General features: G+C 44.6%; 2 protein-coding genes across 2 annotated transcripts; one reads left to right on the top strand and one right to left on the bottom strand.

Annotated features, from left to right (window-relative positions):
* The first annotated feature begins 19,813 nt into the window (after nt 1-19,813).
* On the top strand, nt 19,814-143,484 carry LOC144604098 (syntaxin-binding protein 4). The gene is made up of 22 exons (XM_078418220.1): nt 19,814-19,912; nt 42,690-42,755; nt 66,399-66,472; nt 80,596-80,691; nt 90,894-90,963; nt 92,830-92,904; nt 98,570-98,655; nt 100,290-100,416; nt 101,430-101,571; nt 106,640-106,746; nt 109,687-109,837; nt 114,065-114,137; nt 116,857-116,951; nt 120,056-120,152; nt 122,260-122,387; nt 122,727-122,819; nt 126,903-126,968; nt 128,337-128,528; nt 130,775-130,891; nt 135,930-135,979; nt 136,889-137,010; nt 140,105-143,484. Exons 1-22 carry the CDS (start codon nt 19,890-19,892, stop codon nt 140,227-140,229), a joined length of 2,175 nt encoding a protein of 724 aa, XP_078274346.1. The 5' UTR covers nt 19,814-19,889; the 3' UTR covers nt 140,230-143,484.
* A 4,652-nt stretch (nt 143,485-148,136) lies between these two features.
* Nucleotides 148,137-167,193, bottom strand: rmi2 (RecQ mediated genome instability 2). The gene is made up of 2 exons (XM_078417494.1): nt 166,898-167,193; nt 148,137-149,007 (listed from the first exon to the last, which is right to left on the bottom strand). Exons 1-2 carry the CDS (start codon nt 167,184-167,186, stop codon nt 148,859-148,861), a joined length of 438 nt encoding a protein of 145 aa, XP_078273620.1. The 5' UTR covers nt 167,187-167,193; the 3' UTR covers nt 148,137-148,858.
* Nucleotides 167,194-209,812: the final 42,619 nt, after the last annotated feature.

The raw sequence follows: 209,812 nt of genomic DNA, 5'->3' as shown, positions 1-209,812 counted from the left end.
CATCTTTGGAGAGCATGGATAGGTGATGTTCCAAGTCAGAACCCTTCTTCAGAACAACCTCCTTCGTCCGACCCAGAACGTCACCTATCCGTGCGCTCCACAGATGCTGCTTGACTCACTGAGTGGTCCACAATGTTTGTGCCAACACTTTGCGCCTTTCTTTTTGTAAGCCAGCATCTGTAGTTGTTTGCATCCATATTGAAGATTAATTTGTGTAGGAAGGAAAGTGGGGGCAGATTCAATGGTGACTTTTTCATAAGTTGAAAATGAAATGTTTAGAAATTGATGGGAAAATGCAGGTGAATTGGGTGAATGGAATTACCCTTCCATACAGCCAGCTTGGAAACAATGGGCTGAATGGCCTCTGCCTCTACTATATTGTTGTGAGAGTATGCTGCCATTTGTAAACCAAGTTCCAAGCTCAGATGATACGGCACAGGCTTTGTTCCTCTAAATGGCTTGTAAGTCATCATTGACCTATAAATTAAATATAAAAGAACACATGGATTGGGTAGGGTTACACCAGGAGAAATCAGAAATGAACTGAATGAAATCTGAGGAGATTATTAATGTAACCAAATTCTTATGATGTGCTGCTTTCTTGGAACAAATCTCTTACCGCACCTACTATTAAAGTATGAGGCACATTAAGTTCGCAAACTATATAATTCTTATCAAACTAATAGGTTTCTTTCCTCATACTTCTTGGCAATTTCTTCTGGATCAAGAGGGACTTGTTTTCTCTCTAGCTCTGTGCATTCTGTGGCCGATGAAGTAATTGTGAGACCCATACACACGGACGATAGTGAATGTCCTATCTTTAGACTTCAGAGATACGGCGCTGAAACAGGCCTTGCAGCCCACCAAGTCCACGCCGACCAGCGATCACCCCATACACTAACACTATCCAACACGCTAAGGACAATTTACAATTTTTACTGAAGCCAATTAACCTACAAATCTCTATATCTTTGGAGTGTAGGGGGAAGCTCGAGCATCCAGAGAAAACTCATGCAGTCACAGGGAGAACATACAAACTCCATACAGACAGCACCTGTGGTCAGGATTGAACCCAGGTCTCTGGCGCTGTAAGGCAGCAACTCTACCGCTGTGCCACTGTGCTACCCTATCATTTATACTGGGTTTTGTTATGATCAGAACAAACTGACTTGAAGTTTTCAATGTTCCCTCTCCATTTTGCGTGGTCACAGGAAAGATGTTCTCTTGACGGACACAAAAAGCTGGAGTAACTCAGTGGGTCAGGCAGCATCTCCGGAGAAAAGGAATAGGTGACGTTTCGAGTTGAGACCCTTCTTCAGACTGAGTCAGGGGAGAGGGAAACTCAAGGTATGAAAAGGTACAGAACAAATCTGAGCTGGCAGTGATGACCCAAGAAAGGTGAAGCCCACAATGGTCCATTGTTGGCTGTGGAGGAGGTGGGCTGTGGCTGTGAGTCCGGGATGAAATGTGTTCATAGAGCCGGGGAGCAGGAGCGATCACAGAGGGGAGCAGCGAGAGAGGATGTTGCAGAACTCCCGTGGGAGAGAGGAAGAGAACTTCTTCAACGGTAGGCATAACTTGAGGACATTTCGCAGTGATTGTTCTGAATCTATTCATACTTCTAGTTTCCCTCTGACTTTATGGAGAAAAGGAATAGGTGACACTTCTGGTCGAGACCTTTCTTCATCGTCTGAAGAAGGGTCTCGCCCCGAAGTGACACCTATTCCTTTTCTCCAGAGATGTTGCCTGGCCCGCTGTTACTCCAGCATTTGTGCCTATCTTTGGTGTAAACCAGCATTTTCAGTTCCTTACTAGAAGATTTCATGCTGGTTCACTGTCTCCAGGCCTCCACAGACCACTGATGCGCTAATCTTTTCAGTGGTGCCTCTGGATCCAGATTCTGTGTTTAGTTTAGTTCAGAGATACAGCGCGGAGATAGGCCCATTGGCCCACTGTCCACACCGACCAGCGATCCCTGCACGGTCCGACACACTAGGGATAGTTTACAATTTTACTGATGCCAATTAACCCACAGACCTGACTGTCTTTGGAGTGTGGGAAGAAACCGGAGCACCCGGAGAAAACCCACACAGGTCACAGGGACAATAGACAATAGACAATAGACAATAGGTGCAGGAGGAGGCCATTCGGCCCTTCGAGCCAGCACCGCCATTCAATGTGATCATGGCTGATCATTCTCAATCAGTACCCCATTCCTGCCTTCTCCCCATACCCACTGACTCCGCTATCCTTAAGAGCTCTGTCCAGCTCTCTCTTGAATGCATTCAGAGAATTGGCCTCCACTGCCTTCTGAGGCAGAGAATTCCACAGATTCACAACTCTCTGACTGAAAAAGTTTTTCCTCATCTCAGTTCTAAGATCTCAGATCTCAGGGAGAAGGTACAAATTCCGTACGGACAGCCCCCTTAGTCAGGATCGAACCCGGGTCTCTAGCGCTGTAAGGCAGCAACTCTAGTGCTGCGCCACCTTGTGTAAGCCACAGGAGCTGCACCAACTGATTATTGGAGTGGCCGAAATGAGGGCAAGGGAAGGAGCGATTGGCGTATGTGATGGTGGTGTAGCAGTGGTCCAGGAGACATGCAGGAGAGACGCTGGTGGTGTTTGTGGAGTACATTCCTGAAGTTTGCTGGATTGAGGTCACTGGCTATGATGGATAGGGCATCATGGTTTCCAGTCTCAACAGACCTGGCGACCAAATGTAATTCATCCAGAGCCATCTTGGCGTTGGTGAGCAATGCGTTTTCAGCAGTGCAGCCTTCCCCAACTACCTGCTACTGACGGGTGTGTGACAATGGGTGTGGACACATCCTGATAAAACATGTCAAAGGAATGCCACAAAGCAGTTCAGCAGGGTTTTGACAGGGGTGTGCCTGCAGCCAGCTCTATGACTGGAATGCAGTCGGTTCACTGACACCGATGACTGACCATTATTAAGACCGGCATCGTCACAGGGTAGCTCACTTTAAGAGTCCTGAGTGTGGCTTAAAGTGCCCTTTGTTATGGAGTTTCTCTCCCTCCCCTCCCCAAACCCCACTTCACTTCCTTATTCCTCTGCCCAAATCTCTCTCAAGATGTCATCTGAATGTGAGAGCAAGGATTAATCTACATGTGACTCCCTTTTTCTACCCCCTCTCTTACCTTTGGCAACCTGGATGGGTATCCATATCTCCATTTCCCTTCCCCCATCTCCTCCCACCTATATTCCTTCCTCCGGCTTCACAATTTGCGGCTTTTCTATTCCCACCTAATCTAATAGAATCTTTTCATCTCTGGCCTTGCCCAACCAGTACCAATGAAATAATCCCTTCACCTGTATCCATCTATCACTTGCCAAATTTTGTCCCAACCATGCCCCCCTCCCCCCTCCCCCCCCCCTCTTTTAGTTCTGTTTAGAGAAAACGAGCAGAAGCAGGCCCTTTCCCCCACCGAGTCCGCATCGACCAGCAATCCCCACACATTACCACGATTCTACACACTAGGGACAATTTACAATTTTTACTGAAGCCAAATTAACCTACAAACCTGTACGTCTTTGGAGTGTGGGAAGAAGCCGGAGCACCCAGGGGAAACCCATGCGGTCACGGGGTGAACGTACAAACTCCGTACAGACAGCAGCTGTAGTCAAGATCGAACCCGGGTCTCTGGTGCTGTAAGGCAGAAACTCTACCGCTGCGCCATCATACTGCCCCTCTGTTCCAACTTCTCTCCCACTCACTCCACCACAGTCAGTCTGAAGAAGGGTCCTGACCCAAAACGCCAAGATACTGCCAGACCTGTTCAGTTACTCCAGCACTTTGTGTCCTTTTTGTTTTCAGGACAAACCTGAGTTGTCCATTCTGGCTTGAGCACAGGGCATCTGGTTAAAATGCTTTTAAAGGATAATTGCTTAAAGCGCGTTCTTGCATGTTTTTATGACAAAGTCAAGTCAAGTCAAGTCAATTTTATTTGTATAGCACATTTAAAAACAACCCACGTTGACCAAAGTGCTGTACATCTGATTAGGTACTAAGGAAAAAATGAAACATACAGTAGCACGTAAACATAACAGCACATACAAAACAGTTCACAGCGCCTCCTCAATGAGCCTCAAACGCTAGGGAGTAGAAATAGGTTTTGAGCCTGGACTTAAAGGAGTCAATGGAGGGTGCAGTTCTGATGGGGAGAGGGATGCTGTTCCACAGTCTACTCTACACCAGGCTCCATGCCAATGCCACTTGCCTGATGTCAGACATTTGTGCAGCTGGGTGTGAATCAAGTGGGAAGGTGCCAGGAGAAGTTTAGGCTCAAGATGGGTAAGATCTGTTATCAGTAGTTAAGCTGAGACTTTAGCAAGTCTCCACATCACCTGACAGTGCAGGAGCCAGACTTGGGAAACCCGTAACGCTGCCGACACACAAGAGCCCTACACGAGTTCAGCACAGCCAGAGACATTGCACCCACAGGACAACAATGAATCAGGCTGGAGAGGACACCTAGACTCCAGACCTGGTAAATTGGTGCAGCATCATAGCTAACACACATTTGTTTAAAAAAAAGGCCTTCGATTGAGGCTCAGAATCTTTGACGACAGCTTTAATGGGACCGTCTTAATGCTTTCCTGCCCTCAGTGTGAGGTTATGAGACAGGATTTTAAAATCTTTATGGATTCTCTGCTGATGTACTGAATCAGACTGTTGTGCGTAAATATAAAGGGGAAATGATCTTGTACTTTATATTTTCAAGTTTATATTTTTGTAATTTGTTTTAGGGCGCAGCTGGTGGTGCTGCTGCCTCATGGCGCAGAGACCCGGGTTCGATCCCAATTGAAGGTGCTGTCTGTGTGGAGTTTGCACGTTCTTCCTGTGACAGCGTGGATTTCCTCCAGGCACTCCGGTTTCCTCCCACATCCCAAAGACATGCAGGTTCGTAGGCTAATTGGCCTCTGTAAATTGCCCCTCTTGTGTAGGCAGTGTTTGTGAAAGTGGGATAATAGACAACTAGTATGAACGGGTCGGCATGGACACAATGGGCTGAAGGGCCTGCTTCCTTGCTGTATCTCCAAACGATAAATTTAGATAATACCTTTCACAATCTTGGTGCTTTACATCCTATGATGCATTTTGGAAGTTTAGTTACTATTAGATGTCAGAAAGACTACAGTCAAATTGTGCAAAGAAAGCTCCCACAGACAGCGACATGTTAATGGCCAGATGAACTGCTTTAATGACAGTTAATTTGCTTTAATTTGGGCCTAAACACTGGGTTTAAACTCTACTTTGCATTGAAGTAGCTCCAGAGGATGCTATACGAGAGAGTTTAAACCCAGTGTTTAAAATGTCATCTGAAAGACTTCACCTCCGCCAATGCAGCTTGCCTGTGTTAATGCACTGGCCATTGATGGTACAGCTTCAGTGAATCTACCTGCCTTGATGCATTAAGGGCAGCATAACGTGGACTCCAAATCAATGCATTTTATTTTGTTCATAACAGACACAAGTTAAGCATTAAATGAACCAGCTCCACAACACCAAGTCTCCTAAAATGCCAAAATGAAAACCATGGCCATATACACAGGAAATGCACCTCATCGCCAGGCTCAAAGGGTGAGGGCAATAATGCTAAAAATCTGGTACAGCATCTAAAAATGTACAGCAATTGCTCTGTTTGTTTGAGTGAGTTGTGAAATCCATGGGTGTCAACCATTTAACCAAAGCAACCTTTCATGTATTTTCTGGCATTAACAACTGACAGCCAACATAGGAACATCTTTTACACACAGCCAGTGCAGCATTCCTTAAGAAGATGGCTTGCACTGATTTAAAGACTCAGGGAGTGTCTACTTGGTGCACAGACTGGAATTTAAATCATTATAACTGTGTGAAATGATTGTGATCCTAGGCGTTTTTGATTGAAACAAAAAAAAACTTGTTCCATAAGAGATGTGTTGCAAAATACCGAGTCAACTGAAACCCTTAACAAACATAAACCACGCCTCAAAGTCGTTCCCATGTAAACAGCCAACACCACCACGTATTCTGTATAACCTGCAATGTAGCCTTTCGAAATAGCGTCAAGTGCTGAATTTCTGAGTCATTCACGGATTTATCTTGCAACCAATTAAGGCTGACTGGTCTTACTATTTTTAAGTGGGAATCACCACAATGCATTGGCACAACCAGGTATGATTAGTCATGACTCTAGTCCACCCTGATGAATGCCGCTCTGAGGAGTGTTTAGGTTGTACGCACCGCTTCAATTGATTAAATCTGTGGCAGTCAATGATACTGAGAATTCGAGGTGCAGTCCAATGTATGCACTGAATCACGGTGGATAGAAACTTACACTAGAAGATAAATTCCAACCACTTTGATTTTTATACCGGGACATGCTCATTGCAAAGGATATTAAATTGGTGAAATGATTGTCACACGGAGAAGTGTGAGGTGTTGCATTTTGGGACGTCGAACAAGGGTAGGACCTACACTGTAAATGGTAGGCCTCTGGGTAGTGTTGTAGAGCAGAGGGATTCTAGGAGTACAGGCGCATGGTTCCTTGAAGGTGGAGTCGCAGGTAGATAAGGTGATCAAAAAGGCTTTTGGCATTTTGCCCTTCATCAGTCAGAGTATCGAGTATAGTCAAGTCAAGTCAAGTCAAGTCAAGTCAATTTTATTTGTGTAGCACATTTAAAAACAACCCACGTTGACCAAAGTGCTGTACATCTGATTAGGTACTAAGGAAAAAAATGACACATACAGTAGCACGCAAACAGTTCACAGCGCCTCCTCAATGAGCCTCAAACGCTAGGGAGTAGAAATAGGTTTTGAGCCTGGACTTAAAGGAGTCGATGGAGGGGGCAGTTCTGATGGGGAGAGGGATGCTGTTCCACAGTCTAGGAGCTGCAACCGCAAAAGCGCGGTCACCCCTGAGCTTAAGCCTAGACCACGGGATAGTGAGTAGCCCCAAGTCGGCCGACCTGAGGGACCTGGAGTTAGAGAGGGGGGTTAGAAGATTTTTGATGTAGGGGGGGGAATGTCCATTTAGGGCTTTATACGTGAATAGGAGGAGCTTGAAGTTGATTCTGTACCGTACAGGGAGCCAGTGGAGAGAGGCCAGAATCGGGGTGATGTGGTCCCTTTTACGGGTACCCGTCAGGAGTCTCGCTGCGGCGTTTTGGACCAGTTGCAGGCGGGACAGGGAAGATTGGCTGATCCCAGTGTATAGGGAGTTGCAGTAGTCTAGGCGGGAGGAAATGAAAGCGTGAATGATTTTTTCTGTGTCGTCGAATTGGAGGAAAGGTTTGATTTTAGCTATGGTTCGAAGTTGGAAGAAGCTGGCTTTTACCACAGCGTTGACTTGCTTATCAAATTTTAATGCAGAGTCAAATATCATGCCGAGGTTTTTGACATGCGGTTTGACTAGGCAGGATAGACTTGGGAAGAAGTTGGGAGGTCATGTTGCAGTTGTATAAGACGTTGGTGAGACTACATTCAGAATATTGTGTTCAGTTCTGGGCACCATGTTATAGAAAAGATATTGTCAAGCTTGAAAGGGTTCAGAAAAGATTTACAAGGATGTTGCCAGGACTAGAGGGTGCGACCTATAGGGAGAGGTTGAGCAGGCTGGGTCTCTATTCCATGGTGCGCAGGAGGATGAGGGGGGATCTTATAGAGGTGTACAAAATCATGAGAGGAATAGATTGGGTAGATGCACAGAGTCTCTTGCCCAGAGTAGGGGAATCGAGGACCAGAGGACATAGGTTCAAGGTGAAGGGGCAAAGATTTAATAGGAATCTGAGGGGTAACATTTTCACACAAAGGGTGGTGGGTGTATGGAACAAGCTGCCAGAGGAGGTAGTTGAGGCTGGGACTATCCCATCGTTTGAGAGACAGTTAGACAAGTACCAGGATAGGACAGGTTTGAAGGGATATGGACCAAGCGCAGGCAAGTGGGACTATTGTAGCTGGGACATTTTGGCTGGTGTGGGGAAGTTGGGCTGAAGGGCCTGTTTCCACACTGTATGACTCTATGACTCTATGGTGTTCACAGTTTTCTTTACGTACCCGTGATATTTGTTAATTTTATTAATTCCAGTAAAACACCAGGGGTGGATGTTTCGCTTCATATTGATCATGCACACAGAGGCGAAGCATTCACAAGGCAGAACGTGTACCCATATATTCAACCTCTTCCCCCTCCCAGAAGTCAAGTCAAGTCAAGTCAAGTCAATTTTATTTGTATAGCACATTTAAAAACAACCCACGTTGACCAAAGTGCTGTACATCTGATTAGGTACTAAGGAAAAAATGAAACATACAGTAGCACACAAACATAACAGCACATACAAAACAGTTCACAGCGCCTCCTCAATGAGCCTCAAACGCTAGGGAGTAGAAATAGGTTGTGAGCCTGGACTTAAAGGAGTCGATGGAGGGGGCAGTTCTGATGGGGAGAGGGATGCTGTTCCACAGTCTAGGAGCTGCAACTGCAAAAGCGCGGTCACCCCTGAGCTTAAGCCTCGGCCGACCTGAGGGACCTGGAGTTAGAGAGGTGGGTTAGAAGATTTTTGATGTGGGGGGGGGGGGGGGGGGGGGGTAGGTCCATTTAGGGCTTTATATGTGAATAGGAGGAGCTTGAAGTTGATTCTGTACCGTACAGAGAGCCAGTGGAGAGAGGCCAGAATCGGGGTGATGTGGTCCCTTTTACGGGTACCCGTCAGGAGTCTCGCTGCGGCGTTTTGGACCAGTTGCAGGCGGGACAGGGAAGATTGGCTGATCCCAGTGTATAGGGAGTTGCAGTAGCTTAGGCGGGAGGAAATGAAAGCGTGAATGATATTTTCAGTCGTCGAATTGGAGGAAAGGTTTGATTTTAGCTATGGTACGAAGTTGGAAGAAGCTGGCTTACTTCCTGTAACTTAATAAAAAGGAACCGTGGATGCTGTCTGAAGCAGGGTCCTGACCTGAAAAGTCACCTATCCATTTTCTCCAGAGGTGCTTCCTGACCCGCTAAATTACTCCAGCATTTTGTGTCTATCTTTAGATACTTCCTATGCTGATCATGCTGAGGCAGTGGAAGATGAGCATTTAAGCTAAAGTGGGTTTCCTTACAGACATTTTCATTGGAATGAACATGCTAAAGAAAACTATGAAAGATGGGAGAACTCCATTATTTTTTTCCAGTAAAGTTTCTTTTCTGTGGGTGGATTGGGGAGATATCTGAGTTCCTGGACCCTTTCTGGATGAGGCAACAATGCCAGCGACCCAGGTTTGATCCTGACCTCCAATACTGACTGTGGAGTTTGCACGTTCTGTGTGTTAATGGGTAGTTTCCCCCTGGTACTGCAATTCACCTCCACCTCTCCAACGACGTGCTGATTAGTAGAATAATTTGCCACTCTAGGGGGGGCGGGTGGTAGGAGAATGGCGGCACGGTGGCGCAGCGGTAGAGTTGCTGCCTTACAGCGAATGCAGCGCCGGAGACTCAGGTTCTATCCTGACTAGGGGCGCCGTCTGTACGGAGTTTGTACGTTCTCCCCGTGACATGCGTGGGTTTTCTCCGAGATCTTCGGTTTCCTCCCACACTCCAAAGACATACAGTTTGTAGGTTAATTGACTGGGTAAATGTAAAATGATAAATAAAAATTGTCCCTAGTGTGTGTAGGATAGTGTTAATGTGCGGGGATCGCTGGGCGGCGCGGACTCGGTGGGCCGAAGGGCCTGTTTCCACGCTGTATCTCTAAAATCTTTTTTTTTTAATCTAAAAATTGATGGAATAATTGGGCATTTGAGAGACTAGAGATCACAGCAAAATAAGTAGGGAAACACGACAGATGGGATTGTTCTAGGAACAGGCATGGACTCATTCGAACATAGAACATTGAACATAGAACATGCCCCGCAATGTCTGTGTTGAACATGATGCCAAGCCCATCACTTAGCTGCATGCACATACCCCATATCCCTCCGTCTCCTGCATGTCCATGTGCCGATCCCAAAGTCTTTTAATGCCACTAACGTATCTGCTTCAACCATCACCCCCGGCAGGGCATTACTACCACTTATCCACACTTATTCCACACATCTCCTTTGGGCTGAATTCTTTGTGTGACACGAAAAATATGAAACACATTCAATAAAGCGAAAATGTTGTTGCTGGAAATCTGAAAGAAAAACATGCATTTTTAGACAGTTTTAGATATTTCAGTTTTATTTCTGATTTCCAGCATCTGCAGCTTTAAGATTTATTTTCTAAAACTCATAGTGGAACCACTTGCCATACAAACTTTCATTGAATATATTGATGCTAAGTTGCCACCATCTGACTCACCAAAGCATAAAAACTCGCTCAAAACCTGAGTTCGGATGAACTCTGATCCTGAAGTTAGTGTGTCTTCCATGTCTGGTTGCCAGCACCAGAAATAATAGACAATAGGTGCAGGAGTAGGCCATTCGGCCCTTCGAGTTAGCACCGCCATTCAATGTGATCATGGCTGATCATTCTCAATCAGTACCCCGTTCCTGCCTTCTCCCCATACCCCCTGACTCCGCTATCCTTAAGAGCTCTATCTAGCTCTCTCTGAATGCATTCAGAGAATCGGCCTCCACTGCCTTATGAGGCAGAGAATTCCACAGATTCACAACACTCTGACTGAAAATGTTTTTCCTCATCTCCGTTCTAAATGGCCTACCCCTTATTCTTAAACTGTGGCCCCTTGTTCTGGACTCCCCCAACATTGGGAACATGTTTCCTGCCTCTAACGTGTCCAACCCCTTAGTAATTTTATACGCTTCGATAAGATCCCCTCTCATCCTTCTAAATTCCAGTGTATACTAGCCGAGTCGCTCCAGTCTTTCAACATATGACAGTCCCGCCATTCCGGGAATTAACCTAGTAAACCTACGCTGCACGCCCTCAATAGCAAGAATATCCTTGGCATTTGCCACAAGTCAAGTGGGGCGGCAGAGTAGCACAGCAGTCGAGTTGCTGCCTTACAGCTCCAGAGACACGGATTCGATCCTGACTACGGGTGCTCCAATTTCCTCCCACATTTCCAAAGACGTGCATGTTTACAGGTTAATTGGCCTCTGTAAATTGTTTCCAGTGTGTAGGATGGAACTAGCGTACGGGTGCTCATTGGTTGGTTTAGAGTTGGTGGGCCGAAGGGCCTATTTCCACACTGTATCACTAAACTACAATGTGACTTTTAGATGGCACAGTGGTAGAGTTGCATTCTTTCAGCGCCAGAGACCAAGGTTTGATCCTGACCTCAGGTGCTGTCAGTATGTTCTCCTAATGACCGCATGGGTCTTCTATGGGTGCTCCGGTTTGCTCCCACATTCCAAAGATGTGCAGGTTTGTAGGTTACTTGGTTTTGGTAAACCTGTAAGTTTTCCCCAGTGTGTAGGATAGTAGCAGTGTACGGGGTGATCACTGGTCAGTGCAGACGGCGGACTGAAAAGGCGGTTTCCGCACTGTAATATAATAATATATTCCTTTATTTGTCCCACACTGTATCCCTAAAGTCTAAAGTCATACTGTGAAAATGGACTGGAAGGATGAAGTGAGTGGGATGCATTCATCACTCTCTAGAGGTACAGGTAGTCCAGACTATAGAGTTGCAATACCAGGCAGAGATGTAGAAACATAGAAACATGGAAAATATGTGCGGGAGTAGGCCATTCGGCCCTTCGAGCCAGCACTGCCACTCACTATGATCACGGCAGATCATCCAAAATCCTGCTTTCTCCCTATATCCCTTGATTCCGTTAGCCCTAAGAGCTAAATCTAACTACCGCTTGAAAACATCCTGAAATTGGCCTCCACTGCTTTCTGTGGCAGAGAATTCCACACATTCGCAACTTTCTGTGTGAAAAAGTTTTTCCTTAACTCAGTCCTAAATGGCCTACCCCTTATTCTTAAACTGTGACCCCGGGTTCTAGACTCCCCCAATATCAGGAATATTTTTCCTGCATCTAGTTGCATGTTTCTATAAGATCCACTCTTATCCTTTTAAATTCCAGTGAATATAAGCCCAGTCGACCCATTCATTGTTGCAATACCAAGCGGAGAAGTATACTGTCTGAATACTTTCTTTAGCGTATCTGTAAAAGGTTGAGGGGGCTTTTGGTGGTCGGCAAAAGGCCAGAGATGAAAAGACAGAAGGTGTGAAATAAAAGGATTGAAGAGTTGTGAATGATAAAGCTGATGGATGGAATGTAGGTGGAAGGAAAGAGGGAGGGGAGAAATAGATGCGAGTCCAGGTGAGGCACAGGGGAGAGAGTGGGCAAAGAGAAAGGGGTAGACACAAAACACTAGAGTAACTCAGCGGGTCAGGCAGCATCTCGGGAGAGAAGGAATGGGTGACGTTTCAGGTCGAGACCCTTCTTCAGTCTGGTCTCGACCCGAAACGGTCTGATGAAGGGTCTCGACCCGAAACATCAACCCATTCCTTCTCTCCCGAGATGCTACCTGTCCCGCTGAGTTACTCCAGCATTTTGTGTCTACCATTGACTTAAACCAACATCTGCAGTTTTTTTTCCTACACAAAGAGAAAGGGGGGTGTAGGGTCGAAGGGGGAATGGGAAGGGAGGATTTTAATTACCTAAAATTTGAGAATTCAATGTTCATACTGTTGTGTTGTAAGCTACCCATGCAAAATATGAGGTGCTGTTCCTCCATTTTGTGTGTGGCCTCACTCTGGCAATGGAGGAGGCTCAGAACAGAAAGGTCCTTATGGGTAGGAAGGAACTGCAGATGCTGGTTTAAAGCGAAGATAGACAAAAAAATGCTGGACTAACTCAGCGGGACAGGCAGCATCTCTAGATAAGATCCTTATTGCAATGGGAACAGGAGTTAAAATGGTTAGCAAAAGGGAGATCCAGTGGGTTTTGACGGAGAACCAAGTGATTTATGTCAAAAGACATATTAATGGAGTAACTCAACGGGTCAGGCAGCATCTCAGGAGAACAGGGATAGGTGATTTTTCGGGTTGCGATCCTTCTTCAGACATTTTTTTGAAAAACAGTATCTGCAGTTCCTTGTTTCAAGTAATTTAGGTCGCCAGGTAATATTAGCAAGAAGCAGTATAGAGCTCCCTCTAGAGCTCTAGCAAAGAACTTCAGGGCAAAATATCCTCTGATGATTCTGTACAGAGAAGGGAAAATGTTTGTTAAAATCTATGTTATAACAATAACCCCACGATTCTAAAACAGAAATAAAATGGAAAATGTTGGCGATCCTCAACAAGTTAACTCCATCCCATAAGAACTTCATAAACTGACAGCGCCAGAGACTCCCGTACGATCCTGACCTCGGGTGCTGTCAGTGTGGAGTTTATACGTTCTCCCGGTGACCTCTTGGGTTTCCTCCAGATGCTACAGTTTCCTCCCACATCCCAAAGACATGCATGTTTGAAGGTCAATTGGCCCTTTGCAAATTACCCCTAATGTTTAGGGTGTGAATACGAAAGTGGGGTAACATAGAACTAGTGTGAATGGGTGATCAATGATCAGTGTGTATTCAGTGAGCTGAAGGGCCTATTTCAGTGCTGTGTCTTTCAATCAATCAAACTCCAATGGATTAATCAATCAAACTCCAATGGGTTAATCAATCAAACTCCAATGGGTTAATCAATCAAACTCTAATGGGTTCATAAGTCAATGTTGACTCTTCTCTATCATGTTATTATTTTCTAGGTGTGTCAATATCACATCCTCTATTATAGATTGGACCAAATTGCCTCGTACCAAGGTCAGGCTGCCTGGCCAGCTCTCGCTTTACGCACTCCCTCCTTTCTTCAACGGTGGGCTCACAGTTTCTACCCTCCAATTTGCAGCAGTCACTTCAGAGCCTGGAGAATTCAAGAGATACTAACTTGAGCTGAGCAACCATTGTCTCCACAACCTCCATCTCCACAGCCACCTCTTCTAGAACTCAGGCTCACTGATCATTTGATCTTGGGACTTAATAGTTTTAAGGCTCATCATTCTTTGGAGTTGTAGCTCTTCACCTAATTGCATTTAATTTAACATAGAAAACCACAGCACAGGTACAGGCCCTTCAACCCACAATGTCTTTGCCGAACACGATGCCAAAATAAACTAATCTCATCTGCCTGCACATGATCCATATCCCTCCATTCCCTGCATTTCCATGTGCCTGTCTAAAAGCTTCTTAAGTTCCATTTAGTCATATCTGCCTGCACCACCAAGGCAGCATGTTCCAGGTACCCACCATTCTTCTTAGAATTCCTCGATAAAGATTTTTCAAGAACTGCTGCAAGAAATAAACGCCAAAATGGCAGAAAACACCACACACTTAAACCTGCCTCCTGATTTGACCCGAACCCGTGAGTCTCCAGGATTTGTGTGAGGTTTTATGTGTCTTTTTACTTGGAGGCAGAAATAAAACACTTCTTTAATTGCTGTGCTGTATATAAATTCTCCCATCTCTGTTGGGAAAGGACTCTGAATGGTCCTCCCTACTTTTCCATTTTACACACCTGTCAAAGATTTTTAGTTTAGTTTAGTTTAGACATACAGCACAGAATGCCCTTCGGCTCACCAGCGATCACCTCAACCACTAGCATTATCCTTCACACTCGGGACAATTTACAATCTTTAACTGAAGTCAATTAATCCACAAATCTGTACTTCTTTGGAGTGTGGGAGGAAACCAAAGCACCCGGGGAAAACCCACGCGGCCATTGGGAAAACGTATAAACTCTGTGCAGACAGCTCCTGTAGTCAGGATCGAACCCGAGTCTCTGGCACTGTAAGGTAGTAACTGTACCGCTGAGCCGCCCCAGTGCAGCTCTTACTCTCTGCTTTTATGTTTCTCTCTAGATATCTCTCACATTCTATCTTTCCCTTTCTTTGCCAACTTCTTCGTCAGGCTTTGCTGATTTCTAAAAAATAATCCAATTAGTCGGGCAAATAGTTAAAATTCTGGTAACTTTACTTATTTTTGCCTCACATTGAATCCAGTCTTTAATTTCTCCTGTAATCCACAGTGAGACCACTTTTCCTATTGTGCCTTAAAGGAACTATCCTTATTCCAGGTCAGGGCCTTGCCCTCACAGTGTCGTCAAGCTCCCCACTGCCAACCATCTCTAAAGCCCCATCCCCAGTGTCCCTTACCTCGATGCTCCCTATCCCCTCTGACTCCAGAATTCATCGTTAGCATGACTTTTTGATGTAGGGTGGCCTTTTCTAACATGCATGTCACTTTAGGCTTCATACTTAATAGACTATTGCTTGCTGGGCTGTCATGAATGGAAGTGACGCACTACTTTGTGGATTCCATTCCTACTCCATCAGTACTACAGCACTCCTCCATTGTGGGCTCCACCGTTCCTTGATCTTCGTGCTAGCTTTGATTTTTTTCCTTTTGCATATCTTCATTTTTTCTTTGTGCCGTTTCTCTCACCCCTGACCCTCATTCTGAAGTAGGGTCTGGACCCAAATTGTTACCTATTCCTTTTCTCCAGAGATACTACCTGGCCCGCTGCGTTACTCCAGCACTTTGTGTCTATCTTCGATGTAAACCAGCATCTGCAGTTCCTTCCTACACGACTTTAACACATCTTGTTGGGTGCCAAGGAATGCACATTTGTTCAAGAGCAGGCAGACATCTTGTTTGGATTCAAATATCAAAATGGATCTTTCATGACACAAATATATATAATTTTTCTGGAAACACCATTAGATGACAACCAAGAATTGGGATCCCAGTTTTGTTTTGGCCTTCTTTTCATCCCCCATGGGTGTTTCAATTGGAACAGATCCAGGAATTAATCAGGTCTGTATGATTCCCCTCTGAAGGTAAGCAGGAGGTTTTTCTAGAACTACAGCAAGAAATAAAAGAAAACACCCAGCAGGTCAGCCAGCATCCGTGGAAAGAGAAACACAGTTAATATTTTGTGTTGACGACGCATTGTTGCATCTGAGACATTGACTTTGTTTCTTTTTCCACAGATGCTGAGTGTTTCCAGCGATTTCTGCTTTTATTTCTGATTTCCAGCATGCAGTTGTTTTCATTCAGTGTTAGAAAGCCCTTTGAGCCAATATGTTTAGTTCATAATCCATTGTTGAGCGCCGCGCATTGATACTTGAAATCGTCTGCTCCTGAGGAGTTTGGGAACAATTCAGTATACTGATAATCAGTGAAGAACAATGCTGGGTACGTCTTCCCTGCACAACTTCACTAATGGTCGCCCATATAGATTTGGAGTCTTGATCCTAAATTTAGTTTAGTTTAGTTTCATTTAGTTTAGAGGTACAGCGTGGAAACAAGCCCTTTGGCCCACTGAGTCTGTGCACAAGCACGATCCTACACATAACGGACAATTTACCATTTTTACTGAAGCCAAATTAACCGACAAACCTGTATGTCTTTTGGAGTGCAGGAGGAATCTGGAGATTCAGGTCGAGATCCTTCTTCAGACGAAGAAGAAATGTTTTAAGAAGGGTTTCGACCCAGAACGCCACCCGTTTCTTCTCTCCGGAGATGCTGCCTGTCCCGCTGAGTTACTCCATCATTTTGTGTCTTTCAGTGTAAACCGGCATCTGCAGTTCCTTCCTACACAACCTACAAACTGTATGTCTTTGGTGTGTAGGAGGAAACCAGAGCATCCGGAGAAAACCCACAGGGTCACGGAGAGAACATGCAAACTCCACACAGACAGCACACATAGTTAGGATTGAACCCAGGTCTCAGGTACTGTAAGGCAGCAACTCTACCCCTGCGCCACCGTGCTGCCCAACTGTTATCTGTGTCCTTATTGTGTTCATAGGACTGTTAAGCTGCAGCAAGTAAGAATTTCATTGTCCATTGTTGGTGCACATGATAATTAAACACTCTTGACTTTTAACTCCTGAAATCATTGATGGCTGATGAACTTTAACATTCTCCTTCATCCACCAGTCCCACCATGTTGAACGGAGTGACCGAAGTGAGACAGGTATCAGGAAACCTTTGGGAGTGATTTGATGCTTGTCTTTCCTCTGCACATATCAGAGGCTTACATGACTTGAGGATTTTGATAGATGGTCACCTCCTGACTGATAAAAAAGGAAACTGAAAACATATCTCCATTACAATGAGTCTAAGTTATACAGTCATAGAGTCATACACTCACAAATTCAACTTGCCCATGCCCACCAACATGCCCCATCTACAGTAGTCCCCTCTGCCAGTGTTTGGCCCAAATCCCTCTAAAGCTTTTCTATCCACATACTTGTCTCAGGGCAGTGGGCAGGTTTCATAGACCTGCAGGGAAGGTAGACGCTCCAGCCCCCACGAGGTCTCGGGCAGATGAGGCTCGTCAGCCTGGAAGGCAGTCCACCTAGGAGAGGGGAAACTCTGATCTAAAACCTCCAAGGCCTTGTGGCCATATCCGGTCATGGAAAAGGCTCCAGGAGTAAACCTCAAGAAAATCCGGAGTCGGAGTCCCGAAGGCAGTTCGTCGTTGTCTACAACCTTGTTCTTACAGCTCCTGCGAAGGCGCAGGCACTTCAACAGACCAGAGACCACACACAAATGTGACCTTTGCGACAGAGACTGTCACTCCCGCATTGGTCTCTTCAGCCACAAGCAACGCTGCTCTAGCCGAGGTGTGGAGCAAGCAGACAACTAGGATGCATCACCCATGGTCAGCCATGACCGAGGGGGGCCTAAGAAAGACTTGTCTCAAAGTCCTTTTAAATGTGTTGGAGTACCTGCCTCAACTCCTTTGGCAGCTTGTTCCATTTTCCCACCATCCTCTGTGTGATAAAGTTACCCCTCAGGTTCCTATTAAATCTTTCACCTCTCACCTTAAACCTATGACTTCTGGTTCTTGATTCACTACTTGGCAGAATGTATAGACTAAAAGACTCTCTTTTCCCTATCTATTCTCCTCATGATTTTATGCAAGTTCATTGGAAATTGGTCGGTAGCCAAGCATTGGAGAAAGCTGGCAAAAGGTACCGATGGAAATGGTGTATAAATCATCCAAGATGAAAGAGTTGTCCAAAGGTATTTACAGGATAAGTTTATTAATGGCTGATGTGAAGCCCAGCTACACAAATGCCATTATCTCAGTTGAACAAATCCAAATTTCATCACCCTTTCCAACTTTTCTATATGTAATTCCAAAGTATTCACCAGAGGTAACTTGGATGAAGGGCTAGGGAGGACACACAGGGGCAGCACGGTGGTACAGCGGTAGAGTTGCTGCCTTAAGGGCCTGTCCCACTTAGGCGATTTTTTAGGCAACTGCCGGCGACTGTCAAAGTCGTAGCAGATCGCCAAAATTTTCTTTTACCTGACGACAATGACCACGTCAGGTCGAGATTACACCGTCTTCGGAAACATCGCGAAATTCCCACGGTGTCACTGCTTCTCCGGCGTCCTAATTTTCGCTGAAATCACTGACAAGTCAGTAAGCACTTGAGAGTTTTGAAATATAACATCTGCCCGGGTTACTTGAAAACCAAGCTTCACGGTAACAAGGCATAAACTGGATTGACTTCCAGTTTACTAATAGCAGTATTAAGAAATGTAATTTTAAAAGTGGTTAAATGGATTTTTGTGCGGAGTGTGGGCCTTCTTTGAAAATGTACGGGAGATGCATATCTGGTTTCTGGGTTGCATATCTGGGTTGGGAGCCTACTTTAAATGTAATCGCAGATGGCCATAAACATCGCGAAAATTCCCACGCTTACCTGACCGTCAAACTGTCGCCTCCAATCTACCTGTCAAATGTCCTGACGGTAGATAAATTGGTTAAACACAAGTATTTTATGGTATCTTCAAATGACTTTACTTAATTTAATATTATGTGCTTCTAAATGCATCTAAGAGCACCTAGCAAACCTGGGGACAGCATGCGACAGCGCCCGCAATAAGCAACGATGCCTGGCGACAAGCCAGCTGTCGCCGAGAAATTTCATACCGGTTGGTTTCTCAGCGACTCGCCGAGATCCACTCCGATTCTTTGAAGACTCCTCATGATCATGCCCGCGACACCCGGCGAACTGTCGGCAACAGCCTAGTCACCGGCAGTCGCCTTAAAATCACCTAAGTGGGGACAGGCCCTTTACAGCACCAGAGACCCGGGTTCAATCATGACTATTAGTGCTGTCTGTATGGAGTTTGTACGTTCTCCCTGTGACTACTTGTGTTTTCTCTGGGTGCTCCGGTTTTCTCCCACACTCCAAAGACATAGAGGTTTGTAGGTTAATTGGCTTCAGTAATATTATAAATTGTCCCTAGTGTGTAGGATAGTGCTAGTTAGTATATGGGGGTGATCGATGGTCGGTGTGGACTCGATGGGCCGAAGGGCCTGTTTCCATGCTGTATCTCTAAAATCTCGAGGGCATGCAGTAGGTGAATGATTTAAAGGGGAAAAAAGAGCTGGCACAGTATTTTACAATCTCTTTTTACAATCTCTAAATGTCCCAGTAAAGAATATTGAAACTGCTGTAGCAATTCCTGGCAGCAAGTTCCACTATGAATGGCAATGTGCTGCAATTAGTCTGGTTTGCACTGATTTCACATTTATGAAATGGACCTAACTAACCCTCAGCAGTCTGTCCCCCTGCTCCCTCCCCTCCCCCTCCCCCTCCCCTCCCCCTCCCCCTCCCCCCCCTCCCCCTCCCCACCTTCTGCCCCACACCCCCATTCCCTGCCTCCCTCCACCTCCACAATCCACACATCACTCGCTGCTCGCTCGGATTCAGAAACAGGACTGCAGATAAATCAGATAATCTGGAAACGGCTTTGAGGGCAGATGCGATCATTTAGACCACTGATGCGGAGCCACCGGTAGCCATGGCAACCCAGAGCCAGGCAATTATAATGTGCAACCTGCAATTCCACAAGCTTTGCTTGCCGTCCAATCGAGTGAACTGATGGAATATGCCAGCTGCAGCAGGTACGGTCAAATATTGATGTGAAACTGTGTGTGGAATGTCGCTTCGGTCATTTTGAGCAAACTTAGAGTTCAGAACAGACCCGAAAAGTCACCTATTCCTATTCTCCAGAGATGCTGTCTGACCTGCTTAGTTACTCCAGGTTTCTGTGTCTATCTACAGATAAACAAGCATCTCTTTTTTATCACTTCACTAATAGCTGGGAACATGAAAGCTCGAGATCCCGATAGAATCAACCCTTTTAGCAAGTCCATGTGTTGGCAAATTAATTGAATTGGATCAGGCTCTGCTGGTCCTTGGTATATTGTTTTGTGGTGGTAAAATGAATCTAATGTTCAGACAGATTCTTTTCAAATTTCCCCACCCCTTCAGAAACATTAATGATGTCTGGAAAAGATATGTGAGCAGAATGAAGTGGATGCACTGATACATTATCACAATATTATAGTCACTACGGCAACACCGATTAATCCACAAGAAGGAATTTATTCACAAAATGCTGGAGTAACTCAGCAGGTCAGGCAGCATCTCAGGAGAGAGGGAATGAGGGTGACGTTTCGGGTCGAGACCCTTCTTCAGACTGATATTCAAAAGCACGTTCAGGAAAAACTAGGGAGATATAGTGCTAGCATTTGTAGACTAGGAGAAAATGTTTTATCAAGAAAATCAATACAGTTAAAAGGGAAAAATATACAGTAAAAACAAATGTACAATGATAAAGAGCTTAGCAGAAAGCTAAGATGTAGAAACAAAGAGCTGCAGATGCTGGTTTATATCAAAGATAGACACCAGGTGCTGGAGTAACTCAACGGGTCAACAGCATCTCTCGAGATAAAGGATGGGTGACATTTCGAGTGGGACCCTTTTTCAGACTGAATGCAGAGGGTGGGGAGGGGGGAGGGGGGGAGGTGAAGAGCAAGAGATGAGAAAAGACCAGGGCCAGTCACAAATGACCATACGCAGGACGTTGTTGGCTGGGGAAGGTGTGATCTCAAGAGGGACAATGATCTCAAGAGGGTCACTTACCTCAGTTGACCAAGACTGTGCACAGTTCTCCAGGTACAGCCTCAACAACATCCGGTACAATCGTAACAAGCCGTCCTTATTCCTAAACTCCAACTATTTTGCAAAAAAGGCCACATCCCACCTCTCCGTGCTACAATCTCCCTCGAATCCCATCTTCACAATAACATATCCACTCCCCTTAGACCTTCCCTCACCACCCAATAGTTGCAACATTGTAAGTTGGCTTCCAGGCAGCAACTGCCTGTGAATATTCACCTGGCATTAGTGCCTTGCTGGCAGGAAAGTGAAGGGTTACACAAGAGCCAGTTCAGAGGACAAGGCCTCTCACCAATTCAGCTGCAGATGATACAGGAGAGGATTTACAATCACACAGTCTTGCAGGAGAAGGTTAGTACAGTGAAAGGCTTTGTGCACCGGTTATAGGAGGAATCTGTCATTGATTGGACAGGAGTTTAGTTTCATCTTGGTGGAGCAGTGGTAGAGTTGCTGCCTTACAGCGCCAGAGACCCAAGTTTGACCGTATGGAGCTTGTTCGTTCTCCCCGTGGCCACATCGGTTTTCTCCGGTGCTCAGAGAGAGAGAGAGAGAGAGAGAGAGAGAGAGAGAGAGAGAGAGAGAGAGAGAGAGAGAGAGAGAGAGAGAGAGAGAGAGAGAGAGAGAGAGAGAGAGAGAGAGAGAGAGAGAGAGAGAGAGAGAGGAGAGAGAGAGAGAGAGGAGAGAGAGAGAGAAAAAAAAAAAAAAAAGAAAAAAAAGAGAAGAGAAGGAGAGAGAGAGAGAGAGAGAGAGAGAGGAGAGAGAGAGAGAGATCTGGAGGAAGATCTGGAGGAAGACTCAGGCACTAGAACAAATCTGAGAGATAAAGTACCTTGGTTGAGGCCAAGACTGAGTGGCAGGGACAAGCCTGAGACCTCCTGCGCTTCTTACCTCCCCACAGGCCGCCCACTCACCATGGCAAAGACTGAGTCACTGGGATAGGCCAGAAACCACCAACGCCTCCTCTTCAAGCCTAAAGCTGAGCTTGCAGAACAAGCCTGAGACCGCCAGCACCTTCTCTTGAAGCACGGGTCAGCTGCAGGGATAAACCAGTATGTAGGTAGAAGATGCAAAAGTGAGCTTACGTAGAACTGGTGTGAACAGCTGATCGATGGTCGGCGTGGATTCGGTGGGCCAAAGGGCCTTTTTCCATTCTATACCTCTAAACTAAACTACATAGATAGTCAAGTCAATTTTATTTGTATAGCACATTTAAAAACAACCCACGTTGACCAAAGTGCTGTACATCTGATTAGGCACTAAGGAAAAAATGAAACATACAGTAGCACGCAAACACAACAGCACATACAGAACAGTTCACAGCGCCTCCTCAATGGGCCTCAAACGCTAGGGAGTAGAAATAGGTTGTGAGCCTGGACTTAAAGGAGTCGATGGAGGGGGCAGTTCTGATGGGGAGAGGGATGCTGTTCCACAGTCTAGGAGCTGCAACCGCAAAAGCGCGGTCACCCCTGAGCTTAAGCCTAGACCGCGGGATAGTGAGTAGCCCCAAGTCGGCCGACCTGAGGGACCTGGAGTTAGAGAGGTGGGTTAGAAGATTTTTGATGTAGGGGGGAGAATGTCCATTTAGGGCTTTATATGTGAATAGGAGGAGCTTGAAGTTGATTCTGTACCGTACAGGGAGCCAGTGGAGAGAGGCCAGAATCGGGGTGATGTGGTCCCTTTTACGGGTACCCGTCAGGAGTCTCGCTGCGGCGTTTTGGACCAGTTGCAGGCGGGACAGGGAAGATTGGCTGATCCCAGTGTATAGGGAGTTGCAGTAGTCTAGGCGGGAGGAAATGAAAGCGTGAATGATTTTTTTCAGTGTCGTCGAATTGGAGGAAAGGTTTGATTTTAGCTATGGTACGAAGTTGGAAGAAGCTGGCTTTTACCACAGCGTTGACTTGCTTGTCAAATTTTAATGCAGAGTCAAATATCACGCCGAGGTTTTTGACATGCGGTTTGACTAGGCAGGATAGGCTTCCAAGACTGCCTGTTATCGATTTGATGGAGTCGGGGGGGCACAAAGATAGACACAAAGTGCTGGAGTAATTCAACAGGTCAGGCAGCATCTCTGGAGAAAAGGGATGGGGGATGTTTCAGGTTGAGACCCTTCTTCAGACTCATAGATGTATGGCCTTCTTGTAAATATGTTGGTCATTTTTTTAAGGTTGAAACGTTTTCTTCAAGTAAAAAAGCACAGCGACTAAAATGTACAAACTTTATGCGTTTGTCTTTAACAACTAAAATACATTGAGGCGAAAATTGTCAGATTTCCTCTTCCTGATAGTTGGCCACAATTAGTATTAGTTTTGAGATGCAGCATGGAAATAGGTTCTCAGGCCCACCGAATCCATACCGACCATTGATCACCCTTTCACTCTAGTTCTATGTTATTCCACTTTCTCTGACAGAGGCCAATTCACCGACAAAACCGCTCATCTTCAAGGTTTCAAGGTCAGTTTATTGTTACATGTACCTATTAAGGTACAGTGAAATTCAAATCACCATACAGCCATACTAACAAAAAGGAACAAGGCACACAACTACATAAAAGTTAACATAAGCATCCACCACAGCGGATTCCCCACATTCCTCACTGTGATGGAATACAATAAAGTCCAAGCCTCTTCCTCTTCATTCTCCCGTGGTCGGGACCAGTGGAACCATCCACAGTCGGGGCGATCGAAGCTCCCACAGCCGGCGGTCGAAGCTCCCGTGTCAGGGCGATCAAAGCCCCCATGTCGGGGCGATCGAAACCCCCGCATCGTGTGATGTGAGCGGAAACTGGAGCAGCTGGTGGAAACCCACACGGTCACAGGGAGAACATGCAAACTCCACTCAGAGAGCACTCGAGGTCAGGATTGAACCCGCGTCTCTGGAGCTGTGAGGCAGCAGCTCTACCAGCTGCACCACTGTGCCGTAATTGTCCCCACTTCACTAGAGCCTGCCTCAAAGGGATGTGTGTTCTGCACACCCTGCCCTTGTCACAGATTTCACTTGTTTTCCCTTGATCAGAATTAGAGTTAACAAGGAACTGAATTGAATTAGAAATTATGAGGAAACATGAAATGAAAGGTTGATTTAATTTTCCCACATGCAGCCACATTTCAGGTCAACTGGTTTTGAGCCTATTGTTGCACTAAATTTGGTCAAATTAATTCCAATTACATTGAATTAGGCCTAAAAGTAACATGGTCATGTGAGTAAAATGAATCCGGTCTGGAAAATCTGTACTTACATCATTAAAGAGCGACATATTTACAAAGAGGAGAAATCGCAGTACAGCAGCAAGTTGTTTAGGAAAATAACTGCAGATGCTGGTACAAATGAAAGGTATCAAAAAATGCTGGAGTAACTCAGCAGGTCAGGCAGCATCTAGGAGTTTGAAGAAGGGTCTCAACCCGAAACGTCACCCATTCCCTCTCTCATAGATGCTGCCTGACCCGCTGAGTTACTCCAGCATTGTTTTATATCTTCGACATATTTACAAACATCGGCACAGTAGTACAGCAGTAGAGTTACAATACCAGAGTTCCAGAAACCCGGGTTTGATCCTGACTAAGGGGGCTGTCTGTATGGAGTTTGTACATTCCTCCTGTGACCACGTGGGTTTTCTCTGGGTGCTCCGGTTTCCGTTCACATTCCAAAGATGTGCAGGTTTGTAAGTTAATTGGCTTTTATAAATTGCCCCGAGTGTGTAGGATACAAAACTGGGATAACATAGAACTAACTTGTGTATGGGTGACCGTTGGTTGGCAGGGATTCAGTGGGCCAAAGGGCCTGTTTCCACACTGTATTTCTAAACTAAAACTATAAACTAAAAATCTTATCAAGTAGAAAGCAAAATACAGCGAATTTTTGAAATTCAAGAAGAGAGAAAAGCCATGATTAGTCAGGATCTGGGAGAGAACAAGTAGTCTACAACTCAGATAAGAGCCCTCCTTCAAAACCAAGAGATTGATATAACGCATCAGTAGGATGATCTGATTCACCAGCCCTGTCTGGGAGTGAACAGGAACTTTGTAGAAGTTCAAAGTTACTAAAAGTGCAACGAGTTTGAAAATAGCTAAGGAGTTGTCATAGCCTAGAGTGGAGCTCCACCTGTTCCTTCTTATTTCAGAGCAAATATAGATACTGTCTAACTTTCAAATGATCTGTGATTTGGATATACGCACAGAGCCTCCTGCCCAGAGTAGGGGAATCAAGAACCACAAGACATAGGTTTAAGGTGAGGAAGGAAAGATTTAGTTTAGCGATACAGCGTGGAAACAGGCCCTTTGGCCCACCGGGTCCGCGCCGACCAGTGATCCCCGCACATTAAAACCATCCTACACCCACTAGGGATAATTTTTACATTTACCAAGCCAATTAACCTACTTACCTGTATGTCGTGAGAGGAAACCGAAGATCTCAGAGAAAACCCACGCAGATCACGGGGAGAACATAACATACAGCACCCATAGTCGGGATCAAACCTAGATCTCCAGCACTGCATTCGCTGTAAGGCAGCAACTCTACCGCTGCGCCACCGTGACCGCCCTAATAGGAACCTGAGGTGTAACTTTTCACACAAAGGGTGGTGGGTGTATGGAACGAGCTGCCAGTGGAGGTAGTTGAGACAGGTACTATCGTAGCGGCACGGTAGCGCAGCGGTAGAGTTGCTGCTTTACAGCGAATGCAGCGCCGGAGACTCAGGTTCGATCCTGACTACGGGTGCTGTACTGTAAGGAGTTTGTACGTTCTCCCCGTGACCTGCGTGGGTTTTCTCCGAGATCTTCGGTTTCCTCCCACACTCCAAAGACGTACAGGTATGTAGGTTAATTGACTGGGTAAATGTAAAAAAAAATTTTTTTTTAAATTGTCCCCAGTGTGTGTAGAATAGTGTTAATAGTGTTAGTGTGCGGGGATCGCTGGGCGGCGCGGACTTGGTGGGCCGAAAAGGCCTGTTTCCGCGCTATATATATGAAATGAAATGAAATGAAATGTTTAAGATGTAGACATATACATGGATAGGGCAGGTTTTGAGGGATATGGGCCATACTCAGGCAGGTGGGACTAGTGTAGATGGGATATTTTGGCCGGTGTGGGCAAGTTGGGCCAAAGGGCTTGTTTCCAAACTGTAAGCCTCTATGACTCTATTTGATTCTAAGAAGCAATTAATGATGTAAATTGACAACCTATATCTAGAGATGTCATCATAAGGTCTCCATGATCATAAGAAAGGTGGAGTATTTTGTAAATGATGAGAGATTGAAAGCTGTTCGTGCTCAAAGGAGGCATGCAAGCATATTGGAAATCATTAATATTGGTATTAGTTTATTATTGTCACATGTACCGAGATACAGTGTAAAACTTTGTTTTGTATACTTTCCAGGCAAATCATAACATACATTGCATAGAGCAAAAGATAAAATATATTGTTACACCTACACAGAAAGTGCAGATAAAAAACGTGCAAGGGCTGCAATGAGGTAAATTGGAAGATCAGGAATTCACCCATAGCACATGAGACTGTTCAAGGATTAGATAACAAAGGGAGGAAGTACTAGTATATGGCGGTGTGTGCTTTCAAGGTTTTGAATCTTCTGCCCGACAGGAGAGGGGAGGAGTGAGAATGGCCAGTGGAGGAGTGGCCATCTGCTTTCCTGAGGCAGCATAGATGGAGTTGATGAGAGAGGGCGTGGGTGGGAGGAGGAGGCTAGTTCGTTTGATAAACTGGGCTGCGTTCACAACTCTCGGCAATTTCTTGCAGTCTCGGGCAGATTAGTTGTGAAAAGGTACAGAACAAATCAGAGCCAGCAGTGATCTCCCGGTTGCCAAACATTTTAACTCCCCTTCCCATACTGCCTTTCTGTCCTGGGCCTCGTCCATTGTCAGAGTGAGGCCACATGCAAACTGGAGTAAACAGCAGCTTATATTTCGTTTGGGCAGCTTACAACCCAATGGTATGAATTTTGATTTCTCTAATGTCAAGTAACCCTTGCATTCCCTCTCTCTCCATCCTTCCCCCACGTTATCACCTCCTCCACAGCCAACAATGGACCATTGTGGACTCCTTAGCCACTGATTTGTTCTGCATCTTTTCATGCCTCTAGTTTCCCTCTGCCCTGACTCTTAGTCTGAAGAAGGGTCTCGACCCAAAACGTCACCTATTCCTTTTCTCCAGTGATGCTACCTGACCCGCTGAGTTACTCCAGCATTTTGTGTCCAATGTATTATATTCAATTCATAGAAAAATGCAGAAATATGATAAAGATGAACATTTCTTTGTGTGCCTCTGTGATTCACAGTAATGTCCAAGCATTTAATATTTAATCGCTGGAAACCCCCCACAGTCCAAGAGTTTTGTCAATCCAATGTGCATTTTCATCTGAAAGCATTGCTTGTAAATGAATGAAAGCCACAAGGAGGATAATTTTGATCTAAAGCGTTGATTCCCTTATATCTCAGAGATGATGTTTACACAATGAATGCAGAATGGGTACCATCCTGGGTTACGTGTGGGTCTTTAAAGTGGGCTACCTTCAGAGAGACACTTTGGGTAAATATATATTTTACATGTATAGGCATCAGGATGTGTCCTTAACTTGTTGATTGGCTGGAGGGGGGGGGGGGGGGGGGTGGGGTCCATGCTCTTGTTGAGCCTCTACTCCCCCCCCCCTTCCTTCTCCCCCATCCCGCTCATCCCTGTCTCCCGCCACTAGGCTTGTATCCACTGGAATTTAGAAGGGTGAGAGGAGATCTCATAGAAACATATAGCATTCTTAAAGTATTGGACAAGCTGGATGAAGCAAAAATGTTCCTGATGTTGGGGGAGTCCAGAACCAGGGGTCACAGTTTAAGAATAAGGGGAAGGCCATTTAGAACAGATGAAGAAAAAGAAATTCACCCAGAGCATTGTGAATCTGTGGAATTCTCAGCCACAGAAGGCAGTGGAGGCCAATTCACTGGATGTTTTCAAGAGGGTGTAAGATTTAGCTCTTCGGGCTAATGGAATCAAGGGATATGGGGAAAAAGCAGGAACGGGGTACTGATTTTGGATGATCAGCCATGATCATATTGAATGGTGGTGCTGGCTTGAAGGGCGAATGGCCTACTCCTGTACCTATTTTTCTATGTTTCTACTATCCCCTGGGAGCTGCAGTTTGTGTTCTCAACCGGTTTGAGATGAACCATGCTGTGTTGATATGTATCCACTAACAGTTCTGTACAGTTAATGGATCAGAAGTTGAATGGAAGTTGCTGCTCCACAGTTACCTGGCTGGGCTGGAGACTCCAGGGACAGTCTTCTTCGTGTAGAGAAACTAAAAGGCAATAGAAATGTATGAAATGATGAAGGGTGTGCACAGAGTAAATTACTGGTTGCTAACAATTTAACTCCCTTTCCCATTCCCAAACCAACTTTTCTGTCCTGGGCCACCTCCATTGGTAGAGTGAGGCCACAAGCAAACTGGAGGAACAGCACCTCATATTCTGCCTGGGTAGCTTACAACCCAATGGTAGGAACATTGAATTGTCCAATTTCAAACAGTACTCCCGTTACTCCATCTCTATTCCCTGCGTTCCCACCCCCACCCCGGTACGCACCCATTTCTCCCACGATCTCACAGCCTCTCAGTTACCCGACACCTTTCCCACCCTTCGTACATCCATCTCTCAACCCCGAGTCCCACGTTTCCCTTTTATCTCCCCTCTCTTCCTTCTCCTCTATTCCCATACACCTAAATCCTCACTCTGGCTCTCCACTTCACTCCTCCTCTCCTCTCCTTGCCTGACACCCTTTTGTCACTTTCTCCGCCCATCTTCCAATCCATCCACCCTCATCTGTATCCACCTATTGCTGCCAGCCTCCATCTCTCTTTTCCAACTTTCAACCCCTAATCCGATCAGTCCGAATAATGGCCCTTATCCAAAATGTCGCTTGTCCATTCCATCCTCGGATGGGCTGCCTGGTCTGTTGAGTTCCTCCTGCACTTTGAGTTTTGCTCTATATTCCACCACCTGCAGTTCTTTGTGTTTCACCTCAAGAGTAGTGATCTCTGGATTGCTCCCAGTGTCACACGCTACTGAGTGGGAACAGGAAGGGAGGACAGATGAATGTGTGGCTGAGGGGAAATGAAGAGAAGCTTTCCACCATCCCCCAGAGAATCCAGTACAAAATCCTCCTCATGACCTACAAAGCCCTCCATAACCTGGCCCCATCCTACCTGACTGACCTCCTCCACAGGCACACTCCCACCTGCACCCTCCGCTCTGCTGCTGCCAATCTCCTGTCCCCCCCCCATCCGGACCAAACTCAGATCCTGGGGGGACAGGGCTTTCTCCATCGCTGCTCCCACCCTCTGGAACTCACTACCCCAAACCGTCAGAGACTCCTCCTCACTCACCACATTCAAAACATCACTGAAGTCTCACCTGTTCAGCACTGCCTTCAACCACTGAAGGTCACCTCACCTTCTGTCTCCTTTTTCTGTATGTTTACTTATTTATCTATTTATTCAATTCTCTATGTTCTAGAAATCCCTGTAAAGCGTCTTTGAGTGTTTGAAAAGCGCTATATAAATGTAATGCATTATTATTATTATTATTATAAGATGACCAGTAAAATAATTACACGTAGTTATTGAAAATGGAGTTTGAAATGTGGCTAAGATTTGCAAGGCACTGCCTGATGTATCCAAGTTCAATAATAAACTTCAAAAAGAAATTGGATAAACACTTGAAGGAGAAAATTATGAAGGGAAATGGGATTACCTGGCTTGTTCTTTGCAAAAGGCAGTGCTGGTTCAATGGGTTAAATGTCTGCTCCATATTTTCTATGACTCTAATATAACTAAGGGCAATTTTTCCCCTTTGCCCATTTTATAAACACAGTCATTAATAAATAACATAAGGAAAAAAAGAACATATCCACCAGAAGTTAATTTGCAGTGTGCAATATCTTTTCAAGTTATTACTAAAATATGTCTTCTTTCATTGCTACAAATATTCAGCATGTGCTCTGTTTATGGTGAACGCATCATGTAGTTATGGTTTCCAAGTTAAACAGAAAAATGTCTCACTTCCTTCAAACTTTCAAATGACCTATGGTTTCAATTCCGCATTTAATCTCTTTCTATTGTGGTTGCAAATCTTGTTGACCTACGCGCTCCAGCACCCTGGGATCCTTATTAACGTGGTTTCTCAATGACGCCAACTACACGCACACCACTGGACACAACAACATCCACCCAAGAACAAGACACTGCAAATCCACATTTGACAAACAACTGTGTAATTTCTATATTGTCATGTGCAAATCTTATCTATGTGTTTGCTTGCTTGCAAAGTCCATTGAGGTTTGATTGATATGATTCAGATTGATATCCTCAGAAAGACATTTAGATCATGCACATCCTGTACACGGCAAGAGAACGGCAAGCAGGGCATTCTTTGTGCTGAGTGTTTCACATCTACCGTTTATGTCGCATTTCCTTCAAAGAACCAAATGTCACAGTTGTTTGTCAGGAATGAAATCCACTGGTGTGACCAATACCTCCATGGCCAAAATGAACAAATCACTCCATGACCCAAAACTCAACTGGACTAGCTACACAAGAAAGTGCAGGAACAAGAAGCTGTAGATGCTGGTTGATACCAAAAAAGACACAGAGTGCTGGAATAGCTCAGCAGGTCAGGCAGCATCTTAAGAGAACATAGGATCCCATGTCTTCTTTAGCCACATAAGGACATGGTAGCATTGTGGTTAACTTATTGGACTAGTATCCAGAATCCTGGATTCATGATCTGGTAGTCTGAGTTTGAATTGCCTGATTCACTTAATAAAATAACCATTGATTACGAAGGTAGTGTCAGTCATGGCAAAGAAAAAGCAACTGCATTTGTCAAAAATGCCTTGTTTCGCTGAAGTTCAGGGAAGGAAATCTGCCATAGTGACCAGGTTTTATTGCTCAGTGATTCAGCCGAGCAAGTCATGTAATTGAATGGGGAAGTAGGCAAGGGTAAGAAACCCACCAGCATCCCACGGATGTATCATAAGCAAAGAAAATACTGTGGGAGCCAATCTCCTGACTTCCTAAAGCCCTAGCCCCATCTACAATGGTATAGGTCAGATGGGATGCAAGCATCTCCATTTGTTTAGATTAGTATAACTCAAACATAATCGAGAAATTTGATGCTTGATTGGCAGCCAATGCATTGACCTAAACATGTACTCACTCATCCTCCACCTCATAGTGGCTCGAGTATGTACTGTCAACAGAACACACTGCAGCAACTGGCCTCGATAGTGTGGTTGTGGAGAGGATGTTTCCAGTAGTGGGGAGAGTCTAGGACCAGAGGCCATAAAAGACCAGAGGCCCCAAAGTATAAGGACGCACCTTTAGAAAGGAGATGAGGAGGAATTTGTTTAGTCAGAGTGTGGTGAATCTTTGGAATTCATTGTCACCGACTATCTTTGATCAGACTTTACTGGCTTTATCTTGCACTAAACATTATTCATGTTATTCCCTTTATCATGTATCTGTGCACTGTGAACAGCTAGATTGTAATCATATATTGTCTTTCCGCTGCCTGGTTAGCACGCAACAAAAGCTTTTCACTGTACCTCGCTCGGTACACGTGACAATAAACTAAACTCAAACTCACGACTGTGGAGGTCAAGTCAATAGATATCTTTAAAATGGAGATTGACAGATTCTTGATTAGTGAGAGTGTCAGGGGTTATGGGGAGAAGGCAGGAGAATGGAGTTGAGAGGGAAAGGTAGATCAGCCATGATTGAATGGCGGGGTAGACTTGATGGGCCGAATGGCCTAATTCTGCTCCAAGAACTTATGAACTAATGAACTTGACGGTACCTCTGAAACTCACAACCTCTACTTTATAGAAAGGCATGAGAACCAAACTATCAGAAGGTTCCTCTTCAAGACAGATGCCATCTCGACTTAGACAGCACCATTCCTTTGCCATTGATGGGTCAAAATCCTGGAACTCCCTATCCTCCTGCAGTGTGGAAGTATCATCATTGCCATCATCAGAAGGGTTGTAATGGCCCTTAGGGGCAGCTTACCACCACCTTCCCAAGGGACAAAACATGTTTGGTTTAGTTTAGAAACACAGCATAGAAACAGGCCCTTCAGCCGACCGAGTCCACATCAACCATTGATCACACGTTCACTAGTTCTATCACCCTACATAGCAAGGGCAATTTTTAGAAGCCAATTAACCTGCAAACCTGTACATCTTTGGAATGTGGGAGGAAACCAGAGCACCCGGTGAAAACCCACGCTGTCACAGGGAGAATGTACAAACTCCGTACAGACAGCACCTGTAGTCAGGATTGAACCTGGGTCTCTGGCATTGTGAGTTGGCAGCTCTACCGCTGTGCCACTGTGTCGGATTGGGAGATAATGTGGGCCTTATCACTAGAACAAAAGTAAGGAACGTTCCGTGCTCTAACTTGCCCATGGTTATTCATTCCCATTTTTATTGCAGCACTAGAGAAATAACACGACAAAGAGCCTGTTTTCACAATCAAACTGCAGTTTTTGAAGCAGCCGTTTTTCACAACCAGAACATGACGGCAGCCCTCTAGCACATTAGTGTATCTGGAGCATCAGAGGTTGAGGGGAGACCTGACAGAAGCATTTAAAATTATGAGGGTAGAGCGTCAGAAACTTTTTCCAAGGGTGGAAATTTCAAATATTACAGGGCATAGCTTTAAGATGAGAGAGGCAACATTTACAGGTGGCGTGCAGGGCAAGTTTATTTATACAGAGAGTGTTGGGTGCTTGGAGCGCACTGCCACAGATGGTGGTAGAGGAAGATACGATAGCGGGATTTAAAAGGCTTTTGGATAGACGGGGACTGGAGGAATATGGATCACGTGCAGGCAGGGGAGATTAGTTTAATTTGGCAATCGTGTTCGGCATGGGCATTGTGGGCCGAAGGGCCTGTTCCTGCACTGTGCTGTACTATCTCCATCCATCTCTCACTGCAGCTTAAAAGCAGGGTAAACTTCCTTGGGGATCATCAGAAACTGTGCAGCTGGGTAATAAGTGCATTCCATTCTAACACGACGAGTAACCATTTTAGATGAAGAGTTTGCAGCAAATTGGTATACCTGCATGTTTCCAGAACAACTACCTGTTGTGTGAACCAGGTGATCATTGTGCGAGGGAGTGGCTGACTTGTGCAATTTTACAGTGATCACGGCGTAAAAATAGGAGAAAACGTTGCATTTTAGCTGCTGATCAAAAATCTCCTCTCTGTGCCTCAACTCCTTAACAAGCGGGCACTCTTGTTAATGGGAAGCCAAGCAGAAAAGGTACGGAACGCTTTGGATATTGAACGTAGAATGCCGCGAAGGCTGGAAATCATGAAGTAAAAGCAAAAAGAATGTTGAAATGCTCAGCAGGTCAGGCAACTTCTTCAGAGAGTGAAAGAACAGAGTTAAGGGGCCTGTCCCACTTAGGCGTTTTTTTAGGCGACTGCCGGCAACTGCAATAATCGTAACAGTTCGCCGAAAAACCGGCGACTGGACCCCTCCCCCACGACAATGTCTACGACAAGCTACCACAACCTACCACCTAGTCGACGGCAAGCTACCGACAACTGGCGACCCAATCGTCGCGACTTAGGACGTCCACCTACGACCGCACCTACGACAACCTACGACCACACAGGCGGCAACCTACGACAACGGAAGTCAACCTACGTCTACCTGCGACAAGCTACGACCGTGTCGGCGACAACAGAAGATAATTCACGTCATTTTGACCTCCGGTTGTGACGCCGCTACCTGTCGCCGGTTGACGTAGGTAGTGGCCAATGGAATTCAACGAAGTCAGCACCGGCAACAGCCTACGGTACCTGGCGACAACCTACGACAGCGCCCCTGTCAGGAGACGTCAAGCTACAATCATTGGCGTCAAACCAACAGTCGGCAATTTTTAAAAAACATTTCAAAATCCAGCGGCGACCAGAAAAACGCTACGACTCTTTGGAGACGACTCACGACCAGACAGGCGACACCCCCGGCGACTGTGTGGCAACAGCTTAGTCGCCTGTAGTCGCCTAAAAAAATTGCCTAAGTGGGACAGGGGTCTTAGTGTTTCAGCTTGTGTAGGAAGGAACTGCAGATGCTGGTTGTACACCGAAGATAGACAGAAAATGCTGGAGTAACTCAGCGGGCCAGGCAGCATCTCTGGAGAGAAGGAATGGGTGATGTTTCGAACCGAGACTTTTCTTCAGAGTGAGAGTCAGGGGAGAGCGAGTCGGGAGGTATGGAAAGGTAAGGTGTGAAAACGACAGATCAAAGCCGACCGTGATGTCTTCCTGGTTAGGATTCCTGAAATGCCCGCAGAGTGCCTCAACTGGAGTGAGCAGTGGATGGGGGTGGGGTGGGGTGCCAGAGAGATGGGGCTTGAATTGATGGTCAAGTTACCTAGCTTCCTACGGTGGTTGACGGTGATGTCTTCAGTTTCACTGGCATTAACTGGAGGAAATTCTGGCAACTGTTTGGGTGTTGAACAAGCAGTCCAACAGCGTGGTACTGTTGGAAAGATGTGACAGATGATGGGGAAACTGACCTCTTTCTCTGCACGCAATGTCCCGATGCAGCAGCAGCTGTGTGAGGAAAGTATATGAGATCTGATGAAAGGTCATCCACCTGAAACGCCAATGCTGCCAGGACGGTTTCATTTCTCGTTTCATTGCTTCAATCTCTTTTCCTTTGTATAGTTACTGCGCTCAGTTTGCTCCAAGCTGGACAGATCACGTTTTCTTACAAAAGAGAAACAGCTAAAGATATCCTGATAAGTGTGTGGCGATGTATTTGGGGGGTGTTGGGGGAGGTGGTCACAGGGGAAAAACATATACCATGAATAGTAGGGCCCTAGGGAAAATTGAGCAAAAAGGGGATCTGGGTGTCCACGTGTAAATATCTCTAAAAGTGGTATCACAGGTGGAAAGGGTGGTGAAGAAGGTGTATGGGATGCTTGCCTTCATTAGCCGAGGCATTGATGGTAAGTGCAGGGAGGTCTTGGTACAAGTTTATAAAATATTGGTCTGGAAATACTGTGTGCGGTTCTGATCGCTGCAGTGTAGGAAGGACACGATCTCACTGGAGAGGCCACAGAGGAGATTCACCAGGACGTTGTCAGGGATGTTACATCTGTGATAGCCTGGGGTTATTTTCCTTGCAACAGAGGAGGCTGAGAGGTGATCTAGAGGTATACAAAATTATGAGAGGCAGAGATAGAGCAGATTTATAAGAAACTTTACCCCATATCAGAGGGGTATATCACCAGAGAGTATAGATTTAAGGGGAGAAGTAAGAAGTCTAGAAGAGACCTGAGGAGGACCTTTTCCCCCAGAGGGTGGCTGCAATCAGGGGCACATTGCTTGAGAAGATTGTGGAGGCAGGTACTCCCACTAAATTTAAAAGGCATCTGGTTAGGATTCCTGAAATGCCCGCAGAGTGCCTCAACTGGAGTGAGCAGTGGATGGGGGTGGGGTGGGGTGCCAGAGACCCCACCCCACTTGAATCTCTAGGATGGCAATGGACCAAGTGCTGATAGAGGGGATAAGTAGTTTTTTGATTGTTGGTATTTATTCACAAAATGCTGGAGTAACTCAGCAGGTCAGGCAGCATCTCAGGAGAGAAGGAATGGGTGACGTTTCGGGTCGAGACCCTTCTTCAGACTGATTGTTGGCATAGACATGGTGGGTCAAGGACTTGCTTTGGTGCCGACTGAACAGTGAACAGGATGGCAAAAGCTGTGCCTCTATTCAAGAAAGGCTGCAGGGAAAAGCCTGGGTACTACAGACCAGTGAGCCTAACATCTGTGGTTGGAAAGTTATTAGGGTGTATTCTGAGGGATAAGATACATGAATTTTGATGGACAAGAACTGATTAGGGATAGTCAGCATGGTTTTGTATGCGGGAGATTGTGTCTCATGAATTTCCAAAATCAGTACCCCGTTCCTGCTTTTTCCTCATATCCCTTGATTCCGTTAGCCCTAAGTGTTATATCTAACTCTCTCTTAAAAACAGCCAGTGAATTGGCTTCCACTGCCTTCTGTGGCAGAGAATTCCACAGATTCACAACTCTCTGGGTGAAAAAGTTGTTCCTCATCTCAGTCCTAAATGGCCTACCCCTTATTCTCAAACTGTGATTCCTGGTTCTGGACTCCCCCAACATCGGGGACATTTTTCCTGCATCTAGCCTGTCCAATCCCTTGAGAATGTTATATGTTTCTATAAGATCCCCTCTCATCCTTCTAAATTCCAGTGAATATAAGCTCAGTCGATCCATTCTTTCATCATATGTCAGTCCCGCCATCCCGGGAATTAACCTGGTGAATCCACGCTGCACTCCCTCAATAGCAAGAATGTCCTTCCTCAAATTAGGAGACCAAAACTGCACACAATACTCTGGGTCTGGTCTCACCAGGGCTCTGTACAACTGCAGTAGGACCTCCTTGCCCCTATACTCAAATCCTCTCGCTATGAGGGCCAAAATGCAATTTGCTTTCTTCACTGCCTGCTGTACCTGCATGCTTACTTTCAGTGACTGATGTACAAAGACACCCAGGTCTCGTTGTATCTCCCCTTTTCCAAATCTGACACCATTCAGATAATAATCTGCCTTCTTATTCTTGCCACCAAAGTGGATAACCTTACATTTGTCCACATTATACTGCATCTGCCATGCATCTGCTCACTCAACCAACCCATCCAAGTCACCCTGCAGCCTCCTCGCAGCTCACACTGCCACCCAGCTTTGTGTCATCTGCAAACTTGAAGATGTTACATTTAATTAATTCGTCTAAATCGTTAATATATATTGTATAGGTGGATTACAGCAAAGTATTTGATAAGGTTCCACATGGTAGGCTGCTCTGGAAGGTTGAATATTGTGTTCAGTTTTGGGCACCATGTTATAGGAAAGATGGTGTCAAGTTGGAAAGGGTGCAGGGAAGATTTACGAGGATGTTGCCCGGAATAAGAGGGCTTGAGCAGTAGGAAGAGGTTGAGTAGTCCAGGACTCTATTCATTGGAGTGCAGGAGGATGAGGGGTGATCTTATAAAGGTTTACTAAGTCATGAGAGGAATAGAACGGGTAGACGCACAGACTCTTATGCCTAGGTTTAAGGTGAGGGGAGGGAAGATTTAATAGGAACCAGAGGGGTAACCTTTTCACATGGGCGTATGGAACGAGCTGCCAGAGGAGGTCATTGACGCAGGTAGAATCACAACATTTAAGAAACATTTAGACCGGTACATGGATAGGATTTACAGGGATATGGGCCAAACGCAGGCAGGTGGGACTAGTGTAGATGGGACATGTTGGTCGATGTGAGCAAGTTGGGCTGAAGGGCCTGTTTCCACACTGTATGACTATGATTCTCTATGACTATGAGTACAGCACAGGAACAGGATCTTTGACCCACCATGTCTGGTGCTGACCATAATGCCAATTTAATCTACACACTTGCCTGCACGCGGTGTATTTTGCTCAGTTCCTTGCCTGCTTGTGTATCTGTCTAAATGTGTCATAAACTGTTTCCTCCACTTCCACTGGCAGCATGTTCCACATACGTATCACTCTGTGTGAAATCTTGCCATGTAAATCTCCTTTAAATTTCCCATCACTCACCTTGAAGGCATGTCCTCATGTATTTGGCATTTCTACTCTTGGGAAAAGACTCTGACCATCTACCCTGTCCGTACCTCTCATAATTTTATATATTTCTATCAGGTTGTCTCTCAGTCTCCAACGCTCCAGAGAAAACACTCCAAGTTTGTCCAGCCTCTTCCTGTAGCTAACACTCTTTAATCCGGGCAACATCCTGATGAACCTCTTCTGCATCCTCTCCAAAGCCTCCACTTCCTTCTTGTGATGCGGCAACTAGGGACTCTATAATACTCAGCAAATCCTCGTCAACAGTTCCATTGTTTATGTACTGGATCAATTACTCATAGCATGTATGGGTTCTGTGATCCTGACACTTTTGTTTTAAAAAATATATATATATTTTGCTCACCTAAGAAGCAGGAGCAGGCTTAAACCATGCAGCTTCTGAGCCTGCTTTGCCATCCAGTAAATGGCTGATCCCTGTACATCAGCTCTGCTTATTCACCCAATCCTAAATTTAGTGCTTAAAATACGTTGACCTCAGATCTGAATGCACTCCAAACTTATCATTTATAGCTCTTTAGGATGAAATCATTCTGATTTTATAACCCTCTGTCGAAAGTAATTTATCCTTATCCCCATTTAAATAGACAACTCTTTATACGGACACTATGCACTCTAGTTTTGGGCTTTCCAGGCCTAACTAACGCCTTACTGCCATTGATCCTGTCAACCCCTTCCCTGAATCGCATGTGTTTCAGTGGGATGTCCCTCTCATTCTTCTCAACTCCGGGGGGAGGGCAGGTCTTCTCAACTCCGGGGGGGGGGGGGGGCAGGTCTTCTCAACTCCGGGGGGGGGGGGGGGGGGCAGGTCTCTCATTCTTCTCAACTCCGGGGGAGGGGGAGGGGCAAGTCTTGTGCTCTTCACTCCTACCGTGTTGTTTTATGAAACAAATGTTCAGCTGGGGTTATTTTTGAGCACAGGATTTGCACTTAGAAGATAATCCTCTCAAGCATTGCTTCCACAAGACTGAGTTTGGCCAAGTAATGAGATCAGCGTCCTGTGTGCTTTTCCAGTTGTGCGTCTACTTAGAGATCAGTGCGGCCGCCAGCGCACGCAAGGTCAAGCTTTGGGGGAGAGGTTCTGATATCCTCATGGACTGAACTGCAAAGTGACCTTTTTGGAGGTTTTCTTTGCAACGCTCGCTCTGACCTAACAGTGCCTTCACAGGTATACTCTGGTCCTTAGACTTCAGAGGTACAGCGCCGAAACAGGTCTGACCCACTGAGTCCGCGCCAACCAGCGATCACCTCGTACACTACCACTATCGTCCACAATAGGGACAATTTACAGAAGCCAACTAATCTACAAACCTGCACATCTTAGGAGTGTGGGAGCACCCGAGGAAAACCCACACGGTCACAGGGAGAAGGTACAAACTCCGTACAGACAGCACCCGTAGTCAGGACCAAACCCTGGTCTCTGGCGCTGTGAGGCAGCAACTCTACCGCTGCTCCACTGTGCCGCCCTAAAGTCCTTCAGCAGTGCAGTATTTCTGCAATCTAAAGACTCGTTTTAGAATTATTGTTTGCTTTAAAATATATCCTGCATCTGGCTCATCCAACTCAAAGCCTTTAGAGAGTTACAGATTAATTCTGGATCTATAGCTGGTTATCCGAATACGTGCAGCAACACTATGCGAGCCAGTGGCAGCCTTGCATAAAGTAGTGCAGGCAGGCTATTCACTTTTAGTAGTCTCTCCAATCCCTAAAGGTTACAATGGAGATGTCCGCTTCAACTGAAACAGCTTACGGTAAACAGCTAATGAGCTAAAGTGCAAACAAAGCATAATCACTGGGAAGTGACACTTGTGTTTTGCCACGGCGGAAAATTGCACTACCCTGAATATCCTGCACAATGTCGCAACACAAAATGGTAATTACATTTCCAAATTATTTGGCTGCAGAATATCTCGCGATGTTTCCATGTTGTGCACTCTCTTTGTAAGTTCTTACACTGGCTCCTGTTCAGTAGGGAGGTGTACAATTTAACACAAGTTTTACAAACACGGTGAAATCTAGTTTTCAGTTTTAGAGATACAGCGCGGAAACAGGCCCTTCAGCCCACCGAGTCCGCACTGACTAGTGATCCCCGCACATTAACACTATCATACACACACACAAACACTCAGGCCAATTTACATTTATACCAAGCCAATTAACCTACAAACCTGTACATCTTTGGAGTGTGGGAGGAAACTGAAGATCTTGGAGAAAACCCATGCAGTCACGGGTAGAACGTACAAACTCCGTACAGACGGCGCCTGTTATCGGAATCGAACCTGGGTCTCTGGCGCTGTAAGGCAGCAACTCTACCGCTGCATCACCGCGCTAATGCGAAATCGCTTTACCAATTTTATTATAAGCTCAGGCGGTAACCCACAATATGTAACTTGCGAAAAGCAGTATTACCATGAGGTTTTGTGACTGGTTGAAACAAATTATAATGTGATTGACTTATAGTGTTGTCCTCATGCAGTATTGCTTTTCAAATTGAACAGAAACACCTCATTTCCTTCAGGATGCTTGGGTTGCCTCCTTATACAAGAGAAGTACAGTTTAGTTTGGAGATACAGCGTGGGAACAGGCCCTTCAGCCCACCGACTCGGCACCGACCAGCGATCACTCTGTACACTAACACTATCCTACATACACTAGGGGCAATTTACAGTTTTAGCGAAGCCAATTAACCTACAAACCTGTATGTCTTTGGAATGTGGGAAGAAGCACATGGACAAAACCCATGCAGGTCATGGGGAGAATGTACGCACTCTGTACAGACAGTACCCGTGGTCAGGATCGAACACCAGTTCTCTGGTGGTGTAAAGCATTACCGTTGTGCCACCGTGCTGTCGAAATTTACCCAGGCAGCACAACCTGCTTTATATTTTTAAAGTTTGGATTAGATCTTCTTTTCAAGAGAGAGTTAGATTTAGCTCATAGGGCTAACAGAATCAAGGGATATGGGGAAAAAGCGGGAATGGGGTACTGATTTTGGATGATCAGCCATGATCATATTGAATGGCGGTGCTGGCTCGAAGGGCCAAATGGCTTACTCCTGCACCTATTTTCAATGTTTCTATATTCTTTTCTATGTTCCCTCTCGTTGTACGTTTGCTGCTCCAAAGATAGATTAGCTTTTTGCACCTCGAACAACTATCCATGCAAGTGTGTAGGCAGTCCCCATTTTTAGATTAGTCTAGTTTAGAAATACAGTGCGAAGACAGGTCCTTCGGCCCACCAAGTCCGCGCCAGCCAGCGATCCCACACACTAACACTATCCCACACACACACTAGGGACAATTTACAATTATACCAAGCCAATGAACCTACAAACCAGTACGTCTTTGGAGTGTGTGAGGAAACCGAAGATCTCGGAGAAAACCCACGCAGGTCACGGGGAGAACGTAGGCGTTGTAAGGCAGCAACTCTACCGCTGCGCCATCCAGCCGTCATGTAAGCATTCTGTTCCTGAGAACTCTCCAATGTTTCCACAAGTCAGTGCGAACCAGCGAGTACAGAAGTGGTTGGCATGAGGGTCTTCAGCGAAATATCTGAATCTTACAGCAATGCTGTATTTTATACTATATACAATGACGGAAAATATCCCCGCAATGTATATAGCCAGTGTCAATCTGTTCTTTAGATTCAGATTAGTTTATTGTTATATACACCAGGATGCAATGAAACTTATTGTTCACAGGCAGCTTCAAGTGTAGGCAGTATACATGACAATGATAGATACAACAATAAATATATTAATGCATTAAAAAGAACATTATTGCTATTAATGCGGTAGATTTCCACAAGTCTACAAGTTTCACAAAACTCAAATTAAATAGGATTTGGGGCTGGAAACTATTAAAAGAATAAAATTGCCCTGTATTGTTGATTAGTATCCTTTATTCGACTGTAGAGCTACCCATACTCTATTGCTCTGCATACATTGCTTATAATTCTGAGGGAAAACTTTTTCAGTCAGAGAGTTGTGAATCTGTGGAATTCTCTGCCTCAGAAGGCAGTGGAGGCCAATTCTCTGAATGCATTCAAGAGAGAGCTAGATAGAGCTCTTAAGGATAGCGGAGTCAGGGGGTATGGGGAGAAGGCAGGAACGGGGTACTGATTGAGAATGATCAGCCATGATCACATTGAATGGTGGTGCTGGCTCGAAGGGCCGAATGGCCTCCTCCTGCACCTATTGTCTATTGTCTATTGCTTCTATGTTGTCCTTAACATTATCCATAACTAAACTAATGGAACATATACTGTGAGCAGTTGTCAATGAATAACAGTTTGCAAGTCTGTAACTAACTTTCCTATCTTAACATATTCTTTAAATAATTATGAGAGGATTTGTGTAAATCTGATCTTCTTTGACCTGGGAGCCCCAGTATTGGTAACCCAACCTGTTTCTTTGAAATGTCAAGAGTTTGTCTTCATCTGGAACGATTGCAGAATAAAATCCATATCAAATTACAAACACAGAGGACAATACAAGCAGCGCCTGGAATAACGTCTTGACTGGATAGAAGAAATGTTGGATGGATGCCAGGAATATGGCTCAGAATTAAATCTGTTTTCTGCGTTGAGCTGCACGCTAGCTACGGAAGGGACCTTGTCCTCAGTGTCTTCTCAGATGGGCTGCATGCACTGAGAAACACAGTGATGGATGAATTATACCTCAGTCACCGCTATACCGGCGTGCTTTTAGTAGGATCAATGGGATTTCAGTGTGGAGTGCTCTTCATCATTTTACATAGCACTCACATCCCCAGCGATGCGCGCTCCAGTGTACAGGCTTTACTTCTTGCATAAGCTTAATCTATCTGTGAAGATAGTGACAATGTGGATGAACTCTGCTCATATCTGGAGGAATTAAACATCCATAAGAACTGTCACGTGGGCCAGCTGTTTGAAAGCTTTAGCTTTGCATTGGTTCTCGGCTCTGTGCCCCACCCCCCACCGCCTTCCCCTGAAACAGAGTGGCTATGAGGGAAATAATGAATATGTGTGTTGCAGGGACTGGATTCGGAACGAGATGCCAACCTTTTCAGTCCTCTACAAGGGAGCTGTGATCATTAGCAGGTAATAGATGAGAATCTGTTAAATCGACCACTGCCTGTTTGTTGTGTTTTCTTGTCAAGTCAGTTCCCATAGAAGTCTTCAATTCTGGTTTTAAACAATTTAAACAGCCGAGGGCTTCAGTTTTGCTAAGATTTAAACCGTGATCAAACTCAATCAATCAATTTCTTTGCTTATTGTTTTCTGGCCCGACATTGAGCAAATCAGTGGAATGTGAAGCCCAGCTCTCGTTTAGTGGAGCTGATAGTTTCATGGTGTTGTTTTGGACTAATTAGAAATGCCACCCATTTGGGTGGAGTAAGATGTGTGGAATTATTAGTTACCGCTTGCAGATCTACATTGATGCAGCAAAGGTTTTACATTGTAGGGGAAACTTCGGAGTGTGATTTCTGTTCGCTGAATCCTGGAGGTTATTTTGTTGAAAGATTGAAAATGAATGCTAAATAAGCACCGTGCTGTCTCATTGAGCAGAGTATTTTGGTGCTAATTGTAGATCACCATAAAATGGACTTATCTAGATGAGGTTAGATATTCTCCAGGTGGACACAAAGTGCTGGAGTAACTCAGCGGGTCAGGCAGCATCTCTGGAGAAAAAGGATGGGTGTCGTTTCGGGTTGGGACCCTTCTTCAGACGTTATTCGCCAGAGATGATGAAATCAGAGGAAGTCCTGGAGATAATGACCTGTTGCTCATCTGTGGTCAAGGGGTAGGTAAGATGAGGCTTCCATGAGCTGGCATCTGAAGAAGGATCCTGAACCGAAATGTTACCCATCCTTTTTCTCCAGAGATGCTGCCTGACCCACTGAGTTAGTCCAGCACTTTGTGCCTATCTTTGGTATAAACCGGCATCTGCAGTTGCTTGTTTCGACATTGAGATATTCTGTAAAGAGGTGGTTGTGCTCCCCGACCTAAATCCCGCTCTATTGAGGTGAATGTAAGGAGTGAGCATCGCTGGTGACTGATACTCCCACACCCCTCTGCTGCAGGTGTAGCATTGAGTTACTCTTTAGGTATAATCTTCATGTATCAGTGTGCGTAGGCCCCACATATCCCTGGTGAGAAACCCACCACTGGGCTTTTGACCAAACACACTCTATTGTTGCCTCAGCATATTGTACTCGGCTTCTGAAATTAATTCCAAACAATTGAACTTCAAAGACGATGTGTAGTAGTACTGATTGGGGATTAATTTTTAGGTATCATTTCACAAAGGTTGTGGATAGACACAAAATGCTGGAGTAACTCAGCGGGACAGGCAGCATCTCTGGAGAGAAGGAATGGGTAACGTTTTGGGTCGAGACCCTTCTTCAGTCTGAAGCTCTACCACTCTGCCACCTTGGCCCCCGCGGTCCAACAATGTCCAGTACCCAGGCAGAGGGAGACCACCATATCATCCTGCACCTCGGCTCCTCTTTCCCACGGCACAAGGTGCTGTTTTTCTTCCCACCTCACATCCCCCTCACACTCCGTTCCTGGTGAGGAGCCCAGCACAACACTGTTGACTATTCACTTCCTTTCTTCCGGTGACTCCTATGAGGTGTCAAATATTGATTTTCAGGTGATATCTTCATACAACCTTGTGTTGGCTCGCTTGCGACAGAAATCCCGTACGGTCTGCTGATAACATCTCCTGTCCAGATGAACAGACTGGACCCGAAACATCATCAGTCCATTTCCCTCCACAAATGCTACCCGACCCATGGGTTCCTTCAGTAGTTTGTTTCTCCGCTCCAAATTCCAACCTCTGCAATCTCTTGTGTTTCCATCAAACTTCCAGCAGCACACATAGTAAACCTTTTTCTCCACCTTTAAATGGGATTTGATATGTTGCCTCCAAGTACACCATCAAAATGTTTTAGCAGGCAATTTAAATGACCAGTTCCTCCATCAAGAAACCTTCATTAGTTCCTTGAACTAAGGAAAAACCGAATCAGCATTTCAACTGCAGGCTCCATCTTGGCCAATTCAGCCAAACATACAGGGAAATGTCTCTTCCTCCATGTGTCTCCATTTTCCATGCTGTTTTCTCGTTAAACAACATCTGGTGTTGTAACTCTAACCTCTGCTGACTGTGGATCTCTATAAAGCAGCACTGAATGCCAGTGAAAATCTCACTCGAATGCATTTTCTGCTGCCCAATATATGTAACACACGAGTGATCCACAGTGCCACCAATTCACCAGTGTATATTTTAGTTTGCACAAATGAATAATGCGGCACATTTTGCTAATTTATTATAACGCAAGGGCAGAATTAACTCTAAGACCGAGCCTATGGCAGTGCTTGGCGGATGGTTGAATCATGAAACTGCCGCACAGTAGAAGTCATTTGGGTCCTTGTGTTCATGCCTACCTAGTCCACTTCAAAACAGAATATATGCAGAATGGAAAACAGTGGATCAGGCAGTATCTGTGTACAGAAATGGACAATCGATGTTTTGGGTAGAGACATCAGTCTGAAGAAGGATCCAGACCCCAAACCAATTCTGTCCATTTCTCTCCACAGATGACGCCTGGCCTGCTGAGTTCTTCCAGCACATTGCTGTTTGCTTTCAGTATCTGCAGACCTTTGTGTCTTTAGGAAATAAGCAGAGCCTGATCTAAGCAGAAACCTGCTGTGGATCCAGTTAAGAGCCAAAAAAAAAAGTTTCTATCTCACACCTTTTGCAATTTTCAAATGCCTTACAGGCAATGAAACACTTTAGAAATGTAGTTACTGTTGTAATGTGGGAAACACGGCAGCACATTGGCGTATAGCAATGTAATAATGATCGCTAATCTGTTGGTGGCATGATTACACAGTCCAAGTAATCAGTAAGAAGTCCCCTTCTCTTCAAGGCAACACCCTGGGATCTGTTCCCCACACTAAGAATAACAATTGGGTCTTGGAGTAACGCCCTGTCTGAGTGGGAGTGGGAGTGCCTTCTTACTATAGCACACTCTCGTTGCTGAGCTGAAGTGTTGGTATAGACAACATGTTCCGGCGTTTCTAGGCCAACAGTAAGTGTATCTGATGCCAGGGCAATGATAACTGTGTGGCACATTACACATAAGGGTGCAGATATAAACCTCACAATAGACTGCTATTGTTTCTTTCTATGCCTGAAGCTGGTGAGTATTCCCAATGACCTGACCTAATACTGTACAAGGGACTGATGTCCATGTGTTATGGCCCCTTATATCAGGTCAGGTTGGAAGCTTCAGGATACTGGCCCAGAGGTGGGCCTCTGCCAGGCTCCATTGCCAGCTTAGTGATCACATGCCAGCTTGAGTCAAGTGTAGCACCGAATGTAGATATTGGGTGGTGTGAACATTAGCTAACAATCACCTTCACCATTGTCAGGCGGCTGGAAGGCACATTTCTATTCCTCCTCGCTCCAGTATAAAGATGTCAAAGCCAAGACCAACCATTAATGTTCATGGCATCCACCAGGTTACACTGCTGAGGGAGATGGAAGCCTGATTGGAGTAGATCCTCACATTTATTATCATTGTATCCTTCATGAGCAGCACAGCTAGTACAACTCCTCACCTTGGGGGATATCTGTGAGGAGTTTGCATGTTCCCCCTGTGACAGAGTCAGTTTCCTTTCACATGCTAAATTCATGTGGGTTAATAGGCTAATTAATCATCATAAATTACTCCAAGAGTGTTAGTGAGCATTTGCGAGAGACGGAAAGTAAGATGGGGGAATAAAATGTATTGCATTAAAATTAGTGTGTGATTAGTGGTTCCAAGTGGGTACCTGATGGACTTGGTGGCTGACAGGTTTGTTTCCATCCTGGATGGTACAATTCAGAAAAGTTCTGAGGGCGGCACGGTATTGCAGTGGTGGAGTTGCTGCCTTACAGTGCCAGAGACCTGGGTTCCATCGTGACTACAAGTGCTGTCCGTGTGGAGTTTGTAACGCTCGCCCCGTGGGCTTTCTCTGGGATCTACGGTTTCTTCCTACACTCCAAAGACGTACAGGTTGTAGGTTAATTGGCTTGGTAAAATTGTAAATTGGCATGAATGTGTGTAGGATAGTGTTGGTGTGTAGGGATGTTGGTCGGCACAGACTTGGTGGACCAAAGGGCCTGTTTCTGCGCTGTATCTCTGAACTAAACTAAACTAAACTAAACTAAACTAAACTGAACTAAACCAAACCAAACTAAACTAAACTAAACTAAATTATGATATATAATTGCCTGACCAATAAGGCAATGAACAACATTTAGGTGCTTTAGGGCATAAGCTATTGCCTATAAAATTGGATGCCATTTTATCTGCACTCTTTCACAACCACTGTAACCATTACCCACCAGGTACTCTATCCAACTTGCATAACTCTAAACCAGCATTGGCTACCAATTAATGTTAAAATAGTAATGTTTTACTTTAAAAAACAAATCCAACAGTATCCACTCGACAAATAACTTTCTGCAAGTAATTACATTGGTACTCTACATTGATACAAAATGAAGAGATTTCTGATTTGTTAAATTGGTTCATGACTGTGGGTCGAGCCAGAACTCGGTGCTTCCTGAATGGCCGTCATTTGCTGAGGTCCACTACAGCGCATTCTCAATGATTGATTGAATGAATGAATGAATGAATGAATGAATGAATGAATGAATGAATGAATGAATGAGTGAATGAATGAATGAATGTATACTTTATTGTCACATGTGACAAGTCACGGTGAAATTCTTTGCTTGCATACCCACAGTATGCAAATAGCCGCCACATAATGGCGCTGACAAAGTTACAAAGTATACACAGTATCCGAGCGGGGCACCCTTTGATCTCCCCCCCCCCCCCCCCCCCCCGCACCCTCACCGTGCCCCCCGCCCCCCAACGCTGGGACCCCTTTGCCCATTGTTCTCCCCCTCCCTCACACAATGTACTTTAGAGCAAAATTGTGTCGGAGAATTCAAGACAAAATAGCAAAGCCTAAACCAAGGAACAAATTTTCCAGTGCTTTTCTGGGAAATTGGGAGCTAATGACTTAGCAATGGTGAAGCAACAGGGTGATGTGTCTGAGCTAGGATAGTATGAGACTCCAAGGCTATTGCTGTTCTTCGTTGCTGTTGATTTGTTCATTGCTGGGAGCATGTCTCCATCAGTGCTCTGATTGTACAGTTTCCAGGCAAATGAAGAGGTCCAGTAGCACTAATGCATTACATGGTTATGGATTGTTGGCAAACCTTAAGGTTAAAGGTGATATCTGATCCCAGTGAATACGTGCACAAGATGTCAATGTGGTGATGTGGTTGGATATAAGATTAAAATCTGACCTGCCTGTGCACAATGTGAACCTATCCATGAATCCTCCCACCACCATAAATCTAACAGATTCAGACTCAGTCTGACGAACACTCCCGACCTGAAACGTCGCCTATCCATATCCTCCAGAGAAGCTGCCTGACCCGGTGAGTTACTTCAGTACTTTGGTGTTTTACCATAAATATAACAATCTCAACCATGTAACAGTCCAGAATCCAGCAGAGTAAATGTTCATTCCACCATTTTAAAATATAATCCGAAAGAAAAGTGCTTAAAATTGTTTCTTTCGTTTCCCCTCTTCTTCCAGTCAAACATTTGCTGTAAATATTCACTGCGTTCCATTGCATTTGTTTCACAGTAGAATACACAGGAACAGAAGTGGACCTCTCAGTCCTTCAGATCTATTCTATCCGATTGAATCAGACCTTGGCTGGTCTGCATCTGACTTCCATTATGCTCTTTATCATGTATCTGAATTCTGTGGGCAGCTCGATTATAATCACGTACAGTCTTTCTGCTGTCTGATTGGCAAGCAACAAAGCTTTTCACTGTACCTCGGTACACGTGACAATGAACTAACCTAATCTAAATTACAAACCCAAGAGCTCAGAACAAATGTAGCACAAATCTCCAAGTTTGCTCCCAAATTCCTTTTCTAGTTCACCCATGTGAGATAAAGACATTTTAGACTTTACTTTAGCGATACACCGCTGAAACAGCCGCTGTGGCTGCCTCGCCAACAGTCTGCCTTGTCCTTTTCTTCTTCGTTGTTTTTTAGTATGTGTTAAATGTATGTTTTAGTGTTTTTTAGCTTTGTTTTATGTGGGGTGGGGGGGGGGGGGGGGGTGGAGTTGGGGGAAACTTTTTAAATCTCTTACCTCGACGGCGATGCAAGTTTTTTCTTTATCGTATCTCCGTCCGCACTGTGGCCTAACATCGAGGAGCTGGTGGCCTCTTGCTGGGGATCGACTTCGAGAGCCCCAACCGCGGGAGCCTGCAGGACTTAACATCGAGGAGCTGGTGGCCTCTTGCTGGGGATCGACTTCGGGAGCTCTAACCGCGGGAGCCTGCAGGACTTAACATCGTGGAGCTGGCGGTCCCTGTCGAGCATCGACCTCAGAGCTCCAACCGTGGGAGCCTGTGGACTTTAACATCGTGGAGCTCACGGTCCCTTGGTTAGGGACCGACTTCAGGAGCTCCAGGCCGCAGGAGCTTCGACCGCCCCGACTGCGGATGGTTCGACTGCTCTGACCATGGGAGAATAAAGAGTGAAGATTGGACTTTATTGCCTTCCGTCATAGTGAGGAATGTGTAATCTGCTGTGGGGGATGTTTATGTTAACTTTTATGTGGTTGTGTGTCTTGTTGCTCTCTTTGGTATGACTGTATGGTAAATCGAGTTTCACTGTACCGTAATTAGTACGTGATAATAAAATACCCTTTGAACCCCTTTGAACCTTTGAACAGGCCCTTCGGCCCACCAAGTCTGTGTTGACCAGCGATCAACCTGTAGACTAGCACGGGTCCCTGGTGCTGTAAGGCAGCAGCTCTACTATGGCGCCACTGTGCCACCCTAAAGGCCACAACATTACATTACATTATCACATATCACATTAACTCTTCTGCTTTATTTTCTCTTTTCTAACCTGATTCAAACACAAGGGCAGAAATTCCTGGGTAAATTCCACAGCGGCTTTGCAATTACTCTGGAGAGGTGCCCAAGATAAAACATTTGGAATGGGCCATTTCTTGAGGGGATTTCCCAGTTTCGAACTGTAGTGGCGACTGAAGGTCAACATTTCCCCATATTTTACTTTAATTTAGCCTTTGCCTCCGTCTTATCATCGGTAAATCAAGGCAGAATGAGGTTGAATCTGGAAAAGAACCTTCAAGAAATGCCAGCACATTTTACAGCGCAGTCACTGTTGTACTGTAGGAACTCTGTCGCACTGACATTTACTTTGAATAATATTTAGAATGACCTGTTCAATTATTTATAAAAGAAGAATAAAATCTGTGAGGGGAATCTGACACCAGCACACGATGGAAGGTCATTGCTGGGTGTGTATTTGGGAGGAATGTTCTCGCACACTTTAGCACGGTGTGCTGGCTTATTTTCCATTGGGCCTTCTGTATAATGGAATATTCTATTTAGTAACCCCAGCTCCCTGCTTTCACTAATGTTACAATTTCTGACCTTTACTCTCTCCTTCACTGGCTGTCCCAATTTTTAAAATTGTTAATTCTGTTATTATAAACCGTCCTGCAACAGATCACTGGCAAAATAAAGTATCTCATGGAGAATGCAGATATTCTCAGCAAACCAAACAGGTACACTTCCATCTAGCACCCTCTAGAGCTGGAGTTTTTGAAGGATGAGGGGGGGGGGGGATCTCATTGAAACGTACTGAATAGTGAAAGGCCTGGATAGGGTGGATGAGAGGATGTTTCCACGAGTGGGGAGTCCAGGACCAGAGGTCATAGCCTCAGAGTAAAAGGATGTTCCTTTAGAAAGGAGATGAGGAGGAATTTCTTTAGTCAGAGGGTGGTGAACCTGTGGAATACATTGCCGCAGAAGGCTGTGGAGACCGTCAATGGATATTTTAAGGCGGAGACCGATAGATTCTTGATTAGTGCGGGTGTCACGGGTTACAAGGAGAAGGCAGGAGAATGGGGTTGATCGAGAACGATAGATCAGCCATGATTGAATGGTGGAGTAGACTTGATGGGCCGAATGGCCTAATTCTACTCCTATCACTTATGAACATAATGTGACAGCTCTTGCAACGTTACTTATTTCAACCTTAAGTGCAGGTTTGCTGGAAAACCTGTTTATTTGAATGTTGATCACATTAAGTAATTGTCTCTGCTGTGCTCATTATTGAAAGAAGCAGATCAATTTTCAATATATTAAATTCTACTTACATTTTTCCTCATCTTTATATTATTAAGTTGAACACAGTCCCTGCCATTCTATCTCCTTTTTTCAAGGATTTTAACAGCCAATTCGTTCACTTACATTAAAGTAACACAGGGTTCTAATAAAGAAGGTGTTGGTGGGGACATTGTGATCCAATTAATTCCTACCAATTTGATTGCAATCAAGCAAACAGAATCATTCGCATTTTTCAAACCAGTAAAAGTCCCTGCTAATGGATGACCGTCAGAAGGAACTGATTTTTGTACTCGGTTCCTCCGAAACGTCACCAGTTCCTTTTCTTCAGAGATGCTGTCTGACCCGCTGAGTTGCTCCAGCTTTTTATGTTTATCTTCGGTTTAAACCAGCATCTGCAGTTCCTTCCTACAAATTCCATGTCCCTTGATTTCCTTAATATCTAAAAGTCCATTAATCTCTGATGTTTAAAGTGTGTCTAAAAGTAGAAGTTTAATGATATTCATGTACCTAGAGGTGTTTATTTATCTGCTCGTGTGTGTGTGTGTGTGTGTATTTGGATATTTGCATGTGTATGAGTGTGTTTGTGTGAATTTTGTGTGTATTGTGGTTGTGGTAAGTTTTTCGACTTGACTATCAACTTTATAGCACATTGTCTACAACTGTATCAATCCAACTCCCTGAGTTCTCCGTGCAATGTGTGAGATGATCTGGTCACTTTGTTATCGAGATATATTTCTTGGACGTTATTTTTACTCTTAATTTTCCTGTGAGTGATTTTATCATTAAAGACATGCCTTTGTAATTAGGAGTGGGCCGTTATTCTTTTCAACAGCATCATGTACTGAAAAATAAATGTTGCTTTAAAACATCCTACGGCTGTGCATCGGTGAACAATTATAATGACCGCTTTCATGAAACAATGTTTCTGCGTGACCTGATGACTCCTTGAATGTCTTTCGTGGGGGGAGTGGATGGATGATTGCGTCAGAGCACCTTCATCTTTGCTTAACATGTGCTGCAGTATAATGAAAAGCATCCTCTTAGCGACACTTAAAGGAGATCCAATTCCTCTTAACAAAACATCCAAATTTACTTTGGGAAATCTGAGCGCCCTGAAATGTGTGCAAGCCTTACCTCTGACATTTAATCTAAACAAGTAAGCACCCGTGTTTACATGTGTAGGAAGGAACTGCAGATGCTGATTTAAACCGAAGATAGACACAAAATGCCGGAGTAAACTCGGCGGGACAGGCGGCATCTCTGGAGAGAAGGAATGGGTGACGTTTCAGGCCGAGACTCTTCTGCAGACTGATGACTTTGCTGAAGACTGAAGAAGGGTCTTGACTCAAAACGTCACCCATTCGTTCTATCCAGAGATGCTGCCTGTCCCGCTGAGTTACTCCAGCATTTTGTGTCTACCCGTGTTAACATGTTCACAGCCCATGGCCATTGGCAGGAGCACCCCAGCGATTACTGCATCACATTGTTCTATTCTAGTTTCAGACGAGCATATATACAGCCTGTTCCAACTACCAAAGTGCATTTCAACCTAGGGATAGACACAAGACGATGGAGTAACTCAGTGGGTCAGGCAACATCTCTAGCGAGAAAGAATAGACAATAGACAATAGACAATAGGTGCAGGAGTAGGCCATTCAGCCCTTCGAGCCAGCACCGCCATTCAATGCGATCATGGCTGATCACTCTCAATCAGTACCCCGTTCCTGCCTTCTCCCCATACCCCCTCACTCCGCTATCCTTAAGAGCTCTATCCAGCTCTCTCTTGAAAGCATCCAATGAACTGGCCTCCACTGCCTTCTGAGGCAGAGAATTCCACACCTTCACCACTCTCTGACTGAAAAAAATCTTCCTCATCTCCGTTCTAAATGGCCTACTGTGGCCCCTTGTTCTGGACTCCCCCAACATTGGGAACATGTTTCCTGCCTCTAATGTGTCCAATCCCCTAATTATCTTATATGTTTCAATAAGATCCTGGATAGGTAACCTGTCGGGTCGAGACTCTTCTTCAGACTGAGAGGACAGCATCTGCAGTTAACCAGCATCTGCAGTTCTTCCCAACACATTTTAAAGTGGGAAGTTGTATTGCAATCGCTGCAGTAATGGTGAGAATGTGTTCTGAAAGGAAACTGTCTTATCACAAAAGTTGGAGGAAATCCATCGGTGGCGCAGCGGTAGAGTTGCTGCCTTACAGCGCATAGCGCCGGAGACCCAGGTTCGATCCCAACTACGGGTGCAGTCTGTACGGAGTTTGTACGTTCTCCCCGTGACTGTGTGGGTTTTCTCCAAGATCTTCAGTTTCCTCCCACACTCCAAAGACGTGCAGGTTTGTAGGTTAATTGGCTTGGTGTATGTGTAAATTGTTCCTAGTGTGTGTAGGATGTGCGGGGATCGCTGGTCGGCAGGGCCGTTTTTACAGCATTATGGGCCCCCGGGCAAAGCAGTGTACTGGGGCCCCTACCGTTACTCTCCCCCAGCCCCCCCCTGTCGTGCCGGCGAAAAGCACTTACCGAAAAGCACTTAGCGATGGACTTAGGGTGCTACATTGTTGCAAAAAGCACTTACAGATCGCTGTGAGAAGCACTTAGTGACCGAAAATGTTGCGAAAAAAGCACTTATTGAACCTACATTTTAAAAGTAGTATTTATTTATTGCAAGTCACTTAACATACACAGATCAGCGTGGGGCCCCTATGCTCGTGGGGCCCCGGGCAAGTGCCCATCAGGCCCATGCGTTAAGACGGCCCTGCTGGTCGGTGCAGACTCGGTGGGCCGAAGGGCCTGTTTCTGCGCTGTATCTCTAAACTAAATCCGGAGCACTGCAGTCCTGAAGGCACACACAACATCCCCAGGGGAGGGGAGATTGATAACACCAGTTCAGAGTAATACAGCAGAGAAGCAGGCTCTTCGGCCTAACATGCCCATGTAGACTAAGGTGCCTTCCTGAGCTAGTCCCACCTGCCTCTTTTTTGTCCTTTTCCTATCTGTGACCCTGTCCAAACATCTTTTAATCATTGTAATTGTAGCAGCTTCTACCTCTTCCTCTGGCAGCTATTTCCATATACTCATTGGCCTCTTTCTTAAAAACTTGCCCCTCAGGTTCCTTTTAAATCGTTTCCCCGCAATTTAATCCTATGCCCTTTCATGTTAGATTTTCCTACTCTGGAAAAAAAAGACTGTAACCATCCACTTTATCATTGCACCTCATAAAGTTACAAACTTTCATAAGGTCTGGTGGGAACCTCCTACACTCCTGGGTAAACATTTCCAGCCTGCACAGCCCTTCCTTATAAATCAAACCTTCTGGTTCTAGCAACATCCTTGTGAAAAATTTCTGCAATCTCTCTAGCTTGCTGAGAACTTCTATCTACATTCAGGGCTTTAAATGTAATGAAATAACCTATATAAATTCGCAAGAAAGTAGTTGTACATAATCTGACTCTGAATCACACAATATTAAATTAAGTGACCAAAAGTTTGGCCAAATTTCTTTTCGTCTTAAAAAACCTGGCGTAAAAATCGCAAAGGTTCATGAAGGGAACTCCAGACAATAGAACTAACCTGGAGATACAAGGAATTGCAGATGCTGGGTTTACAAAGAAAGACATATAGCTCTGGAGTAACTCAACAGGCTAGGCAGCATCTCTGGAGAACATGGAGAGTGATGTTTCAGGTCATGACCCTTCTTCAGACTGATTGTGGTGCGGGGGAGCGGGGGGGAAGTAAGCTGGAGGGGATGAGGGACAGGACAAATTCTGGCGAGTGATAGGTGGATATGAGTGAGGGGGAGTTTTGACAGACAGTTGCTTTGACAAAACCCAGAGATGAAAACACAAAAGGTGTGAGCTGAGGATAGAAGATGACAGAATATAGGTTAAAATTGGAGAATTCAATGTTTATATCGTTAGATCCTAAGCTATCCAAGCAGAATATGAGATGCTGTTTCTCCATTTTGCATATGGCCTCACTCGGGCAATGGAGGAAGCCCAGGACAGAAAGGTTGGTGTGGGAATGGAAAGGGAATTTAGTCCTTTATTCTTATTTACTGCATTCGGTGTTCCTGATGTGGCCTCCTTTACATCGGTGAGACCAAGCGTAGACTCGGTGACCGTTTTGCATGACACTTGCACTCCTACCACATCCAGAGAGCAGTGCTGAACTACTAACTACCTCATTGGTGACTCTCGGACTATCCTTGATCGGACTTTGCTGGCTTTTCCTTGCACTAAACGTTATTCCTTTATCATGTATCTATAAACTGTAAATGGCTCGATTGTAATCATGTCTTGTCTTTCCGCTGAGTGGATTGCACGCAACAAAAGCTTTTCACTGTACCTTGGTACACGTGGCAATAAACTGAGCTGTAACTGTAAGTGGAGTTGTCTTTTTCAGAGCACAGTAGCAAACACAAATCTGGACAAAATTGGTGACAACTGAGATATACTCATTCAGGTTCGATGAAATGATCTTAAAAATGTTCCAGTCCACCGGCTCAAGGCAGTCCTGATGTAGATCATCAGTCTCCACAGACCATTGCTGTATCACTCACTACATTGGTGCCTCGCCTTTCAATCGCTGTCTGTAAAGCGGCAGGAGCATCACCATCAGAGGATCAGACATGAGGCCGAAATGAGAGCGACAGATGGGATGCTTAGCATCTTTGATGGTGATGTAGCAGTAATCAAGAGCCCATGTGGGGCAGGAGACCTGCTGATGGTATTCAGGGAGTACGTTCCTGAAGTTAGTTTGCTTGAAGTCATTGGCGATGATGAACGGGCCCATCTGAATTCGTTGTCTCAAGCGAGTTGATGACTGAGCATAATTCGTCCAGTGCCATCTTAGTGTTCGCATGGGGTGGTATGTAGATGCCGACATCTTGGTCAAAGTGAATTTCCTCTGCAGATAAACAGGATGGTATTTCATGAATCGGTATTTTACGTCAGGGAAGCAGAATTGAGTTAAGACCGTCACTAAAGCGCACCACTAACTCTTGATCAAAAAGCAGACTCCGCTGCCTTTGTTCTTGCCTGAGGATTTCACATGGTCATGAGATAAATGGAGAAATCCTCAGTTTGTATAGGAGGGTCAGGTCTGGCCTCCCTTTGAATCAGTGGCCTTGCTCTGAGCTCTTCAAGTTTATTCTCGAACAAACCTCATTGACACAAAGGGTGGGGGGGGGGGGGTATGGTACAAGTTGCCAGAGGAGGTAGTTGAGGCAGGGACTATCCCAACGTTTAAGAAACAGCTAGACAGGTACATGGATAAGACAGGTTTGGAGGGATATGGGCCAAACGTGGGCAGGTGGGACTAGTGTAGCTGGGACATGTTGGCCGGTGTGGGCAAGTTGGGCTGAAGGGCCTGTTCCCATGCTGTATCACTCGATGTCTCTATGACTCAAGTGATTGAACGTTAACTAAAAATATGCTGGAGAGAAGGTGCCAAAATACACATATCACAATTGCACTTGGAGCTACCCCCATCTCTGACTGCCACACTTCCTCGAGAAACAAGGAAATGCAGATGCTGGTTTGCAAAAAAAGACACAAAGTGCTGGAGTAACTCAACGGGTCAGACAACATCTCTGGAGAACATTGGTAAATGACATTTTGGGTGAGGACCCTTGCTTGCCACACTCCCTCGTTTTGTTTGTAGTCACAGCTGTACTGGTAGCATCAGGTCTAAATACAGGTTGGTCATTAAAGAGTTCCGTTGAAATACCGATGATTGACCAGGGACCTATAGCATTGAAACGAACGTTTTTCTCAGCACTGGATGTCAAGTTTATTATCATGTGCACAGGTATTAAGAAGTAGAAGTACAATGAAAATCATTGTAGAAGCCTTGCAGGCACATAGACAAACACACCAAAACAAATGATACATAAATTGCACGTAAAATTTATGAAAGAGAGAAGATTGTGGAAAAAAAACAAGCCACTATTGCGAAAACATAACCGGAGAGAAAATAAACAAGTCCATGGTAGTACGAGAGGTGGACCCTAGTGTTCCATTGCTGAGGTAGGGATTGAGGTTGTGCAGGTTGGTTCTAGCACCTGATCATTGTCGGAAAGTAGTTGTTCCTGAACTTGAATAAAGAACCATTGAACCACTGAACCATTGATGGTGGAGGACTTCTGCTTCTATACCTTTGCCCAATGGTAGCAGTGAGACGAGGGGATGGCCCATGTGGTGGTGATCCTTGATGCTAGATGCCACCTTTTGAGACAGGTGGAGAGGAGGGCAGTGGCCGTGATCGAGCGGGTTGAGTCCACCACTTTCTGCTGCCCCTTGCATTCCTGGGCATTGATACTGGAACACAGTGAAATCATCGTAAAAGGCTGCTTTAACAGGTCGGCTGGGAACAATGCTGGATAACACTTGCAAGTTCTTTCGGAACCTCACCCGTAGAATTACACAGCCTGTGGCAAAGAAGAGCATTAATAGATTGTGTAATATTATAAGAAAATTAAAATTTACAGCCACCCTGGGAGTGTAGAATAGACATTAGGTCCTACAATTTCTTCACGGAAAATTACTGCAGTTCGCAGAATAAGTGAAATCCCATTTCTGAACCAAGTCCTCCATTCTTGCCAGGGACGACAATTTATCGTATATCAACTGGGTGTCTTGCATTTTCCAGAGAATGTGATTGCTATTGGGACAGGGAGTCTAAAATGAGAAATGTAATTGTGCAAAAGGAAAAGTGCTTGCTCAGAGATCTCTTTGTTTCATCTCTAGCCTTAAAATGGGTTACAGGTATATTACAATACAATACAATATATCTTTATTGCCATTGTACAGGGGTACAACGAGATTGGGAATGCGCCTTCCATACGATGCAATAAATTAATTAGCTAATCAGTATAAATCTATACAACCCAGTGAAACATAATTAGAAACAGGTTTAAAACAGTATAAAGTTCAAGTAGGTCTGTGCCGGTTCACTGTGCGATGTGACCATCCGGCTCAGCAGGACCGGTTCATAGCAGCTATGGCCCTGGGGATGAAGCTGTTCCTGAGCCTGGAGGTGCAGGCGTAGAAGGCCTTGTAGCGTCTGCCCGATGGTAGAATAATAACAAGAAGCCAGATAGAGTGCAGGTACTTGCTCATGGGGACTACAAGATAGAAATAGACATAGGAGGCCAAGAGATCCCTCAGCACCATGCAAAGGGACATTGATATCTTTCTGCAGTGCTTGCAATCCGCTTGCGAGCATAGCATTTGAAGGCACAACAACATATACCTGAAAATGTCATGTAAAAATCACTCCAGCGTTGATCCATTCTGCATGAAGGAAAGATTATTTACCTTGTTTTAGCTTTCCGTTGTTGGAATCAGTGCTCATTTGTTCCTCAGTGTTGATCACAGAATCATTACAACACAGGAGGCCATTCGGCCTATCCTACCCGCACTGGCTCTTGGCTTTTTGGTTCCTTCCATGGACCATTCGCGATGAATATTTCTTCATAACAGAACCCACCTTCAACACATCCGCAGATGCCAACTGCATTGTAAAAATCTTCCTCGTGCTACTTTTAATTCTCTTCCTCTCTATTTTATACCAGCTATCCTTAGTTCAAATACTGCATAATTGTATATACTTCAATCAAATTTTCCTCTCTCCCCATCTTCTCTGTTCTATTCTTGTATATATAATCCCTTATTCCAGGGAAAAAAAGAGTATGGATAAACACAGCAACTACAGGGCTTTTGGTTTTACCTTTCTGGGAGGGCTTTGTGAAACAATGATCCTATGCAAGATTAATAATAATGTGGAGGAAAATCTGATTAATTAAAGCAAAGCAGCACAGATCAAATCATTTTTTTAACCACGATAGAGTTTTACAACGAGGTAACACAGTTGATGAGAGTAATGCAATTAATGTCTTGCACACGGACTTCCAGAAACCTTTTGATAAGGTGCCACTAAATGCGACTATCGGTATAGCTGAAGCACATGGCCTGAAAGGGACATTGAGAGCATGGATACAAAGTGGGCAAATTAATGGATAGCAATGGGTGGGGTGGTGAATGGTTGTTTACCAGAATGAAGGAAGGTGAACAACAATGTTCCCCAGGGATCAGTGTTGGGGCACAGATTGTTTTTTTTAATCCATGCTAATGTCCTGGACTTTAGGGCGCATGCTACGCTTCCTGAATTTGTGGATGATTCTAAATTGGGCAGTATTGTGAACTGCAAATGGTGAAAGATCGTGGCAGCATATGCATTGGCCAGTGGAATGGGCAGATATGTGGCAGATAAAGTTTAAGGTGGAGAAAGATGAGATGATGTACTTTGCCGGGGAGAATGCAGTGAGACAATATAGGATGCAGGATGCTCTTCTAAAAGGGGAGCCAAGGGACTTGGGGTAGATGGGCTCAAATTACTAAAAGGCCAGAAAACAGTTCATAAACTTCCGTCTATTCCTTTGTAACCAGCCTGATTCTCACTGGTGTTTACAACCTCAGCGCTCTGTCAAATGCAGCCATTTTTATTTGCATTATCTTTCCCTGTCATCCAGGGGGATTTAGATGCCTCTCCATAGTGGGAATGTGTTCAACCATACCTGAACCATCTCTTCCTTAAAGGCAGCCCTTAGTTTTCAACTTTTGCTTTCAATGTATCTGATCCAAATCCACTTTAATTCTACTGAAATTGACCTTCCTCCAATTAAGTTTTTTTATTTTGGATTGTTCCTCTTTCTTATCCACAATTAACCAACATCTATATGATTATAATCTCCTAAATGTTCACACGGTGAATGATGGTGCACCTTATTCCCCAGAACCAAACCCACCAATGCCTTCTTCGGCATTAGACCAAATTCATAGTGCTATAGAAAGTTATCTTGTACACTGTTTTGTAAACTCTTCACCCTCTCTGCCCTTAACACTATTAGAGTCTCCTTTGACATAGGGATAATTAAAGTTCTCCATAACCAGACGATAGCCTTTGTACTTCTCTGTAATTTCCCTTCATACTTGCTCCTCCGTATCTCTCCCACTCATTGGTGACGGATAAAATGCACCCAGTGGGTCAACGTTCCCTGTGCTGCATCTTGTCTCTAAACAGACAGATTGTGTCTTTGATCCTTCTGCAACGGGCTCTCTCTCCAGTACTCTAATACTGCCAGAAATAGACAAGCTATCTCTGAAACCATACCAGACACTGGCAGCTTGCCAATGTAACTGGAAAAATAGCAAAGGCAGAATTTCAAGCCAGGCTTTCAATCTCCTTGTTTAGAGACGAGTGAATATCTACCCCCTGCGATCGTTAGTAGCTTCGACCCTCAAAGACAAAAAATGGCTCTGGTCAAATAAGGAAAAGATACATGTACATATATACAGGATCTGAAACATCTGGCAAGTTGGCTGAGGAGTGCAAAAACCGAGGAGTGCAAAGACTTACAGTGAAGTGTAAAAACCATTGTCCGGTTTTGGAGAACTTTAATTATGATTTAATGCAGACAAGTACAAGGTGGTGCAGTTTGGGACCAGGCCAGGAATTCACAGCGAATGGTAGAACCCAGGGGATACATAATGATCAAAAATGCCTCTCCTTTTGTGAAAAGCCCAATTTTGGCTTACATAGTGGCAACACAGTACCGGTACATAGTGGCATCACAGTACTGGTACATAGTGGCATCACAGTACCGGTACATAGTGGCATCACAGTACCGGTACATAGTGGCATCACAGTACCGGTACATAGTGGCATCACAGTACTGGTACATAGTGGCATCACCGGTACATAGTGGCATCACAGTACTGGTACATAGTGGCATCACAGTACTGGTACATAGTGGCATCACAGTACTGGTACATAGTGGCATCACAATACTGGTACATAGTGGCATCACAGTACCGGTACATAGTGGCATCACAGTACCGATACATAGTGGCATCACCGGTACATAGTGGCATCACAGTACCGGTACATAGTGGCATCACAGTACTGGTACATAGTGGTATCGCAGTACTGGTACATAGTGGCATCACAGTACTGGTACATAGTGGCTTCACCGGTACATAGTGGCATCACAGTATTGGTACATAGTGGCATCACCGGTACATAGTGGCATCACAGTACTGGTTCATAGTGGCATCACCGGTACATAGTGGCATCAAAAGGAGGCTTTCATTATTTGGCCTTCATCAGTCAGGGTATGGAGTATAGATGTCGGGACGTTGGTGAGGCTGTATTTGGACTATTGTGTTTAGTTTTGGTCATCCTATTATACGATCAGTCTGAAGAAGGGTCTCGACCCGAAACATCACCCACTCCTTCTCTCCCGAGATGCTGCCCGACCTGCTGAGTTACTCCAGCACTTTGTGAATAAATACCTTCAATTTGTACCAGCATCTGCAGTTATTTTCTTATACCTATTATACGATGTCATTAAAATGGAAAGAGTGCAGTGAAGATTTATGAAGATATTGCTAGGATTCGAGGGCCTGAGCTATAGGGAGAGGTTGGGCAGGCTAGGACATTTCTTGGAGCGCAGGAGGCTGAGGGGTGATCTTATTGAGATATATAATATCTTGAGCTGACTAGCTAGGGTAAATGCACAGATTATTTTACCCAGAGTAGGGGAATCAAGAAGCAGAGGGCATAGTTTTAAGGTAAGAGGGCCAAGACATAATGGGAAATTGAAGAAGTAACGTTTTCACTCAGAGAGTGGTGGGTATATGAAATGAGCTGCCAGAAGAGGTAGTTGAGGCAGATGTTTAACAGAATCTAAAAGACACTTAGACAGAAACTTGAAAAGGAAAGGTGAGAGGGTTATGGGCCATATACAGCCAAATGGGACCAGCTTAGATGGGGCATCTTGGGTGGCAGTGGACGAATTAGACCGAAGGGCCTGTTTCAATGTCATATGACTCTATAACATTATAATGCAGCATTGGCAATTTTATTCAAAGAAATAAAAGGGAAACAGTAAATTAAAACTTTTTTATTCAGAAAATTGTAAACTACCAAGTTATATTAATCTCTGTGTAAGGACAAGCAATTAATGGTTCAAACCAGAAAAAAACATAATTCGAGGACAGATAAGAGGAAGCTTTTCTCCACAAAGGACACATAAAATGGACACTTAGAATGAAGTGTCAAATGCTGCCATGGAAGGAAAGATCCAGCAATGATTTAATCAGCAGCGGCAAGTCTTTTTGGAAGGATGAATTAAGATGGGCCAGTGTGCTATTCTCATCCATCAGTATCCTTTAATCTTGTTATACGCTGCAGCTAAGGTCACTTCACAAGGACTCGAGTCTTGTTCCATGACCCAGGGTACAGAGCCTGGGTGTTTTTGTCATGCCTCAGTGACCTCATGTGAACGCACTATTCAGTCATGACTTCCCCTTTGGTTTTATAGAACACTTTGTTGGTTTTGCTGTCTCCTGTTTTACCGTGACTTGGGTTTTGCCTAAGTTATGTCGTGTAAAATTGGTGGGAATTTGTTGCGGTAAGCCTTTGTTGAACCTGCACTATTGTATTCCTCTGGTAGTGCTTGGAAATGCAGTGTTAGGGGATCTGTCAGTTTGTGGGTTGGTGTCAAACAGTTCATGCTGGACAAAAATGACACCACCCTCACAAATTCCCAACCACGTCACTTCTGCCTCGAATTAGCAAATAATGTGGGATATGGTTTCCTCTCCAGGCACAACTGGCAACTATGACGTAAACTGCAATTCAAAATTGCAAGTTTTCTGAATGTAATAGGTTTCTGCTTAAACCCCCTCACACAAAGCTACATTTAGACAATGGACAATGGACAATAGGTGCAGGAGGACGCCATTCGGCCCTTCGAGCCAGCACCGCCATTCAATGTGATCATGGCTGATCATTCACAATCAGTACCCCGTTCCTGCCCTCTCTCCATACCCCCTGACTCCGCTATCATTAAGAGCTCCATCTTGAAAGCATCCAGAGAATTGGCCTCCACTGCCTTCTGAGACAGAGAATTCCACAGATTTACAACTCTGAGTGAAAAAGCTTTTCCTCATCTCCGTTCTAAATGACCTACCCCTTATTCTTAAACTGTGGCCCCTGGTACTGGACTCCCCCAACATTGGGAACAAGTTTCCTGCCTCTCGCGTGTCCAATCCCTTAATTTAGACTTGTCATTCAACCAGTGTGATGAATGAACAACTTCGAACACTTGTGATTTGGAGGATTTTTGGACTTTTAAGGTTTCCCTTGCTGTCTTTAAGTACAGTGGTCTGACACTATCTAATGAACCCAGCCAAAATTGGGCTTTTCACAAAAAGAGAGGCATTTTTGATCATTATGCAAAAACAAGGAACTGCAGATGCTGGTTTATTTTTTTTTAAACACACAAAGCCCTGGGGTAACTCAATGGGTCAGGCAGCATCTCTGGATAATATGGCAGGATGGTCACCTAACTATGTTCCCCAGAGATGCTGCCTGACCTATTGAGGCACTCCAGTATTTTGTGTGTATTTTTTATCATTAGTCGGGTCCATGTGAACAACCTAGGACTTTCAATAACTTAAAATCAATTTCGCAGCTACAGAAAAAATGACTGGATTTGTTGATATACAGTATTATATATATTCCTTTATTTGTCCCACACCGGGGAAATGTACAATTACTTCATAACTTTTTTAATATTAAAAAATTTAGAAGTAACAATAGTGGTCCTCGCATCTTGACAAATGTTACGGATTATTTTTAAAAGGCTCCTTAAAACCCTGCGATCGGACACCATCCGCATCAACATCAGCAGCAATATGATCAACTGTGCAGCTGGACCTGTGGACAGAATGAGACTGTGCTCATGGATAGTATGATATGACTGGATAGCTTGCCAGGTTCTTCACTCGGTACAAGTAACAATAATCAACCAACATCAATAGGACGGCATGGTGGTGCAGCGGAAGAGTTGCTGCCTTCGAGCGCCAGAGACCCGGGTTCGATCCTGAATACGGGTACTGTCTGTACAGAGTGCGTACGTTCTTCCCGTGACCATGTGGGTTTTCACAGGAGCTCTGGTTTCCAGCCACATTCCAACGACTTACTGGTTTGTAATCGGCTTCAGTAAGCATTGTAAATGATCCCTAGTGTGTTGGATAGTGTTAGAGTGCGGGGATTGTTGGGCGGGTGTGGACTCCATGGGCCGAAGGGGCTGTTTCCGCGCTGAATCTCTAAACTAAACTAAAACTAAATGAAACTAATACCAACATTGTGAAATTTAAACTGATGGTGGAAGTTCAGCTTGGAATTCCTTGTTCTCTTGCTCCTGTTATTCAGTCTTGGGTAAATGTTATTGCAAAATCTAGGACAACCTTGCAGAAGCACCAGGTCCTTCCGTTTTAAAAAGCATCCTTAGCTTTGGAAAAATTTACCATGGTATTCAACATGTTGAACACGTTATTCAACATACTGTGATAAGCGTGCTTTGAAGCAATGAAGGAGACGTTAGATGGTCGCTGAAATCACTTTCTAGCTTTTCAAAGCCCTCCGAACAACCCTTTGGTTAACGTAATGCGCCATTCTCTTTCTACCTCCGCTGTTGCGCCTTGGTGTTTTCCCATGGGAAGTCTCCCACATTCGTGGAAAGTGCAAAGAATGGAAGCCAGAAATGGGGACAGAAAGCCAGGAGACCTTTGGGCTCCAAGCAGAGAGACGTGCACTCCTCCTACAATGGAAGCCCACACTCAACCCCCTTATTATTGCAGTGTTTGTTACATACTATTCCAAGATACCTCTATGCATTGTCTGCATTCACATTTAAATCAGTAAGTCATTTTTAAACGCAGTTATCTTAAGTTCAGAACATTGATTAAACTAAAGCTTTTAAAAAAACTCCTACCTTCACCTCCCTTTTCTCTGCAGGTCGATGATCCTGTTCAACCCACCAGCCTGCAACTTGAGTTTGCACTTCCTCACCCATGGTCATTTGATGGATGATTTATCCATCAAAACCTGGATGAAGCACAACACAATTCATCCAAGTTTTTCATTCATGGATGAATTATGCTGTAAAATGCAGGATGATCTGCCAGAAACACAGGCTCTTTTACTTTAAAAAGCAATGGAATTTAATGGTATTTAACAGTAGCACCCTCCCTCAAACCACACAAGAGGTATTGTATGAGAGCATTTTTTGTTTTTCTGAATGGTACATTTAAAATAGCGTCGAAAGGGGGATAGAGGGGATGGAAAGATTTAGAGAGTACATTTCTGAGCATAGGCCTTTGGTGGATGGATTCTGATAGTGGAACAATTAAATCCAGGATGAGCATTGCTGGGGGAGCTGCCTCCTCACAGCTCCAGTATCCCAGATATATTTGTGGCATCCATCGTCATCTGCCTGGAGTTTGCACATTTTCCCTGTGACTGCATGGGTTTTCGCTCTCATATCCCAAAGATGTGTGGGTTTGCAGGATAACTGGCCTCTGTGAATTTTCCCATATTGTGTGCAGTGTGTAATCTGGGGGGGGGGGGGGGGGGGGGGAGTGGTGGAGTTAATATATATGTGGGAATGAATAAAAAGGAATTACTGTAAGTGGGTGTTTGATGGTGATCATGGGTGAAAGAGGTTTTTTTTCCATGCTGTATGACTAATTTATTTTACACTTTCAATATTACATAAATCCCTGTCATATCAATGGGGTTTTTTTTCCATTCAACACTCCACATGTGTCCACACTTATAGGTGAAGATGCACATAACAGGTGATGTATGTGGAGAGAATGCAGGTAAAAGAAGTTTGTACTTAGCATTTTTTAATCACGTATTAACGACATTAAAACAAAGAAGGTTGGAAATACTCAGAACAGGCATTATGAGAAGAATAGGATTACCATTTCATCAGAACGTCTTGTGTAGGAAGGAACTGCAGATGCTGGCTTACACCGAAGATAGACACAAAATGCTGGAGTAACTCAGCACATCTGGCAGCATCTCTGGAGAAAAAAAAAGGTGATATTTTGGGCCGAGACCCTTTTTCAGACTCACTGCCTTGTCACCTATTCATTTTCTCCAGAGATCCTGCTGAGTTACTCCAACATTATGTCTCTATCATCAGAACGTCAGGAATTTGATCTGTAACATTAACGCTCTCTCCATAGCTGTTAATAAAAACAGGAAATGACAGAGATTTTTAGCAGTTCTGTGGTCAGCCAAGCAGAGTCTTCAACCTGAATCATTGCTTCTGTTTCTCTCTCCACAGCTGCTGCCTGACCTGCTGAGTATTTCCAGCATTCTTTGTTTTTTATTTCAACAGGCCCAGTGGTGGACAGGCACAAGTGTCCCGAGTGGAGATTATAGCTCACAGTGTGTGATGGCTCTGAGCTTTCTTGTCCTCCCTTTCATTCAATCCAGTTTTCAGTGAAAGTGTCCTCTCACTGAACTGTACACGTTGTACCTTTTCATTCAACTCAGTCACAAAATAACATTGCCTCATTCCTGGTGGACTCAATCTTGGTGCGTTTCTTCTGTTCCAGGACATTGCTGGGGCCCTTTGGAGTAGACAGGAGAGTGCATTGCGTAGACTTTACAGATTGCGAAAATGGACTGGGTAAGTGGCCTTATGATCTGTACACATTGCATAAAAAAAGGGTTTTCTACCTGGTGTGTTAGAGTCATAGAGTCACACATCATGCAAACAGGCCCTTCGGCCCAACTTGCCCATGCTGACCAAGATGTCCCGAATAGATTAGTCCCACCTGCCCATGTTTGGCCCATAAACTGTTCCTATCCATTTAGCTGTCCAGATGTCTTTTAAATGGTGTTATAGTACCTGCCTCCACTACCTCCTCTGGCATATACCCGCCACCCTATGTGTGAGGCACCACACTTTGTATTTGAATTTGTGTTATTAATAAATTATCCTTTATGCTCCTGGGCAATGATCTTTCTTGCTGAAGTCTGAATTTTACATAATGCTTTGTTTCGATCATTTAAAAAAATCTGTAGCACAGGATGACATTTTCCATGAATGTACCTACATAAAACTGTTGCTGCAATCTTCTCCAACACACTCCCTTTGTGTTTATTTCCGACTTACGAACAATTCTCTGAAATGGAACCACGCCATTACCTGGGCAGTTCTTGAAATGCACTCCTTCACAAACACTGGGATATCCAAACTTCTCAATTTGCTTCCCTGCTCATGCTGAACATAATCACCCCACCATCAGTGTCTATGCCATCAACTACCAAAGGCCTAAATCGCTCCAACTCTATTTACCCCTGCGGCACGGTAGCGCAGCGGTAGAGTTGCTGCTTTACAGCGAATGCAGCGCCGGAGACTCAGGTTCGATCCTGACTACGGGTGCTGCACTGTAAGGAGTTTGTACGTTCTCCCCGTGACCTGCGTGGGTTTTCTCTGAGATCTTAGGTTTCCTCCCACACTCCAAAGACGTACAGGTATGTAGGTTAATTGACTGGGTAAATGTATTAAAAAAATTGTCCCTAGTGGGTGTAGGATAGTGTTAATGTGCGGGGATCGCTGGGCGGCGCGGACTTGGTGGGCCGAAAAGGCCTGTTTCCGCGCTGTATATATATGATATGACATGATATGATATGAATCTGCTTAAAACATACATAATTTTGAAAGTTTTGACACATGACACAACAAATACATTACAATAAATTATCTGTGTTCTAGATAAAGCAGACTATGATATAATCTAGTACAAACATATTTAGACCATAGACAATAGACAATAGACAATAGGTGCAGGAGTAGGCCATTCAGCCCTACGAGCCAGCACCGCCATTCAATGCGATCATGGCTGATCACTCTCAATCAGTACCCCGTTCCTGCCTTCTCCCCATACCCCCTCACTCCGCTATCCTTAAGAGCTCTATCCAGCTCTCTCTTGAAAGCATCCAACGAACTGGCCTCCACTGCCTTCTGAGGCAGAGAATTCCACACCTTCACCACTCTCTGACTGAAAAAGTTCTTCCTCGTCTCCGTTCTAAATGGCCTACCCCTTATTCTTAAACTGTGGCCCCTTGTTCTGGACTCCCCCAACATTGGGAACATGTTTCCTGCCTCTAATGTGTCCAATCCCCTAATTATCTTATATGTTTCAATAAGATCCCCCCTCATCCTTCTAAATTCCAGTGTATACAAGCCTAATTCCCCCCTTTTTCCAACCCAGAAGCAGGGAGACAAATGGACCTGTCTGTGTTATTCAAACTAGGAAAACCCATCTTGGCTCATGCCAAATATGAATCAGCGAAGATATGAATCGAGAGCAGGTGTAGGCCCCACTCCATTCATAGACACAAATGCTAGAGTAACTCAGCAGGATAGGCAGCATCTCTGGATGGAAGGAATGGGTAACGTTTCGGGTAGAGACCCTTCTTCAGATTCTGAAGAAGGGTCTTGACCCGAAACATCACCAGAGATGCTGCCTGTCCCGCTGGGTTACTCCAGCATTTTGTGTCTTTTTTCTGTGCAAACTAGCATCTGCAGTTCCTTCCTACCCACATCCATATTCATTCATTCTTAAATTCGCATCCCCTTCCACCTGTGGTAAACTTTCACACTTTTGCTTAAAACAAATCTATTTAACGCTGTCTTAAAAATAATTAGAGACTTTACTTCCACTACCCCTTGAGAAAATTCCAAAGAATCACAACCCTCTGAGGGGAAAAAACATCCCATTTCTGTCTTAAAGGATGATTTATCTCATTTAAAAAAAGTGACCCTTAGTTCTGGGTTCTCCCACAAGGGGGAACCTTCTCTCCACATCCACCATGTCAAGGCCCCTCAGGGTTTTTTTGTTCTGGTTATTATTCTAAACACCAGTGGATACAACAAGCCTCACCTTCCCAGTGGTTTCTCATAAGACAGCCCACCCAATATGGGATCTTCACAGTCTGACCAGTTTAAAGACTTGTTGCTAAAGGAAGAAATTAAAAGTCGAGCCTCATCAATTACAAACTCATTGGAATCTGGGAAACTTTTAAGACGCTGTTTAAAACATACTTCATGATGAGACCGAAGATAGACACAAAAAGCTGGAGTAACTCAGCGGGCCAGGCAGCATCTCTGGAGAAAAGGAATAGGTGACGTTTCAGATCAAGACCCTTCTTCAACTCCCTTTCATGGATCTGGTTTTACATTTGTAAGTCCTTGGTTATCTAGCCTATGAAAAGAAAAATACACTACAATATTTATTCAGCTTTCAGTTTGATCAAGAGTTAGGAGTGTTTAATTGTCAATATGGACCAAAACAACGGACATCTTTACTTGCTCCAGCCTTACGGTACATTAATAAACACAACCTCATTTAAGTAATACCACAGATTTTATTCCATTCAAATATTCTGTTGTGTTCTGCCTGCTGTGATCCTGATTATGGTCAACAGATGAATTCTTTGACTGAAGGAACGTGTGCTGACCATAAATGGGGACCACAACAGAAAGAACATAACAAAATATTTTAAATAATAGAATCTGTGATATTGCTGAAATGAACATGTGTCTCTAGCACTACTTATGATTTATTAACATACTTTGTTTTTTGCACTATCATGGTTTAATTTATAATTTATTGTATGTTTAATTTTATGTTGTTATGGTTAGTAAAGATTGAATTGTTCTGGTTCATATCTGGTATACATGACAGATAAACACTCTTGGATCTCTTGAATCTATTAGAACATAGACCAGTACAGCACAGGAACTAGTCCTTTGGCCCACAATGTCTTTGCTGAACATATTGCCAGGTTAAACTAATCTCCTCTGCCTGCAAGTGTTCCTTATCTCTCCATTCCCCGCCTTTCCATGTTCTTATCTAAAAGCTTTGTGAATGCAGTGCGTTCCAGACTCCCACCACTCTGTGTTTAAAAAAACTTGCCCTCCTTTAAACTTTGCCCCTCTCGCCTTAAAGCTCTGCCCTCTAGTCCTTGACATTTCCACCCTGGGTAAAAAGCTCTGGCTGTCTACTCGTAACTAGACTGAACACCTAATTAAAACGAGTGCAGAGGCAGATGAAGGGGCAGCTGAAGCTCCATTGGCCTTGCCTGCCCTGCAGCACCAAGCCACGTTTAAACAGATGTAATGAAGTAATTGAATTAAAATGTTGTCTCTCTAGTCTGCTTAACCTCTTGAAACCTTCACAAGCCTGCCGGCTCTCCGCAAAAATGCGCTACTTTTGAGCACTACTTTCCAAGACCAAAGATTGACAGAGCGGGAAAGCTCTTCAGTTTTACAGTTATCTAACTGAAAAAAAACCTCTTGTATTACCCTGAGCAAAATACAAACTGCTAGAGGAACTAATGAAAGAAAGAATTTAATTTCAAAAGAGATTAAATGACCTGTTTTACAATTCCTTTCATGAGTTTTCTGTAGTTACAATGCTGGATGCTTTCTCCATTAAACTGATGCTAATTATAATTTATTTAGTTTTTGCATGTGCGTGTATGTATGTGCGTGTGTGGGTGTGTGCGTGTGTATGTGTGTGTGTGTGTGTGTGTGTGTGTGTGTGTGTGTGTGTGTGTATGTATGTGTGTATGTGTGTGTGTGTGTGTGTGTGTGCTTGTGTGTATGTGTGTGTGCTGTGTGTATATGTGTGTGTGTGTATGTGTGTATGTATGTGTGGTGTTTATATGTATGTGCATGTGTGTATGTATGTGATGTATGTGTGTGTGTCAGTGTGTGTGTGTGCATGTATATGTGTGTATGTATGTGTGTGTGTGTGCACATGCATGTGCATGTATATGTGTGTGCATGTATATGTGTGTGTGTGTATGTATGTATGTGTGTGTGTATATGTGCGTGTGTGTGTGTATGTATGTGTGTGTGCATGTATATGTGTGTGTGCATGTATGTGTGTGTGCGTGTGCGCGTCTTTCCATGTGTGTGAGAGTTTGGGAACATTTGGTCACTCCCCAATATCTCCACTATTTTCCTAGGCTGGAGATTCATGGAGCAGGGAAGTTGTTTAGTTGAGTTGAGTTTGAGTTGAGTTGAGTTTAGTTTAGTTTATTGTCATGTGTACCGAGGTACAGTGAAAAGCTTTTGCTACATGCTAACCAGTCAGCGGAAAGACAATACATGATTACAATCAAGTCATTCACAGTGTACAGATACATGATAAGGGAATAAAGTGAATAACGTTCAGTGCGAGATAAAGTCAGTGACATCCAAACAAAGACAATCCGAGGATCTCCAATGAGGTAGATTATAGTTCAGCACTGCTCTCTGGTTGTGGTAGGATGGTTCAGTTGCCTGATAACAGCTGGGAAGAAACTGTCCCTGAATCTGGAGGTGTGCGTTTTCACACTTCTGTACCTCTTGTCTGATGAGAGAGGGGAAAAGAGGAAGTGGCCAGGGTGTGACTTGTCCTTAATTATGTTGCTGGCCTTGCTGAGGCAGCGTGAGGTATAAATGAAGTCAATGGAAGGGAGGTTGGTTTGTGCGATGGTTTGGGCTGCAGCCTTGGTTTTACAATTACCTGATTAAAAAAATCCTTGCATTATCCTGAGCAAAAAATATACTGATCAATATTGAATTTTATTTGGTAATTATTCGGGGTGGTGCAGAAGCGTAGGGGCGGCATAGTGGCACAGCTGTAGAGTTATTGTCTTCCAACACCAGAGACCAGGCTTCATCCTGACTACGGGTGCTGTCTGTGCGGAGTTTTTACGTTCTCCCTGTGACCGCTTGGGTTTTCTCCAAGTGCTCCGGTTTCCTCCCACACTCCAAAGACATACAGGTTTGTAGATTAATTGGCTTTGGTACGTTGTAAAACATGTCCCTAGTATCTAGATAGTGTTAGTGTACGGGGTGATTGCTGGCCGCGCTGACTCGGTGGGTCAAAGAGCCTGTTTCCGTGCTGTAACTCTAAAGTCTAAAGTCTAAAATTGCTGTTATGAAGGGCATCCAATCTTTAGATTGTGCTCTTGACATAATATCAAGGCACAATGATTTATCTGCTAAAACAGTCCAAACCAGGAAAATTATGGGGCTTGAATTGGTCACAAGAACAGATTCTTCGACTGCAGGCCAAGAAATTAATTTTGTTATGTCACTGTGGATACATATTATTTATGTATCAGAGCTTGAAACCTTTAACATTACAAGCCTTGGATGGCCCAATGGTGAATTGTTTGCAAGTCAGATAAATTACTGTTATCCAAGTCTTCATTCAGGATAAGTGGTTTAAGGATAATTGGGTAATAGATCGTACTAAAGGCCCTGATATAATGTTAGCTCTGCCCCCCGATATTATCACTTGCCTCGAACTCAAAAGGCATTTAATTCAAAACTCTCTTCAGAAACTTAAACACAACAATTCTAGGCAAATATACAGGATATAAGGATAAGGGGGAAGTCTTTTAGGACCGAGATGAGAAAACATTTCTTCACACAGAGAGTGGTGAGTCTGTGGAATTCTCTGCCACAGAAGGTAGTTGAGGCCAGTTCATTGGCTATATTTAAGAGGGAGTTAGATGTGGCCCTTGTGGCTAAAGGGATCAGGGGGTATGGAGAGAAGGCAAGTACAGGTTACTGAGCTGGATGATCAGCCATGATCATATTGAATGGCGGTGCAGGCTCGAAGGGCCGAATGGCCTACTCCTGCACCTATTTTCTATGTTTCTATCTATGTACAGTATAGTTGAGAATGCAGCACTTCTGAAGGTAACAATTTATGGCTGGGACATTAAGCTGAAGCCGCTTCTGCTTTCCTAGCTGGGATGCAGAGACCCCGATGTTTCAAAGAAGAACAGTGCGTTCTTACACCATACCATAGTACCATACAGTAGTGACAACTCACCAAACGCCTGTCATTGCAACCAATGCAAAATATGCTCTATGAATACAGTACACCTTGTTTTAATCCTGAATCACCCACCACTGCCAAAATCAGAAGAAAAGAACTGCAGACCTTCACAGGTAGTGACCCTGATGTCACCGCCATCCCAGGGAATGTTTGAATAACAGTGCCAGGTGCATTTCAGTTTGATCAGTCAGGTAAAGCTTTCCAAAAATTCAATGTCGCTGCCAGATTTCAGGAGGACAATCTTTGCACAATTGGCTGTGGAGCCAACTGTGTGTCTAATTGGGTGGGTCCTCTTCAGATCCTCTTCGGATCGTTCACCTTGTCGTGGTGAAGAGGCTTGCGTGCCCCCATGATTCCGAGAGCGATGCCGTCGGAAGCACTATCTTCTGGTAGGGCCACCCATGGCGGTAAGGTCGAGGATGAGGGTCCAGACTAAGAACGATCCAACCTACAAGACCTCAACGGCGGACCAGGCGGACAAAGTTATCTTGAACTCAAAGGCTGTGAAGGTGGATGGAGGCTGCAACAGATCTATCAGCTCCAATCATCTTGGTTCCCTTGCCATTGGAATTAGTTGATTGATTCGTGAAGGACCGTGTGCTTCTTGGAGTGCAACATCAGGTACACGTTAAACAAACACACGCACAGGCGTCTTCGTTCTTCGGAATGTAGACCATCATCCTCGACCTCGAGGGATCGCCACGACGACGACGACGACGAATTGGATGGGGCAAGGTTAGGACACAGAGAGGAATAATGGAGCTGCTTTACACACCTCTAAATGCAAAGGGAAGTCATGTGTGTGCTAATGTCAACAGGGTACGTCGTGAGATGAGGGCAGGCTGCCCGCTGATCAGTCAGACGATTAGTAAAGACTTAAACGTAAAGACTTTAACCAATTGGAACAAACTGACTCTCGCAAATAGGGACAGGTCTTATGCTCGGCTTAAAGCTGCCATCCCAGTGCAAAGGGAAATGTGCATGAGCAGCAATAAGTTATTTCCCAGGTAGACACAAAATGCAGGAGTAACTCAGCAGGTCAGGCAGCATCTCAGGAGAGAAGGAATGGGTGACGTTTCGGGTCGAGACCCTTCATCAGACTGAGTCAGGGGAGAGGTAAATTAGTGGTATGAAAAGGTACAGAACAAATCACTGATCTCCCAGTTGCCAACATTTTAACTCCCCTTCCCATACTGCCTTTCTGTCCTGGGCCTCGTCCATTGTCAGAGTGAGGCCACATGCAAACTGGAGTAAACAGCAGTTTATATTTCAGTTGGGCAGCTTACAACCCAATGGTATGAATATTGATTTCTCTAATTTCAAGTAACCCTTGCATTCCCTCTCTCTCCATCCTTCCCCCACGTTATCACCTCCTCCACAGCCAACAATGGACCATTGTGGGCTCCTTAAACATCAAACGTCTCGACCCGAAACGTCACCCATTCCTTCTCTCCTGAGATGCTGCCTGACCTGCTGAGTTACTCCGGCATTTTGTGTCAACCTTCGATTTAAACCAGCATCTGCAGGTTTTTTTTCCTACATTTTTTCCCAGTTATATTGGAGTTTCCAACACACATTTAGCTGCAGGCTACTCCAGAGAGCAGTTGCTTTCTCTGGACCCGCTCCATTCCAATTGTAAACATTGACAAACAGAGTTTGTTCTAAGTTGGATCTGTACCCTACCCATTCCCCACATCACCCTGGAGTGGACGCCTAGATATTAGAAGCTGAGAAGGCCTACGTAGGGAAAGCAATGGTCTCCCCATCACCGATTCAGATGAACTCCCAGGATAGGAAGATTTTAAATGGGTTTTACTGCTTGGTCCACTGAGTGCCTTCGCTCGTTGTGCAGTGGGCAGTGTGAGAACAGATGCAGGACTCTGGGCCTTGGTGTTTAACCTGCTTTGGGTGGGGGAGTGATATAGAGAGTTGGAAACACACGCTGTAGAACGCAGATCGTAGAGCATAGAACAGAACGGAAATTGCGGGAGCCCTGGTTGAAATTTACGAGTCGTCCTTAAATACAGGAAGACTGGAGGGTGGCAAATGTTGGTGCCTCGATTCAAGAAGGGCTGCAGGGAAAATGCTGGGAGCTATAGGCCAGTGAGCTTAACATCTGTAGTTGGAAAGTTACTTGAGAGTATTCTGAGGGATAGGTTATACAGGCATTTTGACGAACAATGGCTGTTTGGGGATAGTCAGCATGTGTTGGTACGTGGGAGGTCATGTCTCACAAATTTGACTGAGTTTTTTGAAGACATGACCAAAAAGGTCGATGAGGGCAGAGCTGTAGATGTTGTATACATGGACTTCAGCAAAACAAGGTTCTGCATGGTAGGCTGTTCTGGAAGGTTAGATCGCATGGGATCCAAGGAGAAATAGCTAAATGGATAGAAAATAGGCTTCATGGAAGGAAGCCGAGGGTGATGATGGAAGGTTGTGTGTTGGACTGGAGGCCTGTGACTAAGCCTCAGGGTTCGGTGCTAGGCCCGTTACTGTTTGTCATCGAAATCAATGATTTGGATGAGAATATACAGGGCAAGATTAGCAAGTTTACAGATGATACAAAAGTGGGTGGTTTTGCAGATAGTAAAGATGGTTGTGAAAATTTGCAGCAGGATCTTGATCGAATGGCCAGGTGGGCTGAGGAATGCTTGACAGAATTTAATACAGAGAAATGTGAGGTGTTGCATTTTGGGAAGTCTAACATGGACAGGACCTACACAGTGAATGGTAGGGCTCTGAGGAGTGTTGTAGAGCAGAGGGATCTAGGACTGCAGATGCATGGTTCCTTGAAGGTGGAGTTGCAGGTAGATAAGGTGGTCAAAAAGGCATCTAGCACATTGGCCTTAATCAGTCAGAATATTGAATATAGAAGTTGGGAGATCACGTTGCAGACGTCTCAGGCATTGGTGAGGCCGCATTTAGAGTATTGTGTTCAGTTCTGGGCACCACGTTATAGGAAAGATGTTGTCAAGCTGGAAAGGGTACAGAGATTTACGAGGATGTTGCCTGGGCTAGAGGATCCGAGCTATAGGGAGAGGTTGAGTAGGCTGGGACTCTATTCCTTAGAGCGCAGGAGGACGAGGGGTGATCTCATGAGGTGCATAAAATCATGAGAGGAATAGATTGGGTAGATGCACAGAGCCTCTTGCCCAGAGTAGGGGAATCGAGGACCAGAGGACATTGGTTTAAGGTGAAGGGGAAAAGATTTAATAGGAATCTGAGGGGTAACTTTTTCACACAAAGGGTGGTGGTTGTATGGAACAAGCTGCTAGAGAAGATAGTTGAGGCAAGGACTATCCCAACATTTAAGAAACGGTTAGACGTATACATGGATAGGGCAGGTTTGGAGGGATATGGACCAAACCCGGGCAGGTAGGTCTAGTGTAGCTAGGACATGTTGGCGGGTGTGGGGAAGTTGGGTTGAAGGGCCCATTTCCACACTGTACCACTCCATGACTCTATAACAATACAGCACAAAAACAGGCCACAATGTCTGTGCCGAACATGATGCCAAGAACATCACTTATCTTTTAGAGATGCAGCGTGGAAACAGGCCCTTAGACCCACCATGTCCGTGCCGACCCATACACTTGCACTATCCTACACACTAGGGACAATTTACAAATTACAGAAGCCAATAAACCTACAAACCTGTAGGTGTTTGGAGTTTGAGAGAAAACTGGAGCATCCGGATAAAACCCACATGGTCACGCGGAGAACGTACAAACTCTAGTCACCACCCGTGGTCAGGATCGAACCCAGGTCTCTGGCGCTGTAAGGCAGCGACTCTACCGCTGCACCACCGTGCCGCCCCAAACTATCTGCTGGAACGTCATCCATATCCCTCCATTCCCTGCATATCCATATGACTGTACAAAAGCATCTGCTTTAACCACCACCCCAGGCAGCCTTTATAAATTTATTCAGGATTTAAATTGTAAGCAGGCACTCCCCGATTTATGTAATAGGCGATTTACATAAACTTGTTCATGTCTGCATTGGAGCCCCCACGTGGTGTCCGCGATGGAGCTCCCACCTGGTCTCCGTGTCAGAGCTCCCCTGTGGTCTCCCACTGGTACTACACAGTACAAATAGTAAGTCTTTGTGTGCGCAGTAGCACTTCCATTTCTGACCTATATATATATATTTCTATATACACCGATCAAACAAAATATTATGACCTGATGAGCCAAAACATTATGACCACTTGCCTAATATGCTGTTGGTCCTCCGTGTGCAGTCCCATACGCAGCAGGGTGCGATGCACTGTGTTTTGTGACACATTCCTCCCGTGACCACCATTAGAATTTTCTGTGACTTGTGCCACAGTAGACCTTCTGTCGGTTCGGACCAGACGGGATAGCCTTCGTTGCCCTCGTGCATCGACGAGCCTTGGGCGCCCAACACTCTCGACAGTTTGTGGTTTGTCCCTCACCACTGCTGACCTGGAGCACCCCACAAGCCTTGCCGTTTCAGAGATGCTCTGACCCAGTCGTCTGGCCATAACAATTTAGCCCTTGTCAAAGTCGCTCAGGTCTTCACTCCTGCCCATTTCTCCTACATCCAACACATCAACTGCAAGAACTGACTGTTCACTTGCTGCCTAATATATCCCAACCCTTGACAGGTGCCATTGTAACAAGATAATCAATGTAATTCACATTACCTGTCAGTGGTTTTGGCTGATGGGTGTATGTATATATATATATATATATATATATATAGTAATTTTATAAAAGTTGATTGTAAAGATGGGAAATGAAGTAATCGATTTTTTTACAAAATCAATACCAATTTTAATCATTATTGTGATACTGAGGCATAATAAGGTGTCTTCCAAATAGATTAATTGTGATATTGGATTGGCAGTAGGAGCAGTGAGTATAGTAGCTTGCTATCAATTAGACAGATCAGTGTGATTTGATTTACCTCACCCAGGCCCATGTGACTTCAGGATCATTCTATTAGGCATTTATTCTAAACACGCAAGGTCACTCCTGGCCAGTTCCTAATCGTTCAGTCAGAGAAAGTAGCAGGATAATGCAAGAAGTACAGTGGAGTGCAGATGCTGGAATCTTAAGCAAAAATCAAAGTGCTGGAGAAACTCGGCAGGTCAAGCAGCATCTACGGAAGGAAATAGACAGAATACATTTTGGGTCAGGACCCAACAGGCTGATGTTTTGGGAAGGGTCCTGACCCAAAACATTGTCTGTCCATTTTCCTCCACAGATGCTGCCTGACCCATTGAGTTCCTCCAGCACTTTGTGAAAAGCTAGAGATTCCAACTCCTGCAGTTTCTTGATTCTCTAAACCCTTTTAGTTTCTGGTTTGGTGAGAAATGCCTCTTTTCTAACAGTCAGTTGATTTAAGTTTGGACCACTTCAGTGGTGAACAAAATATTTTATTAAAACGCCATAGCTCACAGGTCTAAATGTGCTGGAAAAAAACTCAAAGGTAGGGTAGGTAATGGCTGTGGCAGGATCTTGTGGCATGCCCCTGTGCTGTGATTTATGTGGTATAACTCTGTCTGTACAAGTGTTCACCTTATTTCTCAATGAGCTCATGATCTTTCATGTTTCTTTGTACATCTACATCAACAATGTCGAAGTGATTTTCTCCACTTCACTCAAATTAAATTATTAACTCTGAGCAACACTCTGCTATCAATACTAATGCTGATCATTTTTAATTGGCTAGTCAAAAAGCATTAAAGGTTCATTATTGCAGGAATGACAATGATAACCCTAACCTTTTCTTGTCATTCTCATATATTGCATATTTTAAGAAGAACCTTCCTGTGATGTAACCTGTTCATTAATGCCAACAAGTTCAAACACATTATCTACACCTTAGAGAAAAGTTGATCTTAATGGGATCATAGGTTTCTCCATTGACTAAACATTCTGCTCTGCCCTTCCAACATGCCTGCTACGTGAACATTCAGGAAGTCTTGACCACGAAATAAATATACCATGGAGACTATCCATAAAATACTGGACCAACAGAAGCTACAAATTTTGTTTGGCTTATTCAAATGTATCCTGTCTTCTGAAGTATATTGGGATGGAATCAATAATGAGAGGGATCTTGGGGTACAACTCCATGGATTTCAACAAGAGACAGCCCAGGAAAACAGGGTGATGAACAAGGCATTTGGGAAGTTTGCCTTCATCAGCCATGGCACTGAATATATCAACAGGAACATCATAATACAACAAGGTTCGATCCTGACTACGGGCGCTGTCTGTAGGGAGTTTGTACGTTCTCCCCGTGACCTGCGTGGGTTTTTTCCGAGATCTTCGGTTTCCTCCCACACTCCAAAGACGTACAGGTATGTAGATTAATTGGTTGGGCAAATGTAAAAAAATAATAAAATAAATTTTAAAAAATAAAAAATTGTCCCTAGTGTGTGTAGGATAGTGTTAATGTGCGGGGATCGCTGGGCGGCGCGGACCCGGTGGGCCGAAGGGCCTGTTTCCGTGCTGTATCTCTAAATCTAAAAACAAAATCTAAAGATAAACAATTGGTTAGGCCATACCCAGTATATCTCCCGATTGCTAACATTTGAACTCGGCTCTCCATGGCCGCACTGACCTTTCTGTCTGGAGCCCCCTCTCTTGTCAGAGTGAGCCCACATGCAAACTGGAGGAACAGCATCTCAATGGTATGAACATTGAATTCTCCAATTTAGGTCAACTCTAACAACCCCCCCTCCCCTATGCCCCATCTGGACTCTCCCCTATTTCCCTGCTCCCTCGATCCATCCACACACATTCCTTCCTCTGGCTTCACAATTTGCAACTCTTCAATCCTTTTGTCTCAAACCTTTTTTAATTCTCTGCCCTTTGTCCAACCTCCCCTGACCTGTGTTCACCTATCACTCGCCAGGCTTTGTTCTGTCCCTCCTCTCTTCCAGCTATCTTTCCCCCTCCCCTACAATCAGTCTGAAGAAGGGTCCCGACCCGAAACGTCACCTATCCATGTTCTCCAGAGATGCTGCCTGATCCACTGAGTTACTCCGACACTTTTTTGTAAAACAGCATCTGCAGTTCCTAATTTCTAAAAACTGCTTATAAATCGTTTATAAAGCAAATACAATTATTTATAAGATTCATCAGGATGTTGCCTGGATTGGAGCAATTCAACTAAAAGAGATGATTGGAGAGACAGGGCTTGTTTTCCCTGGAATGGAGGAGGTGACTGATAGTGATAAACCAAGTTGTGAAGGAGTGGGGTTGATAGAATCCTTTTCCCTTAGAAGAGATGGCCAAATGAAGATGGTACAGGCCTAAGGTGAGATGTAGAAGGCTAAGAGGAGGAATGATTTTTGAGAGTCATTCTCTCAAACACTTCGACTGAGTGAGTGCTGGGGACAGCTTCTCTCACAACATTTAAGACGTATCTGGACCAGACCTTGAATTCTCAGGCAGAGAATGCTATAGACCAAATGCAAGTAAATGGCATCAGCATAGATAAATACAATGGGCAGCATGGACAAGATGGGTAGAAGGACCAGTTTCAATGCTGTGTGTCTATGACTTTCTGAAGATACTTTAAGGTTTGGTTGTATCCTCGTTCCCAATCAGAACTTGCTGATGAAACAAAAAATACAACCGACCAAAGTCGTCTCCAGAATAGTTCAGTGGTTATTTTAGGTTCAACTTAGGTTTAGGTTTATTATTGTCATGTGTATATCGAGGTACAGTGAAACGCTTTGTCTTGCCAGCTGTCCAACCAGATCAGATAATACTACGCATCAATACAATCAAGCTATATTCAGTAGTTAAACATTCTACACCTAGAATCATATTGTAATAAAATTATGTAATAGTATGTACATTGGCGAAATCACAATGCTGGTTGCTTGAAGATGATTACAATGTCTTTGCAGGGATTAAGGTTATTGGAGGAGTGAAGGAGCTGACTGGTGAAGAGTATGGACTATATGTGAAGAGAATTCTACCTGGTGGCCTTGCTTCAGTCGATGGTGAGTCTTTATCATTCTTATACCATGACACTCCCACCATCAACATAGGCAGTTATTCCTCTGCTCCAGCTAGCCTCTCCTGCGGAGTTCCACAAGGCTCCATCCTAGGCCCCATTCTCTTCTCTCTATACATGCTCCCCCTTGGCCAAATCATTCAAAGGCATGGCATTTCTTTCCACTGCTATGCCGATGACACTCAGTTTTACCTCCCCCTGAAACCCAACAACCAGTCAAATTTAAACAGCCTCTTACACTGCCTTGAGGATATAAAATGTTGGATGGCACAGAACTTCCTCCAATTGAACGAGAGCAAGTCTGAGGTCATCCTATTCGCCCCCCCCCCCCCCCCCCCCGACTCCATCAAATCGATAACAGGCAGTCTTGGAAGCCTATCCTGCCTAGTCAATAGACAATAGACAATAGACAATAGGTGCAGGAGTAGGCCATTTAGCCCTTCGAGCCAGCACCGCCATTCAATGCGATCATGGCTGATCACTCTCAATCAGTACCCCGTTCCTGCCTTCTCCCCATACCCCCTCACTCCGCTATCCTTAAGAGCTCTATCCAGCTCTCTCTTGAAAGCATCCAACGAACTGGCCTCCACTGCCTTCTGAGGCAGAGAATTCCACACCTTCACCACCCTCTGACTGAAAAAGTTCTTCCTCATCTCCGTTCTAAATGGCCTACCCCTTATTCTTAAACTGTGGCCCCTTGTTCTGGACTCCCCCAACATTGGGAACATGTTATCTGCCTCTAATGTGTCCAATCCCCTAATTATCTTATATGTTTCAATAAGATCCCCCCTCATCCTTCTAAATTCCAGTGTATACAAGCCCAATCGCTCCAGCCTTTCAACATACGACAGTCCCGCCATTCCGGGAATTAACCTAGTGAACCTACGCTGCACGCCCTCCATAGCAAGAATATCCTTCCTCAAATTTGGAGACCAAAACTGCACACAGTACTCCAGGTGCGGTCTCACCAGGGCCCGGTACAACTGTAGAAGGACCTCTTTGCTCCTATACTCAACTCCTCTTGTTACGAAGGCCAACATTCCATTGGCTTTCTTCACTGCCTGCTGTACCTGCATGCTTCCTTTCATTGACTGATGCACTAGGACACCCAGATCTCGTTGAACTCCCCCTCCTCCTAACTTGACACCATTCAGATAATAATCTGCCGTTCTATTCTTACTTCCAAAGTGAATAACCTCACACTTATCTACATTAAACTGCATCTGCCATGTATCCGCCCACTCACACAACCTGTCCAAGTCACCCTGCAGCCTTATTGCATCTTCCTCACAATTCACACTACCCCCCAACTTAGTATCATCTGCAAATTTGCTAATGGTACTTTTAATCCCTTCGTCTAAGTCATTAATGTATATCGTAAATAGCTGGGGTCCCAGCACCGAACGTTGCGGTACCCCACTGGTCACTGCCTGGCATTCCGAAAGCGACCCATTTATCCCCACTCTTTGCTTTCTGTCTGTCAACCAATTTTCTATCCATGTCAGTACCCTACCCCCAATACCATGTGCCCTAATTTTGCCCACTAATCTCCTATGTGGGACCTTGTCGAAGGCTTTCTGAAAGTCGAGGTACACCACATCCACTGACTCTCCCTTGTCAATTTTCCTAGTTACATCCTCAAAAAATTCCAGTAGATTTGTCAAGCATGATTTCCCCTTCGTAAATCCATGCTGACTCGGAATGATCCCGTTACTGCTATCCAAATGCTCAGCAATTTCGTCTTTTATAATTGACTCCAGCATCTTCCCCACCACTGATGTCAGACTAACTGGTCTATAATTACCCGTTTTCTCTCTCCCTCCTTTCTTAAAAAGTGGGATAACATTTGCTATCCTCCAATCCACAGGAACTGATCCTGAATCTATAGAACATTGAAAAATGATCTCCAATGCTTCCACTATTTCTAGAGCCACCTCCTTAAGTACTCTGGGATGCAGACCATCAGGCCCTGGGGATTTATCAGCCTTCAGTCCCATCAGTCTACCCAAAACCATTTCCTGCCTAAAGTGGATTTCCTTCAGTTCCTCCATCACCCTAGGTTCTCCGGCCCCTAGAACATTTGGGAGATTGTGTGTATCTTCCTCAGTGAAGACAGATCCAAAGTAACGGTTTAACTCGTCTGCCATTTCTTTGTTCCCCATAATAAATTCCCCTGCTTCTGTCTTCAAGGGACCCACATTTGCCTTGACTATTTTTTTCCTCTTCACGTACCTAAAAAAACTTTTGCTATCCTCCTTTATATTATTGGCTAGTTTACCCTCGTACCTCATCTTTTCTCCCCGTATTGCCTTTTTAGTTAACTTTTGTTGCTCTTTAAAAGAGTCCCAATCCTCTGTCTTCCCACTCTTCTTTGCTATGTTATACTTCCTCTCCTTAATTTTTATGCTGTCCTTGACTTCCCTTGTCAGCCACAGGTGCCTCTTACTCCCCTTAGAGTCTTTCCACCTCTTTGGAATAAATTGATCCTGCAACCTCTGCATTATTCCCAGGAATACCTGCCATTGCTGTTCTACCGTCTTCCCTGCTAGGGCCTCCTTCCAGTCAATTTTGGCCAGCTCCTGCCTCATGCCTCTGTAATCCCCTTTGCTATACTGTAATACCGACACTTCCGATTTTCCCTTCTGCCTTTCCATTTGCAGAGTAAAACTTATCATGTTGTGATCACTGCCTCCTAATGGCTCTTTTACCTCTAGTCCCCTTATCAGATCAGGATCATTACACAACACTAAATCCAGAATTGCCTTCTCCCTGGTAGGCTCCAGTACAAGCTGTTCTAAGAATCCATCTCGAAGGCACTCTACAAACTCTCTTTCCTGGGGTCCATTTCCAACCTGATTTTCCCAGTCTACCTGCATGTTGAAATCTCCTATAACCACCGTAGCATTACATTTTTGACACGCCAATTTTATCTCCTGATTCAACTTGCACCCTATGTCGAGGCTACTGTTTGGGGGCCTATAGATAACTCCCATTAGGGTCTTTTTACCCTTACAATTCCTCATTTCTATCCATACTGATTCAACATCTCCTGATTCTATGTCACCCCTTGCAAGGGAATGAATATCATTCCTTACCATCAGAGCAACCCCACCCCCTCTGCCCACCTGTCTGTCTTTTCTATACGTTGTGTACCCCTGAATATTCAGTTCCCAGCCCTGGTCCTCTTGTAGCCATGTCTCAGTGATCCCTACAACATCATACTTGCCCATGACTAACTGAGCCTCAAGCTCATCCACTTTATTTTTTATACTACGCGCATTTAAGTACAACACTTTAACTTCTGTATTTACCTCCCCTCTCACATCGTTCACAATTGGCCCTGCCCTTAATTTCTTTTCCCCTCTAGAACTTCTGTTCCCATTCTTCCGAGAGTCTTTTGCAATATCTCCTGTATTCCCTTTTACCTCATCTTCATATTCACAATTTGTTAACCCCTCCCCCCCACTACTTAGTTTAAAGCCACAGGTGTCACACTAGCAAACCTGCCTGCCAAACCGCATGTCAAAAACCTCGGCGTAAAAGCCAGCTTCTTCCAAAGTCGTACCATAGCTAAAATCAAACCTTTCCTCCAATTCGACGACACTGAAAAAATCATTCACGCTTTCATTTCCTCCCGCCAAGACTACTGCAACTCCCTATACACTGGGATCAGCCAATCTTCCCTGTCCCGCCTGCAACTGGTCCAAAACGCCGCAGCGAGACTCCTGACGGGTACCTGTAAAAGGGACCACATCACGCCGATTCTGGCCTCTCTCCACTGGCTCCCTGTACGGTACAGAATCAACTTCAAGCTCCTCCTATTCACATATAAAGCCCTAAATGGACATTCCCCCCCCTACATCAAAAATCTTCTAACCCACCTCTCTAACTCCAGGTCCCTCAGGTCGGCCGACTTGGGGCTACTCACTATCCCGTGGTCTAGGCTTCTCAGGGGTGACCGCGCTTTTGCGGTTGCAGCTCCTAGACTGTGGAACAGCATCCCTCTCCCCATCAGAACTGCCCCCTCCATCGACTCCTTTAAGTCCAGGCTCAAAACCTATTTCTACTCCCTAGCGTTTGAGGCTCATTGAGGAGGCGCTGTGAACTGTTTTGTATGTGCTGTTATGTTTGCGTGCTACTGTATGTTTCATTTTTTCCTTAGTACCTAATCAGATGTACAGCACTTTGGTCAACGTGGGTTGTTTTTAAATGTGCTATACAAATAAAATTGACTTGACTTGACCATCTGACAAGATGGGGATTAATTTTCACAAACGCTCATAACAAAATAAGAAATCTATCCATTTTTCCCTCACCACAGATTCCATCCATATACTTGCCACTGATTCTCTCCCCTCACTTGGCCAAACCAGACCAATCATTGTTCTGAAATAAAAACCCAATATGGCGATAATATTCAGCAGGTCAGGCAGCACCTGCAAAGAGAGAAACTGAGTTTAGTTTAGTTTAGCTTAGTTTAGTTTAGAGATACAGCAGGGAAACCGGCCCTTCGGCCCACCGAGTCCTTGCCGAACATTAATCACCCATTCACACTAATTATCCCACTACACACTTGGGGCAATTAACCTACAAATCCACAAGTCTTTGGGATGTGGGAGGAAATCGGAGCACCTGGAAGAAACCCACACGATCACAGAGAGAACGTGCAAGCTCCACATGGACAGCACCAGAAACCCTGGTCTCTGGCATTATGAGGCCACAGCTCTACTGCAGCACCAAATAAACAGTCAACAGATGCTGCTGAGTACTTCCAGTATTTTATTTTCTTTCAGATTTATAACATCTGCAGTTTTATTTTTGATTTCTGATTGAAATTCTGACCTGGATTCCTTCCCGTTCCACACGAACGCCTCTGTGTGTTGTGATGACGTGTGGGATCAAAAGAAAATGAGAAGTCATGGTGAGAAAAGGAGGATAGAAGTTTGAAAGGGACTCCTTCATTTATTAAAAATGAATCTTCAGGATCTTACACGACACACGATGACTGAATTTATCCACAGAATGATCTTACTGTGCAGACTCATCATCGCGGCCTACCTACTCTTGGGTTTCTCTAAGTTCCCAAACATGTTCTGGTTTCCATTGAGTTAAGAACTGAGGACCAAAGATAACAGATATGCTTGGGTGTCTTCTTGGGACTGAGGTGGCTCCGATTTCAAGCGCTTTACATGCGGGAGGATTCCACTGCCTTTTGTGTAACTATTGCAGGTTATGGATTCATAGAGAGATACAAGTACAAACGCACACACTCACACTCACACATAGACACACATGCACGCACGCACGCACACATGCACATACACACGCGCACACGCTCGCCAGCATACATGCGGCACACACATGTACACAAACACACATGCATGCACATGTACAAACATACACAGAAATAGGGCCATTAAGTTTACGCTAACTATCAACCACACATTTACATTCATCTCACTTTTTTGCGTCTTCACCATATACCCATCAACTAGATTCTGCCACTCGCATACACGAGGAGCAATATAGAGTGAAAATTAACCAGTTGCTGTGAGGCAACAACTCTAGTAGTTGTGCCACTGTGCCATGATTCTTGAGCAGCCAATAATGTTTGCCTGGGTCTTGCCCCTTGCAGGGTCAGGTCTGGGAACATGGCTGGAAGTACTGTTGGGGGGGACAGCCTACCTGGGGGCAACGACGGTGCCCGGGCCTCTGGCAAGGAGTCCGGCCCTGTTGCTCAGAAGGGTAGGGAAAGGAAGAGGAGAGCAGTAGTAATAGGGGACTCTATAGTGAGGGGGTCAGATAGGCGTTTCTGTGGACGCAGTCGGGAGACCCGGATGGTGGTTTGCCTCCCTGGTGCCGGTGTCCGGGATGTGTCTGAGCGTGTCCAGGATATCCTGAAAGGGGAGGGAGAGGAGCCAGAGGTCGTGGTACATATAGGTACCAACAATATAGGTAGGATAAGGGAAGAGGTCCTGAAAGGAGAATTCAGGGGGCTAGGAAGAGAGTTAAAAAAAAGGACTTCCAAAGTAATAATCTCAGGCTTACTGCCTGTGCCACGCGATAGTGAGAATAGGAATGGAGTGAGGTGGAGGATAAATACGTGGCTGAGGAACTGGTGCAGGGAGCAGGGTTTCAAGTTTCTGGATCATTGGGACCTCTTCTGGGGGAAGTATGACCTGTACAAAAAGGACGGGTTGCATCTGAACCCGAGGGGAACCAATATCCTGGCGGGGAGATTTGCTAAAATAACTGCGGAGACTTTAAACTAGTACGGTTGGGGGGAGGGACTCAAACACAGATAGCTAATAGGCAGTGTGTGAGGCAGGAGGCAGAAAAGGGAAACACTCAGACCCAATATGTAGGAGAGAAAGAAGGGAAAAGAAATAAACTGAGAATAAGAAATGATGGGTCCCTTAAATGTGTATATTTTAATGCTAGGAGCATTGTAAGAAAGGTGGATGAGCTTAGAGCCTGGATTGACATCTGGAAGTATGATGTTGTGGCGATCAGTGAAACATGGTTGCAGGAGGGTTGCGATTGGCAATTAAATATTCCAGGATTTCATTGTTTCAGATGTGATAGAATCGGAGGGGCAAGAGGTGGGGGTGTTGCATTGCTTGTCAGGGAGGATATCACAGCAGTGCTTTGGCAGGACAGACTAGAAGGCTCGATTAAGGAGGCTGTTTGGGTGGAACTCAGAAATGAGAAAGGTTTAGCAACACTTATAGGGGTGTATTATAGACCGCCAAATAGGGAACAAGAATTGGAAGAGCAAATATGTAAGGAGATAGCAGATATTAGTAGTAAGCACAGAGTGGTGATTGTGGGTGATTTCAATTTTCCGTATATAGACTGGGAATCACATTCTGTTAAAGGGCTGGATGGTTTGGAGTTTGTAAAATGTGTGCAGGATAGTTTTTTGCAGCAATACGTAGAGGTGCCTACCAGAGAAGGGGCAGTGTTGGACCTCCTGTTAGGAAATGAGATGGGTCAGGTGACGGAGGTATGTGTTGAGGAGCACTTTGGGTCTAGTGATCATAATGCCATTAGTTTCAATATCATTATGGAGAAGGCCAAATCTGGACCAAGGGTTGAGATTTTGGATTGGAGAAAGGCTAATTTTGAGGAGATGAGAAAGGATTTAAAAGGAGTGAAATGGATATAATAGAGAAATGGAGGATATTTAAAGGTGAAATTTTGAGAGTACAGAGTCTTTATGTCCCTGTTCGGTGGAAAGGAAAGAATAATAATTTGAAAGAGCCATGGTTTTCCAGGGAAATTGGACACTTGGTTCGGAAAAAGAGGGAGATATACAATAAATATAAGCGGCAGGGAGTAAATGAGGTTCTTGAGGAATACAAAGAATGTAAAAGGAATCTTAAAAAGGAAATTAGAAAAGCGAAAAAAAGATATGAGGCTGCTTTGGCAAGTAATGTAAAAGTAAACCCCAAGGGGTTCTACAGATATGTCAATAGCAAAAGGATAGTGAGGGATAAAATTGGTCCATTAGAGAGTCAGAGTGGACAGCTATGTGCTGAGCCGGAAGAAATGGGGGAGATATTAAACAATTTCTTTTCTTCGGTATTTACCGAGGAGAAGGATATTGAATTATGTGAGGTAAGCGAAACAAGTAGAGTAGTGATGGAAATTATGAGGATTAAAGAAGAGGAGGTACGGACACTTTTGAAGAATACAAAAGTGGATAAGTCTCCAGGTCCTGATAGGATATTCCCTAGGACATTGAGGGAAGTTAGTGCAGAAATAGCAGGGGCTATGACGGAAATATTTCAAACGTCATTAGAAACAGGGATGGTGCCGGAAGATTGGCACATTGCGCATGTTGTGCCTTTGTTTAAAAAAGGTTCTAAAAGTAAACCTAGCAATTATAGACCTATTAGTTTGACGTCTGTGGTGGGAAAATTAATGGAAAAGATACTTAGGGACAATATATATAATTATTTGGATAATCAAGGCCTGATTAGAAACAGTCAACATGGATTTGTGCCTGGAAGGTCATGTTTGACTAATCTTCTTGAATTTTTTGAAGAGGTTACCAGGGAAATTGATAAGGGCAAGGCTGTGGATGTTGTCTATATGGACTTCAGTAAGACATTTGACAAGGTTCCACATGGAAGGTTGATTAAGAAGGTTAAATCGTTGGGTATTAATAGTGAGGTTGCAAGATGGATTCAACAATGGCTGAATGGGAGATACCAGAGGGTAACGGTTGACAATTGTATGTCAGGTTGGAGGCCAGTGTCTAGTGGAGTGCCCCAAGGATCTGTGTTGGGTCCACTGTTGTTTGTCATTTACATTAATGATCTGGATGATGGTGTGGCAAATTGGATTAGTAAATATGCAGATGATACTAAGATAGGTGGAGTAGTTGATAGTGAGGTAGATTTTCAAAGTCTACAGAGAGACTTGGGCCTTTTGGAAGGGTGGGCTGAAAGATGGCAGATGGAGTTTAATGCTGATAAGTGTGAGGTGCTGCATTTTGGTAGGACAAATCAAAATAGGACGTACAGGGTAAATGGTAGGGAATTGAGGAATGCAGTGGAACAGAGGGATCTGGGAATAACTGTGCATTGTTCCCTGAAGGTGGAATCTCATGTGGATAGGGTGGTGAAGAAGGCGTTTGGTATGCTTGCCTTTATAAATCAGAGCATCGAGTATAGAAGTTGGGATGTAATGTTGAAATTGTACAGGGCATTGGTGAGGCCAAATCTGGAGTATGGTGTGCAGTTCTGGTCGCCAAATTATAGGAAGGATGTCGACAAAATGGAGAGGGTACAGAGGAGATTTACTAGAATGTTGCCTGGGTTTCAGCACTTAGGCTACAGAGAGAGGTTGAACAGGTTGGGTCTTTATTCTTTGGAGCGTAGAAGGTTGAGGGGGGACTTGATAGAGGTTTTTTAAATTTTGAGAGGGTCGGACAGAGTTGACGTGGGTAGGCTTTTCCCTTTGAGAGTGGGGAAGATTCCAACAAGGAGACATAGCTTCAGAATTGAGGGACAAAGGTTTAGGGGTAACATGAGGGGGAACCTCTTTACTCAGAGGGTTGTGGCTGTATGGAATGGGCTTCCGGTGGAAGTGGTGGAGGCTGGCTCGATTTTATTATTTAAGAGTAAATTGGATAGGTATATGGATAGGAGGGGATTGGAGGGTTATGGTCTGAGTGCAGGTAGATGAGACTAGGTCAGGGAGAATGGTCGGCGTGGACTGGTAGGGCCGGACAGGCCTGTTTCCATGCTGTAGTTGTTATATGTTATATGTTATATATGTTATATATCACCAGGCTAGGAACTGACATCACGTAGACTGATTCTGGTCATGCCATGGGATGGGTCCTACATGTGAATCTCCACTGCTCAGCAAAGGGCAGACTGTTGCTCTTGACTAGATGCTGTAGAAGAGGAAATGGTACAATCTCGTTTCCAAAATCGCATTCAATCACCCTCTCCAGAGTAATCAAAAAACGTCCAATGTGGGCATACACATTGACTGTCATACAGCGGTCTGGAGCACTGTCAGGCTGTCAGAGCAGCTGAAAATGTTCCTGAGACCATCACCTCTTCTAGCTAGTGCAACAGAATGTCAAATCTCTCCCAGACATGAGCATTTGTCCTCCAACGACCTAAATCCATCTCAAGTCCACCTTGCTGCCTCAAAGTAAGCATGCCCACAGATACTGGAGCCTACAGGTTTGGCCCTCCCCATCTCTCTTCACCGTTCAAAGATCAAAACCTAACTCATCTCAACCTTTCAATAAAGACACGGTGGCGCAGTGGTGGAGTTGCTGTCTTACAGCGCCGGAGACCCTGGTTCAATCCTGACTACGGGTTCTGTCTGTACGGAGTTAATATTTCTCCCCGTGACCTGCGTGGGTTTTCTCCAGGTGCTCCCGTTTCCTCTAATGCTCCAAAGATGTACAGGTTTGTGGGTTAATTGGCTTTGGTAAAATTAAAAATTGTCCCTAGTCTGTGTAGGATAGTGTAAGTATGCAGGGGTCGCTGGTCAGCATGGATTTGGTGGGCCGAAGGGCCTGTTTCTCCGCTGTATCTCTAAATTAAATTAAACTAAATTACAACATAAATGTTTGTGATAATAAGTTTCTACGGAATAAACCAAGGCGAGAATGTTTTCCAATTATTCTACATTATTCTGGTACTCCTTGTTTTGTAGGACGTCTGCAACCAGGAGACCAGATTCTTGAGGTTAACGGTGACAGTCTGGTGGGAGTGACAAATGAAAGGTACCGTAGGCAAAATACATGAAAACACTCTTGTTATCAAGCCTGTTCAGGATACAGATCTTAACTATTAAATGGCCAACCACAAGCTTTCAGATATGACATTTATACTTGCTTGTGTGTGAATGTGTGTGTGTGTGTGTGTGTGTGTGTATCTGTGTGTGTATCTATGTGTGTGTGTGTGCCTGTGTGTGTGTATCTGTGTGTGGGTGTGGCTGTGTGTATCTGTGTGTGTGTGTGTTTGTGTATGTTTGTGTGTGTGTGTGTGTATCTGTGTGTGTATCTATGTGTGTGTGTGTGTGCCTGTGTGTGTGTGTGTGTGTGTGTTTGTGTGTGTTTGTGTATGTTTGTGTATGTTTGTCTGTGTGTGTATCTGTGTGTGTGTGTGTGTGTGTGTGCCTGTGTGTGTGTATCTGTGGGTGGGTGTGGCTGTGTGTATCTGTGCGTGTTTGTGTGTGTGTGTGTGAGTGTTTGTGTGTGTGTGTGTGTGTGTGTGTGTGTGTGTGTGTGTGTGGGTGGGTGTATCTGTGTGTGTATCTATGTGTGTGTGTGTGCCTGCGTGGGTGTATCTGTGTGTGGGTGTGGCTGTGTGTATCTGTGTGTGTTTGTGTGTGTGAGTGAGTGTGTGTGTGTGTGTATGTGTGTGTGTATCTGTGTGTGTGTATCTGTGTGTGTGTATCTATGTGGGTGTGTGTGCCTGTGTGTGTGTATCTGTGTGTGGGTGTGGCTGTGTGTATCTGTGTGTGTGAGTGAGTGTGTGTGTGTATCTGTGTCTGTTTATTTGTGTCTGTGTGTACTTGTGTTTAAGTAGTTATTTCAATAGTTATAAAATCATTGTGATGCACAGAAAGGCACTGGAAAGATGTTGTTTGAATACCTGCCATTTTTCCATGTGCTTTTCTACTCCAGTGATCTGATTCCTTAAATACATCCACATCCAAGGCTGAGATGAACTGAATTTTAAACTGTAGCGGTTTTGAAGCTTCTGGGGAACAGACAGGAAAATGTAGGTAGAGACACAAGAAATTACACTTGTTATAATCTTGTGTAAATCGCAAAGCGCTGGAGGAACTCGACTGGTCAAGCAGCATCTCTGGAGGGAGTCTGAAGAAGGGACCCTACCCAGAACGTCACCCATTTTCTTTCACCAGAGATGCTGCTTGACCCGCTGAGTTACTCCAGCACTTTGTGTCTATCTCAGGAGGGAATGAACAGATGACGTTTTGGATCAGGACCTTCTTCAGGCTGATTGTAGCAGGGAGAAGAAAGCTGGAGTAGAGGTGGGGGTGGGACACAGCCAGGTAAGTGGCAGGTGACTACAGGTGAGGCAGATGGGTGGACAAAGGCGAGAGGTGAAAAGCAGACAAAAGGGTGTCAGAGAAGGAAAGAAGAGGAGTGAAAGGTAAAGCTAGAGGGAGGAAAATAGATGGAAGATGAGGGGGGGGGGAGAAAGGAGGGGAGGAGGGGGATAGTGAGGGAAATTGATCCACACTAAAGTGGGAGGTGGTTTGCGTGGGAAAGAGAGTGGGGAGATTTATTATCTAAAATCGTGGAATTCAATGTTCATTCCGTTGGGTTGTAAGCTACCCAAGTGGACGATCACGTGATGATCCTGCAGTTTCCGTGTGGCCTTACTGTGGCAATGGTGTTAAGAGTTAGCAATGTAGTTGGAGTTAGATCAGCCATGATCTTATTAGGTAACAGAGCTTGAGGGTGTGTATAACATACTTCAATTACTTTTGTCCGTATTGTTTCAGGGATATGTTGAAACCAGGGAGTAAATCTCCATCTTTAGCTCCATATAGCCAGTCAAGCACTGGAGGTGTATCATCCACTTTGGTAATATTCCTGGATCTTTCTCATTTCTAGCGCAGTGGAAATCCTTCGAGCTGCCTCTTCATCCAATAACGTGAGGTTGATGATTGCAAGGGATGAACAGGGCAGGTGAGAAAACGTAAACCATTAAAATGTTGTCTCATCTGCAGCCTCCTTGAAACTATCTTACTTTCCCCACTCATCCCACATATATTGATAATACAATTCTGCACTAATTTTCATATAGGTTAGTTTATTGGTACAGCATGGAAACTGGCCCTTCAGCCCACCGAGTCTGCCGTTGATCAACCGTTCACACTAGTTATCCCACTGGACACTAGGGACAATTTACGGAGGGCAATTATTCTACAAACCCACACCTCTTTGCAATGTTGGGGGAGGCCAGAGCACCCAGAGGGAAGCCACACGTTCACAGGGAGAACATTTTAGACGCCACAGAGGCAGCACCCGAGGTCAAGATCGAGCCTGGGTCTCTACCACTGTGTCCCTGCACTGCTGTTGGTCATGACTATGGTTGGATTTGAACACAAAGTTGGTCACAAAACGATTTTTTTTGCCACTCTGCGACCCCCTGCAAAACTCTCCAAGAACGGTCTGTGCATTTTACCTCCACCATATTCATGATCAACATTCACTCTCCATCAGCTCCACTGATAGAAACCATGGGGTAAAATCATTCTGCTGTCATTTTCAACGCAAGTTGATGTAGGTGTTGCAAACAATAGCATTGGCAGAAGGAATCACATGTCCAGTGCACTTCCAGAGGCATTGTCGTTTACTGTGGAAATTGGTGCGCAGGGGGTTAACTATAAAGCAGATTGGGACTTGTAATAGAAATGAGTTGCCTGGATTGAACAAAATGGGGTTTTGACCTGATGCATAGATATGCTAGGTCAAACTGCTTATTGGAAGATGAAGACAATCACCATTTGGGCAGGTAGCCAGGTGCATGGATTACAGTGCAAGGACTGAGATATAAGCTTCATGCCTCTCATTCAGCAAATTCCATCTTAAAATAAAATCCCTAAATATATGTACACACCGAGACAATAGTCGGTGAGGATTAAGCTCAGCATTTAAAAGGACCATGCTGCAATAGAACGAGACGTGTTCATCTATCATCAGCGGGTCTCAAAGGTTATTGAATATTTTTTCAAATGTTGTCGCTGTTGCGTTAGGAAATGATTCGGTTAATTTAAGCACAGCCTTCTCCAAAAAAAAACAGGAGTGAAATAACAAGTAAATCAATCTCTTTTAAGGATAAAAATAGAAAATGCTGGAAGTACTCAGCAGGTCAGGGAAGATTTGCGGAGGGGGAAACAGAGTTAATATTTTAAGTCAATGACCTTTAATTAGAACTGGATTAATGAGTCTGAAGAAGGGTCCCGACCTGAAGCGTTGCCAATCCATGTTCCATAGAGATGCTGCCTGACCCATTGAGTTACTCCACTTTGAGTCCTTTTTTGGAAGTGCTCATTAGAGTCCCAATGGTCCCTCTTTGTTCTCAGCGGCCTGACCGTCTCTCCATGGTGGGTCCTCGGCCCACCATATCTTTTGCTGCTTCTCCTTGCCCTGGCCACCTCTCCTCCTCAGACGGTTCGCCAGTGAGCCATCCCTCTCCTCTCCGGCCCATCAGCTTTCGTGCCCCAGAGGGCACCTCCCTTAGCCGACCTTGAAGGCGCGGAAGGTTAGAGACCCCCTTCCCCTTCCCCCGGACCTCCTCCTAACGGCCCTTTGTCCAACGTGGAAATATTCATAAAGTGATTTTCTCCCAGTTGTTTAGGCAATGAATGGTTTGATCTCCAAATTTGAGGAAGGATATTCTTGCTATTGAGGGCGTGCAGCGTAGGTTTACTAGGTTAATTCCCGGAATGGTGGGACTATCATATGTTGAAAGACCGGAGCGACTAGGCTTGTATAAACTGGAATTTAGAAGGATGAGAGGAGATCTTATCAAAACGTATAAGATTATTAAGGGGTTGGACACGTTAGAGGCAGGAAACATGTTCCCAATGTTGGGGGAGTCCAGAACAAGGGGCCACAGTTTAAGAATAAGGGGTAGGCCATTTAGAACTGAGATGAGGAAAAACTTTTTCAATCAGAGAGTTGTGAATCTGTGGAATTCTCTGCCTCAGAAGGCAGTGGAGGCCAATTCTCTGAATGCATTCAAGAGAGAGCAGAGTCAGGGGGTATGGGGAGAAGGCAGGAACGGGGTACTGATTGAGAATGATCAGCCATGATCACATTGAATGGCGGTGCTGGCTCGAAGGGCCGAATGGCCTCCTCCTGCACCTATTGTCTATTGTCTATTGGTAGCAAAGATAAGGAAAGCTTGTTGGTTTCAATTAAGGTTAAGTGGAAAGTTTGTTAATTGGAAGAGGGGGTGAGACCAATAAACAGTCAAATCTCCTGGGGGGGGGGGATCTGGCTGAAATGCTGCAGAGTGACCACCACATGGTGATAATACCTGCCCTGGAGCTTGGTTGAGGATTAATGGGCACCACTTCCATTAGTAGGAAGGAACTGCAGAAGCTGGTTTACATTGATAGACACTAAATGTTGGAGTAACTCAGCGGGACAAGCAGCCTATCTGGAGAGAAGGAATGGGTGACATTTCGGGTCGAGACCCTTCTTCGGACGAATGGTCTCAACCTGAAACGTCACCCATTCCTTCTCTCCAGAGATGCTGCCAGACCCACTGAGTTACTCCAGCTTTTTTTATCTATATCCGCTTCAATGGCCTCTCTTTAAAAAAACTTCTGCAGGTTCATCGTCCTCAGTATTACCCCAGATCCCTGGGTGATGTCATTGCCTCTAACCCACCCCGAGTGTCCTGAGGTGGAAATGTAGAGCATGTTGTTGGCACATTGTATCAGTCGCCACCATAAAATGATCAGTTAGAGTGCCCTGCTTACCCCCTCCACCAACCCCACTCGCCCCTCAGCCTCCATGTGGCCAAACTCAGCCTCTCCCACTCCCAGTTGCCATGGTGAGACAACTCCTCCCACTGCTAAGTACAGTGATTCAATGGTTCAATGGTGCTTCATTGTCACATGTGCAAAGTGCAAACGCACAGTGAAATTCTTGCCTTCCAAACAGTCCGGTAGAGTATCACCATACCACCCCCAATTGGCAATTGTACAGAACTAGTTTCCTGAGCCCGCTTGCAAGAGACGCCATGTTTGGCACCATTTTCCAAGTCTAGACCATGCTCCAGTTGTTAAGCCTGATTTAGGCAAGTCCCAGGCTGCTATGGGGCCTCCAGCCATTGCCTTCCTCAGTCGACCAGCAGCCTTCATCCTCTCCTCGCCCGTCCTCCTTTGTTTCCCGGGGGGGGCCTCCAGCAGCCGACCTTGAGGGCACGGTAGGACGGATCCTGGTTCCCTCTCCTCTTGTACCAGCCTCGCTCCTCTCCCATGACATCCGTCATTGTCCCCGGCTCCATCCTCCCGGTCTCTGGTCTTCAGGGTCAGATTGATGAGGATTAATGGCCACCGCTTCAATCAGTTGGAAGGAACTGCAGATGCTGGTTTACATCAATGGCACAAAATGTCTATAGGTATAAGGACTTCATTGGACTTTGGTACTTGTGACAGACAGTACAGTATCATTGAATTGAATTGAATCATTGAATCTTAGCATTCAACGATCTTCATTGAGTATCCAAACGCCCAGAAGAGACTTCTTTCACCGTTAGGCCGACGGGCATCACTGCAGACCCTGTGTATTCAGGCTCCCATTGAAGACTGGTTCTCAATTGCAATAATTGACAGCCACACCCGTCCATAAGCCTTGAACGATGTCCCACTCCTAACAATCTGTAACAATATTAATCAGTTAATAAGAACAGCTCTCTGTCAAATATTTACTTCAGTCAGTGTTTGCTGCCCCACTACGTACACATTGTTTGGAATTCCCCCTTAAACTTCCCTATTTCCGGGGATCTGCAAACATACATGACATTGTGTTTAGCCCAAAGTCAACACCTTGACGCACATCTGATAGTGTATTTGGCAGTGTTGCCTGATGGTTGTATCAGCTTGATATATTCTTATCAGGCCTGCTGGCCTCTGCTGCCCTGGGTTAGTATCAGAGAACAGTTGGACATTGTTGAGTTGTCTCGCAGAAAGGCCGTGAGTCTCATTCATCATGGGGCACGGTGGTGCAGCTGTGGAGTCACTGCCTCACAGCGCCAAGAACCCGGGTTCCATCCTGACTACGGGTTCTGTCTGTACAGAGTTTATACGTTCTCCCCATGACCGCGTGGGTATTCTCCAGGATCTCCGGTTTCCTCCCACATTTCAAAGATGTGCAGGTTTGTAGGTTAATTGGCTCAGTATAATTGTAAATTATCCCTAATGTGTGTAGCGTGCGGGGATCGCTGGTCTGCGCAGACTCGGTGGGCCGAAGGGCCTGTTTCCACGCTGTATCTCCAAAACTAAAAACAAAAAAACTAATCATGTGATCTGCTCACTTTAGAACTTTCATTTACTTCCTTGTTGCTATAGTCTGTATGAGGACTGGGCAGTGACCCAGCAGGTTCTCTGATACTAACCCAGGGCAGTGAAGACAGCAACAGATAAAGGCCTGAGGAACTCAGTGAGTCAGGCAGAGGGATGGTGGACGTTTCGGGTCAAGACCTTGCAACAGGTAGTGCAGCTGCTTGACAGCTCCAGTATCCTGGGTTTGGCCCTGACCTCTGGTGCTGCCTGTCTGCTCCTTGTGGCCACATGGGCTTCCCATGGCTGCTCTGGCTTCCTCCCACATCCCTGATTGGAAAGGTATTCGCTCATTGCAAATTGTCCCTCGTCTGCATCGAACATGGAACATGAGATATTGAACAGTACAGCCCAGGAACAGGCCCTTCGGCCTAGAATGTCTATGTCGAACATGATTCATCGGAATGGGGGAAAGGGGAAAATGACTTTGTTTAAAGTTTCAACAAAGAGTGTGTGCTGAGATGTACATTAAATAGAGCACACAACATAGAACAGGCCTTCTTCTCACAAGGTCCGTGCCGAACATGACGCTAAGTTAAACTAATCTCCACTACCACCAAAGGTAGACACAAAATGCTGGAGTAACTAAGCATCTCTGGAGAAAAGGAATAGTTGACCTTTTGGGTCGAAACCCTGCTTCAGAAACATCACTTTTTCTGCAGAGATGCTGCCTGACCTGCAGAGTTACTCCAGCATTTTGTATCTGTCTCCGGTGTAAACCAGCATCTGCAGTTCCTTCCTCCACTACCAGCATGTGGTCCATATTCCCTCCATGCCTTCTATAACCATGTGCCTATCTAAAACCTGCTTGAATGTCACTTTCACATGTGCCTCTACCACCAACCCTGGCAGCAGGTTTCAGCTACCTCCCTGTGAAACAATCTTGCCCTGCATCCTAAACCTTGAGCCTCTCACCTTAATGCTATTCCCTCTAGCCCTCTGGTCTTTGACATTTCCACCCTGCGAAAAAAAAGTCAAACTTCTATGCTTCTCATCATTTTATATAGTTCCATCGAGTCTCCCCTCCTCCTTCAGCAAAAACAATCCAACTTTGTCCAAGCTCCCTAATGCCATTTAATCCAGGCAGCATTCTGGTAAACTCACTCGGCCATCCTCTCCACTCTCCGGAGTGGGTTATGGCTCGACAGCCCGTGAAGCGAGAGGCAGGAATGATAGCGATAGCCCACAGCCAACACCACAATGATATTTTGTTTGGTATTTTAAAACAGCTGGGACATGCACCTGACACCAGAATTCCATTGCATTTCTAACAGGCGAGAATTTTCAGAATTATTGGAGAACCATGGGTCCAGGAGCAGCACTGGATCAGCCCGGAATTCTCCCACCCGACAAGGGACTAGTAAGTTCCATGTTTTTGTATGACGTTGCTGGGCATTTCTGAGCATTGCCAAACACTGTAATCCCCTGCATTGTTTTTTAAATTTTTCTTAGCAGTCGTACCTGCCTGAGTTCCCGCCACACCTCAACTCCACCCACATCCTATCTGACATTGCGGGGGAGGATGGGGGCGGGCTGTCAGCTACGAAGCGAGCACTTTCAGCAGGAAGAAGTCTCCCCAGAGCCAACCACAGATATCTTTAGATGCAGACAGTGGGTGCTTTTCCCAAAGTGGAGGCAAGTCCGCAAAACTCTTGAAGCTCAGTATCACCGCAGCTGCAGGTTGTGAGATAGAGCTTGTCATTTCCTCTGGGAACTACCTTCCACCAGCACTGCCTTTACAGAGGCTGCTTCCCAGCACTGCCTCTACGGGGGCTGTTCACTGACAGGTATTTCGCCACTGAAATGCAGGCACATAATGAATATCAACTGCATACCAAAGGCCACATACCAGTTATTCTTTTGCGATTCATATATAAATATGAGGCATTTACAAGTTCCCCCATGTGAAGACATGTGAAAGTCCCCTCCTTCTTTGTCAAAGGTTGAGTTGGATCGAGTTTAGTCTATTGTCACGTGTACCAAAGTACAGTGAAAAGCTTTTGTTGCTTGCTAACCAGTCAGCGGAAAGACAATACATGATTACAATCGAGCCGTCCACAGTGTACAGATACAGGTACAATGATAAAGGGAATAACGTGAATACCCTTTAGTGCAAGGTAAAGTCAGTAAAGTCCGATCAAAGATAGTCCAAGCGTCTCCAAAGAGGTAGATCGTAGCGCAGGACTGCTCTCTAGTTGTTGGTAGGATGGTTTAGTTGCATGATAACTGCTGGGAAGAAACTGTCCCCGAATCTGTAAGTGTGCTTTTTCACACTGCTGTACCTTTAGCCTGATGGAAGAGGGAGTGGCTGGGGTGTGACATTCCTTGATCACGCTGCTGGCCTTGCCAAGGCAGCGTGAGCTGTAAATGGGACTGAGTGAAATTTCACACTGTGGAAATTCAGCAGCTCCAGAGGTGCCATAGTTAATATCTGCATTCGCCTGCCATTGTTTTGTTTTTACATAACATTTAATGTCGCTGGTGTCCTTTAGAATGGTGGGCGGACATTTGGATCCTGCACTGCACATAACAACATGAAGTCAGCGATTTTTATGTTCATGTTCATACGTCATTGGAGTAGAGGTGGGCCATTCGGCCCATTGAGTCTACTTTTCCATTCAAGTGTGGCTGATCTATCTTCACCTCTCAACCCCATTCTCCTGCCATCTCCCCATAATAATAATAATAATAATAATAAGCATTTATTTTATATAGCGCCTTATCAGGTGCTCAAAGCGCTTTACATAAACAATCAAACATAAAAACAAACAGACAAACTATCCTAACGGAGAATAACCCTTGATACCCGTACTAATCAAGTATCTGTCACTCTCGTTGTTTTTTAATTGTTATAAATGATTTCCTTCGTCTTGCTTCCTGGTGTTCAAGGTGACTGTAGGCAAGCAACGTAGTGTTTATGTAGAAAATATGAGATTAGGATTGCATCTCATTTATTAATTCTCCTTTTCCCGTTTCGTTTTGGATTTGGAACAGGCAGATCTTTACTCAGGACATCGTCCGGAAGCTCACTGACTTCACTGAGCTCTCGACTGCTGAGCCCAATGAGTTCTCGCCACTCATCTAACGGGAACACCGCAAGTTTACTTTGTTCCAATGCACCGTACGTCCGAAGTCTCTCTGTCAATTCTTGCGTGGCACTCACTTTCATTGTTTCCTCGTCTAATTCTGGTGTACACAGAGTTCTGAATCAGGGCAACCAGTTGGCACAGTGCTGTGGAGCCCGTCACTCAATGTGGTGAGCACGTAAAACTTTGGGCCCTAGCACATGGTTTAGTTCCAACTATTACTGATCAAAACCTCCTGGTGAATCATAGACATAGTATAAACAAGGATATAAACAAGTCTGAAGAAGGGTCTCGACCCGAAACGTCACCCATTCCTTCTCTCCCGAGATGCTGCCTGACCTGCTGAGTTACTCCAGCATTTTGTGAATAAATCGATTTGTACCAGCATCTGCAGTTATTTTCGTATAAACAAGGATGTCATTCAACCCGGAAGATAGGCACAACAAGCTGGAGTAACTCAGCAGGTCAGACGGCATCTCTTGACAAAAGGAATAGATGATGTTTCAGATCAAGACACGTCATCTAATTGCATTCATAGTTGTGGGAAAGAACCATCTAGTCTAAAAGCAAGGACTCAAGTCAGAGTATCACAGCATGGATGCAGGTTCTTTTGTACAACTTGTGCATGCCGACCAAGGTGCCTGCTTGAGCTAGTTCCATGGGTTTCCATTTGGCCCATATCCCTCTAAACCTTTCCTATCTATGTACCTGTCTAAATGCCTTTTAAAGTTTATGATTGCACCAGCCCCTACCACTTGCTCTGGCAGCCGAGATGCCCACCACCCTCTGTGTGAAGAAGTTGCCCCTTTGAATACAACTCCCAGCTTCTATTTTCTTGTGTTCTTATGTCCATGTGTACTGAACATCAATTAAAAAAGAAAAAAATACTCCAAACTCAACTGTAAACTTGACTGAAAATGAAAACTGCGAAGTTTGAGGCCTATTCATAATTTAGGTATAAAAGCCATTGTGATTTAAATAATATTTATCCTTAGCAGGCTTGGGTTTAATAATGGTTTTCAAAGATTTAGATATTTCTTCTTCTCAGGTGTCACAGTGATGAAGAAATTCAGTTTGTTACCATCACCAAATCTGCTGCCCTTGGTCTCACTGTTTCGGGAGGATCCAACAGACCCGATGGGCCCAAGGTTTATGTGGAAGATATCATTTCTGGGGAAGATTGTCAGAAGGTAAAGGGACAATAATTATGGTGGCAGTGGGCGATATCATCGGTCAGATCCATATTTCCCATATGTTTTCAGGCTGAGGTTTGAGAAACACATCTGTGAATGTCACGCGATCGTTTGTTGTTTATAATTTCCATTTCAAGTTCAAAACCAAATCATGTCCATATTTGGTGATAGAATTTGCTCCTTCCCATTGTATATTTGTAGATAGGTTGTCCCAGGTGAACTGACCCATATCCGCCACGATCAAGAGTTTGATTTGTCCAGGCATGGACAATGTCGTGCGAGATGTGGCATGTTTATAATAAAGTGATAAATGAATGTGATACTGTAAATGTGCAAGTGTCCCCATCTGAACAACTTCAGTTTTTGTAAAGGCCGACACATTAATGGGCTGAGACCATTGTGGAAAACAAAATTCAAAAGCTAGTTTATTTATCAAGTTACATTACGGGGAGGAGTGATTTGCAGTTCTAAAGCGCGTTGAAGTGGATAAATCCTCAGTGCTGAGCAAGTGCATCCTAAGACTACGATACGATACGATATGATACGATAGAATGTTATTTATCCCAGGAGGAAAATTAATCTGCCAACAGTCATAAAGCACAAGATACATGAAACTTGAAATCAAAGTGACGAGTGGAGAGGGGTGTCAGTCTATCCCACGACATAAGGGGAAGGAGTGGTACAGTTTGATAGCCACAGGAAAGAAGGATCTCCTGTGGCGGTCTGTGCTGCATCTTGGTGGAACCAGTCTATTGCTGAAGGCACTCCTCAGGTTGGCCAGTGTGTCATGCATTGTCCAAGATGCTCCGCAGTTTGAGGAGTATCCTCCCCTCCAAGACCACCTCCCATGAATCCAACTTTGCCCCCAGGACGGAGCCAGCCTTCCTGATGAGTTTGTTAATCCTGTGGGTGTCTGCGGCCTTCGCCCTGCTGCCCCAGCACACGGCAGCGAAGAAGATGGCACTGGCTACCGCTGATTGTTAGAACATCTGCAGCATCTTACTGCAGACGTTGAAGGAGCGGAGCCTTCTCAAAATGTACAGCAGGGTCTGTCCCATATTGTACAGGGCCTCAGCACTCCAAGGTATTTGTACTCCTTGGTCAACTGCACATCCACACTATTGATGGAAGGGGAGCAAGGACTAGCTAGGGAACTGGACCAGTGAGCCTGACGTCAGTGGTGGGAAAATTGTTGGAGGGGATTCTGAGGGATTGGATCTACCAGCCTTTGGATATCCATGGACTCATTAGAGATACTCAGCATGGTTTGTGTGGGGGAAATCATCTCTCATTAATCGGATAGAGCTATTTAGAAGGGGCTACCAAGAGGCTTGATAAAGGCAGGGCAGTGGATGTTGTTTAAATGAACTTTAGCAAAGCCTTCGATATCGTCCCACATAGAAATCTAATCTAGAAAGTTAGATCACGGTGAATCCAAAGTGAGCTACCCAACTGCATTCAAAGTTGGTGTGGAGGAAGGAGTCCAAGGGTGGTTGTGGAGGATTACTTCTCTGACTGGAAGCCTGATGACCAGTGGTGTGCTACAGAGGCCAGTACTGGGCAAGCTGTAGTTTGTTATCTATATTAACAATTTGGATGGCAATTTAATTGTCATTGTATGTCAAACCAGGCAGGACTTACGCAGTTAAAAGTGAGAGCTTGTAGAGTGTTGCAGAGCAGAGAGATCTAGGAGTACAGACGCATAGTTGCATGAAAGTGATGATTCAGGTGGACAGGGTGGTGATGATGGTATTTAGCACGCATGCTTTCATTGGGAAAGTATCGAATACAGAAGTTGGGGCATCTTGATACATCTGCACAAGTCGTGGATGAGACCACACTTGGGAGTAACCTGGTTTCTGGGTGATGGTCAGAAAGGTCATACCAGTGACTGATCCAATATTTCCCCATTTTCACCAAATCAAAATCACAGTCAGTGGTGCAGCTGGTAGAGGTGCTGCCCCTCAGCCCCAGAGACCAAGGGTTCAATCCTGACCTTGGGTGCCAACTGTGTGGAGTTTGCACGTTCTCCCTGTGACTGTGTGGATTTCCTCAGGGTGCCACGGTTTCCTCCCACGTCCCGAAGACATGCGGGTTTTGCGGGCTAATTGGCCATTGTAAATTGCTCCCCAGTGTGCAGGGAGTGGATGTAAAAATGGGATAACAGAACTGATGTGAATGGGATGATCGATGATCGTTGTGGACTGGGTGGGCCGAAGGGCATTTTCCCACGCTGTATCTCTAAACTAAACTAAACATCGTGCGAATCCAGTTTGATCTATACAACTCTTAAATACTTAAGCCACAGATTTTTCCTTCCAGAAAGGAAAGACTGGCACAGTTCATTTTCACCTTTTGTCCTGGCATTTAAATCCAATCAGTGCTGGCAGATTGGATGTCTTCCCACATAATGCACATCATTGCCTTTGAAATCATGTAATGTTTATAATTTCCATATGAACTTCTAAACCAAACCACACCCCCTATTTAGTCATATCATCATATCATATCATATATATACAGCCGGAAACAGGCCTTTTCGGCCCCCCAAGTCCGTGCCGCCCAGCGATCCCCGTACATTAACACTATCCTACACCCACTAGGGACAATTTTTACATTTACCCAGCCAATTAACCTACATACCTGTACGTCATAGACCCATGAATTCCTGGAAATGGTGTCAACCGCAAACTGATCCAATATCTTTACAATCAAGACTTGTGTTTGACTGCCAAATATCTTAATAATAATAATAATATATTCCTTTATTTGTCCCCCACTGGGGAAATTTGCAGTGTCACAGCAGCAAAGTGGATAGCAAGAGACATTCATTATAAATAAAAATAAAGATAAGGATAATTGTCATCATTTACTGTGTTTTTCCTTTACTGTTCTATTGACTGGTCTGTTGACTGGTCTGCTGGGAGCAGTGCTGGTTGTGCAGTCTCACAGCAGCAGGAAGGAAGGACCTCCGTTATCTCTCCTTCACACACTTGGGGTGAAGGAGTCTGTCACTGAAGGAGCTACTCAGTGCAGTGACCGTGTCCTGCATGGGGTGGGAGTCGTTGTCCAGCAGCGATGTTATCTTTGCCATCATCCTCCTCTCTCCCACAGCCTGTACTGAGTCGAGGGGGCAACCCAGGACAGAGCTGGCCTTCCTGACCAGCTTGTCGAGTCTCTTCCCCTCCGCTGCTGAGATGCTGCTGCTCCAGCAGACCACTCCATAGAAAATGGCTGATGCCACCACAGTGTTGTAGAAGGTCCTTAGGAGTCCCCCCTGCACTCCAAAGGACCTGAGTCTCCTTAGCAAATAAAATCTGCTCTGGCCCTTTTTGTACAGTGCATTGATATTTTCAGTCTAGTCAAGTTTATTGTTAAGGTAAATACCCAGGTACTTATAAGAGTCCACCCTCCCGATGTCCATTCCCTGGATGTTCACCGGTGTCGGGGGGACCTGGCTGCGCCTGCGGAAATCTACCACCATCTCCCTGGTTTTCCCCGCGTTGATCCGGAGGCGGTTCCGCTGGCACCAGTCCACAAACTCCTTGATCAGTTCTTGGCATGTAGAGCAGGATGTGGCACCTTTACAATGAAGCCAGTGCTAAATAAACTTAATCGTGCAAAGAGTAAAGAAAGTCAATTAGAAATCCAAGTGGCTAAAAGGTCACGTCCAAAGCCAATGGTCTCAATGTAGAAGCAAACTAACAATATGACATTGAAACCCAGGAAAGATTTGTGTTTCACAGGTTGAGAATTTAGTTATTAATTCCAATTCCATTCATTCCCATGTTCCGATACTGACTACACTTTGTATAAAACCCAGAAAATGCTGAAAGCCCTCAGCATCTCTGAGAGAGAAACTAAATTAATATTTCAGCCCAACGACGACTTGTGATATGGGGTCAGTTTACAGGTGATGCCATTTCCAGGAATGATGCGCCCAGCGAAGGCTAAACATTTTGAGTGTTGTTCGGTTTCATTTCAGTATGACAACTACCACAGTATTTTGCCTACGGACAACGCGCTTCATTGGCTCTGATCCAATGATGTCCTCAAAAAGGTTGTGTAAAGCACTATATAAATGCAAACCTCCCCCTCCCTTCCCTAATGCTGGCCGAGTGATTAAGATGAAACTGTCCTCTAAGAAAGGAATTGTCACCAAATAAAACTGTGGAATGTTTCATGAGACAGAGTTGCGACATTTTGTTGTGGGAGGGCGGAGGTACCATATGTGATCTTGGCATATTAGCACCATAAGTGATCTTGGCAGTCTTGATGCTGTTGCTGCCTGTGGGCATGGCAGAAATCAGAGTGTAGGCACAAGGAACTGCAGATGCTGGTTTACAAACAAAAAAGACAAAAAGTGCTGGATTAACTCAGCGGGTCAGGCAACATCTCTGGAGAACATGGATTGGTGACATTTCAAGTCTGGATCCTTCTTTAAGCTGATTATGGTGGAGGAGGGGGGGGGGAAACGAAAGAAAGTTGGAAGAGAGGAGGGCCGGTATAAAGTGCGGTGAGTGATAGGTGGATACAGATGAGGCTTGGGTGGGGGTGGGAGGGAGGGAGAGTTGGACTAAGGCCAGTTATGAACAGACAAAAGGTGTGAGGAGGATAGGAGGTGTGAATTGTGAAGCTTGGGGAAGGGATATAGGTGGAAGGGGTGGAGAAAGGGGGTAAATAGATGCAAATCCAGGTGGGGCACAGGGAAAGGGGGGTTAATCAGTTGTATTTCATGAAGATAGATGCAAGATGCTGGAGTAACTCAGCTTCTTGAAGGGTTCCAACCCCAAACGTCACCTATTCATTGTCTCCAGAGATGCTGCCTGAGTTACTCCAGCATTTTGTGTCTATTTTCAGTTGTATTTCAAAATGTTGACTTGAAAAGACAGAATAAATCATAAAAAGGAAGCATGTTAAAAGATTGCAACACTTTGGAAAGTTGTGGTAGATCAATCCTTCTGGCTAAAGTAAAAATAAAATTCTGTTTAATTCTGTAATAAAACTATTACCAACTAAACGTGGGTTTTTTTGTTTAATCGATTTTCTTGTTAATTATCCCAAGGATGGCCAACTTCGTCCAGGAGATCAGTTGGTTACAATTAATAAAAAATCACTGGTCGGAGTTACGCATGAAGAAGCCAAGAGCATTCTCAAGAAAATAAAGTTGACGTAAGTGGGTTATTTGACATAGCCTGTGCTCACTCAGGGGGTGGAACTCTTATCTCAGGATCCAGACATGTGTTCAGGCCAAATTCCAGAGAAGAGCCGTGTAGACTGACTGTCATTTCTAAGCAACACTGTCGGAGAAATTAACCGTCCGTAATTTATACGTCCGGTTTAGATGTTAATCATTCCCACGGTACATATTTTCAGGAAGTGCAAGGCAATTCTCCAGGTTTCCTAGTCACCATTTATCCATCAAGCAGACGTGATCTAGATAGAATATAGACCAGTACAGCACTGAAAAGGGCCCTTTGGCCCACGATGTTTGCACCAAACATGGTCATAAGGTCATAAGTAATAGGCGTAGAATTAGGCCATTCAGCCCATTGAGTCTACTCCGCCATTCAATCATGACTGATCGATCTCTCCCTCCTAACCCCATTCTCCTGCCTTCTCCCCATAACCTCTGACGCCTGTTCTAAACAAGATTCTATCTACCTGTGCCTTAAATATATCCACTGACTTGGCCTCCACAGCCTTCTGTGGCAAAAAAATCCACAGATTCACCACCCTCTGAGTAAAGAAATTGCTCCTCATCTCCTTCCTAAAAGAACGTCCTTTAATTCTGAGGCTATGACCTCTAGTCCTAGACTCTCCCACTAGTGGAAACATCCTGGCAAGATGCCAAGTCAAACTGATCTCATCTGCCTTTACGTGACCCATATCTCTCTTTTCCTTGCACTTACATGTGCCTATCTGAAAGCCTTGTAAACGGCACTATCGCATCGGCCTCCACCAACACTCTGGCCATCGCCTTCCAGGCTCCCAACACTTCGTGTAAAATACTTTCCCCCCTCTCACACAACTATGCCCTCTGGTGCTGGACATTTCTACCTTGATTGTCTACCCTATCTATGCCTCTCATGATTTTATATACTTCTATCAAGTCTCCCCTCAACCTCCGATGTTTACTTCTGTGATCTTTATTGGAACTTACTGTGTTCACATTGACTGCTGCGTTTCCTATAGTACACACTTCAAATGTTTCATTGGCTGGATTTTGGGACCAAATTGGATCTGAATTAGATATATGTAATTCTAGCCACTTTTTATTGACATTCTCAGGATAACTAAAATTTAAAATTGGTGGACTGAGAAAAATATCCCATTTTCCTTTCAAACTTGGGAATAATAATATAATAATAATAATAATAATAATAATAATAATAATAATAATAATAATAATAATAAACATTTATTTTATATAGCGCTTTTCCAAATGCTCAAAGACGCTTTACAAAAACAGTCAAGACATAAAAACAAACAAACGAACTGTCCTGACGGAGAAGCGGCGAACAAATAGCATCCTCTCACGTCAGGGTCCGGCAGTAGACAATAAAGAACACAAGACACACAATTACAATTTTTAACACAAACAGCCATCACAAAGGAATGTAGGCACAAGGTTGTGGTATTTCACTTCTTCATCCTCTCCTGACATTTAATGGCAGTGTGGCTTATCTATGATCCAATTCCATTTGTCGACCTTGGCCCAATGTCCCTTTGTACTTCCCGTTCAACAAAATCAATCAAGGTTTAAAATTATCAATTGATCATTGTCATTTCTAAGAGATTTCCTAGTGGGCGGCAGTTTTTAGTTTAGTTTAGTTTAGAGATACGGTGTGGAAACACGTCCTTCAGCCCACCAAGTCCACGCCGACCATCGATTACCCATTCACTCTAGTTTTATGTTATCCCACTTTCTCATCCACTTCCTGCAAACTAGGGGCAATTTACAGAGGCTGATTAACCTACAAACCCGCAAAGGTCTTGCAATGCGGGAGGAGACCGGAGCACCCGGAGGAAACCCGTGTGGTCAAAGGGAGAACGTGCAAACTCCGCCCAGAGAGCACCCGAGTTCAGGATTGAACCCGGGTCTGTGATGCTGTGAGGCAGCAGCACTACCTACTGCGCCACTGTGCCGCCCACAGTTAGAGTTTTTTCTCTAACCCCACTCCTTTAACTTCTTGGGCCATATTATCTAATCCAGGATTGCCCATCAATTGAAATAACTCTACCTGCGCAAAACAACCTCATGAAATCTTCATTCAAATAATTCTGTTAGCTTTCAAATTCCAGGAACTACAACCTCAGTTTTTAGATCCTCTCCTTATAATTTTACTCTCAGAACAGTCCACGTATCAATATAGTCAAATCAGATGTGGTCTAAGCATGATTTAGTTTACTCTGGTATGACTTCTGCTTCTTTGTATTATAGTTCCTCTGTACAAAAGCCAGCACTCCTTTAGCCTATTTGACTATTATCTGGACCTGTCCATGACTCATTTGCACAACCCTAAATTGTATTAGATCTCCCTTGGGTCTAGCTGATACCAATTTAGGAAGTACTTTGGTTCCTTCCATTTTAGTTCCAAAGTAGATGACCTCACACTTACACTGAAATCCATTTACTGCGGTTTTTCGCCTGGAGTTGTATTACCACTGTACTTGAGGCCTTTTCAAGATACCAATTTAACACATGTTTGTTAAGTCTACCTGCCTTTAGCTAGAAAATCGATGCATTAAGTTGAAGTCTCAGCACTTTATAGATTCTACTCCACACGCAGGGCAGAATGCCTTCAGAGTCCTGTTGCATAGAAGGGAGGGGACACAATAAGCCACCTCTCAAATAACTGGCTACTTTTTCCCTTTGTTGAGTCAAGACATTTCCAGCAATTTGGAGGGGCCTTGCAATATTCTTAAAGCAAACAAATGGCCTGGAAAAGCATGAACCCATGGAATAAGTTTGTGATTTGTTGAACTGCATCATAGCGTGGGTCCGAAACCAAACTGGTTTTAGGACTTGTCACGTAACAAACTAATGTTCAGCATCCACTTAATATCCCATTTAGTTTATAATTGTGTATTTTCATAATCTGTTTGAAGGAATGAAGAAACCATAACAATTGCCTTTCTACCAGGCAAGGGACTTTTACATCGTCATTCCTCCTTGAACAACACAAATGACTCAGCTCAGAAGAACACGGGAAATGGCTTCAGTTCTTGTAGACTGAAGGTTCATGTAAGAACCCCCAAGGTTAGTGTAAACAATATTGACTTTGACTTTGATCACATGGCAGTTACAGAGTGTGAAACAAGTGTCCGGCCTCTACCTGTGGAGCGGCCTCTACCTGTGGAGCGGCCTCTACCTGTGGAGCGGCCTCTACCTGTGGAGCGGCCTCTACCTGTGGAGCGCCCTCTACCTGTGGAGCGGCCTCTACCTGTGGAGCGGCCTCTACCTCAGCTGCAGTTGTGATTCCATTTTAGCCCCTACTTCCTCTTCTTTCAGACTTCCATCAGTTTTGCGGCATGACCTGTGACTCAGTGGTAACTCCCCTCGCTGCTGGGCCATGATAGCATGAGTTTCACTCTGGAGACTCGAGCACAACACCTGAGCAACGCTTCACTGCCTGTGGTGTTGGCTTTCACACGGGACACTGAACCAAGATCTGCCGAGTTGTATCACTCGTTATCACCTTCTCCACAGCCAACAATGGACCATTGTGGGCTCCACCTTCCTTGATCATCGTTGCTGGCTTTGATTTGTCCTTTTGCATACCTTTCATTCATTTGTTGATTGTACCTTTTCATGCCACTCATTCCCCTCTCCACTGACTCTCTGTCTGAAGAGGGGTCTTGGCCCTATTCCTTTTCTCTAGAGATGCTGCCTGACCTGCTGAGTTACTCCATCTTTGGTGTAAACCAGCATCTGCAGTTCCTTCCTGCACACTTCTCATTTGTTCTGTCAGGTCAATGCAGAAAACTGAGCATTGCTATTTCAAAAAAACTGAATGAGTAATCTGTCAATATGGGCAATATTTACCACTCACTGAAGTCCTAAAACCGTTTGTCATCTCAGTGCACTGTTTGGGAGCTTCCTGTGTGTAATTGACTGCATTACAACTGGGACGAGCCTGTAAGGTGAAGCGTGTGTTGATGTGTTTCCAATTGTTTGTGTTGTGTGTGTACAAAAGTTTGTGTTTACAATTGTAAAGTGTTTTGGAACTTCCAAAAGAAGTTCCTAGAAATCGTGGACGCATTGGTGATCATTTTCCAATGTTCTATAGATTCAGGATCAGTTCCTGTGGATTGGAGGGTAGCTAATGTTGTCCCACTTTTTAAGAAAGGAGGGAGAGAGAAAACAGGAAATTATAGACCAGTTAGTCTGACATCAGTGGTGGGGAAGATGCTGGAGTCAATTATAAAAGACGAAATTGCGGAGCATTTGGATAGTAGTAACACGATCGTTCCGAGTCAGCATGGATTTACGAAGGGGAAATCATGCTTGACTAATCTTCTGGAATTTTTTGAGGATGTAACTAGGAAAATGGACAGAGGAGAGCCGGTGGATGTAGTGTACCTTGACTTTCAGAAAGCCTTTGATAAGGTCCCACATAGGAGATTAGTGGGCAAAATTAGAGCACATGGTATTGGGGGTAGGGTACTGACATGGATAGAAAATTGGTTGGCAGACAGAAAGCAAAGAGTGGGGTTAAATGGGTCCCTTTCAGAATGGCAGGCAGTGACTAGTGGGGTACTGCAATGTTCGGTGCTGGGACCGCAGCTATTTACAATATACATTAATGACTTGGATGAAGGGATTAAAAGTGCCATTGGCAAATTTGCAGATGACACAAAGCTGGGTGGCATTGTGAACTGTGAGGAAGATGCTATGAGGTTGCAGGGTGACTTGGTCAGGTTGTGTGAGTGGACGGATGCATGGCAGATGCAGTTTGATGTGGATAAGTGTGAGCTTATCCACTTTGGTGGTAAGAATAGGAAGACAGATTATTATCTAAATGGTGTCAAGTTAGGAAAAGTGGGCGTACAACGTGGGTGTCCTAGTGCATCAGTCACTGAAAGGAAGCATGCAGGTACAGCAGGCAGTGAAGAAAGCCAATGGAATGTTGGCCTTCATAACAAGAGGAGTTGTTAAAGCAAAGAAGCAAAGAGGTCCTTCTGCAGTTGTACAGGGTCCTGGTGAGACCTCACCTGGAGTACTGTGTGCAGTTTTGGTCTCCAAATTTGAGGAAGGATATTCTTGCTATTGAGGGCTTGCAGCGTAGGTTTACTAGGTTAATTCCTGGAATGGCGACACTGTCGTATGTTGAAAGACAGGATTGACTAGGCTTGTATACACTGGAATTTAGAAGGATGAGAGGGGATCTTATTGAAACATATAGGATTATTAAGGGGTTGGACACGTTAGAGGCAGGAAACATGTTCCCAATGTTGGGGGAAGTCCAGAACCAGGGGTCACAGTTTAGAACGGCGATGAGGAAAAACATTTTCAGTCAGAGAGTTGTAAATCTGTGGAATTCTCTGCCTCAGATAGAGCTCTTAAGGATAGCGGAGTCAGGGGGTATGGGGAGAAGGCAGGAACTGATTGGGAATTATCAGCCATAATCACATTGAATGGTGGTGCTGGCTCGAAGGGCCGAGTGGCCTACTCCTGCACCTATTGTCTATTGTCTATTGTCTATTGACAGGAATGAAGCCGGTTGAGTTTACAGGTTAGAGATACTGCATGGAGACAGGGCCTTCAGCCCACCGAGTCCCACATTGACCAACACTAACGCTTTGTTAGGCCCATATTTGCATCCCACACACTTTACCGTTTGCAGAGGCCAATTAACCTACAAACCTGCATGCCTTTGGAAAGTGGGTGGAAACCGAAGCACCCGGGGAAAACCCATGCGGTCACGTGGAGAACGTACAAACTCCATGCAGACAGCACCCGTAGTCATGATCGAACCCGGGTCTCTGGTGCTGTAAGACAGCAACTGTACCGCATCACCACTGTGCCACCCAAGCCATAAAGAAATGACAGTGAATATAATCAGCAAGTGAAGGGTACCATAATAAAGCAGCTCTCAGTAACAACAGTCATGATCATCATTAAAAAAAACACCATATTGTTTACTGAAGGAAGCAAGTCTTCCACCCTTAGCTGGTCTGGCATGAAGCGGACTTCAAGGCAGTTGATTCAAAACTGGCTCCTCAGTTCTCGGACCAAGCACTGCTGCCAGAATTCCCAGCAACCCTCACGTCTGACACACAAAGAGATGGAATGAAAACTTTTGCACTCGGTAGAGGAAGGTAGAATGGTCATCATCATATATCACAGCCAGTGACAAAGTAATGATTATTAGAATTAAAAGGATTTAAAACTAAGCAGGCCGCAATGGCCACATAAATTAGCCCCTATTTCTGTTTTGTAGCCATGGCAACAAACAAATGTTACATTAAATCTTACACATATTATTTACTTCAATGGCTCTGGAGTATCTCATTGAAAATAACATGTTATAAAATGTCAATACAATTCCCTGCAGTACTGAACCTATGCAATTCAGGCAACTTTGGGATACTCCTCTCTTGGTCTTGTCTGAGTGACCTTGTGTTCTGAATTAGCAGCTCCAAAGTCTTGCTGTGTCTCTTGCCTACACTGTTAGTGAGAAGGACTTAGCCTCCATTGATGAAAAACTGGTGGGTATTTATTGAAGGGCTCATAAGATGGCCACTCGGATAATAACCAAAGTAAAAACCACATTGAGGTAACAGTGACGTGGCTGCCTTAGAGCGCCAGAGACCTGGGTTTGATCCTGACTGCGGGTGCTGTCTGCATGGGGTTTGTATGTTCTCTCCCCCCCCCTCCCCTCTCCCCCCTCCCCCCTCCCCCCACCCTGTCCCCCCCACCCACATGACCACATGGGTTTTCTCAGAGATCTTCGGTTTCCTCCCCCATTCCAAAGGCGTACAGGTTTGTAGGTTAATTGGCTTGGTAAAATTGTCCGCAGTCCCTGGTGTGTGTGGGATAGTATTAGTGTGCGGGGATCGCTGGTCGGAGCGGACTCGGTGGGACGAAGGGCTTGTTTTGGTACTGTATCTCTAATCTCTAAACTAAACTGAAAGACTGCATCACGCAATGTACTGATCGATGCCCAAGAAAAGGAGGAGGAAAAGGGAAATGAAATATGCCAGTCTATATCAGTCTGTCTATTCCACTCCCGCATGCAAATCCAAGTTGCATTCTTTGTTAATAGTTGTAATTATTATGCCATTTAACATTCCAGTTCCTCAACTTCCAGTTTAATATGATTCAGCCATCATTAAATATGATTGCATATTATTCAAATAAGGTTCTTGTTTCCTGTGAAATTTAGAATTATTTTTTGGGTGCCCTTGTTCCTTTTGTAGTAAGTTCCTGCACATAGTATTGTGAAACAGTTGTGCTAATCATTACTTGTATTTATTTCTGCAGTTGCAAGTTGAAGAACACTGTCTCGTGCCTTCTCAGTCACCAGACATTTGCCCGCCAGAGCGCACTGCCTCAGGTATCTATCCACAAAGTTTAAAGGAGAAATCTCCAGAATGCTTTCATTTTGTATGGTTTTAGCAGGGTTAATCAAAGAATGGGCAGTTTCACCACATCATTCTCTCTTCCCCCACTTCTACTTGCCAGAGGTATCAACAGACAATAGGTGCAGGAGTAGGCCATTCGGCCCTTCGAGCCTGCACTGCCGTTCAATGTGATCATGGCTGATCATTCTCAATCAGTACCCCGTTCCTGCCTTCTCCCCATACCCCCTGACTCTGCTATCCTTAAGAGCTCTATCTAGCTCTATCCTTGCCTAAATCCAACTAGTCTCACTGGGAAAAATGAAAGAAACTTAAGTTAATAGTTAACTTAATAGTTAACTATTAATAGTGGCGAAGCGGTAGAGCTACTGCCTTACAGTGCAAGGGACCCGGGTTCAATCCTGACTACGAGTGCTTGTCTGTACGGAGTTTGTACGTTCTCCCATAACATGCGTGGGTTTTCTCCGAGATATTCGGTTTCCTCCCACACTACATAGACGTACAGGTTTGTAGGTTAATTGGCTTGGTTATAAATGTAAAATTGTCCCTAGTGTGTGCAGGGTCGTGTTAATGTGCGGGGATCACTGGTCGGTGCAGACTCGGTGGGCCGAAGGGCCTGTTTCTGCGCTATATCTCTAAACTAAACTAAACTAAGTGAATACCAGCATGGAAACAAACACTTAGGCCCACCGAGTCCTTGCCGAACATTCATCACCCGTTCTCACTAGTTCGATGTTATCCCACTTTCTCATTCACTGCCTACAACCTAGGGGCAATTTACAGAGGCTGATTATCCTACGACCCATGTCTTGGGAGGAAACCAGAGCACCCAGGGAAAACCCAGGCGATCACAGGGAGAATGTGCAAACTCCACACAGACAGCATCTGAGGTTGGGATCCAGCCCGGGTTTCTGGCGCTACGTGGCAGCAGCTCAATTGCACCACTGTGCCGTTCCTTTTTATATAAAATCTGATGACTTGGAAATATAACCCTTTATCCATCATAGAAATTACATCTCCCGTTGTTTTAGTTAAGAGTGTCTTGGGTTTTCTATATGAATGGATTAGGTGGTCAGCCATTCCAGTTCTGTTTTGTGATTAGCCAGTTCCACACTTGTCTACATATGTTTGACCTGTCCAGGTTCTGGTTACATATGTGACCTGTCAGCCCAATGGGTATTGGAATTGATCCAGCTCTAATCATCCAGCAAAAACAAGGCATTTAGGCAGCTAAAAAGAAGTAGGCACAGATTCTGACAACCTTTAACATTAATTTACATGTCGATCAAACGTGTGTGTAAATTACTGCAAATTTGGCTCAAAATATGCGATTCCATTCCAGATTTTGTTTTCTGAATTTAAATCCACCTCTTTTTCTTTCTGCTTCAATTAGTTCCTTTCCCCAACCTATGGGTATATAATGACAACATTTGCTAAAGCTCAGTTTTCTTTTCAAATCTGGCCTGTATCTATATATTAGAAATATGGCAACACAGTAAAATTAGAGCAGGAGACCACAGTCCCTTCAAGTTCGCTCCACCATTCAATATAATCTTGGCTAATCCTATAACTATGGTCCATACTCCCAACCTCTCTACTCACTTGTCCCCATTGTTTGTGCTTAGACTTCTGGCCCAAGACGGCTTAGAGCAGAGGGCTTTTCTGTGGGGTGTTGGCAATGTTGAGGGTGTGCATTGGGAGCACACAGAAGCCCTATGTAAGTGGCAGAAAGAGCGCGCCACCTGATGAACTACCCATCCATCCATCCTCTCAGCCACCTCTTGCCCCAGCTGAGGAAGAGACTGCCGTCCCCACCCTGGCCTTAGTAAGCACGTCAGAATCGCAACATCGGAGAAGAAATAAAGCATCCTTGGTCTTGAGGGCCTGTCTAAGAGGAAGGGGGGTGAACTTCAGAAGACGATCAAGAAATCAATGAACACTTCCCATGCGGCAGCTTGTATTTATGGATGAAGATCCATACCCTGCTCCTTAGTACTGAGGCCCTGTTTAACTGAGCCCCCAATGCCATGAATGACGTATCACATGGAGAAACTCTGACCACAAACTGGTGAAATAAGTGTGAGACCAGACTTTGCTGGCTTTACCTTGCACTAAACATTATTCCCATATCATGTATCTATACACTGTAAATGGATTAATTGTAATCATGTATTGTCTTACTGCTGAATGGTTAACACGCAACAAAAAGCTTTTCACTGTACCTAAACAATAAACTAAAGTGAAACTGAGCTAAGTTCCTCTCGTTTCAGGTCTCCAACACAACCTGAATTGAATAGCAGGAGTGATTGAGAGTTTAGAACTTTTAACAGTGTGAAGGGCAATGCTTTTAGAGATACAGTGTGGAAACAGGCCCTTCGGCCCACCGAGTCCACACCGACTTGCAATCTCCATACACTAACGTTATCCTACACACACCAGGGCCAATTTACATTTATACCAAGACAATTAACCTATAAACCCGTATGTCTTTGGAGTGTGGGAGGAAACCATCCCGGAGAAAATTCATGCAGGTCACGGGGAGAACGTACAAACTCCGTACAGACAGCACCTTTAGACTGGATCGAACCCAGGACTTTGGCGCTGTAAGGCAGTAGCTCTACCACTACGCCACCTTTGATTTGATCAAATGACCAAATTAGTACGTGTAATCCCTTTTTATACCTTTACTTGCAGCTGCCAAAATGTTCATTCCAAAGGAAGAGCCCAGCAGCAAACTGAAAGTCTGTCTGGACCCTCATGTACGTTTAAAAATGGATAAGCTTGAGCTGGTAAGCATCTCCTGTTGGTGTGTGTGTGTGTGTGTGTGTGTGTGTGTGTGTGTGTGTGTGTGTGTGCGTGTGTGTTGTGTGTGTGTGTGTGTGTGTGTGTCTTTCTCTCTCTCTCTCATTTCTCTTTTACTTTTCTTCCTTCTCCTGCCACTGTCCCCTCTGTGATTAGTGCGGGCGTCAAGGGTTACGGAGAGAAGGCAGGAGAATGGGGTTTAGAGGGAAAGACAGATCAGCCATGATTGAATGGCGGAGCAGCCTTGATGGGCCAAATGGCCTAATTCTGCTCCTATCACTTATGACCTTATGAACCCTGGATTGGAGTGAGCAAACCCATTTGTCGATGTAAATTCAAGAGGAAAATACCACGTTCTCTAAATACTTCGACGTGGTAAAATCAGACAATAAAGCACATACCTGGAATTAGGTGTGCAACTGTAAAAGTCTGCCACATAGCGTTATCATGTAGGTCTGGTCACCTGCAATTCAGTGGAATACCAGGGCTACTGACAGGCCCTGCACACTGAAGGCCATTCCTTCATGCATTCCACCAGTGGAGCACTTCTGAAAGGCGTCCAGTTCAGTCCAAGCCTGGGATCATGTTTGGGGTGACATGGGGTACAAAGGCTTGAGGGCAGGGTCAAGTCTGAAGGGGTAGGATCGGCAATCAGGGTGTGCGATGGGTGGCCGGGCGATTAGGATTGCTGGTCGTGGTGGCTTTCTGAGGTATTGGGTCAGATCAGCAGATTGGTGGGGGCAGGACTTGCTGGGTTAGAGTTATAAACAAGTGCAGGTAACAGAATGGGGCAGGATCCCTCTCAGTGGGGCATGGTTAAGTGGCGGAAGGATATTTTATATTTCAAAATACACTTTACTCATAATTTATACAGCCAATATAACCGACATGCGTCTTTCTCTGCACTTATTGTAACTTCAATTTGATGCATTTCCTTACAATCCTTCTCTCCTGAGATGCTGCCTGACCTGCCTGAGAACGGAGATGAGGAAGAACTTTTTCAGTCAGAGAGTGGTGAAGGTGTGGAATTCTCTGCCTCAGAAGGCAGTGGAGGCCAGTTCGTTGGATGCTTTCAAGAGAGAGCTGGATAGAGCTCTTAAGGATAGCGGAGTGAGGGGATATGGGGAGAAGGCAGGAACGGGGTACTGATTGAGAGTGATCAGCCATGATCGCATTGAATGGCGGTGCTGGCTCGAAGGGCTGAATGGCCTACTCCTGCACCTATTGTCTATTGTCTGTTGTCTATTGACCTGCTGAGTTACTCCAGTATTTTGTGAATAAACACCAACGTTACTCATGCTTCCTCCTTAAACACTGCACCCCATGGGGCATTAGCTAGGTCCAGCCCTTCAGTGTTCAACAGTGGTGGGACCCTACACTGTAGCTCTTCCCCAAAGAACCTTAGTGATGACGCAACTGAGCATCCCAGGCCTCAGTGCATTCCCATGCAATGTCCCAGTCGTCAGCATTCACTTGCATTGTCTTAACCAGTATGACCTGTAACCTCAGACACACAGACACAGAAGGATAACTGAGTTAGTAGTAACCGAATAGTGAAAACGCCTAGATAGAGTGGACGTGGAGAGAGGATGTTTCCAGTGGTGGGAGAGTCCAGGACAGCCTCAGAATAAAAGGACGTACCTTTAGAATGGAGTTGGGGGGGGGGGGGGGGGGGGGATTTCTTTTGCCAGAGGGTGGTGAATCTGTGGAATTCACTGCCACAGATGGCGGTGGAGACCAAGTCATTGTGTATTTTTAAAGCAGAGGTTGACAGGTTCTTGATTAGTAAGGGCCTCAAAGGTGATGGGAGAAGGCAGGAGAACGGGGTTGAGAGGGAAAAATAGATCAGCCATGATCACATGGAGGAGCGGACACGATGCGGCGATTGGGCTAATTCTGCCCCAAGTTCTCATGGGCTTAATGGGGAATGAACTAGTTGTGCCTGTGCGGGGTAGGTCCCATTTAGATAATGATGAATCAAGCAAGCTTTATGAAAGATTTGTTCTGCATCAGGTGCCTGAGGTTGGTAGCACCAATTGAACTTTGTCGATGTGGCTTTGAGGCATGCCACGCACACCACTGGATCTCAATATTAGGATCCAGTGTGCACCAAATATACAAGATCTTGGATCTTCAATTACAGTACACTTCATCTTTCATTGAATTTGGATAGTAAGGCGCACAAACATTGTGATGTTGAGTAATCTGATTTCTATACAACAGCGTATTCGTCCATAAATATTTGCCTTTATTGGAGTAGATTAAGCAGACTGGAAGAAAACATGTGGAAGGAACTGCATGTGCTGATTTATACCAAAGATAGACACAAATGCTGGAGTAACTCAGCGGGTCAGGAAGCATCTCTGGAGAAAAGAAATAGGTGAAGTTTCAAGTCTGAAGAAGGATTACCTACTCCTTTTCTCCAGAGATGCTGCCTGACCCGCAGAGTTATTCCAGCTTTTTTGTGTCTATCTTTAGAAGAAGACGTGAGGCCATTCTTAAGTTTTAACCAGCATTTTAAGATAGGGAAACTTCCAAGTACTAAAACCGGCTAGTTTACTGAGACATTGTCAAATTCTCAGCCACGCCTCAATCTGTTAAGACTGCCAAGTCATTTCTCAATGTTGGAAACCTTTAGCAAATTACAACGCGGATGTGCAGATTAGTGAATTACATTAGTATGCAGCTTACATTTAATGTCCTCTAGTTTGATGAAATGTGGGAAAGGTAGTTACTGGTGAAAGCTTGAGACTCTCCCTGACTCCTGTAGATTGTGTGTTATAACGTTGTCTCTGGAGGGGACATGGGATTAGGTCTGAGTCCCTTCACTCAGTCATGTCTAATGGGGCTGGTTGATGGGATAATGTCTGAAGAAGGGTCTCGACCCGAAACATCACCCATTCCTTCTCTCCAGAGATGCTGCCTGTCCTGCTAAGTTATGAGCATTTTGCATCTATAGTGGGATGATGGAATGGAAATGCCAAACAGTGGCCGTGTAAACAATGAGGGGGTGTTTATGTTCTAACACAGATCATAGTTGGACCATACTCTCACTGTAGCCAGGGCTGTTACAGCATCCTCTCTGTTGCAGGCACTGAAGTACCTTAGACTACATGTGACGGAAGAACAAAGAAGGGCACTGAGGCAGAGTCTCAGAAATGACTCTCAGGGAACTGTCGCCTTTGGAGGTAAAGATTTTATTTTCAAATAAAATAATATCTTCAAGATCATCTCACCATGCTTTATTCCTGCAGAAACCTATTCTGCAGAAATGCAGGAAACCATTTCTAACTAGAACTTGCTATGATTATTATCAATGTGGGTTCATTGATAGCAATCTCATTATTCTCATCACCCAACATGGTAGACATTGGGGTACAAATATGCAACCCATCACCTCCCTTCCAGTACTAGAATCTGTGATGGTGTTAAGGGATTGCTCCCTCAGACCAGAGAGCCTTAGACTGAGCAGCACAGTTTCTGCATAAATGACCAGCCGTGAAGGACGGCACGGTAGCGCAGCGGTAGAGTTGCTGCTTTACAGCGAATGCAGCGCCGGAGACTCAGGTTCGATCCTGACTACGGGTGCTGCACTGTAAGGAGTTTGTACGTTCTCCCCGTGACCTGCGTGGGTTTCCTCCCACACTTCAAAGACGTACAGGTTTGTAGGTTAATTGGCTGGGTAAATGTAAAAATTGTCCCTAGTGGGTGTAGGATAGTGTTAATGTACGGGGATCGCTGGGCGGCACGGACTTGATGGGCCGAAAAGGCCTGTTTCCGGCTGTATATATATATGATATGATATATGATATGATATGATATAGGTGAGGTGTAAACAAATTTTACTCAGAGCACTGTAAATGGTTTGAATGCTGAAATCATGGAGCCAAAGAAGCAGTTTAGGCAGCACAGTGATGCAGCTGGTAGTGCCACTGCCTCACAGCAGCAGAGACCTGGGTTTGGTCCTGTCTGTGTGGAGCTTGCACGTTATCCCAGTACCACATAGGTTTCCTTTGGGTTCTCCAGTTGAATGAATGAATGAATTAATTAATAAGTTTATTGGCCAAGTATGCATATAGAAGGAATGTGCCTTGGTGCTCCGCTCACAAATGACAACACAAACATACAGTTAACAATTAAGAATAAAGCATAAACACATCAAAACAATAAGGATACAACATCTAAAAAGACCCTTCGGCCCAACTTTCCCACACCCACCAACGTCTCCCAGCTACACTAGTCCCACCTGCCCGCATTTGGTCCATATCCTTCCAAACCTGCCCTATCCATGTACCCGACTAACTGTTTCTTAAATGTTTGGATAGTCCAAGCCTCAACTACCTCCTCTGGCAGCTTGTTCCATACACCCACCACCCTTTGTGTGAAAAACTTACCCCTCAGATTCCTATTAAATCTTTTCCCTTTCATCTTAAACCTATGTCCTCTGGTCCTCAATTCACCTACTCTGGGCAAGAGACTCTGTGCATCTACCCGATCTATTCCTCTATTAATTTTATACAACTCAATAAGATAAGACTCTCACTCTCGCCCAATTCCCCTGCCCTGCCTCGCTCTTGCATTCGAGCTCTTACATAAATCTCACACTGGGCTAACTGTGATTTGCACTGGTGTGTTGGCGAGTGGTAAAATCTGGGAGGAGCTGAGGCAGATATAGGATGAATAAAATGAGATCAGTGAAAGATTAGCACGATTAGTTCAGAGAACCAAAGTACATGTTTCTATACAGAATTCCATTTGTTTCATTGTTATATTGAGTTATGACTCAGAAGGTTGGACCATAAAAGTAAAAGAGTAGATGAGATCTCACTCTATCTTTCCTCCCTTGGGCATGAAGTGGTGAAACACAGAGTCTCTTGCCCAGAGTGGTGGAATCAAGAACCAGGGGACATAGATTTAAGGTGAATGGTGCTAAGGTTTTATTGGGATTTGAGGGGTAACTTTTTCCAGGGTGGTGAGTGTATGGGCCGAGCTGCCTGAGGAAATAGTTGAGGCTGGGACTATCACAACCTTCAAGAAGCAATTAGACAGGTACATGGATTGTTCAGGTTTAGAGGGATATGGGCCAAATGCAGGCAGGTGGGACGAGTATAGATGGGACATGTTGGTCGATGTGGGCAAGTTGGGCCAAAGGGCCTGTTTCCACGCTGTATAACTCTAAGTCTTTCAGGCAGGAAGGCAAGGCAGGAAAGATCGTTTAAATTGCTTTGGGAATTTGTTTTCTGCTGATGATTGCCATTTCTCTTGGTCCAGAATAACACTGTGTGAACTCTGCAGATTTTGAGCAGGCAACAAGGAATAAGCTACCAATGGAGCTGGAGGAAGTAGGCCTCAGTCAGAGTCCCCTGATGTTTTATCCTCATGAAGTTGCAAACATTTTGGATACAACAGCGTTCCAATCTCCGGTAAGAAAATACTGCCTTTGCCTGACCACCCAATGACTGGAACTCGCTCCTTAAAACACCTTGCCTCGGCCTCTCTCTCCTCCTTAATATGCTCCTTGAAGTCCTTGTCTTCTCTGAGCATTCAGCTCACGTTTGACGATCATTCCTACGAACTATTGTAAAACTAAATAAGAAATGCATGTGTTGTTTTAGATTTTAGTCTAGAATCATTCCAAATACTGCAGCAACCCCTTCAAGATTGAGTTAATCCTCCATTGAGTTACTCCTCTCAGATTTAACTGCGTGATATAATATCAAGATCTAAGATGGGCTTTTTTCCTCTCACCCTGTGCATTGTAGATTTTTAGCTCTGTCACCTCCCGTGAGTCAGAAAGTGTGAAGCATCTGCAAACAGAAGTAACCGAGTTACGCCAGGAAGTGAAAAAACTAAAGGTGAGGTTTCTTTTTGCAGAGGATGCGGTACAATGACATTAATATCCTGTGGTGGAACAATTGTGTCACAAAACGTGGGAGTTACTGGCAGGACCAACAATTATTGCCAAATTTTAGAGCCCTTACAAAGATGGTGGTAAGCTGCCACCTCAAACAGCAACTGTCCTGTGGTGAATGTACTCCCACGTACTGTTAGCCAATGGTTTTTGAACCAACAAAGATGAAGGAACAGTGATTATATTTCCAACTCTGTACAGTATAATGGAGTGGTGTATATCTCTTAAGATAGGCACAAAATGCTGGTATGGGGAGAAGGCAGGAACGGGGTACTGATTGAGAGTGATCAGCCATGATCGCATTGAATGGCGGTGCTGGCTCGAAGGGCTGAATGGCCTACTCCTGCACCTATTGTCTATTGTCTATTGTCTAACTCAGTGGGACTGGCAGCATATCTGAAAAGAAGGAATGGGTGACGTTTCAGGTCGAGACCCTTCTTCAGACTGAGAGTCAGGGGAGAGGGAGTCGAGATATGCAATGGTAAGGTGTGAAAATGACAGATCAAAGCAGACGATGATAAGGACATGTAGAATTGTTAGCTGAGGGGAAGGTGACAAGGAGGCATACAATCAGTAAAACTAATCAGGACAGTGAAACTAGTCAGAGAACTTGGGTAGGAGAGGGACGGGGTGAGAAGGGAAGCAAGGGTGACTTGACGTTAGAGAAATCAATATTCATATCACTGGGTTATAAGCTGCTCAAGCAAAATATCTCTTCTTGGGAAGACAAGATTGACATTTCTAATCCCAATTGAAGTCCCAAAACTTCTGAGAGGTCCTTGCTGCAGTTACTGTAACTGCACTCTGAGATGAGGTTAGAGTGCTCAGGGACTCCAGTCTCACACTAACAATGTCCTGTTTTCCAGCAGTCATGCTCAGAAATCTGGGTGCTGGCCCCATGTTGGATGAGTAACTTCATTGCAATAGACAAGAACAGTGCTGATGGAGGACAGAGACATTTTAGATCATTTGCCGTTTTCGAATCCATTGAGTTAATAAAATATATTAAGTTCAGTTTAGAGATACATGGAAACAGGTCGTTTGGCCCACTGAGTTCACGCCCACCATTGATCACTCATTTACACGAGTTGTATATTATCTCATCCACACCCTACACACCAGGGGCAATTTCCAGAAGCCAATTAACCTACAAGCCTGCACGTCTTTGGGATGAGGGAGAAAACCGGAGAAATAATCGCCCGGAGAAAACCCAACGTGGTCACAGGGAGAACGTGCAAACTCTGCACAGACAGCACCCGAGGTCAGGATCCAACCCGGATCTCTGGCGTTGTGAGGCAGCAGCTCTTCCCGCTGCACCACTGCGGCGCCCATTAACTTGTTTTTTAAAATGCACATTCGTATTTTCATTTGTGTTTCTCTTAAAATAAAGCGAACTTACTTTTCAGTAGTAGGATTCATTTTTGATATTTTAAAAATATTTTTCAGTGTGGGAAGTCCATTTTTTTGGACAGTTTGTGCGGCGTTGGTACGTGAGGTTGGCAGGAACCTGCAGTTTGTGCCCTATCCAAACACCTGCCTTCCTTGACATGGTCTTGGATTTGGAGGTGTTGTTGAGAAGGTCGCATCAAGTGGTATATAAGATGGATAGTGCACTTTGCCGTTGTTCTGTGCAGGTGTGGAAGGAATATATGGATGTTTCCACTGGTGGGAGAGTATAGGACCAGAGGTCGTAGCCTCAGAATTAAAGGGCACTCTTTTAGAAAGGAAGTGAGGAGGAACTTCTTTAGTCAGAGGGTAGTTAATCAGTGGAACTCATTGCCACAGAGGGCTGTGGAGGCCGTCAGTGGATATTTGGAAGGCAGAGATAGACAAGTTCATGATTAGAATGGGTGTCAAAGCTTATGGGGCGAAGGCAGGAAAATGGGAATAGGAGGCAGAGATCAGCCGTGATTGAATATTTTAAAAAACTACAGATGCTGGTGTAAATCGAAGGTAGACATAAAATGCTGGAGTAACTCAGCGGGTCAGGAAGCATCTCAGGAGAGACTGAAGAAGGGTCTCGACCCAAAACGTCACCCATTCCCTCTCTCCTAAGATGCTGCCTGACCCGCTGATTTACTCCAGCATTTTGTGTCTAGCCATGATTGAATGGCGGAGTAGACCCAATGGGCTGAATGGCCTAATTCTACTCCTGTAACTTGTGAACTTGTGAATGAAAGTTTAAGACTGTTTTGCCTGGGTGGTTATGAAGCTTCCTGTTAAAGCTGCAACTCATTTATTTTAGTTTCTGGTCAATGACAGCGCCTGGTATGTTACTGGAGTGCGGATTAGTAGGTTAATGGACCTCTGGTAAATTGACCCTAATGTGGAGGGAGTGCATGAGAAAATGGGATAATAGAACTAATGTGAACGGGCGATCGATGGCCGGCATGGACTCAATGGACCGAAGGGCCTGTTTCCATATTGTATCTCTAAACATTCAAAATTCTGCAGGCTTTATTGAAAAGTAAACTTTTTTTTAAAAACAGAAACAAGTTTTAAATTATTTTGTAACTGAATTCGTCAAATAAAAAGATGATCACATTTTACACACACGTCTGTGCTTTACTAATTTTGCCCATTGCTTTCAATTGGCCTGGTATGTTTGTATTAGGTTTAACTTGACACTGGGGAAGCACAGAGATGTATTGATCCAAGGACTCAATAGATAGACACAAAGTGCTGGAGCAACTCAGTGGGTCAGGCACCATCTCTGGAGAGAAGGAATGGGTGACATTTCGGGTCGAGACTTCTTCAGACCCCATGACAGGCTCCAGGATAGTTCAGGGGGATGATGCAGGTGACCTAGAGCTGGCCCATAACTAGAGCAGAAGAATGTGCTTGGGGAAGCAATGCTTCAGGCCATTTACAATCCCATGTTTAACTCAACATTCTTCGTTTATATGAATAATATGGTTTTATTTTATTACTATGGTATATAATTCAGCAATTAAGATCGAACACATGGCTTCAGGAGAAATTAGAATAATTACAGCAAAATATTAACTTTGCTATTTGTTAATTTTAAACATTGTACATCGTGAGTCAACCACTCAGCAAAATCGACAATTATAAAGTACCCATTTGCGTAGGAATATCATGAACTCAAGATAACCCAGAAGTATGGATATTATTGCAACACAGAGGAGTAGTGAACTATGTGTAGGAAGGAAAAATTTAGACGGGTCTTGACTCGAAACTTCACCAATTCCTTTTCTCCATAGATGCTGCCTGACCCGCTGATTTATTCAGTTGTGAACTGTGCATTAGATATGGTGGCCTAGTGGTTAAGCTCTTGGAATTACAACCCAAGTGTTGCCCCATTGATCCAGAGATGTGAGTTTGAAACCCACCATGGCAGCTGGGAAATTCAAGTTAAAATGTTTTAATAAATGTGGAATCGAAATAAAAACTAGCCTTAGTACAGGTACTGTGAAACTGTTGGATTTTGTTAAGCCCATTTTGGTTCACCAGTGACCTTAGAAAACTAGCCGACCTTACCACACCAATGTAATAAATGTTTAATTGCCTGCTAAGTTCATAGGACAGAAGATGGACAAAGGTAGTCAGCATTGCCAGTGATTCAAGTGTTTATTTGACACGAGCACCAGATATGAACCAGAAATTCTTGCACTAATGGTTGGTGAGTTGGTGTTGCCAATCCATACTGATTGAGGTTTGCCGATGAAGAAGTCGAGGATCCAGTTGTATAGAGAGGAGCAGAAAACCAGTTCCCTCAATTTGACAAAGCGTTTGGAGGTATGATGGTTTTAAGTTGCAAACAATATCAATGCAAACAGCAATATCACATAACCAGCAGTGGTATAGATAGCCACAAAATGACTTTAAGGATATTGATTGAGGGCTAACGTTTGACCAGGATCCTAGTCTCCAAATCGGGTTTTAAACCTTTCCCTTCCATTTACGATGCTTATTGTTTCATCCAAAAGTGTCAAAGTTTGTTAATTAACCTCAAGGTAGAGATCGACCAAAACCAGTCCCATTGAATCCTTCTTTGTTACTGTAGGCTCTTGTAAAGGAAACAGAGAAGAGCAAGAAATCGCTGGAGGATGAGCTGCAACAACTCACTCAGGTTAGTGAGAACTCTGGCTGTGGGTGTGGGCAAGAATGTTACTCGGATGCAAAGAATGACATTGATGGTGTTTGCATTGGATGATCTCAGCTCTGGCAGAACTTGAATGATGAAGTGTGAACTGGAGAGAAAAGAGCTAATTTTTGATTAACTCCTTTCATGACCTTATGACAATATAAAACACCTTGCAAATAATAAAATATTTCCACACTGTCATCATGGTTACAATGCGGGAAATGCAGGAGTTAATTCATTCAAAAACATCAACGAGGTAAATGGCCAATTAATCTGATTTAGTGAGATTGACTGAAGACTTAAGAATTGTTCCAGTTACTGGGGATAACTTGGCACTTTTTTGAAATAGTACTGGGATCTTTTACATCTAACTGTCCCCTCTGAAACAACAACTCCAACGCTGTTGCGTTCCATATACGCTGCTTTGAAGGATCATCTTGGGCTAAAACCTGACTTGGAAGCTAAAGTGTTACCATCTTGGCCATGGGTAGTATAGCTTAGCAACTACATAGTATAACTTAACAACTCAAGGACAAGTAAGATTTTTTTTCTCATTACAATGAAAAGGGGAAAGTGAGATAGATTTTTGCTGGCATCTCTTGAGCACCAAGCAACTGAGAAATCACAGGAAAGAGGAGCACATGTGCTGCATCACAATATGCCATGGTCCTTGGCCAAATTTTGTCTCTGACCTTGGTCGTGAAGTGGTCAACCAAAGTAGTACAAGTGACAAGCAGGCAGATTATGCTCTGCACTTATAAAACTGATTGACCATAGCCAGAGTCTAATGTCAAATGTTTGTTACTACACTTTAGAAAGGATGTGAAGATCCTAATGAGGATGCAGAGGTAAGTTACGAAAACGTTTCTAGTGTTGAGCAAAAGACAACAGTGCTGGAGTAACTCAGGGGTCAGGCAGCATCTCCGGATGATATGGATAGATGACGTTTTGGGATTTTTGAGATTTAATAGAGGGTACAAGATTACAAATTTAGATGTGAAAAATAAAGGTTACTGTTAAAAAGTGGATGAAAGACAGGGGGGGGGGGGGGGAGGGGGAGAGCAGATCTTAAGTGGTGGCCACAGACATAGGGGATGCGAGGATAAACATTTTTGCACAGGAGTGGTGAAAACCTCCATCCAGTGCCTGCTACAGTGGTGTAAAGAGAATGAAGCAGTCGGTCCCTTCAAATGGTAAATGGTCAGGCATGAAGCAAAAGATATTAAAAGCTACAGAAAGATAACAGGGGTGCAGAACAGAATGGGTTGCTCTACAAAGAGCCGTTGGATAGAGTGGCAGTGATCTTGTACGGTCAACATTACCCACACATTGTGTTTTTCTGAATCCTTGCAGAAAGCAACAACGGCGCTCACAGAGAACAGGGCTCTGCAGAGCAACTTGCGTTTGGCCGACTGCGTCAGGCACCAGGCCCTGAGTGCCGAGCAGGACTATGAGGAAGTGGTCCGGCTCCTGGAAGCGGAGATCGCCGACCTCAAATCAGAGCTGGCGGAGAAGCAGCAGAAGGGTTGTGCAGAGCTTTCAAAGGTGACTCATTTTCCCAATGTTGTGACATTCAGTAGTGACTAAGTGTGTACAGGGAAGGGGTGAAGCAATTCTCAGCCCAATTTGACCCGACACTGTGAAATTTCACTGGGTTTGGCTTCATCAAATTTTAGAACCACTACCCCACCTATCCTGAAGAAAGGTTTCAACCCGAAACGTCACCCATTCCTTCTCTCCTGAGATGCTGCCTGACCTGCTGAGTTACTCCAGCATTTTGTGCTCCACCTATCCTAATTGACCCAACGTCTGATAGGGTTACTGGCATGGAGGAATTGGGATGTTGTCTGCTGAACAGCTTACAAGTCCCTTATTGCATAAAATATATGCACACAAAAGTCAGAAATCATAGGTGACATTACGGCAATAAATATATTTCTAGTTGAATACAGTAAGTCTGTGGGAAATACCCTTTAACAAAATGTCACCAAAGTTTTAGGGCGGCACGGTGTCACAGCAGTATAGTTGCTGCCTTACAGCGCTAGAGACCCGGGTTCGGTCCCGACTACGGGTGCTGCTTGCACGGAGTTTGTACGTTCTCCCCGTGACCTGCATGGACTTTCTCCGAGATCTTCGGTTCCCTCCCACACTCCAATGATGTACAGGTTTGTAGGTTAATTGGCTTGGTAAATGTAAAAATTGTCCCCAGTGTGTGCAGGGTAGTGTTAATATGCGGGGATCGCTGGTCAGCGCGGACCCGGTGAGCCAAAGGGCTTGTTTCCACATTGTATCTCTAAAAAAAAGGAAAGAACATACTCTCAGTGGAAACATTACTAACGAAAATGCTGAACGTACACAGTTCATGTAAACACAGACATGGTGTTTGACATCTACCACAGTCGCCAGGTGTTAATAGAAAGAGACTGCCTGAACTTGCATTGGTTAAGTTGGAACCGCCTGCGAGAGTCCGGTTCTTTTCATGTTGGTACATGTAGGGAATCACTGAGGAAGCCACTGTTTTGGCTCCTGATTCCAAGCTTATGGGAATTCACTTTCACATCTTACCATCGTGAAAGATAAGCATGCGTAAAATCATGAAACCACGAAAGGAGGGTTTTGTTCCATATTCCAAGTTTGTCTCCATTAAATGTCCTTCGATTCCCTTAGAAGGGAATGATTGAGTCTGCCTCCACCGCCCTTTCACGTGGCACCTCAGGCAAGTCACTGCAAATTCTTTGAACGATGCTGCATTCCTCCATGAGGGAGCCTGAAGTGATGATAATCCCCCTCCACTTATGGTGAGGACTTTGCACAAACATGCGAAGCTAGATTGATATGCCACAGAGAACATTAACCCCATTAAATCCAAATGAGGAGAGTGGGTGAAAAAGACTAGGATAGACACAAAATGCTGAAGTGACTCAGCAGGCAGGCAGCAGCTCTGGAGAAAAGGAATAGGTGACATTTTGGGTCAGAATGTGCAACATCGCCCATTCCTTTTCTCCAGAGACGCTGCCTAACCTGCTCAGTTACTCCAACAGTTTGTGTCTATCTTCGGTATAAACCAGCATCTGCAGCTCCTTCCTACATGAGAAAAACTGGGAGTAACAATTAAAATATATATTTCAGTGCATTAAATGTTTTAAATTGTCTTTGACATTTTTTTGAAAAGGGCTTTGATAATTCTTCATCTTTTCTTTGAATATTTTTAAATGAGGCAGTCAAAAATATACATATGGTGTTATTGCTTTGACACTTCTAAGAAAGGAAACCTGGCAAAGATTAAGCAAACAAAGCTTTTACCCCTTTACAGTCAATAAGGCTTATGCTGCCCACCCTTGGAATGGTATAGTGTCGGGGGCAACTATGTGACCTTGTCATAAGGCATTCTGTTAGCTCTCTGCTGTAAATGCGTTAGCTGAACTTGGTCTGAACTTTATTCAGAAATTGGTGAAGAACTTTGAACAAATGATGGAACTTTGACCAAAAAACAAACCACTGGAGGAACTCAGTGGGTCAGTCAGCATCTGTGGAGGGAAATGGACAGATGGTGTTTCGAGTCAGGATTGTTTTAAGCACCCCAACCCAAAACGTCATCTGCCCATTTCACCCCCACGGTTGCTGCCTGACCCACTGAGTCCATCCAGCCGTCTGTTCTGAGCCAGGAGGAGAACCACAAAGTGAACTTTGTCCTCCATGATTTTCGCAACTTGGTGCCTTGCAAGGTAAACAGAAACGAGCGATAAATCCCCGAGAGCCTGCTCTGCTGATACTGAGATTTAATTTGCTAGGAGGAGACTCAGGACCTGCAACAAAAGCTGTCGGCTGCCGCCTGTCAGCTGGAAACATCCGAGCTCGCCCGCAAACGTTTGGAAATCTCGAACAAGAAGCTAATTTCCTTCGTTGAGGTGAGGCTTGTGCAATCGACAAACTACTTGGACAAGTGCGAAAGCTCATCTATTCAGAGTGCCACTCAAGGGTCAAGAGTGTTTTATTGTCGTATGTTGAGAAATAGAACAATGAAATTCTTACTTGCAGCAGCACATCAGATATGTAAACATAGTGCTCTGTAAAACCCGTAATAAACAAAAAAAAGTTCAGTATATATATTTTTTAAACAGTCAAATAAATAAACAATAATAGTGCAAAGTCAAAAGTGGGACTAGTACCACGGAAGGATTACAGTAGTACAGTAAGAGATGGGGTAGTGGGGAGAAAATGGTCAGCACCATATCATTTCTGACTTCCTGGCTTCGTGCCCCTTAGTTATTTCCCATGAGTGGGGCACAGTGGTCCATGCTGACTTCGGGTGTTGTCTGTGGATGTGGAATTTGCATCCATAGACCGTAGATTTCCTCCACTTTTCTCCCACATCCCGAAGATGTGCCGGTTTGGAGATGAATCTGCCTTTGTAAAATTGCCCCTAGTCTGCCAGAACTTGATGCAAATGTGGGATAACATAGAACCTGTGAGAACAGGTGATCGGTTGTCAGCATGAGCTTGGCAGGCCGAATGGCCTGTTTCCAGGCTGAATTTCCAAAATCTAAATCTGGTCTTTGACGCAATCTTCCAGCAGGACTCAAGCTTGCAGTAGTTCAAGGCGGCATCTCACTACTAAGTTTGCAAGGACTCTTAGGACTGGGCAATAAATGCTGGCCGTACCAATATCTCCTACGTTCTGTGACATGAATTCAAGAAGCAACAGTGTTGTTCCGCCACGGGATGTTAATTCCCAGCACAACACACCGAGCAGTTTCTGCAAGGACTCTCAAAACCGCTTTCCCAATCGGTGATGCCCCATCAATCTCTTAGCCTGGCAAAACGCTCAGTTCAATGGAGCCTTTGAAAGTTTATGAACATCCTTGACATTCAATTACGATCAGCACAAAATAAATTAAAAACGAAGATTATGTTAAATTACAAAAGCTAAAAAGCAGAAAATTAAAATCGTTAAAAGTAGCGCAACTAAATAATAAAAGCATATTACATATTTTTGCCCCAAGAACTGTTGCCTCCCATACATCTGAATGGGTCTGCCACACTAATACCAACTTTAACCTGACACAGGCTCAAGTGTATTACGCACCCCATGAGCTGAGTGGCCTGCAGAACATTGCGTAATCATTTTCTTGCTTACATGGCTATCAATCACGCTCCCCCACCCACCCCCCCCAAAACCCCACTCCTGTCACCAAATCAGTAGAATCACCAATTAACTAACAAGTCTTTGATATGTAGGTTTAGATTAACTTCCCTGCTTCCTATCCACCGAGAAAGAAACCCTGACACTTACTTTGCTTTCTTTGTGAGCTTCCTTTGCTGTGGGTGCACCTTTCGTGATACCCCAAGTCCTCTTTTGTTCTCCTACCCTATCTGGATTTGAACCTTTCAGGCAGTAAGTAATCTGTCTATTCTTCCTTGCACTTATCAGTGTTGAACATCAATTGCCATTTTTTTTTTAAACTGCAGAAGCTGGAAAACGGAAATAAAATAGAAAATGCTGGAATTACAAAGAAAGTCAGACAACCTATGTGAGCAGAAAAACAGTGCTAACATTTCAGGCCTGTCCTGCTGAGTATTTCTGGCATTTTATGTTTTTTATTATCATCTGCCAATTGTTTGTCCACTCTGCAAGTTTATTTAATTTCCTGTTGCATTTCTCCGAAGTAATGACTAGCCTAACAGCTTCATAATTTGGTGCCATCTGCAAATTGAAAAAATGATGAGTCTGATTCTAAAATCTAAGCCACCAACGTAAATTGTGAACAGCTGGTCCCCAGTGTTCATCTTCGTGGCACTCCACCTCATACCTCTGCTCTAGTGAATAACCAACCTTTCCTGACAAGCCTCTGCTTCTCGCTTGAAGTCAGCTCACAATCTATCTGGCCACTTCTGCCCTGACTCTGCATTCTTTGACATTCCTTCATCAGTGATGGGGTACCAAAGCCAAGGGCTTTTCAATATCCGGATTCATTACTCCATTACTGTTGAGCACTTCAAAAATGTCATCATGGTCAGTCAGGCAAGACTTCTTTCAAAATCCATGCTGACAATTCATTGTTATTCTTTTTATTTCTGGACTTTGTTCCTTTCTCGCCTTTATAGAGATTTTGTATTTTTTCTTCCCACTGACTGGAATGTTGTTTTGCCTATAATAGTCGGTGCATTCTGTTCCCCTTCTTCAATATACATCATATCTTAACCCCTATCCTTTACCTCTGTATTTGGTCTAATGAATTTCTAAAGGTGTGTAGAAATAGCACTGCTTCTCCCTAAATCCATCCAGTCCACGAGATCTACTTTTAATTATTTATTCACTTTTAAATGCAGTTATCTCCTTATTCATTTTATAATATGGTAAAATGTCACTTATTCTATCTCCCTGGTAAACAATGAAGCAAAATGCTGATTTAATATTTTGGCCATCTTCTGTTAGTAGTGTCCTGACCATACCTTAAAGATTCTATTCCCATCCCAACCGTACTTTTTTTTTAAATTGATGAGTCTATAAATTACTTTTGCTGTGTGTTTCTTCATTATTTAATAATTCATCATGCGATCCTAATTTGTTCAGCCTCCCTTATTCTCTTCACTTTCTACGTTAGCATAGACTACTCTGCATCTTTTACTTAATGTAGCCAAATCATGTCAAGCCAGGTCGAGTTTATTGTCGTGTGCACAAATATGGTGAGGTACTGATATAATGAAAATCTTGTTTGCAGCAGAATCACAGGCACAGACTCTTCTGACATCAATAATAATTACTTCCTTGGTTTTCTGGATGTTGTGTATGAGGTGGTTGTTGTGGCAACACTCAGCTTTCTCCGGTATACTCACTCACCATCGCTCATGATTTAGCCCATGAGTCAAGAATCAAGAATGGTTTATTGTCAAATGTCCCTGACAGAACAATGAAATTCTCACTGGCAGCAGAACAACAGTACTCAGTACTCTATAACCAAAGTAATAATAAACAAAAACAAAAAAGTTCAGTGTGTGTGTGTGTATATAAAACAAACAATACTCATGCTAAAAAACAAAACCAATGTCCCCAAGTCTATGTTGTTCACAGTTTACTGTACATAGAGGTTGAAGTGTTTAATAGCCTGATGACTGTAGGGAAGCTGTTTTTGCTAGATTCACTGTTTGTATCCCTTCATTTTCACCTTTTCCATGGCTAACAATGGACCATTGTGGGCTCCACCTTCCCTTGATTATCATTGCCGGCTGATTTGTTCTGCACATTTTCATACCTCTAGTTTCCCTCTCCCCTGACTCTCTGCCTGAAGAAGGGTTTCGATCCAAAACGTCACCTATTCCTTTTCTCCAGAGATGCTGCTTGACCTACTGAGTTACTCCAGCATTTTGTGTCTATCTGTGGTGTAAACTAGCATCTGCAGTTCCTTCCTACACGAACTGCTCCTGAACCTGGACGTCTCCGTTCTCAGGCTCCTAAACCTTCTTCCAGACGGCAAGAGTGAAAGGAGAGCATGGCCAGGGTGGCGTGGATCACTGATGATGCTGATTTGGGAACCCCATTCCCTTAACCCTTTTATGTTCCTTTTCAGCATAATTAAAATTGAGAGAGATGAAATCCCTCCATGAGTAATAGCCCATGTTTCTCTCTCATTTCCCGAATTTATCTGCACATTTTTCAAGTCAGAGATCTTCGACTATTAGATATTAAGGCTCTGCCTTACAGTACAATTGATCCTTGTTCTCTATTAACTCAATTTATATAGATTCCATATCCTGACAATTGCACTCAATTTTTCTACTATCATTACGTTATCCCTAAAAAGTCCCGTTGCTTTCACTCATATTTCTACTGTATCTACTTTTGCAAAACATGTTACACCCAGCAATCTTTTAATTCTCAGAACTGATCTTCTGCATGTTTCTCAATAATCTCTCCTGTCTCTGTTCCTCCCAAAATGTGATTTCCTCCAGCTTCTAATTGTTAATGCCAGTGTGTCTAGCCACACAGAGAGTTTAACTCACGTTCAATGAGATCATAAGACCATAAGACACAAGAGCAGAACTAGGCCATTTGGCTCATTGAGTTTGCTCACCATTCAACCATGGCTGATATATTTTTGCCTCTCAACTCCATTCTCCTGCCTTCTCCCCATAACCTTGGCCGCCTCCTCCTTGTTCCTCCCCATGTGATTTGTTCCAACAAGTAGTTCCTTCCCAATTTTCCCTCTAGCTTTCATGAGGTATATTTCACCATGGCACTGGGCAGTCGTGCACCCTTTAGGATTCTCATCCTTGGCTGCAAAGGACACCGTCCATGCATCTCCCATGACCACATTTCCATTCTGCTCTTGCAATCTTGCACAGCAGTCTGAGCCATGGTACGAGGGGTTGCAGTGCGGTTGTCCAATCTGGTGTTTTACCCCTCGCCCAGGTTGCAAGTGCAGAAAGTGTGCCCGTTCACCAGCTCCAATGTCTGCAGGACCTTCTTCACAACCTCTTGTAAACCACTGCCCAGCTCGACCTCAGCTCACAGCCTCCCAGGAAAGATCACAAAAATGAGCCAAGCAACCATGTGGAGTGTCCCCATGTGCCAAGAATATTGTAGGCCAGAGACAGGACCAATTGATATTTTCCTTCCCACCCTTTGTGTTTGCTGACAAAATGAATGATTCTTACTACTTTATATACTTGGTATCAGTATGAATTATGAAAAAAATGGGATCACACAGAAATGGTAACAAAGACCACATGTAGAATTTGTTGCCTCTGCCAAGTGTCGTGATGATGGGAATATTATCAGTTACGTAAATAAAATAAAAAGGGAAGTGTAACTTTTGAAAACCTTGCATTCACCCAAACTGATATCATAGCACTAAAAGTGCAACTAACTGATTAAAGTTAAGTTGGGAATTACCTTCATTTTCTCTTTGAAAAGCTTCAGTGATGACTATTTTTTTTCTCCCGCAGAAAGTCCACAAAGTTCTAGCAAATGGCACCTTACACCGGAGTGATCAAGGGTAAATGGCAAAATTCAACTTATTTTGTGCCATAGATGTTATTTTCATGTCACTGAAAATGATCGTTGAAAGCAAGTCAATTGTTGTATTTATATGGCATACCGTTTCTCTTCAATCATGTCCGTGAAACTAGAATAGAGACCCAAGAGTCTGCAGATTCTCTGATCTGGAGACTTTGAATCCGGAGGAACTCGGCAGGTCAAGCAGCATTGTGGGGGGGGGAAGGAATCATCAATGTTTCAGGTCATCACCCTGTATCGGGACTGAGAGTGGAGTGGGAAGATAGCCAGTATAAACAGGAGAGGTGAGATAGTAGGTGACAGGTGGACCATGGAAGGGTGACAGCTGATGGGCAGATAAAGCCAGATGGGCAAGTGGCAGGGGTGGAGTTAACAAACAGGCAGATGGAAAGAAAAGGCAGATGGAGTCGTGGAAGGATGAAAATGGAGACAATAACTGCGGGGTGAAAAGCAGCAACAAGAAGGCTGCCGATGCTGGAATCTGATAGAACACAAAGTGCTGGAGTAACTCAGTGGGTCAGGCAGCATCTCTGGTGGACGTGGATTGGCAAAATTTATAGACTGAAGTATCCAGATCTGAAACATTGCCTATCCATATCCTTCAGAGATGCTGCCTGAAGCGCTGACTCACTCCAGTGCTTTGCGTTTTCTACACAAGATTCCAGCATCTGCAGTTACTGTGCGTCTATCTCTCTGGAATCTGATAAGGAAGGAAGGATGGCGATGATAGAAACCAATGAGGGACAGGTGGAACCATCTCCCTCACCTGCATCTCAGCGTTTATGAATTGTGACTTGATATTTATACGAATGCACTGAAATTTGGGTCCGCTGTGCTTTTTTTTTGTTGTAAGGAATTGATCGCTTCTACCCTTTGCCTCTCACTTCAGAGTAAATCAGTGCAAGAAAACCAGGAGAGAGAGCAGGCTGGCGCCTCCTGGGTCAGAAGGGCAGCTCGTCACCGAGGCCAAGGAACTGATGCAGTGGGTCCGTTCTCCACAATCTGACAATGGTAAGAAGCAGGCACTCTGAGTGAGAACGGGTACTGCACCATCGTAGGGTAATGATTGTCATTTTTTTAATCACCGTGTTGAAAGTATTGTAGCTCTGAAGCAAGAGGTGTCACAGAATTTTGCTTTGTATTAATCCCTTCCTGCACTTAGTTCATCCAAAACTCACACTCAGTCCTGTTTTTCCCATCAACCCTTTGCTCATTTGACTTTCATTGCCGTCAATTGGATAACACTTCAGTTTGTAAATGTTTACAAATACCCCCATTGCTTCACCCCCTTCTTTTCTCCAACACCCATTCCAGACCTACAATCCTTAGCAATCTCTGTGCTTCTCAAATACAGAATTGTCTCCATTTCCACTCTCATTGATTTGTTATTAATGGCTGTACCTTCAACTACCTAGGGAACTAGGCAGTACCCCACCTAAACGCTCACATTTCTATCCAGAGCATCTCCTTTAACATTTAAGCTTCTCCCATTAACTAACTGAACTGTTATTACCGTGTGTGGTTTGGTGTTGATTTATATTTGATAAACTTTGTCTTCAACACCTATTAGCTTTTTATTGTACTGGGAATATTTTAATGTCATAGCAGTGTGTATGTGTGTGTGTGTGTGTGTATGTGTATATGTATGCACACATATACATATGCATGTGTATATAATATGTATATGTATATACATATACATCCACACATATGTGTGTGTGTGTGTGTGTATATGTATGCACACATATACATATATGTGTACACATACACATACACAAATGTGTGTGTGTGTGTATATACACACACACACAAACATATACACACACTGTACTCCAATGAATCATTATCAAGCAAACATTGACACCATGCCACAAGAGGCTATAGTAGCACCTCGTATTCCGCCTAGGTAGCTTACAGCTTAACAGTATATAAATTCTCCAATTTTAGGTAACCCCACCCCATCTTTGGTCTCTTCTTCTTTCCTTCCCCATCTCTTTCTTGACTCCTTCCCTGCCACCTATCCCCCTCCCTCGGGCTTTATATTTCACACCTCTTCTCTCCTTATCAACATCCGTTTATCTTGTTTATCTGTTTATCAAAACTGAGGGGTGTCATTAAGCCACTTTAAATAGGCAAATATTTCCTTTCACATCAGGATGGAAGGATATGTGCACCAGCATTCATAATCTTGCACTGATGATTATTGGACATAGGGGTTAACCTCTCATCCAAAGTTGATCTTTATCACTTCTCAAAGACCATAAACATCTGGAGAGTGAGAAGGAATAAGGGCAAAAACTTGAAAGAATTTAATTCTTTATGTATCTCCTTTTCAAGGATGGGGTAAATGCTATAAAGTATCTAACCACATGGTGGTGCCAAAGTTAAATTAAATTGAATTTAAAAGCAAAATACTGGAAATACTCAGCTTGGAAGTGCAAGATTGCTGATTCAATTTACAGCATTCTTACACAGAATCTGTATGTCATTTTATTAAAATAAAAATAGAAATCTATAAATAACCTGGGAGCTTAATCACTGTGAATGTTAAAAATAAGAAACAATTAATGTCATCATCCGTGTGCTCATTTCAGTGCAGTTTTCTCTTGTAACTCAATGGTCATTCTTAAAAATTGCAACTTGAATTAACAACATGAAAGATTCTAGATAGCAGAGTTGGTTTTTGATTTATGGAAAATTGATTCTCAGAATGGTTTACATGCTGTTGTGGCTTGAGATGGTGATGGTGTTGCGATTTGCATTGCTCAGAATTTGTTAACCCTGCAGTTCAAGTACATGTTTGATGGTGGAACATTTTCTCTGAGTCCTTGTCAACTAGAGTTTGAAAATAACATTAGCCTATATTGAATTGGAAGGTTTACATTAAAAATGATCCAAATATCAAATTTGTGGGACGGCAGACCATCATATGACCAAGCCTATGTGGTCAATATATAATTGGTAGGTTGTGGAGGTAACAGAACACAGATGGAATCTGTACATTCAGTTGGTATTGCTGACCATATCACGTCATTAGCACTCTGCACCCTGTCCATGAATTTATTTCAATTGTTTCCATGAAATAAATTTCAGAAGGTACAAAACACTGACACAACTATTTGGTGCAACTAGAAGATAGACATAAAATGCTGGAGTAACTCAGCGGGTCAGGCAGCATCTCTAGAGAAAAAGAATAGGTAACATTTCTGGTCAAGACCCTTCATTGGACATGACTTGGACATTGGACTTATTTGGCGATACTGGCTGGAGATACATTTCTAGACAACAGAGTATTGTCCATCACTATATGCACGATAGTAAGATCAGAAAGATTACAATTGGGATTGTTCAGTCCTACTGCAGAACCTTTCAAAAATGACTGATGAACATGAAAGGACGAATATTTCCAGTCGTGGGAGGGACTAGGAACAGCGGGTGGAGCATTAGAATAGAAGGCCATACCTTTCTAATGACGACGAGGAGGAATTTCTTTAGCTAGAGGATGGTGAATCTGTGGAATCCATTGCCACTAAATGCTGTGGAGGCCAAGTCATTGGGTAATTTTAAAGCGGAGATTGATAGGTTCTTGATTAGTCAGGCTGTCGAAGGTTATGGGGAGAAGGCAGGAGAATGGAGTTGGGAGGGAAAAATAGATCCGTCATGATTGAATGGCGAAGCAGACTTGATGGGTCCAATAGCCTAATTCTGCTCCTCTTGTCTTATGATAATGGATAGACGGTTTGGAGGTAAGTTTAGATGAGGAATCTCTGAGACTCAACTGCAGCACAAATATTAAGATATCTGGTTGGAACATTTCCACACTGCTGGCCCATTACCTTGCACATTTTGAGTGAATGGGGATTAAGATCTACTGGGAGACGCCATGTATTAGGACTATATTGAACAGCCCAAAATATTTTATTTGCTTTCCACTTGCCTTGAACTGGTGAAGAACTAACGCCCCAGTGAATGGTACAAAATTAAGTGAGATACCTACCACAGTGTTTAGGTTTTGATTCATGGTCTGCGACACGTTTATGCTCTGACTCCAGGGCGAGTACATTGCTTTTCCAAAAGTTGTCATGCTTATTTTGCTCCTCTGCAGCCGAGCTCACTGGACAACATGGTCTCCCCTCACAGGAGCTGGCAGTGCAGAAGACTACCCAGGGGAAGAACGTTCCTTCACATGCGCCCAAAGCCAGCCAGCTGCAAGAAATGTTATTTATCTAAAAATAATGTAAAGACATATTCTATTCTTATCAAGACCTACTGTTAATATATATATATATATATATATATATATATATATACACATACATATATATAATGTAAATGGAATGTACAAAAAATATTTTTGTGTTGGAAGATACCAGTCCTGAGATGCATGATCAGCGCTTTCTTCAAAACATGGGAGGAAAAAGAAATGAGGGACCTGTATAACCAACCCTGCTGCTTTTAATTGGCCATCTTGCTGATGGGTAACTTGCTCTGAAAAGATGGTCTAAACCAGCCACTAGGCCCCTCATCAGCATTGAACCATCAGTATGGAGTTTGTACGCTCTCCCACCTGCGTGGGTTTTCTCCGGGATCTCCAGTTTCCTCCAACACTCCAAAGAGAGAGTTTTGTAGGTGAAGTGGCTTGGTAAAATTGTAAATTATCCCTAGTGTATGTTCGATAGTGTTAGTGTGTGGGGACTGCTGGTCGGCTTGGACTCAGTGGGCCGAAAGGCCCGTTTCCACACTGTATCTCTAAACTAAACTAAACTAAACAGTTCGAAGAATTGGGTTTTGCAATTTGTAATAGAGGTTGTACTGAAGGTTCAAAGGAGCAAGCAGGGTACTGGCATAGAGGAGTAAATGCCCAGGGGAGGATCGGCTATGACCATACTATATGGCAGAGCAGGCTTCAGGCATCGAATAGTCTACCTTCTGCTCCTATTTTCTTGTGTTCTTATTCCTGCATTTATTTTCTACTTTAGCAGTGAAATCAATATTTCTGCAAATTGATAAAGTATAGCCTCAGTCCACCTGGGCCTACCTGATCTCCCGGTTGCCAAACACTTTAATTCCCCTTCCCATTCCCATTCCCATTCCCATTCTGACCTTTCTGTCCTAGGCCTCCTCCATTGCCAGAGTGAGGCCAAACGCAAATTGGAGGAACAGCACCTCATATTTCGCTTGGGCAGCTTATAACCCAGTGGTATGAATATTCATTTCTCTAACTTCAAGTAACCCTTGCATCCCCCCTCTCTTTCCATCCCCTCCCCCACCCAAGTCGTACCAGCTTCAAAGTCGTCTTTGTTTTTAAACCAAAAAATAATTTATTCAATTATTTACAATAATATGTACAGTACGAATTAAATCAAAACAATACCCACCACCATAATACAAGTCAAACAAATATTCTTCAATACTAAATATACTATTATACAACTATATCACCATCCTTATTGTCTCATCGACTGTAACTCGTTCTCACCCTAACAAACAGCTAACAATGGCCTGTTTCCTTTATCATCGTTACTTTTTTGCATATCTTTTATTCATTTGTTCTATATCTCTCCACATCACCGTCCATATCACTCATTTCCCTTTCACCAGACTCTCAGTCTGAAGAAGGGTCTCGACCCGAAACATCACCTATTCCTGTCTCCACGGATGCTGTCTAACCCACTGAGTTACTCCAGCTTTTTATGTCTATCTTCTGTGCAAACTGAGCAAAAAACAGCCCTCTGCCGAAATATTTCAAGAAGTCACAATACATGACATAATTATACAACACTTATTGTGAACAATGTAAACCAACAGGTAATAAAAACAGAAAATGCTGGAAGCATTCAGCAGCAAGTCAGAAACACCTGTATGGGAAACAGTTTTTTTCTTTCCGAATAAAGACTGAAGCTGTAACATTTTCCATGAGTAGAAATTCATCTTCCCTTTTACTACATCAGCTCCTCTCCCATAATCCGTCACTGACTGCACCGAATAAATGGCTGGAAAGTATACAAAAAATGTACACACAAAATTACCAGTTTCAAGCCTCTTTTAATGCATTTCAAAGTAAAAAACAGACATTATAAAATAATATGAATATGTCACTGTACATTTAAGTAAATTCGCACATTAATTGATAATCAGCCCAAAAAGGTGGTAATTGGCTGTTTTATATTCCACCACTGATTTTCTGGCACTCTTGGTTCCAGAGCTTTGCTGGTTTATCCAGCAGGCCAAGGAAGTCGGCTATGGGGATAGATTTGCTGGCTCCAGCTGGGCTGGAGGTCCAGAGCCCCGGACGCAGGTTGCAAATTCGACCGATCGATCCGCCATGGAAGTCCCGATGAGGTCGAGATTGGCTGCCTTGCCCAGCCTAGGTGCCACATTTTCAGGGAGACTTCCAGGGCGCAGGGGATTTTTCGCAGAACCTATAGTGGCCGAATTGACAAATTGGCCATGGAAGTCCCGATGAGGTCGAGACTGGCTGCTTTGCCCAGCCTAGGTGCCACATTTTCGGGGAGACTTCCAGGGCACGCAGGTGAAGGGGGGGGGGGTTCTCGTTAAACCCCTAGCGACCTCTAAAGGAACCTAGTGTTCGTTACAAGTTTATTATACATCTTTTAGTTTTTTTTCTTTCTTTTTTTTGATCTGATTTCTCCGTTTATTTGGCAAAGTGAAAAACGCGGAAACCATGCAAAAAGCGCGGAAAATGCATTTTAAAAACGCGGAAATCCTTGGAAACTTCACATGCCTGTGGAGATAACATGTTTTCGACTGAGACCCGATATACAAAGGGTATTCTATCGAGTTTAGTCAATTATCAGAGTGTTATACTCTGAGGAGAGATTCTTGATGTCAATTAATAGATCTAAATAGATTTAAACAAGAGCACGTCCTCGAGTCTCTTGCTGCTCTCTTAACACTATTTATATTATTATTTATTAAATTTGACCTGAAGAGCAAGTCCTGCTTAGAACCGAATATTTTGATTAGGAAGGCCATTAAAGGCTATGGGAGAATGCAGGAGAATGGGGTTGAGAGGGGAAAATAGATCAGCCATGATTGAATGGCAAAGCCTCGATGGGCTGATGGGACTACTTCTGCTCCTTTAGTGATGGCAATAGGTCAGATGCGTTATTTTGAGATAACACTATTTCATCCTGGAGATGAGCCTTGAACTGTTAACAGATTCGTCCAGACACACAGAGTACATCTGGAGTACTTTAAGGATTAATAGAAAGTATGCATCAGGTATGTTTAGAACTCTACTGCACATCATCTGTAATTTGATTATAATGGAAGTCCAGGAACTGGTATTAACCATGTGCTAAGCATTAAAAAAATGTTGCTTCTCAGAATAAAGCTGTGTAAATAAGTATTTCTATTTGTAACTATATACAATATTTCTAGTTGCAAAAAAAGTATTTTTTTTATTTATAAAGAGAATTCTTCAGCTTCCGAAGAACTGTGTAGTTATTGCGCATTAAATAATGGTGAAAATAAATCATGAATTTTGGGATGCAGAAACTCAATTTTTTAAACATATTTTCCCCCAGGTTGATATCTATTATAAGCCAAATGTTAGGTTGTAATAATCACTCACGAGTTACCAAAAAAGACACATTGCTGCCAATAGTTTGTTCATTCTCCCGTCCTCACCAGAAGCAATTATTGCACATTCCTCAACACCTTCCTAAAAGTCTGACATTGAAAAGGTTTTATGTGTGTGGTCACACGAGCTGGGTGGGCTTGTGTAATAATCAGCAATGATACCCACATCCAGTCGGGTGTTAGCTTATTTTTTAGTAAAACTGGGACAATGCAGTGTTGAAAAAGTGCAGGTTAATTAAAGATTCATGTTGTCGAGACTCGATGGTTGTCGAGCCATCCAGGGCAGGTAGGCAAGTTGAACCACTTCAGTTTGCCCACAAAATCATTTCCTTTGAGGCTTTTAGAACACAAGTGGGTTGCGTCATATTAAAATGATTTCTCTATAATGCACACAGCTTTAGAGAAATGGACTATGCAAAACAGCATTAATTGTCATGTCCATTTAAATCCCCAATGGTTACTGTAATAGCTGCCTGCCCTAAAGTGAGAAAATGAAACTCAAGAATCCCACAATGATGACACCACCCACAACTCAATTCCTTTAATTATGCGTCAGTTATGAGTCAGTGAGTAGCACTCTCACTTCCCCACCTGAAGAATCAGCCCATTGACATAAGCAAAATGCAGCTCACAACAATACAGCTCACCCCCTCCATGGCACACTGGTCAATCTGAGGAGCACCTTCAGCAACACACTGGTTCCACCAAGATACAAGATCCATGTTCCCTGTGGCTATCAAACTGTACAACTACTCCCCCTTCCGTCGTAGGGAAGACCGACTCCCATTCCCACTACCCCCTCCCCTCTTGGATAAGATGTTAAACTGAGGCCTCATGCATTCCTTCAATAGTTTGAATAGATCTACAACACAATTCCATTTGGGGATTATCCTGATGGATTGATCAATATACATCTGTTTCAGTTTGTGTAGGAAGGAACTGCAGATGCTGGTTTACACCAAAGATAGACACAAAAAGCTGGAGTAACACATCCCTGGAGAAAAGGAATAGGTGATGTTTTGGGTCGAGACCCTTTTTTATTTTCTCCCGTTTTCGGTATTATTAGCAAAGATAAAACATAGAATAGGACAGCACAGGAACAGGCCACAGAGTGCTGGAGTAACTCAGCAGGTCAGGCAGCATCTCTAGAGAACATGGATAGGTGATATTTTGGGTCGAGACCCTACTTTCAAGAAGGGTCTCACCTGAAATGTCACTTATCCATGTTCCTCAGAGATGCTGCCTGACCTGCTGAGTTACTCCAGCACTCTGTGGCCTTTTGTGCATTAATCAGCATCTGCAATTCTGTGTTTCCACGGGACAGACCCTTCAAACCACTATGTCAGCTGCCAAAACTCTGATGCCAAGATCCATGAAGCCAAGACAAACTCTGACCGACCTGCACATGATCAATATCCCTTCTTTCCCTCATATTCATGTGGTTGTCCAAAAGCCACTGTTGTATCTGGACCACTACAACTCCTGCAGCGAATTCCAGGCACTGATTAGCATTTCCTGTCCATCCAAACTAGTCTTGTGATCGCAATAAAAATAGAAAATCCTGGAAATACTTAGCACCTGTGGAAGGCGAGAGAGTGAAAATTTCAGGTCAAAATGTCTTCTGCTCTTGTGATTACGGGGAGCTAATTCAAACGTATTGAAGGTACTCACCACGCAATTGTGCAGCATGCCAGGGCTGAAGTGACTACAATTTTAAATAAATCATTAGCTACAAAGTACTTTGAAAACCACTCGGTGACTAAGTGAAAGTCTTCCCAATGTAATTTGGAAACAATAGGTTTGTGCGAGTACTTGTGCTGGAAAACTTAGCTGAGCAGGTGAAGAATTATGGACAGACTCAGAGTAACTTGGAAGGAATGGGCGACATTTCAGGTCGAGACCCTTCGACAGGAGGGAGACTAGAGATATGAAAGGGTATGGTGTGAAAACGACTGATCAGAGCAGACGATGATCAAGGTAGAATGGTTCATTGTTAGCTGAGCGGAAGGCGACAACAAGGCATACAATCAGTAAAATTAATCAGGACAGCAAAACTAGTCTGAGAACTGGAGTGGGGGGTAGGGATGGAGAGAGAGGGAAAGCAAGGATTACTTGAAGTTGGAGAAATTAATATTCATACCACTGGGTTGTAAGCTGCCCAAGCAAAATATGAGATGCTGACAGTGGAGGAGGCCCAAGACAGAAAGGTATTGGAATGGAAGGGGGAGTTAAAGTGTTTCGCAACTGGGAGATCGCGTAAGCCTAAGTGGACTGAGCGGAGGTGTTCAGCGATAGTCGCTGAGCCTGCACTTGGTTCTGCTGATATATAGGAGTCCACACCTGGGATAGAGGATACAGATTATTATGGAGCTAATTTGTAAACCATTAATGAGCTGATGTTATTGTTAACTGAGATAATGAGCTTTGTTTTTGGATTTACCCAAGGCAATACTGCAAAACTAATGAAAACTGAAAATGCTTCTTTATTGAAGCAGCATTTCAATGATGTGAACTTTGGTGTAATTAGTTTCTCCGTATGTCCAAATACCTCGATTCTATCTTGTCCGTCCTTGTCCAGTGCTTTTCTACCTCCATCTGTGACACCGCACAAGCTCCACCACTTCAACCACTTGCTGTTCCTGGCCCCCATCGCCTCATCTTTACCATGGACCTCCATTCTCCATTAGGAAGTCCTCTGGCTCTTCCTTGAACAGAGATCAAGTCAGTTAACATTGACTTCTCCAACTTTAGATAGGTCCTCTCTCCCTCTCTTCCCCTCCCCCTTCCCAGATCTCCCTCTATCTTCCTGTCTCCACCTATATCCATCCTTTGTCCCACCCTCCTGACATCAGTCTGAAGAAGGGTCTCAACCCGAAACGTCGCCCATTCCTTCTCTCCTGAGATGCTGCCTGACCTGCTGAGTTACTCCAGCATTTTGTGAATAAATACCTTCGATTTGTACCAGCATCTGCAGTTATTTTCTTATACTATCTTTAACTAACACTCTCCTCCCTGGCAGAATTGTCCTCACCCTTAACATCATCTCTATTGCCCACTTTAACTTTCTTCATGTAAAAGGTGAAGGCATGGGCATTCACATGGGCCCGAGACATGCTTGAATTTTTTCTTGGTTACATTGGACACTCCATGTTCCTTATCCCTGGCACCATTCCTCAAATATTTCTCTGCTACATCAATGATTGCATTGGGGCTGCCTTCTGTACCCATGCAGAACTCAATGATTTCATCAACTTCCACCCGGCCTCAAATTCACTTGAACTAACTCTGACACCTCTCTCCCCTTTCACAAACTCAGTCTCCATCAGATGGGACAAACTATCGACGGATGTCCACTCCAAACCCAGAGTTATTCCAGCACTTTGTGTTTTACTCAAGATTCCAGCATCTGCAGTTTATTGTGTCTCAGATGTTTTTCCTTCTTGATCTCCCCCTTCTCAGCCCCACCACAAAAAAATAAAATCCATTACTTCAAATATCAGTCCAATGAAATAACATCAAAAATGATTCCAAAATGGTGCCACTTTCCACATCGCTGCAGGTAGTCCCCAGGATGTCTGAGAGTTTCCCAGAAGTTGCTGCAGGAGACAAGGTTGAACTATCATGTGATGCTGACTTGGCTCAAAGGTTTAAGGTGAAGGAGAAAAGATTTAATAGGAATCTGAGGGGTAACTTTTTCACAAGAAGGGTGGTGGGTGTTTGGAAAAGCTGCCAGAGGAGGTAGTTGAGGCTGGGAATATCCCAACATTTAAGAAACAGTTAGACAGGTACATGGATAGGACAGGTTTGGAGGGATATGCATCAATCGCAGGCAGGTGGGACTAGTATAGCTGGGACATGTTGGGCCATTGTGGGCAAGTTGGGCCGAAGGGCCTGTTTCCACTCTATGACGCTAGTTAGAGGTCACCTGGGACTTTCAACGCTGTGTGTAGGAAGGAACTGCAGATGTCTTCAACGCTGTGGTATTTTTGGCCATTGCAACCAAAGAAACCAACATATATTGATTGAGTGGGCAGGGATTGAGAATAAAGTCAAGCACATGAAAGATAGATTCATCCAAAGGACCACTCAGGAAGATACGAACAAATACAAAGACCACATGGGAAAACACACACGAGTACTGATTTGAGCAACATCTTTTTTGCCCAAAGAGTTTGAGGCCAAGAGTCAAAACAGATGTTAGAGGAACTAAGCATATCAGGCATCATTCATGGAGGGAATGGATAGACGTTTTGTGGTCTCCATTTTACTGCTCCACCACAAAATCTCCTCAAAGCACGCCTACTTTGAATTTCTCCTCTCTCTGGCATGTTCTCTGAGACCCTCTCTCGCTGCTTTCCCAGTGATTCCTACTGCTCTCCTTCTCTTTCACATGCTTTTCTTCACACAACCTACCGAGTTCTTCCAGCATTTGTTTTTGCTCAAGATTTTAGCCTCTTCAGTTTCTGTGTCAAGTCTGTTTGCTCCAGCTTAAAGGGTGACATTTTGTACTTAATAAACACTTGGCCTTTTGTATTCAACAATGCAGCTCATTTTATTTTGTCCCAAGAAACAGTCCAGGTTAACATTGATTTATTTTACATATAGCTTTACAAGTTAATTTAGGTAATGACACCTGGTCTGGAATTTAATATGATATTTTAAACTTTGGAAAAAATAAATAAGTAACGAGTAAAGTGATAATGTTCCATAAACAATGCCATTAACACTATTGATGCTTTACACAATGGACATTAATTACCCCAGCTCAGACAGGTTTCCTGGAAACCTTCAGCAATGAGGCCGTGCAGTCATGAAATTGTTGTTCCCATTGAATGAGTAAAAAAAGCTCTGAAAATTGACATATTGCACATAAAAGAGAATAAACACCAAAGAAGTCTGCAATGGCAAATCAGTGCTCGGAATCCTGGTCATTGTGATAACATGTTCAAGCTGTTCTTCCTCTTCTCATTTCATTATAAAAGTTCCCAATTGCCACACTGCCCAGAGTTCCTAACGATGTTTCCCTGGTCATTAATCATTATGCAACTGGATCCGAGGATTTAAAAAAAAGTTCTTCCCAGGATAATAATAAATCAGTTTCATAAACCAAATAATTTGATGTTTTCCAACTCCTATCCATTGTGACACAATTGCATCCAAGTATTTCAGAAGCTTCTCAAAGACGTTGTGTTCTCATTCTGTTTGCATTTCAAGTTGATATTAAATTGAACAGAAGGCTCCTTTTTGGATAAATCTATGGCATATTTTGCTGGAGGTCCTCCACTTCAAGTTTCCACATGCTCTTATGCAAAGGATTACCAGAGAGATTTGTCAGCTTGACAGCACGCACAACAGGCTCGGGTCTGCATGACTGGACCACCCCCATCACCATCACGTAGTTTCCTGCAAGAAAATATTTCAGTAATGAAGTTTCTCATAATCAATAGACAATAGGTGCAGGAGTAGGCCATTCGGCCCTTCGAGCCAGCACCGCCATTCAATGTGATCGTGGCTGATCATCCACAATCAGTACCTCGTTCCTGCCCTTTCCCCATACCCCCTGACTCCGCTATCATTAAGAGCTCTATCTAACGCTCTCTTGAAAGCATCCAGACAATTGGCCTCCACTGCCTTCTGAGGCAGAGAATTCCAGATTTACAACTCTCCGAGTAAAAAAGTTTTTCCTCATCTCCGTTCTAAATGGCCTACCCCATATTCTTAAACTGTGGCCCCTGGTTCTGCACTCCCCCAACATTGGGAACATGTTTCCTGCCTCTAGCGTATCCAATCCCTTAATAACCTTATATGTATCAATAAGATCCCCTCTCATCCTTCTAAATTCCAGTGTATACAAGCCCAGTTGCTCCAGTCTTTCAACACACGACAGTTCCGCCATTCCGGGAATTAACTTAGTGAACCTACGCTGCACTCCCTCAATAGCAAGAATGTCCTTCCTCAAATTTGGAGACCAAACCTACACACAGTACTCCAGGTGCGGTCTCACTAGGGCCCTGTACAACTGCAGAAGGACCTCTTTGCTCCTATACTCAACTCCTCTTCTCATGAAGGCCAACATGCCATTAGCTTTCTTCACTGCCTGCTGTACCTGCATGCTTACTTTCAGTGACTGATGAACAAGGACACCCAGATCTCTTTATACTTCCCCTTTTCCTAACGACACCATTCAGATAATAATCTGCCTTCCTGTTCTTACCACCAAAGTGGATAACCTCACAATTATCCACATTAAACTGCATCTGCCATGCATCCGCCCACTCACACAACCTGTCCAAGTCACCCTGCAACCTCATAGCATCCTCCTCACAGTTCACACTACCACCCAGCTTTGTGTCATCTGCAAATTTGCTAGTTACTTTTAATCCCTTCATCCAAGTCATTAATGCATATTGTAAATAGCTGCGGTCCTAGCACTGAGCCTTGCGGTACCCCACTAGTCACTGCCTGCCATTCTGAAAGGGACCCGTTAATCCCTACTCTTTGTTTCCTGTCTGCCAACCAATTTTCTATCCATTTCCTGCCTAATGTGAATTTCCTTCAGTTCCTCCGTCACCCTAGGACTCTGTCCACTAGTACATCTGGGAGATTGTTTGTGTCTTTCTTAGTGAAGACAGATTCAAAGTACCTGTTCAACTCATCTGCCATTTCCTTGTTCCCCATAATAAATTCACCTGCTTCTGTCTTCAAGTGACCCACATTTGTTTAACTATTTTTTTCCTCTTCACATACTTCAAGAAGCTTTTACTATCCTCCTTTATATTCTTGGCTAGCTTACCTTCGTACCTCATCTTTTCTCCCAGTATTGCTTTTTTAGTTATCTTCTGTTGCTCATCAAAAGAGTCCCAATCCTCTGGCTTCCTGCTCATCTTTGCTATGTTATACTTCTCTTTTATTTTTATACTGTCCTTGACTTCCCTTGTCAGCCACGGTCACCTCTTACACTTCTCTTCCTCTTTGGAATGAACTGATCCTGCACCTTCTGTATTATTCCCAGAAATACCTGCCATTGTTGTTCCACCGTCTTCCCTGCTAGGGTCTCTTTCCAGTCAACTCTGGCCAGTTCCTCCCTCATGCCTCCATAGTCCCCCTTGCTCAACTGCAATACTGACACTTCCAATTTTCCCTTCTCCCTCTCAAACTGTAGATTAAAACTTTATCATATTATGATCACTACCTAATGGCTCTTTAACCTTGAGTTCCCTTATCAAATCCGGTTCATTACACAACACTAAATCCAGAATTGCCTTCTCCCTGGTCGGCTCCAGTACAAGCTGCACTAAGAATCCATCTCGGAGGCACTCCACAAACTCTCTTTCTTGGGGTCCATTACCAAGCTGATTTTCCCAGTCTACCAGCATGTTGAAATCTCCCATAACCACTGTAGCATTACTTTTGCGACATGCCAATTTTAACTCTTGATTCAACTTGCAACCTATATCCAGGCTACTGTTTGGGGGCCTGTCAATAACTCCCATTAGGGTCTTTTTACCCGTACAATTCCTCAGCTCTGTCCATACTGATTCAACATCTCCTGATTCTATGTCACCCCTTGCAAGGGATTGAAGATCATTCCTTACCAACAGAGCGACCCCACCCCCTCTGCCCACCTGTCTGTCTTTTCTATATGTTGTGTACCCCTGAATATTCAGCTCCCAGCCCTGGTCCTCTTGCAGCCATGTCTCAGTGATTCACACAACATCATACTTGCCAATATCTAACTGAGCCTCAAGCTCATCCACTTTATTTTTTATGCTTTGCACATTCAAATACAACTTAAACTTCGGTATTCACCTCCCCTCTCACACCGGTCACTATTGGCCCTGACCTTACTCCCTTATCCCTTCTCGAACATTCCTTCCCATTAATTTGGGAGTCCCAAGTATGACACTTAAAGAACATTACTCCAGACAGTGAAAAATCAAAAAAATGCGGGATATATTCATGTTCTTAAGGGATGGAAGCAGAATTAGGTCATTTGGCCCATCGTCTAAGTCGTTCAAACATGCCTGATCTATCTCTCCCTCCGAACACAAAGTGTGGTGGGTGTATGGAACAAGCTGCCAGAGGAGATAGTTGAGGCAGGTACTAACGCAACATTTAAGAGACATTTGGACAGGTACATGAAAGGATAAGTTTAGAGGGTTATGGGCCAAGTGCAGGCACGTGGGACTAGTGTAGATGGGGTATGTTCATTGGCATGGGAAAGTTGGGCCAAAGGGCTTGTTTCCACACTGTCTGACTCGACGCTATAATGAATTTACATCCATTTTTCAATTCCTCAAGGAGCAATAAAGAATACCCAAATCACAGCATAGTTAATTGTTTGAAACTACTGGAAATCATTAAAGCAATTGTAAACCCATTAATTTCAGTGACTTATTTCTGTACTCACTGGTTGTTGTGGTTTTGCCAACTATGATTCAGATTAAGTGCTAAGTGATGCATTTTGCAAGATCAAATCAGAATAGGACATAGACAGTAAATGATCTAAAAGATTGGTCAGACCACACCTGGAGCATTACGCGCAGTTCTGGTCACATTAGAGGAAGGATGTGATGAGCCGGAAATAATGTAGAGGAGATTCACCATTTCAGTCATAAGGAGAAACTGAATAGGCTGGTTTACATTCATGGAGTGGCGTTGGCTAACAAGTGAACTGATAGAGGTATATAAATGATGAGGGGAGTAGATGACAATGATTTTTCCCCTTGGTGAAGAAGCCTAATAAATGAGAGCATGGAGGTGGGAGGTTTAAATTGATTTCCCCTTTCCCTCCCACGCCCGGAATGATTGGAGTTTACGCTGCCTGAGGGGGTGACGGGGTCAACTACTCTCACAATATTCTATAAGCATCAAGACCAACACTTGAATTGATAAGGAATAGGAGGATTTGGACCAAATCCAGGTAAATGGGACCATTATGGATAACTACAAAGATTGGCTCGACTTGGTTGGCCTAAGGGTCTGTTTCGTAAAGCACGACTCTATAACTCTGCTTTAAAAGTACTCAGCTTTAAAAGTCCTTTGGCACATTCCTGGCTCATGAAAGGTCCTGTGCAAAAATTAGCCTCACTTGTTGATCTGTGACCAATGATTTTGCAACCTGACATCAGTCTCAAAGCCTCTATTGTGATCAAATGAGATGAAATCCACTGCACACGAACTACACAAAATACATTGCAGCTCATGCAAATGGAAACAAAGCTTGGACACCATTCGCATAAAGTCCATGCAATCCAGTTACTGAAGATATTTGTGTTTATTTTTAATATACATTGAAGCTACAATTAGAACATAGAACGCAGAGCAGGAATAGGCCCACAATGTCCATGCAGACCATTTTGCCAAGATAAACTGCCTGCATTTAATCCATATCCCTGTTTCTCTGTTTGCCTATTAAAAGCGTCTTAAATGCCGCTATTGTATCTGCTTCCATCACCACCCTGTAGCGTGCACCAGGCACCCATCACTCTGTGTAAATAAACTTACCCCACACACCTCCTTTAAACTTTGCCCCTCTCATCTACGGCCCACGGCCTATAGCCTTTGACATTTCCATCCTTGTAAATGAATAATTTTGCAGTTAAAGTAACAGAGTATCGTGCCATGACCTACCTACCATTAATTGAAACCATAACTAAACTGGGCAATGAAAAGATATCGGATAGCATCAGAGATGAGAACAAAACCTTGTTAATCTCTCCGATATGAATGGTCTAATGATGGTGAAATGCACAAGCTGACATGGCGTTCTCTAAACAGCTGTTCGATTCACTACGGGTGCTACAGTTGATCAAGAGTGTAAAAGTGGGAAAGGGAGCAGACACTGATAGCAATCATCACCTTATGACAGCCTCCAGCAAGCTAAAACTGGCGTGCGAGTTTACTGAAGGTTGTTTCGGTAATAAGCAAAAGAGTGATTTACACCCAGTCTAAGGCAATGGTACAAATTGTGGATCATGTTATCACTAGGTAAAACACTTATATATTTGGGTACAACCTTTAGTTTAGAGATACAACGGGGAAACAAGCCCTTCGGCCCACCGAGTCCGCGCTGACCATCAGCTACCCATACACTAGTTCTATTCGATGCACTAGCAATAATTTACAGAACCCAATTAACCTACAAACCTGCTTATCTTTGGAATGCGGGAGGAAACCGAAGCACCTGGAGAAAACACACGCTGCCATAGGGAGAACGTACAAACTCCGTATAGGCAGCACCAAGTCAGGGTCAAACCTGGGTATCTGGCGCTGTAAGGCAGCAGCTTTACCACTGCACCAGCCTAACCATTGGACCTGACGGTGATGGATCTAGCTTCTGTGCATAATAAAAAAGCCAGAAACATCTATAGGTGGCTTCATCGCCAAGCTAAAACCAAACTCAAAATTCATCAGAGCTGAATACTTTTATCAACTGTCTATAGTGTAGAATACTGAAGAATGACTGAGGATTCAAACCGTCTTCAGTTCACACAGCTAGCCTTAAACCCTCTACCTTTTGGCTCATAACAACCTCCAATCAAGACCAACACGCACAGAGCTGTAAAGAGATACGAGCAACAATTTCACTAAATTATATGTTACAGATGTAAGCCAATTGCATCATTAGAGAGCTCCATTAAAACAGACACTTGAAAGCAAATGAAAAAAAGTTCATCTGGAAACAATATGGCAAAGAACAATGGAGCAAGAGAGACCCATTGCTCAACATAGATATTAGATTAAAGCTTAGCTTCAACATTTTCACCATGTTATTTGGACATAAAGAATAGATAAGTTCTCTCAAAACTTTGACAATGCCATATTATTGAGCACTGCTTTAATTCCTTGGATGTGATGTGCAAGTAATGATCCTTGTACCAATTCTTGAATATTCCAAGCCTCAGATTCTTCAACAAAGTGACTATTTATTTCACCATGGACCAGAAAACACCAAGCAGCACTAGGGAAATATTATTTTACAAACTGAAGATCTTTACAAACGAAGGGAATACAAAAACAAAGAGAGTGACATGCAGTGTGATTTATTTTTTAAACAGAAATGCTGATTTATAAACAATTGACTCTTCAAGGGGATGTAGTAAATTACTCCTGATCAATGCACAGGCTTCCAAGAGATTATAGCAAGTACTACCACCAATTTTGTAAACTTTACTTTTTTAATACATACACAACTCTGCTCATGCACACCATGAAAGAAAACAATTCTACAATTCCATGACAAACTGCTGAATGAGGTAATTATTAAAGTTATAAATTAAATTCAAGGAAATTGATGGTGTGCCCAATTCCATTCATCATAGCCAAGTCAAAAGAAATCATACAACAGAAACCTGAGGGGATTTTTTCCAAACACTTACTAAAGTTGCATGCAGTTGGTTCCTCACTAATTTAGAAAAAAACTGAAACTCTACTCCATGCATCTCATATGACAGAAAATTTTAAATGCAGAATGAGCAAATTAACTCCAAAATGGGACAATACATATAGTAAAAAGGAATTGCCAAAGTGAGGTTGCATGCAAATTGGAGGAACATCAGCTCATATTTCACTTGGGTAGCTTACAACCTAGTGGTAAGAACGATCAATTTCAGGTAACTTCGACTTACTGCTCTCTCCCCCTCCCCCCCCCCTCCCCTCCTCCCAACCCCCCTTCCCCCCCCCTGAACCAGTCTGGAGGGCCCTGACCTGAAACGTTACCTATCCACGTTCTCCAGAGATGCTGCATGACCCGCGAAGTTACTCCAACAACTTGTGTCTGGCTTTGGGACAATACAGAAGTTGGCTGTTAGGCACTAATTTGTCTCTCCAAAAATGTTCTGCATTGAAAAAAAACCAACTCGATTGCCAAGCCTTTACAGTAAAAACGTGTTTATTGCATATATATTGACATACTTAAACAGATACGCTAGATTTGTGCAGCGTGGTGCTGTCAATGTGCTCACCTGACCACTTCTAAAAGAACTGTCCACCAGCATTTCAACAGGTGTTCTAATATCCGGCCCAATTGCAATCAGAGGGCTAACATTATCAGATCAAAACCAACACTTACCCTTTCTTAACTAAACTTTACTGGAACTGCTCCAAGCATACTATTTATCTTGGGTATCTTGTTTGCTGGCAGTCATGACTCAAAAATCTACGTTTTTTTAAACCTAATCAGATTTAGTAACCTAGAGACACATGGAGCTGCAGATGCTGGAATCTTGAGCTAAACAAAGTGCTGCAGGAACTCAGTGGGTCAGACAGCATCTGCGGAGGGACAGGTGACATTTTGGGGTCGGGACCCTTCTTCAGACTGATTCTAGGAGGGGGGGAGCGAAAGTTGGAAATGAGTGGTGGGGGGCGGTGGGAGGTAATGCCAGTTTTTTAAAAAATGTTTCAAACAATGCCATTTTCATTCTGTTTCCCATATACAAAACTGTGGTTCAGTGAAATTCAGATGTTGATTAATTATGAATATTCGTTTGAGGATTGAAATTGCCATTTATTGAATTCTGCATGTAATGGCAACACATTTTGAATGATCACATTGGAAAGAATGAACCATTTTATTATGATACTCCTACTTCCAAAGAAGGGAGAGATTGAACTATTTTTTGCCTTCCATCACAGTGAGGAATGTGGAGGAGTCACTGTGGTGGATGTTCATGTTAAAATGTATTTTGTGTGTCCTGTTGCTTTTTATTGTTATGACTGTTTGGCAAATGAAGTTCCTCGTATGTTGCAAAACATACTTGGCTAATAAAGTATTATTGTGATTGTGATTTTTTTTTTTAACTCCTTGGCTTCCCAAACCAATGACAGGAGCTACGACTGGGAGACAGGCTCAAGCTTATCTGCACACCAGCACCTGGTAAATCACCAACTCTTCACGTACCAGCTCAATGACTATCAAGACTTTGGCAGATTTCTTGTGAAGGAGGCCTTGCACAATTTACCGATCACCAGGCCTGAGGGGAAGTCTGAAGAGTTTCCCTTTTTAATTTTTTATCATTCCAGCCTCAGACCAGTGGTAATACTATTGCCTTGAAATCAGAATATTGTGGAAAGTCCCACTTCAGACGGAATATTAAACCAAATCTTCCTCATATATGAACAGAAAAATAGTTCATTCTTAAAAAAACAGGGATATTCTGGCATTCTGACCAGCATGCATCTTCCAACATCACAAAAGACAATCTGGTAATTTCTTTCATTGCGCAAGCAGACACTCAAAGGTCAAACTGACTACCAGACTTCCCATATTAATGACTTTACATCAAGCACTGCAAGATGCCCCAAGTTCATGTTGTGATGATTTGGTGTTTTTCTCTTTGAGTCGAGAAACATGGGACTCAGTTATAGCAAGGATCAGTTAGCTCAAGCATAGACCAAGAATGAAAACCGGGACCTTACTGGGCAACATTTCCCAATATCACTTTAGTAAATATATTTACTCTAAAACTACAAATTATTACTTTTATTACCAAGCAAAAGATGTCCAAAAATATGATTTTGTCAGATCCAAAAGGCAAGTCTGATAAGCTGCCCAAGGAACTGCAAAATTAATTCATAAATAGCCATTTGGAGATTGACAAAAGCCAAGAGTTTTCCTTCACTAACAACCTACTCCCAAACTCACTCCAACACATTTGTCCAATGATAATGCCTCAAATTCAAAGGCCACTCCTAGTGTTTTTGGTATCTTCTCCAGCTTTTGGCTTCCAACCTCATCCCTGGATCCTACTTTGACTAAGCACACACTGCATCTCTCTCAGGCACTCTCAGGATCGAGACTGACTTGTTTCCGCTCCAGTTCTTTGGATTCCGTACAGGCTAATAAGCCCAAGGCGTGGCATGAAAATGTTGCCACAGATGGGGTTGTTGATGCTGGATGGAGTGGACAGGTATGTGGTTTAGGAGTTGGTGCACTCCTTCTGTTTAAGCTGAATTTTGTGAGCACCCAGCTCAAAATTCTCAATGTCGTCCAAAATGCTTCATTTTGTTTAAGGTTCCCACAGGGTTGGTGGGATGTTATTTTTCCAGCTAGGCTTTAATTAATCCCCAAATTGATTCTTCCTTCCACCTGTTAATTTATTGTTGCGACGGGAGTTCAGAATACTATAGCTGTTTTGATGCTCTCGCCAGTAGACCATGAGCTTTGTGCTCACCTTCTTTCGACACTTTGTTTTCCACCATCCACATGCTTAAAACACCATGCCACTTTCTCAAATGCAGAGCTCACATTGTATGCACTGTATTCCTTTTCCAATTGTTCTTACAGAGATGGCAATTAACCTCATTGTGTCTCACCTAGATTGGCACATTCCTTGTATATGCACATACTTGGCCAATAAACATATTCATTCATTCATTCATTCATTCATTCATTCATTCATTCATTCATTCAATAACAAAGCAGTTGACTTCCTAGGCTTTGATGCAAGGGCTTGGCTTAAGACTTGGCTGTGCTTCATAGGCATAAAAAATACATGTAAGTGCATACTCACAGACCCGGATACATGTGTAGGTGCCTGTCAGCACGTGCACAAGCCTACACAAGCTCTTTCCCATTGCCTTTTCCCCAACCCCCTCTACTCACACCCCCACCTACTACTTCAGCCAGCTCTCTTTCCATACCCTCCCTCGGGATCTTTCCAGTTGCATGAAATTCCCACTTGCAGAAACCCTACCTTTAACCCTTAAGAGGCTGCCCCTTTCTTTTGAACCTCATTACTTTGATGCCATCTTCGTTCCCTTCTCCGTTCATTGACCCTCTGCTCTCTACTCCTCTGCACCATTTCATTTCCAACCCTTTGCACCAGCAGCACCTAAAGTCACCCAGCCCTGAGAAAAGCCCTATGCACCAACAACATTCCCTTAGCAAGAGAATGTTTGGTTTGCAACCTCAAGTCAGTCAGTACACACAAGCTACATTTGAAATCCTGTTCAATAACTAATGTCTCGCCAGCTTCATTGTCTAGGTGCATTTCAGACTTATAACTCCGTCTTACCAGAATGTTGAAACTAAACTTCTATTTCCTCTTTAAAGCTGAAGGAAAAGAAAACCACAAAGCAGTTCTGGGTTCTGACACAATGAACTTTCAGCCAAACAAGTCACTATGACATATCAAAAGAATATGTCTAACAGAACCAAGAGCCACTTTCCTCTGGTGCAGTTTCATTTGAGCTTCACATCCTCTCATATAAACCATTAGTTGCATAAACATGCTTTTGTGCAAGGAATTTTGACTGAGTTAACCACATTTTAAATGCATTTCAACTGCAGATAAACTTTCACTTTCTCACTCATTACAATCATTAAATGTCATAATAATAGCTTTAATATTCAGAGCTACCTAAATTGCGAATGGCAGCTATACAAGAAATTCAATTGCAAACTGACACTTTCCTTTTCCTCCTATCAAGCTGGAAGATTTTTTCTTTCGTATTCCAATGAACATTTTAATTCTTAATTTACTTGGATGTCAAAACTACAACTCTCCAGTCCCTGGATTTTCTCTGCTGCTGAAGGTTAGCAGTGGATTGAGCCCATCACTCGCAAGCCGAGGATTTCCTTGTCAGCAATAAATGGGAGCATCGAGCCACTGCATCGAGCATTCATCTTTCTCTGCTTTCACTGTATCATCGCCCCACTATTGCAACAACTTCGCAAATCAATCTCCACACTTCGACTGCCCTCTTTGTCATGGTGTCATATCGCACAGAAACAGGTCATTTGCCACACTATGTCCATGCCATACCGAGACATGAGGAACTACAGATGCTGGAATCTTGAGCAAAACACAAAAAGGTGGAGTAACTCAGCGGGTCAGGCAGCATCTGTGGTGTGGAATGGATAGGCAACCTTTTGGGTCGATACCCTTCCTCAGACTCTAATTTACTAGCATTAGATCTGTAATTTTCCGTGTCTTCAATAACCTTGTTAAAGTGGTGTGGAAATACCGCCTCTTGAGGCAGTGGATTCCAGATTCCCAATATGTTTCTCTTAGAACTAAAAGGACCTTTCAGCCTTTGACTTCCACGTTCTTATGCTCAAAACTTCAGAAAGGGGGTTAAAATATGCTGTTGGCGTGATGGCTTATGAAACAGGAGATAAACATGCAAATAAAACAAATAGTAGTCAAGTCAAATTATATACCGTTGAGTCTCAAATCAGTGACTGGGAAGCTTATAGGGGATTCTTAGAAATAGCATTTTCTCGTGTTTAGAAGAGAATGGGCTAATTAGAGATAGTCAGCATGTTTGTCTGCAACAGGTCAGGTCTTATAAACTTGAGTTTTTTGAGGTGATAAGGGTGATTGATGAGGATAGAGCAGTGGAAGTCTACGTAGACTTTAGGCAGGTATTTGACAAGGTTCTTCATGTGAGTTGATCCAAAAGATTAAGCTACATGGGATCCCGAATAACTTGATAGTTTGGATTTCTATCTAGCTAACCCATAGAAGATAGAAGGTAATGGGGTAAGGGTGTTAATCTAACTGGAGGTCTGTGACCAGTATTGTTCTAGAGGGATCAGTGTTTGATATAAATAAATGACTTGGGACAAAAACATAGTTAAGATTGGTTAGGTTTGTAGACGACACAGAAATTGGGAGAGGGGCAGACAATGAAAATGGCTGTCAAAATATACAGCGTGATATAATTTAGATATGAGCAGAGAAATGGTAGATGCAGTTCAATACAGGCAAGTGTGAGGTCTTAAGAGTTATACAGCATGGAAACAGGCCCTTTGGCCCAATTTGCTCACACCGAACAAGATACCTACCCTATCTAATCCCCGCGTGATCTTATGCACCTCTACAAGATCACCCCTCATCCTCCTGTTCTCCAAGGAATAAAGTCTTACGTTGCCCAACCTGTCTCTATAGTCCAGGCCCTCACGTCCTCGCAACATCCTCGCTGCACAATGGGAGATTGAATGTAAAGTATAGAATTAACAGCAGAACCCTCAAAAGTTGTGATGTACAGAGGGATTTGGGCATCCAAGTCCATAGATGCCTGAATGTAGCAAACCAATTAGATGGAGTTGGGGGGGGGGGAGGAGCGCATTAGTTAAAGGTCCGGGGAGGGGAGAGCGCATTAGTTAAATGTCGGGGGGGGGGGGGGGGGTGTGGAGCGCATTAGTTAAAGGTCTGGGGGGAGGGGGAGGGGGGGAGAGCGCATTAGTTAAAGGTCCGGGGGGAGCGCATTAGTTAAAGGTCCAGGGGGGGGGGAGAGCGCATTAGTTAAAGGTCCGGGGGGGGGGGGGGGGGAGCGCATTAGTTAAAGGTCTGGGGGGGGGAAGAGCGCATTAGTTAAAGGTCCGGGGAGAGGGGGGGAGCGCATTAGTTAAAGGTCCGGGGGGGAGCGCATTAGTTAAAGGTCCGGGGGGGGAGCGCATTAGTTAAAGGTTCGGGGGGGCATTGGCCCTTGGGTATGTTCACATTATCAAATCTGGCCCTCTTTGAAAAAAGTTTGGACACTGCTGAATTAGAGGAAGGATTTGGAAAAAGGGGTGCAGAAGAGATTTACAAAGATGCTGCCTGGTTTAGAGGCTATTAGCTACAAGGAGAATTTGGACAAACTTAGATTGCTTTCTCTGATGCATCGGAGGTTGAGGGTAGACCTATTAAACGTTTATATTGTGAGAGGCATAGATAGGATAGACATTCAGGACCTTTTTCCAAGAGTTGTAATGTCAAATCCAGGAAGGTATAGTTTTAAGATGAGGGAGGGAAAGTTGAAAGATGTTGTTGGTGCCTGAAATGCACTATCAAGGGTGGTGGTGGTGGAAGCAGATACGATAGAGAAATTTAAGAGGCTTCAGAACGTGATTAGTTTAATTTGGCATCATATTCAGCACAAACATTATTTGCGGAAGGTCCTGTTTCTGTGCTGCATTGTTCTGTATTCTACATGTTGCCTTTAATGTCAGAGGACAAAAGAAATCTTGCCACAAGTGTAACGGCCACAGTACAGTTATCACCTCCCTATCCAAGAAAGGATAAGTTTGCCTTTGGAAACTATGTGTATAGATTTACTGGATTCCTAGAATAGGAGAGTAATCCAATAAGGAAAGATACAGTGAGAGCAGCCTATATTTAACTGGAGTTCAGAATCAATTTGAGTTACACAATATTTTGAATGAAAGTGACAGAGTGAATGCCAAGAGGTTGCATCCTCAAACTGAAGAATTCAAAACCAGTGGGCCCAGGTTCCGATTAAGGTGGAAGATCATTTACAATGAAGAGGTTTGCAATTCCTTCAAATTCAAAAAGCTGTGGTTGTTCAGTCATTATGTCATAATGAATGCTGAAATCATTTGACTTTTCAGCATCAACAGCTTGAGAATTAGACAGAAAAGTGAACTTGAGGCACAGGATCATAACACATGACCTGCTATCCCAGTACCTGCTTCCAACACCACCACAGTGCATTCCAGGCACCTACCCCATCTTTCAACTTTCCTTCTCTCACCTTAAACCTACACGTCCAGTATTTGAGGCGTGAGATGTTTGAGATTGGTAGAGAAGTTTGGAAATAAGCATCAATAGGCTTATTTTTCCTTGTATCTCTTCATGAATCTTGTTTATTCCAGCAGCAGGAGCAACATTGGAGGCATGAACACAAGACATGACTTATAATTAGAAGCAGCCGCCCATTAGGGCAGTGGAGTTAACTTCCCTCCTGACAGATAAAAACTAGCTGCTGTATTCCAAACTCAGTTTTAAGATGGCATAAGGGGGTCATTTGCAATCTGTGGAATAACCTGCCCAGGTAACGGTTTAAAGATGCATCTGTTTACAGCTTTCGTTAGTAATAACTTTCTCAAAAAATGTATTGTAATTTATGTTTCAAAAATAGTATTTACTGTACCCATCAGTATCCACCAACACATCCATTCACCCAGCTGAACCCATACTCTCATCAAACAACTTTTCTTTCAATTCCATTCACTTTCTCCAGATCATAAGTGTAGCTAAGGGAACCCAAATGGGCCTTAGCTACAGTCTTTTTTGTGAATAGGTAGAAGTCTTTGTTTCAGTACTTCTCAGAGCCCTTCCTCAACTTTTTTCTTTAATAGTACATTGAAAAATGTATTGGTGCTACTTCGCACACCCACATATATATTTTAAAATGTAATATTTTTGCTGCTAATTTCCACCCTGCTCTCATCTTCCCATGTACCATCTCTTCCCATGTACCATCTCTTCCCTTTCTAGATTTCGATGCTTTTCTCTCAGGAGACCAACTTACTACAAATGTGCCTTATAAACTTGCAGCATCCATAACTAGCTTTACTCTACATCCTTCCAAAACAGTACCCTGCAAGGATTCCATTCCATTTTCCCAGTTCCTCCACCTTCAGTGTTTGCTCTAACAGTGCGATTTTCCATGCAGGTGATACTGATATACCCTTCTTCATTCCAAAATGGATTCTCTTTGACTGCATCTAATTTATTGCCAAAATCTCTGTTCTCACCCTTCCTACTCCATGACAAGACAAGGATAGTGTTCCCCTTCTATCCCACTGGTCTCCTTATTCAACGAATCACACTTCTCACATCTCAAGTTATTTCTAACAGGATTCCTTCATCACACACATCATCTGATTTCTTTTCACAATCATTTCCTCCGCATCTACCTGGTCCATTTCTCTATCCTCATCAACTACTTAATACAACACTGTTCTTTCACCTCTTCCCTACACACACCAAGAAAATGAATAATCCCTCCAGTTGAAGCAACGATTCACCTGCACTTTGAATTCATGTACTGTATATAGTGTTCACATTGTGGCCTCTGCTACATTCAAGAACTCAAATACTGCTGTGCCAAGTACCCATGTTCATTCAGCTGGAGAAATCTGAGTGAGCTTCCTTTGTTCGCCATCTTAATTCTCCATACTGCTCCTACTCTCACCTATCATCAGTAGCTCGAGGAACAAGACCTCATATTTCTTCTGGGCTGACAGTAGCCTTCTGGACATCTCCCACTACAAATTCTCCCACTGCAAATTAACATCAAATTCTCCCACTACTAATAATTTGCCTTCTATCTGTATCACCACTGGATATTTCTCCACTAAGTTATCCATTTGTTATTTGGCACGCATCGCGATTCTGTTGCCCTCTGACTAACTTCTTCAACAATTTATCCCCATAAAAAATTAGAGATATTCCCTCTGACAAAGGGTCTTGGACCAAAAACTACGTCTGGAAGTTCCCCAGAAAAGTTGATGGCCGTTTGTCAGATCTTTGCTGCTAATCTTATTCAATATCAACCGATATAAGCGAGGAAGCCAAGTAAAACTGCAACTGCTACAACATGAAACAAAAACTGAAATGGTGAAAGGATTCGGCCAGTCAAGCAGCACCTGTGGAAAGAGAAACCAGTCAATGTTTTGAGTCAGCGGCCTTTCCTCAGAACTGGAAACTGATGGGTTTACACTTTTCAAAGCATAGCTGGGGGGGGAGGGGACGGGAGAAGGGGGACCGAGTGAGATGCAAGACACAAGTCTTTATCGAGATAGGTCAAGACTGATCGGGTGATAAGGAGCACAAGTACTGAACTGCAGCAAGACACTTTAAGCATCTTGAGCTTCCTGTGCAAGACAGTGTGCTGGAATAACTCAGTGGGTAAGGCAGCATCAGGAGAGGGGATGGACAGGCGATATATCAAGTTTGGTAATGTTCCCAGATGCTGCCTGACCGACTGAGTTCCTCCTGCACTTTATGTTTTGCTCAAGATTCCAGCATCTGCAGTCTGCTGTGCCTCCATTGAGCTTCCTGTTTCTTTCCACTTTAATTCTCAATTCCACTCCCATTCTGACTTCTCTGTGGCCTCTTTCAGTGCTACAATGAGGCCCAATGAACAGCCTCAGGTACACTGTTAATTCATTATTTTCCTTTATAATACTTATGTCCCTGTTCACCCCGTGGATGGGGGGCGGGAAAGAATAGGTGCTGGAAAGGTAGTAAGAATAGACAATAGGTGCAGGAGAAGGCCATTCGGCCCTTTGAGCCAGCACCGCCATTTAATGTGATCATGGCTGATCATTCTCAATCAGTACCCCGTTCCTGCCTTCTCCCCATACCCCCTGACTCCACTATCATTAAGAGCTCTATCTAGCTCTCTCTTGAATGCATTCAGAGAATTGGCCCCCACTGTCTAAGAATACTGGCCATAGCGGACAGATTTGAACCACCGATCAGCACAGAAGTTCCAATGAGCACCACATTTTCGCAGGGACTTCAAGTTCATAATTTGTCCAGTTTAAATGAGGTGCCAGGCCACCAGTTACCGGAAAATTGGTGGTGGATTTGTATAAATAAACAACTTGGACGTAAATATAGATGGGTTGGATAGAAAGTTGCCATTCTACACCAAAATTGGTGGAGTTCTGACAGTGAAGAGGACTGCCAAAATATATAATGGGATATTGATCAGCCTCAGAAATGGATGGAGAAATAGCAGGTGGAGTTTAACTGAGCAAGTGTGCAGTGTTGCACTTTTGGAGGTCAAATGCAAGGGAAAAGTATACAGTGCGGATCTAAGGAACTTTCTCTAGAGATGCTGCTTGACCCAGTTACTCCCGCAGTTACTGCTTGACCCAGTTACTTTGGTATAAACCACCATCTGCAGTTTCTTGGTATTACATAGGAACAGCATTGCTGGTTTACAAAACAGTGGTGTGCAGTGAATGGCAAGATCCTCAACTGCATTGTTGTACAATGGGATTTCAGAGCCCAAGTCCATAATTCCCTGAAAGTGGCAACAGAAGTAAATAGAGTAGTGAAGGTGAAAGGTATGCTTGCCTTCATTGGTCAGAACACCGAGTAGATGAGTCAGAAAGTCATATTGCAGCTTTATAGGAATTTGGTTAGACCATATTTGGAGTACTGTGCAGACTGAGATTAGTTTAGTTTAAGTTGAAAATATACACAAAATGTTGGAGTAACTCAGCGGCTCAGGCAACATCTCTGGAGAACAATAGGTGACAGTTGTGTTGGAACCCTTCTTCAGACTTGAAATTAGGGGGGCTGGGGTGAAATAAACACGATGAGAAAACACCAGAACAAAATCAGGGCCGACAACAGATGACCTCAGGAAGGGTGGAGCAACTTATGAAGTGGGAAAGGTGTGGTAATAAGAGGGATACAAAGATACAAACAGTGGAAGTGGTAGGATGACTAGGGTGGGGGAGGGAATGTAGGAGTTACGTGAAATCATGTTCAAAGGTTGCAAGCTGCCCAAGCAAAATATGAGGTGCTGTTCCTCCAATTTGCATGTGGCCTCATTCTGGCAAAGGTCAGTATGGAATGGGGAGGGCAGTTATAATGTTTGGCAACCAGATCATATCGGCCAAGGCGGACTGAGCTTAGTTGTTCAGCGAAACGATATACAGGAGCCCATACCAGGAGTCAAGGTTGGAGTAGATGCAAGTGAACCTCTGCCGTATCTGAAAGATGTGTCAGGGTTCCTGGATGGAGTCAGGGGAGGAGGTGTAAGGACAGGATGGTTATATCAGTTGGCATCATGTTCAGCATGGACATTGATTGTGGGCCGAAGACCCCGAGTGGGTGATGTACTGTTCCATCTTCGATTGATGAATCTATATATAAACCAATATATGGATTGAACGTGTGTAGGAAGAAACTGCAGACGGTGGCTTACACCGTAGACACAAAAAGCTGGAGTAACTCAGCGGGCCAGAGAGATGCTGCCTGCCACCGCTGAGTTATAGACAATAGGTGCAGGAGGAGGCCATTCGGCCCTTCGAGCCAGCACCGCCATTCAATGTGATCATGGCTGATCATTCTCAATCAGTACCCCGTTCCTGCCTTCTCCCCATACCCCCTGACTCCACTATCATTAAGAGCTCTATCTAGCTCTCTCTTGAATGCATTCAGAGAATTGGCCCCCACTGCCCTCTGAGGCAGAGAATTCCACAGATTCACAACTCTCTGCCTGAAAAGGTTTTTCCTCATCTCAGTTCTAAATGGCCTACCCCTTATTCTTAAACTGTGGCCCCTTGTTCTGGACTCCCCCAACATTGGGAACATGTTTCCTGCCTCTAACGTGTCCAACCCCTTAATAATCTTATACGTTTCGATAAGATCTCCTCTCATCCTTCTAAATTCCAGAGTTACTCCAGCAATGTGTGTCTATGTTATGAAGTGAACGCAGATCCTGACACACCTCGTGTTTAATTAATAAATGTTTAGTTGATATATTGTCTGGACCCGCAGCCAGAGGCGACTTGTGCCGGGCCTGCTGCCTTTACCTCGGCTTGTGCAGGGCCTGCCGTGCGGGACGCCGCCCGCACCGACCACGGTGAAGGTGCCCGTCTCGTCGAGGAGCTGCAGGCTGGTGTTGTTCTCGGGCCGCACCTCCAGCACCGTCCCCTGCATCCACACCACGCTCACGTCCAGTGGGGCCCTGTCGCCGTTGCCCGCCCGATCCAGCAGCCACGCGGCCGGCAACCCGGTCCGCTTGGCGGCCGCTCGCAGCTGCTCGGACAGCACCTTGCAGGGCGGAGACTGCAGCCGCGCGCCGCCGCTGCCGCCCGCCATCGCTGCCCCAGCCCCAGCCCGCCCATTGCCCCTCCGCCAATCAGATCGCATAGCAACAGCCCGACCAATCGTGCGCGTCCGAATAAACCGCTTTCACCAATGAGATCGCAGAGAAACAGCCCGACCAATCGTAAGTGCGTACTGGTCAACCGCTTTCACCAATGAGATCACGCAGAAATAATCCGACCAATCACGGACAATAACGGCTCTTTGCCAATCAGAGAAGAGCTACAGCTCCATCTCAGAGATGGTCGATGGACCACAATCAGTCTGAAGAAGCCAAGGGTCTAGACCTGAAATAGCATCTGCCCATTTCCCCCAGAAATGCTGCCCAACCCACTGAATTATCCAGCATTTTGTGCCTATATTTAGTGTAAAGTAGCATCTGCAGTTCTTTTTTTTTTAAATTACAAACTAACAGTACATAAATTTTCATTCTGATAATAAGAGAAAACAATATTCTACCCAAACTTAATCACTGTGGGGGTTTTTCCCCCCATGGTGGAAATGTCCACTATTGGAGGAAAAAAAAAGGTGCTGGAATAACTCAGTGAGCCAGGCAGTATCTTTAGAGAACAAGGAACTGCAGATGCTGATTTACATAAACATAGAAACATAGAAAATAGGTGCAGGAGTAGGCCATTCGGCCCTTCGAGCCTGCACTGCCATTCAATATGATCATGACTGATCATCCAGCTCAGTAACTTGTACCTGCCTTCTCTCCCCCTGATCCCTTTAGCCACAAGGGCCACATCTAACTCCCTCTTAAATATAGCCAATGAACTGGCCTCAACTACCTTCTGTGGCAGAGAATTCCACAGACTCACCACTCTCTGTGCTTGGCCAGACAGCATGTTTGGAGAATATGAAAAGGTGACATTTTGGGTCAGGGCCCTTCTTAAGACTGGTGGGTGGAGAAGAAAGCTGGAAGAGAGATGGGGCAGGACCAAGTCTGACTAGGTGGATGCAGTGGGAGGGGTTGTTAGATGGTGGGATAAAGGCCATGAAAAGACAAATGGTGTGAGATAAGCATAGAAGAGGTGTAAATTGTGAAGCTGGAGAAAGGAATATAGGTAGAAGGGGTAGTAAAGAAATGGGTATGTCACAGGGAAGGGAGCAGAAAAAGGCCTGGGCAGAGGGTTGTTTATAGGTTAGCTACTTAAAATTGGAGAATTTAATGTTCATGCTGTTAAATTGTAAGTGACTTGAACAGAATATGAGGTGCTCTTTTGGCCTATTTTGGCATTTGGCCTTACTCTGGCAATGGAGGAGGCCTGGGACAGAAAGGTATGTGCTGCAGTTACATCAGCAGGGTAAAACATTATACCTAACATGGCATTTCCCCATTTCCCTTGATTCCGTTAGCTCTAAGAGCTAAATCTAACTCTCTTGAAAATATCCAGTGAATTGGCCTCCACTGCCTTCTGTGGCAGAGAATTCTACAGATTCACAACTCTGTGGGTGAAAAAGTTTTTCCTCATCTCAGTCCTAAATGGCCTACCCCTTAAACTGTGACCCCTGGTTCTGGACTCCCCCAACATCGGGAACATTTTCCCCGCATCTATCCTGTCCAATCCTCTAAGAGTATAACTCTATGACTCCACGACTTCCATTGTGTCAGCTTTGCCTTTGGGAGAATGACTTCCTTGCTGTTCAATAACAACAGCAAGGAAGTTGTCCAAAGACGTACAGGTATGTAGGTTAATTGGCTGGGTAAATGTAAAAATTGTCCCTAGTGGGTGTAGGATAGTGTTAATGTACGGGGATCGCTGGGCGGCACGGACTTGGAGGGCCGAAAAGGCCTGTTTCCGGCTGTATATATATGATATGATATGATAACAGCATCAGACAATAAGAAAGAGTTTTAGTTTACAATGCAGACATAAATCTGTTTCACTTTCAAGATGATGGGGCATGGATGATTTACAGAAGGCACTTTGAATACAAGCTGCAGGAGATCATGCATAAGACCCTCAGTATAAACTCTGAGGATCATTCCACACAACCGCAGCCTCAAGAAGGTCAATGTTCCATAGAGTCAGAGTCATACAGCAAAGAAACAAGCAATTTGGCCCACAATGATGATGCCAATTATCGAATACCCAGTTATGCTAATGACAATTGCCCAGCTCTTGGTCTGTAACCTTCTATACCTTGGCAATTCAAGTAGTTGTCTTGATATTTTGTAAATGGTCCACGGTGAAATTATGATTATCCAGTTCCATTTCTCCTTAGAAGGACATTCAGCCCATTGAGTTTATGCTGTTATTACAGAGCAATCCTATTGCGGTAGTGCAGCGATAGAGTTGCCTTACAGCACCAGAGATCCGAGTTCGATTCTGTCTATGGGTGTTTGTCCTTGTGGAGTTTGTACGTACTCACCGTGACCTGCAGGGGTTTTCTCTGGGGGCACCGGTTTCCTCACACACTCCAAAGACATACAGGTTTGTAAGTGAATTGGCTTGGTATAATTGTAAATTGTCCCTAGTGTATGTGGGACGTTGTAAGTGTGCGGGTATCGCTAATCGGCGTGGACTCGGTGGGTCGAAGGGCCTGTTTTCGCGCTATATCTCTAAACTAAACTAAACTATTTTTGCACAAATTTTCAAGGTAATATTCCCAGATTCTACCACCCACCTACAAAAGGTGCAATTTATGGTGGCAACTAACTTATCAACCTGCACTACCTTACAATGTGGAAGGAAGCTGGATTACCCAGAGGAATCTCATAGTCACCCAGAGGAATCTCATAGTCACCCAGAGAACACACATCCTGCATACAGATAGTGCCGGAGGTAAGGATTGAACACCATCACTGGAAGTGTAAGGAAGCACTGTGCCTTGGACTGGACCCTATGTGTACACACTTGCTCTGCAGACAACTCATGACTGGAGAAAAGAAAGTGGAAGGCAAAAAGACGCGTTCAATGAAGGTGAAGGGGAAAAGATGTAATAGGAATCTGAGGGGAAACCTTTTCACACAAAGGGTGGTGGGTGTATGGAACAAGCTGCCAGAGGACATGGTTGAGGCTGGGACTATCCTAACATTTAAGAAACAGTTAGACAGGTACATGAATAGGACAGGGTTGGAAGGATATGGACCAAACGCGGGCAGGCGGGACTAGAGCAACTGGGACACATTGGCCAGTGTGGGCAAGTTGGGCCAAAGTGCCTGTTTCCACACTGTACCATTCTGTGACTATGAATCTTAATATTGCTTAATAATAGTCTTAAATTAAATTGACCTGGTTTTCATGCCCAGCAAAAGTAAACAAATGGACACAATTGTATTCAAGTTGGTGCTTGTACTCATCCTGAGTGCTTTTAGGCAAGAAGCCACACTGGTAATGTTCCTAAAAGTAATTAAGTTATCGTTTATAGCCGTCACTCATGTCACTTCCCTACATTCCTGTATCCTGCAATTATTTATCAGTTTCCTGAGGTGGAACAGCATTTTCACCTTGACTCACCTGTAAAACAACTTTAATTTACAAATGCAAGCGTTACCAAGAAAATGCAGCAATCCATAAATAAACTAAACTGTCTGATCATCTCAGCCAAGTCATTTCTCGAGTCTAAATGTCCCAGATTTGGAAAAAGTTTTCTTCTAAAGAACAATGTGGGTATCGAGATGGAAACACAGGACTTCCCCCATCTTCTTCTCGTTGACCTCACAGTTTCCAGCGAGAACATGAATATTTTTTATTGTACTGAAGGGGTTCATCAAATGATTACGGCTGGGAAATTGGGTTTCTTTCAGTCCAATATCTCTAATCGCAAGCATCATGTGCTATATGGAAGACTGATCAATTTAAAGACAGCTCAGCCAGATTGGATCATGTGCACAGTTTTATACAGGAGATAATAAATAAGGGCACAGGACCCTCAGTGCCAATAACCATTTAACAATGAAACAACTTACAACATTCTGTATATGTTTGTAGAATAAAGTAATGGGGGCATTAGACCAATAGTTGACAAAATTAAATACCAATTAAATAGGGTGGCACTGTAGAGTTGTTGCCTCTCACGTTCGATCCCAACTCTGGGTGCTGTCTGTTTTTGGAGTTTGTACGTTCTCCCCATGACCGCATGGGTTTTTCTCCGAGATCTTCGGTTTCCTCCCACACTCCAAAGACGTACAGGTATGTTGGTAAATTGGCTTGGTATAATTGTACCTAATGTGTGTAGGATAGTGTTAATGTATGGGGATCGCTGGTCGGAGTGGATTCAGTAGGCCGAATGGCCTGTTTCTGCGCTGTATATCTCTAAACTATAAACTAAACAAAACCACATCTATCCAGCTAATGCACTTTGTTAACCCTGCATTAGGTACCTGCTTTTTAGCAGCAGGGGAAAACATCCATCTGCTACACCTGTACAATTTTTCACCGCTCCAAGTTTCCCACGCAGAATCATTCAGACAATCAACACTCACTGAAACATCCCCCTTTCCTTTTCACCAGAGAGGCTGCCTGACCCACTGAGTTACCCCAGCAATTTGTGGCTTTCTCACCATAACCCATTGGGCAGTGATAACGAATGTGAAGCAGTGGGAAAAAGCAAGAATTTGTCTATAGACATAATTTAATAAGAGCCAAACTAGATATTCCAAAATGACTCATTAAAGTAATTCCTGTAGGATGTGGGAAGTCAGAGACACTTCTGGTGTCCCGGTCAACAACATCCATGGGAAGTGCGTATCTGATTCTGCACCTGTGTCTTGTAGTCTTATGGATCGGCACGCGAGTCTATATGGGTGGAGCTGAGAGGTAAACAGCAGCTAATGTGCCTTTATTTAAGAAAGACTGCAAAGAGAAACTTGGGAACTATAGACCAGTACAAATGTTACTGGAGAAGATTCTGAGGGACAAGACATATATATGCATTTGTAAAGACAGGAGTTGATTCAGGATAGTCAGCATGGTTTTGTGTGTGGGAGATCATGTTTCACAAATCTGATTGAGTTTTTTGAAGCAGTACCAAAGAGGATTAATGAGGGAAAAGCTGTCGATGTAGTCTATATGGACTTCAGAAAGGCCTTTGATAAGGTTCCAAATAGTAGGCTTCTCTGGAAAGTTTTGATCGCCAGGGATCCAGGGAGAGCTGGTTGACTGGATACGGAATTGGCTTAATGTTAGGAAGCAGAAGCTGGTGGAGGAAGACTGTTTTTCAGTCTGGAGGCCAGTGGTTAGTGGTGTGCCATGGGTCGCTGCTGGGTCCATTGCTGTTTGTCATCTACATCAATGATTTGGATGAGAATGTACAAGGCATAATGAATAAGTTTGCAGATGACACTACAAAAAAATGATATCAGAGACAGATGGTTATCAAGAATTATAGAAGGATCTTGATCAGTTGGCCACGTGGGCCGAGGAATGGCTAATGGAGTTTAATTTAGATAATTGTGATATGTTGCATTTGGGGAAGTCAATCGCAAGATGTTCCCAAGACAGATGTTTGGCAGCTGTGGCTTGCACACCATCACTTCCTACAAGGCAAGACCATGTGGCAGCTCAAGCGACAGTGAGGCATCACTCCCACGCACGCTTCGACAGGGAGAACACTGGTGTGCCTTCTTAGGCCCCCATAGACCCTGATGGTATTGCAATACCAGACATCGAAGCCAACATTGGAAGATCCTTCAGGAGGATGAACCCGCAAAAGCGTTTGGACCTGATGGTATACCTGGTCGAGTTCTCAAAACCAGCGCGGACCAACTGACTGGAGTTTTTGTGGACATCTTCAACCTCTCATTACTGAGGTTCTCACCTGTTTTAAAAGGGCATAATTAATACCAGTACTCCAAACATCTGGCTGTTGTTCATCGACCACGACTCGGTGTTAAACACCATCACACCCCCCCCCCCCCCCCCCCCACCCCTCTCCAAACCTATTACCAAGCTGAGAGAACTGGTTCTTTGCGCATCCCTTTGCAGCTGGATCCTTCATTTCCTCATCAACAGAACACAATTGGTATAAATTGGCGCAACACTTCTTCCTTGATAACCATCAGCACAGAAGTACCTCAAGGCTGTGTGCTCAGTGTCCTGCTCTCCTCACTCTATACCCATGACTGTGTAGTCTGACACAATTCAAACTTCATCTTTAAATTCATTGATAACACCACCGTTGTTGAACAAATTACGGATAATAATGAGTCGGAGTAGAGGAAGGAGATTGAATGGTGCCAGAACAGCAACTTTACTCTCAACGTCAGCAAAACCAAGGAACTGATTGTTGACTTTAGAAGAGGAAAGCCAAAAATCCACAAACCAGTCCAGGTGATGGGGGCAGTGGTGGAGAGAGACAAGTTCCTAGTTCCTAGACTTCAAGTTCCTGGGTGTGCATATCTCTGAAGATCTGCCCTGGATCAAACATATTGATGCAGTCATACAGGAAGCCCATCAACAACTCTACTGAAGACTGAGGAGATTCGGTATGTCGATGAATACGCTCTTGAACTTCTACAGGTGTACAGTAGAGAGCATATTGACTGGTTGCATCTTGGCCTAGTTCGGCAACTCGAATGCCCAGGAACAAAAGGTGAGCACTGCCTGGTCCATCACAGATACTGATCTCCCCACCATCAAAGGGCACCATCTATACGAGGCACATTCTCAAAAAGGCAGCCAACATCACCCTGGCCATGTTCTCATTTCACTCCTGCCATCAGGAAGAAGGTACAGGAGTCTGAAAACTGTAAGATCCAGGTTCAGGAACAGCTTCTTCCCAACACCATCAGGCTATTGAACACAACAAGCTCCAGTAAACCACCGACTGGGTAGAACAAACGACACAAGTGTAACTCAGGAATAACTCAGCGGGTCAGGCAGCATCTCTGGAGAACATGAATAGGTGCGTTTTGGGTCGGGACCCTCATCTCTCGGGAAGGAAATTTGAGCTTTGTTTTGTTTTTGCATTATATTGGATTAAAAACATTTATTGAACTTTATTTTGTTTGTTTATCATATAATCTATTGAGTGCTGTCTTTATAACATAATTGGTCCAGTGGCATCTTGGCCTTGGCTTCGGGTGGTATGTAAAAGCCGTCAACAAGGTGTTAGAGGTGAATTCCCTTGCTAGATAAAAGGGACAGCATTTTATAAACAGGTACTTCAGGTCAGAGAAACAGAAATGGGCTGAGACTGCCACATCAATGCACCATGAAGCGTTGATCATTCATCAGATGCCGCCATCTTTCCCCTTGCCAGACAATCCCGTAATGGTCCAGAAAATGCACGGAGAAATGCTTGGGTTGTACGGGAGGGTGAGGTGAGTGAGGGGTGAGCAGTGAAACAAAGAATACAGCTGTTCTTGGTCTCCCTTCGAAACAGCTGCTCTGAGCTCTTCAAGTTTGTTCTCGAGTGATTTGAAAAAGTAAAGGTGAGGTTATGGCCACATGTGTAGTCATTCACTCCATAATATCAAGAATGTATGCATGTTCCTTACAAAACACTGTTACTTCTAGTTCCTGACATGTATTGCACATTTGCAGACAAAACAACGTAAAACAGAAGGTAATATCAGCTATGTCCCAATGTATACCAACACTTGACGTCATCGAGCGAGGGATCTGCTGATATGGAGCTCGACTGCGCTGACTGCAAAAGGTAATTTAATCTCACTGCACAACCTACAGATCTTATTGTTACATATAAAACACCCCCTTTGGCGAGTCCAGAAGCGGGTGAGTGTTGAAGATGGAGTTTATTTGCATGGGCAAAAACCCCATAACAAACGCAATACTCACAACTATAGACAACCAACGAATACGTCCTTACTGGACGGAGTTCAACACTAGACTAGCTCTTTCTCCCGCGCTGGCACACCTCGTGACATCGTTAGCCAATCCGAGGGTTCGAATTCCCAGCCAATCCCTATGTCCCTACACCCCTACCTTTAGCTCTCGGCTTTGCCCCCAAGCTCACTACGTAAACAAACTCTCAAATTAGTTTGAAAAAATATCGAAAGCTATTAAAAATTAATCACAATTTAAAAAACTATGAGTGATTTAAAAACTTGAAATAATTAAAAATGCAAGAAACACACAAAAACGATTTGAAATAACAAAATAATTCAAACATGTAGCTTAGATGGGGCATCTTGATCAGCATGGACAAGTTGGGTTGAAGGGTCTGTTTCTGTCCTACATCACTTTATGACTGTTTGACTCTATGTTTAGTTTGGTTATGTCTGCTGCCTGAATCTTGCCTGCCTCCACTGGAGCTGTTGCCTTCCAATGGGCGGCACGGACTTGGAGGGCCGAAAAGGCCTGTTTCCGGCTGTATATATATGATATGATATGATATGATAAAATGAGAAGTGATGCAGACCCTGTTACAGGACTAGTCTGGCACAGATCCAGCAGAAAGAATTCCCATTGTTACAGCTGGGGGAATGCAGATAGTTGCCACTGGACTCCATTAGGAGCCAACATTAGGCACAGTTTGAAGAAGGGTCTCGACCCAAAACATCACCTCTGCCTTTTCTCCAGAGTTGCTGTCTGACCCACTGAGTTACTCTACCTTTATGTGTCTATCTTTGCCAATATTAGGATGCAGTCTAGTTTAGTTTTTTTTAAAGTTTAGAGATACAGCAAGGAAACAGGCCCTTCGGCCCACTGAGTCCGCGCTGACCAGCGATCCCCGCACATTAACGCAATTCTACACACACTAGGGACAATTTACATATACACCAAGCCAATTAAACTACATACCTGTACATCTTTGGAGTGTGGGAAACTGAAGATCTCGGAGAAAACCCCCGCGGTCACAGGGAGAACATACCAACTCCGTACAGACAGCACCCGTAGTCAGGATCGAACCCGGGTCTCCGGCGCTGCAAGTGCTGTAAGGCAGCAACTCTACCGCTGCGCCACCGTGCACCCTCAGTCAGAAGCATTTCTCAGGAAGCGTAAGATTTCCATGTTTATAGACAAAATGCTGGATTAACGCAGCGGGTCAGGCAGCATCTCTAAAGAAAAACAACAGGTGGCAATTCTTCAGACCTGTCTGATGCGGCCTGACCCACTGAGTTACTCCAGCCTTTTGTGTATATATTCGCTATAAACCAGCATCTGTAGTTCCTCCTACACAGACTTCCATGTTTGTATGAGTGGCCCTCAGAAATCTCTTGGAGTGTGAATATGGCCCTCCCAGTAAACCTTTATGTGTTGGAAGGAACTTCAGATGGTGGTTTAAACCGAAGATAGACACAAAAAGCTGGAGTAACTCAGCGGGACAGGCAGCACCTCTGGAGAGAAGGAATGGGTGACGTTTCGGGTCGAGACCCTTCTTCAGACTAGTCAGGGAAAAGGGAAACGAGAGATATAAAGACGATGACTTACAGAGATGTAGAACAGTGAATGAAAGATAACGATGATAAAGGAAACAGGCCAAAAAAAGTAACGATGATAAAGGAAACAGGCCATTGTTAGCTGTTTGTTGGGTGAGAACGTGAAGCTGGTGCGACTTGGGTGGGGGAGGGATGGAGAGAGAGGGAAGGCTGTGGTTACTTGAAGTTTGAGAAATCAATATTCATACCAACGGACTGTAAACTGCCCAAGCGAAATATGTGACGCTGTTCCTCCAATTTGCATTTAGCCTCACTCTGACAATGGAGGAGACCCAGGACAGAAACGTCAGTGTGGGTATGGGAAGGAGAATTAAAGTGTTTAGCAAATTTTTTATGTACAAGTGCTTATATTGCACATTCTTATCAGATCGGTTAAAAGAACATTCCAATATGTGTGTCCTCATGCAACTCATGCCACTGACATACCTCCTTACATAAGCAATATATTTAATATGATATTTGTTTATTTGTACGTTTGCTTTGGATATTTTAATTTCTCTTTCAATACAATGTGCATGTCCCAATCTTTATTACCATCTTTCTAAAGTTAGTAAAAATGAGTATAAAGTCAATTACAATCTGTGCTATTTACTGCTGGATTGCTCCCTGTATCCTTCTTTTGATCAGTGTGCTGGATGATTCCAGCTACCACAATGCCAGAAATCACCTATAGATGCCACTTTTCTGAAGGCAATGGAAAAATAGGGAATATTAATGGAGACACAAGAGACCGTAGATGTGGGAATCTTGAGCAAAATCCAACCTGCTGGAGGTACAGTCTGAAAAAGGGTCACGACCCAAAAACATCGCCTGCCAATTTCCCTCCTGCCTAACCCACTGGGTTCCTCCAGCTGTTTATGTTTTGCTGGGGGAAATTAGTGTTGCATTGTCAACTCTCTGTAAGTTCAACCAGGAACTCAGTTCCTTCATTGCTGGCTTCAGAATCCGGGGTTTTTCATAATATATAGTGCATGAGAAACGGCTATTGATAACTCTGAAGCCAGTGACTTCAGATGACTGCTGTTGAAGCCAGGATATTGCCCCAAAAAAATGCAGTAAAGATAAAAACAAGTAACATTAAAGAACGATAGACACAAAATGCTGGAGTAACGCGCGGGACAGGCAGCATCTCTGGAGAGAAGGTGAATGGGTGACGTTTCGGATCGAGACCCTTCTTCAGACTAACGTTAAAGGACATTGAGATATAGACGTCGATGCAAAAAAAACCCGAATCAGAACAGGAAACAACTAAATTAACCTAAACCTTTTATGGCAACCTGCACACTGCACCATAAATCAGATTACAACAACCGCACCAAGGTGTTTGGCTTCGCGAACGAGCGGGTAGCACGGCAGGGTCTAGACCTTAGACTGCTGAATCACTATTTAAACGTCACAGTCTACTCATTCTTGTCACATTATAATGAGAAAATCAGCACAGAAACACCCCCTCTTCCCTCAGTGTGTCATATAACTACTGCTGTGTGGTGGTACTTTCCACCTTAGACATCAGCCACCCAATGTTTCCCGGTACAGTGCTAAACCTGTAGAAGGAAGTACAGTAGGCAAAGGGTCACACATCAACTCAATTATTAATACTGATCTGACTTATGGAAAGCAATTACACATTTGTTTAGAGCAGCATGCCAGAGCTGTCAGAAGACGTACGTAGGAAGGAATTGCAGATGCTGGTTTACACCGAAGATGGGCACAAAATGCTGGAGTAACTCAGCGGGACAAGCAGCATCTCTGGAGAGAAGGAATGGGTGATGTTTTGGTCGAGACCCTTCTTCAGATTCAGAGTCTGAAGAATGGTCTAGACCCGAAACGTCACCTATTCCTTCTCTCCAGAGAGGCTGCCTGTCCCGCTGAGTTACTCCTGCATTTTGTGTTTATCTTCTATCAGAGCAAGTAGTTGAGGCAGGAACAATAACAAAAATTTAAAAGACAATTGAGCAGCTTTAGTTTAATTTAATTTATTGTCACGTATACCCAAGTACAGTGAGAAGCTTTTGTTGTGTGCTAGCCAGTCAGTAGGAAGATAATACATGATTGATTACAATCGAACCATCCACAGTGTACAGATGCATGATAAAGGGAATAACATGATTTACGCTTAGTACCAGAGTTTTGGTGCAAGACTACATGGATAGGAAGGGTTTAGAGGGATGTGGGCCAAGTGTGCACATGCCTCCTAAATGGAACTAGCTTAGATGTGGCATCTTGTTCGGTATGCATGAGTTGGGCTGAAGAATGTTTTTCCATGCTGTATGACTCTATGACCATGACTAAGTTTGTAAATTATGGTCACCTTATCAAGAACATGTTTCTCAGTAATACCTAACATAGTCAGATCAATAGAAAAACACCTAGAAAAGGACATTAACTAGAGACACTTTAACAAAATTGAATTAATTTTATTAGTAATGCAATAATACTCCAATGATTACATTATTTCAAATGTACGTATTAATTAAGGTATAGTCTCCCACCAAAATCAGTTCCCTTAGTAATTCCAAACATCAGAAGTCTAATGAGAATTATCTTCCTTTCATGGATCTGGTTTTCATTTGTAAGTTCTTGGTTATCTATCCCTTGAAAAGAAAAATACACAGTTATTTATTCAACTTTCAGTTGACCTGAAGTTCACAAGGGTAGTAAAAGGGACAACAGCCAGGAATGTGTTTAATAGTCGAGTCCAGAGGTGACAACTAGAAGAGTTGGCATCAGACGAGCTGAGCCAAAGTCAACATGCCAATGTTACAGATGTGGAAATAAGCAGTACTAGTGGTTGCGTGGCTACTTCATTTAACCTAGCCCACTGTTTAAATACGACAACAATATGGCCAACAATGTTGATTTACTTTCTGACATTTGCCAGGAAAGAGGATGTTGCAGAGTATCTGTGGTGACACTAAAAGTAAAATCATTAATCTTCCCAATATTTGGCTAGTGGCACAGCGGTAGAGTTGCTGCCTTACAGCGCCTGTCCCCGGTGCTGTCCGTACAGAGGTTGTACCTTCTCCCTGTCACCGCGTGGGTTTTCTAGGTTGTAGGTTGATTTGGCTTTGGTAAATTTTACATTGTCCCTAGTGTGCAGGACAGTGCTAGTGTACGGAGATCACTGGTCATCGTGGACTCGGTGGGCCCAAGGGTCTGTTTGCCCGCTGTGTCTCTACTAAACTAAACTAAACAGTAACAAAGGATCTGTAAGGAAAAAAACTGCAGATACTGGTATGAATCGAAGGTAGACACAAAATGCTGGAGTAACTCAGCGGGTCAGGCAGCTTCTCGGGAGAGAGGGAATGGGTGACGTTTCGGGTCGAGCAGGGTGTCGACCCGAAACGTCACCCATTCCTTCTCTCCCGAGATGCTGCCTGACCCGCTGAGTTACTCCAGCATTTTGTGTCTACCTTAGGTTATAAAAGATTAATTGTGACAAACACCCATTTGTGACATCTAGCAAGCAGATCGTGCAACCCATTAAACTTCTTGAGCAGCAAGCGTGTAGTTTGGGAGAAAATTCCATTTGCCATTTATGGAACAGTGACAATGGTTGGAGTTTCAGCCGATAGACTGGAAACAACTGCAAATGTGAGGAAAGTTCAAAAGGGAAATTAAGATTGGCATTATATATTCTCTCAACCTTCACTTCCTACACTCCTATATATGGATATTAGGTTCCTGGTAAATTTGAGAGGGCTTTGTCTGTGATGCTATTGTGGGGAATTTCCATGGAAGTGCAAGAAGAAGTTAGAAAGGCGACTTTATTAGGCTGCTGCATTTGCTGCCTCTCCAGGAAGGCGTCAGGGGACTTCTTAGCCTATTGCAATGAAATGGATTTCCAGAATTATTCTAAAATAAACTCCCTAATCAACTCTTTAGATCTGCATGTCTACAAATGCTGTGCTGGGGTGAGATCTTTAGTTTAGCCAGTCACAAAATGCTGGAGTTAACCAGAGGGACAAGGCAGCATCTCTGGAGAGAAGGAGTGGGCGACGTTTCGGATTGACACCCTTCTTCAAACCAGTTAGACCAGTTGAGGTCATGCGATTTATTTTAAATGGTCCCTAACCTTTCCGTTCACCAAATTGGAAAATCATTGGACTTAGGTCAGAAAACACAACCAGTACATTGACAGGACTATGATTTAGTTGGATCATGGGGTAGGGAGAGGGGGGAAGATGTGTAGAGCAGATCAAGTGAAACAAAACTCTAAAAAGTTCACTTTAATCTATAAATGTTAAAAGATGTAGGGTTTTTTTTGGAACAGAAAATCATGAACAAATAAAAAATGAAAAGAAACTAATATCAAATAGAAGATTGGCGAGATGGGGTAGTGGGGTGATGTAAATTTGCTTTGCTTTAATAGAACGTTAATTTGTAAAGCAGTGGAAATCATAAGATTAATAATCCAACATGGTTTGTTAGAGATCCACATTGCTATTAACTCTCCAAAGGATCAAGGCTACAATTCATTTCAAAAATGTATAGAACATAGAACATAGAAGAGCACAGCAAGGGAACAGGCCCTTCGGCCCACAATGTGTGTGCCAAACATAATGATGATGCAAGACCAACTGGTATAAGCATGTTGTGTATAAGAAGGAACTGCAGATGCTGGTTTAAACCGAAGATAGACACAAAACGCTGGAGTAACTCAGCGGGACAGGCAGCATCTCTGGGGAGAAGGAATGGGTGAAGTTTCGGATCGAGACCCTTCTGAAGTAAGGTCTCGACCCGAAACGTCACCCACTCCTGCTCTCCAGAGATGCTGCCTGTCCCGCTGAGTAACGACAGCTTTTTGTGTCTATCTTTGGTATAAGCATGTTATCAGGTACATACGTAACCCCATCTCATAAAGCTTTGGATTTCAAGTGTAGCTAACATCGGCTCAGACCATCTGACCCAATAACTAGCAGTTCAGTGTTCCCAGCATAACCACCAAGGTCTACTCCTGCTTCGTGTTGGAGAGTTGGAGGCTTGGCAGATGCTCACATCATTCACCAAACCTTCCATTTATCCAAGAAAATAAATGAAACTGCAGATGCTGGAATCTGAAACAAAAACAGAAATGCCTGAATAAGATGGCCTGTGAAGCAGCATCTGTGGAAAGAGAAACCAATTAATGTTTCAGGTCAAGGACCCTTCCTCAGAACTTCCCCATTTTAGTTGTTAAGGAAGTCTCTTCATTTCCTCAGTCTGAAGAAGGGTCTTGATCCGAAACATCACCCATTCCTTCTATCGAGAGATGCTGCCTGTCCTGTTGAGTTACTCCAGCATTTTGTGTCTTTCTTCGGTATAAATCAGCATCTGCAGTTCCTTCCTACACACGCATGGAATTGCTAATGCTGGACCTCAGTGCACTCCCAACACATCGGCGCAGAAACCCCTTACAGATAATGGCGACCACGAAGGGACACTGGCAGCAGGACGATAGTGTACCAGAAAAAGATTTTAAAACTAGGGATGTAATGGAAGAGCGCATTGCGGACTATGTTTTTAGCAAGGTGAATATCACCAAACAATGGATGTGTGGTTTGTTAGAGGACAAGCGGCCACTGGATGCAGCGATCCGGTGGACGGCCAGTAAAGCCCACAAGAAATCTGTAGAAAAGGCGGTCTGGCTGACCTGCTATAAAAAGCAGGTCCAGATCAGGACCTTCAGGAGGAGGTAGAGGAGAAGGCTGCGGTGGGCACCAGTTGATTGAGGCTCTGGACTCTTTAAACAAGGAGCGCCGGGTCGTGACCAACCGCCACGAAGCCAGGGTAGAGCTGATGGAGTGTCAGATCACTGAGGCTATGCGCAGTAAGGGCAAGCTCAGGGAGCAGTGCGCTTCCCTGAGCCGCCAGCTGGAGACCCAGGAAGAGAACCTTAAGGGAGTTAGGGCAGCCTATAAGATGGTTTTGGAGGACAGGTCGGAAGGGGCCGACCACGGGGCCTGCCTGCAGGAGATAGAGGGTCTGCGGGGTGCTTTAAATAAAGCAAGCGGGCTGGTCTGTTTGATGAACCCCCCCGCGGGCCAGTCACTAGCGGGTGCGAAGGTCCCGGTTCCGATCCCTAGAAAGACCATGGTGGCTTCAGCCCCCAGACTCCGCGATCCCCCTAGCTACGAGGCATCCTGGAAAAGGGGTAGTGTAGGGGAGAGAGAGAGAGAGGAGCTCCCGGTCGAGGACTCGGCACCGGCGCCCATGTGCCCGGTCCTGGAAACCAGACGGGGACCCACCGCGCTGAATGGGGACACCGGACCCATCCAGAGCGAGATCGTGGTGCCCCACAGCTCCTAGCAGTTAAGAGCTATGATCGGGCATGTAGCAAAATTGTCCGAATCAGGGGACCCTTCGCTGCATTTCAGGGAGGTCGAGCAAACCGCTGCAATCAACGGTTGCGACGAGGGAGAACGGGCAAAATTGTTGCTGTTCTCCCTGGACAGCTCGATCCTCCAATGCCTCTCAGATGAGAGTAAAAGAGGGACCAGGACCTACGATCTCCTACGGGACGAGGTCCTGGAAGTCTTGGGGATGGGCGATGAGGGTCCATTGGCCCGATTAGGGAAGACCCTCCAGATGGAGCGAGAACCCCCAAGGGTTTTTGCGGCGCGACTGTGGACAATGTATCAGAGCAGCTGCCCGCACGTCCCCGCGCGGGATGTCCTGGTCGGGAATGGGAGAGCCCAGTGGCTCCGATGCTTGGTGTCAAACAGCCTGGCGGCCGTCAGGGAGCAGGCGAAAGCCAGGTTTGATCCCACAAATAGCACGGAGGAGGCGGTTTTGGACCGTCTCACGGTAGGGTATAGGAACACCCGGAGCACGTCTACCCTACTCGTAAAAGGGAAGGTGCACGTGGCGGAGGCTACTACACCGGCCCAAAAGGAGTGGCGACAGGAGGGTAACCCTACCGCACAGTCCAAGTGTTTCAGGTGCGGTAAGGTGGGGCACTGGCGGAAGGATTGCAGGGCCCACACCAAGGAAGATAGGGTTGGCACGACCCTGCGCGTCGATGTCCCAGTTAAGCCCGAGATCATCGAAACGATGATCGAGGTGATGCGGTCCCTCATGGCCGCACAGGGGAAGGTGGCAGTCGCTACCGGCTCCCCGGGTGCGGGGGGGGCACTGGACATTCCCCAATGACATCAGCCCGCGCAGCCCGCCTATCTGTGTCCTCTCCGCTACGATGCGTGGAAGAGGCCGCTTGTGGAGATGGTAGTGGAGAGGCAAAGGGGCAATTACCTGTTGGACACGGGGGCTTCATGCACCGTGGTCCACACAGAGGAACCCTTTGACTCTCCCCTGTCCACAGGGGTCCCTTTCGCACTGGCGGGGTTCACAGGGAAGGAACAGGCTGGCGCACGTTCCATCCCGCTGTCTGTTCATTTGGGGGCACTCCATACCACATGGGAGTGTATTCTGATGAAGTGGACAGAAGGGGGTGGAAAGGGGATCATTGGATCCGATTTTTTGGTAAGCCATGGGATCCTCATGGACTTACGGAACCACTGCCTTTGGGTGGACAAGGGCGGTAAGGGTGAGATAATGGTGATTAGGGGAAAGGAGGGGAAAGGGACTCCGTGCACCATGAGGGTTACGACCTCGAGTGCATGGTGGCGGAGGTCCCGGCCGAACTACAAGAGTGTGTGGGGAGCAACCTGAACGCGTTTGCGACCCACAAACACGATTGTGGTAGGGTAGTGGGGTTGGAGGTCAGCATAGACGGGGACCCCATGACCAGACCCCAGAGGCAGTACAATTTCCCCAAGGAGGCGGAACCCGATTTGGAGATAGCCATATCTTCACTGGTGCATTAGGGCGTGCTGAGCCCGATAGCCACACACGTGAACTCTCCATTGTGGCCGGTTAGGAAACCGGATAACTCATGGAGGGCCACGGTGGACTACCGGGTCCTCAACAGTAACATGCCCGCCTGCGCACCCACGGTGGCAGCAGTTGCCGACCTCATAGGAAATATCCCAGCATCCGCGACCACGTTCACGGTGCTGGATATTTCAAATGGGTTTTGGTCCATTCCGCTGCGGCGGGAGGACCAGTACAAGTTTGCCTTTACTTTTAAAGGGCAACAGTATACCTGGAACTGCTTACCACAGGGTTTCCACAACAGCCCCAGCATTTTTCACCAGTGCATGGCAGATAGCCTAAGGGAGTTTAGCCAGCGCCACCAGGTCGTGCAGTATGTGGACGACCTCCTCCTGTTCACAGACACAAAGGAGGAGCACGGTCCACTGCTGGCCGAGCTGCTAGAGCTGTTGGGCTAGGAAGGGTTTTAAGATAAACCCGAAAAAGGCACGGATCGGTCTGCCAGAGGTAAAATTCTTGGGTCTGACCATCCGTGCCGGGGAAAGGGCCATAGATCAGGCTAGGAGGGAGTCAGTGCAGGAGTTGCCGATTCCCTTTACAATCACGGGTGTGAGGTCTTTCCTGGGACTGACCGGGTATTGCAGAGACTTCATCGAGGACTACGCGGCCACCGCAGCCCCGCTACTCCGACTCCTACACAAGGGAGTGGAGTGGGCTTGGGATGAGGGTTGCCAGGCCGCGTTCGAGAAGTTAAAAGGGGATCTGCAAACCGCACCAGCCTTAGGAGCTATAGATGGGGAGAAAGGGTTTTCTCTGGAGGTGGCTGCCAGTGGGGACAGCCTGAGTGCCGTGCTGCTGCAGGAACGGCACGGTAGGCTGCGACCAATGGTGTACTCCTCCAGGGTGCTCACCGATGTGGAGAGGAGTTTCTCCAATTGCGAGAGGCACCTTTTAGCCACGCATTGGGCTGTGAAGAGGGCTTTAATCTCCACAGGAACCTCTCCAATCACTCTCCTCACCTATCACACACCCACCCAGATGCTTCTGGATGGAAGGATCAAGGATGGGACTGTCATCAGCGCCTGCATCGCGCGCTGGACCCTCCTCCTTTCACAGATGAATCTGAAGATTGAAGGTCTGTGCGAGCCAAAGCTCGCGGCAAATTTAGTGTATCCCGGAACGGCCCATCGGTGTTCCGTGGAGGGGGTCTGGGACGTCGACATAGGTTTACGGGCTGGGATCCATCCCACAGGCCGGGAGATCTATGTGGACGGCTCCAGTACGGTGTCAGCTGGCGAACGACTCACGGGATGTGGAATTTATGACCCCAAGGCAGGCATTGCCTTGGCAATTAAGCTCCCCAGTCTCATGAGCGCGCAGCAGGCCGAGCTGTCCGCAGTGGCGTACGTTGTCACCCACCCAGAGAGGTTCCCAACCCCGTACACGATCTGCTCGGACAGTATGTTTATCCTGCAATTCGTGTACCGAGTACCTGGCCATCTGGTCCCGTCGCGGATACACTTCCTCAGACGGGAGGCCTTTATCTGTTAAACCCCTGCTAGAGCAGATTTTGGCCGCAGTAGGGGAGAAAGGGGAGGTTTTTATACATAAGGTGAAGGCCCATTCCGCCACAGAGTCCCGGTGGGAGGGCAACAAGCAGGCGGACGCCCTGGCTAAGGAGGGCGCCCGCAGTGGCATTTTCTGGGACCCCTATGGGCACAGGCAGATAGCAGCGATCCAGGGTAAGGAGGGTAACGTCGGGACCCCAAAGGTCACATTGCCTCTGGACCTGAGGACCGTCCAAGCTCAGGATCCTGCTTTAAAAGCCGTCCTCAGAGCTGTTAGTGAGGGCGAGCAGGTAGAGGGTCTCTACGGTAAGGTGGCCCTCTCCGTAAAAGAAGGCATGCTCTTCCATGCCGAACAGTGGGTTGTGCCACAGCAGCACAGGAGGGAGTTCCTCCAGCTGGCACATGAGGGTCATGGGGCAGGGCACCCCGGACCGGAGGTTACGTGGCAGCGGGTAGAGCAGGCGGGATGGTGGCCGGGGCTTAGGGACGAGGTCCGTGAGTTCTGTGCCAGCTGCCTCGTCTGTGCTGCCAATAACCCAGACCCCCAGAAAAGGAAAGCGCCCATGGGACACGTCAGGAGGGTGGAGGGACCATGGCAGTCGATCCAGATCGACTACATCAGGTCCTTGCCCACCACCCAAGGAGGCTATAAGTACTGCCTCGTCCTCATTGACGTGTTCACAAAGTGGGTGGAGGCTTTCCCCTGCAAGGCAGCTACGGCACTGGGTACTGCCAAGATCCTGGTCCGGGAGGTGTTCTCACGGTGGGGGCTCCCTCGTTTTGTGGATTCCGACCAAGGGAGTCATTTCACCGGACAGGTAATGCAGAACACCCTCATGCTCCTGGGCATTGAGGGGAAGTGGCACGTAGCCCACAATCCCCAGTCATCAGGGATTGTGGAGCGCATGAACAGGACCCTGAAAGAAAGGTTGAGGAAGGAGGCTATGGGCTCGCCCCAAAAATGGGCGGAGGTTCAGCCCCTAGTCCTCATGGGGATCAGGGCCAGCCAGTCTAAGAGCACGGGATATTCCCCGTACGAGCTGATGACTGGCAGGGTTATGCGCACTCCCACCCATGTTCTGGCCCCGGTGCTCACAGAGGGTCAGCTCGAAGAGGTTAAGAGGGACAGGTTTGTCCAGAACCTCTTCGAGCATCTGAAGCAGGTCCACGGGCAGGCGGCTGGGAACATAGGAAGGCAGCACCTGGGCAACAAGCTGTTGCTGGAGCCACGCAAACTGCAGGAGTGGGAGGTAGGAGAACTGGTAATGGTTCGGAACTACGCTAGGGTAGGTAGTTTCGAACCACTCTACACGGGGCCCTACAGCATTGTAGATAAAGCCAGCCCCATGGTCTACGCCGTGAAGATGCCCCGGCGGATTAAGTGGTTTCATATCAACCAATGTAAATTGTACAAGCCGGGAGCACAGGGGTCAACCACAGGGGCCAGCCCTGTGAGTGGGGACTCACAGCCAAGGATGAGGCAGGTCACGCAGACAGGCAAGGTTGCCTGCGTGAGGGGGGAGGACATTCTCCAGGAATGGAGGGTCTCGCGTTTTGGGTGGGATTCAGATGAGGAAGAGCCTGATCAGCTCGACCAGGGGCTGGATCCCATTACGGAGGAAGAGGAGTCGGAGGGGGACGACAGTAACGTCCCCGACTCAAGCACCAGGATGGCGGGGGTAGCGGGCGGAGGCTCACCACCTGTAGGTACAGGCAGGGTGAGGCCGGATGCCGCGGGTATACCCAGCACCAAGGGGGCAGAGCTGGATGAGGAGGGGCCAGGGTCGGCAGCTGCGGGGGGTACCCGAGCTGCGGCACGGCAGGAACCGGTCCTCAGCCAGGCTGTCCAGGGGGCAGGGGACCGCAACCTAGAAAGTTTTGGCCAGAGGTCAATCACGCCCCGAGGTACGGGAGCCAAGTGAGGAGGAGGGAGCTAACGTTTCAGAGGAGGTTTAGCCCCCGACAGGCAGCGACAGGCTGCGGAGGGTCAAAGGTGGGAGACAGCGTGGTGCAGCCGCAGGAGACGACCCGCTGCAGCCCTGACAGGGATTAGCTGAGCCGCCCTGGGAAGGCGGCGCTGTATTATATTTTAGATAGATAAGGATTAGGTAATATAGATAAGGATTAGGTAATTAGATAAGGATAAGTAATTTAGATAAGTTTTGTGGGGATAGTTGTAAATAAAGTTGATGCGTCCAGGATGTGTGGGTGTGGGGTGCAGGCTGGGGGTCAAGAGACCCGCCCACAGGGGCATTAACAAAGCCAAGCGCTCCCCAAGAGGCTGGCTATACCATATTTCTTTATCTGTTTTTCTGGAGTGGAAGGAGGCACTCGTATGGTGGATCGTTGCCACGGCGATCGGATGTGGGTGGGCCTATCGGGGCCGCACCAAGGACATCATCATTTACAGCTGCTCCGGGGACACGGCTCCCATCGCGACCGATGGGACTGGAAGGAGAGAAGCGGAGGAGACCGCAGTTCACTTCCATGAAGGCCGGTGGCCGGGGTGGCTGGGATCGAACTCTTCAGAGTATTCCAGCGCCTCAGGCTTTGCTTATCGGGACATTTCGTTATTGTGCCCGAGAGTCAAGATCATCGCCCAAAGGGTAAGCGCCACCGTCGGCAAAAGGATCTGCCTGGTATGCACGGGGAAGGTCCCCGCGAGCAGGCGGTGGTGGCTGAGGAAAACGAGCAGGACAATGGCCAACTCCACTGTTGAGTGGGAGAGACTTGACAACAACACTCACAGGACTATATCTGGGACTAAAGAACAGTTGAGTGTGTGTTGGGACAAATGGTGGGAACCGGATGAGGGGATCTATATGTGTATGTGGGGTTCGAGGTATCGCTGACGTGCGGGTGGGCGAGCAGGACCCAGCCGCAAGCTGCTAGGAGGACGTGCCCCCTCCGCACCGAGTGAACTGTGATTTGCATTGTTTTTTTCCAAAATTGTATAAAGTGTGATTATGAAGGAATGTACAAAATGTACATACTTGTAATATAGTTTTGCCCGGGACACGGGCAGTAAAGGTCAGCCTAAAAGATGGGGACTGTACGTTCGCAATGGAACACTAGTTAGTTAAAACCTCAGGGGTCTGGATGTGGAGAATCGGGAAAACATTGCTCAACCACATTATTTAATTGATTCGATAAACTGGGGTTATGCAAATCAACAGGAGGGACTGTAAGATTTGTGAAGTTTTCCCTCATTCTGAAAGCAACACCTAACCAAAGAGCTGCAGTTTGGACATTTTAAACGGGAGACTGGGGCTGATAGCGGAGAAAGGCTGCGGTCAGTTTACCAAGGGATGTCACAATCCGTGGGTCCTAAAATGTCCGCAGGACCTCGTGACCAGCCACAAGAGCAAAAACCTTACAGCCCAGTCTCTAGGTTTCTGCAAAGCCACGGCCAGAACAATGGATGGATATTGGCCATGCAGAAACCTGCGAAACCAGGTCGAAGTCCAGACACTGGGGCGCTGACATCAGCATACTCACAATGCCCCAAGCCGACCTACACAGTTAATCTCATTAAGGGGGCACAATAACCCATAGAAAACTACCTGGTAGGTGATGGGAAACCAGTTAAACCCATCACCTCGCAAGGAAATACCAATTAACACCGTCTGGCCATCCCCGGTACCCCCGGACATAAGCGCAGATCAGAGAGAAAACTCATACATATCTTTTAAACAAAGAGATCCCAAGATTTGGCGGGAGATAGGACGGGTCAGAATAGTATAACTGGCCACGACTTTTGGGTTTTAAACTCAAGTCAAACGGATGCAGGAGGAAGAAAAGACAGGCAAGAAGAAGCGAAGTGCAAGAGAGAGGAACCGGCACGCAACTCGAGAAGAAATACTGCAAGAAAACCTGCAAGGAACGCAAGAAAGAAACTCAGGGGACAAGCACGACCCTCACGGAAAGCAGCGGAGAAGCAGCACGAACAGCCAGTAACCCCAGTAATAGCCCCATGGTGAGCATGTACCCCGATCCTGCATATCCTGGACATAGTTTAGTGTAGAGGGGAGGGTGGTTTGAATAAACGTGGGTGTGTAAAGGAATATGTGTTGGTCAATTTTGCGATGTGTCGTACGTTCCCCATCTTACAGTCATGCATATGTCGTTTAGAACTGTGTCTAAGTATTCGTGTAAGTAATGCATATGTCGTTTGGAACTGTGTCTAAGTATTCATGGACAATAGTCCCAAGCGTTCAATAAAAGCCTTTTCCATTTAAACCCTGGTTTTCAAATCTGGTCTGGTTTAGTTTTTTTCTGCACTATCAACGCTCCTGCATCTAAGTCCAGTGTCTAGAACCGTAGGGGGTGAGTGGGTCGAACCACTCACGGGGAACCAGTGTGCGCGGCCTGGTCAAGGGATCAGAGCAAGGCACGGGGACCTTAGGTCGGGCAAAAGCTCGGCACAGAAACCCCTTACAAGGGATCAGGGGGTATGGAGAGAAGGCAGGTACAGGTTACTGAGCTGGATGATCAGCCATGATCATATTGAATGGCGGTGCAGGCTCGAAGGGCCGAATGGCCTACTCCTGCACCTATTTTCTATGTTTCTATGTTTCTAGGTTTTCAGTGAGCACTTTCTCACCATGAACCAGATTTGCAATCCTGTGCATAGTGCAAGTTTAGTTTAGAGATACAGAGACACAGCGTGGAAACGGGCCCTTCGGCCCACCGAGACCGCCCCGACCGGTAATTCCCGCGCATTAACACTACCCCACACTCACTAGGGACAATTTTTACATTTATACCAAGCCAATTAACCTACAAACCTGTACGTCTTTGGAGTGTGGGAGGAAACCGAAGATTTCGGAGAAAACCCACGCAGGTCACGGGGAGAACGTACAATCTCCATACAGACATGCACCCATAGTCTGGATCGAACCCGGGTCTCCGGCGCTGTAAGGTAGTAGCTCTACAGTTACGCCACCGTGCAGTTCTGTTATGGATGTGTACGTTCATGAGACATTAGCAGTAAAAGAAACACTGAGGCTAGCAAAGGCACAGAACCCCCCTTCAGCAAGAAGGACTTGGTAGTTTCACCATGTCCTTGTAAACAATGTTCAGGTGCTGAACATAATATGCTTATAAACACAATACTCATAGACAACATATAATTTAAAAATCTATAAACTAATAATCGCAATACTAGTGCAAAAAAAAAACCTGAAGTCATTAGTGCAACAAAAGACAGTCCATGGTTCATAGTTTAGTCAGTATTTTGGGGTGATCAAGAAGCTATTCTTGAACTGTGAGAGATTATTGGAAGGCATTTTAAATGGACTACAAATATTTCATGGGTCATTGCTAGAGTTTGTGTAAGGTCTGACCAAAATTGTTCACAACTGAAAGTTGCTGTCAGGTTAAAAGATCTGCGAATATCAGTGCAAAGCCTCCTTCCAGATTGCCCACTTCATCCAATTTAGACTTTATTCTTTAGAGATACAGCGCAGAAACAGGCATTTCGGCCCACCAAGTCCGCTCCGACCAGCAGTCAAGAGTCTGATGGCTGTTGGGTAGAACCTGTTCTTGTACTTGGAGGATGCAGCTTTCAGTCTTCTGCACCTTCTTCGCGGTGGTAATAGAGCAGAGAGGTGAGAGTGCGGCCAGGGTGGAGTGGGCCTTTGATAATATTAGCTGTCTTTTTTGGGCAACACTTCCTGTCGATCATTTTGAGGGAGGTCAGTACCTGCGTTGGTCCGGGCTATGTCTACCACTTTCTATAGCCTCCTTCCTTCCTTCCTGGTGTTTGAGTTACTGAACAAAGCCATGATGCAACCAGTCGGTATGTTCTATACCGTACACCTGTAGAGCTCAATAGAGTGTTTGGCAAGATACTGGATCTCCGCGATCTTCTAAAGAATTAGAGGCATTGTTACGCTTTCTTTGTGGTTGCATCATTGTGCTGAGCCCAGGACTGATCTTCAGAGATATGCACAGCCAGAAACTTGAAGCTGTTGACTCTCCCCACCACCATCCCATCAATGAAAACAGCTTCATGGATTCCCGGCTTTCCCGTCCTTAAGTCACCAATCTACTCCTTGTTCTCGCTAACATTGAGGGCAAGGTTGTTGTTCTAGCACCATTTAATCAATCTCTCTTCTGCACTCGGACTCATTGTTACCTGTCAATTGTGTAGGAAGGAACTGCAGATGTTGGTTTAAACCAAAGATAGGCACAAAAACCTGGAGCAGCTCAGCGGGTCAGACAGCATCTCTGGGGAAAAGGAATAGGTGATGTTTCGGGACAGTCGAAAGAACGGTCCTGACCCGAAACGTCGCCTATTCCTTCTCTCCAGAGATGCTGCCTGTCCCGCTGAGTTGCTCCAGCTTTTGGTGTCAATCTTTGATTTAAACCAACACCTGCAGTTCCTTCCAACACCACCTGTTTAACTTGGGTCAAGTAAACTTTAGCCAATGGCAATTGTATTTGAGTGGTGTGTGAATGAGATTGTTTCTACTAATTTAGTATTGTCAGTACTTCAGCACGTGCTTTACCTTGGGGATGTTTAAGTATTTTCAAACCATTAAACCAGATTTTTTTCGTATGGCTGTATGGTAATTCGCATGTCACTGTACCTTAATTGGTACATGTGACAATAAAAGACCTTTGAAACCTTTGAGTTTGAACAATGGAATATAACTTCCTAACACAGCCGAGTAGCTTTTTCCAGAGGGCTTTTGTACTTGCTGCTCAATCCTCCGTACCTGGCACAACAGCGACCACCAAAATGTTGCCGTGTTATACCTCTTCATTTATCTTTACAATTCTATCATGCCATGCTGGGTCAGTGGCTAAATTGCTTTAAATTATTAATCCAGTGTCTCGAGTTCAAACCCCACCACAACAGGAGGGAAATGTAATCACAGTTGTTTAGTTAGATGCTTCAGGAATAAAATTCAGTGTAAAATTATTATCTTGCTATCGGCCCTTTCTGGATCTCTGTAAGCCCTGGGAAAGGAATCTATGGTCTTGAACCAGCCTGGACTAAATGTGATTCCATGCCCACAGTAATGTTAACTCTCAATTGCCCTGTGAAGTGGCCCAAGGGACAACTTGTGGGAGATAACTATTGGCTTCATCACCAGCATTTTGCCATGAACTAGCCACATCAAAGCAATGTCCATGAAGGCACAGCAACATCTATACATCCTCAAAAGGCTTAGTAAGTTTGGCTTGACCCAACAACTCTCAGCAGCTTCTGCAGATGTGTCATATGATGCATTTATCAGGTTTGGGACCAGCTCCATCCAAAACCGCAAGAAAGTGCAGAGAGTTGTGGACGGAGCAAACCAACCTCCCTTCCATTGAGTCAGTCTGAAGAAGGGTCTCGGCCCGAAAAGTCACCCATTCCTTCTCTCCAGAGATGCTGCCTGTCCCTCTGAGTTACTCCAGCATTTTGTGTCTCCCTTACATTGAACATATGTGCAAAATGCTAGAGAGAGTAACTCAGCGGGTCAGGCAGCGCCTCTGGAAAAAAGGAACAGGTGACATTTCGGGTTGAGACACTTCTTCAAACTGAGAGTTAGGAAAAAGGGAAATTAAAGGTATGAAAAGGTTCAGAACAAATCAGAGCATTGTTGGCTGTGGAAGAGGTGAAAATGAAGGGAAAACAACGGAACTAGCAGAACGACTAGGGTAGGGGAGGGGCAGAGAGAGAGGGAATGCAAGGGTTACTTGAAATTAGAGAAATCAATATTCATACCACTGAGTTGTAAGCTGCCCAAGTGAAATTATGAGGTGCTGTTCCATTGTCTCCATCTACACTTCATGCTGCCTCAGCAAGGCCACCAACATAACCAAGGACCAGTCTCATCCCGGTCACTCCCTCTTCTCTTCTCCCCTCTCCCATCAGGCAAGAGGTACAAAAGTTTGTAAACGCACACCTCCAGATTTAGGGACAGTTTCTTCCCAGCTGTTATCAAGTAACTGAACCATCTTCTCATCACCAATTAGAGTGTGGTCCTGACCTCTCATCTTGACCCGGGGAGAAGCCAGGAACAGGGTACTGATTGAGAATGATCACATTGAATGGCGGTGCTGGCTCAAAGGGCCGACTCCTGCACCTATTGTCTATTGTCTATGACCTTTGAACAATTGAACTTTATCTTGCACTAAATGTTGTAGCCTTTATCCTTTAATTATACACTGTGCATGTCTTGATTGTAATCATGTATAATCTTTTCTTTGACTGGCTAGCACGCAACAAGAGCTTTTCATTCTACCTTGCTACATGCAAAAGTAATAAACCAAACTAAAAGGCTTTTGTTTGCAATTCATCTTTATTCTCACCTGCTATTTATCCTTTGTTTTAGAGAAATCCAACTTTTGGCAACACTTTTAATCTCTAACTTAACAGGTTTTCCTTTATCTGCTTCTGTCTCCCTCATCCTCTCTGATTGGTCCCACCTGTCTATTTGTGTAAATATACAGTAGATTCTATCAACACTGCCTGAAGAACTATGTCCAGCTGCAAGGAACAAAGGAGAAACAAAGACCTGCAGATGCTGGTTTATTAAAAAAAACTACAAGGGTGGCTGGAGTAACTCAGCAAGGTCAGGCAGCTTCTCTGGAGAATATGGATAGGTGACATTTCAGATCGGGACCCTTCTTCAGACGGAAAGTAAGGAGGGGCAGGGGAAGAACTGGAGGCGAGAATAGACCCAGGCCAAATCAGGGCCAGTCATGGATGACCTCAGGCAGGGTGGTTCCCTGGTAGTCCAACTGTTGGCTGGAGAAGGTAGGATCTCAAGATGGATACATTGTGGTAAACCATGGAACTGGTCACACAATGTTGAGGAATGGAGCAGAGAGGGTTAGTAGAAGTCAACCAAAATTAGAGAATTCAACGTTCATACCGCTGGGGTGTAAGCTACCCAAACAAAATATGAGGCGATGTTCCCCCAATTTGCATGTGACCTCACTCTGGCAATGGAGGAGGCCCGGGACAGAAAGGTCAGTATGGGACATAGACACAAAAAGATGGAGCAACTCAGCGAGACGGGACAGACAGCATCTCCGGAGAGAAGGAATGGGTGCTCAGTATGGGAATGGGCAGCATCCCTGGAGAATTGGGATAGGTGACGTTTGGGATCGGGACCTTCCTTCAGTATTTCTACATACAAGAGTAGTATTGCTACAGAGACATTGCGGTTGAATAGTGTGGTGCAATGTTCTTTGCGCGATGATTTAATGCCCATTGAGAGTGAAGCTGAAAACAACATTGTGAAACGAAACACGATTAAATGGGACTGGACACATAGCTCCCGCCCATAACAAAACGTTCTTTTTATGAAATGATTAATCCGACCTTATAAACAAAGAGAAATCGTTCCTATTTCTGGGAAGGCGTCGGGACTCGAAGCACAGGGTTATTGGGAACAAAGGTCTGAACATCCCCCCCCCCCTGAGCCAGCGCTAAAGGAGTGTAGGGAAATTACTGCAGGTGCTTGCTGGTTCAAATTGAAGGTCGGCACAAAATGCTGGAGTAACTCAGCGGGTCAGGCAGCAGCATCTCAGGAGAGAAGGGAATGAATGGGTGACCTGAAGAAGGGTCTCGACCAGAATCGTCACCCATTCCTTCTCTCCTGAGATGCTGCTGCCTGACCCGCTGAGTCACCCCAGCATTTTTGTGCCCAGCGCTAAAGGAGTGGTGAGAAAAGACAATCTTCAGTGAGAAAAGACAAGCCGTGCAGGAAGGAACCGCAGATGCTGGTTTAAACCGGAGATAGACACACAAAAACTTTATCATCGTTACTTTTTTGTTGTTGCATATCATTCGTTTCTTTCTACACCTCTACTACTACATCACCGCCGATATATCTCTCTCTCGTTTCCCTCTCCCTGACTTTCAATCTGAAATGTCACCTATTGCCCTTCTCTCCAGAGATGCTGAGTTCCTCCAGCTTTTTCTTGTGTGTCTTATCTTCAGTTAGAAAGACAAAGCAGTCACCTCTCCACCCAAACAAGAGTGGGTTCGCCCTCTGCACGACGATGGTGCGGAGTCTGTGGTTTCGGGAGTCCTTTCGTTTTCGTTTTCGCGTTAATCCTGGTGGAGCTGATTACTTTTGTTAACCAAATCCAGTGGGTCGCAATGGTCTCCTCTCCAGCCGCCCTCCAGGGGTAAATCCAGTGGGGGGGGAAAAAAAAGTAAATTGTATATTTGAACATTACTTAGAACCATAATTCGGTTGGTTTCAGATCCCTCTTTAAAGTGTAACCAACCTATGATCATTTCACCCTCCAGTCCACAATCAGACGTGATGTTTATCGGTTTCGATTTCCAACTCTGACGTTTCCTCGCGACAGGTTTCACTTTCCAGTGAAACGAGACCCCTGGGGGATGTATTTATATCCCCGTGCCTAGAAGGACAGTTTGTTTCGATGCTATTTTTGTTGAAGGTTTCATTCAAGTTGGCATTTTCTTTTTCACGGGCCAGAACCTGTTTAAAGACATTAAATAACACTCCCTCAAAAGTAAATAAAAGTGGAGAACACAAAACAAGAGGCACTGGGAAAGGAAATTCGCCAGATCAGCAACGGAGACACAAGGAACTGCAGATGCTGGGGTTTTGACCAAAACACAAAGTGCTGGAGGAATTAACTCAGCGGCTGCAATTAGCCATGGAGCTGTGAGCAAAAAAATAATAATGCACAGACTGCTCACAACTCAGCACCTGTGGATGGAAATAGACAGATGATGTTTCGGGATGGGACCGCTGAGATCCTCTAGCGATTTTTTTAACCCAAGATTTCTGCACCTGCAGCCTCTTGTGCAGCCACGAAGCCACACATAATCTAATGTGTTTAGTTTAATTCACTGTCCTCCTGATTAATTGTACTGATTGGATGCGTTGTTGTCACCTTCCCCTCAGCCAACAATGAACCTTTGATCTGTCGTTTTCACACCTTACCCTTCCATATCTCTGGACTCCCTCCTCGGTCTGAAGAAGGGTCTCAACCCGAAACGTCACCTATTCCTTCACTCCAGAGGTGCTGCCTGTCCTGCTGAGTTACCCCAGCGTTTTATGTCTATCTTCGGTGTAAACCAGCATCTGCACATTCCTTCCTACATATTTAGTTTAGTTTACATAAGTGTGGAAACAGGCCCTTCGGCCCACTGAGGCTGTGCGGAACACACTAGTTCTATCCTACACACTAGACATGTCTTTGGGATGTGGGAGAAAACCGGAGTACCCGGAGAAAGCTCACACGGTCACAGGGAGAACATACAAACTCCGCACAGACAACGCCCGTAGTCTGGATCGAACCCGGGACTCTGGCGCTGTGAGGCAGCAACTCTACCACTGTGCCATGTGTTGCTTGATAAAATGGTGGAAAGAGAAATCGTCACCTTCAAAGGAGAATTGGACGCATGACTGGAATAGGGGAGGTGAGGTGACATTAATCACAAAAATCCTTTAAAGAGACACACAGGTGAAATGGGCAGAATGGCCTTTCTTTAGGGAAGGAGATGTGATTGTGAGACAGCAGTTAACAGAATAACAATGAAAAAGGCTTCATTTAATTGGCAATTTTCTCGACTTATACTGGATAGACTAAAGTATTTTTGCGGCCAACTTCATTTATTTTGGCAGTGCGGTCACAGTCATCCTTCCCTTAGGTTTGATGGTCCTTGGTATTTAAGGAGGACTTGCTTCAACCTTGGGGCCAATGTGAGCCTTGCTGAGCCTACAACAGAAGCTGCCTGCAAGGGCAGGTGGGTGGTTATTCATGAATTAACCAACTCCTTCTGCTCAACTTACACCCGCTCCCAAAGCATGGACTCAAGCTGTAATGAAAGTCAATATGAAACTTGTGTAAGAAAGAACTGCAGATGCTGGTTCAAGTCGAAGGTAGACACAAAATGCTGGAGTAAACTCATCGGGACAGGCAGCATCTCTGGAGAGAAGGAATGGGTGACGTTTCAGGTCGAGACCCTACTTCAGACTGGGGTCTCGACCCGAAACGTCACCCATTCCTTTTCTCCAGAGATAGGTTACGCCAGCATTTTGTGTCTACCATCAATATGAAACTTAATGTCAGAGGGGAGTATTGTACAGCTGGCATCCTCAACAGGGAACTGCAGATGCAAGTTTACACAAAAGGACACAAAATGCTGGAGTAATGCAGCGGGTCAGGCAATATCGCTGAAGATCATGGGTAGGTGATGTTTTGGGTCGGGACCCTTCTTAAGACTGATTTTGGGGGGAGGGCTTAAGAAAGCTGGAAGAGAGTCAAGTCAAGTCAATTTTATTTGTATAGCACATTTAAAAACAACCCACGTTGACCAAAGTGCTGTACATCAGTTCAGGTACTAAGAACGAACATACAATGGCACACAAACATAACAGCACATACATAAACAGATTCACAGCGCCCCCTCAGAGGGCCTTAAAAGCTAGGGAGTAGAAATAGGTTTTGAGCCTGGACTTAAAGGAGTCGATGGAGGGGGCAGTTCTGATGGGGAGAGGGATGCTGTTCCACAGTCTAGGAGCTGCAACCGCAAAAGCGCGGTCACCCCTCAAAAGAGAGGACGGGCAGGACAAAGCAAGGCAGATAATACATGGACACAGGTGCTGGGGATGGGGGGTTGATACTGGAAATCTGAAATAAAAACAGAAAAAGTTGGAAATATTCAACAGGTCAGGCTTCATCTCTTGCTGAGTATTTGTAGGAAGAGACACAAAGTCAACATTTCAGGTTGAAGGCACTTGGTCAAAACAGCTTTTCTTGGTTCTGGGATCATTTCATTTTCTTTACTTGGATGTGGACTGAGTCACAAATTGAAGTATCCCATTAGTCCGCTAAATTAACTCCACTCCAGCGAGAAAAAGAGAAAGAAGTGAGATTAGTTCAATTGTGTTCCTGTTGCCCAATGCCATGGCTTGCATGCCATCATAATGCAAATATAAGATGGGGAATATAAAATTTCTACAACCAGCTGAATCTGTGAGGTTTTCCCAGATTAGCCACTGTCGCAGTGGAGGGAATGATGCAGCTAAATTGTGCAAGTTAATATTTAGGAAGGAACTGCAGATGCAGGTTTACAATGAAGATAGACCTTCTAAACTGCAGCGAGTAGAGGCCCAGTGCTGTCAAGCGCTCATCATATGCGGCACGGTGGCGCAGCGGTAGAGTTGCTGCCTTACAGCGAATGCAGCGCCAGAGACTCAGGTTAGATCCTGACTACGGGCGCCGTCTGTACGGAGTTTGTACGTTCTCCCCGTGACCTGCGTGGGTTTTCTCCGAGATCTTCAGTTTCCTCCCACACTCCAAAGACGTGCAGGTATGTAGGTTAATTGACTGGGTAAATGTAAAAATTGTCCCTAGTGTGTGTAGGATAGTGTTAATGTGCGGGGATCGCTGGGCGGCGCGGACTCGGTGGGCCGAAGGGCCTGTTTCCGCGCTGTATCTCTAAATCTAAATCTAAAATCTAACCCACTCATTCCTGGAATCATTCTTGTAAACCTCTTCTGGACCCTCTTCAGAGCCAGCACATCCTTCCTCAGATCTGGGACCCAAATTTGCTCACAGTACTCCAAATGTTGCCTGACCAGTGCCTTATAGAGCTTCAGCATTACCTCTGTTTTTGTATTCTAGTCCTCTTGATATAAATTGAATTTGCACCAGCACTCCCAAGTCACTTTGCACCTCGGATATCTGGATTTTCTCTCCATTTAAAAAAATAATCCACACCTTTATTCTTATTAACAAAATGCATGACCACTCTTTCCTACACTTTCATCTGCCATTTCTCTGCCCACTCTCCTAACCAGTCCAAGTCCTTCTACAGAGTCCTTGCTTCCTGCCCCTCCACCTATCTTGGATCATCTTCAAACTTGGCCACAAAGCCTTCAATCCCCTTATTCGAATCATTAATATACAACGTGAAGAGACTGACCCGTGCGGAACTCCACTAGTCACTGGCAGCCAGCCTGAAAATGCGCCTTCTATTGCAACTCTATGCCTTCTGCCATCCAGCCAACCCGTTATCCATGCTCGTATCTTCCCTTTGATACCATGGGCTCTCAGCTTCCCTAGCAGCTTGACGTGCAGCCCCTTATCGAAGGCCTTCTGAAAATCTAGGTAAACAACATCTACAGCCTCCCCTCTGTGTAATCACGGTGTTCATGCTGGTTGGAAGCTTTTTGGTTTAAATTGAAGGTAGACACAAAATGCTGGAGTAACTCAGCGGGACAGGCAGCATCTCTGGAGAGAAGGAATGGGCGACGTTTCAGGTCGAGACCCTATTTGGCTGCACTGTTGTGGGTGTACAAGGGGTAAAGAAGGGAGCCGAGAACGCATCATTGTGGAGCACTAATGCTGTGGATTATCGTGGAGGACGATCTGTCCTCCCCCCCCCCCCCCCCCCCCCCCCCCCACACTGATTGCGGTCTTTTGCATTTATTGTGTTCATTGTATTTATATTGTAGTTACTGTTTACTCTATGAGACATAGAGTCAGATGAATCATTCCACCTTTTATGGAATTCAAGTTAAGAACGTGATAACATATTCTATGCAAGCCGGAACAAATCCAGTCCAAGAAAATGGATCCTGTCCTGGGGAAGGTATCCAACCATGCCTGGTCCACTGCTCAGCAATTCTTTCATCATTCTGTTTGCAAATTACATAGTATAGTTAAATTCGACAGTGCCAAAATGCACCTGTAACCAGGTTTATCCGAGAACTCCCTTTTAGGGAGTCACGAGAGACTGCAGCTGTTGGAATCTGGGACAAAAAAACGCTTCAAGTGATCCAGGAATTTCATTGCATCTTATGATACATAACAATAAACTAACCTGAATCTGAATCTCAAGCTGATTTCAGCTTGCTCAAATTCAGACCGAGAGAAAGATGTGATGCTGATTCCAATGTATCTCTGCTGAAGTTTAAGAAAATAACTGCAGATGCTGGTACAAATCGAAGGTATTTATTCACAAAATGCTGGAGTAACTCAGCGGGTCAGGCAGCATCTCTGGAGAGAAGGAATGGGTGACGTTTCGGGTCGAGACCCTTCTTCAGACTGATGTCAGGGGGGCGGGACAAAGGAAGGATATAAGTGTTTAGTTCATATCATATCATCATATACATACAGCCGGAAACAGGCCTTTTCGGCCCTCCAAGTCCGTGCCGCCCACAGTTTATTTAGTTTAGAGATTGAGCATGGAAATAGGTCCTTTGGCCCTGCCGACTACCAATCACCTGTTCATTCGAGTTCTATGTTATTCCGCTTTCTCATCCACTCCCTAAACATTTGGGGCAATTTACAGCGACCAATCTACCTCCAAACCTGCACATCTTTTGGATGTCGGTTGAAATCGAGTCACCGGAGTAAATCTACGCAGTCACTGGGAGAACTTGCAAACTCCGCACAGACAGCACCCGAGGTTAGGATTGAACCTGTGTCGCTGGCGCTGTGAGGCAGCAGTTCTACAGATTGCCACCTTGTTGACAGTAGGTGGCACATTCCCTGAACAACAAAACCAGTCTTTCCGGGAGAACATGGATATTGTGGATGAAATCTTTATATTCTTGAGAAAGGGAATAGAATGAATAACACGTGACATATCATGTCATGCGTAACATAACACAAAATGCATTGTGTTCTGCAGCTAAGGAGAGACAGATTGTTAACAGGAATTGTTTATTCTGAATGCTTTACTTTATTTTATCAGATCAGGAAATAAGGTCATCATGAGTCATTAAGGATACTAACCAATGACCTTTGATAATCAATGTACAGTCTGACTGACTCTAATCCAAGTAGATACCACAATGCCATGCTGAGGGAATGTTGTTTTCTTGGAATTATATCTTTGGATGTTGTTTGAAATGTTCCCTTTTATAAAATACTAATTAACTGGCAGTACATTAACCTTTGAATGAACAACTCCAATAAACAAAATCTCAAACTGTGTAGTGTGGATGTTGTAAAAAGCAATCGCAATTGCACTGTGAAAGCTATTGACAATAGACAATAGACAATAGGTGCAGGAGGAGGCCATTCGGCCCTTTGAGCCAGCACCGCCATTTAATGTGATCATGGCTGATCATTCTCAATCAGTACCCCGTTCCTGCCTTCTCCCCATACCCCCTGACTCCGCTATCCTTAAGAGCTCTATCTAGCTCTCTCTTGAATGCATTCAGAGAATTGGCCTCCACTGCCTTCTGAGGCAGAGAATTCCACAGATTCACAACTCTCTGACTGAAAAAGTTTTTTCTCATCTCAGTTCTAAATGGCCTACCCCTTATTCTTAAACTGTGGCCCCTTGTCCTGGACTCCCCCAACATTGGGAACATGTTTCCTGCCTCTAACGTGTCCAACCCCTTAATAATCTTATACGTTTCGATAAGATCTCCTCTCATCCTTCTAAATTCCAGTGTATACAAGCCTAGTCGTCGCAGTCGTTCAACATACGACAGTCCCGCCATTCCGGGAATTAACCTAGTAAACCTACACTGCACGCCCTCAATAGCAAGAATATCCTTCCTCAAATTTGGAGACCAAAACTGCACACAGTACTCCAGGTGCGGTCTCACTAGGGCCCTGTACAACTGCAGAAGGACCTCTTGCTCCTATACTCAACTCCTCTTGTTATGAAGGCCAACATTCCATTGGCTTTCTTCACTGCCTGCTGTACCTGCATGCTTCCTTTCAGTGACTGATGCACTAGGACACCCAGATCTCGTTGTACGTCCCCTGTTCCTAACTTGACACCATTCAGATAATACTCTGCCTTCCTATTCTTACCACCAAAGTGTTTAACCTCACACTTATCCACATTAAACTGCATCTGCCATGCATCCGCCCACTCACACAACCTGTCCAAGTCACCCTGCAACCTCATAGCATCTTCCTCACAGTTCACACTACCACCCAGCTTTGTATCATCTGCAAATTTGCTAATGGTACTTTTAATTCCTTCATCCAAGTCATTAATGTATATTGTAAATAGCTGCGGTCCCAGCACCAAGCCTTGCGGTACCCCACTAGTTACCGCCTGCCATTCTGAAAGATTTAGATTTAGATTTAGATTTAGAAAGGGACCCATTTATCCCCACTCTTTGCTTTCTGTCTGTCAACCAATTTTCTATCCACGTCAGTACCCTACCTCCAATACCATGTGCTCTAATTTTGCCCACTAATCTCCTATGTGGAACCTTGTCAAAGGCTTTCTGAAAGTCAAGGTACACCACATCCACCGGCTCACCCCTGTCAATTTTCCTAGTTACATCCTCAAAGAATTCCAGAAGATTAGTCAAGCATGATTTCCCCTTCGTAAATCCATGCTGACTCGGAACAATCCTGTTACCTCTATCCAAATGCTCCGCAATTTCGTCTTTTATAATTGACTCTATTCACTGACTGTGAAGTAGTTCATAAGTTCATGTCATGGGAGCAGAAGGTAGTTGAGGCCAGTTCATTGGCTATATTTAAGAGGGAGTTAGATGTGGCCCTTGTGGCTAAAGGGATCAGTGGGTATGGAGAGAAGGCAGGTACGGGATACTGAGTTGGATGATCAGCCATGATCATATTGAATGGCGGTGCAGGCTCGAAGGGCCGAATGGCCTACTCCTGTACCTATTTTCTATGGTTCTATGTTTCTAATTAGGCCATCCAGCCCATCGAGTCTACTCCGCCATTCAATCATGGCTGATAGGCAATAGACAATAGACAATAGGTGCAGGAGGAGGCCATTCAGCCCTTCGAGCCAGCACCACCATTCAATGTGATCATGGCTGATCATTCTCAATCAGTACCCCGTTCCTGCCTTCTCCCCATACCCCCTGACTCCGCTACCCTTAAGAGCTCTATCCAGCTCTCTCTTGAATGCATTCAGAGAATTGGCCTCCATTGCCTTCTGAGGCAGAGAATTCCACAGATTCACAACTCTCTGACTGAAAACTATTTTCCTCATCTCAATTCTAACTTTCTAACATCTATCTTTCCCTCGCAACCCCATTCTTCTGCTACTTCCCATAACGCCTGACACCCTTACTAATCAAGAATCTGTCAATCTGCGCCTTAAAAATACCCAATAATTCCAACGCCGCCTGTGGCAATGAATTCCACAGATTCACCATCCTTCTGACTAAAGAAATTCCTTCTCGTCCCTTTTCTAAGAGTGCGTCCTTTTATTCTGAGGCTCGAGTCACTAAGCAAGTTGAGAAAAAGAGAGACTGCAGATGCTGGAATCTTGAGCTAAAAACAAAGTGCTGGTGGAACTCAGTGGGACAGGCAGCATCTGTGGAGGGAAATGGATAGACAACGTTTCGAGTCAGGACCCTTCTTCAGACTCCTGAGGATGTGAAAGAGGTTGTGTAAGTGTACATTTTCTTCTCCTGACCCAAACGTGTTGAAAATAATTGAAACTTTAGTCGTGCACAATAAAATAAAAATGGAATAAGTATTGTAGTCTTCCATACTGTCATTTGGAAATCTATTGAATGATTTTGTCTCATGCTAGAATTAAATTTTGCTTCTATTTTAAACATTTCAGTTTAATTGGAACAGTTGGTAATTAGGGCTATTACCAGGTAGTATTAGCAGGGTTCAGTAAAAAAGACCATTAGGCTGAGTACCCAGCAGGTTCACCAATGTCCATTATGACTGACACAATTTCTCTCAAACCCAACATGGACTTCATAGGCCAAAACCTTCTTTCAAGTCATACCAAACTAAGAAAAATGGTATGAGAAACAATGAACACAATCTCTCATCATATGACTTAATGCCGTCCCAGGAAGCAATCATTGCCCTCCCTTTAATTCAAATATATCCTCCCTTTGGTAAAATGGTAATTCTGCATACAATAATACTCATTATTCTATGCAGAATAATGATTCGTCTCACCAAGGCCCAGTATAATTATAGCAAAGTAGCCTTGCTCCTTTACTCTAAATCTCTTGCAGTCATCAGCATGAAAAGATTCCCGACCCGAAACCTCACCCATCCATATTCTCCAGGGTTTCTGCCTGACAAGCCGAGATACTCCAGCACCTTGTGTCTTTTTGTTTTTTAAACCAGCATCTGCAGTTCCATGTTTCACTATAACGTTTGTGTTCTTAACTACTTGCAGCAGCTGCATGTTCGCTTTCAGTTGCTGAGGTATAAACCTGCCCTAATCACTTTGACATAAAATTTGCCAATCTCATTATTTCAGTAATTCTCTGCCTTTCTGTTTTCCTGCCAAAGGGGATAACTTTACATGTATCCACATTCCACCACATCTCCAGTGAGTTAACTTGTCCAAATTACCCCACAGCCTCTTTGCATTCTCCTCAAAACACATAAATTCCACCAAGATGGCCGACTTGGAAATGTTCCATTTAGCTCTCTCATTCAATTAATTGACATCTATATACTAAAACTCTCGTTTGTTATCTTGTTTGTGACTGATCTTCAGCCAAAACGGTGCACGATAGCGCGACAATTTTAGGCCCACCTTACTCACCATTGTCACTTTAGTGATAATGCAAGTAGTTTTATTGAAATCGGTGTTATATTTTTTAAGTTATTCACATTTTTAAGTTTAAAAGGAGGGGAGGGGGAGGGGAGGAGGGAGGGAGGGGGGAAGGAGGGAGTGGGGGAGAAGGGAGAGGGGAGTGGGGGCTGAGGAGAAGGGGAAGGGGAGGACAGGGTGCTGCACCAATGCAGGAGAGGTTTGGGCCCGACGGGTCTAGTATATTATATACTGTTGTTGCCCAAGCTCCAATCCCTATTGTCAGTACCTGCCACCCTGAAGAAGGGCAATTTATTCCTAGTCTGTCTCACATCTGTCGTTCAACTTTCAATCCATGCCACTGTATTAACCCCAGTCTCATGTGTTTTCATTTTGCACACTAACGTCTTCCTTTCAAAAATCCTTGTTGACTTAGTTTGATTACACTTTCTTCCAAATATACTGTTATCACATTGTTTATAATGGGCTGTGGTATTTTCACTACAATTAATGTCAGTCTTATCAGAGTATTGTTCCCTGTTATCTCCCTTCCTTATGGAAGACTTACACATTCTCTTCCATCTGCATTTGATAACCTACAGACTTTTGGAACTAGACAACCAGTGCATCCTCAGGATTCATGGATTCCTCTTTTCTTATTCTGGGTTGCCCTGGGGCTTCATGGCTTACAATCTCATTCATTCCACCAGCATTATTTTTGCCTGGTACATATTTCCTTCAATTCCTCCTTGCCATCACATTTTTGTCCCCTAATATTTCTGCAAAGTTATACTTGCCCTCTTTAGTGAAGACAGAACCAAAGTAATTTGGTTAAGCACCCTAGACACAAGGAACTGTAGATGCTGGAATTTTGCATAGAATACAAAGCGCTGGAGTAACTTAGCGGGTCAGGCATAATCGCCGGAGTGCATAGATAGGCAATGTTTTGGGTCGGGTTTGTTTGGGTTGGTTTGGGTTCTTCAGACTTCACAGTTAATCATCCCGCCATCTCTTTGTTCAGAGACTGAGATCACAGGGTCATCAGGTGTTGTGGGGGGGGGGGGGGGGGGGGCTCGTGTAGGTAGGTTTTTATTCTACCTTTCTAAGTGTGCATTGAGCTTGTACAGAAGTGAGATGTTACTGCCATTTGTGCTCCCCATTTTCACCTTGTGGGAGGTGATGGCATGCGAGCTCTCCCACAAGTACTGGCGGCACAGGAGCGCAGCGGTAGAGTTGCTGCTTTACAGCGAATGTAGCGCCGGAGACTCAGGTTCGATCCTGACTACGGGTGCTGTACTGTAAGGAGTTTGTACGTTCTCCCCGTGACCTACGTGGGTTTTCTCCGAGATCTTCGGTTTCCTCCCACACTCCAAAGACGTACAGGTATGTAGGTTAATTGACTGGGTATATGTAAAAAATTGTCCCTAGTGTGTGTAGGATAGTGTTAGTGTGCGGGGATCGCTGGGCGGTGCGGATTTGGTGGGCGAAAAGGCCTGTTTCCGCGCTGTATCTGAAATATGAAATATGAAAAATAAGTGTCGAACATCTGGAATGTGTTCCTTCCTGGACCTTGTTATCACCTTCCCTACTTATCAGATTGCAGCACTGGCTGCAATGCTCCTTATGCTCCTTTATTACCTTCCAGCAGCTGACCCCAGCAACCCCTTCACCAACCCCCTCCAACCCCCCCCCCCCTCACACCCCATCACAAACTAGCACCATCAGCCATGTTTCTCTTGGTCTCTATCCATCTATCCCCCATCAGTCTCTTTCTCCTAACTCCACCCCTTCTCTTTCTGTTCCTCTTCTGCTCCATTTGCCCCTCATCCTTCACCCCTCTTCCATCCACTTGTTACGTACTGCCTCCCATCTCCTCCCTCCTCTCCGCTCTTCATGTGGGCCACCTTTCCCCTCCATTCTCGGTCCTAATGTAGGGTTTCAAACCAAGACATTGACAACCTTCTGAGGTTCTCTAGCAATTTACTTTTTGTTTCAAATTCCTGCATTTGCAGTCACTTGTTTCTCCATATCCTGTTCGCTAGTTGGCTCCACAGTAAACTGATCTAAAAAAAAAACATACACTCCAGCAATTCGCCCTCCAGGGCATTATTGTTAATGTGGTTTGACCAGTCTGCATGTACTCTGTAATTACTATAGCACAATAGACAATAGGTGCAGGAGGAGGTCATTCTGCCCTTCGAGCCAGCACCGCCATTCAATGTGATCATGGCTGATCATTCTCAATCAGTACCCTGTTCCTGCCTTCTCCCCATACCCCCTGACTCCGCTATCTTTAAGAGCTCTATCTAGCTCTCACCTTCTCACACGGGATCTCTAACTTACTGTTTGGCATCCTATATATTATTGCTGGTGTTTGGAGGCTGACAGACAATTTCCACAGGCTTTAGCCCTAAACATTTCTTAAGATAGACACAAAATACTGGAGTAATTAAGCGGGTCAGGCATCATCTCTAGGTGACGTTTCAGGTGGGGACCCTTGTTCATACTCATTGTCAGTATCTACAGTTCCTTCCTACACTTGGTTTCTTAGTTCTTCTTAAACTGATTCAATGCCCTGATTTTCTGAGCTACTATTGTTTTGCTGTATTGCTCTGATTTCATCGTTTACCAACCATCCCAAACACTTTTCATTTTTGCCTGCTCTTCCCAGTTATTGTCAATGTGAATGAGGTCCACTCCTAACTGCCCCCAGAAGTGGCTTAGTAATGCCCTTCACTTGTAATGTGTCACTGGTAAGGTCATGCATGACCTTCCTTGTGGCATCACAGGTAGCCACCATCATCACTGGCCCTACCAAGAGGACTTGTAGGCACCACCTTGGCCGAGGTGTCAACATGGACACTGCGGTAACTGAGCAGCTTCCTGCAGGTCTAGAGGACAATTGGACCATCTGGTGGCATTGGTGGGCAACAGAGGAGCCAGCAGGGTGAGGGAGGGCAATGCCCTGTATCTACCCCTGTGGCAAGCCACCATGAGGAGGAAAAACAATCGAGGACCCTGCGGGTGGGGAAACCGCCGTGAGGGAGGGGGAAGAACAATGAACAATGAACAATGAAGGACCGGGCGTGGGGGGAACTGCCAGGAGAGGTGGGGGGTGGGGGGGGAGAACAAAGGAGGAACCGGTGGGGCTACTTTGTAACCTTGTTGGTGCCATTTAAGTGGCAAATATTTGCATACCTTGACTATGCCAAGGTATACAGTGTGCCTTGTCACATGTGACAATAAAGTATTCCATTCCAAGTATCAGACTAGACTTTACTTAATAATAATAATAATAATGCATTACATTTATATAGCGCTTTTCAAACACTCAAAGATGCTTTACAGGGATTTCTAGAACATAGAGAAGTGAATAAATAGATAAATAAGTAAACAAACAGAAAAAGGAGACAGAAGGTGAGGTGACGGTCAGTGGTTGAAGGCAGTGCTGAACAGGTGGGACTTGAGTGATGTTTTGAATGTGGTGAGTGAGGAGGAGTCTCTGACGGTTTGGGGTAGTCAGTTCCATAGGGTGGGAGCAGCAATGGAGAAAGCCCTGTTTGTTTGATTTGGAAGTTCACTGCTTCAGGCGGCCTTCAGGTGCACAGTTTAGGGTTTTGTCAAGGCCTTATAGAAACATAGAAAATAGGTGCAGGAGTAGGCCATTCGGCCCTTCGAGCCTGCACCGCCATTCAATATGATCATGGCTGATCATCCAGCTCAGTAACCTGTACCTGCCTTCTCTCCATACCCCCTGATCCCTTTAGCCACAAGGGCCACATCTAACTCCCTCTTAAATATAGCCAATGAACTGGCCTCAACTACTTTCTGTGACAGAGAATTCCACAGACTCACCACTCTCTGTGTGAAGAAATGTTTTCTCATCTCGGTCCTAAAAGACTTCCCCCTTATCCTTAAGCTGTGACCCCTGGTTCTGGACTTCCCCAACATCGGGAACAATCTTCCCGCATCTAGCCTCTCCAACCCCTTAAGAATTTTATATGTTTCAATAAGATCCCCCCTCAGTCTTCTAAATTCCAGCGAGTATAAGCCTAGTCTATCCAATCTTTCTTCATATGAAAGTCCTGCCATCCCAGGGATCAATCTGGTGAACCTTCTCTGTACTCCCTCTAAGGCTAGAATGTCTTTCCTCAGATTAGGAGACCAAAACTGTACACAATACTCCAGGTGCGGTCTCACCAAGGCCCTGTACAACTGCAGCAGAACCTCCCTGCTCCTATACTCAAATCCTCTTGCTATGAATGCTAACATACCATTCGCTTTCTTCACTGCCTGCTGCACCTGCACGCTTACTTTCAATGACTGGTGCATCATGACACCCAGGTCACGTTGTATCTCCCCTTTTCCTAATTGGCAACCATTCAGGTAATACTCTGCTTTCCTGTTCTTGCCGCCAAAGTGGATA

Source organism: Rhinoraja longicauda, chromosome 21 (assembly GCF_053455715.1).
Source record: "Rhinoraja longicauda isolate Sanriku21f chromosome 21, sRhiLon1.1, whole genome shotgun sequence".
Taxonomy (NCBI): Eukaryota; Metazoa; Chordata; class Chondrichthyes; order Rajiformes; family Arhynchobatidae; genus Rhinoraja; species Rhinoraja longicauda.
Note: the sequence above shows the minus strand (reverse complement) of the source record. Positions and strands in the feature narration are given on the sequence as shown.

What these genes read in the sequence shown, in the direction of transcription:
- LOC144604098 (XM_078418220.1), top strand. Translation starts at nt 19,890, where the DNA reads ATGGAATATGCCAGCTGCAGCAG. An exon ending in TCCCACCCGACAAGGGACTA is followed by an intron (nt 98,656 to 100,289) that starts GTAAGTTCCATG and finishes GATTTGGAACAG; the next exon opens with GCAGATCTTTACTCAGGACA. An exon ending in AGGAAGTGAAAAAACTAAAG is followed by an intron (nt 122,820 to 126,902) that starts GTGAGGTTTCTT and finishes TTGTTACTGTAG; the next exon opens with GCTCTTGTAAAGGAAACAGA.
- rmi2 (XM_078417494.1), bottom strand. Translation starts at nt 167,186, where the DNA reads ATGGCGGGCGGCAGCGGCGGCGCGCGGCTGCAGTCTCCGCCCTGCAAG. An exon ending in CAGGCCCTGCACAAGCCGAG is followed by an intron (nt 149,008 to 166,897) that starts GTAAAGGCAGCA and finishes ATTTTCTTGCAG; the next exon opens with GAAACTACGTGATGGTGATG.